The sequence below is a fragment of the Hydractinia symbiolongicarpus genome, chromosome 6 (genome assembly GCF_029227915.1).
Source record: "Hydractinia symbiolongicarpus strain clone_291-10 chromosome 6, HSymV2.1, whole genome shotgun sequence".
In the NCBI taxonomy this organism is placed as follows: domain Eukaryota; kingdom Metazoa; phylum Cnidaria; class Hydrozoa; order Anthoathecata; family Hydractiniidae; genus Hydractinia; species Hydractinia symbiolongicarpus.
This window is the reverse complement of record NC_079880.1, coordinates 11262681-11521773: the sequence shown is the minus strand read 5'-3', so window position 1 is coordinate 11521773 and position 259093 is coordinate 11262681. Positions and strand designations below refer to the sequence as shown.

Sequence of the window (259093 nt, the reverse complement as noted above, 5' to 3'; positions counted from 1 at the left end):
GAATTGGAAGCCCTTGTTTGCTTGAATTTTCCGGAAATGGTGAAAGCATTCAACTTTTAAAACAAAATTATATAGTTGTACATAGTTTTAGTTTTAGGAATAAAGACTATTTTTCTTTTATAAAAAGTGTTTGAAGTTGAAAATTCTCACTTTTATTCCAGCTATTGTCAAGAATTTTGAATAACTGAGAGAATATTGAGCCAGGGGGGGGTTAGAAAACCACTTCAAATACACGAATTTTCGACTAACTGAAGTTTGAATAACTGACAGAGATTTACTCTAAAACGAGTTAATAACCGAGAATTTCGAATAAATGCAGTTTGAATAACCGGGAGTCTACTGTATTTATCTTCTCTTGGTCAGTTTCATTATCCCGGGCACGGTTTTGTTGTTTTCTTTTCACCGCAGGTTCTTTATTAACTGCATGTAGCTCTCTTTCTCTCTTTCTTCTTGCATAGAGCAACCGTCTTCTTTTGTTTATTTTATCTTTCTTTTCGCTGTATTCTTTGCAACGTTTCTCATTTAATTAAATTCTCCGAGTGACTCTAGAGATGCGTCTAAGTTCGTTCTTTTTTTTGCCATCAAGGCTTAAATTGAATGACATCCATTTTGTCTTTTGTTTTCTTTCTATTTAACAACAGACTAATTTGTGACCTGGAAAGGTCTGTTGCAGAAGTGTCAACGTACTGTATTTGAAAGTACTCGAATCTGCAGCGTACCGTTGCCTTAGCATGTACTTTCCGAATGTAAACTTCAACATCGGATAAATTACCAAAATGCAGCAAAACTGAGGCACCCGAGGGTGATGGTAGAGCATTTTCATCTCTACTGTGTGAATCAAAAAGGAAGAATTGATTGTTGCCCCATACTATTGAGAAATCATAACCACCAACTACAAAGACGAGTCCCTAAATTATGTTGGTTCAAATGATATAAATAAAAAACGATTCCTGGTTGTCGGTGCTTATAATACCACTGTGAAGTCTACTTATTTCAACGCGTTCACCTTGAAGCCTAATATTTGTTGAAAGTTCATCCACATCAAGGAAATCAGACCCGTGATTCAGATTTACATATAAAGGTGGTTTCCATCTTAAAATATAATCAAGATCCTAATGAGTCCAGTACCCTGCATTTTTTAATGTAGAATAGCATAGACAATAATGCATTGTACATGCACTGCATGCCGGCAGTATCGGAGAATTTCGCATCGCCTTGGTGAAATGAGCCACGCACAAGTCTCCTAAATGAATGCGCAGTCACAAAGTCACAACAAGGTTATTGTAAATAATATTTATTTAAAAATCGCAGGGTTATATTACAGCCCTTTTAAGAAAATAAAAATTCGGGTGTATACTTCCTTCTCCTTTGACCTTCCTTCTCCTTTGACCTGGTATTAAATTTGATTTCAACCTGCAACACCCAACAAAGTATGAATATTGAGAAAATGAGTGTTTGAGAGTCTGAGAATCTGAGAGCTTTACGAATAACTCCGTGTAACACCAACCTAAAAAGGAAACAGATTAAATATATCCCAGAACAACATTAATGTTCTTCCGAATTCAAAATAGCAATATCAGTCATGATATTTAAATACCTCAAATACCGTAATGATCTGCGCAAGGGTTATAAGAAATTTTTTGACAGGAGCGCTGACAAAAGCATTGTAGAAATTAAACAATATAGTTTTCATTTTTATTGTTCCTTGAACAATATAAACAAAAATATGAAGAAAATTTCCTATTTATGCTCTGTAGAGATGTTCACATGTGAAGCAAAATTTTCAGAAAAAATTCCCCTCAGTATTCTTGGGAAGCAAAACAAATATACAAAGTATTAGAAAAGTTTGTTTTGACATGGGAACAGAGTCAACACAACTATATTTGTTAAAAAGTGTTATTAGCTTTGAGAAGGTAAACCTCTAAAGCTTTTAAAGTCATTATTGGGGCTTCCATTGGCTTTACGTGCAATGAAGTTGTAAATTGTTATGCAAGAGTTTAAAGCAAATGAATCCCTAGCTAGCTCAAAAAGTATGAAGTTTGTTTTCCTAGAAAACATGACTTAAAAGCAGGGTAGGTAGATATCGAATAAATTATGGATATCCAGATACATAGGAAGAAAACATTTCTTTTTTTTTCAGTTATATTTGGATACATAATAATATATTTTTAGATGTTTATGCCCTCAGTGATCATAATTTTTTTACCACCATTAGCTTGACTTTCATGTGGTTCACAAGTTTAAAATTAACAGCCATTCTTTTGCCCGTTTACAAACGAGGGTGCTGACTCGTCCGAAACGCCTAAAACACCAAGGGGGCTGTCAGATGAGTTCCGGCTTTTAACATAAACTTAAAATTTAGTCCGGAGACAACCCGAAATCAAAACAACATTTTTTAAACATTTATAACCATATATAATTTATTCTTTTAATGTCAAGGAATGATTGCGGAAGACTGTTTTTTATATCATTTGCTCCATAAGTAAATCCCACAAAGAATAAACTGTAAGTACGACAACAAAATAGCACCTCCTTGCTTCTTGTAAAAATTTAAATGAAAACAAAAAGCTTTCCCACGTTGCATTTCGGGCGCTTTTGGAAGGGCCCAGGCCTTTTCGGGTGGTTAACGGTTAACGATGGCGTTTCCGGCAAGTCGGCACCCTCGTGTTTACATAAGTGCTTATTGGGGGAGGCTTAAAAAAATACTTAATGCTTAATTGAATCGTTACGGCAGATTCTTGATAATTGTCGTATCTACCTTACTGGAAGATTTTTTTATTATTATCTTATTTTCGATTTTTTGTGAGGATTAATTCTTGCAGTTCAACCTAATTTGGCATAATTATAAAGAATTTCCTTAATTATATAGATGCTGAAACCAGTACCTTATCTCACAATGGATAAAGTTGCAAATTGAGCTACTTCGTTTTACAGAAGAGTTTAATTTAAAGTTTTTCCTAACTGTGTAAACAACATAACAGCTAGCTAAAGAGTTAGTGCTTGTTATAATAAAACCTTAAAACAACGTTGGCAAAAAATATTATATGAATACTTACTGTAAAAGGGTGTATAGCTGTATATGGGAGCAGACCAGAGCAAAGATATCCACCACTTGTTAAGGTTTTGTTGAAGGAGCAAATCAATGTTTTAGCTTATAGCTATAGTTAGTATATATATATTACTATCAAATAAAAGTTAAGTTGTGATTTCTAGCTCGCTGTTTACCGCAAGCTTGCGCAAGGCGAATGGTAGATACGTATGGGATGACAAAATAGACATTTCGTTTGTTCAAAAGAGATAAAAATTGAAAATATATCATTATACCCCACAAATCAAGAACATATATAAAAATACAAAACATAAAACTCTTTAAATGAATGAATATATAAAAATTAAAATGATTGCACAGCCAGCTTTTAAAGTCCTTGTATCTCATTTTTTTCGAACAACAACAGGTTAATTTATAGCTATACCCTTAAACATCGGTACACCACGACGAATAAACGCAAAGGTGAAACCAAAGGTCAGGCTCTCTTCGGGCGCTGATCAAAACTTAACAAAATAAATTTCACATTCATGTTTAGAACAAACAAAAAATCACTTACAAAATCTTTCTAAAATTTATTGTTCTCTTTCTATTATTAACTAGAAGTTAAAAAAAAAGTTGCGAAGCATTACGCGAGTTGCAAGCAAATTTGAAATTAGTCAATGTTTCTCTTTGATACAATACGGCAAGGTGCTAACATCTTTTACTGCAGCTGATATCTGGGAATACACCAAAACTGAATATTATAGAGGTAGAAAACCCTGGAGACGTGCGAAAATGTCACGAATTAAGGGGATACGCGTCGTAAGGTACACTCTTTCAACCGGAAAATAATACTCGGAACGCAGGTAATAATAGAGACTTTCGCGTTAACGATTTTGGAGATGAGAAGGCTAACGAAGCAGCTTGTGGGTTTTTTCAAGTAAAAATAACGGCACTAGTTGTAAAAACCGATTTCTTGAAGCCACGGAATCTGCTGTGTCTTCAAAATAATGGCCACGTTTTATATTTCTAATATGATTTTGGTTTGATTCGGTTTTTCCTGTTTTTATCATATCCCATGTCACCTCATATTTTGAACTCCCGTATAGTCCTAAAAGAGCTGGCAGACGGCTTCCAGGAACTTTGTATTTTCGCAGTTCTAACCAATCGTTTGTGTTTTGGGTCACATGTTGGTAATTATCACCATGTGGTTTGGTTGCTCTCAAAAAGCACAAATCTACTTCGATTACTGATGCTTTTCTTTCTATTTGAGTATTGATTTTATTATGAAGAGGAATATTTAAGAGGTCCTTGTATGTCATGATTGGATTTACTATTTCTAATTCCAGTCCGTTCTGTTCAAGTATTTTATATGTAGTTATTTTATTTCTTTCACTGTCTGTGTTTTTTTCTAGCAAGAAATCACTGATATATTGTTTATGTATTTCTTTTTGGATTCCTTTTGATTGCTGTGGCTCGATGTCAATAACTTTTGAATCAAATAAAGGTGTTATACAATAAACATGATCCGCTCATGAATTTGCCAATGCCCAATGCTATTTATAGTTTAGCATGATTCCAACTGAGAAAGCTCTCCCTACTTTCGAGTTATTTAGAACGTTTTGAATATGATCCTCAACTGATTTTTCATTTTTTAGTTTATTTTGTCAATCTGTAATCATTTTAGGTACATTTCTTTTAAAATATGAACTACCAAGGCCAGCAGCATTGATGTTTATGTTTCATACATACTTAGATTTAATTTCAGCTAAGGGAACCATAGGTTCTGACCCTTTTTGTGATTTCCTGTGCCATTTCTGAATTTGTTGAGTACATGTCAGCTCTAAAAGTTTTTCTTTGGTATCATAATAGTGTTTTAGCAACAGCAATAGGGCAATTACATGACAACATAGACCACTTTAACCAACTGGACAAGAACAATGTGCTTTCTGGGGAACTGAATTTTTTCAAATAAAATGACTGCTGGTCTAATTTAAGTAACATAGGATTTTTTAATCATTTCTTTAACCTAAATTTTATCGTTATCTTTTTATTGTTTTAACAGAAGCTATTTTTCTGCTTTTCAACATCCGCACTGTTTTTTCTTGCTGGCCTTTACTTCCCTGAAATTTATTTAAACACTACGTTTTGAACACTTCTTCATTTATCGTTGGATAATTATGCTCATTGCTGTTCCATTTGGCAGTGACAGGGGGTATATATAGTGGGTCTAAGCTACAGTTAAATTTGTATTGTCTTTTGCACTTCGCTTTGAGTCTTTCATGAAGTTTTGGATATAGCCAATGTCATCTGTAGTACCAGAGCAATGTTGGCCTATTTCTTTTAATTATTCCATGCATTCCTCATGAGTCAACGAAGAAACGGTTTCTTGGTTCAATTTTGTAACAAAATTTCCAATTTTGAAGCATAAATACTTGCATTTTAATTCACAAGTAAGCCAGGTAGTCAACTAGTTACAGTTGTTTATAGTTAAGGCTACCATTTTGATTATTTTTTTCCCGACAACGCCGGAAATCACTGCCTGACCGCGTTACATTAATAATGTAGCTAATGCATACCCTTCAGTTCCGCGCAAACTTATCTTCTTTGCTTTAGAACGTTATGGTGTATCACCTTCCTGGATAGAACTTATTAAGATTTATTATGGTGGTTTATGGAGTAAATCCTTTTCACTCTCTTCTCCATCAGGGTGGCACTTGCATGAAAAAGGTTGGCTGCACCCTCTCGATTATTTCTTGGCAGCCATCAATATTATCATCGAATTTGTTTGTGTAGCGGTAAATGATTCCGCCCAACCACCAATGAAAGCGTGTATGGACGACATATTTCTAATGTCTCCCTCAGCACATGATTGTCAGACGTTGCTTGACCCCTGTGTTACTGGTCTTAACTGGGCAGGCATGTCGTTTCGCGCAACAAAGTCCCGCAGTATTGTCATTGATAATGGAGTGTGTAAGAATATATCGCCCTTTACAGCTCACGGCGAATCCATTCCATCGATTCACGAAAACCCTGTTAGGTTTCTTGGTCGCACCATTACTCACCAACTTTCGGATCATGCTGCTGTTGACAAATTTATCCTCGTCATTTAAAGGCACTCATAAACTTTGGTTAAAGTTTCTTTGTCAACTGTCATCAAACTGGAACGAAAGATTTCCGTCCTGATTAGGAAATGGTTACGGCTCCATCATTCAATCAAGGTAGCTGAGTATCATCAAACAGGGTAAGCTGGTTTTGATTTGATTACACAGAAGGGTATGCCTACTAAAGGATGCCAAAAATACCGCAAAACCATCTCTGACATTTTCCAAGCCCGGGCAGTGCAACTCCATATTCAAGGCAACTGAATGAAATGGTGCAGTTATGTGAAAAACGATCTTTCGTGGAGCACCCTTTTGGCTCTGCCACAATGTCTAATTTCATTTTGGATTGGCTCCACATATGACACACTGCCTTCACCAAGTAATCTAGTTCGCTGGGGATTACAAAAAGACGTAAGCTGTAATTTGTGTAAAAAACATCTGTACAGTTCCACATATCTTAGGAGCTTGTAAAGTTGCCTTAACTCAGGGTAGGTTTACATAACGTCATGACACTTCATTCAAAACCTTGGGAAACGCTTACTACAACAACAGACAGTTTCCCTGAAAGCAAGTCACCTTTCAAATGTGCCAAAAGCAAATCACCTGTCCACATAACTGACAGGATAATAAAATCCCCAGGGTCAACAAAGGACTCGCTTTTTACTACCACCATGTTCCAAAACTACAATCACATGTGACACATGTTTCCAATCGCACTCTACTGATGAAATGTCTCTATTTCTTGAATTGCAACCAAGACCCACAATTCAAAAGTCATTGAGCCTCTTCTTACAACCCGAGGTTTTGGCAGGGAATGATAAGTGGTTTTGCCCTCTGTGTAATTCCCATCAAACAGCAAGACGGAAATTGTAAACAGTGATTCACACTTTTAGTGCAGTTAAAACGTTTTATTATGTCAAATGGTCATATCTCAAAACAAGTGTCAAGTCCTGCGAAAAAGAAGTTTAACTGTCTTTTTAGCAGTAACTTTGGAGGAACAAAACCTCTATGACTTAACCCCAAAACGTAATAGGTTGAGTATTCATTGTGTCTTGCTGCAATATTGAAAATTTTCCTCAGATGACGAAGAAAAGAACCAATTTTTTGCAAGCCTATTTCAGCGAGAGAACGTCTTTCTGTTACACTGCGTTTTCTAGCGACTGGAGAGAGTCAACAATCATTGTCTTTTTCTTACCGTATTGGGCGTAATAATGTATCAACTATTGTCACTAAAACATGCGAGGCCTATTCACATGTCTGCAGGTAGAATATTTTTGAAGACATTGGCATATCCCCCACGTTATTGGCGCTATAGATGCCAGCATATCTGTATCGAATGCCCAAGAATTCTGGTACTTTATACTATAAATACAAAGGATTTTATAGCATTGTTTTGTTGGCGGTGTGCGATGCAAATTACTGCTTTACTTTATTTGATGTCGGAGAGTATGGTAGCAATAACGATAGCGGCGTATTAACTAAGTCAGAAATGGGGAATAAATTCTCTGATAAAGATTTTCACCTCCCTGAAGATGAAGATCTATGTGGGTTCCCATACAAACCATTACCGTACTTTCTGATCGGAGATGAAATTTCTTTGAAGTCCTTGTTGATGCGACCATATCCTAGAAATAACCTTACAGAACCACTGCACATATATATAACTACTGTAATCCAACAGCTCGCAGAACAATTGAAAATGCATTTGCCATTTTGGCTGCTCGCTGGAGAATTCTTTTAATACCTATCAGAGCCTCCGTGGAGAATGTAAAAAAAGTATACCTGCGCCAAGCATTGCATAATTATCAAAACAATTATTAAGAAGAGCAATATATATTCTATCAGTCTAAGTCAAGTTAAAAGACAAAAAATTCCCTGACTTTTTCCCAAAATGGGTCTTTTTCCTGACTTTCCCTGATTTCCCCTGACTCGGTGGAAGACCTGATAAAACAACATATAAAAACACCACCAACACTTTCTGTATTGAGAAAAAATAGAAAGGTCTGGGTAGAATTCCAGGAGTTTTGACAAATATTTTTTTGGAATTCCACGATTTCCAGGATTGTGGCATACCTGGCATTCATGCTTAAATTAACTCGACTCACCGATAAAAAGGTAGTAAAATAGCCGGCGTAATTAACAATTAGGGGTGATTAGAGGCTTTCTGTAACACTACTTAACTAGTAAAAGAATTATAAATTTCCATTACTGTATTACTTATATTTTATTTGCAACTTCTTTTTACTATATTTTGTCAGTAGATTACTACATCTTAAACTGAATCTGTAACTACCGTATTGGAACGAAAATCTAGTTCTAAAAAAAATAACCGCAAAACTAGGAATATTTAATAAAAAAAAGTTTGTACTACATAACTACAGCTTTAAAAAGTTGTACAATTAGGGCTAATTTGTAATAGTTTTTACTAACTTTTGAAGAACTTCTTAAAACTCACAGTTAATCAACTTGGTAACAAAAATAACTATGTAACCTGTTTATAAAACTATTAAATAAACAAAAGAAAAAACGGAACTATGGAACTTCTATCTACAAAACCTAAAAATGAAAATTGTTGCCACCACGCCCCCGCCTCAGCCCCCAAACCCAACCCCTTCTAACGGCATACGGCCCACGTCTTCTTCCTAAAAATTACATAAAAAAAGTTGCAAAAGGCAGTACAAGACAATGCTTACATTAAAGATTTTACTTCGATCTGTATGCGTGACTTTTGATAAACACAGCTAAATAAAGAAAACAGGTTCGGGTTTTACAAAATAATGAAACTTTTGCGTCAGCAAAACAAAGGAATGAAAACCATTCAAAACTAAATCACTAAAAGTAAAAAAACAAAAACTATTTAGTAACTTTAAAGAGGAAACTTTTAGCAGAAAGAGAATTTGGCAGATTTGTGACATTAAATTCCACCCCATATTTTTTGCTTTGCATAGAGATCTTTAGAGGGTTTAACCTCTACCAATTAAAATAGGAGTCATTAGACTAGTTGAATCACTACAGCTTGCTGTTTTGTTATGTCATAATCATTCTTTTCTATTAAGCTGATTGGTAGAATAAAAAGTTTTTTGATTTTAATATTTGATGACGAGTGACTTTACTTGATCTAATTTTATAGTTGTATGGTATTTTAAAATGTATTTAAGAATTATTTCTTTTATATCCATGAAACTAAATTCTGCTAATTTCAATATGTTTTCCTCCATAAAATCTGTATTTAATTTTGCGAGAACTGCAACCTCATCTTTCTGAAACAGCAACAACTGTTTATGCACATTTTGAAAATAACATACCCTGCCGTCTTTCACGGCGCTCTCGCTGCTCCACTACAAAATATATACAGAATGGTGATAAATTTAATACAACAGCTAAAACGCTGTAATGAAACTTGGTATATACGCTATCAAAACTGAACAAAACTCGGTAGGATATAGACCGGAAAAAGATATTTATTTTCTCATTACACAAATGAAAATACCTTCTTTAGCACCGAGCCGACGCCCCTCCTCCTCTACACCATCCTGCTCTGGTGCTAGTGCTGGTACTGCTGGTGGTGCAGCTGTTGCAATTGCTGCTCATGCAGCTGCTGTTGTTGTTGCAGCTGCATGAGCTGATTTGACATATTTTGTTGTTGCAGCTTCAAACGCTGCAACAAATCAATTTGGTTGCGCTGGAGTTGCAACTGGTGAGAACTTTCACTATTACCCATCCAATAACACAGAAAGAATATTAGCAATGCGCATTTCAGGGTGGGGACATAGACCTACAAATTACTCCACTTATTACCCCAGTTAAATAATAAAAAAAACACAAAAAAAATATTAGCAGGGGGGTTTGATCACACATGATCTTGTCTTTGGAGAGTAACGACTCCACTTATTACCTGAGTTAAAAAAAAAAAGAATAGCATAGTTGAACAGAAAGTGGTCAAAGTTTACTTTAGGAAGATAGGGATGTCTAGTTTCTGCTGATGACCGTCTGCGGACCTCTTCGAGGTGACCCAGCTAGACATCCAGGCTACCTAGGTTCAGAAATATGGGTGGAAACCTACCTGCCCTTGGTTAAAGTTCTGTTCATCTTTTCAAATGTGTTGTGTCCTTTTTATTTTTTTATATTTATTAATTAAATCCTTGTAAAAGGGAGAATTGTGCTTTTAGAGGCATTTTCTCTAGAGGAGTACAACCTCTAGCTTTATTTCCAAAGACCTAACAGGTTGAGTTCATCATTGTGGTGGCTTGCCACCTCTTCGTAAATTATTTTCTCCCCTCCTAAATTGATGATTTAAATTACTTTTTTAAAAATTAAAAAGAAAGACACATGCACACACACACACTACAAAACAACTACTTTAACACAATAAAACAAAAGTTTCTTTGCATAACAGTAGTAGCAGTATTAGTAGTAGAAATATTAGTAGCAGTACATTATTTTGATCAGCGTTTCAACCTCTACACATTACAGACAACAAATGACTAAAATTCTCCAATTTTCTTTTTGTATATGCACTGCTGACGTCAGCAAAAACTCTAAAGCAACCTATATTTCCATTGTTCTTCTGCGCCTTAGTGTATTTTTCCACGGGCTTTATCGAGTAGTAGCACAATATTACAGCAATATGACAACATAGGAGATAAATTTCTATCCAAAACTTTTTGAAGAGTATGCAAGTAGGACAATAGCACAAAAATTTTAATTTGTGGTAGACTAGCACACGAAAAAAGAAGCAAATATTTTATTCGTTTATCTTCTTTAGTGGACGGACTGTAGGTGCGTACGTTTCCGGGAATTTGCGGCATCTTCCCGGGTAAAAAATCCTTTACCCCCAGCTGCACGCCACAATTGAAAGTTTTCTTCGCAGGCGTAGCCACCATCTCTTTGTTTTCCTCCACGCTTATGTTGAAGAAATCCCACGTTAATTGTGGCTCATTCTTCTTCTAAATAAAAAACAATTATTGATGTAAGTGAAGTTTACAACGAAAACACGATACAAGCAGAGAGGCTAGCTATGTCTGCATTGCGATGTAGTTACTCCTATTCTCACAACGCAAGGCACACATATTTTTTACACAACAGAAAATACAATATAGTATTCAGTGTTTGTCACAGTTATGGTAAATTCCACAGGACATTTAATCATTTTTTCCATGATTTATAGACACTAATTTTCAGGATAATTACACATTAAGAAATTCCAAGACTTTTTCGGTCGGTTGAACATTTTGAGCACATGTTAAGGATGCTTTGAATTTCTGGTTGAATTGTCAAGGAACTGGTTAAATCCGTGTCTAACGCAGCTGGACTTTTCGTTTGTGGTTATTTTTCTTAACTTTCGCCTCTCATTAGAGTTAGTTATACTCTGCCCAATGTGCTTCTTCTTTTTAATAAAATGCGATCACCCATATTTGAAATGTTTTTGACAATATCGACATTTAGCAGTTTTCTTATTTTCTTTTTAATCGACTTGGAAAACCTCTCATCACCTAACCACTTATCCTGAAAGGTACACTTGTTCTTTGTCATCTCTATATTTAAAACTATTTTACTAAAAATAAAGCAAAACGTAATATTGTGGTTATTGCTTCCGACGTGTCTTATAGAACAGTAAAACAAGCATGCACTTCAAAACTAAAATATGACACAAATATACAGTTAAAAGCGAGACAAAACAAGAATAATTTACAACATTCATATCATTCATACTACTGTTGCATGGTTTTGTACACAGGTTATATATATATAAACAGAAAAACAAATTTAAAAAACCGTATTTGTGGCAAAGGAGCTTTTATCCATATACTACATAAAATGGTCAAGAGTATGTTAGTTCCACTGAATGACTAACATAGCCTGTCAGTAATTATCAAAACAATTATTAAGAAGAGCTATGTATATTCTATCAGTCTAAGTCAAGTTAAAAGACAAAAAATTCCCTGACTTTCTCCCAAAATGGGTCTTTTTCCTGACTTTCCCTGATTTCCCCTGACTCGGTGGAAGCCCTGATAAAACAACATGTAAAAGCACCACCAACACTTTCTGTACTGGAAAAATAGAAAGGTCTGGGTAGAATTCCAGGAGTTTTGACACATATTTTTTTGAAATTCTACGATTTCCAGGATTGTGGCATACCTGGCATTCATGCTTAAATTAACTCGACTCACCGATAAAAAGGTAGTAAAATAGCCGGCGTAATTAACAATTAGGGGTATTAGAGGTTTTCTGTAACACTACTTAACTAGTATAAGAATTATAAATTTCCATTACTGTATTACTTATATTTTATTTGCAACTTCTTTTTACTATCTTTTGTCAGTAGATTACTACATCTTAAACTGAATCTCTAACTACCGTATCGGAACGAAAATCTAGTTCTAAAAAAATAACCGCAAAACTAGAAATATTTAATAAAAAAAGTTTGTACTACATAACTACAGCTTTAAAAAGTTGTAATAGTTTTTACTAACTTTTGAAGAACTTCTTAAAACTCAAAGTTAATCAAGTTGGTAGCAAAAATAACTATGTAACTTGTTTATAAAACTATTAAATAAACAAAAGAAAAAACGGAACTATGGAACTTCTATCTACAAAAACTAAAAATGAAATTGTTGCCACCACGCCCTCGCCTCAGCCCCCAACCCAACCCCTTCTAACGGCATACGGCCCACGTCTTTTTCCTAAAAAATACATAAAAAAGTTGCAAAAAGCAGTACAAGACAATGCATACATTGAAGATTTTACTTCGATCTGTATGCGTGACTTTTGATAAACAAAGCTAAATATATAAAACAGGTTCGGGTTTTACAGAATTAACGAAACTTTTGCGTCAGCAAAGCACAGGAATGAAAACCATTCAAAACTCAATCACTAAAAGTAAAAAACAAAAACTATTTAGTAACTTTAAGGAGGAAACTTTTAGCAGAAAGAAAATTTGGCAGATTTGTAACATTACCCATATTTTTTGCTTTGCTTAGAGATCTTTAGAGGGTTTAACTTCTACCAATTAAAATAAGACTAGTCGAATCACTACAGCTTGCTTTTTTGTTACCTCATAATCATTCTTTTCTTTTAAGCTGATTGGTAGAATAAAAAGTTTTTTGATTTTAATATTTGACGACGAGTGAATTTACTTGATCTAATTTTATAGTTGTATGGTATTTTAAAATGTATTTAAGAATTATTTCTTTTATATCCATGAAACTAAATTCTGCTAATTTCAATATGTTTTTTTCCATAAAGTCTGTATGTAATTTTGCGAGAACTGCAACCTCAACTTCCTGAAACCGCAACAACTGTTTATGCACATTTTGAAAATAACATACCCTGCCGCCTTTCACGGCGCTCTCGCTGCTGCTCCTCCAGCACACGTGCTACAATTTCTCCACTACAAAATATATATAGAATGGTGATAAATTTAATGCGACAGCTAAGAGGCTGTAATGAAACTTGGTATATACGCTATCAAAACTGAACAAAAATCGGTAGAATATAGACCGGAAAAAGATATTTATTTTCTCATTACACAAATTAAAATACCTTCTTCAGCACCTAGCCGACCCCCCTCCTCTTCTACACCATCCTGCTCTGGTGCTAGTGCTGGTACTGCTGATGGTGCTGGTACTGCTGGTGGTGCAGCTGCTGCAATTGCTGCTCATGCAGCTGCTGTTGTTGTTGCAGCTGCATGAGCTGATTTGACATATTTTGTTGTTGCAGCTCCAAACGCTGCAACAAATCAATTTGGTTGCACTGGAGTTGCAACTGGTCAGAACTTTCACTATTACCCATCTAATAACACAGAAAGAATATTAGCAATGTGCATTTCAGGGTGGGGACATACCCCTACAAATTAAATAACTAAATTGATGATTAAAATTACTTTTTTAAAAATTAAAAAGAAAGACACATACACACACACATACACACACACACACTAAAAACAACTACTTTAACACAATAAAACAAAAGTTTCTTTGCATAACAGTTAGTAGCAGTACATTATTTTGATCAGCGTTTCAACCTCTACACCTTACAGACAACAAATGACTAAAATTCTCCAATTTTCTTTTTGTATATGCACTGCTGACGTCAGCAAAAACTCTAAAGCAACCTATATTTCCATTGTTCTTCTGCGCCTTAGTGTATTTTTCCACGGGCTTTATCGAGTAGTAGCACAATATTACAGCAATATGACAACATAGGAGATAAATTTCTATCCAAAACTTTTTGAAGAGTATACAAGTAGGACAATAGCACAAAAATTTTAATTTGTGGTAGACTAGCACACGAAAAAAGAAGCAAATCTTTTATTCGTTTATCTTCTTTAGTGGACGGACTGTGTGCCTACGCTTCCGGGAATTTGCGGCATCTTCCCGGGTAAAAAATCCTTTACCCCCAGCTGCACGCCACAATTGAAAGTTTTCTCCTCAGGCGTACCCATTTCTTTTTTTTTCCTCCACGCTTCTGTTGAATAAATCCAACGTTAATTGTGGCTCATTCTCCTTCTAAATAATAAACAATTATTGATGTAAGTGAATTTTACAACGAAAACACGATACAAGCAGAGAGGCTAGCTATGTCTGCATTGCGATGTAGTTACTCCTATTTTCACTGGCTGGACTTTTCGTTTGTGGTTATTTTTCTTAACTTTCGCCTCTCATTAGAGTTAGTTATACTCTGCCCAATGTGCTTCTTCTTTTTAATAAAATGCGATATCACCCATATTTGAAATGTTTTTGACAATATCGACATTTAGCAGTTTTCTTATTTTCTTTTTAATCGACTTGGAAAACCTCTCATCACCTAACCACTTATCCTGAAAGGTACACTTGTTCTTTGTCATCTCTATATTTAAAACTATTTTACTAAAAATAAAGCAAAACGTAATATTGTGGTTATTGCTTCCGACGTGTCTTAGAGAACAGTAAAACAAGCATGCACTTCAAAACTAAAATATGACACAAATATACAGTTAAAAGCGAGACAAAACAAGAATAATTTACAACATTCATATCATTCATACTACTGTTGCATGGTTTTGTACACAGGTTATATATATATAAACAGAAAAACAAATTTAAAAAACCGTATTTGTGGCAAAGGAGCTTTTATCCACATACTACATAAAATGGTCAAGAGTATGTTAGTTCCACTGAATAACTAACATAGCCTGTCAGTAATTATCAAAACAATTATTAAGAAGAGCTATATATATTCTATCAGTCTAAGTCAAGTTAAATGTTCATTTGTGCAATAGCTGAATTTTGGGAACATTGGAACTTGCATCTGTATATTGTGATGATTGATCCGAAGACTGAGTATTGGTTTCAATATTGATTGCACGGGTGTGACTGTGTGTTCTCTCGCTCTTTTTATCAAATGATTGTTTAGCCTCTTTCAATGAATCAATTAATATTGATGGACATTCTTCGGCTTGAACAAGGGAAGCCAAAGCAGCAGCAAATAACTCATCTTGTCCCTTCAATTCTTGGGTATTCTGCCATGTTCCAACAGAAAATGTAATGAGCATAGCTTTTGCATAGTCCTCAGTAACAGGCCAGACAGGTTTTGTAGATATGCCGGTACAAACTGGGACGTGATCTACTTTACAGGTACAATTACATTTCTTGCTCCAGTTTCTCTACGCTTATCACTTAATTATTTGTCTAATGTGCTACTTTTTGTAACAGTTCTATCTTCCTCAGACGTATCCAAGGCTCGGACAGCACTGATACCAATGTATCGGAAATTTCTGGTACATCTAGTCAGACGACCACCACTATTAATGAAATCCGCCGCAGCACCCGGAACATCTACTAGACCAGCAATTTTTTGAAGTAGTCGTTGAGCTAAATTTTCAACAGTGCTTCCATCATCAGTGTTTTCAATGAGATGGCGATAAACATGTACTAAATCTTCCGTTGAAGCAGCACCTTTGCGAGCATAACTAGCAATGTATTTTTGTAGAGCGAGAAGGTCCTGATTGATAATGGGTTGACTATCGCAATTTGCTAGCCAACTAAGTAGTCGTGTTTTTACATGCATCATCAAACGAGGATGATCGCGTTGTCCCTCATATCTGGGATGTTCCCCTTCTGTTATGACAGCATTTAAAGGATGAATCTCTGTACCACTTGTTTTTTTGGTTTGTGGATCAAGATCGCCAAAATGAAAGCGACAATACTTTTCTGGAGCAGTATCTTTTTTATTCTTACGACGATAACGTAAACAATTGAAATTACAATTATGGAGGCCAATTCTGTTCACAAGATGGGTATGTTGCTCTTTTATACCACCTTTATGTCTAGCAACATCCATCTTGCAGGTTTTAATGCTTGTGAGTCTACAATATTATCAGACAAGCTATCCATAATAGTTTTGACTTTTCGGGCATGTTTAAATGACGATATTATTGCGTGTCCCATGTATCTCACCTCGACTTTTAGCAAATTCATATTGCAACCAATAGTCATCATGTTGAAATACTTCCTTACTAACTGTGGCAAAGTAATTTATAGTCCTTGCATCAAAATACTGCGTGACAACATAAAGATTTTGTATAATCATTTCCCGCTTGAATTTATTGTCGCTCTCCTTTTGCTGATGTACACCAACTTTGTTTAAATTGTTTATTAACGCATGATACTTAATAAGTAGTTCATGCAATGGTTTCCAATGAAATTCTGCGCAACTGTTGGTATCAAAATATGCTGGTAAATCGCCAATTTCATTTCGTCTAAAAAACAACATGGCATCCAATTTTTTTTGGTCTCTCCAGTATGGATCAGCATTCACCAGGTTTTTTCCAATACTAATAATTTTTCGTGGAACTGAATCATCATCATTTTCTAAATTATCTCTCAGTTCAGCGATTGTAAGATGAGCATCATTTAACTGTTGGAAAACAAGAAAGCTACCCTCCTGCAATGCTTGCATTTCCAAACGCATACTTAATAAAATAATTTCAAGTACGGATGACGTGCTACACGATTATCAGAACAATAATATATGTGCTCGATGTATTCTTCAAAGTTAATTTTGTTCCATCTTGGAACAGTTAAGTCACAATTTCCCTTAATAAAAAAAGTCGGGTATGCCATAGTAAAAACACCAGAAGTTTTTAATTCCCGAATAGGACGTTCTCGTGTATATTCTAAATTTGCATTCGCTACTGTGCCATGTTGAAGAGCTTGAATAACTGCATCTTCAGAGCATAAGAGCTTCTCCAGTATTGTTCGTAACTCTTTGTCAGCATCTTTAGGTTCAACCGGGCAAACTAAACCAGAACGGGTTATACTTTCATCATCTTCAGGTAAGTTTTGTTGAAATTGATTTTGGACCCTTGTCTCCTTCTGATATGATATTTGGCAATTCCATAACTGGCAAATCAGGTAATTTAGAACGCATCTCTGGTAAATCTTGAATTTGGTCGGTAGTATTCATTTGATATGAACTGAAAGTAGCGTCCTGTTAAAGGTTTGTCAATGTGATCAGAGCCATTGTATTGGTGTTTATTATTAGTATATGGATAGTCAACACTATATTCTGGGTATCCAAAACACAGTCTTCGTAATGCGCTTTCAACTGTAACCCTTTGTACAGTATACTGTTGGATTGAATTTTTACTTCCTTTTTTTTTAAAACTTCTATTCCAACCTCTGACAGTAATGATGGCAGTTCGGTAGCAATTTGCATTCTTTGAGGAAAACTGATGCAATGACCTTTTGATGCAAGCATGCCATACCATAGGAGGTGTATATTTATAATGACAGTGATTTCAAGTATCGTTAAATTTTGGAAATATGGTGGTGCTGGTAAAATATGCATATCATTATGACGGATATTATCTTACAGTGGGCCCAAATCGTCATCATCTGCTGAGAGTATACCTGAAAATCTAGCAGGTGTCTTCACATTCTTTTTGAAACGACTAAGACTTTCTCTATGACATCTGTCACACCTTCCAACACTGAAAATTTTTCAAGGCTTAATGGTAATTGGTTTTGCTTCACTTTTTGCGGTAGGACTAATTGGAGGTATGGCATGAAATACTGGCCGGGTTCATCCTTCTCAAACTGCACTACAGCAGCCACAACATTAGGGTTTTGATGAATGGTGGAGATTTCATTTACATAAATATCATCATTGTTACCGAATTGGTTATCCGTTACAATTGATGGTTCTGAATGTGTGGCTGGTAAATTTGTTGTTATTGATTGTTGTGCTGCTGGTACATTTTTTGGCACTGACTGTTGTGTTGCTGGTACATTTTTTAGCACTGACTGTTGTGTTCTTGGTACATTTTTTAGCACTGACTGTTGTGTGGTTGGTACATTCTTTCGCATTGACTGCTGTGTAACTGTTAATTCTTTTGCATGGACTGTTGTGTGGTTGTTAAATTTGATGATATTGACTGATGTTTGGTTATTAAATTTGTAGGAACTGACTGTTGTGTAGTTAAAAAAATTGTTAGTACTGACTGTTTAGTTGATGAATTTGTTGGTATTGACTGTGTTGTTGCTAAGGAGCATTTAGTTGGTACATTAGTTGACAAAATATTTTCATGATAATGTGGAGTAATTGGCATTGTAACAGGTGGTTTTTTATCTACAGATGTTTTGGAAAGTTTCTTTTTGCACCTATGATTTACTCGCTGGTGTCTTCTATTTTTTCGATACTTTTTTCATTGATTTTGTGCTCTTCATAATAAATATTCAACTGATTACACTTTTCCTTCAAAGCATTTTCCTTTAGAGCAGGACCTTGTTTGTGTTGCTGTTTTTTTACTGCAGCAGACATGTAAGATTTCATTATTTTTTCTACTAGAATATTTTGTTTTTCTTTCAAAGCAATCCCTTTCTTCTCATGATGCTGTTGCTGAATTAAATTATTTGATGACAAACAGAGAATTTTTTAGGTGGACTAAGTGATGTGGATGTTGTAGCAAAACGAATGCTCACATTGTCATCAAAGATCAATGATTGGTAGTGATTGTCATTAACCCTACCAAGCAAAATAAAAGCACCCGCAGTGGTAACATCAGTCAACAGATGTGCCACTTGTTGTTCCCCAGCAATATCATGTGTTTCATGAGTGGGACTAATAAGGGTATATGTGTGTATTACAGTACTGGTATCAGATGTTATCAAAAAAGTCACACCCAACATTATTGCAGCAGCTCGTATAAAAATCTCTTCAACATACATAGTAGGTCTTGATTGAGTTTGTAATTCACGTTCCCACTCTCCAGGGCTTGTATATAAAAGGTCTCTGCTATTTTGAAAAATCCCCACATCACTGTTTTCATAAGCAAATTTGACCACAGGTGCTCGTAGTTGGAGGTGATTCTGAAAATGTAGTTCTGGGTAGTAATTTAACTGATTCAAGATTGACATTAAAGTTCAGACAACACATCAAAATTATTGAAATAAAAAGTTTCAAAAAAGGAATGAAGTCGTTATTATTATCCAGTTTTTCAAAAGTTTTTCCTGACTGTCTGAAAATTTATGATTTCATTCTTAATGTTATTAGAGCGACTAGCAGCTATATTATAGCACGAGCCGATGGTGACACGATATGCTTGGCCAGGTATCATGATGAATTTGTCTCTACGGTTGTGGTTTGGTAAATTGGTGGTACCTATAGACGCCAAATACAGGACAAAAAGCAGGCACAAACAATATGATGTAAACAATAATCAAATATATAATTCCGTTATTTATATGCAAACAGTGAACCTAATGATAAATTCAACAATGAAAAGGCATGAAATTTTTAAATAATACTTATCCAATATTCCAGGGAAATCAATTCATTCAATGCAATATCAGTAAAGTTCTCGCAAACAAACACGCTCCAGTAAATTTCCAGAGGGTTTGAAAAAACGTATTTCGACCGCGAAACGATGGTTTACTTTCTGCCTTCATGTACCAGGCACTTGATGCCACTTTTGATTGAAGGTGACTGAAAAACCGAGTTCTCACGTGTTATTCTTTGTCCAATCAAAGCAAAGTAATGATTTCGGGGCACATAAGCCGGTCTGTCCCGATTATGTATTTTCTGCCCTGTTTATAAACAAGACAAGCTGCCGTACAATCCGGGCAGCCTTCATAATCCGGGCAGAACAGTGCTTCATGGGCCAATCCGACGAATCATGAATTGGGAAAATGTAAACAATCATGGCATCCGGCGTCAATATGCCTACCCGTATGGTTAAAAAATCGATTTTTTGACCAACGAAAGCAGATGCTCTCAGATAACTGAATACTGTAATGTCAACTTTTAAAAGTTTAATTTTATCTGTCCACGCTTAAACATTTTGTACTATCCAGTGTAAGTACTATCCAGTGTAAGCACCCAGTGTAAGTACTATCCAGTGTAGGTGATGTGCCTTAATTGGCAGTCATGATCAAAACAAAATTTTCTTTAGTAAGTGTGCAGTTTGTATGGCTAGCTACCTAAAAATAGGTGTCTATTACGAACAATTTTTTATTAGCTAGATCAGAGATGCGTGTGGTTTTTTGGAAGGCTCTTAGCATTGGCTAGGTAGAGGACAATACAGTGCTATCTTAATAAGATGATCAATACAAAAGCACTTTTTTGATGGAATAATGTAGAATATATTAGCTACACTTTCTGTTTGATTTGGTGTTTTTATTTTCTGTGAATGATATTGGGATAGAGAGCTGTATGCAACTCTCAATTTCCGTACGATATAGCTAGCGTTGTAGGTAGGAGATAATAATGTTTTTCCTAACCCTGTCCAGGACTTGAACATGGATCACTCATTTAAAAATGAGTGTCATAACCGTTAGACCAACAGGGCATGAATGCATACACAATTTCCCAGACTATTTTGCAGTAGTGTGTAGTTATAACCAAGCTTTTTAGGGATATCATAATTAGTTTTGTTATACAAATATCTCAGGGTAAATCAAGCCTATCGATAAGAAAATAGCACCCGAGAAATAAATCGCTCCCCCAAGAGTATAATAATTTAAACTGGGTGAGCAATCTGAATAAATAGAAATATACCTTTAAGTGGATAAATTTTGGTGAGTATTTAATTTGCCAAATGATAAATTTTATAAAATTTGGCGAATACAAAAAAATGTTTATTTTGGCAGGAATTTATTTGGCGAATTACACAAAGAAATGGATTTTTATATCTTAAAATATTTTATCGGTCTTTTTTCTCTATTTTATTTCACCTCTTTGTATATATTTTGGTTCCTTTATACTGTAAATAATAAGAAGGAGAACATTAATTTCCATGCGACATAAATTGATATTGCCCAGCCAGAAAAACATTTTTTGGAATTGGGGGAGCAATTAATGACTCAGCTAGTTTTTTATTTCTCAGAACTGGCTTGATCTCTTATAGGCCTTGTAAACCCCAGATTCAAACAAAAACCAATGTGGTCATCTTACCCTCAACACAGCCCTATACCTTATTGGTACAAATTTTGCAAACGATTTTTGTATAAAATCGCCATATAAGTGTTCGTCAAATTCAATTATTTTCATCCATTGCTAAATTTTTTATCTTTGCCAAATTCAATGCATTTCAACTCTTTTACATACAAAAAATGTGACAAAAAAAATTAGGCTAAATTTTACATATTCTTTTTGTTTCAATATAAAGCATTTTCTTGTTTAAAAAATCGTTTTTTTTATATCTTTTTAGTCAAATCTTTTAGGATAAAATTTTAAGCTATATACATAAAAAAAGAAAATCAGTCCATCCATTTAAATCAAAATAGCTATCACCCAATTAAATGCTCGCAAAAACAATCAATTTGGTCCATCGCCAAAAAATACAGCTTACATGTTGTGAAAAACTTAAAAAGTGAATTTAAATCCAGTGTGAGTGAAAAAAACGATTTTTTAAACAAAAAAATGCTATATATTAAAACAAAAAGAATATGTAAAATTTAGTCTAAAATTTTTTGCTTAGTACAGGTAAACAATGTCGCACATCCATATAGGTTTAACCATTTCAAAAAAAAAATAACACAACTTCTGGTAATTAGAAACACGGGTAACAGCTTGTTGTTAACACTGGGCTGAGAGATTTGTACAGGTATATTGTGTTCCACATACATTTCGGCATAATACCCACCTGTTGTTATCCTATGCACCTAAACCAATCTATCTGTAGAATATATAGGTATGTACTTTCGCTGATTTCACTAAACATTTTGGTCCTTGATTTTTGGTCTAGAATTGTCCCATTACATATCTTATTACTGTGGCTAGAACAAGCTATGTAATGGACATTGCTAATCAGAGTAGAATTATCTCACTTACTGTGTCATTTGTATGTAGCTACCTAATGCCTAACAGAAATCTGTGAAAAAAATTTATATGCTAGCTAAAGGAGCTAATTTTATGCTAGCTGAATTGGTAGTTTTATCCCAGCAAATTAGTTAATTTTATGCCAACTTTATAGCTAGTTTTTAATGCTATAGCTAGCTATATGTTTATATATATTTGCTCTATTTTATGCCAGCTAAAAGTCTATTTAAGTTCTATTATAATCCCAGCTCAGTCAATAGATTTATGTCAGATAGTCTTAGGTGTGAGTTACAATAAGAAAGGGTTCCTTACATGTGAAAAATAGTGATAAAACATACCCTTTCTTCGTTTTCTTGAACAAGCGCTTCCGTCAGTTTTGATATAGCTTAGGTTAACGAAAGTTTGAGTTTGAGGCGCTATATGTCCGAGAAATGGTGATGTGATGTATCGCGTGGCTAAAAAGTGTGGGCTGATTTGGTCTCATCATTCGATTTCCCGCTTAGCCATCTTTTAAAAACATCTAAAGCACTCCATCGTAGTTTATATAAGAAAATATAACCAGACAATAATACTGGGAAATCGAGTTCTCCACGAATAAAATGCTAGCCGTTTTTGATTTATAGGGATGAAATTGATAGAAATGCGAAATACTCTCCACCGTAGTAACTTTTTTATAATATTTGACTATAATTAGGAGGAAATAGGCTCCGCTACGCTCCGCAATGAGTCTAATTTGGAACTCCATATTAAAACAGTCTAAGTCGTAAAACAGTATTCATGAAAGCATTGCTCGGAAATTCTGTATTGGAGGCAACCTTTCTTCCCAAAATAGCTGTCTTGGCAGGTGGCACAATTGTTGTCAGGGTTAAATGAAAGGAGCAAAATCGGATGGTAACACACTTCTGGGTGTGAAACGGCAAACTGTCGGAGGCTATTTTAAAGAATTGCACGCCCCATTGACATTAAATGCTCTTTTTACTCGATGGGCTTCTAGGGTCGCTTGCCCCTGTTGCCATGGTGATTTTTTTTCTTTTTACAAAAAAGCTCTCCGTTAGCAGCGGATGTAACAAGCTGTGAATATAGAAAGGGATTTGTGACCAACATAAGTGCTTGGAATCTCTTGCTGCTCTTTGTTGACACATTTTCACTGTAATCAACATTAACAAAAGGTTTTCCACTCTTTAAGTCTCGTTTTAATGAATCCTAATACTCATTTTGACACCTTTTGACGTAGATATGTTTTCAGCTTTGTAACCTGCATGTTGAATTCAGTGATTAACTCGATAAAATTTGGAATAATTGTTATTTTTCTTGACTTTTCTCTACCTTTGCGCATTGAGACATCAAAAATACAGGCCTGGTTTCTTCATTTGTGGTACCGAATTGAGTCGGCGACGAGCTAACTTTGCAACCGCCTTCCATATAACTACAGTTAGATAAATCGCAGGAGTAAATTTTCACAAGAAAATGCGGACTTGTTGGTACATTATCTCTTACGTTAGACATGGTTTTTGTAATGTAAACCGCATTTTAACCTATTTCGCACAAACATCTAGATTGCGGTGTATCCTTTGTTGTATATAAACTCAAGGTGCCAAACAAACAAATCCATTGTTGCTAATCACTGTGTTGGCCTTAGGAATTTGTTACAGGTCGTTAGGGTTCCACAATACGTAACGGATCTGCGCGAATTGGCTTTCTCCTTTTACCTTTCCAAGGTATTTTTGTTGGTTTTTCCCATGTGTTATATAAGTAATATCTGGTCTGTTAAGAAAATGTTCTACCCATATGTGTTGTCATCACAGAGCTCGTTTGTTAGTTGTCCTGTTTTTTTTTTTCAGCACTGTCCTCAATTTAAATGTGCCTGCCAAGAACTTGGCAATCTCAACTTCGGTGATTTAGAAAGAGCTGTAATAGCTGTTCTAAGGCTCCTCGATTAAGCACTTTTTTGCCAATTGCTGCACAACGGTTGCGGAGTGGGTAACTAAAATGACTCCGTTGTAGACAATTGTAAAGATCCTGTGGTTTAAGATTGCGAAGAAGGTGTTGATGATAATGATTGTTACAAAGATGTTTCCATTTGTTTTCTTTTCTTTTTTCCGGTATAATACCTCGGTCTCTAATCGAATCGTTTACTTTCTTCCCAAGGTGTCGTATTTTTCAGTAAAGATTCCCCCTTTTTTTACACTAATGTTTCGCTCTTTCCGCTGCAGTTAACTGCATTTTCTAAAATATTAGAAAAGAGATGCTCGTGTACATATTTCTCCTTATAAAAGGGGACGATTTTTTTATTTCTTTTTGTCGACCGCCTGAATGCGGTCACTCCCGGAGGCCCTGGGTGCGTAGTCTTTCTTGCAAAAAAATTCTGCGTTCGTAGCTGTGGTCCCATGTTGAATGTAAAGGTCGCGGAATAATGGAGATACAGCTGAAAACAGTTGAAGATTTGCTGGCTTCGCCATCATATGATGAGCAGCAGACTGCCCTTGAAAGAACAAGTGTGCACGCTGCTGTTCAATTCTCTCTCTTTCGAAACGAACTTTATTATAAGCACGTGTTTGTGGTGGCGGTATTTTCACATCTCTCTCTTTCGAAACGAACTTTACTATAAGCACGTGTTTGTGGTGGCGGTATTTTCACAAGTAAGTAGAATTATTATAGAATTTTTATTTCAACGGATGAGCGTGAAGGCTCGAACGAGCATGAAAGCTTCACTCATATTTGATTGTTCAGTAAAGTGAAACTCGTCTAAAAAATGTTCATTTCTCAGCGCTACCATCTCTTGAATGCGGTCCTTAAAAGTCCAGGTATATACAGCTGTGCAATAGACACATTTTTAGAGTTGTGTTACTATGTTTTTTATCCATATCTGAAAAATATTCATCCAGATATGACACATTTCTGTCACAAAATATATGACGCATGTGTCAAATATGACCAACATCTATCTTCTAATGTCACTGATCTTTCACTAATTTACGACTTGATCGCCTATAATGTTAGGGATCCCTCATTTCGTAGGAGGGACTGCAATGCTTCAGAAATTTTTCAGAAATCAGTGTTTGGATCTTTGAATGATTCTGAAAAAGTATTATTTATCACATCTTTTTAATATAATGATTGTTGCGAGTGTTGTGGGAGGATTATATGCGGTTCGATGTGCAGTTTCGTACAATACGTGTCCAATTATAGATCTCTTCCACTTGCTCATTTCAATGACAATTGGCATATGTATTTATTTGCACATAATTTTTTTGTCACTAAGATTGTTTGTCCTCTGTGTGGAGAACGTACTACTGTGCCAAATGCTTTGACCACCCCAGCAACAGTTTTGTTCATTGAGTTTTCCAATGAAATGCAGAGTCAGTTGAAAATACAGACCATCATTGAAGTGGGTGGTTTGCGTTATAAACTTTCAGGTGCAGTGAAAAATAAAAATATGCATTTTACGACATGTGTTACTTTTCAGAATTCATGGATGTATATAGATGATTTGAGTAGGCAAACAGAAATCTTCACAACTTTTTCGGAATTGTTACTGAAATATCCGGATGGCTGGTTCTTTTTTTGTTACTGTCTCGTTGATTATGCAACGTGTGACACCAACAGTTTGGATTCTGTAACAAATTTTGGTGGTGTAGTTTGCAATGATCATAATTACTGTAAAGCTGCACTAGTTGATAATTCTACACCTGATGAGAATTCATTTGAAAGGCATGATATGAATCATAGTGAAAGTGTTGTGACTTATTCTGCAGAACATATTATAACAGGTCATCAAAATTCAAATGCTGAAAATTCTTCTCCCACCAGTATGGCTTCTGAATTTACTGATAATGCCTTTAACCTGATATTTAAATTTCACAAAAAAATGAATAACCTTCAATTGAATCAGTGTAAAATTTGTTATGAGGTTTGGTGCGGAATTACAGGAAATATTTGTGGCCGTTGCAAAAGAGATAAAATAGAACCCCGGAAATTCAGCAGTGAAAATAACATGGTGCCTTCGTGCTTACCACAAGAATTGTATGGTTTAACACAAATTGAGGAAATGTTGATTGCGCGGGCCTTTCCAGTGATGAATGTGTACTGTAAACCTAGAGGTGGACAGCGAGCATACAAAAAACATGTTATTACTTTTCCTTCAAATGTTCAGACAGTTGCAACTAGGCTTCCCAACTGTCCTGAAGATCTTCCTGTCATCAGACTTGTTTCGAAAAAAATAGATTTTCAGTCTAGAGATTTTCGTGTCCGTCGCCTAAAAGTTCTTCATGCATTGCATTGGTTAGTTGAAAACAATCCTCTTTATCATGATGTAATAATAGATAATTCTAGAATAATTGAATTGCCAGAAGATGGTGATATATCAAACTTTAATGATATGGTTATACATGATTATTATTTATTATTTAACGAATGTTTATACAGGATTTGCATGTCAGTATATAAAACACTGTTATAAATATGCGTCCTGAAAATAAAATGTTAAAAATATTAGTATTCATTTAAAATGGTTATATACAATAGATAAAAAGTAAATATGTAATGTGAAGATTATGTATATTTGTACGGAATAAAATGAGAGACAAAAAGAGAGAAAGACTATATCGAGAAAAACAGGGAAACAAACTAAGAAACTGTCACAAAACGGTGCACTATATAGAGTCCTCAGTTGAAAAAGAATGTTAACACAAAACTCAAAAAGATTGTGTCAAAAGCTAAACCAGGCTGTATGGAAAACACACTCACAAATACACTTATCAAACAAAATGTGCTTGACACAAAGCTTTAAATTCCTCAAAAATTTCACATTGCCTAATTCCAATGGGTAAAGAGTTGAATAAACTCACACCCATTGAAAAGAAGCTTCCCTTTGCAAATTCTAATTTCACTTTAGGTATAAATAAAAGAAAACCGTTGTTTCTTGTTGTTCTTTGATGACGCTTCACAGTGAAGTAGTCTTGAAAGTTATCACAGACATTACCATCCAAACATTTTTTAACAAACAGCACAGCTCGTTTTTCAATTTCTTTTCTGATCTCAGGAACATTTTGTTGAGTCAGAATTCTAGCACGATTGTCAATGGATTCGAGTCTCTTTATTTGAGTATCACTGAATTTGAGCTGAACGTTACTGCAATAGGATAATCCTGGTAAAATAATAGCTGTGTAGATCTTTCTAACAGCATCCGCAGTAAGACCCATTTTGAGTGAACTTAACAAACGTAGCTTGTTCGAAGCTCTTTTGTAAATCGTGTTGAAGTTTTCGTTCATGTTCAAAGATGGATCCAAAACAGTACCAAGATACTTATAATGTGTAGTTGAAGATATTGGAACGTCATTGTAATATAAATTCATTTGTCGTGAATACATCGAGAGTCGTTTTTGAGTTCCAAATACCATTGACTCGGTCTTTCCTTTTCTGAGATTTATTACTAATTCGTTATCTTTGAGATATTCGGCTATCTTCTCAAGATCGTAATTGCACTTGTCTTCGATGTCTTGTAACCGTTTGCTCGCAAAATATAACACCGTGTCATCTGCAAACTCTATGACTTCAGAATATTTAACGCACTCTTCAAAGTCATTGAAATAAAGTAAAAACAAGATAGGTCCTAAGATGGATCCTTGTGGTACACCACAGACAATACTTTTCTCTTCGGATGCTTTGTTTACTACGCAATACTGCTTTCTATTGAAGAGGTAGTCTGAGAACCAATTCAAAGCAATTCCTTTAATACCATAAGAACATAATTTTGACAGTAATAATCCATGACTAAGAGTGTCAAATGCTTTTGACAAGTCAACAAAAATTGCACCAACTAGATTGCCACTGTCTACTTCTTTCCTGATGTTGTCCGTTAATAACGTAGTCGCCATCTCCGTTGATCGTTTTCGACGGTACCCAAATTGATTTCGAGAAAGTAAGTTATTTGATTCTAGATAATCAATTAATTGGTGATGAACAGCACGTTCTAGAATCTTGGAAACTATAGGAAGAACTGAGATAGGTCGATAGTTTGTTTCTTCAGATGAATTTCCTCCCTTAAAAAGTGGCGTAACTTTTGCGATTTTCCAGTCCGACGGTATTGTACTGGTACGCAGCGACAGGTTTATAATGAATGCTAATGGTTGAGAAAGGAGTGTAGCAGCATCTTTCAAAACACCCGGTGGTATGTCATCTGCACCGGTGGCTTTCTTTCTCTTCAAAGATTTTAATTCTTTTTCGACAAACACTTTCGTGACGTAATGAAAATGAAAGAGTTTATCAGTCCTGGTCGAAATTATTGGAGTATATCTCCATATAAGGTTTCGTAATGGAAAAGCGACGTCCTTCAATTTTCTAGCGCAATCTGAAAAGTATCGACAAAATTTGTTAGCGTAAAGAAGTTTCTCAGCTGCATCCGGCTGATCACTATTTGTTGGAGATGATGACTTTCCTGCAGGAAATATGCTTTTGATTGTTTTCCAAAACTTACGAGGATTATGCCGGTTTTCCACTAACAAGTTTTTCTGATAACCATTTCTTGCAACTCGAATTTTGTTGTTACAAAGATTTTTTAATTGTCTGTACAAACACCAATCTGACGCTTTCTTCGTTTTTCGTGCCTTTCTCAAGAGTTTATCTCGATTGTTCATATGTTTCTTAATTTCAGCACTCAACCACGGACAGGAACGTCCTTTTACCATTTTGGTTATAACGGGAGCGTGCTTGTCGATTATAGCATGTACTGTTGTTTTAAAATATTCCCAGGAACTTTCCACGGAACTCATTTCATACATAGGTTGCCAATCATGATTATTTATGTCTGTGTTCAATTTTTCAGGGTCATATTTGTTGTAATTTCGACATCGTGTGGTGCGCGATTTAAACTTTTGATGGTTAACTTTTCTTACGCAACCAATACAATCGTGATCACTCAGACTCAGAGGTAGAACGTCCGTGTGGGAGATCGTCGAACTTTTGTTAGTAAATATCACATCAATTAATGTTTCAGTGTCTTGCGTTAAGCTAAGGCGCCACGAGGAACATTTTCATGCGCGTGCTATGCAACATGTCCCATAGCATGCGCATGAAAATGTTTCTCGTGGCGCCACATCTTATTTGCTGCAAGATTATTTCGAAAATCGAAGTTAAAAAATCATGCTCAAAGGGTATACCGTATCCTTAAGTTTTTTATTGAGTTCATGTGTGATTAAAATATGGCAGGAATAAACAGAGAAGTTATTTTAGCTTTACTTTTGTTGGACGAAGAAGAAGAGGAAGATCGTGAAGAACCACCAAGAAATTGCTGGGTGCAACCGTGGCTTGGGAATAGAGAGTGTCTTGGCGCTTTTCATACAATCTTCAACGAAATAAAAAACGATGAGAAGAAATGTAGAGGGTATATACGTATGAATAACGCTCAATTCGAATACCTAGTCGGTCTTCTTTCTGAGGATTTGCAGAAACAAGATACAAATATGAGGAATTCTATCACACCAGCTGAGCTCGTTTGCGTGGCCCTACGTTACTTAGCGACTGGTGAGACTTTCAGGTCTTTAGAATTTCAATTCAGAGTGTCAAGAAAAAGAATTTCAGCAGCTGTTATGGAGGTATCTGAAGCTATCATAAAGAGGTTGGGTCCAACCTTCCTTTCAACTCCGAAAACACAGGGGGAATGGCTAGATATCTCCAGAAAGTTCAATGAGCGTTGGAACTTCCCAAATGGATTAGGTGCTCTCGATGGGAAGCATATCGTCATTCAGCAGCCCCCAAATTCAGGGTCTCATTACCGAAACTATAAAGGGACAGACAGTGTAGTGCTCATGGCTCTTGTCGGGCCAGAATATGAGTTTCTTTATGTGGAAGTTGGAGCGAACGGTAGAAATTCTGATGGAGGTATATGGGACCAATGTAATTTAAAGAAGGCGCTAGACAGTGGATCGCTAAATTTACCAGAGGTTTGCAATTTACCAGGTCGAAACAACAAAGTGCCGTATGTGATAACAGGAGATGATGCGTTTCCTCTTAAGAATTACCTGATGAAGCCTTATCCACAAAAAAATCTGACAGTAAACAAACGCATCTTCAATTATCGACTGTTACGAAAGTAATCTTAACGAAATCCATTTGATTATAATGGTGCCAGGTAGAAAAATATGCTTCGTTTACACCTGCACCAGAGGATCTTGATCCAATCTCCCTATTGCGCTCACTTCTATACTTTGTCAATGCGTTATGCCATGACGTTTTGAGCTCGTTTACGGTATACTTCCCATCAAAACGCTCACTCAGTTTGACCATCAGAGCTTCGCGCAACACTCTGTCTCTATAATCTTGTAGAGTGTGGTTCCAAAGCGCGGGATTTTCACGATAAAAATCAATCAATTCTTCCAACTCGTCGGACGAAAGTTGCGCTTTTTTCTTTTCTTTTGAAAGATCAGTTACGATAAACTCCATTTGTTCATAAAACTTCCACTTTTTCGATGGAACTTCGCTTCCAGCATTACGTTTAACTTCACGGAGCATCGATGAACGAAGAGAATGGAATGCTTTTTCTAGAAAATCACAACTATACGCCCCCTCAAATTCAGTGACAAGGTCTATTTTCGCAGCTTCTTTTTTGTCTTTATTTTTGTAATATATATTCCCACTGTCCCATAACGTTGGGTTCGCTTTATAAAAGTTTATTAAAGTAACTTTCTCCTCGTCTGATAGTTTTTTCTTTTCATCCGCCATTTTCGCTATTTTCTCACTAGCTACTCTTCACTTGCAGTTCAACTTCTCAAGAAAAAAACTTGTTTATATCTTTCTGTGATTTGATTGGTCAATAAAATAATGCCTCAAATAATTTTGTAAAATATTTGTTGCAGAAGGTGGGGACACGTGCAACATTTGCTCCACAACAAATTTTTCAGCACATTTTGTCCCCGGAGCACGGGAGCAAAATAGATTCAGATCTATTTTGTCCCCGAAGTTGTGGAGCAAAATGTTTGCTCCATGCAACATTTTTTTGCTGCATTGCAGTGAAAAATAGGCATGGGACACGAGTAATTTTTTTTATGCGCGTGCTATGCAGCAATGTTGCATAGCACGCGCATGAAAATGTTCCTCGTGGCGCCTTAGCTTTATTCTCGTGGGCTTTTTTACGAGCTGTACAAATGATTGCAATTTGAATATATCTTTGATTTCACGATGATCACCTTGTTTCAAATAATTTACATTAACATCGCCCATAATGATTGTTTCTAGTGTTAATTTATTAACAGCTATTAACATTTCTCTTAAAATTTCGTTAAAACGAGAATTCAGATATAGAGATGAGTCAGGGGGTCTATACATACAGCATATAAGAAAACTTTTTGCGTTTTTCGGAAAAATTTCGAGCCAGATACATTCAATGTCATTCACCTCTAGATCTTCCCTCCTTTTCCATGTCAATTGTTCCGATATATAAGTGGCCACACCTCCACCTTTCCCAATTTCTCTACAACGTGAAATGAAGTTGTACCCCGGTATTGTGTATAAATCGTTGTTATCAAACCCACTCTGTGCTTCGATGTGAGTTTCAGATAATGTCAAAATGTCTATACGATTTTCATAAGATAATAATGCAGTAAGATTTGCCATGTTATGAAAAATTCCTCTGATATTTTGGTGTAAGAACTTTATACCTTTCATGTTTGTAAACGATTTTATCTGTTCATATTGCGGTCCTGGACAACTTTCGACATCTCCGCAAGCCAGTAATAACAAACAAATCAAACTTCTTTTTCTGTATCGAGCTATGGACTTCGATCTAACTGCAAACAGTGACGAATAAACGAATGTTTCTTCTTGTTCTTTACACAAACCAGTAATAGTGATACTGATCCCATCTGGTTGACAAAAGCAACTTTTTCTGATGCAAAAACATGTATAAATAAAAATGAACAACAGGAGCAAGCAAAACACGTCCGCACGCCTTGCCGCCATTATGATTGATGATGATGAAATGCAATATCCTGTCGACAGAGGTCCTGTTGTAGAAAATGAAAGCATTGCAGAAAATGAAAGCATTGCAGAAATGAGATCGTTTGCATTGTACAAATATTTTGATGAGTTGTGAATTTTTTCATTCTAACACAACCAAAACAAGTAGACAAAACTTTCAATGATTTATCTATTCAACAGCTAGCATAAAAATACTACCTTTCCCTCTTCATGAAATTTGTTACTTGCCTTTAGAACAAAGTACACCCAAGAAACGAGCATCGACATCTTCAATTTCAGATAGTCCATTAACTCCAAGCAAAAGACTTTTCACCAATGTATCTTCCCCTTATTCACCCTCAGCACCATCAACTGCTATTGGTAAGTGAATAAGTCTGATACATATTTCGCTTAGCATAATGATTTACTTTATTGTAGAGAAATTTTAGCGGATATGTTTCCAACTGCTAAAAATTGATTCTATGATGCGTGATTTTTTTATAAGCAACTTAGGATTTTGATAAGAACTCAAGTTGCTTACTTTTTGACCAATTTTTGTATCTCAAGTTGCTTAATGGTTGCTTATTTTTCTTGATAAACTTTTCGGTGTTATAATAAAGAAAAGAAAAATTGCAATCAGGCTTAATTTACTGGTAGTTTTTTAAAGGGAAATACAAGGAAAAGGCACAATTTCGGCCCACGAAGACAAAAATAGTGCGTTTTTCTTGGGCTTTGAATTATTCATGTGCAATACTAATTTAGACAGGTGCTTATGTTTGGAATTGTCAAGACTGAAGTTGCTTAATACTTTTTGAAATCAAGTTCAATTGCCCATAAACGAGTTGCTTATAAAAAACAAAATTGTATCTGAAAAAATCTTGATAAAAATACTGCAATAATCTCAAGGTACATATTGAAAAAAATTTTACACACAGATGAAGTTGACGATTCTCTGTATTCTGTGAATAAAAAATCCCTGATTCTGTACAAGCAAACTAATCCTGTATAATGCTCCTCTTTTTTAGACATAACTGGCTTTGTCGCATCGTCTTCACCCATAACAAAACCAACAGAAAACCCGTGATTACTTTTTCATTTTCATCAAAAGTGGTCCTACGGACTTCAAGAAAATTTTGGTTAGCAACCACAAAAATATCAAAATCATTAGACAGAAAATATTGGATGCTTTTCATGACAAAACTCCAATATTACTTGCGAAACTTGTACCTAGCAAAGATCTTTTCTTCTTCAATGCATACTCGGTCATCTCACCAGCATCAGATGCCATTGGCTTTGATATGAACGATGCTGATGCAGTGCGTTTAGCTGATATAGATGATGATGGTTTAGTGACATCAGTGGTTGGTCAAATAAAATTCACTTCAGAAGAAACATGTCAAGTGTACACGAAGCAGGGTAAAAATCGCCAGGATAGAATGAGAGAGGGCATCTTTAGTGATGGTACGAGAACATTGAAGATCACTATTTGGGCTGATTTATTGGAAATTGTTAAGGAATTCCAATTGATTCAAATAGCAAATGCGTCAACCAAGACCTTCAATGAAGAGCTGGTTCTTACAACCAATTATTCGACAATCATTTGCTTTTTAACAGAAGCGTTGGATGTACAATTTGATGAGTCTGTAGCGCAAAAAGATTCTACAGCAACACCGCGTAAGGAAATGATCGTATGTTGTCCCGTTATTGAGAGTATTGTCGTGAAAACCTTCTTACAATGCAAAATATGTAAGGGAAAAGTAGATATTCGTCCAGGAACTGGTTTGGCAACCTGCACCAATGTTCACTGTGGTCGAGATTTCTCAGTCACTCATTTGAAGCAGCAACCGAACTGCTGCCAAATATGTGTTGTTTTGGATATGCGTAACGAATATGTTGCTTTAACCGTAACTGCTTACAGAGAAGTCCTTGAAGAATATTTCGGCGAAGAAATTGCGGATGAGGTGAAACTGCGATCCGATTTGTTGAATCTCACAGATGTTGATTTTGTTATCACCAAAGGTCAAAAAGTTAGCAAAATGACCATGCATAAAAAATGAACTATTCGAAGATGATTCCACTATGGCTTTTTTTTTGTGCTACTTGTGTTATTATTACCGTAGGACTGTGAAAACTGCTTATTTCATGCTATATATGTACCAATTTGTCAGTTGTAGAAATTGAGCTGATTTGAGAGATCATGATCCAACACTTCGTTTCTCGTTAATTTTCTATTACAGCTTTTATATGAAAACTCTTTTTATATCATGTTGATAGCTGGTCTAACACATAAAGATCAAACACTTTTTTGCTCTCTATTTTTTGTTATTATTTTGATAGGTATGTGACTTTTCTTTATTTTCACATTGTAAATATTTACTTTAAAAACAAAAAGTACGTTTGGTTTTGTTATACCATGCTTCGTCAATTTCCAATGCTGAAAAGTAACTACGCAATGTGGCCTCTTCCCGCGCATTATATTCTGTTTTTCATGGCCAAAAATTTTCCAATGAAAAGTTAACCTGCCCTAGCCGTACTGAACGATGGAAAAATAAATTTCGCGGTATTGCAAATTGGTCACCTATCGTAGCGTACCACTTTTCCAACTGCTGCGCATATGCAAGCTTTGCAGAAAATAGGATAAGTTCTTGCATAGAAAGTATGGAACCAGCAGCATATTCAACTGATTCAGGTATACAAATAGGTTGAAAGGCAGTCAATAATAAATATCTGTAATATATATACATATAAATTGGCCTTAAACAAAAGTGATGATATATATGACCATTCGCAAGAAAACTTATTTATTTGAACTGAAAAATTGATGCACGCAGCGGTCGCACCAGTGTGGACACTGCCCTAGTTTAAATAAATATTTACACTAGATAAAAACACTTCAACTAATAACAGCTGTTATCAATGTGTGTCCAGCTTATATGCGGCTGTGACAATCTGGAATATCCCTTTAAATCTTGTTTAGTTTTTGTAATATTTAGTTAGAAAAAAATGGTTTTGCTGAAGGTTTGCTGTTTTAATATTAAGGGATGATAATTTAAAGCTGCTTGCTTAAAAAAGGTGAATTTGTGCCTTAAAACATTGCAGCACAACACGTTATTATACTCACATTATACCCAGAAAATCTCCTCATTAGAAGTTTATTGGAAAATACCAGTTTTTATTTTTATCTTTGAATACTGAGTCATTAATTTTATGGTTTAGAATTTTTACACATTGGCCAAACTGGTGGTTATTCAGAAACAATATTAGATACATTTGTGATGGCCACGATGATCACACTGTTTTTTTTAAAAATAATACACTGGTTAAATTAAAATAGCAAATATGCTATTAGTTGAATAACACGACAGAATATTTTTATTTTTATTACTGAACTTAGTAAACTAATTCATGAGTAAAGATAAAAAAAAAGATTTGTATACAAAGCTGAAACCGCCATATTGCACGTTCGATTTGTTGTTTTCCGTCTGTGTATTTATCAAATTTGGCGCCATCTCATAACAACAAACTTAATCGTTCGAAATTGGATGTATGTTGTGAAAAAGCGAACCAAACTACGAAAAGAATATTATTATGGCTGTGAAAGATGTTTATAAAGTTCCAAGAAGTATTAACGAAGGTTATAAAATACTGGCACTACGATTGTATGTAAAATATTATTAATTATCTTGAGTTAAAGGTCTTATTTTTAATGTTTATTGGTAAGTAGATCTTAAACTTGCTTCTTTTTTACCTACACAGCCATAAAAACTTTGTAAAAATGTTGCTAAGAAGGAATATGGATATTTATTTATAAAACATAATTATTTGTGTGTCGTTATAGTAATTATTTTATTAGATTTTGGGATTTAGACGTTCCTTAATTTTGCTACCTCGTCTAAAATTTATTTTGTGGCTGCCACAAAAAAGTTTTAAAGTACGTTTTTCTCGTGGACGGACACGAGCGCTTTCAAATTAGCACTGGGTGCATAGTTAGGGAGGGCAGCAGAATCCTACATCGTCGGAAATTCTCCTGGAGTCTTGAACCACTTTAAAGGATGTATCCTATTTGTGGGGGATTCCGTATCGTATCTCTTTCCATGTAGAAATCAACTAAGAGTTGAAAGCTGGTCAGTGAAATGAAATAACTCAGTTCCACGAAAATCCACCAAAAGGCATTAAAAAAAAAACAATTTTAACAATACTCGTGGTCTTGATGAATACTATCATAAAATTCTACAGAGTCCCCCGACCTAACGGGAAGGTCGTAATGTTTCAGAGATACAGATTCGGATTCTTAGCCGCCTTTTGAGAAGTCAACTTGGACGTCTTCATTTCGGTTTGAGGATGTTACATGCCTAGTGCTGTGAGATGTATAGATGGAGGTGTCAATTCCAGCACTTTTTAATGTTTCCACAATCTCTTTCAGAATTGCATCCTTCGATGGATTTCCACATGTTACAAACAAATAGCCTGTGGCTATGGTTTTTGTTTCTTTTATGCAGGACAACACTGTGCTTAGAACACATAAATTTTCATCAGCAAGGTAGGAAGAAATTATAATTGACCTAATAATGCGACCAGGACGTAACTGCTTCAGGTCTGAGTCAGTAGCGAATAGCACCATTTTTAATCTGTGATCATTTTAGTTTTTTTCAATAAGGATAGGGTTCAAATCCGTTGAATCGTCGCTACCGTGTGGGTGTGCTCCTTCAAGAAAAGCTGCTTGTTTAGTCCCAATCCTTTTATAAAATTCAACACTTTGTCTGGATTCAAGGTAACGTCGTACCTTGGGGTAATAATTCTTGATAATAATCAAAATAATTCTCTTTATTAGGGAAAAAATTAGATTTGGAGAAATTTAATAATGTTTCTGCATTTATTTTTTTGTTTTTACCTCCGTTTATGTCTCAGCGTCACAAAATTTCTTTTTTGTCAGGTTTTATTGTTTCCATCTAAAGATTATGGATTTTTAGGCGCGTAGTATCTTTTTCTCTACCAGATAATTTAAGGCAAGTGTTCATCTCTAAGGTCGAAAAGCTTTTTCTGTTTACTAGGTTTGCTGCTTTTCTTTTCTTGTCACAAACTCTCAAGGGGTAGGTTCCAAGTCTATCTCTTCTAGCCCTGGGGTCTGTGCCGGTAGGTAAAAGCAACAACTATACGATTTGTAACATGAGTGAATCTCACCAATTCTCGTGTGTTCAAATCCATACGTTTATGTTTTGGAGCTACTTAATTCCATTAGCTCTCTGATCATCTCTGTAAACGAGAGAATCCAGAAGTTTTCTAGTGGCGTTTTATTCTCTTGGTAGAAACCTCAATTTCCTTTAAAACCATCCGTCTTTAATAACTAATGCTATCTGAATTTCGATATAGTTACTCCTATTCTCCTTTTATTCTGACTTTTATTACTGTTTTAATTATAGCTAGAGAAGAGGCAATTTTCAATTGAAACTCTGCAGACCATTTTTTGACGAATCAACATCTTATTCAAGTCTATTTTTTTGTCTAAGCAATGAATTTTGAATCATCAACAGCATTCTATATACACCTTAAAGGATTTTTAACTGATTTTATACATGTTATGTTTGCTAGCCATACAAATCATTTTTACTTCCACACTAAAATTGAATATCTGTTATAAACAGATAGAACATGCCAATTGAACTGATTTTTGTTCATATTTTGATTTGCTCCTCATAAACCTTTGTATTCTACATTTATTGTAAACTTTTGTGAGGAAGGACCATATATATATACAATGTTTTCAAAATAATGATTTTTGTTGATTTGAAATTTACTCCTTGCTCATTGCTTTTTCGACATTTCAGGTTAAAATGTTTGGTAAAGTCAGTACGGATCATTAGACAAAAAATTGTTTTGTTAACCGGTTAATTTTTACATTTTGTGCATATTTTTGCGGGAGAGGATGGTATGCAACCGAATAAATGATTTTTCAAAGTTTAACTTTTTGTTTTTAGGTGTTTTGTGTTTGTTTAAGTTTGGCTTTTTGATATTGTTCAGGTTGTATTGTTGTATAAGCATTTAGGGAAAAGACAATGTTTAAAATGCGTAAAGAACTTATTTCATAGATCTGTGCTTACTGTTGCAAGCCTTTCTTTTCGACACTTCAGATTAAAATATTGAAGGTTTTCAACATAATCACATAATAAGATGTATACATATTTGAGATATGTGTTATTTCTGACATTATTATTATTGTTGTCGTAACTGTCTGGGTTGTGACTGTCAATGTTGTAACTTTCTACTAACTAGATTTTACACATTGCACGCCGTTGTTTTTCATATTTTGTCTGAAGTTTTGGTGGGAGGATTTCATGCGATTTGACATTTGATATTTTGTGTTAGATTTTTTGTTAAATTATGACTTATATACTTTCTTTTTATGCATTTTCAGATTATTTTTTTTAGTAAAAGGCATATTCAATATACTGAAATATATGCTGATGTCATCAAAATTCAAATGACAGAACTTTTCAATTGTTTTTCTGCCTAAGTGGATTTTTCCACGGGCCTAATCGACTAGTAATAATAATAATAATAATAATAATAATGATTTATTTGCCTCTTCCATTATTTACAATGGCTATTCGTGTTTCATAATAATACAAGGTTAAAAACATATACAATTATTTATAACTAATAAATATCAGAGTAAAGAGAAAAATAAAAATAATATAAATATAAATAAAGGAATAATAAAAAAATATATATTTGTTAAAGAAAACGTCCCGCTAGACACAACGTTAAAAAAGAGAGAGAGATTAATAAGCATTTAAGCAAAATTCTATTTGTTGCACAGTCGGAAAAATGTTGCTTGATTTTTCACATTTCGCGAAACTCTCTTGGGAGATTGTTAAAGACACTCGAACTACATTAAGGTAAAAAAATAAACATAAAGAGAAACCATAAAAATTTCCATGCGAAATAGTAAATGAATCATTAACTTAGAATAAACATACACAAACCCTGAAAATATAATCTCTATATACTTATAATATATTAAGTCAAACGTTACTCAAAAAAATATGCGATGATATATAACGATAAGGTCTCAGTATGCAGATTTCAGCAGCGAGCATTAGAAACTTAAATATGGCAGCATATTGGAAATAAACACAAGACAGAACAATGAGAAACATCAATTACAGAACTTTAATTAGCAATAACACACAAAAATTACAAGCTTCGCATTATTAACGTTATATTCATTTACATACGGAATGATTTACGTTAAATGAAGTTTAATTGCTAAACTCATACCTTCAAAGTTTAAAAACATTTTGGTAGCTAGCTAAACCAGCTAGCCTTCCTCGTGTTTTGCTCGTCTGTCTTTGCCATTTTCTTGATTTTATTGAAAGAGATTGTTGTTGTAAGTAACTTTCTTTGTTCAAAAAAGAAAGTTATTTCCTAGAAAAAACAGCGGAGTCATTTTCTGCCTTGTCCTTATTTAATCGCTTATTATCTTTAAACTTCCAATGCGTAAAAAACCCACAATTACCCAACATATTGTAACATATCTTGGGCAAGAAATAAATTTAAAAAATGTCAAGAACGTGACTGTCGCCTGGTTTGTGGTTTGATAGATACGCTAATCGGAGCTACGAACAATATCGATTAAAATACATTAGTTTTACTTTTTGTGTATAGATGAAGCAAAGAAAAGCATCAATGTTATTTACAAACCAAATTAGTGCTATACAACATAACTATAATACTAAGCTTTTAATAAATCTATATTATAATACCCGTATACGTCTGTCTGTCTGTCACGCATAATGGTAACCACAGTAGTGAGAAACAAAATGCGGTAAATAAACAACGGCGAATCCGTGAAAGTATCCACGGGCTATCGACTAGTAATTATCAAATACCAAACATATTTTTTTAAATCTAGCACGTTTTAAATGAAATAAACTCAACTGTAAATAAAATAAAATTTAACAACTGAACTGATAGATTTTGAATATTTTTATATGCACACAATAATAGTTCTTTATATTTTTCATAATGGCTGTATTTCGTTTAAAATGGTTGCGTGCAGCTTTATTTCGAAAATCTCGGAACCACGGCAGAAACCGAAAGTCGCTTTAGCTAGCTCTTTAAATACCTTCGGTTAAAAGTGAAAGTAGCCAGAGATTCTTAATAATTTTTATGCTAAATGCAAATGGATACCTACGGCTTATATTACTGTCATGAAAACTTATTCCGCAAACTAAAATTACTGAGTGATTTTTGTAGCTGGACTAGGACAATGACGGGTTTGTTTTCTGTGTTTTTATTTAAACCGAAGTTGTGATGAAGCAAAAAGTTTCTGTGAAAAAGAGTATTAAGTCTATACAGATGTGCGTCACAGTTTACTTGTACTAAGCACTCAGCCTGGTGTTACAATTCCGTTTTGAACTTGTAAACTTATTTCGCAAAATAAAATGATGTTGGCTGACTCTTTTTTTACATGACGGGGTAACAACAGGTTGTAAACGATATTTTTGTTGCAGCAAAAAGTTGGAGGAAACGCATTTTTTGAAAGATATATTGCACCCGAAACACGATAGTGTTCAATGCGCTTCATTCTATTTACGACATAATGCATACCTGTACTAAAGCGTTCCACCTGGATGTGTGGCACAGTTTACGGCTTTCACACAGTTACTTGTAGCTTTTTTTCCACGACTAATTTATATTTTAAGCCTTTCTTTCTTAAAAAATTGTGTAACATTTATATGACAGGGAAATTTATCTACTTAATCTAATTCACCTAACTCAGATTCAAATCCCGCCAAAATTATTCTAAGGTTCTTGCCTACTTGGTAATGTGAATTCTGATATTTGGACGGCGATGCGAACATCGTACGAGGTCAGTAGGTATATATTTGTAGACGAGATTTTTTATAGATGTTTTCCCTAAAAACAAAAGCACTTGTACTAATATGTCAAGTCTACGTGTTTGACAAGAGCTACGTGGATGAACACTTTTTTCCTTGAAAAGCAGCAAAACATATTGCTAATATGCCAAACTATATTTTAGTTCGTTTTATGTTACATTAGACGAAGGTGAAGGTTTTTTAATGTATTTGGAAAGTCATTAAACAACCTAAATTACTTGGTTCCATCTTTACGTAAAAAAAGACGGAACCAAGTAAACCAAGCCCGGTCATGGCCATTACTCAAACAATTTTTTTGCATTTTACGGCTAAGGCTGGAAATTAAGTTCAATTAAAGTGATTGTATAATTTGTATTTTAATTTTGTGACAGCCCTCAATAGTTAATTTTGAATTTTAAAGGCTTTTTTTAAATTGAATTTGAAATATCTTTCCTAATTTTAGATGGAAGCTTTCTGACACCATAAGGCTTGTCTATTCCTTTGACCAATTATTTTCACAGTATTTTTCTGCAAAAAAGCAATCGCAAATATTGTATAGTCAATTATTAAATTAACCCACGCTACGCCCTAAACATAATTATTAATTAAATGATTTTGTAATATTAGTTAATTACTAGAATATAAATAGTAGTACCGCCCCTGGGCGTGTACAGTAAATTTTACAAGGCGGTTGTCCTAATTCCGCACCTATTTATCAAAAACAATGTTTTTTTAACGTTCCAAAGAAATAACTGCTCATATTTCTACAATTTATAAATGTGCCAATATTGCATTTGAAATAAAGCTCCTCTTAGTTTAAAAGTTAAAATTTTCTCGCTACATGCTCAGGGATAATATCTACGAGATATAAATTTTTAATACACTTTAACACCACAATAAAATATTCTCATTGTATGTGTAGTTACCTGCATTATTTCATGGTGTTAAACTACTTTATTGGGCTAGTTAAATTATCTATAAAAGACGCTCAAGGTGATATTCTTGTTTCAATTTTGCGGTTGCCTCATTGCTGTTTTGTTTATTGAAATAACAAGAATCTTTTGTTTATGTAAGCAAAGAAATATGGCAAGATTATTTTGGTGAGTGATTTTATTGAATTATGTTTGACGTGTTTTTGTAATAATTTAAGTTTTTGCTTGCTTTTATGCAGCTTAGCATATTTTAATTGCACGACATTTCTTTAACGCTCACTGTGTCTGCAACAGGCAAAGTCGATTCTATATTTAGCACCTATAAGGAGTCTATAAAATGTCTTATGTAACTTAAAACAAGTCATTTGATAAGGCTTCCAGGAAAGGACACTTGTTTATGATTCCCTTCATTATCCCATTACACTGAGCGCTGATTATCATATCCCCGTATATTTTATACTAGTAAACTCCACCAAACTGCAAACTCAAATTTCATGAGAATTGGCATTTAAAGTCCATTTACTTTTTTGAATGAAACAACAAAAGAAAAATAGGACATTTCTCTGGCGTAGTTTTGCACAAAGTATTTTAATGCACACAATGATCGCCAATCATTTGCCATTAACTTGTGAAGGCGTGGTTAGCTACAAACGATGAAGTCGATTTATTTTCTTTGTCTTGTCCTTTTTTTTGCAGTTGATTTTTAATTCATATAATTATTGTAGAAAAACTTTTGTACGGGCACAGGCTACCGAGAAGCGAGTTGTTCTTTTTCAGTCGCTTTTATTATTTTTGCAGTTAGCATACGAAATTTCAGTGGTTTCCGGTCAAATATTCGATGAATGTGACTTGAAGTTGTACTCAGTATAAATAACGCTTTTTTCTTCCCATCAAAAATATATTGCTCTAAAGGGAATTTTTTAGGTTTTCAAAGTTTTTATTGCACTTGATCTGCAAATATTAGTTTCGTGTTTGTTAAACGTTTCATATATAAATATTTACGATGGTCATTGATTAAAATCTTTGTTATAATATAAATATTATCTACATATATAGGTGAAAAAACAAATCTTAGCACCGCCTTTTTTGCGCTATATCTGCACCTTTGTAAAAACGTGATAATTAAAGCTGATGGTAGAGAGATTAATGCAATTCTGCAATTATTCGTTCGTTTGTTCGTTCGTTCAATCGTTCGTTTGTTTATTCGTACGTTCGTTAGATTGTTCGCTTTTCCGTTCGTTCAATCGTTTATTCGTTTGCTTGTTTGTTCGATAGTTCGTTTATTTTCCAATAATTTTGCAAGGTAACCATAAATAGTATGGACAGAAATAATTATATCAAGAGTAACGAGAGTTGAAATATTTCTTCTCACTCTCGAACAGACCAAGCGTTAATAGTGCCTTTTGTAACAAAATGTGTAAAACAGCTTTAAATATATATATATATATATTGTTGTATGTATTTTATTTATAATATATATATAATAATTTATATATACTAGTCGTTACCCTGTGGAAAATCCACGGGTTCACCCGTCCTTTTTATACCACATTGCGTGCTTCTTGCTATTGCGCAGCTAAGCTACCATTTTGCGTGACAGACAGACAGACAGACGTATACGGGCATTATAATATAGATAGTCGTTACCCGTGGAAAAATCCACGGGTTCGCCCGTCCTTTATATTTACCCGTCGCAGCAAAGTGGATAAAAATATATCGCATTTGATATTCGTGTTTACGTAACATCATTTTCTAACTCAGCGGGGGGTCCGCGCAGAGACAGACAGACGGAATACGGCTATTATTATAGAGATAAAAATTTATAATATGTACTTTAGCTTTAAATAAGTTTTGTGTTGTCGTTAAACAACCATATTGAGAAAAAGAATCGAAATAACCATGCATGCTCAGAACGTTCTTATCGTGACACACAGTCCCATTCCGTTTCAGTTTCGCAGCAATCTTGGGCGCTATTGCATTCTTTTCCGTGCAAGGAAGGTCAATGGATCAGCAAGATTGGAAAACAGAAAAAAATGGAAACCTTCTTCGATCTTTGGATGAAACAAAAATAATGCCAGTCGTGGAACGTAAGTTTCCTCTTTTTGTGTTTGTTGGGTCAAAACCAAATGCTTAAGCAAAGAAAGTAAAGACGTTCTTGCGTTGTTGAATTTTTAGATAACACTTAAATTACGTACTAAAGGTAAAGTAGAAGTTAGAAACAATTCAAAAGTGATTTTAAGCAATAAGTCTATTTGAAATAACTTGGACGGCAATCATTACTTGCAAATACTTTGTCAAACAAACATAACGGGGTAACAGAAATTATAAATCATTAGCTCTTGTGTTAGACTTTCAATACGTTCCAATCCACAAAAGCAAGGCAAACCAAAAGGATCCAATTTTTTGGCAGTTTTAGTCCTTTTAGTCTGATTTCTTGTGCTATCAGTATTTAGAAGAAAAAATTAAAGTTTTGCCTCATTTGTTGTTATTTATAGGATTTTCTTCCTAAAGTTTTTCGCAGCTCTAAACAATGGCAACATATCCGTTAAAGTTTGGTTTTCGTGCCATACGCTAGCCATGGTGATAATGACTACAAAATTAAGTTTTATTTATATAAAAAGAGTTTAAAAAATTCCCATTAAAAAAATACTGCAAAATATACAAGGAGCTGATGTCACAGCCCTATTAATTAAGATTTCGGAAACATTTGTTTTTTTATTTTGTTTTAAATATGACTTGACGGTCACAAGCAAAATCAGAACATGTTCAAGCTTCCAATAAAAGATCTGTAAAAAACTTCGATTAAATGTAAACTCTCCTTTGTAATAACAAAATCTGCTTTGCTTTGCCTTGGAGGTTTCAGATCCTTGAATAGCAAATTGCACAATGTCTTTTTTTTATTTAGTCACAAATGTTCACTTCTCTTCTATGCAATCAAACACTGAGTCTCGCGTGGAACTTTTTGACAATATAGTTTTACTTTGTATTGTTTTTTCTTTATCATTTTTCTTATTTTTTAATTAAATTGTAATTATTTTTAATTAAAAAATATTGTATACTAAAAAAAATTTAAAACATGTGTAAAAGCTGTGTTCTAAGTCTAATTGTTCTTTGCATTACTTTGTAGAGGATATTGCACACGTGCATCACGAAAAAACTGACAAGAAGGAAGCAAAGCGTCCCTTAAACGCAGGTATATACATTATATGGTTACTTTTCAAGTACTCTTTTGTTCTTGGAGAAAGACACCCTCTTTAACGAAACTTAGATTTTTATTCACCAAGTAATAACTGGATGATCGTAATATAGTTGCTCAGTGGTGACCGTTGAATTTCCCCTATACTATTGTTCAATTCTATACTCAATTTAGATTGTATTATAGCCTTCTCAAAATAGTACAAAACCGATGCAACTTGATATCGAAAATGCCTTAAACCTATTTTTTTTTACATTTTTTTCTGAAACATTAAAGATCTCGAGTAAAATACTCTGCACAATTAAAAAGTTTTAATTGATAAAAGATTCTGAAGGTGGTTTGTAGGATACAGGAGCGTCGAATATTTTAATATTTGTTTTCTAAAACTGAAAGAATAAATTAATTGGAAAACACAAAAATTCTAGATCAAAAAATCAGTTTACAGTACTAAGAAGTGCTGTATTATTTAGTTGCATTTCTATAAAAAAAAATTCTGACAGTGCGAATAATAAAACGTATGGTTACTTGCGATTAATTTGTAGAAGAATATACGTTCGAGCATCAAGATCCAGTGACAAAAAAGGAAGCAAAGAGAACTATATATCCAGGTAACTAATTCGCGTCTTTGTTCACCTTTTATTTATATACTTTCAGATGTTTGACGTTTTCTTTGCCAATAACTTTTATTTAAATGAGACATTGTTGTTTTCACAATTATTTAATTAAATATTTAAAGGATGGAATTCAGTTCGATTTAGCTAATACCTAACTATTACCTACCCTTGGTATAAACAACTGTACCGAAATTTACAAAATTCCTAGGCAACTTTATTATAAGTGCAAGCACAAAATTATACCAAGTTAATAACAACATGTGCTCTAAGGTTCTTTTTTTTTCTTAGAAAATATTCTACCCTTATTTATGGAGCTCTTTTTTTCCTTTTTCTGCTTTTAACAAATATTTAGGGTATTATGCAAGAATTTAACAAGGGATAAAACAATTAAAAATAGTTCTTAGCAGGATTTTAAGATTGTTTGATGTTCTTCTAAGCAACAGTTAAGAAACTTTTCCATCAATTTAAAGACATTTTTCAACAACTCGAGTACCAAGTCAAAACTCTAGCTGCTTATAGAAAAAGTGAGTGTAAGTTTAAATGCTATACTGAACCCAATGTGGAATGAGAGATAGTACAATCTAGCAGACATAAAATCTTAAAAAAGCCAGAGCAAGAGACGGAAGCGGTTAGCTCCAACAACATAAAAACGTAGTGACAAGTCTGGGATTAAAAATACACATGGACATCATGCAAGTTTTTGCTTTTAAAAAGCATAAAATATCAGTATTTAAATCATCTCAGTATAGTTACATATCTGCAAACAAGCCATAAATTTAGACTTTCAGGACGCTTAAGAAAGAGTGTGTTAAAATACTTTTGCATAATATCTGACAAACATATCAGTTAAAGTATTGCATTGCTTTTGTAGGTACCAAATGGTGTGGGGAAGGTAACAATGCTCAAGATTATAATGACTTAGGACTTCTTCGGGTTGTTGACAAATGTTGTCGAGCACATGATCATTGTCCGAGGTAAGTAAATTTTAATTGTTCGGCCGCTCATTACTCATGGCTCAAGTGATTTTTTTTATATAATAATTATAATTTGTAAATATACTAGTAACATAAAAAAGGAAAAAGAAAAAAGGGCTTATTAAAGAGGTACACACTTTTAAAGCAACGACCAGGCAAAATATTCTTAAAAAGATATCACTTAGTATATCCCGGTATTTAGTATTTCTTTCCATTATGGATTTCCTGACTGAAGTTTTAAACGATCAGTATCTGGGAATGTGCATTAGAATTTTTTTCTGGCCGTGACGCCTGTATTTTAGCTTTGAAAGTTAAGACTAGTCAACTTCGAAGCGTTTAAAAGCGTAAATATTTCTTAACAACTGAAATAGCACACAGAATTCTGCCATCTTTAATGTAATGAAAATTGATTAATTACGCGCCGAAGTTCAAACTCTGAAACTTGCAGCCACAAACGCCTGAATTGAAAGTATTCCTCAGCAATGAAAAGTAAGAGGTGATGGTGTCAGGGATAAATATTCTAGTAAATTCAAAGAACAAAGTAGTAAGTTATATAATGAAATTAAAAAGTGCTGCTTACAGCAGTTAACTACAGGATACAGGATTTCAATACTGGTTATTAGAATTGCATGCAGCAAGCGAACATGTTACACCTAACGTCCGGATGAACATTCTCAGTAGGAAATAAGCTATAATATTTGTTCCACCTGTGTAGTAAATCACCAAGTTGTATTATATTTTATTTCGTATTGGGCCTTAGCTGCAATAGATTTACTTTTTAACAAGTCACATTAAATTGGTCCTTTTAAATTATGAGTTAGCTTATTCTTTAATTTATAAAAAGCAAACTACTTATTTTGTAATATTCTAAGAAGAATCTTTTGTAAGTGATACTTTATAATTGTCAAAGGCCTTCGAATTTCAATGAAATAACTTCCCGCGACATTAAATCCCTTGGTATTTAGTAAGGTGAAATTATGGCTTAGCAACTTTTCGGTAAAACAGCAGTAATGCAACTCTTTTCTTTAACTCTCTAGCTACATAAAAAAACTGTAGAAATCATCAAAAAAAGATCTTGCTACAAGTAAAATTCTTAAATGGAGTTAACCCTATTCGGTCCGGGGTTTTTTGAACATACTATGACCGGGGGGGGGCGGATTCCGCCCCCCCTCAATAACTTTTCATAGGATTGTTCAAATTGAATCAAACTTGGCACACTTATAGTACGTCATAAAAGGAACAAAATGGCGGCAATAAATTTTTGCTTGCGTCAGCACATTTTCTGTGACGTCATCAGAAGCTTGAAAATTGTTAAAAATGCCACTATCTGCTTAAAATATAATTACTTTTGTTCTAGATCGAATTTTTACATTCTGTTTAAAGTTTCTGAAAGCTAAATAAAAATTTTTTAACATATCTTCCGGTTTTTACATGGATCGGATAAAAAATTGCCAAAAATTGCCCGAAAATCCGTTTTTCTCCGATTTTCGGGTAAAATCCGACAAAATCGGAAAATCGGATTAGTCACGTGTCAAAATTATTCAAAATGATTCTTCTTCATAAAACAAAGTCGTGTTGTAAGTTTCAAGTTCTAAGGATAATCCTAACAGGAGTTATTATATTTTCCCCATTATAAGGATTTCATAGAGATTTTAGGGGTAGTTTCGAGTAATGGCCAATATCGAAGCCTCTGAAAGGTATGGGACCTAAACATTTAGCATGCAGGTGTCTTATAGATAAATGTTGAAACTCAGTAAGTATCATAGCCATATAAGAAAGCCATCGGGAGTTATTAAAAAAAAACCGTCAGGGGGGGCGGAATCCGCCCCCCCCCCCCGGACCGAATAGGGTTAATCGTTTTGAACTTGTGTGTGAGTAGCTACATACAACTAGTTGTATGTACTAATAAATTAGCTGGTTGTAAAGTAAAGTGTGTAACTAAATTATAGAAAGAACGGAAGAATCTAATGATATTAGTATTAGGGTGAAAAAACATAGTGCAGTGCATAACAAATAGAAATAATTTGTACAGCTGCAACATCAAGGATAGAATGCGCAAGCAGGTGCAAACCTTCGTAAGACCTGAAATTTATGGGTCTAACCTACCCTTGATGTGGCTTACTCTATCAACGCTTCTATCAATCTTCAGAAATAGCCAAAACATTACCACGATGTTTCTAGGATTTATGATACCTGTATACATGAAATTTAAAATAATTTACGATTTGCAGCAAATAAACGAGATTATGTCTAGAAACTACAAAAATGCTGTAAAAAGATACAGAAAGGAGCAAAGGAATAACAAAATCGAAAAACCTCTTCACCACAAAACTTCATATATCAATTTGTTCTTTAGGTCTCTTTTGTCCGGAGCCGCCAGGTATGGTGTAGTCAACAATGGGATGTATACTGTTAGCGACTGCCAGTGTGACTTTGCATTTAAAAAGTGTCTACGTGAGGTAAGAATTATCTGGGTTTTGTTTTCGCTAATAAGGTTATTGACGTTAGAAGTAGACGTGTACTGTCGTTAAGGTTTCGGTGTTAAGTATCAAAATGGTTTGATATTTTACTCACATTGTTGTAACGGAAGTAAGTTATAGGCTTTATTAAGGACTAGTATATCTATATGTTAGCCCTTTTCTAGCGCCGTCAAGCCATTATTGTAAGCAAGGGTTTACGGTGCATTTAATAGTAAAAAAGCAATGATATTGACGTAAAAAGGAGGGTTAACGCGTGGCTTCCTTGCTCCGTTTTTTAGGTATCTTTCTTTAATGGAGGAACATCTGCTGCTGCCATCAGCCACACGTACTTCAATATCTTGAATATGAAATGTCTTAAGTTTGATCAAAACAACCAGGCTGATATTGTATCACAAGCGTAAGCTAAGTGTTTGCACTATATATTATACTTCTAGGTAAATTATTGGTAAATAATCTATATAAAAATATGTATGTGTACGTGCTTTGATTATGAAAGAAAGCCAGTCAGCCTTTATTTTCTTCCTAATGTCTGTTTGTTTTTCCCTCATTCAGACCGTGGGCATGGTTTTTTAATCTACTAGTCCCTTAGTGCTAAATAATATAAACCAATCACGGTACACTAAATTATAATTTTATATCCAGTCAATATCAGAATTATATTAAAAATGAGTTCGCCCTACTTTAGAGTGTCAAATATTGTAAACCAATCCCAGCATACTAAATTATAATTTTATAAACACTTAATAATAAGAATTACATTAAAAATGAGTTCGCCCTACTTTAGAATGCCACATAATATAAACTATAGACTAGTTAAACAACCAACCGGCTTTTTAGGACGATTTCTTCAAATCTATGTTCAAAATTAAAAACCTAAAATTTGTTTGTTGAAGATTTATACATGGTTAAAATTCGTGAAGAAGTATTCATCTTAACATGTAAAACACACAGAAAATAAACAATGCTATAGATACAAAGTACTTAGAAGTAGACCTACAAACCTCACGTCATTAATTCCAATCCAAAATGGCTTCCGTAAGCTTAGCCCAATCGTAGCGTGTTTCCTCTTTCGCCAGGTTGAGGCCGCGATGAACTTGTATTGGTTATTAGTGAATTATCGAGCCTCATGATTGATCTACTACGCCTGAACGGTCAAAACAAAGCTGATAAAAAACAGGGGTACTTCGAAAGAAAGCCGTGGGGCCGTGGGGATTTTTTGCGTGTCTCGGTACTTGCGGTGTCATGTTGCACAGAGACAGATAAAATACGCCTATTATTATAGAGACCAGTCGTTAACCCGTGAAAAAACCACGGGGTCATTAGTCTTTAAAATAGCTGCCATTTCGTGTGCCCGTTGCACGACACTTTTCTTGCGGACAGACAGACACAATACGGCTATTACTAAAAAGATTAATAAGTTGCAGTTCCTACCTCGATTAACAGTAATTTAATTTTATTATTTTGTGTTAGAAGTCTTTTGGTTATGTTTTATTATTTTCATAACAAATGGTTAGCGAGTTTAAAAAACTCAGCCAGCACAGGAGTAGTTAACTAGAGGAATTAATCAAACTCACATTATGCAACTAAAAAAAGTAGTCCAAATAGAAACCACTCTTCACCAACAATTAATCAGTAATCAAGGATCGTACGATATTTGTGTCCCTTTAATGTCTTTTTAATTACATTAGACATATTGCTCTCCTTCTTTGCAGTTCAAACGTAACAACTAACTTTAACTAAGTCATTTAGAAATACCGTCTGACCTATTTGTTGTCAAGCAAACGCGAGGTTTGCAAGAAAATGGAGTCAGTCCTAAGTGAAATTGAAAATGTCTTATTAAATCCGAAAATTGGGATGCAAGAAATACGAGAATTATATTTCATCGAGAGGGTGAACAAATTACGACCGCGAGTGACACCAGTGAACACTAACGAGGAGAAAAGTGTGCAAAATTTGGTGAGAGAATGTTATAATTACTGGAGAAGGAAGGTATGCAACAAAACGCAAAATCGAAACGAGAAACTAGAAGGTAGCGACATTTGTCGAACGGAGAAATGCGGTGTTTATTGCGAAAACAAATATATTGATGAAAATCAGAATCTTAAGCAAGAAGCTGCAAATGATGAGCTTAAAGAAGCCAACATTAACGGAGATGAAGGAAGCAGTAAAAAGTCCTTCATGGAATTCTTGAAAAAAAAAGTAGACTTTTATATTGATTTCCTTTCAGACTTGCCGCAGGTAAAGCAAAGAATTGTGGCATTAATGCGATATAGGTGCGAATGCTGGAGGTGACTGTCATCAATAGTGATTTGACATGTAAATTTTTCACGCGTGCTAAATCTGCGGTGAATGAAATTATGGCAAATTCTGTTCAAAGAAGGAAAATTATAAATTCATACCAAGAATAGTAAAAGATAATTTCCCGAAGTTTAGAGAAAACATCGCTTTCGTGGGTTATTATTATTTTTAAATGCACGGATCGTATTTTTTCTTTCTTTTTTTTCTTTTTTTTGCTAAATGTTTATGAACAAATAAATTCTGTTTTAAATAGTAACATTTAATTCGATTTACTACAATGTGTTTTTTGTTTAGATTTGACAGTATATAAAAAAACTAAAATGAAGTTCTTTCCTTTTAAGAAAAAACAACAAAACATTAACAAAAAAGGTGTGAGAAGCGCACTTTAGAAACAGTATATTAGTGAGTAAAAAAGCGATGTTGTAAAATGCATATATTTTAATATAATAAATAATAGAAATTTCGCGGATTTTGCGGTATAAAGATTCTTTCGTGAATTTTAATTTTCGCAAAATTTCTTATTTTTATCTGACTGCGAATTTTTATTTTCGTGTATGATATTATTTCATAGTAATGACTTATTAAATTTTTGTTTGTCTTCAAATAAATACTTGCAATAATTAACAATTAAATCCGTTTAATCCTGTCTATTTACTATATTTCTACATAATAATAGCCTTATGGTATCTCTTTCTCGCTCAAGTGGTACACTAGTGGCCTTAGCATACGAAATACGACATATAAAAAACAGGTGAACTCGTTGATTTATCCATCGCACTGCGGCTATTCTTTTTAATAATGGCCGTATTTTATGTGTTTGAAAGGGTTGCAAAGTAAACCAATCGTGAACCCCGATTTTTGAAAATAAACAATCCAAATTTTACGCGTCCTCGACATGCCAACGTGGGAAACATGCTACGATCGGGCTACTCTCACTTAATACTTTATTTTGACAGAAATTTATTCCGCAACTTATTTTTTCGACGATGGGGTAAAAACTGGCACAACCATTTGTGTTTCTACTTCAGCTAATGCCGCGGAAAAGTTACTGCTGGAACCTGAAACACTACCTGAATGTGTGGTACACCTTACGGTTCTTACTAGGCATTGCACCAGCTATAAGGCCAAGTCACAGAGGTACTTGTGGCTTAACCTGGCGTTTCGACGTGGGTCTCTCAACTATTTTCTCCCCTAATAGCCGTAATCTTTCTGTTTGCAGACCAGAAAAAATGTGGTACTACGGAAACAACACAATAAGGACCCTTTTATATCATACGAATTAGATTTCGTTTTATTTTCCAGCTTTTTGTATATTTGGTGAGCTGCGATTTTATCAATAAGTTAACCAATCTTAAAATACTGCCCGAGTGTTTGTTCTGTTAAATTATTTTTGCCCGCGTTTTTTATCACATTGGCACAATAACTTTTTATCTATCGGCAAATGAATTGAAAAGCAGTCTGAAATTTAACAAAAAATCAAAACAATAAAATCGTTTAGAAAGAAGTGTTCTGTACTTTTTGCTTTATATTTGGAAGTAATTGTGGTCAGTGTTAGGCTTGTAGGGGTCTGTTTAACCTTTTTTCTTCTGAGAGCTTTTTATTTATGTAATATATGTTTTCTGTATGGTTTTCCTTGTTAAGACAAATATATTGTCACGACACACCAATTTTAAGATTTTAGCTACGGACGAAGTTTTTGAGGGAGCATCTTGAATAAAGATAACTAGCCAACATTATTTATCTTCTCCAATTCATTATTTACTCAGGTTGTGGCTGCTGTTGGCTAACTTTGGCTTAAAAAATGAAAGTAGCCACATAGAGTTGGTTGCAAAAAATATTCAAATAATCATTTTATCCTAAATGTTAAACACAGTTAGCTAGCTACACCTTTTGCTTTATTTTAAACTTTGCCAAAATTTAATGATGAGAACGGTTTAATTAACCTTTGATACTTGGAGTTTGTTTTTTAGCCATAATTAATTTTGTGTCGGTGCGTTCTTATTTAAACTGACAATGAATTTTTGCAAATTTATTCTGCAAAATAAAATTGCTGAGGGGATGTTTAAGCTCTGCGAAGAGGCCATAAACTTTTTTTGAAAGGGTATTACGCCTATTATGTGCACTGAAGTAAGCTTATTCCACAAAAGAAAAAAAATGTCGGCCTGTCATGACTACCTGTGTTTTTACATTAGTTACATTTGCAGGGAAGTTCTTTACTCTAAAATACATTACAACTGAAAGACTATAACAATATATGCGCTACTTTAGATTTGCGAAATACTATATACCTTTACTACAGCGCTACACATGAAAATGCTTCACGGTTTACTTGCACTTAAGCGCTCAACCTGTCGTTCCATGCTGGATAACTTGTGGCGTAACCCGTCGCGCCGTCGCTAAGTCTCCCGGCTAGTTTTTTATAATGATAGCCGTATTCTGACTATGCGCGAGAAAAATATTTTGACGAAATGTTTGTTGACTATTTATTCCCGCTTTTTAATAGAAATTAATAAATCGAATTATAATAATAAAAAAAGACAGCTTTATGTTCACTAAAAGTGTGAATTCAGGGTGTTTTTTTGTGTGAATTTTATTCCTTCCTTAAACATTTACATTTTTTTAAGAACGTCTAAATCTTGGGTGCTGTCCTTAATTTTTTAAAAAATTATTTTCATTATGCTCTAGACTAAAGAATCTTTAAAAGGGTAAGAAAATGTCAAATTTAGCTTTTCAAACGCTGTTTACAACATGACCCGCTTTCTTAACCCCATTGGGAGGTAAAAATGCGCTAATTATTGTTATATATGTAAAGCGAACATGGATCAAGTTAAGAAAAGGTTTTCTTTTTAATTCATCCAAAACTTGTTACAAAAACTATTTCTTTGACAAAAAAAAATCGTTTTCTTGTTTGTTTACAGGGTCTTCCTTGTCATGGTCGAAATCATGACTTGACTGTCATTGTCGATGAGGGCTCATCTTTGCATCTTATGAAACATTGCGATCAATTCGGAGCAAGTGATATTTTCCTATTCTTTGTTTTCTTCATCAATGTTGCCTGTGAAGGCCTTTGTTTCGTCTCCACCCTTAGAAATTCCCATGCGTGGATGTGTTGCATTCTGTTTTTTACTTAATTTCAAGAACTAGTTGCTTCACCGTAAGGTATTATAACAATTGAAATTATTATATTAGGACAGGGAATATTTTTACCTATTATTTCATTATATATTTATTTAGTTATTATGATCATACAGCCAGGATAGCTTCTTCAGTTTCCTATTGCTAGGCAAGCACTGCAATCGCATAACTGCCTAGGATATCAATGTTTTTATTATACTGAACACCAAGCAGGAATAATCGATTTACACTCTGCCCACGACTTTTCGCACTTTAGCGAATGCTCTGACATAAGGCCACTAGCCGGTTAACCCCACCCTGCAACATTATCGAGATAAATCACGCAAAACAAGACAATCTAATGTTTGTTTACTAATTCTTACATTGTACAAAAATGTAAACAAAACATCAAAAGATAGATGCAACAAAGTAGCCACCAAATTCTAAAAAATACTTGCAAACTTTACTTATATACACACCGGCTACTATGTTTGATCAGGTGCAGTTTTTTTTTAATTTTAGCTGAAAAAATTGCTTATTGACCTTAATTATAACTGTAGAACACACGGTTTCTCTAATGAACAGCGATACCCTGCCTAGAATAGTTTTAGTAATCGTTTTAGATCTTCTTTTGTTGTTGCATGCGCAGCTGGTTAGGTTTAAATTTTAGGCGTCATGCGTTCAGAAGACAAAGTGGTTTAGCTTCTAGGTTAACCACATACCTTTTCTCGCCCTTTTTTTTACCTTTGCGTATTAAAAAATATAAAATGGTTTTCTATCAAAGTGAAAATAATAAAAAAACAAGACGTATGATATACGTAAACAAACTCGCGAATAAAGTTTACAAAAAGCTGTCTATCAAATTGTGATTTCTGTTACGCAGTTAGACACGACATATTTTGCTATTCGAATAGGCAATAATATTTGTTACGCACTATGCAGTTAATCTTCAAAATTGATTTGTGAGATCTTCTTGATCGGAAAATTCCTCGAACGTGAAGCCCAGAAGAGGAATGCAGAAAGTTGATGGTCGATAAGTCTTCGTTTCTTTCTTGCAGACTACTTTCCAGGCATTTGGGAGACCTTAATTCTGCCTACATTCACTTTTGTAAACTTTGGTGGAGACACTTTTACTTTACCGGTTAGTTAAAAAATGATTTTGAACACTTATCTTATATAACAGCAAAAAAAAAAAGTAAAAATAACTACCAAGATGAGATTCGAACACACGACTACTCCCGTTTCGGTGCTCAGAAAGGCAAAAATTTCCATTCTTGTGGGACACATTTGCGTTTTAATACAAGCTCACGTGGTTGTAATTAAAAAGTTTGTTTACATTTTTTCAATTTTTTTTTTTTTTTTTTTTTTTTTTTTGACATTTATTCGGGTTCCATTATTATACAATGGTTCTTATCCCTATAATAACATAATAATAACAACAATAAGAATAAAAAGTTTAGAACAAAAATGATACAAGAAGCATGGAGATCTAGGTTTCAATAAGAGTTGTAGATATAGGTTTTGTTGAATGGTTGTTGATAGATTAAATAGAGGAAAGGCATAGGCTATAGTTGTATATCGGCGGAAGGTCTCCTTCGACTCTGAAAGACTTCGTTAGAGATAAAAACGTTGGCTGTGTTGAAATAAACAGCTCATTGAAACCGTAGCAGCAAATGTGATAACTATATATATATATATAAAAAAAAAAAAAACAAGCATAGGAAGGCTCACTGTGGAGGCTCAGAGATTATCATATGGTTCGATATGTCTAAACTTGGTGGAGGTTGAAAAATATGGAAACTCGGACCCGCGCTTGATAGAGTTGGTTTAGCAGAAATTGATAAGGAAATGCTTATACAATCGGAGAACCTAGCCTTCCCTTGCTAAGGCAATGGCGATTGATTTATCTAAAAAATATTTTTTCGTTTGACTGTAAAATGTTGAAATTGAATCTAGGTTACGTATATTTTTTGGCAAATCATTAAAAACTTTAGACACTTGGTTGTTGAAAGTGCCATTTTCACCAGGTTCAATCATTATTCCATTATCAATAGATCGGAGAGTCCTTTTGAACTTGAGCTTTTTCATAGACAAGTAGTCCGGCCACTTTTCATCGTTTAAAGCTTTGAAACCTGCGATCGAGAGGTCCAATTCACAACGTTGCTCAACAAGAAGCCAACCCAAACTTGTCACATCTTTCAGGGTGCAGTAGCGACGGAGAACGTACCCGGCTGCACACAACTGTACACGTTGGATGCGCTTTTTCAAGTATTGCGGAATTTGAGCGTACACGGTATTGCAATAACTCAGTTTGGAGAGGACAAGAGATTCCGCGAGTGTTTTCCGAACTCTATACGGGGTGAATCTCTTGAACCTTTTTATCGTTTGTAAATTTGCGTAAGCTGACTTTGTTGCATAATTCACTTGAGGTAACCAGGAGAGGTTTTCGTCCATTTGGATACCGAGTATCTTGACATACAGTTCTTGTCTTACTGATCGGCCTTCTGAACGTAGGAGGTAGGATCGATCTGATGGCAGTGATCTGGGTTTTCGAATAACCATCATTTGTAATTTGTCGCTGTTGAAAATCAGACCATTATCTCTCGACCAGTTGCATAGTGATGTTAGGTCTAGTTCAATTGCCTTGATGGATTCGAAAAGGTTTTGTTTGGGACATGATTTGCAGAGGGTCGTATCATCGGCATATTGGATGGAGGTTGTTTGGATTTCATTTGGTAGGTCGGCAACGTATATGTTGAATAAAATCGGGCCAAGGATACTTCCTTGCGGCACTCCGAAGAAAATATTTTTGGTTTGGGATTTTCGGTCGTCGACCTGTACATATTGTTTTCTGTTCGACAGATAACTGACGATAAGTGAAATAATTGATTGTCCAAATCCTAATCGGCTCAGTTTGCGTACCAATATTAAATGGTCGATGGTATCGAACGCTTTGGAATAATCGATCATTACTGCGATGGTTATGTCATTTTTGTTCATTGCTTTTACAATATCGTCACGCAGTTTCAAGAGAAGAGTGGTGGTGGAATGTCCCTTTCGGAATCCTGATTGTGTCGTGTTGTATACTTTGGATTCGACGAAGGTTAGTATTTGGTTCAAGATTACTCTCTCGAAGATTTTTGATAGGATTGGTAAGATGGAGACTGGACGGAAGTCTTTTGCCACTGTTGGATTCGCAACTTTTGGAATTGGACAGACGCGTGCCAGTTTCCATAGATCAGGGAATGATCTTGTGGTGATGCAACTGTTTATAATGTGAACAAGTGGGGACGCGATGTAGTCATGGACTGGCTTCAGGAATTTGACAGGGATGTTATCATGGCCGCTCGAGCAGTCACTCCGAAGATTTCGAATGATCTTGTTTACCTCTTCATAGGTTGTTTCGTGCATTTGTAGTAACTGTTCGGTATCAAGTGGTGGTGCAGATATGAGCTGTTTGGGATTCAAGGGAACGTTTTCTTTCTCGCAAAGACGAGATGCGAGTGTGGTATAGTGATCATTCAGTTTATCAGGATCAAACTTTATTCTAGCGGTTGGTGGTTTGAGAATCCTGTGGATAGTTTTCCATACTTCCTTAGGATTACTCGATGATAACGATTTTAGAATGAATTTTGACTTGGCTTTTCTGATAAGTTTTTTGTGGCTGTTTCGGAGCTTAACGTATTCACTGTTGTCTCTAGATTTGGTTTCTAGTTTCAATGTTTTAATGTTTTGTGTACATTTCTCAAATAGGTTTGCAAGTGATTTCATGTTCCACACCACTGCGTACGACCAGTCAAGTTTGACCCCTCACCTCAAGACTTTTTACAGTTGTTTCTCAGTTATGTAGTCGCCCGGCTTTTTTGTTTTGCGTTGGGCAAAAACGTGTGACAAAAGTTTAAGTGTGTTTTTAAATTAATAAGGATTTATGACTGTTTTAAAAAATCTCAACTTTTTAATAAACTTTGTACTAACTTTTAAATTGTGGCTTCACTAAGATTTTGTTTAGCCAATAATGAAAGTTTGAAAATGAGAACATTTACTGATTGTGACAAAATTTTGTGGGCCTTGGCATTAAATAACAAAACATTAAGGCCAACAATCATTATAGAATTCGATTTACTTATCGAATGATCTTGTTTACCTCTTCATAGGTTGTTTCGTGCATTTGTAGTAACTGTTCGGTATCAAGTGGTAGTGCAGATATGAGCTGTTTGGGATTCAAGGGAACGTTTTCTTTCTCGCAAAGACGAGATGCGAGTGTGGTATAGTGATCATTCAGTTTATCAGGATCAAACTTTATTCTAGCGGTTGGTGGTTTGAGAATCCTGTGGATAGTTTTCCATACTTCCTTAGGATTACTCGATGATAACGATTTTAGAATGAATTTTGACTTGGCTTTTCTGATAAGTTTTTTGTGGTTGTTTCGGAGCTTAACGTATTCACTGTTGTCTCTAGATTTGGTTTCTAGTTTCAATGTTTTAATGTTTTGTGTACATTTCTCAAATAGGTTTGCAAGTGATTTCATGTTCCACACCACTGCGTACGACCAGTCAAGTTTGACCCCTCACCTCAAGACTTTTTACAGTTGTTTCTCAGTTATGTAGTCGATCGGCTTTTTTGTTTCGCGTTGGGCAAAAACGTGTGACAAAAGTTTAAGTGTGTTTTTAAATTAATAAGGATTTATGACTGTTTTAAAAAATCTCAACTTTTTAATAAACTTTGTACTAACTTTTAAATTGTGGCTTCACTAAGATTTTGTTTAGCCAATAATGAAAGTTTGAAAATGAGAACATTTACTGATTGTGACAAAATTTTGTGGGCCTTGGCATTAAATAACAAAACATTAAGGCCAACAATCATTATAGAATTCGATTTACTTATCGAATGATCTTGTTTACCTCTTCATAGGTTGTTTCGTGCATTTGTAGTAACTGTTCGGTATCAAGTGGTAGTGCAGATATGAGCTGTTTGGGATTCAAGGGAACGTTTTCTTTCTCGCAAAGACGAGATGCGAGTGTGGTATAGTGATCATTCAGTTTATCAGGATCAAACTTTATTCTAGCGGTTGGTGGTTTGAGAATCCTGTGGATAGTTTTCCATACTTCCTTAGGATTACTCGATGATAACGATTTTAGAATGAATTTTGACTTGGCTTTTCTGATAAGTTTTTTGTGGTTGTTTCGGAGCTTAACGTATTCACTGTTGTCTCTAGATTTGGTTTCTAGTTTCAATGTTTTAATGTTTTGTGTACATTTCTCAAATAGGTTTGCAAGTGATTTCATGTTCCACACCACTGCGTACGACCAGTCAAGTTTGACCCCTCACCTCAAGACTTTTTACAGTTGTTTCTCAGTTATGTAGTCGATCGGCTTTTTTGTTTCGCGTTGGGCAAAAACGTGTGACAAAAGTTTAAGTGTGTTTTTAAATTAATAAGGATTTATGACTGTTTTAAAAAATCTCAACTTTTTAATAAACTTTGTACTAACTTTTAAATTGTGGCTTCACTAAGATTTTGTTTAGCCAATAATGAAAGTTTGAAAATGAGAACATTTACTGATTGTGACAAAATTTTGTGGGCCTTGGCATTAAATAACAAAACATTAAGGCCAACAATCATTATAGAATTCGATTTACTTAATGCAAAAATGAAAGAATTATCTTTAAAGGGTGTATTTATACGTTCTTGAATAAATGTTTTAGTGCGCCCTAAATATTCAGATCAAGTATTTTTAGAAAGAAATGAACCTTTCAGAAATTTGGTAAAATTCAATCAAACATTGGGAATTATCTGGAAAAATGTGTGATTTCCAAGCAAAGCTACGTGTGTTTTATTTTGTTTAGTTTAAAAAATGCAAAGTTTCTAGAAACTAGAAGAGAAGCGGAATCTCCAACAAATATTAACTTAAGAAACATTTCATTGTGTATATTTTGTGCTTTGTGAGTACCAGGAAAGTAAGTAAGTACATCAAGAAAGGGCACATATTTTACAAAATCGCATTTTATAAAGCATTTTGTGACACTCTTTTTGTATACGCGTTATCGGCCTGAAAAAAATATATAATTTTAAGGAGCATATATATATCAGACGATTTGTCAATATAGAAATTCTCTAGGCAAAAAATGACATTCATTGCTGTCCTTAACGTATTTTGTGTAATATCCATCGACTTCCTATGAATCAATAATGAAGTGGTTTAAGGTAGGCATTTTTATATTTAAACCAATTTGAAGCTTCGCTCAGTTATTATAGCAACAACACGGGAAGTTTTTTATCAAAAAATCCACAAGTCGGATAAGTGACGCTGCAATAAGAAAATTTGATGCTAATGCGAGTTTAAATATTTCTATGTGATATTGCGCTCTAGGTTTCTAGAAATCAAGTATTGGGTACGAAAAAGTTATGCAATTCCGCTTGATACTCTGAAAAGAGGCAATTGCATAATTATCCTTTACCCCGACATGAAAATAAGTTTTGTTAATGCTTTCTGAATAATATAGCACTAAGCTGTGTAAGTAGTGTTTGTAACTAGGATTTTGATCGACACAAATGTGAAAATTTAACGTTAATGAGACTCTAAATGTTTTGTGTCACATTGCGTCCTAAATTTGTAAAAAAAGTAATTTTTAGCATACTGGGCAATAACACCAGGTAAGACAACATAAACATAACAAGAACCCTCTTGGGACTTCCTTGTTTTTTTACTGAAGAAAACATTAAACTATTTTGTGACATTTGCAAGATAAATTATAGCATTACTAGGAAGACCTGGTGTTCATACCACGACATTTAAGACGCATACCATTAGGTCTGCCTCTCCATCCAAAGCAAAACAAACAGTTTATCTGCAGAGAATATACCTTCCATGGGTAATTGGAGCAGACTTCAGCCTTAAATCTTCAATCTTTAAATGTGTGCGTTGAGAAAGAGAACTGTCTCAAAATTGAGTTTTGTGATGTAAGGTGAACAGAATATTACATCTACAGAGATTTTAGGGCCTAATTCAAGTTTTGCTTAGAGATCTACAGAGATTTTAGGGCCCAATTCAAGTTTTACTTAGAGATCTACAGAGATTTAGGGGCCCAATTCAAGTTTTGCTTAGTACGATACCTCTCTTCTTGCGTTATATACTTTATAGTGTAAAATCATTAATATTTTTTGCAACTTCTAAAATTATACATTTCTTCTTGTTTAAAAGTTTGAGTTGTTTAGTCATCCAAGCGGATTGTGGGAAAATTTGTACTCTGGTTGTTGTGTACCGATATATTGCATGTTCTTGTTGGTGGCCCAAAAGACAAGTAATTCCACAGCAACAGAAATTCAGTAGTTGGTTTATTGTCATGGCTAGCAATTCAAGTTGTGAGTCGATTTTGCTTGGGAAGCTCACGATAAAGTTATTAAGTCATCTGGCACTTCCAAAATCTTTTCCTACCTGAAAAAAAAGAAACGAAGAAACATATTGTTTGGATTGATGAAGAACCAAATGCCAATTATGAAGACAAAACTGAAAACAAATTAATTGCGTTAAATTTATGGAAAACAATATCCTGATACAGGTTAAATAATATATAGAGGACAGAAAATGAACCTCTGTCTTCATATTTTTTTTTCACTGTAGTAAATTTTAGCGCAACGTCACATTTTGTGGAGATAATGCACGAGTCGTAAGGAAGAAATCGAAGTAGCGCAAATTTTGTAGCCGGTTAATTTTTGCCTCAGTTTTTTTTTTATAAATGTCAAGACGCGCGAAAAAAGGCGCCGTAGGAAATCCAGAGCCTAAGCAACGCTTTTGTAAGTATGGGGTCCACATTTAAATGTCGCTGCAAAGTATAAGCCAACTAGAAACTCATCGTTGGCTCAGAGGGACGAAAAACATTTAGCGAATTTTAAGTCTCTGGATTGCTTTAAGACGATCTTAATTAAAATTAAGTATAATTATATTAAGTATAAGTAAATTTACCAAAAACGTTTTTCTAATTGCTTTTGAGGCTCTTTCTTCACCAATATGTACCAAGGAAGTTTTGTCAATCAGTTCCCTACAATACGCTAGTACAGCCAATGAATTGAAGCGATTTTTAACATGGTAGATCAAAGCTAAGTTTTTTGTCTATGTGCTAATGAAAACAATTGTTAGGGGGTAGTTGTTGTAGCTGCACCAACAAGGACTCGATTTATTACTTTATTAACGTTTTGCATCAGTTTTCGCTCTGCTTTGTTCAACCTGGTTATCTTTTTCTATGCTTCTTCAAAATAAGAAAACATTTTATTAGCAAAAAATTTCTGAAGAATTAAGAATTTCTGCTGGCAAGCCTGATATATCGATGTCACTACTGTATTTATCGTTTATGTCCATTTCAGAGTATCGTAAGGGTCAAAGTTGACAGGTTTTATAAAGTAGCTGCTTTGTTGTGGAGAAAAATTGGCACGTTGGTTTCTCGAAACGATTTTTAATTGTCATGACAAAAGTGTCGATAGAACATAATGTTATAATGGCCAGCTACCGTTTCAAGAGGACTGCTTCTGTGTGTTTTCAAGGTTACATTTTAGCTTAGCTGTTCTCTTTTTAATTGATTTAAAAAAAAAAGATGGAAATTTTGACTTGTTTTTATTCCCTGCGGCGTTTGAACAGCCCTCACCCCTATTCTCATCACCTGCAACGTTTGAACAATTCTTATCCCCTGTAACGTTTGAACAATTCTCATCGCCTGCAACGTTTGAACAATTCTCATCCCCTGTTCTCATCCCAAATTCTCATCCCTTGTTCTGATCCCCTGTTCTGATCCCCTGTTCTTATCCTCTGTTCTGATCCCCTGTTCTTATCCTCTGTTCTGATCCCCTGTTCTTATCCTCTGTTATCATTCCCTGTTCTTATCCTCTGTTATCATCCCCTGTTCTTATCCTCTGTTATCATCCCCTGTTCTTATCCTCTGTTATCATCCCCTGTTCTTATCCTCTGTTATCATCCCCTGTTCTTATCCTCTGTTATCATCCCCTGTTCTTATCCTCTGTTATCATTCCCTGTTCTTATCCTCTGTTATCATCCCCTGTTCTTATCCTCTGTTATCATTCCCTGTTCTTATCCTCTGTTATCATCCCCTGTTCTTATCCTCTGTTATCATCCCCTGTTCTTATCCTCTGTTATCATCCCCTGTTCTTATCCTCTGTTATCATCCCCTGTTCTTATCCTCTGTTCTGATCCCCTGTTCTTATCCTCTGTTCTGATCCCCTGTTCTTATCCTCTGTTATCATCCCCTGTTCTTATCCTCTGTTATCATCCCCTGTTCTTATCCTCTGTTATCATCCCCTGTTCTTATCCTCTGTTCTGATCCCCTGTTCTTATCCTCTGTTATCATCCCCTGTTCTTATCCTCTGTTATCATCCCCTGTTCTTATCCTCTGTTATCATCCCCTGTTCTTATCCTCTGTTATCATCCCCTGTTCTTATCCTCTGTTCTGATCCCCTGTTCTTATCCTCTGTTATCATCCCCTGTTCTTATCCTCTGTTATCATCCCCTGTTCTTATTCTCTGTTATCATCCCCTGTTCTTATCCTCTGTTATCATCCCCTGTTCTTATCCTCTGTTATCATCCCCTGTTCTTATCCTCTGTTCTGATCCCCTGTTCTTATCCTCTGTTATCATCCCCTGTTCTTATCCTCTGTTATCATCCCCTGTTCTTATTCTCTGTTATCATCCCCTGTTCTTATCCTCTGTTATCATCCCCTGTTCTTATCCTCTGTTATCATCCCCTGTTCTTATCCTCTGTTCTGATCCCCTGTTCTTATCCTCTGTTATCATCCCCTGTTCTTATCCTCTGTTATCATCCCCTGTTCTTATCCTCTGTTATCATCCCCTGTTCTTATCCTCTGTTATCATCCCCTGTTCTTATCCTCTGTTCTGATCCCCTGTTCTTATCCTCTGTTCTGATCCCCTGTTCTTATCCTCTGTTATCATCCCCTGTTCTTATCCTCTGTTATCATCCCCTGTTCTTATCCTCTGTTATCATCCCCTGTTCTTATCCTCTGTTATCATCCCCTGTTCTTATCCTCTGTTATCATCCCCTGTTCTTATTCTCTGTTATCATCCCCTGTTCTTATCCTCTGTTATCATCCCCTGTTCTTATCCTCTGTTATCATCCCCTGTTCTTATCCTCTGTTATCATCCCCTGTTCTTATCCTCTGTTATCATTCCCTGTTCTTATCCTCTGTTATCATCCCCTGTTCTTATTCTCTGTTATCATCCCCTGTTCTTATCCTCTGTTCTGATCCCCTGTTCTTATCCTCTGTTATCATCCCCTGTTCTTATCCTCTGTTATCATTCCCTGTTCTTATTCTCTGTTATCATCCCCTGTTCTTATCCTCTGTTATCATCCCCTGTTCTTATCCTCTGTTATCATTCCCTGTTCTTATTCTCTGTTATCATCCCCTGTTCTTATCCTCTGTTATCATCCCCTGTTCTTATCCTCTGTTATCATCCCCTGTTCTTATCCTCTGTTATCATCCCCTGTTCTTATCCTCTGTTATCATCCCCTGTTCTTATTCTCTGTTATCATCCCCTGTTCTTATCCTCTGTTATCATCCCCTGTTCTTATCCTCTGTTATCATCCCCTGTTCTTATCCTCTGTTCTGATCCCCTGTTCTTATCCTCTGTTATCATCCCCTGTTCTTATCCTCTGTTATCATCCCCTGTTCTTATCCTCTGTTATCATCCCCTGTTCTTATCCTCTGTTATCATCCCCTGTTCTTATCCTCTGTTCTGATCCCCTGTTCTTATCCTCTGTTCTGATCCCCTGTTCTTATCCTCTGTTATCATCCCCTGTTCTTATCCTCTGTTATCATCCCCTGTTCTTATCCTCTGTTATCATTCCCTGTTCTTATCATCTGTTCTGATCCCCTGTTCTTATCCTCTGTTATCATCCCCTGTTCTTATTCCCTGCAACATGTTGACAATTAACAGCACTCGTCTTTTCCTTTTGCAATGTTTTTGATAAGCTATTATTTAGACTATACAAGCTATGGCTTAATGACAGGTTACAAAAAATAATAAAATGGGACTAGAACTGCAATTATTAGGTCTTTGATGAAAGGAAAGTGGGAACCTAAAGATTTGCAATCTGCACAGATATGTAAGTATTGCTACTGCCTTATTTAGGTCAAAAAATAGATTGTAGAGATTTTATGATTTGGTATAGCTTAGCTCTATATGTAGAAATAAGTCTGTGAGAAAAGACGTTTGCTATGTTTTGCATGCGAAGTGTGACAAAAGCTAAGACGAATCTATTCTTCTCACTTTTAATATATTCACTGCTTGAATATGTAAAGACATACAGGTGACTGGCGAAGGTTTTCATGCACAATATTCGCAAAGTATAAGTCAAATAATGTATTTGCAAGAATATTTTAAACACTTCTTATTTCTTCAGAGAAGTTCTATTAGTTTCACTTAAATGCTATCTACAGGAGTTACGCGAAAAGATCCATTCAGGACAGCAAACAATGACCTCTCAGTGGCACGTAATTTGGTCTTTCCAAGTCAGAAATGAGCAAACAGCAAGCCAGCAACAATCGAGCCTGTAAATGTAGAAACCTAAGCAACATATTTACAAATATTTTGTAATAGTTACCAAAAAAAGCGCAAAACAACAGTCATACAAAACTTATTCAAATATAAATTTTTGTATAAGTTTTACTACAATCCATATTGAATTTATCTCAGATATAAAACAAAAACAAATTAATATGTAGACTAGCTGTATGCCCGTGGAAGAATTCGCTGATTTTTTCGTTTAGGAGATGTAATGGTACCAAGATTTGGAGAAGCAAAAACAAAGAGATTTAAATTTTAGTCAGTCCAAACGATCTGTAATATTCAAAAACAAAATAACAGCTAAATAAAATTTTGAAAGATTTCAGTTTCGACAAAAACACCTTTAATTAATCGATCAAAATCGTCTTAACCCCTAAGGCCGCGACAAACATATATAGAAATCGGATTTATTAAATGTATGTGTATTCATTTTAGATTGGTCCTCACCTTCTTAACACTTTTAAGGTCGAATTTATCATAGTAAACACCCTAGAAAGGATATTATAGCTTCAACAAGTCAACCAAATTCCTAATAAGCAGACACCTTTCTATAGCGGACACCATTTTGAGGTCCCGATGGTGTCCGCCGTTTTGCAAATGCACTGGACTTTTAATCTCAATGTTCACTTAAAGTTAAAGTGTAAACGTTCAAAGAAGAACTTATTTTCTAATTCACTGAGTTCAGACGAGAATAACTTTATTTATTTATTTTTATTTATTTATTGATTTACTTCGTAGGTAGGTCAATGTAGCAATGAGAGACTTTTAAAACATTATTAGCCTGTTAAGAAAATAACTTTATATGAATACTATCGCCGTTTACAAACGTTGGCGGGTGGTCGATAAAACCACTGCGAAGGAGTGTTATGCGTAGTTACAAATGAATTTTTTTTACAGCTACTTGGCGCATCGAGAGTATTATTCTGAAACAATATTCACGGGTAGAATGCGGCAGCGTCACCATAACACCACTATGAGTTGGACAGCATATTGTGCGTCATCTGTTGCAAAACATTCCTCCACTATAAAGTGACGGAAATTCTGTTAAAGAAATACACTTCATTTATGTCGTTGTAAGAATGTTATCATTGATAACTAACATTTGTTTTATCCAGGGAGGAGGGACTTTTCTTATGTAGAAATTATTCGCGGGACATTTGTCAATGAGCAGAGAACGCAGCGAGACAATATATTTCATCCTATTATCCTGTGTTTTTTTGCTGTTGTTGTTTTGTTTGTTATCATGGATTGTTCTCATTAGTTTTCTAATAACTTTGTTAGCAACAAACAAAACATATTTTTTACACGTTGTTCTCGATTTTTCCCAAAATAATTTTATTTGATACTTTAATAAGGTATCAAAAAAATTTAATCAAATTCAATATACATTCTATATACATTCATACGCCAACCCTGAATCCTTTGATGCCCCGAATTTCTTACAGCTCCCACGAACTATAATACCTGAACCTGCGTAGCATTGTTTTGAACAATGTGTTATACAATAATTGTGTCTGCGCAGGGCAGAGTTACCTGCGCATGTACTTATTTCGTCATAGAGATTTGTCAGCGCGCCGATTATTAAAATCAAATTACCTGATTCGTCTATTCATTTTATTTTTGTTTTAACATGTCAAATCTCAGCCTCCTGCATGATTGTAACAAGTGTTGACTAATTTTAATTGCACTTAAATGATAACTACAAAATAACTTCAATTTATAATAGGGTTCCGTTCCGTAAAATTATTCTGAGACATGGTCATTTGCTCAACTTTTTACAGGCAAGACGGTTACATCAAAGCTTTCCCAGAAGCTCATGACAAGGTTATAGCTCTATTAGTACTTCTTACAATTGGAGAATATAAAATACTTTTGTGATTTTTAGTGTCTGCACAGGTGTTAAAAAAATCTTAGCTCAAGCCATAAAGGTCTCATTTAATCAATGTTAAGAGCTTAGCTGGCTTTTATTATTATTATAAGTTTTCCACACGAATATATTTCCTTGTAATGAGAAAATAAATTTTCCTTGTTTATTAATATAAAAAAAAATACTTTACGAGTCCCTTTAGAAAACTATATATGACATTTAAAAATGTCTTCGGAGACAATAAATCACTTAAATATACATCATTTTTCTTATCAAAACTTAGCAATCTAAATATCCACAAATGAGATTAACCATCTCGATGTGAAAACAAACTTAAAGTTCAATTAACTCAACCAGAGATGAGGTAAACATTGGCAATCACTTCTTAGCAAAGAAATAACTTAATATGTTACCTGTTTTTGGAGTAGCGCAAACACTTCCACCATTGACAAAGTCCAAAAAGAAGTCAAATATCCCGCTGCACGTGTTTCGTTTTTTGGAGCATAGATTGTCAAGAGCCAGCAAATGTTATCATATGTTGATGTAAGTAGAGGCAAATTACTTCTCTTTACTGTCTGTGCAATTACAATGTTTCAAACCACCTTTTCCGAGACTTATTCTTTTAATGTGCCGCAACTTTTTTCTGTTGAGTTTTATAAAAAACGGACAACAGATTTGAATTCCTTATCAAAAATGTCATAAACAAAGAAAATTTCAAAACAATGCAGCAAGTAAACAACCTGCTATTTTAATTTAAAGATTTGTGGCATGTCCAACATCTTTTTGAAAACGAGGCTGGACATGGTAATTTGAGCATTAAGAAGACTTTAACTGTGATATATATATCTCCTCAAAATAGCACTTTCTGTTGGCGTATCAAGTTAAACTTTTACACATAAATTAAACAAACTATGCTGAATTCAAATATGGTATTCATATTTTACGAGTTTAAAAAAAGTATGACAAAAGTATGATTCATTTTTTGTTGTATATTCAAAAAACACTAATATTGGTCACTTTGAGTTTACTCTTTTCCTCTGTTTGATGTGCTGCAACGTTGTTAAAGCAACGGCATGCCAGTAAACAACGCATTTTTGAAGTATCCTACTTGCTTATATTTGGCGGCAAAACAACTGCAAAAGTAAAAAAGGAAACACGATCATCAATAAAGTTGTTTTGCCGATGCGTTTTAATTTTTTATTTAACATTTTGTCTTAACATTTGTTTCTTTTCCTTAACAATGTATTTTAAATTATCTTCGAGTTTTAGTCGCCTCTGTTATTATTTACTTTACTAAATTTTTGTGCATGATTATTCAATTTTGTCTGCAATTGCACCAATGCGTTTTTTAAGCTGATAATTGGACTTATTTTATACAAACAGTTATTCGAATGCGGAATCATTCTTTTGTTGTTGTTGTTGTTTTTTGCGGCTTCCAAGAAAAAATTACTGCTACAAAATCATAAACATTTTATAGACATAATTCGACTGAAATAACTTCGCGTTTCGTTACATAAAAAACATAGGGTTTGAAGTCAAACTGATAAACTTGTGTTACCGGAACGTTACTTCCACAGGACTCACATCTACACAAATAAACTGCGTGTACTCTTTTATAAAATCTTCTGGGATGATAAAGGGAATGTACAGATTAGTACCATAGATGGAATCAGGAACAAACTTCCTTGTATTATTGGATCTAGCGTCATTAAATGAATTTCATTTCACACGGCGCCATTTTGCATAACAAATTCTCTAAGCGTGGCACGCTTTACGTAATCTGATTGTAAACTTTTAGAAGCTACGACATTGCTCGTTCATAAACAAGCGTTTCTTAATTTTCTTTTAAAAGGACGTGTAAAGAGAACAAGACTAGTCCCCTTATTTCGAACTGATAAAAGTGCGAGGGTTACTTAGGCGAGTTGGATTGTTATATTGCCCGACTCTTCCTTCTCGCGCAATATAGGGAATTTATAACCCTGCGTTGGTTGTTTATAATTTAAATGCAAGAAAAAGGGGAAAAAGCTTACCTCACCTTACTGATTTGTTCTAATTTACACCATATAAAACTCGTTGTTGTTGTTGTTGTTGGTTTGCTGTGTGGTAGGCTGTTGTTACGTTACTATGACAGAGGCAAGCAAGCTGTTAAACATGAACAAGCAAGCTGTTAAACATGAACAAATAAGCATTTACGTCTGTCTTATCTCGCTTTTTGACTCAACGTAATGAGATTACAATACTACAGAGAAAGTCAACTTTATGTGAAGATAGCGATGTACTGGTTATAATGCGTAGATAACGGAGCACAAACGAATAACATAACTGGATTAGTTAAAACGGATTAAGGATAATAATAAAGATTTATGAAAACAAAAGCATATGTAATGCAACTTCCGCTAAATGGAGACTGTGGAACAAAATGTTTGTCCGCTTCAAAGCTGTATCCTCTTTGGAAAAATTTAATTCATTGTTTTCCCAGGGTTTATATTTGAATACAAAAGTAAATGTTGGAAGATGATGCGGATTTAAAATCCACTGATTCATTTCTTTACCAGGATTTATACTGAAAAAAGTAATTCTTGAAAGATAAAGGGAATATGGATTTGAAATGCTTTGATTCATTGTTTTTCCATGAAGGGGAAATTGTTTTAAAATTCTTTGATTCATTGTTTTCTCAAGAAGGGGATATGGATTGGTAATTGGGAGAGAGAAGCTGTTGATTGGGTGAGCATGAAAAATAGAGCTTTTGTTACAAATAATTAAGGACAGAACATATTTTTTTTTCAAAATGTCCATGCATGTCAAGAAACCTGGCCACTTCATGGAGCGTGCGCTTTTAAGAGTTTCTTAATAATCCATGCGACACAAATCAAACTGACCGGTTTACAGAAGTATCCGCTTTAATTTTACACGCTATTTTTATAAACAACATTTTATAAGCAACATAAATTCAGAATTTTTAAAAGATTATATTAAAATAATAACAACACAGGAAATTAAACAACGTTGAGACAAAATTTGCGTAGTTGTGTTGCATTTTCAAAATATTCTGCAAAAAGTGATCTGGGCTACTTCTTGCAATGGAAAAACGGCATCACTTGGCCTGTAGGTGGATGGCTGCAACAGTTTCAGTTTGGCAGGGGTGTGCGTAGAAAGGTCGAAAATACCCCAGCTGCACCTACTGCAATGTCCTCAATATGAAAGAATCCGTGGACAGGTGCAAAAAATTCGAAAAATACGGGCGTGCTGACGTCAAATGAAATTAGTTCTCTTTTTTATTACCCCACTGTTGAGTATTTTCGAATGTTTACGTTTATTCGAACGTTCTCGGAAAATTTGATTGGTTTTTTTTTTCACGTGACCAGTCTATATGACGCCGTATTAACCGACATCAAAACAAAAACAAAACAAGAAAGTTAATGTAGCCCAACACAGTGGTCACAAAAATATTGATTCGTTAAGAAATTACAAATCAGCTAGTACCACTCACCGTTACAAAATGTCAAACATCTTGAGCTCAAATAATAACCAACTTGACGTACATAACCAATCGACAGCTCTTAATACTTCCAGTTCCACGCAGTCTTCAACCCTATCTTCATTTTTTTCCGGAGGAAATTTTAACAATTGTACATTTAATTTTAATACGAACACTCCACCAGCGAAACGACCAAGAATTGAATTTTAAAACTGTTTTGAAAATATTCTATTTTTAAAAGTTGTATTGTATTGTTTATTTTTGAACGAGTTGTGGATCGAATGTCTGTGTACGTTCGAAATATAAAGAAAGTTACATGGTTTCCACCTAAGCCCTGTTTTTGTTAAAGACCCCTGGACTCTAAAACCTTTTTTTCATTAATGGTTATGAAATAATCAGTGGGGTAATAAATGACTTATTAACCTTATTAGCCTGTCTATACGGGAAAATATAGACCTCTGTCACTCGCATGGACCTCACTGCGTTCGGTCCATGACGTCATGACCTCGGTCTATATTTTCCCGTATAGACCGGCTAAACGGTTAATAAGCCATTAGGATTTTAGATCTAACCATATACCCCGAGTTTCAAAGTCATAAGTTCGTTGTGAAAAAGCAAACTACGACTAGTTTGAAGTGCGTGTTACATACAGACGGGTTTTGCAATTGCTTGCGGTTGCAAGCTTCGAAGTTCCGCCATACTTTGCAATAAATTATTTCCGGAATTGTAGTAATTGGGTTATAAGCAGGTAGTATTTTGTACAATTTTCAAGCTTCTCATGACGTAACAGAAAGTGCGCACTTTTAAGGTATACTCTAACTGTGCGAGGTTTGGTTCCAATTGGAGAAGCCTATCAAAAGGTACGAAGGGGCGAGAGGGTTCCTTCACCCGGCCATATGTTTAAAAACTCCCAAAAGGGTTATGTGTTTTGACAGTCTAGATAGAAAAGTGACAGAAAACATAAACAAAAATTTTTTAAAATAGACAAAAGTGACGAATTTTTCTCTAGGTGACAGATATTTTACTTTTGACGAATAATTTTCTTCAGCATTTTATTTTTTCGATAATTCACCTGCATTCGATGTACGACCTTCTTCTATATTATGGTCTAACAATTTACAGCGATAAAGAAGTTACGCATGAGAGAGAAAGCTAAACTCATTTTAAGGCCGTTTTGCTTTCCTGCTATCCAATGACGGTCAAGAGACCCTGGGGATGAGGATGTGAGAAAGTATGGAAGGATTACATAACGTAATCTTAGTTTAAAATGACGTTTTTATTGTACAAAATTTATAATATGAATTAAATATAAAAAATTATATCTTCTAATTAAAGTCTTCTCTGGGAATTGAATGTTATGCGGTATATAATTATATGATTACCGATAAGCAAATGAGTGCCGATTTCAATTGTGACGGAACATATTAAAAATATTGGCGTTTGTCATTTGTAATTGTGTCATTACTTCACCCGTGTTGAACATTTCTGTCAACTTTGAAAGAATTATCAAAATAGATCGTGTCACACGGTGTTTCTTTCTTTACTTCTTTTGACAACATATTGTCAATAAAAGGCGCGAAAAAATATCACAAGACAGTAAGTTAGCCGTTATGAAAGTTAGAAATGGCAGTTATGAGGTTGAAATGAACACACGAAAGATGTTCCAGCAAAAAGTCAGAGCACGGGAGAACAGAACATGCAAAACACAGGTTTATCAATTCTTGAATGTTAGCCTTGGTCGGACCAGTGTCTTATACCAACTGATTATGTAAGTTTTATTCAAATTTTACTTTCTTTGGAGGAATATAATGCTAACTACGAACGGTTTAAAGTTTGTTTTAACCCTCGAGGTTTAGTCATGTTTCCTTTGTTCATTTATTTACTTGCATGCTCTTTCATTCGTTCTTTCATTCATTCGTTGGTACCTTAGATAGATATCTTAGGGTCTGGAAGGGGCCTTAACACGACAAATGAATTTCTGTATTTTACAGAGGAAAAAAGATGTTTAACAAGGCTTTTTGAATTGTTTTAAAATCTTTCTTGGTTCTTGATATTTTTAAAATTTAAATATTTGAAATACAGGAACTTGTGATGTCATATTAATGGTCTTGAAAAAATGTGACATTGTATTTGACGTCAAAATATCATCAGTAGTTTTAATCTTGTGTTTCCTTTGCAAAATATTTAAAAAAAGAATTTTTGCTGACCAACTTATTGTATTATCAATGATGAGGTCAGATGGAAATCTTAGAATCTAAATATACGAAAGAATGTTTTCTAAAAAATGTTTTCTAAATATACGAAAAAAAATACAACATATTTTGATCAATAACTTTTAATCCCCTATAAGATATATATATAGATTCCACTTTAAACTATATTCAAAATAATTTCTTTCTTCTACCATCCTGAGTTATTTAAATGTTTTAATTATTGTGAGAGAATTATAAATTATGTCTCTAGCCTAAAAATTTTGCAGTTTAAGTGAAAAACTTGACTTGAAGCTTACCGCCCATGAAAAAACAAGTTTGCGAAGAGTTGTCTATAAATCTTTTCATTTTTTTTTGAAAGTCTAGATCGATTCTTAAGATATTTAACTTTTGGTAATTATGCTAATTAATGCATGACATCATGTATTAGAAAAATTGAGGTGCTGTTTTAAGAGTTTATCAACATAAGCAGTGATATAAATATGTTTTCACCTATCCAGTTTAATATCTTGAACATATTTACATAAACATTTATACTTGTCACCTTGATTATCATTCATAATTTTTCAGTAATTTTTCTCAGCATCTAATCGATGATGTTACTATTTCGCGTAATTAGCTAAACTATAAATATCTCAGGAATTGCTAAAAAAATTATCAAAAAATAAAAAGACTTATCGACAAATGATCTTTATTCATTGTTGCAATGATGGCAAAGAATTCCTGCTTGTTTTTATCTTATCTTAGATCAAATCATTTAAGAACATTAGCTTGCATTGGTTAAAAAATTGGAAGAGTTAAAAACATATACTGTCAGAATATCTTTAGATTTTATAAAGTTGAAAATTAAGAACACCCTAAAATTTTTCTCGACTTCGAGAGCACTTATAAATACAAGATATCAACATTACATACTTTTTCGTCTTGTTTCATAACATACAAGCAAAGTAGATATTTTAGTTTCATGAGGGTACTTTTAACATTTTGAAAGTTTTAGAATTAATTAAAGTTCTAAATTAATTAATATTTTTATCGTGTCATCTAGTCCTTCTGTAAAAGTTTTATTGTTTACAAGTTTTTTAAAAGAACATCTTGAATGTGTTTTTTAATGGATATGAGCTTTAAAACATTTTAAGGATAAAACGGGACTCTCTGTCTGTGAGCCAAAGATCGCAACTTCGAGAAGCAATTTCCGTGGATTATTGGACGATTAAAATTCCTTTTTCCTTCGCCTAGAGTGTTTCGACTAATGCACTGTATTGCGCGCGAGAAATGTCAGGTGTTTTATTAATTTTGCTCTCGATTTAAATTAATCTATATTAAAATACCCGTATACGTCTGTCCGTCACGCAAAATGGTAGCTTAGCTGCGCAAGTAGCGAGACGCACGCAATGCGGTATAAAAAGGACGGGCGAACCCATTTGGTTAGGAGCTTAGAGTTAAATTTAAAAGGGTATATATAGAAGATTTTAGTCTCAACGTCAAGGAAATTATAAGCGCTTTTTTGTATTGACCGTTGCATAGCTAGCTACTTTTTACCTAACCATAAATATTTTAAGACGTTTTTTATAAACCACACAAAATTATGTTTCTGTGTAGGTTCAACTGCTGTTAAGTTGTTGACTATCTAAGAGCGAGTTCACCTACTTGATCAGTTAAGCTTCTGTTTGCTGCTAACGTGACTTTTACCAAAGGAAAGCACCGGGAAGCTAATGTTTTTTAGTCATGTTGTGTGGCCTTTTTTTACCTACTTACTTCCTTCTGTATGCTTGTTGCTTCGCCTTATGAAAATAATTTTACCTCATGTAACTTATAAAGATGTGTATTTTAATGCAACTAAATCGCTGATTTTTGCTTTTCCGCGGGAAACTAAAATCTTTTACTACAATTGGTACACCGAATGTCTTCTTAATAATTAAAAGAACATATCTAGACGAAAAAGAAAACGAACATATCTCAACTACAATCTAATCACCGAATGTCCTGCAAAGCAAGTGTAGTGCAATGATACTGACAGAGTAGTCAATGTAGTCAGTGGGGAAAATGACCGAATAAGACAATTCTATTACTTATATTTATACTTGCCCCTTGGTTAATTACCCTCAAACAATTGTCCCTACTTTTCCGCTGCTAATTTCGACTCAATAATTGTCCTGTTCATCGTTTTATGTCTACATAGGATAACTGTCCTTGGATAACTACCATTTCGGACATTTCGTCTTCAATAATTACCCCGCCTGACTCACACAACTTCTGTTTGATCACTTTGCTCTGTATAATTCCGGGGCGGCAATTCTTTTAACTAACTGACACCAGATTATCTAATGTGTCCATCTTTCCCAGAAGTAACACTTAGAGAAATATAAAAGAAAAATTAAAACTTAAGACCTTTTCTTCCATTATGTTAAAAAACGTAAATACGAAGTTTGCCTATAAAATGAACAGTAAAGACTATAAATTTCCTTTTATAAAACATCTACATGATTATAGGTATAATAACACAATGCTATGATTAAATAATAAGACATCAGGTAAAAATACATTCTTATACAACTATGAAGCAAGTATTCAGCGCTTAATAGCGGAGTGGGGGCAACTAGTCAATGGCTAATTATTCCGGGGGAAAATTATTTTAAAACGCATCCGGGAGGCAATTAATTAGGAGGAGGGGTTAACAGAGAGGGGAATTATCTGAGAGGGGGGGCATTAATCAAGGGGGAATTGCTATTAAATCTATTTTTAAGCCTTGCTGTGTTTATAGCTAGCCTTTTTACTAAAAGAATGTATACATTTTAACCAAAGTTTGCCTAATGATAGTATGTTGTTAGTGCCGTGGGGTGTAAGGTTTGGGGATGTTAGTGTGTGTTTTTCTAGTGTATGGAGTTCCATGGCGCCCTCCCACACCCTCTTTTCTTTGTGTAGACTGATGTGTGTAATTGCTGCATTGGCTCTCTTCCTCCATCCTCTAAATGATTTTTACAATTAATGGTGAATAGCAAATAAAAAATGTAATAATTTTATAACTTCACGTTTTGTTTACAGACAATAAATTACTGAAGAATTACAAAAGAATTTCTTTTTATTAGTGTAAATTTTGTCGCTCCTAAAATATTTTGGCTTTTAAGTGTTGCAACGTTAAGTTTTTGTGTCGTGTGAGAAATAAACGTGCGAAATAAAACTTGAAGTCTCAAAAGAGGAGGAGGCTTAGTGGCAAGATGATAAAATAAAAATCGAAATCTTACCAGGCAGGTTTAGTAGATAAAACATAAAATAATCCATATTTGCGTCAAGAAATTCTGTTATGCATGTTATTTTTTTTAAAATTTGATATGGCATATGTTATTTCGTATTTTTAGTACGTTTAAGTGGCAAAGATTTCGCGCCAAATTAAACAGTTTGGAATGCTTGAAATTTGATATTAATACTTGACACTAGTCGACAAAAGCGAGAGCGGGAGGTGTAGAGGCTAAAAACTTTGGCTACTCCGTAATAAAAACTGAAAGCCTAAAAAGACTCGAGAGAAGGGGATGGATTGACCCTCTTAACAACTAGCCTGGTTGAATAAGCTTTCTTTGATGTTTAAAAAAATGCGTTTCTCTCATACGAAAACTTAAACGTAAACGAATGTGTTAGAACAAACCTATAATTTGAGTCCACCAATAGACACAAAATAATTTTCCAAGGCAAATCCTCAAATACAATCACCTAATGAGCATAAAGCCAGAGTGGCCACATCTTTCTTTTTTGATGATACGGGGGAGTGGGGCTATTTTCCTTTCTAATGATGATCAAGTGAGCAACAAACAATAGAAGTATCCAAGCAAAAAGCAGAGTCAATATCTAACGGCAGAAAATTCGTTTGCAACCCAGCGCAATTTTTCCACCTCCACCATTCCGATTTCACGGTGGTGAAAAAAATGATGATGGGTCTCCTGGCTACTCAAAAACAGGTTCACCATGATACTCTCCTAAAAACCCGTTTACATTGGATAAAGGATAATTTATCAAAACTAACTGTTAACAGGCAGTTTGCACAAATCATTTTTCATGTTTTAGATACATGTCTATGCAACACTAATAATTAAAACTTGCAAGAAAAAAACCCGAAAGTTTAATTTATAAATATTTTAAAAGTTATTCGTTAACGAAAACGATTTTATAGATAACTTTCTTTTCTTGTGATATATAATCTTTGATCTTGAATGGTTTATAGATTATATGATCTAAATAAAAAATCTTTAATAGCTTGGAAGAACGCTGATAGCGCCGGCCTTACGTTGGATGAAAACAGTAGGAGGACATAGTGTGGAGTTTGCTAGACCAGAACAGTTAAAAAGGAAAAAATAATTTTTTTAAAATTTCTTTTGTAAATAAAGTAGCTAACGCTGAGGGGTTTTATTTTTAAAAAATCGCTGTCTTGTATTGCAAGAAATTCAAAGCGAATCTTATGTTTTGCTTTGTGAAAGAGAAATTCTTGAAGTTTTTTAGCACGCCCCTCAATCCGCATAGTATTACATTGTGCTGACAGGCAAACCAATGAAGAGTAACGACCCTGCATTAAATTGTTTCACCTGCTTTTTTACAACTTTCAAGGTTCTTCAAATGTTATTTTTTTGTCATAGTTTGAATGAACTTTATTTATTTTTATGTGTAATTTCTCATTTCTTAGCTTTTAGACAGTCAAGAGTTCTTTCCTTGTGTAGATCAAAATATAAATAAACCTTTACGTTGTTTAGTTATACTTTAAAAACACAGCTTAGACTTAAAAATGATATGTTTTGAAAATATTAAGCGTGAACAAAATGTATAGTACTCTAAAAAAAGTGTGTGCTGGAATTGCAGATTTATACTGGACCTATTTTTAAAACAAAAACAATGGATTAAACTCGCACCAGTTAGAGATGGCCGTCACATTAAACACAAACTTTTCTTTGTTGATATGGTTGTCTTTGTTCTATAAAAGCTATACCAAAGATAACAAATAACACCTGGGATGAAGAACACAGCTGCTAATGAAATATATTCCATATAGAGCTAGCAACATGAAATATATACTACATGAATGTTTTACAACGTTGGCCACAGAAGAAAAAATTTTTTAAAAACATCTAAGTTTATGTTTATTTATGTTTTATTGAGGCTCAAGCAAGTAAAACAAGTGGTTTTATTTGGAAGTTTTATTATTAGAAACAAGTTATATAACCATTGTTTTAATTATAATTTTGGTTGAAAGGATTAGAAAGAGCTAGTTAGCTGTTATTTGTTAAAAGTTTACAGTGTCGCATGTTTATTTATAAGATTGAACTATAACGAAAAGTATTTGGACATTTTTATTTTTACCGTTATTTTTTATAAATACAACAACTCAAATGGTCATGTGATTCATTTGCTTCGTAACTCCCTCGAATGTTTTGTGATTTTAAAATGGTGGGGAGATATTTGGAGTAAGTTGAACCAGACATGTTCTTTGACAGCCCGAAATATTTGTGGAAATCTCCCTTCGTCAGTGCTCGGAAGCCAAAAGGCTGCAGATAAACGAAGGCAAAAAATGAGCTAGCTATATTTCCACAATTTCTGATTTAATGAAAAACCTAATCCTAAGGGTCCTAGCGTTCTGGAAAGTTCGGAAGATCGGGGAACTAGGCCTGCTGAGGTCAGCAAATAATCCCACCCTTCTTTCCTTCAAATTTTATCCGGAGTTGTAAATTCATTAAATGTAAATGCCCAGTTTGAGTTAAGAATGGCTGCGTCGAGTAAAAAAAATTAATAAAATTACTTCTATTTGATATCACAAACAATACTCCATTTTTCTCAACAAGTTAGTGATAATTTCGCCAATCCTGATAAGCTTTAGATGTTAATAAATAAAAACTGGTTTGGAACACTTCGTAACTGACCAAGCCTCACATCACATAATATGGATTTATTGGATATTAATCTTGTTTTATTCTTCGCCTATGTTATTCTGAAATCTTCGCGCTCAGCGTAGATGAATTGAAGATAATGTTGTCAGTATACAGTTTTAATGGCTGTTATAAATAATATTTGTCCGGATTTTGTTTCTGATATGTTTTTTACATCCAAACAAGTCACAATTGTGTCAAATGTCTTATTTCACTTTGGACAACTGCTGTTAACCCCTTATTATGGTAAAGGAAACCGATCATAATGATTCCATTGGTCAATAATTAGAAAACGTTAAGACCATTTTAGGTTTCAATCTAGGAGCAACAAAATCTAAAGAGCATGTTAGGTTTAAAATGTAAGACATCAGGTACATACAAAGTCTTTTAAAGTTCGATTATTCATATAATGAACTTAAATTTTGGAAGAGTAAATGCTCTCTCAATAGTTAAACCTCAGAGAAAATTTCTCTTTGCCTTTACGATTGAACAAAGTCATTGTTTTTAAATATTGGCAAGATACGTAGTGCATGTTTGTGACAGTTAATACGAGTTCTTTTGGGTTTTTTCACAAGGAATTTCTTTCTTCCCTCTTCTTTTTAAGACGTATAAGTACGATAATGTTTGGTTCTATGGAACGACTATTCACTTGGACAACGTATTAGTGTATAAAACTAGCTATAGTGACAAAACGTGATTGTATTTATTGGTGTTTCTCACATTTGTTGATATCAGACTAAAATCGTGAATTAAAATACAATTATTTATAAATTTCCATCTTCGCCAAAACAATTTATTTGTGGAGTTCCCATAGCAAAAATCATTTAAAGAAATACAGTGAACTTGAACAGTTTTCTTTCACCTGAACAGGCTCCATAATAGTAAAATAAAATGGTCTTTAAACAGAATCCATCTGCAGAATAAACACGACATATGTTTGTGTTTGATTTATAATTAGTTTGGAAATGAAATGAAAAAGAGAACGGTGACTAAAAAGCTATTTCATCAATTTTATTCTTTTTATATTTTTTCTGTTAGTATTCCTTGGCTACTATTCATTTTTAATCTTAGTATCAATTCCATTTTGCAAAACGGTTTTGATAACACATGTCAGAGTGGGGTGTTTGTTTTGCTATGGTGGCTGGATAATGTATATCGTTACATATATAAAATGTTGCACGGCTAATATAGCACATGATAAATGTTTGTCAAATTCTGAGTCACTGCTTAAAAAAAAATAAAGGTAGTTACTATGAATATTTCATAAACAGTATTCATAGCAAAAGCATTGATATAAGAATGCCGATACATACTTTTACCTTTTTTCAGAAATAAATGTTTGAGAAATACATATTGTGACGCAAAAGCGAATATAATCTGCATTTTGCAGTGAAAGTTAAAGCTCGGTTTGCACTGCACGATAATTACATGTATAAAAATAATACACACTAGAGCACTCTGTGCGCACTAAAAATTATGATTTTTGTTTACTCTGTTTTGCTTCTTTGTTGTCTCTTTTGTAGATGGTGTCGCTTTTTTATATGATGTTACTTGTGTACTGTCAAACACACACCCAGGAAAACCTTGGGTCGTCAAAAAATCCATTCATCTCTGCTTTCTTGTTTTTCCTTTAAGAGATGTGTTCGCTATGATTTACACTATAAGAGATTTACTTATTTAACAACAATACGTACGCAGGCTATAGAACAATATAACAGTCATTCACTGATTCGCTCGATCAATGATGGTATTTTTGTAGCAAAGTGTAACTAAAGCTTTAATTAAAGAGAAGTAAAAAAATTGTGACCAGTCAATCAATAAATACAGTGACACCAAATGCAGGCGTCGCAGAATTTACTTTACCATCAGCCAATGACGTTGCTCGATGAAGGATATGAGAAAAAGACAATCGAAAAAGAAATGGCAAAGTTTGATTTTGAACAAGTGTTTGCTGGTAATAGAAGTAGAACGTTAAAAGTGAAAATATTTCGATTTCTAGAATCAGGCAAATACCAGTTACAAAATAGCTATTATGAATGGATAATGTAAGTTTCAAAGTAGCTATGAGTTATGGGTAAATCAGGACCATTTATTAGACAAAGGTTACTAATCCGCATAGTTGGATGTTAGATCCTGTAGTTTTTAAGACAACTTTGACCATATGACGTCACTGTTGTTGTCTTTGTGAAAATGAAATCCTCTTTTTGGTTCGTTTCTCGATAAAATAATTAGATACATTCTTTTGATGACAAGTTAAATTAATTAGTCTCTGCCTGCCTGTCAAATTCACAATATTTGATACGTTGGGGACAACATTGAGTCCGTCAAGTCCAGTTTTTTTAAATGGGTAGCGGATTTTTATCTGTGCTTTTTTAAAATGGACAGATTATTAAAACTTGCAAGTTTCCAGAAGATTTTAACATCGGAAGAACAAAGGAAGACCTATTCCTCATAGTTTTTCCCATTATAATAATCTTACAGCTTTTCATTACATTTGCCATAACGAGAAAGAGATCCACCTAAAGTACATCAACAGTAGCTTTAGTGGACATTGTGGCTGTAATGACTTATTTGTTTATTTCAGAGTCGTGCTAATCGTGGCGAGTTTGGCACTGGGTATTGCTGACTCAGTTAAAGAATTTCAAAATGGTTGGATTCAATCTGCTCGAATTACATTGGTAAGAATTAGTTTCATCCTTTTCCATGAGCCTTTTTTTCTAGCCAATTAAATCTATGTCGTGATAACAACTTTAGCAGTTACTGATCATCTGCTAAGGCGGTTTTTTTTGCTTAATGTTACTTTTATTCAAATTATTTGTTTTTCAAGTGGAAAGTGTTAAGAGATTAACGACATTGCTTATGGCGTTGACATAACAAAGCATTGTTCTTATCAGACTGCTTATTACTTTTGCGTCTTACTAAACAATGCTGACCTAAGGAGATTATCCTTGTCTGTTTTAGATGACTTTAATTTATATTCTATCGAACTTATTTAACTAGATTTGATTTATCAAATGTCATTACATACTATTTACCATGCGACACTTAATTGACCAAGAGAATAAGGACAGTATTGTTTACTGTCCTATTTACGTTTCTTTTTTTAACAGGAAATTCTCCTCCTTGTTGTCTTTTTTACTGAATACTTACTACGTGTATGGTCATCTGGTGCCCATGGAACTTACGGAGCTGCAGGAGGGTTGAAGAAATATCTTTTGACACCACATATGGTTATTGGTAGGAGTATTTTCACGTTTTTGTATGTTGTTTGTGCTTATACTCTTATGTGGGTCTTTATGAAGTTCTTGTTTACCAAATATATGTTCATATTTTCTTCAAGCTTTATCGTTGTACTATATTTGGAAAACAAAATTAGCGTAAAATTACAATAAAACTGACTAAATATTGACATTTATTGTCTTTCTAATGTCATAGTGTAGGGTGCATGCGTAATCTCGTTTTCAGAGTTTTTCTTTGTTTACGTCGCTAAGGCGAACAACGAAGCCCTAAAATCGAGATGTACTTGAACTTTTTGTTATATTTGTTTCTTTGCAGACGCTCTTGTCATAACATCTTCTCTTGGTTTGGTTATCTCATCCAAATTACCTCTCAGACCTGAACACGAAAGGTAGCAACTTCTCCACGTTTTTTAAGACATATATCTTCTTTTATTTTACTTTGACAAGATTAAGTAAGGAGATAATTACAAATGGTCACTGTAATGATTAAAATTGCCAATTAATATATAATAAAAGATTATTTGAAGTATATATGTAATTATTTATCATGGCGCATGAGTGTGTCCATTTTCAACAGATAATGTTTTACCGCAATCGGACTCCGATCATGACAGGTGGAAAACTGACAGTGAGCGTGATTCGATATGATCTACACCGATTGTATTCGTTTGTCATGATCTAAGGTCCGATCAGAGTTAAACATTCTCTGTTAATAATAAACAAGCGAAGTGCCATGTTAAATAATCACCTATATATACACACCATTCATGTAAACTATCTGCGTGCACAACTAACATATTGCTGCAAGTAGTGAAGGGGTTTCGTCTACTGCTCCCAGTTCTGTGGACCGCGTATCAAATCCCGCTCACTGCCACGCAGTATGCTAGTGATGCGTAAGGTAGTTCTTCAATATGAGAATTTGACGTTTTGGTTGCATTAAATTTGAGGAGACTTTCTGGAAACAATTCTTATTGGATATCGTATAGTTCTGCAAATTTTAGTATTCTTGTCACACTAGGTTGCTTTACCTACTGCAGTTGTTACGCATTTTACGTATAGACCGCCAGCGTGGTGCATTCCGCGCATTTTGGAAGGTTTTCAAAAGACATCGAAAGGTTATCTAGTTTAGTTTAATTTTTTACTTACTTCTTGTTTACTTTATATATATATTTTTTTTTATTTTTTTTCTGTGTCACCTAAGTAAAGATGTAAATAGAATACTTCATGATAACTAATTTTAAATGACCAATGTGACAATAAAATAATTCCCATTAGCAGTAAGCGTAACAAAGAAACGCAGCAACACATGAAATAACTATATTATTCTCTATTTAAATCTTTCAAAATGAAATGATCTTCAGCAGTTGTGAAACATATCTACCACCTCTAATCATAACCTGACCACAGCAGCTAAATTCATTTTTAAATTTTGAATGGTCAGCAGAATAACAAATCAAAATTAATTATTCTTTTTTCCTGCTTCTTTTAGTCCTACTTTCGGTAATGTAAGCAACCATACAGCTACCATGTAATACCAAAAGACTGCCATAAGTTTATGAGTTAAGTTAGTGCAAGAATCAGGCAATTTGTGAGTCAAAAATTTTCAAGCTCATATCAATTTATATAATAGCTAAGTTTGGTAATTATTTTCACTTCGAAAACAAAGAAAGCTAAAGTAATCCAAAAAGAGGGATTCTACGCAGCGTGCTAAAAATTTCTCTCTGTACTCTTTCAGGAGTTATTGACATGTTGGTACATGGGTTTCCTCATGGTTACCTTCGTCAGTTTCTTTGTGTACGCCTTAGAAGGACAAAATTCAAAAAACGAATACACGATCGATAATCTTTTTAATGGCGTATACTGGGGCGTGGTAAGTTTATTCATTCATTCATTCCTTGATTTACCATTCATCATTAATCAATTGCATTGTTTTTTTTGCTAAATTACATAATTTGTACAGAATTTCGCGCATTCTCGCAAAAAACCACTAACGCACGAATTTTGCTAGCGAAATTATGTGAAAAGTTTTGAATGAGAATTACTGTACCGTAAAAATATATATTTTTAAGGTCTAAAATTGCGCAAAGTTGTTATTTAACACATCTATGTTTTGCCTATAACCTGAAATTCACTTGATATATTTAGTGGGATCTTAAATTGCGCGGAAATAATTACACCGAAAATACTCACTCTGCTATTGTATAAAAATTTATACGCGCTAAATAGACTCTTTCCGTTGCACGAAAATTGATACGCTTAAAATTTCGTACGTATAAGAAGCAGTTAAGAGTGATGTGTCTTGCAAAAAATTAGGAAACTTGAATGCTAGGTCTTTGTGGACCTGTGCAAAAGTATGCTCTTTTCTGTTTGTGTGATTTTGTAAAATAAAGGTTTTTGAAGACATACTTTGCAAACATTCATTCATAATAAAATATCTCACCATCACAATCAACATAGCAAAGTACCATGAAATACATATTTTCGATTCTGAAATTGTAAAATTGCAAAAAAGTACTTGGGTCATTTTAAACCTTTTTACAAAATGCGCAGTTGACATTTAACGATTTTAGTGAAGTCACAAACTTTTCTCTCAAGCTGATATTGTTATAAACCATCTAAGTTTATCACTAACATATTGTAGTGTAGTGTGTTTATCTGCGGCTCCCAGTTCTGGGTACCGCCGATCGAATCCTGCTCACTGCCAGGTAGTATGTTAGTGATGAGCAAAGTAGTCCTTCTTCAATATGATATTGTTAGTTGATGTTTTTGATCTTAGATCTCTTTGACAACAATTGGCTATGGTGATATAAATCCTGATACAACTTCAGCCAAGATTTTAATTTGTTGTTTTGCGATATTTGGTACATGTTTTCTTGCTATGCCAGCTGTAAGTAGTTTTTTAATGTGTGGTGTTGTCGAAAAAGCTGTGAATAAACAGAAAGCCTCTAACCCGAGCGAAAGATTAGTTTTTAATGAGGATGGCTGGGTAGGACCACCGGTTGCAGATGCCTTTGAAAAATTTTTAATAGCTTTAGAATTAAATTTCGCGAGTAATTTTTTAAAAATGCTCGAAGACTGATTTTCGCGAGGTTGGGAAGTCTAATATTGTGCGAATTTTGCAAAAAAGAATTTGATGACATTTTGTTTCTCAATTTGTATCGTTTTTTCAAGGGCTGTGTGTTACAGATTATATATTATGTATAGTTCAAGGTAAATCAGAAGAAAAAAACAGTGTATATGGTTTTTTAAAAAAGAAGAAAAATTTCAATAGCTTTAGAATTAGTTTTCGCGAGGACTAATTTTCACGAGTAATTTCTTGAAAATGATATTTAATTTTTTGAAAGACTGATTTACGCGAAGTTCCAATATTTTGCAAATTTTGCAAAAAAGAATTTGATGACATTTTGTTTCTCAATTTGTACAGGTTTTTTAAGGGCTGTGTGTTAAAGACATAAATGAAGATTGTCGAGGTTGAACTTTACATGTATTATATATAGTTTTGGGTAAATCAGAAGAAAAACATTGGTGTAAATAGTTTTTAAAAAAGGGAAAAAAAATTCAAATTTTGCGAATAGTGAGTTTCCAAATTATTTTCGCGGAAAGTCTATGAGACTAATGTTGTGAAGTTCACAGCATTCCGTTATTGGTTAACAGTAATAATAATGATGTTGTAACATAGGGAATCATTGGTTCGGGTTTCGCACTGCAAGTGGCTGAACAACAAAAAGAAAAACATGTCAACAGAAGAAGACGCCCAGCAGCCGTCCTCATACAGGTGCGTTGAATAATACCTCTATACCTCACACCTTTTCTTCGTATCCAATTTTAATGTTAAAATGTAAATAGAAACAAAATCTTACAGCAACTACTTCTGTAACTTTGTTTCACCTCTGTTTTAGAGTAGAGTTTAATAGGGTTATTGCGTTTTTGTGACAACAAAACAGTTCTTTCTTTTTGGACTTGCATGCCTTTTCCAGGTAACTGTTGCCCAACCTTTTAAAGAATCGCTATAAATGGAACTATAATCTTATTTTAGACTAAATTCAACTTACGGCAGCTTACTTTAACTTGAACATTCCTTAAATCGAACTATTTTTCTTGGTCCTTTCTTTTGGAGGTTCGAGTTACCGGGAGTTGAAATTGGCGATTTCTTTATCAATTTTCTTTAAAATCGAAAACAACTTTTACCCCAATGCTTTCCAAAAAATTATGAACGTGATGACAACAGCGGCGATGCATTTTGTTGATTTCTTTTTTACCAAACTTCACAGGCCAAATTAAATCCATGATAAATTTAGTAAAAACGTGTGATTAACCAAATACAACATCCTGCAAATTTTCTCCGCCTGGCATGTGATAGCGATTCTAGCAGATGAGTTGAGAAAGTTCTTTTTTTTTTTAGTCTTTCTGGAGAAAGTATGCAGCTGATAATAATTTCAAAGCAACGTGGTTACCTCATATTAAAGGAAGAGAAGAAAAGTTCCAAAGAAGACAAACCACGAAAGCTCCAAAAGCAGATATGTTTGGGATGCCATTCACACCGATATTTCCAAGCATGGCGCGATATGGAAGTGTTATACAAGACAGAAAAGGTTTGTAATAAAAAAACTTTATATAGTACATAAGTTGCTGTTTACATTTTTTTGTTTCTGTGTATTTAAGTTATGTGATAGATAAGAAAATATATAGGCGTGAATAACGAAAAAAAAAGTATCTGAAAGTGTCACAAAACTTAATAATGACTTCTTGTATGTACACAATGTAAATGTACGCATTTGTCATTTCCATCCATAGCGTATTGACCTCCTTGCGTTTAATCAATACGCTATGACCTTGGTTTACATCTGGTTTGGCTTAAAAATTAATGAGTCATCAGTAAAATATAAAAAAGTTAAACATTTAGCAGTCCAATATTATCCAACTCTTTGTAAAATTTTTAACTTAACTCTTCAATCTATTCTGTAACCTCTTTTCAGTATTTTCTGGTATAGTTTTGCTCTGACAAAAAAGGTATCGAAAACAAGTTTGCTAAAGAGTAATTTTCCACATGAAATCCTTTTGGTGTTTTTGTTTCATTTTATCTCTGCTAGCATCTAACTAGTTCTTTGGAATTTAATTTGAATATCTCCATTAGCACCTGACTAGCTTTTTTAAATTTAATTCAGGCATCTGACTAGCTCTTTGGAATTTAATTTGAATATCTCCACAGCACCTGAATAGCTCTTTGGAATTTAATTTGAATATCTCCACAGCACCTGAATAGCTCTTTGAAATTTAATTTGGATATCTCTATCAGCATCTGAAAAGTTCTTTGGAATTCAATGCAGATATCTCTGCCAGCATCTGACTAGTTCTTTGGAATTCAATTCAAATATCTCCATTGGCATCTAACTAGCTTTTTGGAATTCAATTCAAATATCTTCATTAGCATCTGACTAGCTCTTTGGAATTTAATTTGAATATCTCTATCAGCATCTGAATAGCTTTTTTACTTTCTTTATTACTATCTGATCAGCTTGACCAAATTACATACGTTTCACTAAATCAAGGATAGCATGTCTTCTGAAAATAATGTGTTAATCTTTCCACAGCAACGTTTGTGTCTGTCTACGTTTAGAAGTCGATGTAAGTGAAGAGGGCACCCCAACAACGAATGGTAAAAACGCGCTTTGGTTTCCAAGAAAAGCGTAAGTCAACTAAAAGCTTTGTTTACGTAGAGTCTTTAAACTTTCCTTCCAGCTATTTTGTAAACACAAAGTTCATAATAATATGTAGGTTACTTTAAGGTTATATTAATAATATCATAAATGCAAAGTGAGGCTCAAATGGTATAAGCAAGCACATTGAGGCTTGACGTAACATACACTATGGCATATGGTTATATATAAATAAAAAATGTATAAGATATAAATTTTCATAGTTAAAATGCCATATATATAACAAAACGAAAAAGCATGTTTTTTTGAAGAGTATAATCCATGAGAATAATCAAAGATGAAATTAGACAAAAAATTAAGAATATTCTAACAATATGGTCATCATGAGTTTCGCTTGAATAGTTATAAGGATTTTAGGGTATGCTTAATTCATATAAACTTCTATCCTATTTATTGATGTAAAAATGCCTTTCCTCAAGTTTTATTGAAGCATTCTCCCAACAAAAAAATTGTCTGTCTGTAAGTTGTCCACACAAAATATAGTTGAAGTTGACTGCTTAAACAACAGCAGGCGTGATTTTTACACCAGACACCATTCTTAGATTTCTTTATCTTAACTGTTCTTAGAATGTATCAGGATGATTTTTGCTGAAAACTAAACTATATTTATGTTGAAACGAAAAAACACAAACAAAAGATTTTTCGTAAAATTTGAATGAAAATTTTTCGTGATGTATAAGTCTGACCTCTTCAGAGAAATGCATAAACTGCAAGCATAGTCATGTCGATATATATAGTAATGTGTAGTGAAAGATAAGTTGTAAAAATTACGCAAGAGAGAAGAAAAATTACAAATTTTATTAAAAAACACATCCCTCCCTTTTAAACACTCTTTTCCCTCCCCTCCCTCTCCTAATGACCAGGGAGTTCATTCAAGGCATAATAGTAACACCAGAGTAGGTCTGGGGATTTTGAATAGGTTTGCCGGGGTGAATATCCAATTTGTTTTCGTTCGACGAATATTATTGTTAATTTCCTTTTTTTTGAGAAATCTAACCTCCACAATTTAATACAATATCTTACCGAAAAAAAAATACAGACTTTTACTTTATAAACTTTCTTTTAGGTTAACGAACGCTGAGAAAAAAGCCTTGAGGTTTATTCGTCTGTTAAAGTGTATTTCATCAGCCAAAAAATTTCGTGTAAGTAAATTATTGGCTTTGTGTAGCTTTGTCACACCTACAGACCACTTCCCGCGTGACATAGTTGTTTTGATTTCAAAAAAAGGGCATGCGCGCACTTTTGTGTAGGTAAAAAAAGCAGAACTTATACAGAGTAAAAGGGCTATTAATGAAGATTAAAGATTCATTGTGAAGAACTGAAATTAAATTTTAATATATTCTTCTAATTCTTCCTAAAAATTTCACTAACTCTAACCGAGTTTTTCTTTTTGGATAGATTTCTTTGATTACTGTGTCCTGCTGTTTATATTTTTTACCTATAGAAATGCTTGCGCATGTGCAAAAAAGCCGCAAACTTTTTAACATTTGTAAACATTGGCAAGTCTGGAGACAAAATTGCTTTATCATGTTTACGATGGTAAACATGTTCAAGATCTGCAATGTCGTCCCCACTGCCTTTTAACCTTTTTTGATAGCTTGATGTCAATATCTTAGGTCAAAACTAATTTTTATTGTAGCAAGCTCGCCGACCGTACGATGAGCGTGATGTGCTAGATCAGTTTGCTTCGTCGCAGATTGAAATGTTCGCCAAACTTCGTGATGTAAAAGACAAGTGAGTTAACTACTGCTAAATTGAAAAGACAACCTCGCTTCTAAGACTTTAAGATTGTGAATAAAAAATGAAAGAAACGTTGTGTGGGCAAACTTTTATGAAATATTAAAAATACCTTTGTATGTCAAAGTCAATCAAAAGTTAAAACATACACTATTAGAAAGATTGGACGCTTTCTAAAGAAAAATCTTTACTCTTTATTACCCTTTTTAATTCCACATGGAGCCCTGGAAACGAGTGTTACAGTTTCACATTAACGTTTTTTAGTACACTTTTTCTTTGTTACTTTTCAGTTAGTTTTTACAAAAGTCTGTTGTTACAACACAACCTCATCCCCAGAGATTTTTAGGTTTTTTACAATTGGGACCTAAAAAGCCCTGGCGACGAGATTAGTCACAACAGTTAATTTTAAAGATCTGGATTTTTTATGCCTCACTTTCCCGAATTATTACATTAATTATTTCTTTTACTTTTTAGGTTTGAAGCTTGCACCGAGCAAACAGGTACATTGTGATTAAACGAGTCAATTTTATTCGCTTTCAAAATTTGTTTTTGTGCAAATGGTTTCTTTTTGTGTGAGATAGAACATGTGTCGGCAAACGGCAAAACTGTCGTTAAGAGTGGAAAGGCCGTGTCATATAACAGGCTCGTGCAAATTTTTTTTTTTACTTTTTTGTTTATAGAGCACGCTGCAAGCCATCGTTATACATTTTATTTTTGATTTTGTTTTTAGCTATGCAAACTGCAGAAAACGGAAAGAAAGTAAAGCATCTTGAGAAAGAGGTAATACAACACTTTTCTTGTTTTGTTCCCAAGATTGTTTTTTGCAGACTAACCATATATGGACGAGGTTGAGTATCTCTTTACCAAACAGACGATCTCCTTCATAGATCTCGTCCGCGCCTGTAATGCTGACGGTTGGCGGCTACAGGCTTGTAAGCATATTATACGCGGAGAAAAGCCAAACTTATCTTTGGTGCCGCTGGAATTTTATTGTTGTGTAAAGATAAGTTTATAGCTATAAGGTTAGACAAGGTTGGACATGTTTAGTCAAGGTTAGGCAAAATGACATTCATGACCGTTCTATCATTTATAAACGACATTTCTTACTTGTCATTTTTAGCCATTGAAGTTAACCCAACTTATGTATTTTTAGATCAACACTTTAAACAGTAAAGTTGCCGAAACGAACGACTTGCTGCGGCTTTTACTTCGCCAGCACGGAGTAAATTTAACAAAAGACGAAACTTTAGAAGAACCTAACAACGATGGTACTCATTGAACATATAACATGAAGTTATGCGTATGTGAAGTTGGCATTTGCAGTGCCATGTTATGTTGAAGTTAAAACTCAATCCAAGTAGCACAACTTTTACTAAACTTCATACCCAGTTCTCTTTAACTGAAGATGTTTTCAAGAAAAAGTTCCCGCGATCTTAAACGCGAAAAGTTGATTAAACATAAATGATAGACAGCGTTGAAACAATGGGAAGAAGAAAAATAGGAGAGGATGCTTCGTTCAATTAAATGAGAAAAAAGACTAAGCACGAAGTTGTGATTGTAAAGCTCAGTTTATAATCCTGGATAACTAAGGCTACTTTTGCTCGATATGTATCCAATCTCCGCTAAGTGGACCATAGCTTGTGGAGATGTAATGTTTTACTAGTGTTTAGAAAATATTGTAAAAAATGGCAGCCTCGCTCCAGGCTGTTCGACAGCTCGTCACTACTATGGGTAGAGCTTAAGTTACAGAGGAAAAAGTATAAGAAAACGCGATTGGCTAAGTTCACATGGACACGTAAATGGTAACACTGATGAAAATGAAGTTTCGAATGCACTTCGTGTAGATAAGTTCCGAAAATTGTATATTTACATGCGCTACTTTAAACGCACTCTATCAACTATGTCCTGTTGCGGTTCTAAACAGAAAAGAATGATTCACAAAAAAGTATTTTTTTGATCGAGGTTATGCGTATTTCAGGGTGAGAGTCCAAAGGAACAAGATTGCCAGGATATATTTCATAAGCCCACTTTATACGCCGTGCGGAGATGAACTCGTGACATATTTAGCACGTCTCGGTTCGGCACACGTTTTTCTAAAGAAGTAGCGCATGCTCCATCCCGGCTCAACCTGACATTCAGTGTAATAATGTGGAGCCAGGCGTTGCCAGAACAAACGTCAAATTCTGGGGATTTGTGCGATGCGTCCCGGTTCGGCACAACTCGATATTGGTTTTAATGTTGTGTCTTCTGAACACGGTGGAACTTACTTAAAAGGAGTCTTCTCGCTCTTGATACGTTTCTTTGAAAACTTAAAACCATAGACTTGTGCAGGAAGTTTGAGCAATAGTGTTTTTCTTTGGTGAGTTGTTATTGTGTCATTTGTTATTCAAATAAAAGTGAGAAAAATAAACAAAAATACAATTAAAATTAACTTTAGTTGAATGTAATAGATCTAAATTTAAACTTTCTCGAATTCAATTAGATTCATTTTTGCGCGAAAGGCTAAAACCTACAATTAAAATTAACTTTAGTTGAATGTAATAGATCTAAATTTAAACTTTCTCGAATTCAATTAGATTCATTTTTGCGCGAAAGGCTAAAACCTAAGATAATAAATTATTCGGTAATTCGCATATGAAGTATTAATTTACCTAAAGTTAAGGGATGAGCTTTTCAATTTCAATACCACTCTTGGTATTAAAACCAATGCGCTTTGTTACTGAACCAGATTGACCGTACTCATTTCTACAAATTTGTCTCTTTTCTTACAGAAGCCTTATTCGAGAAAAGGAGCACTTTTTAAATCGTAGACACGCGAAATTTATAGGTAAACATGTTATGGAGTCTCTCTAAAGCGGACACCCTTGGTGCAAAAAAGTGTCCGTCTTATAGAGGTGTCCGCTCTATGGAGATTGTATCCAAAAATCACTTTTATATACGTTTTGTCTTTGTTCTATCCCCTTCAAATCAAGGAAATAAGGCATATTATTATATAGAGGTATCCGCTTGGACCATGTCCGCTAAGAGAGATTCCACAGTATTCAGGAAACAACTTTAAAGAGGGAAAAAATGGCTTAACAATTTTGAATTGCATCAACAAAAGCACCCAATTCTCTCATATCCAAAAATAGAAAAAAGAATGCTCAGGCACGAAGCGGGCTAAAAACGACTCTAAAATAAGAACTGGCTGTTATTCTTGGTCAACACACGACACCGACTGCGTTTTATTTTCTAGTGTAAATTTAAATTTATTAATTACTGATGCCCAAATTTTGCGAATTGTATATCGCATCGCGAAACATACTTTTGCGAACTCAGCTAAAATCCGCGAAAATACACATTTACAGAATTTCACAAATTATGATAATTATGACGCCTTCCAAAATTTTATGATTCTGTGCTCTTCAAATAAGGATATTCAGATAGAATGTTAAATTATCTTGACAAAAATGAAGTTTTTAGAGCAATAATATTGAATTTTATTTAGATTTAAAGAAAATAATTATTTTTAAAAACGAGGCCATTCTCGGCTATACAAAGGGTTTGACCGTATTACTTTTAGCTCGGAATTGAGGCACTTAACGAGCAGGTAATTTTTTCTACCTTTTGTTAAGGAATTTGGGATAAGAATCATTTTTAGTATCGACCATTTTTAATTGAGTTTGGCGTAATTAGGAAATTCGGAATATCATCAATATACTTAAAGCCTACATGGTAGGAAGTCCACAGAAACTTTTGACATCATGTTTATTGCATATTTTTTTGAAGGATGAAAAATACATTGACCGGAGCTGCAGGGGGAAGAAACAAAAATTGAAATATCTCTTTTAATCTTGACACACGAAGCAATTTCATCGGAACATTTTCTCCAAGAAATACGACGCACTCGTTAAGACTGCAAAAAAAAAGAAAAAAAAAACTGAACAAAACTTATGAGAGAATAAACAGAAACAGGGGACATAAATTCTGATTATAATTTTATAAAGTGATATAAAGAAATACCCAAATAAATCAATTCAAAATATTAACTTTCCACGAAGAAGAATTGCAACAATAAATTTTACAAATTCGGCTCCGGCATTTTCTTGCTCTAAAAAGAAAAAGGAACGTGATTACTTTCAGGGAAATAACACATCAACAACCACTGTTTGGCTTTTGAGAAAATGTGTTACCGCATGTATGGGAACACAAACAGGATAATTTAGGTGCATCTATTCAAGTCTTATTTAATTTTTTACGTAGGGAAAAACTACCAAAAAATTGGTCATCAGACGTTTTTTTTGACTTTACCTGTTTTACCAAGGTTTTTGTTATAATTTTCTGTAATAGTATTTCATGGTTCTTTTGCACATAGCCTCAAGCAAATAATAAAAAAAAAGAAATAAAAACATCGAATTCAGTATGGTTTCTCGTGTTTGATATTATCCGAAAATTTCTAAAAGCCGCTATTTTGTACTAAGTTCGCGCAAATATTATTTTTGGCAAAATTACGTTGCTCTGCCGTCGCGAAATTAAATAGAAGTTTCTTACAGCTTTTCCCATTACATTTTTGTTGAAAATTTTATTACACTAGCTCGCAGATGCTAGGGCATTCAAATACAGGTGTCCGTCCCAAAATGGAAATTTTTGCCCCTCTGAGCACCGACACGGGAGTAGTCGTGTGTTCGAATCTCATCTTGGTAACTAATTTTACTTTTTCTTTCTTTTTACTATTTTGCCTGCGAAGATGTGTTTCCAACTCGTAACTAACTAACCAAATGGTCAATTGCAACGTCACAAATTTAAACTTCATACCTAAACTCTCTAAGTACTTAGAAGTCATCGGCCAAAATTGTTATTTGTTTTCGACAAAATTTGACAAAGTTAACAAAAAAATTATGCCGAACAAATTAGTGACATCATAATTTTTGTCACCTAAATGTCATTTTAGGACAAAATTGATCCGAAAATAAAAACTACTTTATTTTCGACAGAATTTGGCAAAGTTAACAAAAAAAGTATGCTGAACATAATAGTGACATTGAAATGTTAACTTTAAACAATGAATGAAAGGCTGCATTTTTTCTTTTTTCTAGTAATATGGTTTTTTTAATTAAAGCTATTTCCTTTTTCGAACAATTAAGATCGTATATTATTTTTCTTTATTTTGCTTTTTCTCACTGAGTGACTTTCTTATACCCCGTTTTTTGTTGTTGTTTGTTTTTTTGTGGGGGGGGGGAGGGTTCCTGTCAGTCAGTTTACTCCAGACTGACCTAACAAAAATTGAAATTTCGGGGCATTTTCTATCAATATTATTGCCTATCCGAATAGCAAAATATGTCGTTTTCTAAACTTTGTTGGCGAGCTAGTTTACGTATATTATACGTCTTGTTTATGTTGGCAAACACATACTTTGCACACACAAAAAATATTTTGCATAACCATAAATTAAAACGTCTCCTTTATATAAAGAAAACGAGCTTGGTTAGGTGTTTTGCACATTTTTTAAACAACATGGCTGCTTTTATCAACCTTCACCTCAGTTGCAAAGGGTAACAATTTTTTTTAACATGAGTACAATGCTGTTTTATGTTTTTATCTTTTGTCTAGGTGGTGTTTTTTAGATGATACTGATTTTTTAAGTCGCTACATTAAATAAATTAATAACAGTACTTGATCACACTGGTTTTTTCTTATAAATTATCCATGAGAATGTCATTAAATATTTAAATTTGTTGAGTCGTTATTGATTCGTTGATTTTTTACACTATATTTGGAGTAACAAAAAGAAAATAAAGCAAAAACAGGGTTCCCACTCATTTTGCAAGTAACTTTTTTAGGATATTTAGGAGTAAGTCCCAGGAAACAGAATTTCAGACAGAAGATTTAGTTAGATTAATAAGTTATAAATGTAGGAGATTTTTAGAAGTATTTGCAAAAAATCAGGAAGTTTTTTTAGGATTTTTTAGGATATTTAGGAGGCATAGGAACCCTGAATAATAAAAAATATTAAAACTTCAGCCTTAGTGTATTTATTTATGGAAACAAAAGGGTTGCGAATCAAACTAATACTAATAAAATAAAAATGAATTATTTTGTAAAAAGGTATGATTACAGACTGAAAATGAATATATTACTATGATTTAGGCCTCAACAATCTTCAGGGTCCTCACATGGAAAAATAAGAAAACTCTGGGTATCTTTTTATATCAGGAAATAATTTTTCACCTGGAATATACATTCAAATTTTCTTCACCAAATTTAATTATTTAATTGTTTAATTATATAAAATTTTATGCAACAACAATATTTGCTTGCTTCTACAAACTTTTTACATTTGTGGTGACAACCCTCTTGGTTTTGCTAATAATATTTTTTTAGGAAAATATTTGGTCAAGAAAAAAAGAAAGAAATGAATTTGGTGGTTAACAAAAATATTTAGCCATGTTGTTTAAAAATTAATGCAATGTTAAAAAAAAACTTGTAGAAATGCAAAAGAAATTTGCACAAATTAGTTCAGTCGCATTGCAAAATTTGGTCTGGTTTTAAAAAAATGTCATTAAATTACAAAAATAAATACTTGAAATTTGTGAAGACAAAAAGCAAAACAATGTTAAAGGTTACCTCCCGTGAAAAATCAAGTTGAGCTCATATGAAAGAGCTTGAAATGTTGTCTTTGAATTTGAATATTTTTTTTTAAATTCTTGATTGGTTCTTTAGAATTTGGCATAAGAAGATTAACTAATTATGCATGATGTCATGAGTATGCTCTGCAAGGGAGTTAATTTAACATTTTTGAAAAGCCATATAGAGTTAAAAATGTTTCCTGGCTGTTCCCTTTCACGGGTTTTGAACATTTTACATAATTTTTTTTATTTTGTTACCATAATTATGCTCAATGCATACTCATGACGTCACAATTTTTTAAGACAAATATCTCAAAAATGGATACAGATTTTTAAAATAAATAAAAAGATTTCTAGGCAACTTTCAAAGATGCTTCATATGAGCTCAACTTGATTTTTAGCGGGAGGCAACCTTTAAAACACGTATAAATAACTTGTTGATATATATTTTACAACATTAACTTTTTTATGCCATCATTATTTTTTGCAGAACTTATTTTTGTGTGCACGAAAAACATTCTATTCACAAATATATATTTTCCTCTAAATGGCAAAAATAAGCTTAAACACTTTACCTCATAAAGTGGCCCTAGCATCCACATAGGTACAACGAGAACAGTCAAGGATGACACAAATTTTTAGCTATCACTATTACCAAAAGCGCAACAATTTGAAAGTGCATTTAGTTTATTCAGTTTTAAGTTTTAAAATTTAAAGTCACAGGGGTACAACGATGCTGTGTAATTGTACAAAGATCAAAAATACATCTCAAATAATTTGTGAAATTAGTTTGTGATTTAATTTAGAAAAGTTTTTCAAGCATATAATTTTACAACCGAAAAAAAGAAACACTGTTGTGATTGAAAGCTCTCGTAAAGAAACATTTGTTAAGCATGTTTCCGAAGAAAAAATGTATTGCAACAAAAACCGGAAGTCAAAACCTTTTATTTTAAATATTTTGAAAAAATATTTTAGAACTAATTGTTCCATGTTTGTTTACAGAAGTTGCATACAAAGAAATTAATAATGCAGTACATGAAAAGAATTACTTACCCTCATCCTTGCATCTTCTTCTTGTCTTTTCTCATAGTGAGAAAAATCATCAAATATGGAAGTTTGTGCCTTGTAATTGTGCATAATTTTCAACACTTGCTTGCCCTTGTCCGGGTGCACTTCCTGGGTGTCACGTGAATTCGTAACAGGCTTGTTTTCATTGTTCTCTAGCCGAATATGACGTAGAGTGTTATTGGGCACGTCCTTTACATAAATCCATCTGACGTCAAATCGTCCCTTCCATTTGTCTTGCACCCAAATACCTGTTTCAACATTTAAGTCCACTTCAGACTTCATTTCTGCAACACCACAAAAATGTCCACTACTATTGACACTGAACAACAAATACATTGGTGTTTTAACTCCAGTTTTTTGCTGTTCTTTAAAAGCTTCATTCAGTCTCCGATTACCATGTTCAGTGGATGTCCAACTTGAGTATTTGATTGAGCGAAAAATATCATCTTCACTATAACTCTTAATAATAAAGAAACGGGCATTCTTAAAATCCATAGCAAAATCTCTTGGATTGAAATTATACTTTTGCATGAGTTTCTTCAACAAAGGAGAACTATCTTTCAATCTATTAATATCCAGATGGCTGTCGTTAGGAACAGCAGTAACGTCACTTCCAGTATTATTACTATTATTCCCACCCTGATATTGCTGTCGATTGTTCCAACGACCCCCAGATTGGTTTTGTTGCTTACCCTTATTGCCAGTTGCAGTTCCATTTTGGGAAGAATAATTTGTCTTGTTACTTGTCACTGAAGGTGCAGTAGTTTTTGGAGGTTTTTTGGTAGGGGGTTTACTTTTCGCAGGTTGACTAGCTACGGCAGCCCATGATACAGGCTTTGCAGGGGCATTAGATTGTCCAGGAGTAGTAGCTGGAGCCACAGCTTTGGATGGAGCTGCCACAGAGCTACTTGGTGCAGTTGAAGTAATAGAATTATCAATACTTTTATCAATATCCTCATTTGCACTAACACTCATACTATTAAATGATTGCTCTACAGATTCTACCGTTTTGACTTCACCATTCTCAAATCCAGTGGAAAGTTCATTAATTGACTCAACTTTTCCTTTGTCTTGCTCAGTTGGAGGTGGGGGAGGTTTATACAAGTCTTGAAACAATGCATTGTTTGGGTTATCAGCTGCAGCTGTACCCCAAGTTAAATTCAAGTCTCCAGTACCAGTTGGAAAAAAGAAAGAGCTTGGGTTATTAAAATAAGACCAATTACCATTCATATAAGGTCCGGCAGAGAATGCATTCTGGTAAGCAGAATTGTTTTGATTAAACAAATGATCAGCAGCTACATACTGATGGGCCTGACTACCATCTGCATTTGGTTGAGCAGTTGGAGCTGCTCCTAACGTACTATATTGCATTGCAGTATGGTCAAAGTTCTGGGGAGCAGCCTGAGGATTGTTAGTGCCTGTAGACCACTGAGGCTGAGTAAAGTTCGGAAACGACATCGGGAATCCAGTATTATTAGCATAATAGCCAGGTGACATGTAAGGCTCCGGCATTCCGTTGCCAATGTGTGCTGCCACTGGTTGTGCCGTTGTTAATCCTTGTTTATTCAAGTCAATTGGGTCAGAAGTGAGCTAAAAATATAAAGTAAAGGCTTATTTCCTAACAAGCAATTGTATTGTGATATTTTTATAGCTAAACTTATTTAATTATTGTCATTCTTTTTTACAGAAGTTATTATTTTGTTAAGTAAACAAAAACATGTATACAATAATTATTACTGAATATGATTGTTTCAAACAGTAGTAGTAATTATGTATTTAAGGATTTGTATTCTGTTTCCAGGAGGGACCACCAAGGCAGTTCTAGAGTGTTTAAAAGCTCTAATTTGCGCTGTACAAATGTATAGCTAGCTTATACTTACGTTTTTAGTATTATGGAAAGATTTTGGGATTCTGTCAGTAACAAAAACTAAGGAATAAAAAGAAAGTAATAGTGAAAAACACAAGTGAAAGTTTAGTGCAAAATTTTCAGACTATACACAGAAATCTGTGTTTACACAAATAACTAGCTAGAACAACACAAGTTAGAAATATATTAGCTAGATATAAGTGCCTTACATGTGCCTGTCTAGCTAATAATTAGGGAATTGCTAAAATACATAAATATATAAAGCTAGCTAGCTAAAATTGTTGGACCACAGCAAACTTTCAAGAGCATTTTTTTATGAAACAGCTGGTTAGCTATTCACAAAGTAACAAAACCGTTACCTGGATTATTCAAGTTTTCCTTACCACTCTAAAAACAAAAATAGGAAGTGTTAGCTAATTTAGCGGATATATTTGGTTAGCCAGCATCTGCCCGGCAACTAATAGCTATTATTTGCCTGAAATAAAACCAAATCTGATCAACCATTTTTAACAAATACGTCTACATATACTCCGATAAATACCGATTTTACCTGGTTTAAATAATTCGACATTACAGTCATAAACCAACAATATAATACACAACAATAAAAAAACGCAGCAAACAGTTCGCACCGGTCGAACGAATTAGTTTTCTCCTTCAGCGTGGAATGTAAAGCACAAAGAAAGAAATAAAAAATACGAGTCATCAAGCAAAAAACTGCGGCAATCAGGGGGTTAAACATTGCGAAAAATACGTAAATGTTTTGTGGTAAAACGCTTAACTTTTAACACACAAACTCAACGCTTTAAATTATATTCTAAATACGGATTTTCAAAAGAAAAGATTTTTTTTTTCTTTTTAATACTAAGAAGTTTGACAGAATATTCAGTATTACCCCCAAACACATTTTAGCATTTGCATTTGGGCACCTACAATAAGTCACGCCTTACGTCACGAATAATAACCCAAACACAATAAAAAAATGGTAGCCGTTCGCGGGAAACAACAGTTCATGGACCACCGCCGCATTTTCTCTAAAGCGTTATCTGATTATGTTAAAAAAATTATGTGTTAGGAGAACACAACATCATTCCTTAGGACTGGATCGTCTCTTACGCCAGCAGAGCAACATTTTTTAGTTTGTATCATGTCGTTTAAAAAATTGTTGATTAGCTATTGTAAACTTGCACAAAAACGTAATAGTGTCCACATATGTATAAACAACAACACTGAAGTAATCTTTTCTTTATTGATTCAACTTTATTCTCAAACCTTTTCCCTCTCTCATCGGGACGACTGACACTTTGTATTGATAAAATTAAGCCGTGAGAGAAGATATCCTTTATTTATTGTTTATTTAGTTTCTCTTGTCAGATAGAAAAGAGTATTTGTGCACGGTAAGAGTTTTGAATACAATAGAGCAGTTTAAATAGAGTGATACATATTTTACTTGTTAATAGTAAATTATCGCAATTTGTGTCGCACAAACATGGTGATGAGAGGAGTTGTAAAAAAGCGGACAGAAATGAACAAGAAGGAAGGAGAGAGTAAAAAACAACCTCGTTTCCAGGGCATTTCGCCTTGTCGGCAAACCCGTAATAACGGCTCAGGGGACACAAAGAAGACCCTGGGACGAGGTTGTTTTAGACAGTTCGTTTCAAGCTTTATTCTGTATTAGAAAAAAAAGGCTGATTAAAATACACACACAGAATTATTCACTAAGGCTGGGCAATATGCTTGGCGCGTAGATAGTAAATTCTTTGATCTGAGTCTGAATATGCAAGCTTCATGCTTTTATGAATAAAACCGAAAAACAGATGTATTGGTATTCCGCAAACATAAGAAATGCTGGGGTAGTTAAGCTACTTTTTCGTGTAAATTTGAGCTTTTAAAACATATATAGTAGTAGAGGGTAACAATAGAACAGGTATTTTATTTCTTTGTAAGAATCTAAAAAGGGGTTACCGTAAATGATCGATTAAGACCCCGGGTGCTTATTTGTCAAAATGGGTTTTAGGGGAGGGGACTTATTCGGGAGGGGGGTTATTCGGGAGTGGGGGCTTAATCGATCATTTACGATGAATACACTCCTTTTTCGCAGGGATTTCTCGTTTTTTTAATATGAGAGAAGAGAACAGGGCGAAAAATCTTATCCTCGCAAAAATCCCTGAGAACGAGGGTAGGGATAAAAGGGGTATGTAGCGTTAAATATAAAATTAATTTCTGTTTTGTCTTGGAAGGAAATGAAAAATCGAATTTCAGCGAAACTGATTGGTTATCTATTTTCCGATTCTATTCCCTCGGAAAGTATTGGAGAACGAAACGAATTTATCAGAAAATTTCCGAGTTCCGAGTCTTCTCGGATGCACTTAAAAGTAGCGTTATTATTTGATCCGTTGGAAATATACAAAGTGGAAATTTGCCTTAGCAAATGCAGAGTAAATTATTTTGATACAAGAGGAAAGGATTCCCGAAGAAATGAACAAAATTCTACCCAAAGTAGAACGCAATCGCTGCAAAGCACAACCTATTCCGCTGATTTTATCCTCATTGGTTCATTTAAAAATCATGGCTTGCTCTAAATTTCGTGTTTGATGGTCGATTTGAGAAGAAGGAGTTTGCGTCTAAGCTTTTGTAGGGAGAAATTGAATTTTGATATCGTCAAAAAAATAGATCACTTGGCTATGCCGCATACAATACCAGATTTTTATTTTATTTTGTAAGCAACCTTGTCTCCGAAGCATCTTCTATCTGTTCTTGACTTGAAACTCACCTTTAGGTAAAAGGTGTACGTAAGAGGTCTGGGAACAGAGTTGATTTCTCTGCACTTTTTGTTATGTACGGAGCTCTGTAAAATTCTTTATTCTTCAAAGATACCATTGTTCGTAAAATATATTATTAGTATATTGGAATTTAATGACAAGAACATCAAAATCAACAAATTTCTGTTGAAAAATAAGAAACTAACACATGTATCATGGCTTTTAAAAACGCCACTGGAGCAAAATAGGTGAACATCATTGGAATGAAATCTTCATATGGCATTAAATACACATGACCAAACACCCCTTAAATAATTCAAATTGACAAGGCTGTTAATTCTAACAAGGGATAAATAATTGTTTTGGCTACAAATAAGAATGATATCATTAGTAACTATGAAAGAATGTCAAAAAATACTACAGAAATGTTCCAAGAATTTAAAATTTCGTAATTGTATCTAATAAATACATCCACGATTTTTTATTCTTTGGACATAAACCAAATAGCCCGCCCAATAAAAGCTAACGTCCCGGAGAATGCCTTTTCTATGTAGCGTCAAGGATATTATTTGTTCACTCATGGAATTCACAAAAAACCATTCGTAACATTCCGAAATAAACAAAGCATTTTTTTTGGATGAAATATCCATTGATGATTTTGATGAGATTCATACAAGAAATAAAATTAGAATCTCTTTTCTGTTTGTGTCATAAAAACATTTGCACCAGAAATAAATCTTGCTGCGTCGCATTTAAATTTAAACCATTCACAGCAGCTGTTCAAGATTTTGTCATATGTGAACACCGTACTTCTTAGCTAAGCCACGAGTTTCTTCCTTGTCTTTCGACAAATGTTGCAGCAGGTTCGTTAGAACTATAACGAAAAATTATTCATCTTCAAATATTCGTACCTTTACACACAAATCAAGTGACAATGGAGTCTCTTTTGCTTGGCATATCCAGGCAACACTAATCTCGCTTTAGCTAACTGATTTTAAAAATTCCGATCACAAGTCTCTGCTTTAAGACTTCGTGATAATCAGGAGTAGGCAAGGCAAATGGACACTTGCCTTGCCTACGTTCTTATTCCTGCTTCATACTAGCATACATCTCTTGCCATTTTAAGTATATGACAGAATAAAGAAGATTTTGCGTACTTTGTTTGTCCTCCCTCGCTAAGAACATGATGGCCATATCGAATCGTTTCACTGTCGCCATGGCTTTCAATTCCTCCTCATAAGGTAACTTGTCTCTAATGGTGAAATACAATGGTGAGGTAGGTATTCCGTACATTGTGCTGACACATATTCAAACATGAACATAGCAACCATCGAAAGTAAACGTTTTTTTATTAGAAACAAGTATATAAAAACATATGGCTTCTAAGGTTAAAAATGTTAGAACATGTGAAGAAAATACAACGCTTTATCAATACCGATCTCTTTTAAACTTTAAAAATGACAAAAGAAAAGTAAATTTGAAGAATTTAAGAACATGTTAAGGCTTCAAATAGAAAAAAGTTAAGAACATTTGAATGCTTATGTTGAGTGTTGTTATAAAAGAAAAAACATGTATACAAAGAAGTGTATCAAGGTTTGTTTGGGGACACCCGACACCACAAAACCCGAACATATTACGTCAATGACATCACAGCAGCAAAATAAAACAAAACAACGACCAGGAAAAACAATTACGTTTTACCTGATGTAACATTGAGATAAAACCTTCAGAAATGACGGCATCAAAATGTCAATGCATTGATGGAATAAACTTTGATAACTCGATACTGGAATCTTTCGCAGATATTGGTATAAACTCTCGCAGTCATTCTTTAGTCTTTTAAATTCGGTTTCAAACATGAAAGAAGAAGTCGGGATGGGCGTATCTTTATTCTCTACTGACACGTGGTTAATACGGGGCACCCTGAGAAGCAATAAGAGAGAAAGGAGAAATTATCACTCCACCGTGGCTTTAAAAAACAACAGAATATAACCCGCTTGACAATAGAAAAAACAACTCAAGAGAGTTAATTTTCGCGAGAACAAATTTTCGCTAAGTAAGCAAATCTTATTATCATAAAAACTTATTTTCGCGCAATTTCGTAAATAGCAAATTTCTTAATATTTTTCGCTGGAAATAATGACAAAAACCCGCGAAGAAATTTGCGAACAATAAAAATTCGCTGTGAAAAATCTTTACCTGTCATTTACTGGTATATCCTCGACTTTCTTATCTCTTGGTTCATTCGATGTTTCCTCTTCCTCCTCTATCCCAACCTCCTGAATATGTATTCGCTTTAACGGTTTCTAAAAGATTACGAAAAGAAAAGTAGGAGGGGGTAGAAGGGAAACTATAGCAAGTAAACCGAAACACATTAACAAAACGTTTAGCGAAAGTATATTTCTGCATCATGCAAAGTAAAAAAGGCGAGGTCAACATCGGCTCACGTACGTTTGACCGTCGAATTTTATTAACTACTTTTGTCGCTGGATCAGATTTTCCATCTTGAGGTTGTTTGGGCGTGTTCTTGGTTTTCACAAGCAACTAAAGAAAAAAAAAGGACAATATATTTTGAATAATTGTCGTGTCTTATTTATTTAACCTGCTTCTTGTATGGACTATCCTACAAGTCTGGCTAAACTACTCCGCAAGTCTGACTAAACTACCCTGAAAATCTGGCTGAACTACCCGCAGATCTGTATAAGATATCCCGAAGCATTTATCGTAATGCAAAAGAAGTATTTAACGTAATACTCAAAGTAGTAGGCAATTAACACACGAAATTGTTTTGTGTCTTCTTCCACCATCTGAAGCCAGAATGCATGCTAAGAATGTTAGGTTGTTATTATTTAACATGTGCATCATTCCTGCTATGAAGAACAAATAAATTTTTTGAGCCATTCTGCGGTCAAAACAAAAAGTTTTTAATTTTAGTTACATTTTGGGCTAAAATAAAGTCGCTCAATATACCAATTTTTTCGTAAGCAAATTTTGGGCAAAGGCTAGACGACATAAAATAGAAACCCTTCTCGATTGGTTTATTTGGAGGGTTCATTGTCAAATTTCGGCTAATTGTGGTGTCTTTTAATTTTATCCTGTCATCACTACGTTTAGCATGACTTTTTCGCTTAGTGCGTCAGTTTCTGTCCAAAAAAATCAATTTATTACGAGGTTACTTTTTTCTATCCTTTTTACTGAACGAGAAAAAAGCTACAACTTTTATCCCAACAAATTACCATTTGTGATATTTTTTTTATTTTAATATTCCTTAGCCGACAATCCAGGGACAGTCATTTTCAGCCGATCATGTGCGCAAAATTTATCCTAGCACCGAGCATGTCCCGAGGTCCCCTATGACGTAAGTCCTGTGGTAAGTTTACAGCGGATTCTGAATTAGATAGTTAAGCACGTTTAAATATAAGCTTTCAAATAATGTTTTAAAGTGTATTTGATACACCAAATGTAGAATTACGTACTCTTCTTAAATCTTCCAAGTGTTAGTTTTACTAAATTTCTATAAACTTTTGGCGTTAATTTTCTAAACGTTTCTTTTCTCAGATCTCTGGTCGCCTGATTAATGATTTTCGACGTGTAAGTGTTTAACACTAAACCCTAACCTCACCTTTTTAAAGAGCGCTAATACTACCTAAACTTTATTACGACGCGCTATTACTTCGTTAAGTCTAATTATGTCAAGTTAATGTCACTTTTATAACGATTAATCACAAAAGCATCTATTAATATCTCTGTTGAAAACTAGCACGTGGCGTGTATCCTGCGCAAATATTAACGCGCTATTTAATCGTGTGCAAACATTAACTTTCTATTTTATCGTGCGCAAATATCAACACGCTATTCATTTGCGCGCCAATATTAACGCGCCATTTATTTGTGCGCAAACATTACCTGGCTATTTTACCGTGCGCAAATATCCTCCACCGCGCAAAACATTAAAGGTCTCCGTCATCGTGCGAAACATGAAAGTGCTTTTCCACCGTGAGCAAACAATAAAGCGCTCCATAACTGTTCCTTACTTTGTTGATCTTTTGAACCTCCGTGATTGCTTGCTTGTTTTTAGGTTCCAATGAAAGCAACTGCTGATAATCTTCTAAAGCATCGAGATATTTTTTCAATTTTTCCCTCGCCGTAGCTCTTCTTGCCAGGGCCTTCGTGTAAGACGGATCGTACGTAAGAGCTGTACTGCAATCTTGCTCGGCAGCTGCGTACCTATACATTTAAAAAATAAGATTAACCGCAACCACTTAACCTTAAACCTCCCGAGTTAAACTGTGTTCGAGTTAAGGGGTTTGGCTAAGCAAAACCGATGAGGAATTAAAAATAGTTATCCCGCATTCGTTTGCATAATCTGTAAATTTATTTCCAACAAGATGAACTTCGAAAATATAAATTTCGCAAGATCCTTTGCCACAACACAATTTAATCTGCGTTACTAGCTTGTAACGCAGATGAAATTCAACCAACCACTTACTTTTCAGTTTTCAGTAGTGCCATTCCTCTGTTTGCATATAATATGGGATTGTTCGGATGAAGAGCGATAGCGTCCGTGTATCGATTAATTGCGGCGTCATATTTGCCCTCCTTGAATAACTGATTACCCTGAAAAGTAAATTTGCAAAATAGTGATGGGTTCGCAATGTCAACTAAAATAGCAACAACGACGACGGTGGCAACAACAACAACAACAAACGATTCAACTGCAATAATAGCAAAACAACAATTACGACGACAACAACGACGACGACGACTACAACGACGACGACGACGACGACGACTGCAATAACGCCCAATTCTAAGAAACGAGAAACTAGCTGAGCCATAAATTGCTCCTCCAATTTCACAAAAAGATTGTCTGGCGGAGCAATATCAATTCATCTCACATAAAAATCGATGTTTTCTTTTTGATTATTTGCAGTTAAAAATAACCAAAATACATGGAAAGATATAAGATAAAATAGATAAAAAAGATTTTGTAATAAAATATGCGATTATAAACTTATTCTATTAAATTCAGGTTGCTAGCCCTAGTTAAAATTATTGTAACCTTGGGCGAGTGATTTATTGGTCGGGTGTTAATTTCTTATTAGTAGGCTTGAATAATGACGACACCGACGTCATGAACGAAACTTTCTTTTTCTGTTGTAACAACAACAGTAAAAGTTATACTCATACATTCGGAAAATACTTCAGAGAAAAATTATTTTTTGCAATGGATAAAGGGGTACTTTCCAAAACTTTGTTTTTAGTTAATTTATTGCAGAAGTATTTTGTTACAGCATCAGAACAACGTGACAAGTTGAAATGACATTGTTATATAATGATTCTAAAAGAAGCTTTTGATTTGTGAAAAAAAAATGTTTATATTCGTGAATTGCGTAAAATTCTACTTTAGCTAGTCAACCCTAATTTCTTTCCTAAAACTGCAGCCGTTTTTTTCATGCTATTTAACTTGTAACTCTGTAGGCTGTTTTTTTTTACATATGGCATCTATATTATAATACCCGTATACGTCTGTCTGTCTGTCTGTCTGTCATGCAAAATGGTAGCTTAGCTGCGCAAGTAGCGAGACGCACGTGATGCGGTACAAAAAGGACGGGAGAACCCGTGGATTTTCCACGGGCTAACGACTAGTATTGAAAAGTAACCCTGCCATATTATTCGCTGATTAAGTTCTTGAGTACAACATACAGTTTTAGCCGATGTTCGGCGGTGTTCGAAAGATTTGTGCAGCGGCAACCATGCTGAAGGTCCTTTTCGACTTTGATTTCATCAGTGAAAAGGTTCGTTGCTACCGAAAAGACCTCATAAATTATATATTGTAATTTTAGAATCTCAATATTTTAAAAAGCAACATCTTAAAAACAAACAGCTTTCAAACAAAACAAAAAGAAAGATAACTTGTGAAACAAAGTTTGTAACACAAGTTTATTATTTATTTACTAGTCGTTAGCCCGTGAAAAAATCCACGGGTTCGCCCGTCCTATTTATAGCGCATTGCGTGCGTCTCGCTACTTGCGCAGCTAAGCTAATATTTTGCGTCACAGACAGACAGACAGACAGACGTATACGGGCATTATAATATAGACTTTTTAAAAACTGTATAAAGTTTTTCTGACCAGCAACATAACAACGGTAATAAAAAAAACCCACATAGAGCAAGAAATGATAAAACCAGTTGATTGATAATTTAAGCAGGACACCCAGTTTTAAATGCTTTGAAAAACAAAAGATTATCAACCAATATAAAATTTAGGAAAATTTTCGAAGAAGTTTTTCCAGCTCAATGTTCTTCCATACGTTTTTGTTATTTTTATCACCTTTTATTTTACTTTCCACTTAGGCCCAACATTTAAAAAAAGACAAAACACACAAAAATATAAACACAACTCCACAAAAGAAAAAGAAAAAGAGACATTGACTCGATATCTCAGTGAAACAAAATTAATAATTTAAAAAAAAGAAAAAATCAAATACGTATTTCATTTTATACTCCACCTGCTGGAAATCGACCACCTGCTTATCAAAAGTCCTTTTCTCAAACCCTATTCCATAAATCTTATTAAAACCATCACATTCTCTAGCCAATACGAAAACACATATATATAGCTTTCTCTTTTCAAACAAATAGCGAATCTCCAGCTATTAACGCGATACAAAAGACTTGAAAAATAAAGAATACAGCAAAACCGTTTTACAGCAGATCTGTATTTCACAACGGTTCAAAAAAAGACATGGCAGAAACGGAACATGGAAAATCTAACAATAACTCACGATAAGTCGACGATAGTCTCACCAATTTCAGATGAGCTGCACAAAGTTTTGGTTGTATCTGATACTATCCTAATTATTCTGTTGTGTTTTGGCATTCTACTTCATATGTATGGCATCTACATCCTTAATTCAGAAAGAAGTCATATCACTAAGAAAATTAGCAACCATAACATCGTACTCATCAACTTAAGCCTTGTGGAGATCACCTTAAACATATGTTACTTGACACAGCTGATTATCATCAAATGGAATAGTCATAAACTGAAACTACTTCCAGTTGTTGAAGCTTTCGGCGATGCTCTGTTCGTTACTCACGGATGTAACACTATATTCATCGCGATCAATCGCTGGCTTGTGTTGAAGATAGGCGTGCGATATCAAAAAACAATCACAAAGATCTCTCTCATTAAAATTTTGTTCGCGATCTGGTGCGTAGGGTTATGTTTCATGTTTCCCTGCCTACTGCTGTCGGATGCAAGCAACTTCTCACACAGTAAACTCTTTCGTGTTTTGTTTCATCTCTGTTTCATCACAACAACAGGTGCTATTTACTTTAAAATTTACCAGCGCATCAAGACGAACAAGAGAGTGTCGAAGACGCTCTACAAACAAAAGCAGTTTCTCGTAATCAGCATGATTATCGTCACTTTCATCGTCTTCTTTTCCTTCGCTGACATCGCCATGCTCATACTACGAATCCATGGAGTTATAACTCGAGCTAACAGGCACTACATCGAACACTTATTCCTAATTGGGACAGCATTTGGAGTCTTATCCGATGCTGTTATCTACATCTTCTTTAAACCGAACGTTCAGCTAGCACCTTGGAAAAAGCTGCTGCACAGTTCGGACAGGAACAACAACAACAACACATCAAACTATGGTGGCTCAGCGTACTACACGTCTCGTCAACTGGGACTGTATCAACCACAAACTAGCTTCACAACTGAAAATAGACTCTCTCCTAAGAGAAGCATTAGAGGAAGACCTGGATGTACATTAGGTTTCACAACCAACTTAAATGAAACACAAACAACGGCAATGTTTGAATCAAAACATTGACCATTAGTTTAGGAATAAATTTGTAAATTTTATTCACCAACATCCAGCGAGCTTTAGTATTTTCTTATTACGATTTTATACCCTCAGTGAGTCACTTATTTCCTATTTGTACTTTTATGAACAAGGGTCCTGTGATAGCGGTCCTAGTGCATTTACGGTACCCATTTTAAATCGAGAAACAGGTTAGAACTAAAAAGTGACAATCTTCACAGGGGGAAATGATGTGAAAATTTAAAGGTCTTAAAAGAGAAAATATGTGGGCTGTCTGCAAAAAAAGTGTATACAAAACAAAACAAAATGAAATGAAATAAAAAATAAAAAACGAGAACAAATTTTGAAATAAAATAATAAATAATTTATTTATTTCAATAAAAATCCTAATTTTATTTCCTTCTTCGATACAGTTAAAAAAAGCCTATCCCCAAATAACAGAACATTATTTTCACACCCCTCCTCTTTTGGACTTCACAGAGTCACAAATTAAATGTTGTGAAATTTAAAAACACACACAAAGAACATATATGCTAATCAAATCCTAGGAGAAATTTTTGAGTGTTTTTCTCACAACAACATCAACAATAACAAAAACAACAAAAACAACAACCAACAGCAAATAATTATCACATTAAAAAAAATATGTACGAACCAAGTTGTTGACTGGTAATGTAATTATGGCTTGATGGGGGACGAAATTTGGACATAATAAAATGCGAAATTTCCATGTTGTTTTTGTGATATAAGAATGTTTTTATTGCATAAAAACATTTATGTAGCTTTGTTTAATAGAATTTTTATGTCACTTTTGGATTCCTCACACCCAAACAAAGTACTAAATCTTATTCAGTTTGGATAAATATTTCTAACTGTTTAAAGAAAATAAGTGTCTTCAACTTATTAAAAATGCCACGTCACTGAAAAATTAATTTGGAGCCTAGTGTTAACATTTCTGTAACCATAGGGAGTTAGCGGCTAAAAACTGGTACCAATGATCGTACCGAAAAATGTGTGAGACCCCACGTGTCAGACGAATTAGATATGATAGTATTATTGCGCCTTTTGAAATTCCCAACATTTTACACGAAATCAAAACATTACTGCAATATAATATTTAATTTTACCTTTTCCTTCTCCATCACCGCTTGTTGCAGTTTCTTCTGTTCTCTGATTTTTTCCATTTCTTCTTCTTCATCATCATCTTCATCATCTTCTTTTTCCACAGTTTCGTCTTCACTTACATCTTTACATGCAGCTTCCTGGTAACATAAACAAACACTAACATACAGACGTGTTATCACAAATCTACTTTTCGCAGAAACACATAATAACTTGACACATTGCCTTTTGTTATACTTGCAAAAAACAAAATAAAAAGATGAAATTTTTCATTCTACTTTACGTATGTCTATGCCTTTTGTTCAAAATGATGCTATTTGTGCATATATTTCCTGTACTTGTTTTTCTTTTCTAACCTTCACTTATCACAAAACGTACAGAAAGCATAAAACACTTGGGCGTTAATGGTTTAGGCAGTCATCAAACATACTATGTGCATGATTAGTTCCTTACTTCACCAAAAATGATTTTAGCAAATGAGTACTACAGGAGTGTTTTATGAATGTTCATACATCATAGGCAATAACAACAATGTTAACAAGAACTACATGAAAAAAAAAAAAGATAAAGTCGTATTAGTAGTGCGATCTGGTGAAAATTAACATGTGATCAGAAATAATACATGGTTCGTTAATTCTTGTATTGTCACAATATTCTAAACTTTTATAAATAATGAAAATTTTCTTAAAGTGGAATTTTATTTCTACAAACACAAACACATTTTTTTGTAAAACCTATTTTACGAATACACAGAAATTTATCTCATTAATGTGCTATACATGACATAAAGGATTAATTTTTTCTGACACATTAAGTAACAATCTTCATGATCAGCAAATAGTAAAAACAAAAATGATTAAGAGTGAGGTATAAAATGGGATGACAGTATAATCACCAAGTGAATTCCTGCTATCTGTTGGGTAAGTTTCAGTCTACGGAATGGTAAGATTTCGGTTGCAGCATTTTTGACTAATTTTAAATAACTCTTTAAAGAAACATATACATGGTCGTTCAGCATATATATTTTTTTATAGTACCTTCTTCGCGTACCTTAAACGGAAGTCATTACAGTGACGTCAATTTGATGTCAATGTTCACATGAACATGTCATTTAAAGAGTTAATTTTAAATAAGTAGTCTAAATTCTATTGTCATTAACAGAGGTGGCAAAATTGTCACAAATCATGATGTTGTTTTTTTAAACATTTTCTTTATTACTAGCCCGTATCAACAGGGACATTGAAGTATTGTTAATAAACCTTGCTCTCACTTAAACAAATGCATAAACAGTTTGCACTGACTTTTTTTAAATCAAACTTAGTCTTGTCTCCTTAGTGTGTGTGACAGAATTGGGTGTACTGCTTTGGGCCTTAATTGCACGCATAAACCAATATCAGGGGGGAAAGGTTCATTTCTTTGTAATCAGAATATCTAGAGAATTAAAAATCACACAATAATCATTTTTTGTGTACAATTTACTGTACACATAGCCCCTTCTTCAGTGACAAAGTTAGTAACTGTACGCAGGGGTTATAATAGCTTCCATTTTACAAGAAACCTTATGCTTTGACACACAATTTAAACTGATATAATTTGCAGCAAAATCAGCCAATTTTGTTAATTCAAGAAACTGCTCATTTATCATACAAACTTACCACATCAAATTTGGACCACGCATCGTAATCGTAGGATTTTATCCTTGTTTTCTTTTCTTTATTATTATTTATATCCTCTTGCATATCAACCTTCTTCTTCTTTAACTTTGTTCGTATTGGAGGTAGCTATAAATATAAAAATCTTAATTCCTAAATGACACCAAATACACAATGTAAAAAATAACTAAATAAAAACTAAAAAGGATAATTTTACTTTTTTACCGCAATCCCTTTTTAATAAAATATTGGCTTGTCATGTAAGAGCATCTAAAATTGATTTTGTGAATTATTTATATCTAAAATCAAGAACTTTTCGTAATGTTCTTGTGAGGATGCACTGGTCATTTATCTGTAACTGTCAAACAATGGTACATTGGTGGGTATTTGTTGATGTCAGCAAAAGTGTTAGCACTGATGATGGGTTTTATCTGGAAAACTACTTCTTCTTTTAATAAATAAGGTATTATTTCAAACAAGTCAATCATGAAAGAGTTAAGTTTTTAATTATCAATTTTTTTTAAATTTTCCCTTTGATCTTTTTAATTGAATACATACTAAGAAATAAAAATAACAACATTAACAAGTGATATATATACAGACATTAGGGGTCGTCTACAAATTTCGTATGATATTTTATACGAATATATACGAATTTAATTGCTTTTAATTCGTATAAAAATCTTATACAATTCGTATAGTGTTAAATAGTTATACAGTTCTTAAAAAATCTAATACAAATTTTATACGATTTTCATACGAATTGTCATACGAATTATATTCTCTTTCATACGAATTGTCATTCGAATTATATTCTCTTTTATACGAATTTTCATACCAATTATATTTCGTTTTTAAACTTTTAAAATGCGATCTACAAAAACATTTCTATCACCGTTTTTCGTTTTTCAACTTTTAACATGCGATCTAAAAAACATTTCTATCGCCGTTTTTCGTTTTAAAACTTTTAAAATGCGATCTAAAAAAACATTTCTATCGCCGTTTTTCATTTTTAAACTTTTACAATGCGATCTAAAAAAATATTTTATTTTGAAACTCATATATGAATTTAATACAATGTCAAACGATTTTTTTTTTTTTAAAACCATATACGCATCTAATTAAAATCTCATATGAATTTTTTGTTAAACTCGTACGAATTTAACTTATACGAATTTAATTTAAAACTTATACGAATTTAATTTAAAACTAATACGAATTTTTTTAAACTCATACGAATTTAATTTAAAACTCGAATTTAATTACTGTATGGCAAAAGAAAATTCGTATAGCATATACGAATTTTTTTGATACGAATTGCTACGAATTTTGTAGATGACCCCTAAGGCCCTGTTGAATTAAATGAAAACTGTGAAGGTTTAAGAAGTCATAAAAAGCAGAAACTTACTTTCAGATCAACAACAACAGAAATATAATTAAAATAAAAATTGGTCAAAAAGATTATGTTGTAGAACTTTTTAATTATTTCTGTTGTCCTGCAAACAAGATTTAACTGAACTTTTTTAGAGTTTATTTTGTGTTGCTTGAAATTGCATCATGGTTTGTTTTGTTATGTTATAGTAATTAATCAATATATAAACACATATAGTGCATTATTGACACCAACATACCAAACAATTTTCATTTTTTGAATTATTGAATTGCAAAATAGTCGTGTACTTGCCAGTACCTAATGCAAAATTTTTGTACAAAATTGAATACTGCCAGTTGCAAACATTGATGAATATGTTACTTTGTTTTAAAACTAGGTTACTCGTAATGGAGACATGAAAATAACGGAGAAAAAATAAGCTATATAATGGATATAAGTTTTATCTCCTAAAAATTATACTTATCTTTTAATGAATACTTATCTTAATCAGGAGGTATATATGCGACGAAAATAAAACAAGGCAAGAACATTATTCCAAAGTAGAGCTTCATGGTAGAACGATTTGTTCGTATTAAAAGTAAATTTTCTTTTGTATTAAGATCCTTAAATCGTTAGCATATAGTTCAGAATTAATGAAATAATTTTTTTTTCTAACTGAAACCCACCATGAAAAACATTAACACAATCGGCGTTTTCAGTCAGTTTTTTTAGGTCTGGTGGTGAAAAGGGTATTAATTTGGTGTGTTCAGATTTCCAGTGAAATTATCTGATGTCTCTTCTAAAGTCACAGAGAAAAGTAAAAAGTTTCAAGGCTTTCGACAAGCATGCTAAAGTGACTAAGTGATACAAATAAAAATATTAACAAAACTGACAGCACTTATTATCACGCTTTGTACATTTATGAGTATACAAGTACCAACTTAAACCAAGCTGGCAAGGTTAACTTGTTCCAAATTTATCATTGTGACATATTCTTGTATTTTAAGGCAACAATTATCAAATTTTCTGTCTTTTTTTAGGCTGAACAAAACACCATAGCATTCTTCCATTATACAAATGAAGAAGGTGCTAATGGCATTCAAAAATCTGGTTACATAAAAAAATCTAGGGGAGCAGTACAAGATGCCGCTTTTAGTGATGGAGTTTATTTTACAGTTCGATCTCTGATAGATTCAAAGCAGGAGATTGCTGAAAATAACTGGGAAGGGCATAAAGAATGTTATGCTACACAGCAAGTCCAGCAGGAGAAAATGAAATACTACATAGCAATTCATTTTTGCATAGATGATCCAAATTTACTTGATGCTTCAAGCACTACTAGAAGCATATGGGTGTACTCAGATGATATTGTTCTTTCCGAATTTGAACATTCAATTAAAAAGTTTGAGGGCTACTTCTACACAAAAGAATTTGTAGAAGCATTTGGTTTCCTAGCATCGAACGTACTGACAATTCAGTAAATATTGAAAAGAATTTGTAAACAAAAATATGTCGTTTCTTTGTGTAATTTTTACATGTGCTTTAAAAATATTCTAAAGAAAAGTTATCTTTTTATCTATGAAAAACATACACACCAGTTGTAAGGTCTAAGGGAAAATTACCTCTGGCACACTGACAATGTGTGCGGTGTTCTAGAACTCTAACTAGGAGTTAATCAGTGAACCAACTTCAGGTTTTCACACCTCTGAAGGTGTTTCGGAGCTCTTCTACAAACATTACACTCAAGGATGTTTTAGAGCACCTCTTGTTTTTAAACGCCTTTATGAAAGATTAAAGTTTTTTTTTGAAGACCCTGGTTTAGGTGCTATACCATTGGGGAAGTTCTATTACTCTTTCAAGAATGTACTATACTTCCATTAAAACTATTATACTAAAGGGTGTTTTTGAACACCTTATTAAAGAGTTTTTTTAACCCCAATATGTCAACACATTAACTTATTACGAAATCTTATTACATAAATGAAACCATTGTATTGCAGTTATTACATAAAGGCTAAATATCTTGTGGACATGGGTATTCATCTCAAATGCAGTCATTTAAAAAATGAAAAGCCTAGTTTTGACATTAAGGCTTACCTCCAGCGAAAAAAACAAGTAAAACTCATGTGAAAGACTTTCAAAAGTTGTCTAGGATTCTTTCTTTTTTAACAAATCTTTATTGATTCTCAAGATAAGTCTTTAAAATTTTGCTAATTGAGTGAAATTATGACATCATTAACACATGTAATTGGTGTTATTGGGTATAATTTTAGAAACTAAATTTTAAAATTTCAAAACAACAAAACAGAATAGCTAATCAACATTTTTAAAAACATAAAATAAGTAAAACATCCCTTATAAGACATTGTCAACAAATATGTATGTGGGTCACGGCTTATCTTTTCTTGACACCGGTCAGCGATAAAATGATACAAATTATATATATTTAATGTTTATAATAAATAAACTATTTATGCACAACTTGATAAATTTTCTACTAGCATGATAAACTAGAATGCTAAAACTGTCGACTCTGAATTACGTTTTATTTAATGTATAGATGTCACATATTTGGCCCGCAAACCCTTAGGACCAAAAGTGACCCTTTGGACAATTTCGGACAGTTTAAAATTTCATCTAAATTATCTGTAATGGCCTCAGAATTCAAAGTAATGTATTTTATTTAATAAACAAATGTTAAGCATACATGCAGGCTCTAAAGGCTGTTTTTTACATATTTCTCTCATTTAACCCTTTGGACAATTTCGAACAGAATAATATTTCATCCACATCATTTTTAATGGCCTTAGAATCCAAAGTAATGTTTTTTATTCAGTTAATAAACAAACTTTAAGCATACGTTGAGGCTCTAAAGACCGTTTTTCACATGGTCTCACATTTGGCCTAAAAATAACCCGCTGGACAATTTGGGACAGTAATAAAATTACGTAATTTTTATTTCACATATTTAACCTAACCTGTGGACCATAAAACATGTTTCTTTAACTTTATTCCACATATATTGTGGAGGACATTCATCTAAATGATAATTTTTAAGTCATTTTAGAAATTTTGACCTAAATTTACCAATTTCGGACAGGTGTCCAAAATATTTTTTCTTTTAATAATATGGACAATATATCGGAGATTATTATTCTTTTTACAGAATATAAATATATTAATTCGTTCATGAGATATCCCGTATTAACTGCGAGGGTAATTCAAATTATTTTTTCGTAACATTTTTGTCCGCTTTGAAACAGCTGTGTCTATGTTGTAGAAGAAGAACTCTTATATTTCTGTATATCATGTTAAATAAATATGTGCAATGTTGCTGCAGAATTTGTGTTCAATTTTTTAAAACTTCCTTCCAAATGGAGTAATTTTATTTGCCTTAAAGATTTTATACAGCTAATAAATGAACTAAATTTTATAACCAATTCTTATTGAGAAAAAAACATTCAATCCTTACCTTCTCTTCCAATCTCCGGGATGTTTTAAGATTTCTGTCCTCGTTCCTAATATCTTCTTCCCATCGATTGAGATCTTTGAGGAAGTCATTTAACTCATCACTATTTTCTCTGATTTGCATTTGGATTGCTGCAGCTTTGGACGCCATGTTTATTGAGTACTTACGTCAAGTCCTTGTGACGGTTTCGTTTTCGTTTTTAAATGACCGCCCACACCTCCCCGCGCCTTGTGCAACCTGGTTTCTAGGGATTGGATAGTGTCGGAAGGGCTATGTGTGATATCATGACCAGACCAGATTACGGAGCCGTTTTTTCAGAATATCACTTGCAAAGAAGAGCCCTAAGGACGAGGTTCTTTCTCTTACTTAAGGTAAATAAGTACCTGAACTTTCTGCCTAATGTGAATGTGGTGAGGATAAGAATCGGATGAAGGGCCCAACCCAACCTTGTCCCCATGACCCCTGATCCAGGTTATTATTCCAATCGAGTGCTATTGTGTCGACCACAGTGTTGTACCAATACGATGTCTCTATTGTCAATTTAAAACGGGGGTGAGGGGGCTTTTTTAGCTTGTTATTATCGACTTATTATTTTTATAATGCGTATTTAAACTATTAACATCAAACGTGTCGCATTTATCATTTACTGTGTCACTGTCTGTGGTACACATTTTTCATATGGTTAGAGTTTTTCTCGCACTGTGATTGACTAATCTACACAAAATATATATATACTTTTATTTTCTACCGAATAACGTGTGCATTTTTAACTTATCTTTGAATTCGACAGTTCAAAAAGCTGATATTTTTCTCTGATTGGCTGAAATAGCGTGCAAAAAGCTGATATTTTTTCCTGATTGGTTAATAACTCGCTCTGTAAAGTTATTGTTTCCTTGAAAATCAAGAATTGTCGGTAAATTTGTTTCATAAGTTTTTCCTCATAAAAAAGATTAATTTTTGTTACGAAACAAAAAAAATATTCACAGTTCAATTTTTCTTAAAGTTTTGAACATTATTAAGAGACTAGTCGTTGCCCGTGGAAAAATCCACGGGTTCGCCCGTCCATTATATTTACCCGTCGCAACAAAGTGGATAAAAATATATCGCATTTGATATTCGTGTTTCCGTAACATCATTTTCTAACTCAGCGGGGGGTCCGCGCAGAGACAGACAGACGACGGCTATTATTATAGAGATATACACAATATAGGACGAATTTATTACTACGAGCGAAGAAGAAATTAAGAATTTCAAAATATAGAACTGCTTGTACTTTAACTCATTTGTATTGAATTAACATGAATATATTACTCTAAAATTTATTTTCATTTTATTTCATTGAGGCGTGACATAAACAAGCTTTGTTTTGTTTTGAAAATGATTACCATTTCGCGCATAAATTATCATGAATTCAAAAAAATTTTATAAATTAAAAGACAAGATCACATATGCAAAAAATTTTTCGCTGTTGAACAATCATCTGGCGAGTATATCGAATTACAATGATTTATGCTCAATTTATATGACAAACAAGTTAGGGCACTTGTTCTCGAAAAATATCGTCATATCTTTTTTAGTTCTCGTATATTTCAGTTGCTTATAGTTTTGTTAAATACATAAACGAGAACACAAAAATCTCAAAATATATTTCCGATTTTTTTTCTCGGCACTGTGCGATAGCTACTACATGCAATAAACGAAGTATAAGAATGATCTAAGAATAATTTCAGCCTAAATATTAAAAAAAATGTGCGATAAATGCGATAGAATGTTTAAATTTTAAATCCGTACCCGTTCTTTCGATTTTTTTAGCAACGAAAACGTCCACCTTCTGCCTAGCAAAGAGTAACCCTAGCAACAAAGAGTAACCCTAGCAACAAAGAGTAACCCTAGCAACAAAGAGTAATCCTAGCAACAAATTTCTTTTTTCAAGTGTTTTTGAGTTATGTATTACAGCAAAATATCAGTAAAAATATATATAACTAACACTACAGCTCTTTAAGATCGTAACTTGTATGTCTAATACTACATATCTACAAAAAATCTAATAAAAAAAACTGTTTGAAATTCACACAAAACCTGTTTATAAGGTACACAAAACCTGCTTATATCATCACAATTTATATGTGATAAGATAGGTAGGGTACGAATGGTCCACCTGATACAACACATACACTTTGTAACCACTTTTAAAACCAGACACTGAATCATACCGAACTGATACACCATTTGAGTCGGTTTGACTCACAGGCGGGAGTTGTAACGTGTTGTCAGCCGTTATTTTAATGGTAAATCCTAAAATAGTAATAGTAAAAACAAACAATAAACAAACAACAACAAACAACAACATTCGCATTTGACTATAAACACAATATTGTCTGTAGCAAAGGAAAAACGGTAGTCAAACCTGTCAATACATTTGCCATAAAATTTTTTACTTCACCACGACTAGTCAGACGAGCATAAGACATCGCTAATGCAGCTTTCTCCGCAAAATACGTTCCTCTTCCACCAAAGACCATGCTTACAAAGTCGCATATCAAAGCTGTTCTCGCCTTTTCATATCAATGCAGGACTAATTGCTCTGGTGCCGTGAAAAAGTCGTTTCTCGTTCCCGTTGTCCTGGCCTAAGAGATGATTACATACGTTATTCCTATTCCTCTGAAAATAAACACGGTAGTAGAATGCTATGGTTGAGTTGTGCAGATGTTAAAAATCTTTGTGTTGTACCTATCCGTCTCTAAATAAATTTTACAATATCCAAAAAGTGTATCCAAAACAATTACTTTTTTTGGATACATGCAGGGAAGGTGATGTTAGTAAGATATCAAGATCATTGATTCTACTGGTTCAATTATTTCATTTGTAAATATACTACTTATCAAATGTAAAAAATAGTATTCGCTAAAACAACACTACCTTAGAGTGCGAAGATAAACAGTTTTAAAAGGCATGGAAATACTATCGACAAATCAGCTATAAACTGACGAACAGAAAGATGCTTGAAAAACAAATACAAAACGCGGATTAAGCATAGACAACATAAAGCGAGCAACACACTAAAAGTTCTACTAAAGCAATTTTATCATTTTTCTCAATCATCGACTCCTTCTGCAAACAATATTTTTTCTAAAGCCATTTGTTTTGAACTTGTTCTATTTTGTTCACAGTGATGGCGCTACTGTTTTCATGTAACGTCTTATTGGACAGTTGATACACGTCAAGCCACTCTTGGCCACCTGCAGGAACGACGAACAGCTCCGTGTTCTCGTGCTGTTTTACCCACGTCGTAAAAAAAGGAACGTCAAATTTCAATTTCTGAAAATAAAGAATGATTGCGTGTGTCACTACATTTTATCACCGATGCGATGATGATGACAAAGATTGCAAGGAAACCACACCTTTTATAAACTTGACACAACTGCTTTCATTTCTATATTGCACAAGGACTTTGTGCTCTTGAGAATGAAAGTACTAGAAAATTATGAAGCTTCGTATGAAAAGGTTGATTTTCATAAAAACACTGTTGGTGTTTTAGGCTTTCTAATACATACTGTTGTTTTTTATTAGCAATCCAAAATCAGGCTGGGATATGCTTACTTCGAGTATCTTAATAAGGCTCAATTAATGCTTCAAGATGCTTGTCAAAAAAAAAAAATTAATAGGGTGTGCTTATAAAAAAACAATTTGCTACAATATTTTAACGAATGAACAAGATCAAGTGAATACGATAAGGTAAAATTAAGTTAAAACAGATATGAACACACATTTCGAAATTTATTTTTGCTTTATATGCATGCTTTTATCAATAATATTTCCATATGAGACTTTTATTTCGTTAAAATATTGGACGTTCTACCGCACAATCTCAAAATGGTGTAATTCGAGTCGAAAGAAAAACGGCAACTTTGTTTTTGGGGTTTACCCTCATCGCACCTGCGCATTGAAAAGATAATAAAATACTTATCATACATATAGCATTGTTTCTGTTTCGTAAGCTCTCTACTCTTTTATAATTCATGGTTTTTGCGCAAAACCTTAAATGTTAAAACTGAAATGATATCTATTTACCTTTTTCTTGTCTAACTTCGCTTTTACTGAATTTACAGTCTCATAGTGGACTCAGTGACATTTCGTACATTCTTTTTTGTGCCATTTCTTTACAAGGGACACTTTGTTGTCAATGGCACTTTTCACCTTCCAGGAATGGCAATAATCACCATTTTTATTTTCCAAAATATTACTTGATCTGTTTGACGAGCACTGCAGGTTATCTGTTATTTGAAGACTGGGCAAAGCTCCTTTCTGATTTCTGCATGTGCTTGTGTTCCCTTGATGACCCGATGAAGAAGACTGGGAGGACAGAGGTATCCGAGTATCAAAAAAGTTTAAAGAGGTTGAGGATTTAAAATTTCTTGAAGCAGGAGATTTTTTGCAAGTAGAAGCACGAGATTGTTGTGGTGGAGAGAAGGCAGATTGTAGTGAAGAAGAAACCGGACCTTGTTTGCAAGAAGTCAGAAGAGAATTACTCGAAACCTTAACAATAGAAGAAGAAGAAGATGATGAACTTTCTTTATAATCCGTTTTTTTCCATTTTAGCATCCTTATTACGCCCGCTATTAACATCTCCTGTGTTTGACGATAAGTAGGATCAGCTTGGCTTAGAAATATTTGTTTGATAATCACTAAGGAATGTTTCTTCTTGTAAACCTTTTACTATCAGATCCTGGATTGGTGTAATCTCTTTGTGTAAAAGCATTGCTGACAATATTACCCTATTATTGGTTCTGTTGCTTTCACTTGCAGCATATTTGTCACCCTTACTTTGCCTATCGAGATAACGGTTGGCAATCAACAATACCCTATTGTGGCATCTTGGATATGATGACAGAAGTTCCAATATAGATGTGCTAGGCAAATTTGGAAATAAATTTTTTATATTTTCACTCATTCTTCGTTCTCGGGTTTTTTTTCTTTCTAGGATAAAAAGAAATTATTTACTACTGGTCAATAAGGCCAGTGGAGAAATCCACTTATGCAGAAAGACAATAAAAAATAGGTTGTTTTGCTGACGTCAGCAGATCAGTGCAGATAAAAAAAGTTGGGGATTTGGCGACCCGGTATGGAAAACTAACTCAAATTGGTCCAAGGTGGTCCCTAGTTACCCATGCTGGGAATAATGACTTACCCCAAGTGGATAAATCTTGACATTCAAAGTAAATGGATAAACTTCGAAGAAGGTGACCATAACTGCGAGCAATATTCTAGATGGGGTTAGTGATCTCCATAGTGTAAGTATTACAACTGGTTCTCTTGATTGAAACACTTGAAGGATCCAGCTTGACAATCATTTTCCTCTTTCACACTGTTGGTATGAATCACGAAGGTACAGTCAGTGCTCAGGATTACTCCTAACTCATTAACATAATTCTTGGTTGTTATGGTTTCTCTGGATTTACCGTATTGTAATAATTCAAATTTTGTTTCGCTAAAAAACATATTATTGTGATTTACCCAGGCATAAACGTGGTTCAGTGACATTCAAAACTTCTCCGAGCGTCAAGGGTAAGTATTTGTTAAAGCTAGCGTGTGTCATCCGCAAAACTTGAGAGGAGTGTGCTTTGATAAATGCTTATATCGATATCATACATAAGAATGATGAAGAGAGGAAGACCTACTAAGACACTTCCCTGTGGAATACCAGATAGAACATGCACTGCTGAAGAGATGCTGCCATTTACACAGACTATTTAGGTCAATTTTAACATGAATGTCGGACGTTAGTGCTATTAGACGGTAGTTAACAGCAGAAGCTTGGATTCGATTTTTGCTTCGATTGGTGTAATTAATATGTTGTTAGTAATAGATGTCTTTTGCGAATAGTTCTACTCGCAAAAAAGTGTAGCATTAACCAAAGATATTTTAAACGACCACGAACAACAGCAAGCCATGTCAAACAACATAATGGTGTCCCGACTGTTTTACTAGTGTCACAGGTTTTTTATGGAGCGAGCACAAAACTAACAAATCACATATATAAAGACACAACTATGAAGGAGAAATGAAGACATAAATTTGAAATTCCAAGATAGGTAGAGATTTCAGCAACAGGAAAAGAACACTACAAAATCTTGGTTAACTTCAAAGCATTACCTGGCAAATCATTTTGAATAAAACATTGTTAATTTCAAGTATCGCACTCTTGGTTTTATTGTGTTACCTTCCAAAATATTTATATAAAGACCACACTGCAGCCAGGGCCAAATTTCGGAAAGGCTGATGTTAAAATAAACGAGTAAAACTTTACAATGACTGTATTAATAAATTCAACAGCAAGAAAATGTAAAAATTATATAACAATGTTCATATATATATGACGTTAAAAACAGGGGAAGGTGGGTTAAATTTTTGCTAACAACAGTTTCTTCTTTCACAATAAAATAGTACATACTTTATCATCAAATGCCAGCCCATTATATTCATGTCATGACTCCAACCTAACAGAATACTCCCTGTGCTATTCTTATTTATAGTATTCTTGATAGAAATTGCTAACCAATAAAGCTCATATCATAATTATGTCTCTATTCACCATACAATATACTTAGCTACAAGATCGTTGAAATCTACAATCACTATGTTTTATTTTTAACTCAAGAATTGGAAAGGAGGGGTTGTTGACTGGTTTAACGTTATTTTTAAATAACAAGAAAGTTTCAGCTCGATTTTAAACTATAAAGCAAAATATAGACAATAGAGTAATGAAAAGTAGAACCTTGAGCATTTCCCTACTAACCAATAAGATCCTATCACCCTTTTGATATTATTAAGAAACATATTCCTACAACGAAACTTTTACAAAGCTTCTAGAAAGAAATACATTCATTTTGGGACAATGAGTTTCTACCACCTTAACTACTCCGACTTCCGGGTGGTAGGAAAATTATGCTGGGACTCCAGGCTACTGTCATTACAGCTTTTTTTTTTTTGAATTTGCGAGCAAATGCGATATATGTCTGTGACGTTCGAACAGAAATCAAGACCAGACATACTGACAAAAATGGGTCAACCTCACTTGTTCCCAGCACTTGTTCTCTCGCCTTCCGCTGTTTAAAAAGATGCCAAGATGCCTTGGGGATGGGGTTGTGAAATGGTGGGTTACAGTTTTGTATCTCAGGATTCCAGCTTTTTCATACCGTACGCGTTGTTGCGTGCGTAACGTCCGTGAATATAAAAAGGTAAACAAAGATGGTAAAAAAGGTGTAATGCAGCTGCACAATTACACTGGCATTAGGCACAAAATAAACGCAAGTGTTGTCTTAATGTGCTTATCTGTCGTTGTTAAAAAATAATTACAATCTAATGTATACTAGCCTTGTTTTTACCTACTGACACCGACCGTGACATATTGCAACGTACAATTTTAATGCTCATGTTAAGATACACAGACACATTTAGTATTCCACCGGACAACGCAGTGTGCCATGTCATCTCCCCCATTTCCCTCATATCGTTTGGGTTAACCCATGACTATGATGGCGCCTTAGATTAGTGGTTTAAGCTCTCGTACTCTTTGTGGGAGACGGGGTTCGATTCCTACGGCGATTCAACATGGGCGAGTGAATGTTACTATAACCACGGGTTAACCGGGGCTATGGTATCATGAACACTTATCTTATAAAATAAGTGTTCAAAATCATTCTTTAAAAAACTGGTAAAGTAAAGGTGCTTCCACCAAAGTTTACAGAAGTGAATGTAGGCAGAATTAAGGTCTCTCTAAATGCCTCTTTAAATTTCCACAACATTACGTAAGAAAGAAGCGAAGGCGCTCCACCATATCAATTTATTAAATACATCGATTTTACAAAATTTGGTTAAAATGAAAGCAAAAGGCAAAATAATGACGAGATAACCTACAGCAGCGTCTGGACCATTAATTATTTCTTTTATTCTTTCTTGCACTTAATGAAGGTTCACATTTTTTGTCTTCCGTGTAATTTATAACACCTTAAACGTAAAAAAAAAAAGAAAACATGAATATTAATGTTTTACCCTGGCTTTTTCTATTTGCCGTGTTATTTATCGTGGCTTTTTCTTTCGGCCGTGACTTTTTCTTCTACCGTTTCATTTATCGTGACTTTTTCTTCTACCGTGTCATTTATCGTGGCTTTTTCTTCTGCCGTGACTTTTCTTCTACCGTGTCATTTATCGTGGCTTTTTCTTTCGGTTGTGACTTTTTCTTCTACCGTGTCATTTATCGTGACTTTTTCTTCTACCGTGTCATTTATCGTGGCTTTTTCTTCTACCGTGTAATTTATCGTGGCTTTTTCTTTCGGCCGTGACTTTTTCATCTACCGTGTCATTTATCGTGACTTTTTCTTTTAACCGTGACTTTTTCTTCTACCGTGTCATTTATCGTGACTTTTTCTTCTACCGTGTCATTTATCGTGGCTTTTTCTTTTGGCCGTGACTTTTTCTTCTACTGTGTCATTTATCGTGACTTTTTCTTCTACCGTGTCATTTATCGTGGCTTTTTCTTTTGGCCGTGACTTTTTCTTCTACCGTGGCAGTTGTGGGCCACCGTAGGCTTGTGGTCTCTCTTCTTCCTGTCAGTCAGTTTACCCTCAGACTGACCCATGGAAAATTGAGATTTCGAGGAATTTTCCGTTAAAGAAGATCTCACAAATCAATTATGAAAAATAACTGCATAGTGTGTAACAAATATTATTGCCTATCTGAATAGCAAAATATGTCGTGTCCAACTTCGTAACAAAAATCACAATCTATTATACAGCTTTTTGTAAACTTTATTCGCGAGGTTGTTTACGTATATCATACGTCTTGTTTTACTCTAATTTAAATTTGTCACAAGTTTTTTAAAATTGATTCTTTGAATATCTAGTATCTATATTGTAATGCACGTATACGTCTGTCCGTCCGTCCGTCTGTCTGTCACGCAAAATGGTAGCTTAGCTGCGCAATAGCGAGAAGCACGCAATGCGATATAAAAAGGAAGGGCGAACCCGTGGATTTTCCACGAGCTAACGATACATTTATAATTATCTAAAATATAGAAAGCAATGAGCTGTAGCTATTTACTCTTGTTCTCCCCTATCCAGTAATTTGGGTTATTGTCGTGGCTTTCATGAAAAATTATATCTTATAAAATTCTGAAAATGAGTTTTGGGAAATTATGGCAACACTGACATTATAGTATATATCTTAACAAATTCAACACTTTATTATTGTGCAAAATATGAGAAAATTTGTACGCAAATCTGTTTTTATTCTTAACATCAGCAGGTTTAATGTAATGTTTAATGTTTATCAATTCGTCCTGTTATCCCTGTTTTACAGAGATAGTTATTAGTTTCATAGTTAATAAGTTAAAGTCGATTTTTTTATTTGTTCTTTGGATTCTCCGCTATTCAATTAGTACAAAGTTTTTTTTCTTTTTACGAAATATTGTTTATTGATGTTTTATTCAATGCGCAAAGATTGTCGTTTTATTAAGAACCTTTTGCTGTGACGTCATAATTGGCGATGTTAGCTTCGAGACAGAGAGAGAGATAGAGAGAGAGAGAAAGAAAAGCTTGATACTCAGATCACATATATGAACACAGACACAGTGAAGAAGAATTAGAGTATGATATTATTGAAGAAGAAAACAATTTTGGAGAAGATGAGGACGGTAATTGAGATGGAAACCTTTGATGAGCTTTTTACAGGCACAGGGCTTCAACTTTTTTTAATTCGAGACCACTAAATAAGATGATAATAAAAACATTGTAACTGAGAGAGAAACGATATTTCTAGTAAAACATTAACAAAGTTTTCGTGTTGGGAGAACGAATGGTGCAAGTGCGATAACTGCAAGACTGAAACTAGGGAGATTGATTGTCTTTGTTGCACGGAAGTGGATGCATTAACAGACAAAAATTCCAAGGTATATGTGCTTAAAGATATTTTTTTAAATATGATTAAGCTACATAAAAAGTATTGTTAAAATACGAAATAATAATGATATGTATCATACAAATATCCGTTGTTTTTTTAGGAATAAAATGTATAACTGAGAATGAGGATTTCAAGCAACTTTGTCTCGTTTTAATATGCTTACACGAGACAAGAGGGAAAATTTTCTGCAAGACACGCCTACAAACAAATCTTTTCGGTTTGCTGCTTACAAGCAATTCATTTGGTTCGTTTTCTAACGACTTGGAAAAGGCAATCGCCGAGTTATACCGTCGCGTGTTTTGTGGAAAATAAGACAAGTTTTCCCTGAAGAGGGTGGTGTCTATGTCCCTTACTCGGAAGAATAAACACAAAAATATAAAATATATAATATATGTGATTATAATTAAAGAAAATAAAATAAAATAAATATTTCTAATTATGAAATTACGATCTTGGATTCTCTAGAATATCATTCTATTTGCTGAATTGTCTATCATTCGCCAACTATGACGTCACGGCTATTTAAACAGGATTGTAAAAAAGGGCCGACTAAGAAAAAAAAAAACTTTTTTTTAAAAAAAGTTTTTTATAATAATAAATAAAACATTTCCGATAAAATACAATGAAATTATTTTTTTTGATTTTTCGTGGGACCACTCCTTTAAGTATGGACGGATGAAGTAGAATATGATGCAATACTGACATCATTAAAAGAAGTTCCGATAGTGTTAGTTTAAGACACGGAGACTGTTTCCAATGTTATTATGACAGTGGGTTAGAAGATTTTCGTATCACGTCACTAGATTTAGCCATCTAGCGTAGGTGATTAATATACTGTCAACTCCTGAAAGCCTAGATGTGCACGATAATTCATATGAAATTGGTTAGATGGTTGTTGATGCTGTAAACAGTGCAAAACAAACATTTTCTGGATTTACTATGCATGAACAAAACATACAGGGGCCTATTTCTGACAGGCAGGTTTTTGATGTCAAGTTTAACTTTTATTGTGTGGTGGTTTGCATGGGCATCCCATATGAAAATTGACTTTTGTATGTCCTGTGCTTGGTGCGAGGAAGCGAAAATTAGACTAAATTTTAAACAAGCTATTGTTCTAATGAACATAACACTGCATCATTTTACAAATTGGCGGGAGACACTTTTCAACAAATGTGTCGATTTACAATCGCTGGGAAGTATAACCAGATTTCGTCTTTTATGTTCGAGGAATATGTGCAGTTACATGATGATCGAGTTGTATCTTTTTTTTTTCGCGCTTTAACATACAACAACAAGGTAGAGATCGAAACGAACAACTGTTGATGCAAAGTTGTCATCAATGCTGTTTAGTTATTCATTTAATATCATATGTCCTGTCGCTTTAACAGAAAAGCTGAACAGCTTTTGTGGCAATAGCAGTATGGACATTTTAGCGTTAGTGGAAGATGTCCAAGTTATATTGTTCGGAGATTGCATGCTTAATGATGCAATCATTTATCGTTCATAATGGCTAGGTTCTCGAGGACACGTTTAACTTTTTCGTGCACATATGCGAGCGCGTAAAATCTGCGCCAACTAAGAAATTAGAAGCTACTTATAACCCGGCTCAGTACGGTCGAGCGTAATACTTCACTGAGCATGGAGACCAACTGAGAGAAATTTGGATAAAAGGGAAATAAATGACACCGCAAATGACGACACCCCAGATGCTAGATGTCGGAAGGTGTACCCGGGCGTGTTCAAAAAAGGACAACCTATCCTGTTTTGTGGTTTTGGCCTTGTCATGGTTACTGTGTTGGGTTTACATTATAACAGGTAGTAAAGAAAGAAAAGACGCACTGACATCATTGTATACCCATTTGGAAAAAGCGCCCAAAACCATTTTTTATGATTTCACTTCTAGCGTAACCGAGTAAGCCAAAAAAATCTGAGTATTTTCAAGACACGCGTTTTTTCATGACGTGTTCCACGGATTAAGCCATAAATGCTCCCAAGCTTACAATAGTAGCAGGATAAGTGGAATGAATTCACCGAACTTGCGTATCTGCGAACAATTTAACAGTTTTCTGCAAAGAATTACAGCCTCAGTCAAATTAACACTAGTGGAATATAAAAGTTTTGATTACTAGCCAGTCCAGAATGAAGATTGGTTACTTGCATTGCGTTCGAGTAGACACTCACTAAGAAGATTGCAAAATGACATAAGTAAAATTATCAGGTTGCAAAATTGCTAAGCCTAAAATCAATTAATATGTTACTAATTTTATACAGAAGCCTGAATATTTACAAAAATGAAAAACTATCCACATCTAGTATAATACAATAGCTATAGTGAAGCTTTTTTAATTTGTTTTTTGTTTGTTCCAGCATCAGGTAGTCCGATATTTGGATCGATATTATTAACATAATAACTAACTGTCATGGAATTGTCATCGTCACTGCGTCTTAACGCCTTGTTTACACTAAAGGCCTTACAGCGTTACGAAGTCAACAAAATATGTAGTATCTGCAGGTGTAAAAACAGTTTTAATCCCTCAAAATGTCAATCACTATTTTTTCAATGCCAAAGTTAAGGTAACAAGGCTCTAAATATTCAACATAGATTTCTTATGAACAAGACTTTTAATCTCAAAGCTGTTAACCCCACTGTTAACCCCACTGTGTTTAAATAATTATTAAATTCTATTTATCAATCTGTTTTAAGGATAGAAAAGTAAAGAAAGGAAAGAAGTGGTTCCAATAAAATTATTTTACATTAAATAAATCAAATATGTTTTGGTTCGCATAGATACATGCTTGACTGCAAATGCAACAAACATTGATTTAGGTTTTTATAAGTTTCTTGTGTATCTTTTTCTCATGCAGTATTCATGCTGCTACTGAGTAAAAAATGCATAACAAATAAAAATATATATATATATATAATCAAGGAAACATGTTGCCTTGTTTTATGACTATAGAATGTGCTGCTAAATTTGTATACCAATCTTTGTGGAGACCGATGCCATATCGCATTCTTCTTCTTACGCTATATAAAGAAAATATATTATTTAATAATATTAATACACAGTTTCACAATGTCAACAACCAGTTATGCAAATAGCACGCAATTAATAAGAAATGGTTCTACTTGTGTAATTATTACGTTTATGTAAACAACCACAATGTCCTTTACCTTATCATTTACCAGCACAGAAGCCCTTCCCGAAAAATTAGTATTTTGTGGGATAAAACGGTTATAGAACTTCTTTGCCACTCACTTAGTGAAGACATTGAAAAGCAATAATAAAAACTGCGGACAGGAATGTTTAAAATTACAGGATAAACAAGAAAAGGGTTACAGCCTTTCTAACTTAACGCTGGCAAAAAATTGTCAGTCATCAAATGCTGCACGGTATTACATCAATATTTTACTTATTTTGTAATGTCTCATACACAAAACAATTAAGTATACATAGCAAAACAAAAAATAAGTATGGTTTAGTTGCAATATGGATTCCATGCAGACCACCTAGTTAGTCCTAAAAACACGAAAGCGTTCAGAGCTTTTTAAGGTGAACACCTCAAAGGGCTCTGGGGAGGAGAATGTTTTCAGTTCACATCAATCCAGGTAAAGCGGGCAGTAAAAGTCTAGTTCAATTCGAAAAGGATCAAAGACAAAATATTGGCGCCGATCTTTTAACTTTTTATAGAGTGATTTCGGATTTCGGATTTCGATTCACCTTGGCGGCGAGTCAATATAGGCGAGTAAATGATACCATAGACCTGGGTTAACCAAAGCCTAGGGTATCACTGTTTAGGTCGTTGAATGTGTTGCAGGGAGTTGTCTAATAGAACGTTGACCCTGATTGGGTATGCATAGCCAAAAATTAGCAATAAATTCTCTAGAACTCCCCATAAGCCATGGCCCCTCCTGGATATAACAGACAGGGTAAATCTCTCGATATTTGTGAGGCTAGCTATGTAAAATATGCACATCTATAAATTCATTCGCGGTTCGAATTGAGAATCTAGTAGTAAGTTTTGGAATAATTTTGGACAAATCTTTCTTTCAAATTCTTCTCCTGAGAATTATTTCTGCGTTCGTATTACATTTTAACAAAAAAATAACGCAGGCTCGTATAATACTCAAATCTGGTCTGTAAAGATTTTGATCGTGACGTATACAGCAAGCGCCAATATAATGGAAAGGCTGTAAGTTGAAAAGCATAGTTCGAAATACCGTTGCTCAATCGGGAAAACCGTTCTTATTTTGTTGTATAGAAAGGTAATATTGTTTGACACAATGGAATATCCCTTCATGTTTACACATTATTAGTTTTAAATAAAAAAGGATCAGGGTTAACATGGTTAAAATTTTCTGATCATTTTCACCAAAAATGACAAACATATTCAAATTCAGCATCAAAATTTATGGCAACATGCAAATTCTTAAGTATATACACAAGTACGACTACCTCTATTAGCAGCCAAACGTTTGATGCTTTATGAAGAAGTGACCACAAGCTTATCAACTGCGTTGAAAATATTACGGTCAAAATAAATTATATTCTAATAATCGTATGGTCCTCCAAATTGCCCATCTTATAAAATATTTGCTGATGATCTAATTTTTCACGCATTTCCCCCGAAGATGTTGTTAACCCGGATCCTAGAATAAACAACCTGCTGTTGGAATATTCAAAATTATCGTAGAAGCGAACAATTCCACCCAACACCTCTCCACATAACAATAGTTCGTCTTTGCCCAAGGAAAAAATATCACATCAAAAATATCTTATTGTTGTTTACCCAGAATAGCCGATTCAATTCCCAATGGTATTGTCATTTATGGTGATCGTGCAAAGAGGCTCTAGTGCATTTAAAACTTCTCTTTGTGCTACAAAAGGCGTGCAAGCTCAACAGCTGTTCAACTAGATAAACTGCCTGATATTTTAATCTTATTCTCATACTACACGTTAAGCAGAAAGGAGCGATTCACGCTTTACAGCTTCTGGCCCTGGGTTTGAACGCAAGACCTTTCGCACTGAAGGCAATCACTCCATTATGAAACTGTTAGTCTGTATGTTTCAGTCTATGATCCTTGGCCTCAGTTTCCTGTGCAACAGTAATTCAATGATTCAAACAAACAAAACAAAAACAAATAAAACACACAGATACGCCATTATACGAAAATCACATGAAAAAATGTCCCAAGCTCAAAGTTCATCCTTTACTTTACGTAACGTAAAAATCGTTGCTAAGAAACATAAAGCGCTTTAGCTTCTGATTGGTCATTTATATAAAATCCCTGCTCCTGATTGGGTCAGCGGGAACCCGCCCCTTTGCAAGCGGAGGCCCGACGGGTTTTCGTCCCTGAGATAGCGGGCGCGGTTAACACAAGTCGCTTTTGACGCACGAACAGACAGACGGAATGCGGCTATCCGTCAACCCGTGGAAAATTCCACAGGGTCGCCCATTCTTTATATATCACATTTCGTCTTTCCGTAACAAAAAGACAAATAGACGCACGGACAGACAGACAGACGACAGATATTATTAAAGAGACTAGTCGTTAGCCCGTGGAAAAATCCACGGGTTCACCCGTCCTTTAAATTAACCTATTGCAACAAAGTGGACAAAAATATTTCGCTACTTGCGTAGCTAAGCTACCATTTTGCGTGACGGACAGACGTATAAGGGAATTATTATATAGATACTAATCGTTAGCCCGTGGAAAAATCCACGCAGTCGCCCGTCCTTTAATTTAACCCGTTGCAACAAAGTGGACAGGAATATATCGCATTTGGTATTGATGCGCATTTTCGTGTTTCCGTTACGGGACACGGCTTTCGCGGACACACAGACAGACAGACGACGGCTATTATCTAAGAGATAATAAAACCCGTATTCTCTCTTTTCAAAGTGATTGCGCACAGCTGCATTCCCAAATATCCGCAGGTTGAAAAAGTAACTCATAAATTGTAACAATTGAATCCTGCGAGAGTGAAAAAAATGAAAGTGGATATAATATTTGTAGTAAAATGTAAATAAATGTACAATGAAATAAAAACTAAACTCTCGTAAAATCAATGTTATTATACAATAAAAAACATCACGGCATATAGTGTTAGATATTACCTGTGTGCATCAATGTCCTTGATAAGTGATGAGATAAGATGGATACGCTACGTCCAGTTGATACAATACATAGATTTTATAACCCCAACTCAAACCAGACACTGAATCAAATCGCGTTACAACACCATTCGAATCGGTTCGTCTGACAGGGGGAAGTTGCAAGGAGCAATCTCCTTCCATCATAATGTTAAATCCTGTAAAAAGACATATTTGGCAACTGACTAAATGTTGAATCCTGGAAAAAGACATTTAGCCAATTGACAGGGGTCAAAATACTTGTTCATATTTTTTCAAAGAAATTGAAGAAAACATTTCTGTACCCATGTGGCATTTTTTGAATTTCAAAAATTAAAAACATGCGATAAATCATATAGTTTTGTGAAGGGAAATATGAATAAATCCGGAAAAAGTTTTTTTTTGGAGAGGTGAAAAAAGTGGGGGGGGGCGGGAGGGAATTTGAAATTTAAGGAGTTTTGAGGAGGCGCGACAACGCTGTATTAACGGTCGGTGACGTTTATTTGACATTCGACAGTTAAACAAAAACACTGTTAAAGGGGCTACGGAACGGCTGTTGGTTTTCGACTTTAGTGACTTACACGAAAGTCGAGCTGGAGGCGGCAAAAACAAAAATGGCTTTTTTTCCGGCATGTATGTAATTTACAGACTCGAACTTATAGATATATCTAGAATTTTTATCTTCTCCAGCCTTAGTCATATTTTCATCCAAAATGAGTCTTGCTGAAATATTTCTTTGTAATATACTTTTCGGAAAAAAATATTGAACTAGCGAGCAAAGTGCGCCGGTCTGTTCATTGCGCAAAACGCGTTTACCGGACTTTTAATATGTGCGCAGGATATACGGAATGTGAGCATTTTAACCGGTTGGTAGCCCCTTTAACATCTTTCTGGACAGATTCGAGAAGCCTTTTGTCGCATACAAAAAGTGAAGTGAGTAAAATAAAAACATTGTTCAGAAAGTAATAGCAAAGAGTTGCTAAATTTGCGAAAAATTAAACTGTTAAATTCACAGACCACGCACCTGTCAACACGTTTGCCATAAAGATTTGCTTTTCACCATTACCACTCTTATAAGCGTAATTGATCGAATATGCAGCTTTCTCTGCAAAATATGCCCCTTTGCCCCAATTACCTGAATGACAATGCCGCAAATCGAAACTGTTCTCGCCCTTCCATATCAACACGGGATGGTTTGATCTAGTGCCATGGAACAGTAGTTTCTCGTTTACATTATTCTCGCCTAAAACATAGCATTGTTTGTAAAACTTGGCAAAAATTAAGTTCCAGCTTGTAATAATACAAACGCACCATTTTTCTCAATCATGAGTTTCTTCTGCAGACAATACTTTCTCCACAGCCATCTGTTTTGCACACGTTCGACTTTCGTCACTGTGATGGCGTTTTTCATGTTGTCTAATGTTCCATTAAACAACTGACAAACATCAAGCCATTCTGAACCACCAACAGGAACGGTGAACAGTTCTCTGTCGTCGCGTTGTTCCTCCCACGTCGATGGATAGGGAGTTTCGACTTTTTCTTTCTAGCAAATATAACAACAAGGTCTAGTTGTTATGCTGTGGGAAAATGCACTTTAGTAGAGATGAGAAACAGTTCCGTCCTTAAAATAAATGGAATAGCAATTAAATGTTTTTGTACATAGTTTAGCTATTTCTTTCTTTATTTCTTTCTTTATTATTTATTTATTTTATTCCGAAGTCTGCCCTATAGTAAAGAAAAAAAACAGTTTCTGTTCTAGTTTAGAGGTAGACATTGTATGTATGAAAAAGAGGAATTCACCTCTGCCAAATTAATATTTTTTTTTTTTTGCGGAACTTATTTTTAATATATTCCTTTAATAGAATCGTCTTTGACAATTAGAGTCTCTGATAGGACAAGAATTTTAAATAATTCCACGCTATATTTATTTTTTTATCCATCGACAAATTTTGTAAGTAATAGCAAAGCAAAACTTTATTTTAAACAATTCTATGACGTCAATTTATTGCGTTGACGTCAAAATAGTAAAGTCAAATCGATTGGAAATATGTACTGTAAAAATCTTGAAGAAAATGAATGAAATAAAGGCTTTTTCACCATTTCCCAAACACGGACAAAAGGGTGAAGTGGTTGCTACTCTGCAGCTGGCAGACGACAAAGTCGCTACTTTAGCGCACACGCCAGGTTGAGATAGCGTAAAATTCGCTTCTGGCATCATTTAGCACCCGCACAACGAAATAAATTAAGTTCGCGAAAAGCGGCAAAAGTAATCGTGCTGACGTCAACAACCCCATGCGATCACGTTTCGCCGTTCTGTTTAATTATATTTTTGTCTATGACATACAGTTGACTCCCTCCAATTAGAATCTCTATAATTCGAACGAGTATTTAATTGAATTGTTTTCACCAGTTTTCCTCCAATTTTTATCACTATTTTCGACTATCTAATGCATTTTTATTCTAGGCAAATAAAATGAAAACAACACTTTGTTGACAATTTGATAAAATTTTTTACTTCAATGGTTCCCGCCATTGTTAAAAGCTTTTAATATTTTGGACTTGAATATTGAGAATTGCGCTCCGAATATTAAGTTATTGTACTCGGAGAAAAATCGTAGATACCGTAATGCTTCGAAGAAACGCCCCCTTCTATTTAACGCCCCCTCGAATAGACGCCCCTCCCCCATAAGGGGCGTTTATTTGAGCCGATAGTAAAAGTATACTGACTTACTTACTTTTTTCCCAAATCTTAGGTTTAAGGTTGGAAATTTAGCTTCTCGCTTTTGAAGTCCATTCTCTAAAACATGTGAATATCTTTTATTTTCTGTTGTGAATATATATATTATAGGTATCCTTAAAAACTGCAAAATAGACAAAGTGTAAAAAATTAAAAAAACGCCCCGAGCGTTTATTCGAAGCATTACGGTATGTAAATCTCAGTCTTAGTTCGGGATAGTTTTCGTGCCAATGATAAAATACCTGTTGATTAATTTTTGCGAGGTTTAGAAAAAAAAAGCGAAAAAGTTATGTCTAGTAATTTCGAAAACATATATTTTTGTGAATTCACTTTTCCAGGAATTTTCTTCAGATGAATTCTCGCAAATTTGAAAAAAATTCGCTAAATTTGCGAAAATTAATCAAATTAAGGTGTGTTAACACCCATTTTGCTTCAGAGCGCATTAGTATCTTAAAAGAACGTGAAAAATTAACTCTTTTGATGATTTCACCGTCGATATTAAAATTTTCGTAAGCGTTGAGTGAAAAATAAATTTAATACCGTCTCAACAAATAGTTGTGGACTCATTTGAATTCAAATGTTTTTTGATAATGTCCAATTAATTCCTATGGGAGACAAAGCTTTTTCGATGGATGATAAAGTGCTGGAATAACGAATATAAAATCAACTGCTTTTTCTTTAATAAGAATACTTCTGTTGCTTAGAACAATATATAAATAAGAAAAATGACCAGCCTGGTTAGGATTTTGGTATTCTTGCAGAAAAGAAATCGCGTATAATTAGAACGAACAATAAAACATACCTCTTCTGTTGGGTTCTTTTTTTGTTTACTCACTTTTACTCGTTTTAAATGCCATTGCACTTTCTTACACAAAAGTCTCATCGTTGAAAAGTTGACTTGAAACCTTTCGATCCTTCTGTCTCTACGTAACATCACTTTTAATAACTTAAAATTACCATTATGAATTCGATAAATTTGTTCTAGCTTTTCTTCCGACCATTTTTCAAAACGCGTCGCTTTGTCGTCAGAGGCACTCGCCTCTTTCCAGTACCACTTAAAATCATAATCATCGAAATTTTCATCTGGTAAATTAACGTTTGAGCTGTTCGAAGGGCACTGCTCATTAGTTGCTAAACCTCTTTGCTGATCCGTGATGATGCATGAATCATCTTGCGGTTGAGGAGGACGCTTCGAAGGAGAAGTAATAGTAGTAGTAGAAGAATCGGAAATAGTCGGACTTGAACAAAAGTTTGTATTCTTGGAAAGAGCAGTAGAGGATGATCTCTGCTTGGAATTCGTTGTCTTTTTCTTTCCGTAATCGAAACCATGGCCTGATATTCTTATACCAGACTCACAGCGGTCGAGCTCTCCAGAATGTGTTGATGACCAGCGACTTTGTTTATTTCTATAATCAAGAATTTGTTTATCCACGTTTGAATTATTAACACAAATATACTCCCGCTTTCTGTCCGTTGCGATGCTCTTGTTCGAAGAATCACAAGATGTCGTAGCTCCATCTGCAATAGAGTTGGTTCCTAAATTAGCAGTATTGTTATGTAACCTCTCTGTTGTGTTGGATGCACAGGCCGACGTCTGGTAAACAGCATTTGCATCTAAACTAGTCGTATATAAAGTTGAAGCTGTTGTTGCGCTACTTACAGGAAGTGAATTGGTACCATCGACTCGATTAGTTGCGTTATTGCCAGTGTTACCTTGACAATCAAGTAGATAGTTTGTTACTTTCAATACTCTTTCATTGTTGTTCGTGAACGACGAGAAAAGTTCTTCTATTTCTCCGTTAGACAAACGTGGAAATAAAGTTTTAATTGTTGCTACGTCTGCCTGATCCTGTAGAATTGACATTGCTTCCGCAATCTCTTGTTTTGTTTTATCATTCTAATAAATTAGTGTATATGTGAAAATCAAACAAACAAATAAAAACAAACAAACAAACAAACGAAAACAAATAAAACAGCGAATCAATAAGTCAGTTTAGATCTACAGAAAATTTAGTTGGACACAAACAAGGACAAAAACAAAACAATTACTTATAAACTGTAATCTATACAGACGTTACTACAACAACCATTTCGACAGTGTGCAGTGTGAGCACAAGATGAATTCTTGCAAATGAGAAGTAAGTAAAATTTTATAATCTCAGGAAGTCAAAAACAATAGCATCGTGGAATTTTCAGAATAATCACCTCCATATGAATCAGTGTATTTTTTTGTGTAATACAAGAAAAACAAGATGGAAAAGAAAGGTCTACCATCTAGATAAAAAAAAGGACAAAAATATCTATCCTCATGGAAGACAAGAATTCGCTAGTTAATACATTGAGACCTGAACGCAAATCTCGTACATCCGTTGGTTTTATTAAGATCAAATATACAGCGTAGATTTACTGCATAAACACTATCAAGGCCGTGTTTACATGCCCCTAAATAAAAACAACTTAGTCTCCAACAGAAGACTTAAACTATATTGAGTAACACTACTTTGTTTATCGCAAACATAGTGCCTAGCAGCGAGCGGGATTCGATCCGCGGGTCGGAGAACTGGTAGCCGCAGACGAACCCACTACACTACGACGATATGTTAGTGATGAACTCAGGTAGTTTATCCGGATGGTGTGCATACATAGGTATACACACCATCCGTTGTTTACATACCCTGAGTGTAAAACTGGGTTCGTGAAGAAATTTACTTTGGTCTGAAAGGCATTAAACCTTAGTGTATTATAAAGTTTCATTCTACTTTAAGTGCAGTAAAACATTGTGTGAAGAAAAAGGCTATTCACGATTTCAGATTATACTTCATCTGCAGTAACGTGAAAATTTTATGTAAACGGCATCTTAACCGTAGCATTGTTGCAGTAAAATAAAACAAACATATTACATCCAGTTTTCGGAATCGGAATCAGAGTCTTAATAAACAACCCAGCACAGGTGAATCCGTTTCTGAAGTTTTTAAAATACTTAGCTCAGATAAAATGAGAATGTTAGCTCAATTTATTTATCTTAGACCGTAAATATTTAAAACATGAAGGTAAAAAAATTACAGATAAAAGCTTTGGAGGTATTTCTTGAAATATGTTTAAATCTGATTCTGGTTTCTTATAAAGGGATATAACTTAGGATCTGCATGTTGGTTTGCAATCAAATTTTGTGAGTAAACATATAGGGCCTATACAAGCTTACCCAGGAAATTTTATTGCAAACCAAGCTACAGATCTCGAGTTATTGGGTCGCCAGCAAAAAAAATTGAGGCCTGGGACAAGCAAATGAGTATCATTTTTGTCAAAAAAATTATGGTAATCAATTAACCTTTATAATATCATGCATTGATAAACTTTGAATGCGTATCCCTTACCAGGTCTAAAATTACTGATGGCAAAAAAATGTCAAAATTTGCTATAACTTAAATATGACATCATAATTTATGCAGCATAATTAAATCAGTAATTCTTAAAATGCAAATATCTTGAGAACGAGAAGAGTATTTTAAAAAGTTAAAAAAGACTTGTTAATCAACCTTTTACGCTCTATATTATAAGCCCAACATTATTTTATACTTCGGTTTGCCTTTGATAACGTTTTTTTCTCTTAGTCTTTGACTGTTCTCACCCTGATCAATCTAATTATGCATATGAGATAGATTTTACCTCCAAGATACAAAATAGTCAATTTTGCTAAAATTTTTATCAGGAGAGATAGCAGCTATAGTTGATCTCAATTCATGAGTGTTCGAAGACAAAGTGCTCTGCAACTTAATAATGTCTAAAAAGAAACAGCAAAAAATATTTAATGTTGGCATTGCTCTTTTTAGCTAGGTATTTTCATAAATTAAAAAGAACGCAAATTTTATAAAAAACGTCGCCTAAAACATTTTTTTACGATTCCAACGAATAGGGTATATGTATAAAACATTAATATTAGGACGTATTAATTTCGCTATAACAGATCTCCACTGGTATGGGAAGGGAAAGATCAAAGCTATTGTCCGCAACGAAAAAGTGGCATTCTGATGTTTTTCAGAACAATGGTTATGTTAGAAGCAACTATTTATAAACAACAAAATTTGAAAGCAGCTGCACATGTCCAACCGCCATAAACAGAAATTTAACAATATATTTATTTTCGGAAAACAACACGACACTCTCTGTGTTGGAAAGCAGCAGCTAATGAAATTCTTAAACACGATAAACCTTACAAACAAGCGGCTTTGAGCACTGCAGCCTGCCTTTAGTTTTGTATAAAATAATGTATATGCAACTTGGCTTGATATACCTTTATAGTATTTTCTCATAAAAATATGGGTATTCATTTCTGTGAGCAACATGACACAAAATCGCACCAAAAGTGAGTTTACTCGCAGCATACATTATAAACTTTTGTGTACAAACAAATACCAACATAAGTGATTTTAAATTTCAAAAATTCTGAAAGTAGTAGAAATTAGTAATCCCAAACATCAGTATCATTAAGATAGAAGAATCTGTAACGGGCATGCTACAGAACAAACAGAAAAAGGATTGCAAAAAATATATTGTCACCTTTTCAGTACATGTCTAAAATAATAAAACGATCTTGCCACATTGTCCCTCAAAATCAAGTACCATAACATGGTTTTTAAATCCTAACATTCAAACAAAAAGAAACCTAAATAAAAAAAGGTTATCTATTGTGGAAGTGAACGCATAAGATTATGGACAACATTCAAGTTCTTATTAAACCGGTTGTGTTTTTTCTCTTTTTTACCTTCTTTGACTGATTTTTTAGGAGATTGCTGTAATGCAGAAATTAATCATTCGGATCTAGCCCTGTGATTCGTCAGCTTATTTCCCCTGTGGAAGAGTGCCAGTGATCCTTGAAATGTGAACAGATGTTGCAGAAATGTCATGAACCATAATATGGTTTTAATACTTCATCAATTTAATACTTCATGAAATATTTTATTTTAAGCCATTTTTAGTTAAGACAGGATAATTCCAGTTAATTGAACCAAGGGGTCTGATCCAATTGAAATTAACTTGTGCAAGTTGTAGCAAACTCAACCCATATGCAGCCTTTATGTCACTTTTAATATAGCCAGAATTAATGCTCTCATTTTCTTATATGTAACCTGAAGTTTTCTTCTTATTTTCTCACTATAAACGAGAGTTGTTATGAAAGATGTGATAGAAAAACAAAATATGAATTGCCAGTATGCAAGAAGGCAAGCAACTGGTATTTCATATCAGCAATTTTTCCGATGTTAAATGTCTTAAGTTAGATGGGATGATATACAGATCTTGACTGTCAAGACCTTCATATCGTCTTACATGCAAAGTTTTCAGTAATACGAAAATTCAGTAAATCTTGTCAATTTTATTGGAAAGGGTTAAAAATATGGTTTTCTGAAACCATATTTTTAACCCCTAACATCCTCTTTAACTTTTAGTTTACATAGAGTTTACCTTGTAATTATATTATATTGCCTGATTATCAGTTAATTACAGGTTTTCTAAGAATGTCAGTGAATCAGTAATTAGCTTGTATTTGGCACATTTACTTTTTATGATTCAATAACAATATATTTTATGTTTTACTGGATACTGTCATCAAAGAGTGACTTTCTTCTTATATTTCGATGATTTATTTTTGTAAATTGGGTCTAAAAAAGTTCTTTTGTGCGACTTATTCTTGTAAATAAAAATGCAGGAAAATTGGGCATGTTAATTAATCATCTTATAGGTCAAGTATTTCAAAAGTGTTCCGTCAGATGTCCTGCATTCGTCACCAGCATTTGTGCACACACCTTGACACTCCCTATAATTCTATATTTATATTGTTGCTAATTTATGATTCTATAATGTCTTATGTTTTCAACCATATATAAAAAGCTTCAAAAGTGGTTTTTAGTTTACTGGAAATTGGAGCAAATCACAAATACCAAATACTATTGGAGTTTTGCAACAATTTAAAACACAGTTAAATCAAATTCAAAACTTAACCATCAACATGCCTTCTTGAATTCCTTACTGAATAATTATATCATGAATATATTTCTACTTACTATAGGACACGTGATTAAAATATTATAAAAACAAGTTTATAAAATAGCATAAGCCTTTCGGTGAAAACCATCCTACACATACAAAGATGTAATAACTTTTAATGTAAACATATTTTTACATTGGTATGAGTTTTTCAAAAAGTAATTTACATATATACAATAAAATATAACTACCCTCAAGAAGGCAATCATCATTTACTACATACATAGAAATCACATTTGCTATCACACGTTTATCAGCTGGTAAACATTTTGTGATAACATAGACGGATGCATGGTATCCATCTCTTGGCTGGCACTACGAAATTTCTGCAGTTAGTTGTCACTAAGAACTCCTCAGAAAGTCTTTAAATAAAATAAATAGAATTGGAAAATATGTATTTTATAGCAAACACCTAACACCAATTTTTTTAAGGTTTGAAGCAGACATCTTTTATGTAACTACGCTGTTGCTATCTGTTTACATTGGTTGGTTATTAAAACACTAAATATATTAATATTTAGTGTTTTATTATACTAATTATTTTTAATTTTTCCACTCAGGAAAACTGACTAAATAAAACCTCTAACGTGTATCAGGGATTAGAAAAAGTTCCAATGATATTCCGGTTGTTTATCAGGTTTGAAAAGAAGTGGCCAAAGCTATTTGACGAGAGAGAAAATTAGTAATGATCATGCTATGAATAAATGAAGGAAGAACATCTAATGTTATAAAATTGCTGATAGCATTTCAACAAAATAATAAGCTTAAAGCAATTCAACTATTCAGGCGGACATTATTATTTTCTATTCCAGATTTAATCCTAAAAATCGAGTTGTTTCAATGTATTCACAACAATTTAGCATGATCTTTGAAAAGAGAGGATTTCTGACAGGGTATAAACGTCTGAGAACTGAAAGGTGTAAAACATAATGGAACACAATATTATTTATGAAATGTGTATTGTAAGGACCAGAACAACAAATTCTTTTATATCCTTTACCTGTACAAGTAAAATTTTGAAAATCATCCAATAATACAAGTACTTTTTGAAAGTTTGACATTCAAAATTTTGTTATTCAGGTCTTTAAAATAATGCATAGATATAATTTCAGATTAAAAACATCAATTTTTTTAACCATAGCTGACCTGGAACATAATAGACCAGAAGTTATTCCTAGTACCAGGTTAAACATCACAAATAGAATAAAATTGATGCTCATGTATATAGCTATCAGTTTCCAGATTATAAACACAATAATGGCTGGCCAGGCAGGTTGTGATTGGCATTTTCTTTAAACGTTTTTGAATGAAACATTGACGAATGATGGATTTTTCTACAAGATAAAACTAACACCACTGAAAACTCAGGGTGGCCACTCAAAATTAAAAAAAAATCCAAGAACTAATCAAGAACAATTCAAGAACAAAATATTGGTTTTCAAGGACAAAAATAATTTTTAACAACTTCAACAAAAGCTAATATCTTGATCAATTCACTGACTTTATACATCAATATAGCATAATCTGTGATAATTTGAACAAAATAAAAGAGTGTAGACATGTAGAAACCTTGATAATAAAGTTGATATCGTTCCAGAAATCATTCTTTTAGGAGTACATAGCTACTTTGTGTACAAGTTTATAAATACTTATCAGAAAGCTAGAATTATATAGTAACAAAAGTGTAAAACTAAAAATAACAGAATATAAAAGTCACAAAAATAACAAAGTTCAATAAATAGTGTTCTTCTCTTCTTGTTTCTAAAATCTATTTATCCAGTATTATGGAAACGGTCCAAAGGATTCTATTTCTTGTGTTTTATAAAACTTTAATTCTCAATTAAAAATAGAACATATATTGTATTGTATAAGAAGATCTTCAAATTAGAAAATGAACCAGACAAAATGACGCTAATATGAAGCTAATAAATAATCCATATATCTTGAAATAAACTAATGTCAACAAACTACGAGTATTATAGAGGTTATTAGTTTTTGAGATCTTCCTCCAGTTTTTTAATAGCCTCATCTAAATCCACCATTGTCACTTTTTTCTCTGTAATGGCTTTTCTGAATGCATTTGCTTTCAGAAACATAGCAATGTCATGGCTAACCTCGCCCTCATCAAGACAGTTGTTCATATCTTTGTTCAATGATCGAATACATGTATCTACCTCCATTCGTTTGCGTTTCACACTATCAATCTCATATGCTATTATCTTTCTCTTGTTATTCGCTGCTTCATTTTCTTTTGATTTTTTTACTTCTTCAAGGGCAAATACATACCTAGAACGGGCTGTTTTACATGATGTAACCATTTTGGCAGTGATTTCAATATCATGCACATCTTTCTTGCAACACTTTAAGGCATCATATACCAACCGCTGAGCACATAGTGACTTGTTTTTAAGATTTTCGATAGTGACTTCTTTGTTGATGCTGAATCCTCTCTCGATCTGGCTTTGTCCATGTGAAATAGTGAAGACCATCACCATGACTTTCCATAAATCTTTGTATTTATCAGAACCGTTTAAATACTCGCGGTAAAAATGATCCAAACGATTATCAGAAAGGCTAAAGCCAAGAAACTTATCTTTATGAGTCTTAGCTGTGCGTGAGATGAACTCCTCCAACTGCAACTTGGCATTATCTGCTTCTTTTGAATTGATGTGATTTGTTGTGTAAAACTTGTCCAAGACCTTTTCAAACTTAAGTAGACAGTTTTTACTTTCAATCATATTCTTTGGAACAAGACTAGACAAAGATCGAACAAAAAGGTGTTTCAATGGCGATCGTTCTTGTAGCTTTTCAATAATACCTTTAATAAGTGCAGCACATTCTCCTTTAAACTTCAACTTCTTTGTCAAACTGGCTTGAAGGGACGAAAGCAAGGTTTTGGTGGCAGTTGGTAACTTGACTAATTCCGGTGGTAAATGATTCTCTCGTTTCTGCAAATCAATTTTAATTAAAGAATAAGCTGAATCAGCTTCATCAATAACGGTTTTCCGAATGAAAATCTTCATTAACCGACGGATAATATTTTCTAATATTTCCGAAACAAATGGCATCATTGGATTATCCGTCTGGAATAGCTTCAGATACGAAGACATCATGCTGGCTACATCAACAAAGAATTGTAACTTTACTTGCATAAACATGTCAGTGTGGTGGGTGACCAAGGTGTCATACGAACTGTTTTTGCTTGGTTGTTTTGATTTGCATAAGGTTTGATAATGCTTTATGACATTCACAACATTTTCCCAAACTTCCTTTGCTCGGATGGCAACAGGTTCATCCTCAACCCAGCGTGTCTGGCAAAACATTATTGGAAAAACATCTGATTTGCTTAACTGAATATATAGATCTCTTCGAGCTGGGGAATCATTGAACAGCTTCCACATGGCCTTTAAAACCTTTTCCAATTTCCAGCCAGTTGCTTTTACGCCAGTCTGAAAGGCTCCGTGCACCACGTGTAATCCACACGAACCAACATCAATAATTTGGGGATATTCTTTCTCAGTACGATGCGATTTTAAATTTTCATAAACTTTCCAATTAGTGTTTGGTCCGTCCATGGAAAGCATGACCATTGATTTCTGGGGTAACGCATCAGTTGCTTGAAGAATCTCGTGCAAGATGTTATCTGCATTTGGGCGCCTGAAAAACCTTGAGGTTAGGTAACGTGTCTGGACTTCATAGAGATTTTCATTCCAGAAACGAATCTGAACGTCCATTTGTTCTTCCTGTTTATAATGATTCAAACTTTCGTCAAAAAGTGTGGAATAGGTTGGCGAATTTTTAATTTCTTGGAGCAAGATTTCCATGAAATATGGGGCTAATCCATGTACGATGTAGTACGCACATTTCGTTTTTGATAACTGGAATGACTTTGCTATGTCACTGTCAGGGAACATCACACAAAATAGCTGGTTCAAATTCAAGCAAGAACGAAATGAATGATGTGATGTTAGTACTTTCAGAGCCCAACGAATTTCAGCATGGGAAACTGCTAATGTACTCATCATTAAATCAATCTTGTTAGTGGCGGGGGAGGCGTCTTTGCTTGATGATGGCTTTGGAGGGTTACTTTTGAAGAACAGACCAGAAACTGGACTATAGTTTTTCACATTCACTTGATGCTTGTTGCCCTTAGAATGCGATGCTAAAGCACTTTTTCCCATTATAGTTATGTCTATCACTGTGTTACAAAGTCTACACAATGCTTTGTGTTTATCTGGTCCCCTTTTCAACCATATTTTAAACTGTTCATCGCTCAACCAACTTTCATTAAAAATACTTTTTCCATGCATTCTGGTACTTTTTTTACTAGACATTTTTTTACTATTCTAAAAAGATTTTTCATAGAATTGTAAAAACTCAAGAACATTCAAGAACCAAGGGTAGAAAACATACTATTTCAAGAACAATTCAAGACCAAATAAAATTCAAGAACATTCAAGAACATTCAAGGTTTTCAAGGACGAGTGGCCACCCTGAAACTAAGCATGGTGAAAGAAAAGTCTTGACGTAGTTTTTTTCTGCAAGATAAAACATCTTTGAAAACTAGGCATAGCGAAAAAAAAACTTGACATAAATATTGAATCCCAAAATTTAGTCTCCACGAAATTTCGTTTCAACAACAACTTTGCAACCAGGCCTGTTTGTAAATATAAAAGCCGGCCTGCCCTGATTATGTTCGCTTTTTAAGTAACAAATGATATCAGACTGCCTTACATAAAAACCTGTCTGCCCTGATTATGTTAATAATAACTGCTAGTTCTCTTGTGATCAATTAAAAAAACAGCTGGTTCTCTTGTGGTTACTTCATAATACTGGTGGTTCTGTGGTGGTTATTTCGATCGAAATACTGCTGGTTACTGTTGGTTCCTACTTTTAGTAGCTATGGTTTAAAGGAGAATTTTTAATCAAAATAAGATTATTTAAGATATTTTCCTTACTCAGCTGAAAAAAATAGGAAATTTTTTTGACCTAAAAAAGGTCTTATCAGTTGTTTTACTCAGTTCCTTATTCACTAGTAAATTCAAGTATCAGAAATAAAAACCCCTTAAAGGAAGAAAAACTGCTAGAACTGAAAAGGAAAACCATGAGGCAACTGCAGCTTAAATACTAGCAAGACTGCTGACCAAAATATATGCTGCTGACCAGAAAAGGCACATAGGTAAATGGTGAACTAACTATGGGCAATACAAACCAGAGTACTGTAGGAAGAAGATCTATATATGTGTGCATTTAAACACTCATAAATATATATTTATGAGTCACAAAAAAACAAAAAACAAATACAAATACGCCTTCATGCGAATAAAAAAAATGTTCCAAGTCACGAGTTAATTGTAAAACTTGAACTGAAAATAGCCGTTGATGAATGCACTGTATTTTTCATTCAAACCACATAGCTAAATAATACAAAAAAAAGTATAAAGGAAACAAAAGTTTGAATTTTGCACTGTTTACATTCCTATTATTCAATTTTTTATAACCACTGACATGAAAACTTGAAGTTTAAAAAACAAAAAGTGCTCAACAACCGTAGTTGCTTTGAAAATACCAAAGTAAATCAGAAAAAATAATTTCAAGTAACATATATAGCTAACTTCATTCAGGCTTGGACAGGAATGGCGTGCGATGTTCACGCCTCCGCACACGCCATTATTGTTTTTGGCGTGCGTAAGATCGCACGCCTAGAAAGTATTTTGGCGTTCTTAAAAGGTGGGGACGATTTAACCAATGAGAACCCCAAGACTGCAAAAGCCTTTAAACATATAAAACAAAATAAGCATGTTTCTGTAGCTACATCTCCCTTATTATAACTTCAAAAATTGAAATCCAAACATGCAAAATAACGAGATAATTCAAATATAATCTGTCTCTTTTAATCAACCTTCGTTCGGCATCTATTTTGTTTTGTTTTTATTTGCCATGTGCCATCATGGTAGTTTCGTAACCTGATCACACTCACCACAAGTAAAGAAATGTGTCAGGCGGCGTTGTCAAAAAACAAAGTAAGGCTGCGTATTTTAATTAGCCAATTAAATCGCAAAAATACCATCGCTAAAGCAAACTTAAAACATAAAACACAAAATAAGTTTTAAGTTTGTATTATTATTTATTATTTGTAAAGTCATCACAAGCGAATAGGAAAAAATATGCTTCTTTTTCAAATTAAAAAAATATCTTTTAAGTTTATCCAAGTGGCTCAAAAAAAACTTTAAAATTCACTCTGAAAATTTAGCTACATTTTATCAAAATTTATACAGAAAAAAATACAACGCATGTTTTTTTTTTTTAAAAAAAATTGTTTAAATAAAAATAACACTTGTAGCATAAAGACCTGCTATGCTTTCGAATTGTTTTGTCAAATGAAAGAAAGTTTTTTTTTTATTTACAACACTCCATGGTCTCAAAAAAATATTTAATTCATTTTATTATGAAATATCTCTGAGTGAGAGCATTCGCACTGGTAATGGAACGTCGGTCGCTTGTGCTTGGAAATAATTGTGTGTCTCTTCCGCCTGTAATAATTATTTTAAGCGTTGCAAACTTTAATTGATTTTAATAGATATCAAAGCAAAATGCAACTACGCGCGTTTTTTCTTTTTCTTTGTCTTTTTTTTTTCGTAAGTTACGTCAAAATTTTCAAGCGGGTGGAGATAAAAAAATATTACACAATCGAATCGCGAAGGTACCTTGCGAATTCGTTTAACAAAAGATGTATGAAATATATTCGAAAAAACAAAATGGCGTAATAGCTATCGCTTCTTTATTATCAGCTGTTTGAGAAGTTGAATGATCAAGCAGTCATTTGAATTCGCCACGCGGTAAGGAGAGCTGCATCGTTGAACATGACAGAAAAAAAGGGAAAAGAATTAAGCACTTTCCTTTCGTGGGAAAAAGAAGCGGTTATCAGACACAAGACGATAAGTGAAAACGGAAAGACGTACGTGAATTTTATCTGGTGTAAAATGTGTGCAAAACACAAAAACAAAATATCTGTGAAAGGAGCAGTATTCAATTCATTAAAAGCATTCATAGATAGATCTGTTGTCACAAAGCACCAGGCATTACTTAGTTTGATATTGTACTACCATCATTTTTCCATTATTATTTAACTAGTCGATAAGGCCCGTGGAAAAATCCACTTAGGCAGGATAACAGAGAAAAACAACTTTAAATTCAACTTTAAATTTTGCAGACATCAGCAGAGACCTGTGAAAACCAAAAAAAAAATTTTCAGAAATATGTATACCTGTTGCCTTCATCGTATAGATCTTGAAATGCTGATCAAGAAAATGCATATGATCATGTATCTTTGACAAACGGTTGCAGAGATATCAAGGTTTAAAGGTTTTTTGATGACGTCATCAAACCGTCCATTCCGAAACGGATTCGGGGACCCAGGTTTGAAAAACTTACCCAAATTGGTCCCAGGTTGTCCCTAGTTACCCCCGCGGTAAAAAAACATTGACGTCACCACCTCGTTTCCAAGTTATTTGGCCTCAAAGTTTTAAGTGCATTGTAATGGCTTCACTAATCTTAATTAACTTTCCTTTGACGTCAATACTATTTTATCGGTAAAGTTTGGTAAATTACAGAACAATTTTATAGGCGATGTTTTATAGAATTTGTTAAAGAAAATTTTGAAGAATGTAATCCACTTTGCAAAAGTGACAGACAGACACACGGAATTAGCGTATTATTATATAGACTAGTCGATAAGGCCCGTGGAGAAATCCACTTAGGCAGATGGGCAATAGAAAAATAGGTTGTTTTAGATGTTTTGCTGACGTCAGCAGTGAAGATCCCAAAAAAGTTAGAGAAATTTATTTTATTATTTTATTGTAATATGTAGAGGTTGAATCACGCTGATCAAAATAATGTGTAGGATAATATGTTTTCGAGGAACGCAAAAAGAGATATAAGTGTTTAAAAATTGTGCTGACGTCAGCAAAGGCCCGTAAAAACACAAAAAATTTTTTTTTTAGAAATTCATGTACCTGTTGCCTCCCTCGTATAGATCTTGAAACGCTGATCAAGAAAATGTATAGGATCATTTACTTTTGACCAACGGTTACGGAAATATTGAGATTTAAAGGTTTTTTGATGACGTCATAAACCCGTACATTCCGAAACGGATTTGGGGACCCAGGTTTGGAAAATTACCCAAATTGGTCCCAGGTGGTCCCTAGTTACTGACGCGGTTAAAAAACATTGACGTCACCAACTCGTTTCCAAGTTATTTGGCCTCAAAATTTTTAAATGCACTGGAATGGCTTCATCAATTTAATATAGGATATTGACGTTAAGGTAGTGTTATTGACGTCGCGCAGTAACGTCAGAAAATTCAACATATTAGACATGCATTTTTCGGTAAGATCAAAGGAAAATGAACATATCTACTTTGCCTGTTACAGACACACGGAACTGGCGTATTATTATATAGACTAGTCGATAAGGCCCGTGGAAAAATCCACTTAGGCAGGATAACAGAGAAAAACAACCATCATTTAAATTTTGCAGACATCAGCAGAGACCTGTGAAAACCCAAAAAAAAATTTTCAGAAATATGTATACCTGTTGCCTTCATCGTATAGATCTTGAAATGCTGATCAAGAAAATGTATATGATCATGTATCTTTGACAAACGGTTGCAGAGATATCAAGGTTTAAAGGTTTTTTGATGACGTCATCAAACCGTCCATTCCGAAACGGATTCGGGAACCCAGGTTTAAAAAACTTACCCAAATTGGTCCCAGGTTGTCCCTAGTTACCCACGCGGTGAAAAAACATTGACGTCACCACCTCGTTTCCAAGTTATTTGGCCTCAAAGTTTTAAGTGCATTGTAATGGCTTCACTAATCTTAATTAACTTTCCTTTGACGTCAATACTATTTTATCGGTAAAGTTTGGTAAATTACAGAACAATTTTATAGGCGATGTTTTATAGAATTTGTTAAAGAAAATTTTGAAGAATGTAATCCACTTTGCAAAAGTGACAGACAGACACACTTAGCGTATTATTATAAGAGATTTATATCTCCTCAAAACACGTGTTCGTGATTTATAATTAACAAATGTTTAGCGATTTCTTTTCAAGGTGGATCGCCATCTTCTTGGTGAAACGCACATAATTGCCCTTTCATATGAAAACATGGCAACAAATATGTAAGTAGCAGGTGGGAAGAATGTTGGCCCTAGTGGTGCAAAAAAGAGAAGGGGACAGATCAATATACAGCAGAGTTTAAAGGATTCAGCAGAAGACGCATGCATGAAGTTGATGAGAACGGCATATGAGATGGAACTGCATTCTGCCAAGGCACATTAACCTTTTGGAGCGCTAGTGAAATGCCAGAGGATCAATGATGTGAAACTTGTAAATAGGAAAAGATAACCATAAAGCAGGTTTGCCTTTATTTTCTTGTAGCTAGCCAGGTTTTGTATTTTAGTAGAGACCTCAAGATATATTTAAATCATTTTTTAGCTCTCAGTATTGTAGTAGAGACCTCAAGATATATTTAAATCTTTTTTTGAGGAAACTAGTATTTTAGCTCTCAGTATTGTAGTATAGAGAACTCTCCAGATAATTAAATAGGGTGAGTTTATCACTAAATTCCAAAAGGTTACAGCAACATATTAAATAAAAATCTATACAAAATACATAGCAATATATACAAATATGTCAAGATAACACAAAATACAAACAATTTCAAATAAAAATAATTGCAATGTATTGGGCGTCTGCTTACATTGGAAAAGTTTTTAATTTCAGCAGAAACCCCTTAGTTCTGATTACCATCCTTCACTCACAACAGTTTACACAAGATGTAAAAATAAAGGACACTTAACTATCTATATAATAATACGCCAGTTCCGTGTGTCTGTCTGTCACTTTTGCAAAGTGGATTACATTCTTCAAAATTTTCTTTAACAAATTCTATAAAACATCGCCTATAAAATTGTTTTGTAATTTACCAAACTTTACCGATAAAATGGTATTGACGTCAAAGGAAAGTTAATTAAGATTAGTGAAGCCATTACATTGCACTTAAAATTTTGAGGCCAAATAACTTGGAAACGAAGTGGTGACGTCAATGTTTTTTCACCGCGTGGGTAACTAGGGACAACCTGGGACCAATTTGGGTAAGTTTTTCAAACCTGGGTCCCCGAATCCGTTTCGGAATGGACGGTTTGATGACGTCATCAAAAACCTTTAAACCTTGATATCTCTGCAACCGTTTGTCAAAGATACATGATCATATACATTTTCTTGATCAGCATTTCAAGATCTATACGATGAAGGCAACAGGTATACAAATTTCTAAAAAATTATATTTATTTTGTATTTGCACTGCTGACGTCAGCAAAAAAACTAAAACAACCTGTTTTTCCATTGTCCTTCTGCCTAAGTGGATTTTTCCACGGGCCTTATCGACTAGTCCATCATAAAAAATTACAATATTCAATTATTTCGGTAAAATGCACACTGCCCTATTCCGAAAAGTTTTAACCCAAAAAGTCAAGCGGGGTGGTTTGTGAAGAGTAAATTCTAAAAACTAAAGGAAAATTTATAAATCCAAATTAAAAATCAGTTCCTTTAAATTAACCTATAAATTAGTTGATTTTTTTTAATTGCACTTGCTACTAGCCGTACCCTTTTGCGTGACATACTGACATTTATTGGTATTAAAATATAGATAGATTACAACCTGAAATTAAAATTCATTTATTTGGGCCTACTGTGTACTGTTCTCTCTCACAAGAAGTTACACAAATAGCAAAAAAAATATGTTTATTAAAACAAAATAAATATTTGCTAAACTTATTTTAATTTAAATCGGAAAAGGTTAAAAATAGCAGTTTGCAAGAGGTACTTTTAAATTAATGCATTTGGTGGTCATTTTCACAAACTTGACACAAATTGTAAGAAAACCACGTTTCTGGGGAGTACACTAAAATAATAAAAAATAAAAAAATGAGAGAAAAAATTGAAAGTGGTGAAATGTAAAAAAAAAAAAAATTTCTCTTATTTTACCACTGGTTTCTTCTATTCTCTGTTTGTCACCTGAACATATTATAAATAACTTCTAATTTTAACACGCAGTTAATCTTTTAATAATTATATTGCTTGTAATTTTTTTAAATTTAGATTTTGTACATGTCAATTGAAAAAATGCGTAGTTTTTGTTAAAATACTTTGTTACTTTACAGATTTAACTAGTACAATGGAATGATTACAGTGACATCCTATATGCAAATATTTAAGGTACTGCTTTGAGTTTTACATATAGAAAATAACATCGCTCAGTAAAAGGCTACTATTTTAAACATAACAAACTCCATACATCTTTAAAATAATTAATGAAAGGAACTTCCGCTTTGTGATTATTCATTATAAAGCAAATCTTAGCATCGCACCATGATTTGGGATACAATGCACGAGGCATAAGTTACCAGTGATTTTTTGCCATAGACAGCCATAGTCACTCAGCCAAGTGTATTAGTATACTTGTATTCTCTCTGTTTAGCAGTACACAGCTTTATTCCGAGTTCACTGCAGGTTAAAAAAGCAGTGACTCATAAATTATAACAAGTAAATCCTGTGTGTTACATAGGGCAAATGTAAAAAAAAAACTTGAAAATAAATGTGATGTTTGTAGTAGAAAGTAAAATAATGTACTAGCTATAGAAAAAAAATAAACTCTAGAGTTTTAAAAAAACAAAAAATCAATGTTATTATAAAATAATAAAAAAAATTGAAATACATAGATTCCAAGGGTGAGCGTATGAATTGTGAACTGTGTGCATCAATTTTTTTTATAAGTGATTAGATAAGATGGATACGCTACGTCCAGTTGATACAATACATAGATTTTATAACCCCAACTCAAACCAGACACTGAATCATATCTCACTATAATACCATTTGAATCGGTTTCTTTGACAGGCGGGAGTTGCAAAGACTTATCTCCTTTCATCTGAATGTTGAATCCTGTAAAAAGACATATTAGGCATTTATTGGAGTCAAAAAATCATAAAATTTGGAAAATTTTTGAAACTCTAATTCCTTTTTCTCGACAAATGCGAGGAGCATGTCTTTTTTAAAGAAAGATTTGCTTTTTGAAAATTGCAGTGACGGAAATAAAAATACTGAGTTATACCAAGTTATTTGGCCTCAAAGTTTTAAGTGCATTGTAATGGCTTCACTAATCTTAATTAACTTTCCTTTGACGTCAATACTATTTTATCGGTAAAGTTTGGTAAATTACAGAACAATTTTATAGGCGATGTTTTATAGAATTTGTTAAAGAAAATTTTGAAGAATGTAATCCACTTTGCAAAAGTGACAGACAGACACACTTAGCGTATTATTATAAGAGATTTATATCTCCTCAAAACACGTGTTCGTGATTTATAATTAACAAATGTTTAGCGATTTCTTTTCAAGGTGGATCGCCATCTTCTTGGTGAAACGCACATAATTGCCCTTTCATATGAAAACATGGCAACAAATATGTAAGTAGCAGGTGGGAAGAATGTTGGCCCTAGTGGTGCAAAAAAGAGAAGGGGACAGATCAATATACAGCAGAGTTTAAAGGATTCAGCAGAAGACGCATGCATGAAGTTGATGAGAACGGCATATGAGATGGAACTGCATTCTGCCAAGGCACATTAACCTTTTGGAGCGCTAGTGAAATGCCAGAGGATCAATGATGTGAAACTTGTAAATAGGAAAAGATAACCATAAAGCAGGTTTGCCTTTATTTTCTTGTAGCTAGCCAGGTTTTGTATTTTAGTAGAGACCTCAAGATATATTTAAATCATTTTTTAGCTCTCAGTATTGTAGTAGAGACCTCAAGATATATTTAAATCTTTTTTTGAGGAAACTAGTATTTTAGCTCTCAGTATTGTAGTATAGAGAACTCTCCAGATAATTAAATAGGGTGAGTTTATCACTAAATTCCAAAAGGTTACAGCAACATATTAAATAAAAATCTATACAAAATACATAGCAATATATACAAATATGTCAAGATAACACAAAATACAAACAATTTCAAATAAAAATAATTGCAATGTATTGGGCGTCTGCTTACATTGGAAAAGTTTTTAATTTCAGCAGAAACCCCTTAGTTCTGATTACCATCCTTCACTCACAACAGTTTACACAAGATGTAAAAATAAAGGACACTTAACTATCTATATAATAATACGCCAGTTCCGTGTGTCTGTCTGTCACTTTTGCAAAGTGGATTACATTCTTCAAAATTTTCTTTAACAAATTCTATAAAACATCGCCTATAAAATTGTTTTGTAATTTACCAAACTTTACCGATAAAATGGTATTGACGTCAAAGGAAAGTTAATTAAGATTAGTGAAGCCATTACATTGCACTTAAAATTTTGAGGCCAAATAACTTGGAAACGAAGTGGTGACGTCAATGTTTTTTCACCGCGTGGGTAACTAGGGACAACCTGGGACCAATTTGGGTAAGTTTTTCAAACCTGGGTCCCCGAATCCGTTTCGGAATGGACGGTTTGATGACGTCATCAAAAACCTTTAAACCTTGATATCTCTGCAACCGTTTGTCAAAGATACATGATCATATACATTTTCTTGATCAGCATTTCAAGATCTATACGATGAAGGCAACAGGTATACAAATTTCTAAAAAATTATATTTATTTTGTATTTGCACTGCTGACGTCAGCAAAAAAACTAAAACAACCTGTTTTTCCATTGTCCTTCTGCCTAAGTGGATTTTTCCACGGGCCTTATCGACTAGTCCATCATAAAAAATTACAATATTCAATTATTTCGGTAAAATGCACACTGCCCTATTCCGAAAAGTTTTAACCCAAAAAGTCAAGCGGGGTGGTTTGTGAAGAGTAAATTCTAAAAACTAAAGGAAAATTTATAAATCCAAATTAAAAATCAGTTCCTTTAAATTAACCTATAAATTAGTTGATTTTTTTTAATTGCACTTGCTACTAGCCGTACCCTTTTGCGTGACATACTGACATTTATTGGTATTAAAATATAGATAGATTACAACCTGAAATTAAAATTCATTTATTTGGGCCTACTGTGTACTGTTCTCTCTCACAAGAAGTTACACAAATAGCAAAAAAAATATGTTTATTAAAACAAAATAAATATTTGCTAAACTTATTTTAATTTAAATCGGAAAAGGTTAAAAATAGCAGTTTGCAAGAGGTACTTTTAAATTAATGCATTTGGTGGTCATTTTCACAAACTTGACACAAATTGTAAGAAAACCACGTTTCTGGGGAGTACACTAAAATAATAAAAAATAAAAAAATGAGAGAAAAAATTGAAAGTGGTGAAATGTAAAAAAAAAAAAAAATTCTCTTATTTTACCACTGGTTTCTTCTATTCTCTGTTTGTCACCTGAACATATTATAAATAACTTCTAATTTTAACACGCAGTTAATCTTTTAATAATTATATTGCTTGTAATTTTTTTAAATTTAGATTTTGTACATGTCAATTGAAAAAATGCGTAGTTTTTGTTAAAATACTTTGTTACTTTACAGATTTAACTAGTACAATGGAATGATTACAGTGACATCCTATATGCAAATATTTAAGGTACTGCTTTGAGTTTTACATATAGAAAATAACATCGCTCAGTAAAAGGCTACTATTTTAAACATAACAAACTCCATACATCTTTAAAATAATTAATGAAAGGAACTTCCGCTTTGTGATTATTCATTATAAAGCAAATCTTAGCATCGCACCATGATTTGGGATACAATGCACGAGGCATAAGTTACCAGTGATTTTTTGCCATAGACAGCCATAGTCACTCAGCCAAGTGTATTAGTATACTTGTATTCTCTCTGTTTAGCAGTACACAGCTTTATTCCGAGTTCACTGCAGGTTAAAAAAGCAGTGACTCATAAATTATAACAAGTAAATCCTGTGTGTTACATAGGGCAAATGTAAAAAAAAAACTTGAAAATAAATGTGATGTTTGTAGTAGAAAGTAAAATAATGTACTAGCTATAGAAAAAAAATAAACTCTAGAGTTTTAAAAAAACAAAAAATCAATGTTATTATAAAATAATAAAAAAAATTGAAATACATAGATTCCAAGGGTGAGCGTATGAATTGTGAACTGTGTGCATCAATTTTTTTTATAAGTGATTAGATAAGATGGATACGCTACGTCCAGTTGATACAATACATAGATTTTATAACCCCAACTCAAACCAGACACTGAATCATATCTCACTATAATACCATTTGAATCGGTTTCTTTGACAGGCGGGAGTTGCAAAGACTTATCTCCTTTCATCTGAATGTTGAATCCTGTAAAAAGACATATTAGGCATTTATTGGAGTCAAAAAATCATAAAATTTGGAAAATTTTTGAAACTCTAATTCCTTTTTCTCGACAAATGCGAGGAGCATGTCTTTTTTAAAGAAAGATTTGCTTTTTGAAAATTGCAGTGACGGAAATAAAAATACTGTGCAGAAACGTAAACGTGCCTGCCATAAAACGTGCCTGCCATAAAACGGTCCTTTTTACAGAAAATGGCACAGATCAATTTCGTTAAGCTAAGAACATCAATAGGGACACACAAATCACGCACCCGTCAACACGTTTGCCATAAATATTTGATCTTCACCACTGCCACTCTCATAAGCGTAATTGATCGAATACGCAGCTTTCTCTGCAAAATATGCCCCTTTACCCCAATTCCCAACATGACAATGTCGCAGATCAAAACTGTTTTCGCCTTTCCATATTAATACAGGTTTGTTTTTTCTGGTGCCATGGAACAGTAGTTTCTCATTTACATTATTCTTGCCTAAAACATAGCATTGTTTGTAAAACCTGACAAAAATTAAGTTCTAGCTTGTGATAGTACAAACGTACCATTTTTCTCAATCATGAGTTTCTTCTGCAAACAATACTTTCTCCACAGCCATTTGTTTTGCACACGTTCTATTTTCGTCACTGTGATGGCGTTTTTCATGTTGTCTAATGTTCCATTAAACAGCAGACACACTTCAAGCCATTCTTGACCGCCAAAAGGAACGGTGAGCAGTTCTCTGTCTTCACATTGTTCTACCCACGTCGATGCATAGGGAGTATCGAAATTTTCTTTCTGGAAAAATGAAAGTATAGAACTAATTTGGAAAAAAACCCTGAATGCCCCGAGAAGTTTTCATACACCGTTAAGGATTTGGCTATTAACTGTGTCATATAGTTTTCATATTTTTTAAGTTATGCCTCGTGTGCAGTGAATCGAAAAATAGTTATATTATTATAAATTTTACAAAGTTTGTCCTAAAATGGTCTTACAAAATTCTACCCTAAAATAATTTTTTTTTGATGACCTTTTCTGACGATTGAAAAGCCCAAATAGAAAATTAATGTAAAAAAAAATTTTTGGAAACAGAATTTTTGATGCAAAATGCATAACTTATTTCGGCAGTTGAAAGCCCTGCTGCAGGAAACATGGAACTAAATTTTGCGACCGGAAGTTTCCTATAAAAAATTTTCTCTCTTGTATTCTATCTGTCTTAAAGTTGTGTTACAGAAACGTGAAATTTCTACTTTGTATTTCGTATGATTTAGCAAAGTTATATTTAAATTTTTTCTTCAAAAGTCATGGGTAATTATTTTTATTGTTCCCTCAATGAAATTTCTTCGTTAAAAATATGTGCACCATATGAGCACAAAGTAACAGAAATTAGCATTTTTTTCAATTATTCGCGTCCTTTCAAAGAAATTAACAAATTTTACCATAACAAGAACAATAAATCCTCCATTGGCAGGACAACAAAATATAACATCACCCACTGGAGGCCCTTTTGGTGGAGCACCTGTTGGAGAACTTGTAAATTATTTGGTTATGATTCAACTTGCACGCGCGAATAAGGCCTGTTTACCTAAAAAAAATAATTCAATTTGTGCTAAAATCAGATTTTTGTTTTCTCATTTTCTACTATATACTTCAATGGGATAAATTTTCCCGGTGATTAAATTTCGCGAAAATATATCCCCGCGAAAATTTGAAAAAAAATCGATCAGTGAAATTTTAAATTTTTGTTTTTCTTTGTTTTCAAAGTCCGAGGCTTTCTTTTTGTAGGCCTGATTTTTCAACCAAGTACTGAAGATGAAGACAAAAATGACAAGAAAGTTGTTTTAAGTTGCTAGTTTTAGCAGGTGTTATATTTTCTAATGATTCTAGAAATAAAGCGAGTTTAAAAACTACTTAATGAAGTACAATAGATATAATTTCAGCTGGTTTCACTTTTTTTTTTCGACTGTCTTCACGCGTAGGTCCGGTTCTGGCAGCACCGTTTAAAAACATCGCTTTGATGTTACCATCTCGTCGCGGTTTCTTGGATGGAACAGCAGACGAATCTTTACTCTTTTTCTTTTTTGTTGCATTTGGCAGGGAACCTGCATTGCAAGATTTAATCAAAAATGACCCAAGAACCTTTAAGTTTCAACAAAACTCACTACAGTAACGGAGAAAAAGCTTGCAAAATGTCCTCAAAAGAAGTTCTCAAACCGTACATAAAAAAAAGTTATTAAAGAGCAAGAAAAATAATTAAATTTACCACTTGATCAAAAAGCCTTAGTCAATTTGGATAGCTTTGCTGGACAAATGACAAAAGAAGTCTTGGATCTGTATAAGAAAGAAAATATCGAAATCTTCTGCGTTCCTGCTAACATGACGCACTTACTCCAACTTCTTGATTTGACCGTAAACGGTTACGCAAAGAACACACACGTAAAAAGTTTAATGATTGGTATACCGCTCAGATTGGTCTGCAACCAGATGAAGGTAAATCGCTGCATGACACCGTCACCGTCCCATTGCAACTTACCCGCTTGAAGCTCAATGGATGTTGGATTTATACAATGATATGACGCAAGAAGGTGGCAAGAATGTTTTAAAAACGCTTGGAGAGCAGCAGGTATCACTGAAACGTTTGAAGCTGGTGTAAAAGGTCTCGAATCACTTGACCCTCTCCAAGATATCGATCCTTTGCTCCCAGCTTCTAATGCAGATGATCAACCGAATTTGAGTTCCCTTCCCAGCCTTACGGATGAACTATTGAAAGCAAGTTGCTTACACCCCACGAAAAATTCTACTTTTGATGATTCCACCACCCTTTCAACGAATAGTCGCAAAAACGTTTGAGTTTACACGTTCTGAACTCGGTGTGCAAATTTAATAACAAAACAAAATATTGATATTTCCATGATAAGATCATACGCTGAATTATATCAGGAAGTTTAATTTAAATCAAACTAAATGTTTCTTACATTAACTGTGTTAAAAAAATGAGTGACATCACCACACGGCTGTTTATTATTGCACGGTTTTCAAGCACTCCATAAACGTAGGCGTGACAAGAACGAACTTTTACAGAAAAAGTCAATAATAAAGAGAATTAAGAACAAAAAATACCTCTTCTGTTGGGTTCTTTTTTTGTTTATTCACTTTCACTCGTTTTAAATGCCATTGTGTTTTCTTACCCAACAGCCTCATCGTTGAAAAGTTGACTTGAAAGCTATCAATCCTGTCTCCACGTAACATCATTTTTACCGGCTTTAAATTGTCATTATGAAGTCGATATATCTGCTCCAACTCTTCTTCCAACCATTTCTCAAAACGTGTCACGGTGTCATCACTTAACTCTTTCCAGTACCATTTGAAATCATAATCATCAACACACATATCTGTTAAAGTTATGTTTGAGCTGTATAAAGGGTACTGCTTGTTAGCAGACCTTTGTGGACTTGCAAAAGCTCTTTCCTGACCTGTGATGACACACAAATCATCTTGCAGTACAGCAGAACACTCCAAGCCATAACGAGACCTTCCTTCACCAGACTCAGAACATTCCAAGCCATAATAAGACCTTCCTTTACCAGAATCAGGGCAATGTGTTAATGGTGATTGACGTTGGCTATTCTGACCATTGAGAATTTGTGTAGCAAAGTTTGAATTGTCAACACAAACATCATCTCCTTTGCTGTTCGTTGCGATGTTTTTGCCCAAAGAAACACATGGTACTGTCGCTCTATCAGTAGTAACGTTGGTTTTAAAATTGGTAGTATTGTCATGAAGTCTTTCTATGGTGTTAGGTGCACAAGCAGCATTTCCACCAAAACCGGTGTTGTGTACACTTGAACCTGCTGTTGCTGTGCTTGATGTAGTTAAGGTGTTAAAAATTGCAGACAGTGAATTAATCTCATCGCCTTGAGTAGTTGCATTAGTGCCAGTGTTACCTTGGCAATCGAGTAAATAGTTTGTTATTAACGATAATCTTTCTTGGTTGTTCGGGAATGACGAGAAAAGTTTTACTATTTCTCCGATAGACAAATGCGGGAATAAAGTTTTGATCGTTGCTATTTCTACTTCATCCTGTATCCATGACATTGCTTACACGTTGTCTTCTTTTGTTGTATCATTCTAATAAAAGTAGTGAATATGTGAAAAACAAACAAACAAACTAATTAACAAATAAACAAAACAAATTAACAAATCAGTTTAGTAAAAGCAGAAAATATGGAATAAATACAAAAAACAAAACAAAGCAGTTGGTCATGGCTGACTTATGTTAGAAGAGTGCAGTCCAAGCAGATTAACTACAATCCTGGCCAAAATTGGTTGTGAAAAGGCCCAACACATGTGGATTTATTATCTTTATTATCATTATTTTTGTTTCTGTGGTCCCATGTGTAGGGATTCTCTGTTTTGTTGACATAAACTAGCCAGAAAAATTATGGTATGTGTATACTAAAACAGTGCAGGTTTTCACTTATAGAATAGTAGCTAGTTTCCAGTCCCCCTCTCCCCCAATTTCAATGTTGAAGTCATTGTCACAGTTTGAAAAATGCAGTTGGTCACTCAACCCACAGCCAACCATTGGCTTCAACATTGAAATGGGGGGAGAGGGGGGCTTGCATCTTTGCTTATCTTACGAGTTTATGTTGCATTGAAAATTTTATAAACAATTTTGGCCAGGATTGTAGATTCATTTTCAAAGACATGTTTTTGCAAAAAAAAAATTATGCTTTTGCAACGCAAATTTTTGCGAATCAAAGGCAATAAGAAGAATGAAGAAAATCATTTTCACAATATCACAATATAGTATTTTAAACTTGTTAAGGTTAACACTAGTAGCATCTTTTCAACCAAAATTAGTATCTTGTCACATTGGTTGGTTTTCGTTGATGCAAGAAAGGCAAGATCAAAGGTAAAGATGGTAGTCATCTTGGCAACTGCTATATCCTTGTAAAAGAGAAGAATTTGTCTCTTAATACATTAAATGGTACCTGATTTCTTATATCTCTCTTTCTATATTAGGATCGAATTTACAGTGTAGCCCAACTGTACAAAACACAGTTCTGGCAGTGTTTACATGCGCACAAAGTAAAATCTGCGTTATTAGCTGTTAACACATTGTATTCAGTTTTTCAAACTTAGGTCAGAATCGAAGAGATTGAATAAACAAACAAGCATAGGTGCATATGTTTCTAACCGTTATTTTTATTTCCTTCAACTATTCAAATTTTGGATAACATTGCGAAGAGGTGATTCTTGGATAACACAATATTTTAACTAATTCTCAAAAAAGATATAAATACAATGACACCTAAGTACAAAAAAAAAGAGATAAAAATTCAAATATTTTTGCTTGGATAAAATAAGAATGCTGGTAATGCTGTTAGAAAATGGTCTTTTTGTAAAGGTAAATGAAAAATGCAAATAGAGGCATCAAAACTTTGAGAGTTCTTTCTTGAGTAATGCCTAAACCTTAAAAAATGACGGCGACATTACGACAGCAAACACTGGTTATTTCCAAAAAAATTAACCTATCTAAAAATAACAGCCATGTTTATTAACGACGTTTCTTTCTAGAAATCTTTGATGTCTCCTCGTCTTGATCACTCTCGGCATCTGAGCTTTCAGTTTTATTAAAATTTTGAATAAACGAGTTCAACTTCAACAGGATCACTAATACCTGAGAAAAATGAAAAAAAAAATGATTAAAAAAAAAAAAAAAAAAATTAAAATCAATAAAATGACGCATGAGTAAAAAAATGTTATAAATATTCGTACATCTGATAACATTTGAAACAATCTTATGTTTAAAATATCATAATTCACATGGTTCAAAAAAAAACATTCACGTAAATTCCGCTATTAAATATGTACAAGACAAAAATTAAGGCATAAGGCAGGAAGGAAAAATTAAGGCATTAAGGCATACCGTATCGTAATTATAAGCCAAAAACACAAAAGCTACAGCTAACGGGAGTGCTATGACAGATTGTGTGGGTTCCATGTCTATACTTCGTTCCTAGAAGATATAAGATTTCACTTTCATTTGTGACCAACAAAACACACAACAGACAGGTTGGTTAATAAGCGTCGACAATGCTGCATTTGGGTGAAAAGGTTATCACGCCGCATTTCTTAGTTTTTTCAATTTTTTTGTTATCCAAACAAGCGAAGACTGCTAAAAAGGGTAAGATGAGTTTGTGCTCATAGGTTCATTTGAAACCAAGGCTTACTCTAAGAAATTAATTTGCTTTCAATAGGGTTACTTTTAATTTCAGATTTTTCTGACATTCCCATGTGTCTATTCTTTTATATTAAAAAAAACATATTAATTTTCATATCCTTAGAAAAATTTAAGTCAAATGGGCTAGAAATGGGATAAATTTATCCACTACCATTCCCTTAATTTACTACCAAGGAAAAAGATAGTCACCTTTGCTTCAAACTTTAATTTGACATGACGTTTGCTAAGATGTTCATCAGGAGAGATAGTAGCTGAAGTTGATCTCAATTCATGAGTGTTTGACGATAAAGTGCTTTGCAACTTAATAACGTATGTCTAAAAAGACAGAAAGCTGTTATAATATAATAAAACAAATTTTCTATGGCAGCATTCCTCTTTTGATAAAAATATACCACTAACAATAACAAACCTTTCCAAAAAAAAACAGATAGATTTATTCTTATGATTCTAATGGATAGATTACATTCTGATACATTTATTTAGTTAAGAGCAGGATAATAGCCATCGTCCACAACGGCAAAACAGCACTCTGAGGTTTTTTAGAAAAGTGGTTAAATTTCTCCTGATCTATAACAATACATAAAACATACCTTAGGTTTTAAAGGAGGGAAATGAATAAACGTCACAGCACCAGGATTAATGGTATGCAACGGAGATTCCATATTCTCTTCGTCGTACAGCAACACCTAGAGAGCACAAAATCATATAAAAAAATGTAATGAGAATCCACGATCGTTCTTTAGTGTCCACAAAAATGCTAAAACGTCTTAATTTAAAACCACTTAAGATGCTAAAATAAGCAACTCTCTCAAAAAAGCGACCTCTGGACACTCAGAACAGGTTTTAAAAGGGGTGATTAAGTAAATTTAAAGGTATGCTTGCTTGCGGTTTTTGATATGACATAAAAAAAAGTAGTTTCATAAAAAAAAATTGCTGCAAAGACAGTCTTTTGGGCATTTTTGAAAGTTGGCAGAAGAGAGGCTTCAAAAATGCAACATCTATATACACGTAGGTATGCTAAGGAGTGTTTAGTATAAACTAGTCACACTTTTAACATGTCAGAATTACAGAATAGTTTGGATCATGCGTAAGTGTCGAAAAATCAGGAAAAATCCGGAAAAATCGCACTCGTAATTGTTTGGATTTAACCAATCAAACAAAATCCCACTGTTAACATAGACAAGTTCGAATTGTGCAAATGTAATATAGAAATAGTTCAAATTACTATTGGTTGGAACTGACTCAAATGTCCCAACATATTTAGTACCCATTTGGAAACGAGTAGGTGAACAGAAAGTAACATATGGTAACAAACAAAAAAAAAAGAAGAAAATTCTTGTTCACTGTATTAGCTCTTAACATAGTTTTTTAACTTCTCAATATGACTGTTTCCGATTTGAAAAAATCTCAGTATAGTATGTACTATTTTCAGAATTGTTTCTTAAGAGTGGTTTTTCCTTATATAAAAAAACATACCCTTATTGTCGGTAGTAAATCGAGCTCTGTGTCAATTTGTGCAGTGACATGAAACTTTGTTGGTTTCGTAAACACGATGAAGTCGACATTTGTAACGTCATTTTTTGGAACCTAAAATAAGTTTAAGCCGAATGCATCATTACACGTTTTTTTCATATACCAACATAAAAAAATTTAAACACGTCTGTCATTATTCCTTTGTCCCCATGTTCTAAAAAATAGACCTATTTTTTACCTGAGCACTCAACCTGATATTCCTATAAAACAAAGTCTGATAAAAGGAGTGTTTATAATAGAGAAACAGAAAAGAACGGTGGTCATTTGCACATGGCGTTGTCAATTACTCTTCATGAGATCCCATTATATAAAACACGCACCAAAAATTGATTCAAAAATGCAAAACTGACAAAGGAACAAACAACAAATTGTGTTTCCTTTTTATACATGTTTTTATCAGTAACTGGACATTTTTAATACATCAAAAGATTTAACGTTCTATCCAGAACCACACATCAGTTTTCTTCAAGTAGAAGGGCGAGCGTCAACTATGTGTTTTGAAGTTTACCCTGATCTGCACATAAGCATTAAAATAACAATATATTCTTCATTGTATGTTGCATATCCTGACTTCGTATAGTTGGACAACTTAGCACTATTTAAAGTTATTTGATGGAAATGTGTAGGAAATATTCAAAGCATAAAGTGATGCAGAAGATAATTAATAATTCATGATGACGACATATGTGATGAAAACAACAACGACAACATGATACATACCTGTACTACTTGGTTAGTTGGTGCGAATCTCTCAATGTGCATATTCTCAGCAGATTTTATAAGTCTGACGTTGTACGAACAACCAGGCTAAAAAAAATCATAATATTTTTGACCTAAAAACATTAACTTTTTGGTAAGACTGGGAATAAATTCTTAAAAATTTCCAGTGAAGTTAACTAAGTGGCTATTTATGTTTACTGACGAATCTCCAAATCTTTATAAGCAACATCCTTATAATCAAAAAATATCAACACAGCCTCTTCAGTAACATGTCCACATTGAATAAATTGCTGAAAAAACTGACTTAGCCTTATAAAAATCAAATTTACAGAGGAACATTTCCAACATTACACAGTAAATTTCCCAACAAACAGAGGTTTCAAGGATAAATATGTATTAAAAATATGTCATTTTGAAGCACCTTGGTTGGTAAGTTATATCATTCTTACTTGTAGACCTCGCAATCTGTAGTGTCCATGATGATCAGAAATTGCCGACTCGTGATACTCAGAACACTTGTGCAAACCAACCGCCTGTCAAAATGAAATTGTACTTTATAAGAAACACCAATAAATGTTATAAAACCAAGTTTAAGTCTCAAAACCAATTAAAATCTATCCATATCCCAAAATAAGTTTAACCTTAGTTATTCAGCAAATTTATGAGGAAATTGACTTGGTAAAGGACAAGACGTCTGTTTGCTATCTTAGTTGTGTTTTTATCAGAACGTCTACATTTTACCTGAAACTAGGTATGGTTATTTTTAGCCTTATGTTATTCTTTCGTTCATCTAAATACACAAAAAAGTACTGTCCGACCTACGGATGGTGTTGGAAATTTTTAGGACAGTGGTAAAGTTGCCAAAACATGCATTTATCAATAAAAACAGGGAAAAACTGTTTAAAGATTAACTCTTCAAATGACATGTTCATGTGAACGTATGTTAATACTTTAAAGAAACATATACATGGTCGTTCAGCATATGTATGCTGAACGACCATGTATATGTTTCTTTAAAGTGTTCAAAGATTAATTTTCTGTTAGCAATTGCAGATACACATTAGTTTTTTTGACCTAAAAAAAATTTTAGGCTGAGTAAGTTCTTAGTATAGTCTCAGCCTAAAACTACATTATATTATGAACAGGTTTCGATTTTCTACTTACTTCCACACCAATTCTTTCTTCAGGACTTCCCGACAACGTAGTTAAACTTCCACTGCAACTGCGAAAATAAAATAAAATCATGTTTAAAAAAATTGAGCAGTGGTGCAACCAGCGCCATCAAAATTGTTAATGCAATCATGAAAAAAAAAAGAAAACAATTTGCAACACATGTACACAGTCAAGACATCTTTCAAATTTTAATTATGCATACAATCTTATTGTGAAAACATTTAAAAAAAATTTTTTAGGTAGTTTCTAAAAAAACTTTTAGAAAATTAATCTTGTGTATAAAAAAGGCAACTAAAAGTTAATTATATCGTTTTTCTTATAGTCAATGCTCTTTAAAATAATAAATAAACAATATTTTGAACACTAAGAAACAAATAGTTTGCAAATTTAATTTAGTTATAATTCTAAAAAAAACGTGCAAAACCTAGAAATTTTCTTTACAAAGCATACCATAGAGATAACTAAACTTGTTTAATATCTGCCAGTTTTAAATTTCCAAACCATGAAGAGCGAGCTTATTTGTGGACGGGTACGTTCTTAAAATGAAGCCTATTTGTGGACGGGTACGTTCTTAAAATGAAGCTTATTTGTGGACGGGTACTTTCTTGAAATGACGTTTGTTTGAATCCAATTTTCTCTTCATTAATCAACAACTTGAAGACAGAAACTACTTGAGGGTGAACAAAAGTTTGGAAGGGGAGGCTTTTGTAACTAATTTCATACCTATATGCAACACGTCTTCCTTCAATTTGTTCCACTAAATCTTCTCCCTCCAACAACTCTATCATCTAAAATAATAACACTGGTACCTTGCAAAGAAATATTTAAAGTTATCCCAGGTAACAAAGTCAAACTTAATGCAGAGGAATTTCAGTTAAACACACAGGCTAAGCAGGTGGAAAAAGGTCATTAATACACCCTGTTCAAACGTTAAACCAAGAATGATGATGGTGATGATTAGGTTTGATTTAGCCACAGAAATTTTGAAAAAAAATCTCAGATATATATAATTCTAATAAGAATTTCATGACAATTAAACCCAGAAATATTTTTCCTCTTAATGGTACGAAAGCCAAGAAGATAAAACATGCTTAAATAGCTGACTGTTAATTTTATCAACATAAGTGCAATCACTAAAACACAGACCACGAGTTAACAATGTGAATATTAAGAAAACAAAGCAGTCAACAAAATAAAGACTGACGAAACAAAAGTGAATTTTAGGTAACAGTTTTTTAGAATGTGTTTTTTCAGGAATTTTTTTTAGACCAAACCAAGTTCCATGACTTCTTTTTCCATCACTTTTAGAATTTCCAAAATTTTGGGTATAATGAACGACTTTTAGATTAAGAAATCATTGGTTTTCTCATGTATTAAATGAATGGAAAGGAATTTTCTCAAGTATGCAAGAACATAATGCAGTTTATAGAAACATAATCATAGACAATTTTATAATTGTTGTCATAAGAGCCACATCACAAGCACTTACTTTACTGTTAGGCGTAAAACTGTATTCCTTCTGCATTGGACGTAAAAAATATTGTCCTGGACCCTATAAAGAATAATTTTTAGACATCAGCAATGACGAGATGGTTTGTTGAGTTTTTAAGTTAATAAAAACTTGAAATATAGTTACAGCTTAAACATTTTGGTAAGAGCACACAAATTTAGTACAACAAAAACCGTAGCATCTGCCAATTATTTTTAGCAATTCTAAGGTTTTCTTGGTTGCTTTTAAAGCTTTTCTCCTATATTTTAACCATATTTCAATGTTCTTAAGCACACACACATACACATGGTAAGTTCCTGGAGAAACGAAGTCAAACACGACAAAGACCCAAATATTTCATTCCCAAAAAAAGTAATATAACTATACGCATTTTTGGTGGAAATATTTGTACGTCAACGTTGGATTTTAAGTTCACATGGTTGGATTTAGGCTTTTTAGGGTTTCCAAGGTGTTGCAAAGGTCCTGAAAACGTTTGTATTGTATGCCTTGGCAGAGAGGTGAGCCACAACAGAACAAAAGTACTTACTAGATTGGAGAATGTGAATGTGCCGTCAGCTTGCGTCAAGTTATTGTTTCGAAACTGTCCACCACTTAATGAAAGCAACACAGAGCCCATTCCGTTTAAAGTTTCATCAACAACCTGAGAAAAATACAGAAGAATCATGGAAAAAATTTTTAAGCAAGTGAAGTAGATTAAGTTCTTAATTTTAGGAATTTAATATTATTTATAAATTTGGAGAAACACAAGAATCAAAATACTTAATTCTCGCCAGTTTGAATCAGAAAACAGTAAAATAATGTTACAACTGCTGACCCCTAAGAATATGCGCATTGGTCTATATTTTTTGCTACATTTTTCATAGGCTTGAATTTGTAGATAAGATTATTTCAGATGTCTAAAGCTCAATTTTCATGAAGGCGTTCACAGCTGCAGCTCCCAACATTTTTCTGTTCGCAACACTTGTTTTGCAGTCTTGGAATTTGATAAAACATCCAAGATTTTGCAGATTAGCATCATTATCAACAACCAATTATAATCACAAAAGCGCAGCCATATTTGTCTAGTGGAGATGGAGCATATTGAGCGCCGTTGCCTAATTACTGGAAGCTGCAGTCATTAATATTTTGAAGGTGGCTTTACAGTAACTTTTCAAAAAAGAGTAAGGAGTATGGTTTCCCACAAATCATGTGTAACTTCTACACCTAATAAATTCTGAGATGATATAACGCTGAGTGGCCTTTAAACACATTTTCGGGAAAATATTATATGGGTTTATGGCAGATTGCAGAAATCAATCTCCAATAGTCTCCTTCACAAACAATCTTTACACAACAGTAAATCAAAATGAAACAGTCTAACTGCGTAGACAAAATATAAAGTGTTTATGCAGCTAAGATACTCACCTTAACCGTGATATGGGCCAACTTCTGTGCAATGAAACTCCCTTTACGATCTGGCTGAGGTGTGATATGATAACCTTCTTTAGAAGCAGCCTGTAATAAAAAAAACGCAAAACACTCAATCTTAGAAGCAGACAAACATGTTGCTGTTGAGCTTCACTTACCACATCATACTGAATATCACTGTGCACTGGACCGACTCTAAAAGGTAACAAAAAACTGATGAAAACTCAAACAAAATTGCCATTCAAATTGCCATGAACAAAACATGTTTATAATTAAAAAACGCCATGACGTCATTAAAATTAACGGTAACAGTTAGAGGCAAGTTTTGACTCACATCAAATTGAAAATGTTACTAGTATAACCAGCTATGAGCACTGGAGCCTGACTAGTTGCTTTTGAAGTAAAGTAATGCTATGTTGCTTATGAAGTAATGTAATGCAGCTTGAGCTTAATATGCCTTTATGGTATTTTAGCAAATAATTTTTTTTTGCAGGTACAGGAAATACTCTAATAAGTGCCTGGGGACCTTATAAAACCTAATAGGTGTAGGGAGCTTAGTGAAGGGGAACACTTAAAAGCAGGAGGTGCTATTACATTTCAAAAAGATTCTCCTCAAAGAGAGATGAATTTGAATGACAAACAAATAAAAGTTATTTTAATTGGTTAAATAACAGACACAACATGTTTAAGACGTTAAAACTGGAAAAATAAAAAAAATGTAATTTTGTATAATTGTAATTTTGTTATAAAAAAGATTATTTTAAGGATCGTTCGCAAGGTTTATTTTGATTGTTTTAATTCCTAAAAATTACATGAAAACATGAAAAATAATGTATATGTAAATATTAAAAATATTGTTGCATTTATTTGGAAGTAAGTGCATTAGAAATTTTAACAGAAAAAATTGTATTTTTCCACAGTAATGTAAAAGTATGAAAAATAAAACGTTAAGGAATTTTTAACGAAATTTATGACCACATAACTCATTTAATTTGGTCACTTTAAGGTCATTCGGAAAAAAGTCACTGAATAAATATTTTTAGCAAGAGATAGACGCTCCATTACACAGACACATTCATTCGATTTAATATCGTAAACTTGAATATACCCTTTATATGTAATAGCGAATGACCTCACATTGTTAATCATGTGGAAGGAAATGCAGTTCGAAGAAGCTGTGTATTTTAACATTACCACACGCAAAAGATTACCTATAATATCCAGCCATATCTGTCAACACATCAATGGTCTTCTCTGCATGTTTTTCATTTCTCTTTAGAGTTATGGTAATTGAAACAGCAGGAAATGGTGGAGAGATTTGTCCCTCAATAAATATCCCTTCATGACCTTTAAATTCAGCTGTTGCACCTGGACAGTTTTCTGTAATTGAACACAAAAACAACATTTTACTACAAAAACTTTTTTCATCCAGTTTATCTTAAATAACTAAATAGATAAATAACTAAAATCTCATAAAAAACACCCAGATTGTGTGTTAAAAAGTTGGCAAGACAGACGGAAAAAAATGTCAAAGTAATAAATCAGGTAATAACAACAATTTGCTTCCTGTTTCCTAAAACGAAATATGTTTAAATGATTTCATACAAAAAGAATCGTTCCTAAACAAAAATGATAAACACCAACCTAACACGTATTTCAAAATCTCCAACACACAAGGATATTAAAAAAAACAAAGAAAAAACTTTTAAGTTCGTATTATATTACTATTTTCTATTATAATACACTTCCAAACTTGTTTACATGGAAACAAAAAAAGCTATTAAAAAGGTTTCAAATTAAAACAAAATACAAATCAATTATTTATATTATATTTTTTCTAATTATTTTTATTTGTTTTGTTTAATGTAAATCTATGCACTATAGACTGCATTAATTTTATGAAATGTGCCGGGAGAGAGTATCATAGCAAAAGAAGATCTAAACATGGCATCAGCAATGAAATGAAAAAACGTTATAAAAAAGGTCATTTAAGAAAAAGTTATACCTTTAACAAGCACAGTATCCGTCTCTGGGTAGAACAATATTTCTTTGGAGATTGGCGTCATTGTAAACTCTTCAGACAGTCTAATAAATACAAGTGGAAAATGATATAACAACTATATAGCAAAAGTGCAATAACACTTATCTCATATTTTCTTTATTTAAAGGATTGTACACCTCTGCTAACACTTCCGAAGGTTTGCTGGCCAACTTTGAATAACACTCCTAGTTTTATTATAGGTTGAGGAGAAGTTTACAAACTATTTTTAAAGTGAGCTAAAATGTTTGGTGTAAAGAAAAATTAGAAATGGCCACACTATGCTCGTCTATGATGTAAAAGCAAGGCAGAACACCAAAATCATACAACTGCTGATAAAGTTAATAAAAACGAGTTGTTTAGAGCGAAAACAATTTACATTTCAAACATCATTACTAATACTCCAGACCTAATTAATTTTCTCAATTTAATTTACAGTTAGCACATCTCATTCAGGGTGTAAAAGTTAGGAGACTCGTACAGGTATGTCATACTGATCTTAAAAACAAATTCTGAACTATACTAAATGTTCTAGGCTATAATATCACAAATTTACTGGTCCTCAAAATGCGAACCTACAAATAATTTCGAGTTGGAAACTCCATTTTTTTAAAAATAAGAGCCCTAGTACATAGTAGACCAGAAGTTATTGCTAGAACCAGCTTGATTTACCTCGAGATGTCCCAGGCTAAAACAGGTTGAACATTAGAAATCAAGTAAAATACTCTTGCAGCCATCATTTCAATCCTTGCTGATCAAACTCACAGCTACAATAAAAGTTATTTATTCAACTTACCCTCCCCAATGTAATGCTTCATAAACGAAACCAGATTGTGATTCTTCATTTGTCAGTGTTGGTGTTATAGTTTCTATATGATTACTTGATAACGACCTACGTAAAAAAGTATGTAGAATTTGTTTTGTAACAAATTATTGTTGGTGTAAATTCCCATAAACACGACTGGAATAAACAAGGCAATCACCGTGATGTACCTTGCTAAACCCAGGTTCTTTTTATAAGTGTTAACCTCAGAGGTTTTAATTACACGTTCTTAGAGGACGTGCATGTTACTTTCACAGCAAGAAATGTAAATATTTTACTCACATTGTATTAACGAAATCTTGCTTAAAATGAAGGTTATGACACTAATGATTTTTCTGCTATCACGTGTTTCTCCACATTGATCTTCACTTTATGCACATAACCTTAACTTTTGTTAGACTCAGAATTGCAGAGAATCAAGGAGCTTTTTTATTAAAATCAAGACTTAAATTTAAATTGAACTTCCTTAAACTCCTCTTGAACTCTTCTGACATATATGGTGCTAAAAAATGACAACCTTAAAACACGAAGGCTCAAAATCTAAATACATTTGCCTACCTGATAGTAAGCTGCAAATCCGTCACTTTCTTTGTGGTCGTTATTTTCGCCACTATTTTATACGATTCCACCGTTAAAGTGAGAGTACTAGGTTCATTTCTATAAACAGAGATTGAGATTTTTTCCCTATATTTTTTATTTAAGAAACTCGCAGATGTTCTCTAGTGTTTAAAGCTTTTTTCTAAGACTTACATATACCTACCCCTCTTTTTTAAAACTAAATATGTTTTTAAGCATATTGTTACTTAGTTACTTTGTTTCCTACTTCCAATATTTCTATAACTCAGTTTTCCAACCTGCCTCTAGTATTGTCTGTCTCACCTTTTATATAAACAGTCACCAAGACATAATACTTTGGGTAGGCTTAACACCTTGACATTTATTAACTAAACATCATTTAGCATGATTTGGTCCAATATTTTTAATACTTAGCCTTACGTGTTGTAAAAATATGTTTCTTTCTCAAACCGATAACAAGATTTTGGCATCAGCGAATACCGGCCTATAAAACAAAAACACTAGATACATAATCACTACGTTTATATCCCATTCACAGCATGTTAGCCAACACAAATAAAGATTACTAAATGGTCTTTCTCTGTTCAAATAGTGGTGATGTTGTGGTACATTGCAGTGCTTCGAATAAATGATCAGGGTGTTTACTAAATATTTATTCTTAGGACAAACACACATAGAAAGGGGTGTTTTTAATAAACTAGTTTATTTATTTATTTTCTCTTGCTAATAGAATACACATTTGTCACTTTCAAACAATCTTGAAAATTAGTACAGCTGAATTTCGTCATTTGTCTTGTGTTACAAATAAACACCTCTCTAAAGGGGGTTATTGGAGAGGGTGTCTATTAGCGCTGGTCGATTTTTTAAAAAGGAATGGGCTTTAATCGAGGGGCATCAAATAGAAGCGGTGTTTATTTTTTGTAGCTCAAGATCTAACAATAAGGACAAGAAATAATGCAGAAGATAACAGTGAGAATCATAAATCATGTTAAATATACAAGTAAATCTTATTGGCTTTTTCTACAAGTAAAAGTGACAGCAGATAAAAAGGAGTTTACAAAAAAAGATATAACAAGTCGGCTGAGCATTACAATGCTTTCTTACCAGCTGTTTTCAAACAGAATTGATTAGAACCTTTCTTCAGTTCAAAAGACCCAACAGTTTCCTCCTTGTCGTCCAATTTAAAATTCTAGAAATATACGTATTACTTTTAAATAAAAAACAACAACTGTCAAAAACTGATTAAAATTACTTTGACAATCTTTATCACTTTTAATGTTTTTTCCTAATTTTTGACTATTTTTTAAAGCTAGCTATAATTTCTGCTATATTCAAGGTTTTAAAGCACAAAAACAAGACAAATTATTAAGGCAAAACAAAGGCGGATGAATAAAAACTATAAATTATCAATTCCAAATAAAATTTTCACCAACATTATAATGGATTACAATAAAAAGACTCACCAACGTAATATTGTGTGATATAACACATTTTAAGTAGTAACCAGAATGTTGCAGCTTAACATTGCTGACGTCAAGATCTTTTACTTCCACTTCAACATTGGACGGATTCCAGCACCATTTTTTTCGTTGTGGAGTAACTGAAAATGAACGTCAGTAAAAGTCAGTACGATTTAAGATTTAATTTTAACTAGGCCTAAATGCGGCAGAGATTGCAGGTTAAACTGTTGGGGATCTTAAATTCTCTCAGTTCAAAGACAACTGGAATAACAAATACCCAAATTACATCCTATGTCCAGTGATGGAACTTGTGTCCCTCAAAATACAAGGCTAAACATATCATAACACTCCACAAAATATGTTAGAATCAAACTCACTTTTGTATTTTCCTGGTAGAATATTGACAAATGTGAAATGTATTTCAGCACCAATGTTTTCAATCTAAACAGATAAAACATACAGTACAGTACAAAATGCTGATGTTAATACTGCTGTTAAATTTGATAAATTTTTTTACACTACATCTCTATAATAATAGCCGTTGTCTGTCTGTCTCTGCGCGGACCCCACTTGAATATCAAATGCGATATATTTTTATCCACTGTTGCGACGGGTAAATATAAAGGACGAGCGACTCCGTGGATTTTTCCACAGGCAACGACTAGTCTATATTATAATACCTGTATACGTCTGTCTGTCTGTCACGCAACATGGTAGCTTAGCTGCGAAAGTAGCGAGACGCACGCAATGCGGTGTAAAAAGGACGGGACGAACCTGTGGATTTTAATTCTCATTGATACAAATATTACTGTAACCAATATTAATTTTTAAATTTAAAGATTAGCAAAGCATGAAAAGACAATCTCTCACTTCAAATTATTTGAAAAACATACAAACCTGTGCATAATTTTTTTCACTTGGTTGAGTAATGTGTGTCAAATGAACAGCAACATCAGTGCACGGTTCTATGTGAAACAATAAAAATATGGAAAATATGCTAAAAAAGTTTATATTAAAGAAAAAAGGCCATTATAAAGCATGTTAAGGCTAACTGGACAAACACAAATTGAAATAAAAATTAGTATCTATCAACTATACCAGATAGCTAATTGGTACTAATTTTTGTGCATAATAAATTCTTCAGTTTTCATAAATACGTTTAATGAGAATTCTACATAAAAAACTATTATACACAAACATTAATTCCTACGAAATGTAACTTTTGTAAGGTTCATTAACTTTAATACCTGCTGAAATTAGTAGCATCAAGTATGTACTAAAGGTGTTTCTCTTATATGAAAAAACTCATTTCCTGGATTTCATTTGGTGGAAAATAACAGTTTTATCCTTTTTATACGTACCAATACAACGCAAGCTACCCTTAACCACTGCCAGAAACTGTGTAAACTTCAAATCAAGCAAAGGTGAAGACTTCACATTAATAACATGATGAGATGGCTTTAGGAGGAACCCAAGTTTCTTCTCATCTTCTGTTAACGGAACCTGAAGAAAAAAAAAGTTGTCATAATATAATTAAAACAATAGCCCAACAAGAATCTACCAAAGGGATAATAACTGAACATCGATTTTTGTTCATTTAATTGGTGTAAATTCCTATTTAAACAACTGGAATGAGGAATGAGGTACTAAATCTTCTGCCTTGTTTAACCCTGCCCAGGGGTTTACATCAGAGGTTTTAATGATTATGAGTTGTAGCATAGTGGTAGAGTGTTCCTGACTGAGAAACTATAAAAGTGTAAATGTATCCTTTCTGTTCCTATCCGATCAGCGTTTTAAGTTGTACATCAATGGTCATTGCTGACGTAATCAAAATTCAAATAACAGATCTTTTTTATTTCCTTTTGCCTAGTGGATTATTCCACAGGCCCTATCGACTAGTAATTTCAATAGCCAGAGCTTCTGATAATTTTAATTGTTAAATGAACTGTATGATCAGGTGAAATAACTTAGCAATCTTATAAAACTGTCCTATCTACAACAAAAGATAGGTTGACTCAGGCTTTTTAAGGAAAGTGGTGTGATAGCATGCTCACATCTCCACACACAGCAAAAAGAATAGGTGTGCTAATACTACCACATGTAAAATTCCAAATTTTGTAAAACCTTTACCATTGTAGCACACCTAAAAGCACATGATGCATTTTTTGCTGCATAAACAGGTATGACCAAACTTCAATTTTACCAAATGAGTATAATAAGCATGCCTTACCTCCAATTTGTAAGTTCCTGGTTCCACCTTAAAACAAAAACGACCGTTTTGATCTGGAGACGTTGTTTTAATTGCAGTGTTCTGTCCTCCTTCTGGTTGCAACAACACTCTATGCTGACCGACCTACATTTAGACATGATGTACAGACACTTGACATAGACATAACTTAGGAAACAAAATGCCAACAAAAACATTTAATTCTAACAGTTCTCAAAGATATAATCCACTTATATATATAGTTGTCTATAATACTTAAATGGATGTACAATAAGCATTAAAGACAAAATACTACAGCAAAAAATACGAAAACTTAAAGAAAAGCCAGAAAATCAACACAAAAGATAAAAACGTCAACAAGATGTAAAAATGTTACATGTTACCCTTCTTTTATCATTTTCTGCACTTAAGGGTTTTATCATCAAACAATAAAAGTTGAAACGCATAACTTTTAAAAACATTTTATCCCATTCAATTCACTACAAAAAAAAATATAACTCACTGGTAAGACACCTGGTGGAATATTAACAACGTCTACTGACCCACACAAGTGATATCTAATAACAAAAATTAAACAATAACAAGGGTTTGATATGTAACTGCACAGAGCGTTTTTCTTTAAATTATGAACATTACATTTCAATAATATAGTAACTGAGGTAAAAAGGTAACAAGAAAATTAAATTCCATAAAACTCTAAACATGAAAGAATACGATTTTAGTATATGTATATATCTTTGTTTTTGCCTTAATAATTACTTAATATCTGTGGATGGGTGAGATAGTTCTTTTGTATGATAAATCATCCTTAGACAATATAGGTTTGTTTATATTCATGGCTTATATTGAAAATGAACAGATCAGAAATAATAGAAAATCTATTTTAGAGGTGTTTAATGAAGAAAGGTAATATTAAACTATTTTATAATCAGAAAGGACACTTTTTTAAAGAGAGGATTGCTTAAAAGTAGTATACTCTTAAGGATAAACACAGCATACAGTTGTGTGTACATTAAAGAGAATGGAACTGAAGGTTAACAAAGTCAGGAAAAAACTTTCTGCTAAACATACTCCTTCACTAGAATATCTTTTAGCTTTGGTGTGTTAGGAGTAATGTGAACCTTCTCATCAGTGAAAAAATAATGGTCTTTTTCCATCTAATAAAAAAAAATATTACAATATGAAATAACAGAATTTCAGTTGTTGTCTTGACACACAGAAACCATAACACAGTATAAAAATCAACTACTAACACTAACGATTGTTACAACAAACACTGCATAGAACAGAACTTATTTGAAATAAATCATAGCGCAAACCAAAACAAATTTTTACATTACCTTAAAAACATAATGTCCTGTGGTCACATTTTCTAGCAAATACTTTCCATCAATGCCAGATATTGCTTTCCTTTCCTCTCCACCTGTTCCAACTGCCCTGATAACAGTACCTTGTATTCCCTGGCTCTACAAAAGAAATTTAAAAACCTGTTACGGCAAAATCATGGCAACAGTAAACAGATATTAGACAAAGTTTAATGAGACATCTGGAATTATTCAGTTGAATTGGGATGCATTAAAGGAGGAAATTTTTATGAGTCAAAATACTTACAAATAAAGAGAAATTTGCAAATGGCCTCTTATAAAACACTTTTTGTAGCAAATAAATTTTGTGAATAATCGTTTTAATGATAATTATTTAAATTTCACGATAGGCATAGGTGTTGATTATTATTCGTTAGTTCCTAAAATAGCATGTGAAGTTACCTTAAAATGCCGACAACAATAAAAACAACGTTTTTAAAACAATTTAAAGAGCTGGTTAACAAATATTACATAAAACCTTAAATAATAAGGATTAAGGTAGTACACAAATGAAAATTTGCAAGAAAACTCTAAAACACCCTACCCCTCCTTTAGAGTATTCAAATTTTTATATTATATACAAAAATGAAGAAGAACATTCGTATATTAAAAATAATATAAAACAATAATTAAAAAACAACAAATGATTCTAATACCTCTTTGTCCACTACTTTGCCTTGAACAGAAAAACCATAAACCTGGAATGGTGTCTATAAGAAAAAAAGAAAACAAATAAGTAGAAAAATAGGAGGTAAAAACAATGGCAAATTCAATAATAAGAACATTGAAGAGAGTCACCTTAAATTCCACACTTTTATAATTGACTGAAAACGACAGCTTTTGTGGTAGGATGTCAAAAACAATATTCTGAGATGTGTAAAACGGAATCTAAAATAGAAGAATATTTAGGAATAGATTTAGCAAGAATATAATATTCAGAAATAAAATTTAACACAAATTTAACTTAGACATGTTATCATAAGGGCTTTCGGGCAAAAAAAACCTCAATTAACACAAAAAATATACTGTCCGATGATATCATTACAGCTTTCATCATTGATTAAAATCATAGACATTAAGGTCAGTTCTTGTCCGAAATAAAATAAAATCTCACTAAAACGCAATAAAAATAAAATTTGAAAGATAAAAAATAAGTTTTCATTTCTAGAACTTTCATATAAAATATTTAATTTATGCGCAAGACATATTTAACCACAGTGCAATGTTATTATAATGAAATACTTTATAGAAAGATTTAGTCTCTTTTCCACTTAGTGCACAGAGATCTGCAGAGGAAATTTCACTGAATCTAATAACAAAATAGCTAATACATTCTTAGGTCTATCTTATAGGACTGTTTTTTTTCACATATTTGATCAGTGGAAACACCTTATAATTTATAACATATTTGTTTTATAAAAATAATAAAATTTTGACAAAAAAAGATAAAAAAAGGAAAAATATAAAACAAAATTTTCTTAAAGCCATTTTCTTATTAGATTTATTTGTTTACAAAGTTTAAATCTCAAACTTTGTAATTTGTAACGGCATTCTACATTATAACATGTTTTTCATCGTAAAATTGCACATAAGAAGTCTGCATTACTTGTGCGATCACACTCCCGAAAAAGGAAGCTGAAGATATAACAACAGAAAACAGAAAAAGTAATTGTTTTTTCTAGCAGATAATTCAGTTGCCTCATATGGCGATGTACAAAGTAAAATTTAAAATTAAAACTAAAAAAGTTAAAATTAAAAGTTCTTATTCTTAGCAAAAAATCAATTATTATATTTTTTGCGCTTTGACTACATCATTAAAAATACTTTGTCACCACTTGTGGTTCAATTAAATCATTGCAGAAAATGCTAAAAAATTTTAAATTAAATGCCGTTTTTTCTGCATTGAACTTTTATATGTATCCATGCATTTAACTATGTTTTTTGATTTTCTCTTTTTTATAGTTTTCATTTATTATAAATATACTACTTTTTTGAAGTAAAAATTTACGGGTAGTTAAAACATAAGAACTTGCATTTTAAGCACAAAAGGAAATACTACGCTAACTTAAAAGACTACATTGAGAACAAGACCCTATAAATGTGCAAACATAAAATGCTGACAAAAGTATTTAGTTTGTTGAAGTATTTTGTGAAGTAAGCAAACTAAATCAACAGAACTTTGTTGATGTGAGTTACAAAACTGTTGTAGTGTTAATAATAAGATCAGAAATTGTGACAACAATTATTTGCCAACGGCTAAATCTCGATATTACGAAAACAAGTTATGTCAATATACCTAAATTTTTGGGCTGAAAAGCACAAAGATTTATAAATATAGAGACAAAACTATTATATCCTTAATAATTACAGCAAAGAGATGTGTACCATGTTGCAATTGACCAGATAGGATTTGTGATTTATCACCACATGACAAAGCTGTTTTTCAAAGGGCTTGGCAAAAGTTTTTCTCGTGAATTTTAGATTATATGGAGAGGCACATTGATCAAGTTTTATATTACAGAGTAACCCTTTAAACGAATAAGTTCATTTCAAATACATGTTTAGTTGCATTTTTAATAATGGTAGCAAAAAGCATGAAAGATATGTATACTCACCAGCATGTACGTACCACTTGGTATTGTCGGAAAGACAAATGCACCATTTTTTTGTGACACGACCGTACAAAGTACTTTCTCATTGTCTTCAATTTTAATGCTATTCAAAATATCCTCTGAAACTTTCTCACAGTTTGTGATGTCCTAGTGAGTAAAAACTAGTTTTACTGCCAATGGAAAACACTTGTGGTAAGTTCACAGGGACTAACACTTTAAAGAGCTGTCTCAGCTTTGCGAAGTGGGCAGACTCATAGCAACAATAATTCATTGTTCCAATTTCAAAGCCTGTTCTGTACACAATCAAGGTTGCACCCTAATGTTTATCAAAAAAAATTGAGAGAGCAGAATTTTTCGCAAATTTAAACTTTCGTGAATATTTTAAACTAGCTTCAAAGTTTCAATTTAAAAAAAATCAGAGATTAAAAACAAGACTTGATAAATTTTATTGACATAATTGTGGCTTGTTTATTCATTGAGCACATCAACCTTTACATAGTAAATATGTTTTTCTGTTTAAAAGGAACAATAATGGAGAATGTCCCCTTAAACTTGCTATCATATAAAGGTTTCTATAGAAATATGCTTTCAACCTTTCATAGCTGTCTTTTAAAAACTGTGATAGACAATCAGACAAAAGACCCTTTTTTTTTAACAAAACACAAATGTGCAAATCATACCTTTTTATCCACATCTTTTGACAAAAGAACAAAAGAGACACCTTGTATTGGCTCACCACCACTCAGCACATGACCCTGTAATTCAACACAAAAGATACAGTCATTACACATACAATTTGTGATTGCATGAATGCCTAATTCACACCAGTGGTCTAAGCCTTAATGCAGCTAACTTTTAAATCACTCGATTTATACAGTGTCTGTATATGTGACATGTTTTGTGATTTAGGATACACGTTAAAATTTAAAGTTTGAAGCAGTAGTTTTACACTATACATTCCTCAACACACTACAGAAAAATTTTAAGGCATATATAAAAATTTCTACGATGTAGTTTAATTTTTGCCTATTAATTATGGAAGAATTAAAAAGCTTTCTTATAAAGTTCTTGCACTACCATATTTCCTTATAAAGCTTTTTACTAAGCATTGACTTTTATAATTCCTAAACTTTTTTATATTTTAACAAACTAACAAGCAATCCAAGCCTAAACATCGCCATATTTCGTTATATAAAATCGCCAATAATAACCTGTCAAAGATAAAAATTAAGTTTAAAAAAGTAAAGTGTTCTATCACGGCATAATAAATATCTTATAAATTTAAAAAATAAATATCTATGGCATATAGCAATTATATACTGCATCATAGCAGTTAAACATTACGGTGTTGCAAAGAACACTATTTTGGTGTAACATCAGAGGCCTAATCAAAAAATTCTATCAGTGTAAGATTACGGCGTATTTACCGAAAACAGGATTACTTCAAATTGCAAAACATATCACACCATATTAAGCTGGTCTGTTAATACAAAAATGGTTAATAAACTCTACTAGTGCAGTCACTTATCCAAAGTCAACATAAATACATGAAACATCAACTGCAACTACAACTGTGTATGTTTAACAATAACAAAAAGCAGGTGTTTACCTTAACATCAAAACCAGCTATAACAATTTTGTTATCGACAATTGAATTGTCATTTAAAACCTTTACGCTAGCCTCATCCTAGAAATAAAGTGTCTACAATGACTAAATAGCAGCATCTGTACACGATTTAATAAAGGAGATACATCAAAAATTTTACACATTAAAAACAAGAGTTCCTCAACCCGCCTATTAGAAAACGATAACAAAATATAGTATTTTAAAGGACATTTTAAAGTTAATTTTTTTTTGATTTTTGAGAACATGTAAAGTTTTCTTTAAAATTAGCAAAACCATTGAACTTAATTAAAATCATTGAGATATTTTCATGGAATGTTGAGACTTAAAAATGGGTAAGAATAGCTTATAATTGTCAGACACAAACTTAGACTAAAGACTTTTAAAGAACTGAGGTTTAACAAAAAAATATTATTAAATAGTATTCCTCTAAAAAATAGTGTATACTCAAAACAATTTTTTTAGTGTATTTTAGTGTAAAAGTGTATTTAAGCAATTTTTGGGCGTATCTTAACTATTTGTCTGGTATAGTAAGTGTTGATGTTCTGTGCAAAAAATCAAAAGTATGTATATGCAAACAAAACATCAATAAACTTACATTCTTGAATTTCCATGTAGGATGAGCAGCCTTGACTATGTAATCATTTGGCTTAATATTACTAAATTTAAACCTAAAAAAAATTAAGGTTTGAACTTTATTTACAGCTCCATAAACTACTACTAGCACCACCATGCACCTACGTTTTTTTAATTTGCACAATAAAAAGAATGCCTTGATCACCATATACTTTATGATGTGAACGTTCTAAGTATCTGTAATATACTTTGTTGTTTTTTATTTTTATTACAGAGCATTCAAAAGTTCAAGAGTTTTTACTCACTTGATTTCATTATACATAGATAACAAGAACATTTAATCTAATATCAATTTATACCCTAGGTGTTAGCCTGTGTAAAAATCCACTGGAATATTTACCAGTCACTACTTGCATCTACCATGTTTGGCTCACGGAAAATGGAAAGTTGGGTATTATAATATAGATTTAATAGGTTTTGATAAAGCAATTTAAAGCATAGTTTTGACGCAAGACAAAGTGGATAAAAAGCTGAAAGTTGAAGTTTATTTAGCTTGCACGCTTGACAAAAAGGTAACAATGAAAAATAAAAACTGTTCTCTAAATTGTAAAACAGGATTTTAGTCTGTTTTGACTGTGACACAAGAATGAGAAAAAAAAAAGGCAAAAAGTTACACACTTTCCAACATCATCTGTGTTATCTGTTGCCACAACACTGCCATCTAGAGAAGCACAAGGTTTTTATACACAGGTTGTCACAGAAAAAAATAGTTGTCACATCTTATGCCATCTTTAAAAAAAAATTGTTTATTACAACCCATTCGACTCTTTTTAGCGAGAAATGCGAAATGTTTTTTTTATATATATCATTGGACATTATGTCTGACCCTTTAAAATATGGCCTTTTGATTCTTTCAAGACTATAATTTTCCAGTCAAAATTATTTGAAGACAGCATTATGAAATCAGACTTATTAATTAATACTATGATAAATGATTTAGTTTCTTCGGCACAAACTTTATGAATGAAAGTTATTATTACATTTATTTTTCCAGCTAAAATACCTGCAATTGTGTACATTCTTACCTTTGCTGTGAAGATTGACAATGACTGTTGATGGGCCTTGATCTTTATTAAGACTAATAACCTAAAAAAAATATCAGATGCCCCTACAATTTTACACCAAACAAATTAGAATTTTGCCACTGTAACCATAACAAATTCTCCCTATTTTACAAAAATATACTTTTTGCAATCCAACATAATAAATTGCATTGCAAAAACATAAGCAGAGCAAAAATGACATTCAAAACAAAAGAAAAAATATCTCACGGGATCGACTATAGAGTGTGGTTGCAATCACATTTGAAATTCTATTTGAGGAAAACTATCAAAATGGACTCATGTTGCAACGGTTTGCTTGAAAAATATTTGTATGTTTTTTTCAAATGATATCAGTCGTGGTCATGAATGGCGTGCGATCGCACGCGCACGCCTCCGCACACGCCATGTGAAATTCGGGTGTGCTCTTTATCACACGCCTTGTTCTACTTCGTACACACGCCAAGCAGAACTGAGCTATTTTAGAGTAATCCCTTACCCAGACTTTACCCAATACATAATTGTTCTTCCGTGTTAAAATGTATCTCTAAAATGTATTTCTATTAAATACCCACCTTCATTAAAATTGCTGACGTGAGATACATTTCAAATGTATTGCGTCTGTATTGCGTCGACAATATTTTTTTTGTTTTTCAGCTAGCAAAAAATTTCGTCATTAACCTTGTATTGCTCTCCTTAAGACGATGACAAATGGAAATGAAGTACAAGTCCTATTGACCTACCTTCCCGATGGTGTATTTCTTAAGTTAATAGTTCTGTCCCAACTAGCTCTCTATGTTTTAAGATAAACTGATTAGGAAGTAATTTGTACACATGTTATTAATGAACTGAAGGTCAGGGCATCATTAAGTTGAATATCGCAGAAGTAGCCGGTGACATGCTTCGAAAATGCTTGTCACAGGCACAGTTCAATGAAAAGCAAAACTGTACAGGAGACTCAATTGTTAGAGTCTTCGCAGAACATCTCTTCTCACAAAACCGAGGGCAGGGCTGACTTATTGCCTGCTGTGTCGTGTGGGAGACAGAACTTCTAGACTTCTTTCTAATATGATATACATTTTTTTCGATTATTATTACTAAACATATTTGATTTCTCTTTCCCTTTTTAAAAAGATTTATTAAACTTTATTGAATATGTTTTTTCTTTGGTATTATTACATTACGAGAACATTCGTCCGAAAGCTGTATGAAGGTACAGGACACCTAACCTCTCCCATGTTCTGGTTATATTTAACTTGCATGGGTGCGCACTCTTCTCGCAGTATTCTCTGTGACGATGAAGGTCGGACTGACTTGTGGCATGGTTCCAAATGGTCCTCCGTCTTTCGTTCGAGTCTCAGTGTAATGCACCAGCCGAGCATAAAAGTGTCAGCATGAAGGAGAGGGGCCGACTTTATTGTTCTCTATACCTTACGTTCTTCATAATAACACCATTCATTTAAATTTCACAACAAAATTACGTCGGCAATTTTTTTGCCAACTACTATGCTTCAAAAAACCCGCGTACCGCTCTCCTGAATGTAATAATTGCATGCCAAAATCATAAGCTAGGCGTGCGATACTAATCGCACGCCTGTATTAGTGTAGGCATACGTACCACCGCACGCGGGTGCAAATATTCATGACCAAGACTGTGATATTGAAAAATTTTCCACAAAAATTTTATTATCTAAATAATTTAAGTTTTAAATCATCATTTGTTTATCATTGATAATAGACACATCCTACACTTGGGTTAAAAAGAGTCTCAGTTAAGTGCATTGCGTCTTACCTGTCCAACAACTGTAAATCCAGTGAACATAAAATTCAGATCTTTTCCTTGAGAACATGGATCATTTACTCCATCGATTGCCAATTTAATCTCTTGAGGATCTAACAAGGAATCAAATCAAGTACATTAGTTACTTTCTAAGGTCAGATCGTGTATTGATAGCTTCCTTTGAGTTGGCTTGAGGTTCTTATTAAAAAGATGGGAATTTATAGCCACACTCTATTGGAACTAAATTGGTGTGTATGTGATGGTATAATGATACATATACAAGAGGGACACTTACCAAAACTCCAGCCTTCTGGTGGATCAATACGGAGAATATAATCACCCTAAAATTTAATTACTGAATTAAATACGAGTGCTTATGAGATCTTAAAAGTCTATGCAAAACCGTTACTTGTTTGACATCTAATGGGACATCTAATAGGTAAAAAAATACACAATCAAACATATTAATAACATGACTGAATCACAACATGGTTCTTGCAGCCTACCCAAGCTGTGCGAACAAGAACAAAGTGAGGCTTTACTCAACACTTACATTATCGTAAATAGCCACCAAAAAATAGCCATTATTTGGTGCACATTCTGTGGTCGATTTTAGTGCACCTTGACTTGTATACAATTTGACCTGTTGAAATATACAACACAAAACATTAGTAATTTGAAATTTAAACATTCTATTACCTCAAAATTTGATTGGATTTAACAAAATATGAGTTTTAGTACAATTCATATGTACACACAAGTTAAAGACAAAGTTTATTTTCTTTCAATTCTGCCTTTTTTACCTCGTTTGGCATATTTAACTGAGTTGACTTTTGAGAATATTTCTCATAATACAGAGTAAATATGTAGTGAAATAATCAACCCTCCTCCCTTTTGGAAATATTGGTAATGCAAATGCTCTTCTGCAAATTTTTGTTTATAAAAAGATTGACAGAAGAGATAAAATCTCTAATTGTTTGTCCAAAGAACGATCCTTTACAAATTTCTTAATTAGCTATTACGGCCTACACAATAGACACAACAGGTAAACAAATATCTGATTTTTTTGTGTATGAACAGTTCATTGCTGATGTCAGCAAAATTTAAATAACAGATCTTTTCGTTTTTCTCCCTAAGTGGGTGCCTTCCATGAGTGTTATTGTGCATCAGTATATGTTTTGTTCTAAGATGTCACAATTCCTGGATTATCAAGTTCAACATAACAGGGTGTCCACACAATATTAACTCTTTATTTTTCTAACATTTCTGACATTTTTTTGACTGCAAACTCCAGACATTTTCTTAACGTTTTAGGCAATTTTAGATTGAAACCTTGGATTACCTTAAAACTGGAAATTTTAATAACAACCATATTGATAAAACAGATTGGTAAAAAATTAATGCTTATTCTTTTGGAAAATTCTGAAATTCAATCCTTGTCAATATTTTGACATTTTGACCCCACATAAAATATTCACCTTGACTCTTTCAAAGTTAATGTGAACATCAGATTTCACAAATCCACCACAACCAACAATATTCTGTGCATAGACATTACCAAAAAAAATTTGTAAAATAAAGGTTTGAAATAGTGTTGCATACATGATTTCTATAATAACAAAAATTAAATAAACAAAGCATAAACAAAAATATCACCAAAGATCGGTTAAAAACCATCAAAACAGGATCATAGAAGCATGAAAAGCACTGAATAATGTGTGAAAATTAGCAAAACAGAAAACAAACAGGATCGTGGATTGTTTCAAAACTATCAAAACAGGCTCCTAACCTCTTAATTAAAACTTATATCTCGAAACTCGTATAAGTCACCTTATCCTAAAAGCCTTATTTTTAGGTAGATGCATTATCAGCAATTGAGCCTAAATAAGTACATTCACACTGAAAAATCAGTATTTTGCAACATGGCACCTCATCAATGGTCCAGGGCATTTTTTCTCACATCAAATTTTAAAATATTTCATTTTATACAATAGGAAAGATTCCAAGATATCAATGCAAAATATGCTTGTTTCAGCACCACAAAATGATGTTCAGTTTAAATCTGTACACAGGGGTACATCATTTCGCTGCTGCCAATGATAGCCTAACTAAAAAACTCCTCAACCTGCCACTATTTTGAAAACCATGCTGCCACTTTGATTAGAGTAATTCATTAGGTTCTATCATATAAATGAATATCTCAGAGAGCTGTTGTCAGTCATTATCAAAAGCTTTTTGTGCGAAAGTTAGTTTATATCCTAATTAGGCTATGAACAGGTTTGTGCAGCCACTGAAAATTAATTCACAAACATAAAACAAAAAAGGAACAATCTGATGGCTGTGACCTTACTACTCAGCCGACGTCTCTAAGACGTTTATGGATGTCTGTGTTAAATCGTCTGTTCGAAGATGCTCTGAAGATGCATCTTCTAAAAAATGTCTTTTAAAAGACATCTTTTATACGTCTTTTTGAAAGTTAATTTATTTGAATCTTGTGGTATATGCATTATAGATGTCTTTTAGAAAATCTTTAAAAGACGTTTTTTAAAAGATATTTAAAAGTTATCTAAAATATATCTTTTAAAAGACTTCTTCCTATAATGCATCTAAAACGCTTCTTTAAAAAAAACAGAGGGTATTTAGCAAGTTTATTTTCTTGGAAATCAATTTTTCACGAAATTGAAAGTGCTAATCATTACTTTTTAAGTATTTTTAAATATCATTTAAATTAAACCATGTTATCAAAAAAGGAAACAGCCAGGGGTCAATGTAACATTCATCATTGATTCATTCTCGGCTTAGCGTCCGTTTTCCATGCTAGCATGGGTAACGACAATGGCAATCTTATGCCTGGGACGAGCAAAAAGTGTCACTGTGGTAAAAAAATAATGCCAATCAATTCACCTTTATAAATATCACTGATGATAGAAAATGTCAGAATTTGCTTTAACTTAAATCAGTCTTTTTCAGGAATATTTGAGTAGGTGTGTGATGATTCGCACGTGTAAATCAAGCAACGTGTGCGATGTAAAACGCATTTGCAAAGAATGTTACGCTTGTGATACAGGCTCCGAGGTTATTTTTGTTGTGCATTCATTTTGCGGTAGAAAAGTGGGGGACGTTTTTAATCGTGAACCCCAAACACGATGAACGAGCGTCTACTGGTATAGTGACTCTCTAAATCTTAATTTCCTTTTCTACATGTCCGAAATAGTATGCATGACTATACTGTCATTTTTATATTTCTTGTTCATTTTTCAGGTCACAAGCAAATAGGCAAAAATATGCTTTGTTTTCAAATTTAAAAAAATCTTCATCCACGTGGCTTAAATAAAACTTCAAAATTCATTCAGAAAGTTCAGCTACACTTTAACAGAATTTTTACAGAAAAAATTTATACCGACCGTGGGTTTCGTTTTTACAGTCATAAAGAAAAAATCCATTAAATTCGGACCTGCTATGGTCTCCAATTATTTTGTCAAATGAAAAAATTATCTACAATTAAATCCATGATAAAATGCCGTGCGCCGTTGGCGTTCACCTCCACATTAGTTAAGAACCGCATGGCTGGATTTCTTGTGTAAGACCTGGTTACCAACAACGAAGGGGTCAGGCAAAAGAGATTTATGTCTACGTAGTTCTTTTAACTAAGTCAGGAGTCGGTGAATTAGCTAGGATGGTCAGGTTGGCTATGAATAGGCTTGCTTGTGGATTAAAAGGACCAGGACTATTCAATAATTTGTGAGATCAAAAAGTGTCCAACCAAGACGGAAATCTATTGGACGTTTTGTCTGACGAGTCTCCAAAAATTATTTCAAGGGCTACCATTAAAGTATTTAGGAAAGAAAAAGAATCTCTATTTTGCCTTTGTAGATTTAGAGAAAGCTTTTGATAGAGTGCCACGTAAAGTTATTTGGTGGGCTATGAGAAAATTAGGTGTGGATGAGTGGCTAGTTACGATGGTTCAGTCTATGTACAGCAATGCTAGAAGTCGTGTCAGGATTAACGATTCACTTAGTGATGAATTTAGTGTAAATGTTGGTGTACATCAGGGTTCTGTACTTAGTTCTTTGTTGTTTATTCTAGTCTTAGAAGCGCTGTCGATGGAGTTCAGAACAGGTTGCCCATGGGAGTTATTGTATGCAGATGATTTGGTTCTCATAGCAGAGTCGATGGAAGAATTAGTTGAAAAGTTTGAGAAGTGGAAGAAAGGACTAGAAGAAAAAGGGCTGAAGGTAAACACAGCAAAGTCTAAAGTCATGATAAGTAGCATTGCAGCCAAGTGTGACCTTGTAGTTGGAAAGTGGCCTTGTGGAGTTTGCAGGAAAGGGGTTGGTAGTAACTCAATTTTTTGTCAGACTTGCAAGCATTGGGTACATAAGAAGTGCAGTAGTATTAGTGGAAGGTTAAGAGCTGGCATACAGTTTGTATGCAAGCGTTGCAAAGGTGAGATTATAGAGAATGAAGTATTTCCAGCTTTAATGATGTACAACAGTGGCTCGTTGGAGATAGTTAAGAACTTCTGTTACTTAGGTGATATGTTGGGCAGTGAAGGGGGTGTTGGAAGAAGTGTTACTTGCAGGATAGGTTCTGCTTGGAAAAAGTTTAGAGAGTTACTTCCTTTATTGACTAGCAGAGTCCTGTCAATTGAGGTAAAAGGTAGGTTGTATGAGGCCTGTGTAAGAAGTGTTATGTTGTACGGTAGTGAGACATGGGCAGTGAAGCAGGAAGATCTTGACCGTTTAGAAAGGAATGATATGAGAATGGTTAGGTGGATGTGTAATGCCAGTCTGAGAGACAGAAAGAGTTCAGATGAGCTAAGAAGCAGGCTAAGTCTCTGTAGAATTAAAGATGTTATCCAGATAAGAAGATTGAATTGGCTGGGGCACTTGGAAAGAATGGAGGAGGATAATTGGGTAAGAAAGTGTAGAGACTTGATAGTTCCTGGGGCAAAGCCCAGAGGTAGACCGAGAAAGACTTGGCAGGAGGTTATAAGGACAGACTTGATAGAGAGGAAGTTGAGTTTAGATCTAACACAGTCTAGATCAGATTGGAAGAGGGTCATTAATATACCCCGTCCAACCCATGCTAGCATGGAAAACGGACGTTAAGCCGAGAATGATGATGATGATGATGACCATCGCACGCTACAAAATGGATTTTATAGGTTGATTTTGAAAACTCAATATTTATTTTTCAGGCGTGCGATTAATCACACGCCTGAAACGGTTTAGGTGTGTGCCAAGGCGTGCGCGTGCGATCGCATGCCTCTCCTGAAAAAGACTGTTAAATGTGATATCATAATTTATGTAGCATTAATAAATCTGAAATTTTTTACATTTAAATTGAGAACAAAAAGAGCTTTTATTTTATCCAGTATGTACTATATCAATAAAGAAATCCTGTCATATTGTGTAATTTTAGGACAGTTTTTGCTAGTTTAGCTTTAGTCTAATTTAGATACTTGTAGTTCTTGTTTAATGAAAGCCTCTTCTGTGAGAGTTTGACCATAAAACTTCACGTTCTTCTGCAACCATAAGTTGTGCTATGTGACATTCCAACTGCACAAATTTATCCCGCATTAATACACATAGCGTACTTTGCGTTGGGCCGCCCTGTTGTGGCTTATTTTGGATATTAAACATAGCCAGACAACAACAATTAAAAATAAAGTTAAAACGTAACCGGCCGTGTATCACAAATGGCCTGGAAAAATGGAACCCAGAGTGGTACAATTTCGCCAGCTAGGTTTTCTGTGAAAAAGAAACAAGATATTCTGGGTAATCTATGTAACTCAGCTTAATACTATTCTCAAGTCCCTTGTGACGTGCCTAGGTAAAAAATTGGGTTTACAAAGTAAATCTCCTTAGATCTATCAAAATGAAGTCTGGCGACTTTGTACCGCAGTCGCGAGGAAAAAAGGGATCAGCGAATCACGAGTCTAGAGAAGATACAGTTTAGTCGTCCATGGGAAGTTTGCTTCGCTTATCCAAACCTTGGATTTTATTAAAGATGAATCCATAGAAGAGCCGTAAATCAATAAAAGTGAGTGTAAACACCTAACTGTGGAATGAACAGGATTTATATCTTCCTGGCGAAATTGTACCTAGCTAGCTCTATATAACATGGTGAAATAGTACCTCTGTGTACTACGCTAAGGTATTTACCTGGTAGCACAAGCATATAGCTGTAAATACTCTTTCAAGAATTCTACTTTACTATACTACTATACTAGCTAGCTATAGTCTTTAGACCTAGCTAGTTAGCTAGCTGACCACCTGACTATACTATAGCTAGCAGCTAGATGGTCCTTATAGCTAGCTAAAATAGGTTTTCCCGGACCGCTGAGTAAAATACGAGGAGTCGCTAACTTCATGAAAACTTACATTATAATAACCAGAAACAAAGAGAACAGTAAAACAGCAAGTCTGTTTAACTTGATAGAAACTTGAAAGCATGAAAGCTCCATACAAAATAAAGCGAAAGGAGAAGCCGCCATGTTTAATTCACACAATGTGCATGAATGTACATTTTCGTGTTCGCTTTGCACCAAAACAAAATAAATAAATAAAAATCAGGTCCCTCCGTTCGATCGAGTCTACTTTTTGCACGACCCCTTCACCCCCACCATCAAACTTATCACCTCAGCACAACCTTGTACCCAGGGTCTTCATCAACAAGGTTGCTTCCACCAGTCAACTATCGCAATAAAACCCCGGGGTCAAGTTTACAGTTGAACCACTGCCTACCTGTGCATGCGGGTTGCGCGGCAAAATATTTGTGCGCTTTACAGACAGAATGCTTTTTGTTAGTTTATGTTAGTTGTAAAAAAATTTCCCAAAGTATTTATGTATGGAATACATATATCATGTAAAATTAATTCCTTAACTCAACAGCGAAATAAAAAAGCCGAGAAAAAGAAAGTTTGTGACATTCCCCAAAAACGAAATAGAAGACGAAGATGACGACATTCGCGAGTCCAGACAATAGTCACTTATCACACGAATAATTCTATTTTTCCATGAGAAGCAAAGGATTGTTTTTTATAAACAAAACAAAAAACTTCAAATACTTCTTCTTAATCATATCCACAAGAAGCACATTCTGAAACCTGGAGTTAAGCAAGCGAAAAAAATATCATGTGTTAAAGTACAGAGAAGATGATGAGCAGTATACGGATACTTTGTATAGGTTGGGTCGGAAGAGCTTCTTAAGGAATCAAACTATGTGGTTTATTTATTTTATACTGCAGTAGACGTCCGTTAATTCGAACACGCAAGGGACTAAATTAGTTATTCGAATTAACGAATGTTCGGACCATCGGAAGTTCAGAAAAAACAAGAATTTTAATAAACGTTTAAAGGTATTATGCCAATATAACTTTATTATAACTATACTACAACTTTTTATAAAAATCTTTTAACGTTGTTTGGGCAAGGCCTCCAAATTCCTTGTAAACTTCATTTAATTGATAAATTAAAAGAACTTTTGCCGCCATTGATGCAATAAAAATGAATAAAAATGAAAACGTTTTTTATTTTCCCTTAAGATTTTATTTATCAATACACAAAATTTCGAATTAACGAGCATAATGCATCTTTGGGACTAAAAAATTGTTCGAATTAGCGAAATGTTCGAATTAGCGGAGTTCGAATTAAGCAGCTCAAAATATAAGACTTTATTAAACCAAACTCAAGGGACTTGGTAATTTGTTCGAAATAACGGAAAGTTCGAATTAAGCGGCATTCGAATTAACGGACGTCTACTGTATTTGTATCCGCTTAAGAGGTCCACTTTGGGGATTCACTCTAACATTGTGCATGAATCTACCGATATATAACAGTAGTAATAGACTCAGAGACTCTGAAATGTCTTGAATAATATCAATCCTATCCTGAAATTGATTCAACAACAAAGAAATTCAAGTTAACCATAAAATAGTTCTGACCGTCTTTTGAAGAGTAAATTCAGATAAGAACGTTAGGTCCGAGGATCACGAAACATAATGATGGTCGGGTTATGTCGGACATCAAACATATCTAAATTAACATGGTCAGACCAGACGCAAATGTAATAGAACAAAATATTTTTGATACGTTTGAAGATGAGGTTCCAGATTTTTTTGGATAAACAGATTGCACCAAAAAGTCTTATTATATTTCGAAAAGATACGAACACAGGACAATATAGAAAGTTGTAGTTGTTGTGTTTGAGGTTATCGAGACGTTAAGTTCAGTTGAAAATATATAGAGTAGCATTCGCACGTGTTTTTACTGCTTCTAAATACAACAATGGCGACGAGTACCTTTTTATCAGATTTTCCTAAATTTTCTCTCGACGAAAGTGAAATGCACAGTGTGTTGGAAGAAATATATTAGTAGATTTAATTACTTTATAACGGCAATGAACATCGAAGACCAAACAAGAAAGAGAGCTTTGTTATTACATTACGGAGGATTTGAATTACAAGATATTTTTGAAGTACTTGACAATACTGGAGCTACGATCGAAGATTTAACTAAAATATTTAGTCGATATTTTGAACCAAAAACGAACGAATGTTTTGAAGTTTGGAATTTTCAAAAAACAATACAGAATGATGGCGAAACTTCACAATCTTATTATGTACGACTTAAAACTATTGCTTCACGTTGTAATTTCGACAGTATCAACCAACAGATCAAAACACAGCTAATTTTAGGAACAAAGTCAAACAAGCTTAGAAAATACTGTTTCAGTAACAAAGAAGCATCTCTACAGGACATTCTCACACGAGGTAAATTATACGAAGACGTGGAGCATCAATCTCAAGAAATTGAAGCTGGAGCAACAAACCATATAGGTGACACTTCACAAGCAGAGAAAGTTCAAGTTTTACGTAAACAAATTGCTGATCTACAAATGCAAGTCCACAAAAAAGAAACACCAAGTAAGTCATGTTTTAACAGCGGAAATGCTTGGCCCATGCAAAACAGTGCCCTGCTAAAAAATAAAGTATGTCGATCGTGTGGAAAATTGAATCACTTGGCACGTGTATGTCGCTCATCTCGTAAACATAATATGAACCCACCACCTTCTCGTTACCCCGTTCGTTTCGTTCAACCAGGCACCGAACAGTCAGTCGACCATTCGGCAGAAAATTCTTCTCCATTAATCGTGTCAACTCGCTTCATCCTAAGGACAAACTCAAGACATTCAAAACCAGCATTAAAGTATCTGGACATTTTATTCCAGTTCTAATAGACACAGGTTGTAGTACAAACATATTGAATATAGAAACGTTTCAACGTTTACAAAGAACGAAACAACATAAGCTAAGAAAATCGCAAGTGTGTTTAGTACCTTACGGATCATCAACAGAAACTTCGCAGCTGAAAGTAGTGGGCGTGGTTCAGTGTCTCGCTGAGTCAAAACGGAAACTCATTCTTGATGAGTTTTTTGTTCTTAACACAAAAGCACCGAATCTGATTGGCGGAAATCTCGCAATTGAATTAGGACTATTGAGCACAACGTTTCAAGAAATAAACAACATAATCCCTACACCCATGCTGCATAGTGACGTCAAAAGTAACTCTTCTGATCGTGCAACTCACATTCCGGATCGTCTCCATTCTCTTCTCACAGAATATAAAGCAGTTTTTAACGGGACAGGAAAGCTCAAAGATCAGCCAGTAAAATTACACATCGATGAAAGCGTTAAACCTGTCGCTCAAAAACCACGACGTATCCCTTTTCACCAAGAATAGACAAACTCAAAAAAGCCGATAAAATCGAGGACGTCACTGACCAGCCGACACCCTGGGTTTCACCGATCGTTGTTGTACCAAAAAAAAAATAATCCAGTTAGCACAATCGACCAATCCAACCTAAATGCGATCTTTCCTAGGAATGACGAATTTCTTAGGTCGATTTATACCCCATTACGCTGACATAGCTACACCGCTGCGAAATCTCACCAAACAAGATACAACATGGTCCTGGGGACTAGTCGAGAACTCTGCGTTCAATCAACTGAAACAATCGCTGTCATCAAATACTGTTATGAGCTATTTCTCACCACAGAAGTCCACCACGATTGTAACTGATGCTGGTCCACATGGCATCAGTGCTATTCTACTGCAACACACACCACAAACGGAGGCCTATCGCGTTATAGCATACTCGAGCCGAGCAATATCAGATACAGAATCTCGTTATAGCCAATTAGAAAAGGAATGTTTAGCAATTGTCCACGGATGTGAAAAATTCTCCTTATATATACTTGGCTCAGACTTTGAAGTTCTTAAAGACCACAAACCATTGGTATCATTACTCAGTAACCTGAATTCAGCTTTACCTTTACGTATAGAGCGATGGTGTTTACGCCTACAAGGGTTTAGCTTCAATATTCGTCACATCAATGGTTCTTTCAACCCGGCAGACTATTGTTCCCGACACACCGTTCCCGACAGTAATACAAACTCTACCAGAATCATCGAAGAATACGTAAATTTTACAACAAAGCATGCAGAACCGATAGCCATTACCCTAGACGAGATAAAAGTGCACACGAAAAATAACCCGGCCCTGCAATGTCTGAAAGAACTTATTCGCTATACTAAATGGTATTCAATAGACACAATATCCACAAAATATTCCGACTGTAACGTTAAAGAGCTTCACCTTTATAACAAAATACGCAACGAGTTCACTTGCAGCAACGACGAATCATTGAAACTTAGAGGAAATCGAATTGTAGCACCGACCAGTTTACGTCACAGAATGCTTAAACTAGCTCATGAAACACATCTTGGAATGACAAAAACGAAATCCATATTGCGTGACAAAATTTATTTTCCGGATATTAACCAACAAGTCGAAACACTTTGCAAGAACTGTTCACTGTGTATCGCAAATTTAAGAATGAACCCACCGCCACCACTGAAACCATATCCCCTACCACCATCGCCGTGGCACACATTGAACATAGACTTTCTAGGACCGTTACCAAATCGCTCGCACTTACTGGTAGTAATAGACCAACGTACACGCTTTCCCGAAGTAGAAATCGGGGGCTCAACAGCTGCTTTACCGACTTTGGGAGCTCTCAGTAAAATTTTTGCAACGCATGGACTCCCTCATAAAATCATTTCTGATAACGGAAGTCCATTTAACAGCGAAGAATTTAAACGCTACATGCATGCTAAAGGAATAGATCATCACAGAATCACACCGTAACATCCGAAAGCAAATTCAACTGCCGAAAATTTTATGCGCAACCTTAACAAAACCTTACGGATCGCTACAATAGAAGGGAAGTCTTGGAAAATCGCACTGTATAATTTCCTGTTAAATTATCGCATATCGACGCATTCAACAAGTCAGTCCAGCTGAAGCGCTATTTCAACGACAAGTTAGAGGAAAATTGCCCAGTCTTAACAACCAACCGAACAGGAATGCCATCAAGGAGGCACCACACCGAGATGCACAACAAAAACTTAAAATGACATAGTATGTCGACGCCCGATTTCATGCTCGCCAGCCAGCTATAGACAAAGGTGACTACATGCTGGTAAAACAACCGAAACGCAACAAGCTTTCAAGCCCTTTTGATCCAAAACCATACTGTGTCACACGAGTTCAAGGTACAAAATTGACGGCAAGCCGACCGGGACACACTATCACACGCAACGTTCAACACTTTAAGTTCTTATCCAAGCTTAATCCAACCAACTTTGATCAAGAGGGGGAGGAAGAGGACGATATTGATACTCCAGGAAAATACGAAACTACCACCAGACGAAAATATCCACAAAGAATTAGAAGAAGACCAGACTATTTTCATGAAAATGTACCTACCTGAACAACAGTAACGGATTTATTGTAAATCTATTAAAAAAAGACAATCGGGAAAGTTGTTATGTTTAGTAAAGTGACAATGGACACATTGAACTAAAGAGGGGGGTGTTGTGTTTGAGATTATCGAGACGTTAAGTTCAGTTGGAAATATATAGAGTAGCATTCGTACGTGTTTTTACTGCTTCTAAATAAAACACTTGTAACTAATTGGCACTGATTGAATTAGTAAAGTCATTTTATGACTTGCAATCACCTTCATTCCCAGGGTGTTTTGTCTTTTTGATATGAGAAAAGACGACAAAAAATACCCTGGTATCGTTGAGTGATTATGATTATGCGAACGCGTTAATTTATGCGACTAACAATGGCGGAATTTTAGCGGGCACAATTTTATGTCCCAGCAACAGAAAATTATTCTCTCGCGACTAAAATATACAAAAAAAATATCTTGGTAACTGCAATAAGTACTTTTAAGTTAAAAAAAGATGTGCTGTTTTCATGGTATATAACTAGCTATTTCCATGGATCTTCCTTCGTGAATCGTTTACTAAAAATATACATGTAAAGTATGAAGTAGAAACAGATGATAAATAAAAAAGAAAATATAAAAAATTTTTTAAGAACATATACAAAAGTATTATAATTTAAAAAACGAAAAAAGTATATTATATATAGCATACTTTATTTAATATCTAATATAAAATATATATCTACAAAAAAACTTATGTACATCTTTGAGTATTATGAAAACATCTACGTAAAAACTATTCCCTTTGTTTCTTTAGATATTGCAGTCACATTGAGACTGATAAACAATGCAAAAGGTATAAAAGTAAATATCATAGAATCATGACTAGTATGAACAAACCAAAAAGCTTGCGATAAAAATGCGCATATCACAACATAAAAAACTTATATGAGCAATATGAAAAGTAACCAAGATAATATGAAAAATATGACTAATATAATGCGAACAATATAAAAATAAAATAAAAAAAAGAATGTGTTACAAAAATTAACTCCAAGTGCCAATGAACTTTTTCTCTGGCCCTAATGTTAAATGAACCAAGTTCAATGTCAATTCTTGGCTTATTCCAGCTGATGTTGGGTTGTTCTGGTTTGTTCCAGCTTGTTACGGGGTTGTTCGGCTTGTTCTTAGGTTGTTCCGCTTGTTGTGGGGTTGTTCCGCTTAATCTTCGGTTGTTTCGCTTGTTGCGGGGTTGTTCCGCTTAATCTTGGGTTGTTCCGCTTGTTACGGGGTTGTTCCGCGTGTTCCTTGTTTTAGTAACGACGTAGTTTCCAGGGGCACCGATAAAAGATTCTTGATAGTACATCAATTTTGACAAAGATACATGTGCAAAAAACATTATGAGCAATTCTCATAATTGAAATTATCAGATAGGGTGTAAATAAAAATAGGTGCCATGTTTAATTGGTCAGGGTTCCCACTCTTTTTTTTCAAAACAAGCAAAAAAATTGCACTTGTAAAAATGAAGGAACACACAGACTGGCATCTCAGTATTTTCTTACAAAAGATAAGTTTTTGCAGGCCACAACAACAACCAGTTGCGTTGATTCAAAATAAACAATATTAAAACTAGAATATGGAAAAAAATAACCAAATGTCAAACTTCTTTGGAGAATATTTGAAAGAAAACCTTTTTTTAAAAAAATGACAATTGAGGAGAATTTAGGAAACCTTTTGAAATCAGTGTCTTTTTAAGCTGCATGTAGGTTGAAAAAGTACGACATTTAAATAGGTGTTAGACAAACCTAACTACCAAAATAAACACAAAATAAAATATAAGTGATATACAATATATTTTAACGCTTTAAGAAATGGGCAAGAAAAAAGTTTAAGAGAAGGGTTCGAAAAGGACTGTTAACTCAAAAAAGAGGTCCCTCAAATCTTCCTGACGATTTAAGAAACACATTTGTGTTATTCAGTATAGATACGTTTTCGACCATATTAGTGTTTTCTTGGCCATAAAGAAGTACTCGCACTAGGTTTTCATCAGAAAAATTCGAAATATCACCAATTATTTCTATAATATTATCAAAAAGGAGTGTTCTTTGGTTACCATAAAAACTACAGCGCAAGAGGAAGTGAGACGTGGTTTCTGATTCTAAAAGTCCACAATTACATAAAGGTACAAGCGTATCAGCGAAGTTATACCGTTGCTTATGGTCCTTTAGGTGACTCATACTAACTCTTAAACGTGTTAACAATTTCAAACCAAGAGAGTCCTTTATATTATAAATAAGAGAAGGTTTAGGGCGAATAAACTTGAGAATGGATTTTTTAAACAAGGGCAAAAATCTAATTCCCTGATTGCTACATCGAGTTTGTTCCATTCATTTATCGAGTATGGGAAAAAAGAATTTGCAAAGTAGTTACTCCGTGATGGTATGCGATTAAATAACTTCTACATAACACATAACCAGGCAAAATATCAATGAGATACTGAGGAGCATCTCCACTTGCAATTTTATAAAATAAGCATAACCTACGATACCATCGCCTATCACGGAGACTTTCTAGACCTAGTTCTTGGTAAATTTTCTCTCTTGATGTCCCCCTTATAGCACCTGTTATTGGTAGAGCAGCATTATATTGAACAGATTCGATCCTACTACAGAAGGTATCATTATGCAGCTGGTCATAAATTACATCCGCATAATCGAGATGAGGGCGCACAAATGACCTGTACATGGTAACAAGAGCGTTTCTGGGTAGGCTGCCTAAAAGTTGTTTGATAAGACCAATACCTCTATTAGCTTTGGCAGTCTTTTCATTTAAATGATGATCAAAGGCTAATTTCCCATCAGACCAGATTAAAGTGTTAGACCAAGGTGCTTTTGATAAGGTACAACTAAAACAGGGGCATTGTTGAAAAGAAGTGGGGGTTGGATTTTGAGAGTTCACTTCTGAAGTCTGTTTTTTGAGGTCTGGGTTAAATGACATTTTCCACTGATGAGCCCACATATTAATGGCATCGAGGTCCCCGTTTAAATCATTACAAGACTTTTCAGTAAAAGTTACAATAGAAATCGTCAGCAAATAACTTGGTTGAAGAGACTAAGTTATTAGGTAGATCATTAATATAAATAAGAAATAACAATGGACCCAAAACGGACCCCTGAGGAAAGCCGGCAAGTACATCCTTCGACGTCGAATGTCGCCCATTGAGAACAACCCGTTGTTGACGATTTTTTAGATAGTTTTCAAGAACACTAAAAAGTTCTCCCTGAACACCATAACTTTTTAGCTTGAAAAGAAGGCCATCACGCCAAACTTTGTCAAACGCTTTAGACATATCAAGAAATACGCCTCTAGTTTCAAGAGAGGTCTTTCCATCAAAAGCTTTATAAATTTCATGAGTAATTGCCACAAGTTGATTGACACAGGAATCTCCAGGTCTGAATCCGGATTGCTTATCTGTAAAGATATTATTACTCTGAAAGTAATTGAAAAGGTTATTGAAAATAACTTTTTCAAAAACTTTCCCAAAGATTGGCAGCAGTAATATAAGTCTATAGTTATGAACTTGCTGCTTGCTTGACTTTTTGTGAAGAGGAACAATATTTCCTGACTTGAGGGCGTTTTTAAAGATGGCTGACAAAGGTCGAATAATAGAATCCCCACATATCTGAATCATTATTATAGAGATAGAGTCAAAACCATGCGCCTTGTTGGGATTGAGATCTTTTAAAATCTTCGATATATCATCATCGTTAAAAACAACTTTAGATATGCTATGATTAGTAAAGAGAGAAAATGGAGGCAAAGTACTGCTGTTCGTTAAAGTACAGCACTGACTAGAAAAATATTCATTAAAAAAATTAGCTTTTTTTTGAAAGTCAGTTTCAAGTTTATCTTTAACAAGTAATGGGGGAATTACAGGTGTTTTTGACCTTCCCATAAACCGATTTAAAATTGACCAATACGCTTTGGAAGATGTTATGAAGATGTTCAGTTTGTGGCCAAGAATTAAGTAATAAGATTCCTTACGAGAAGCGATCAGGTTATAACAGCGACTACTGTGCTCATCGAGAACATTTTTGTCTTCCCGTTTCATACCCCTAGAGATGTATTTCTTGTATAACCGATTTTTACGACGTAAAGCTATTTTTATATCATTTGTCATCAAGGGAGAGTCTTTAGCTTTACAAGTTTTTAATTCGTGAGGTATAAAATTCCGAAAAATATTTAAGAGAGTTTCAGTAAAAAGCTCCACTTGTTATTATTTCTTAATGTACAACGCAGTATCAGGACTGAGTCAGTTATATTTTATAAATCTCACAAAGTAACACCAAAACGTTTTTTGTAAATTTTGCTGGCTTTAAAAGTTTTGTTTACAAATCTGATTAATCACGGCTTCATGCACCATTATTATTAACCTAAGAAAGTGCTGACTAGGAAAAAAAAGTCATCATAATTATGCGAAAATGTGAAAGCCAATCATATTTTAAAATCCGTTCAACGATACCAGGGTATTTTTCGACGTTATCTTTCATATCAAAAAGTCAAAAAACCCGGGGGACGAGGGTGGACTTTCACTATCTTTTTATGAAATTCTTGTAAATAGAATTTTAGTTGTCTGAAATATGTCGATGTACAAAATATATCTTTTAAAAATGTTTCTTTATTCTGTTGAAAGGGAAAGTGCAAAGCGATGTTTCCCGATTTTAAAGGCGTTTTGGTAAAAAGGTTTCTTTTTGGATTCTCCGCAAATTAGGCGCATGCGGGGTTAATAGCGCGTCAAATATAAATTCAACAGTCCAATACTATTTTTTTCTTTCGTAAAAAGCTGCCATCCTTAACATAATAAATAAGGTGTAATTAACATTTGTTTTCTTTAATTTATATATTATGTCCACCTCGACGCAATCAAGAAGCAATCTAATAATCACTTCAATAACGAAACATTTTGCAAAGAAGCCTTGAAGTTAACAGAAGATGCAACGATCAACGATGCAAGATGAAATATTCTGCCTAAACATTGTTAAATAGGGGTTTGTGTTTTGCTTGTGTCATCATTGAGAACCGTCATTTCTCTAATTTAACTTGTGCTCTAATTTTGTTTTTCTCGGTGCCACGAAAGTCGAATTTTTTTCTAAGTATAACTCCATGTGAAGCAGGGAGGCTTGACGAATATTGTTACAAAAAGGATGACAAGTGGTAGAGCAAAAAAACAAACACTAATGAATAAGAGAGGATAAGAGAAAAAAAATTATTCTGTTTTCCCTAATTTAGTTTTCCTTTAATTTTTAGCGCGAAACAAAATAAGGGAATAATTTATTTCCTCTAATTATTAGCGCGACACTTTAAAAAATAATTATATTTTAGGTTGCGCTTTATATTAAAAGGCTGAAATCTCAAATGCTTTTCCAACCGAAATATAGCACGAGAACCTCTAATATGGCAATTACAAAGTGCGGTGGTTTTATCCTGGATTAGGAGGCGATTACAATAAATTATCCTCCTTCCCAGCGCCTGTTGACTCTTTTTTGTTGTATCGCAGACTCGCTATAAAAGAGGACAACAGGCGCTGTAAACAAGGTTGACAATAAATGTAATCCTTCTTCGTGCAATGATCTCTCACTGACGTTCTTGTTGTGAACTTTGATTCTATTATTATTATTATTCGAATATTTACACAGGATATAGCCACTTCAGGGTTGGAAACATTGTTGTTAATGTGGGTCCTGGATTCTGAATGCATGCATTAGGTATACACCAACTAGCCTACTCAAATTTTCTCACATATGACATAGGTTGATCTGTAGCTGTGGTAAAGACACTTGCTAAACATGCCAGCGCTGTGGACCGAACCACGGACTTTGTGATTACGAAGCGAACGCCATGACCACAAGACCACGCGCCACTATTACTTGTACATGTTGTTCATGACGATTTAAATCAGCGCAAAATATCAAGGTTCATCAAAATGTTGTTGTTTTTTGTATTTGTCAAAAAGAGATGAAAGTATTTTCTAATATTACCTGAGTGATAAAGACATGGTTTAAAGGCGGGGTAATCTCGTTAAAATAAGAAATAAAACATGAAAAAATCTATCAAATAATCGTTGGCCCCGGCTTCCATTTTGCTAATTCTTGAATCTCTCCCTCGTTTGCGTTTATTCCAGCTATTATTATTATTATTATTATTATTATTATTATTATTATTATTATTATTATTATTATTATTATTATTATTATTATTATTATTATTATTATTATTATTATTATTATTATTATTATTATTATTATTATTATTATTATTATTATTATTATTATTATTATTATTATTATTATTATTATTATTATTATTATTATTATTATTATTATTATTATTATTATTATTGATTTCCGCCGGCGAAGGCGGAATCTTTATATCGCCTGGGAAGATAGAGAGAGAGATAGAAAGATAGAGACAGCCCAGAGCCTGGATGCCTAAACTTATCCAGGCTAAAGCTTAAATCCTCGTTTTGACAGATTTTTTTCTGAGAACGAGGCTAAATTGAGTTTTAAGCCAATAAGAATCCTAACGGTGCAACAAATTGTTTTATTATCCAATGAACATTATTTTATTTTAAAGTTTATAATCGAAAGTTAAAGTTCGTGCAGTGTAGCATAATGAAGATCGCCTTACAATGCGCCATCTTTGATGTTATTAACGTCATTTCCCTCTGTACAATTTTGCAAGCACGTAGACTAAAGCTAATTATTCATGAATTTTAATTTAGAGGAATTGTTGAGGCTGAATATTTTTGGTGAAAGATTTATAGCTATAAAATTGTGACAATGTGTCATAAAAGAAAAAAATAAGAATATGTAGTCTGAAAATAAACTTTCCTAACTGATTATGTAAAAAAAAAAATGTTATCACCTTTAAAGATATTTTCCTAGCTGTTTTTCAGAGAAAAAGAAAATAGATAAATTTTTAGCCTTGTCGTTGTTCTTATTTTGTTTTTATTGTTCATCAATTTTCAGGTTTATTATTTTTCTTTTAAAATTGTTCCTATAGTTTATGTAAGTTAAGTTAACTATGATTTACAGTTACAATAATAATCAAAAATTGAATTTTAAAATTTTAGAATATACAATGATTTTGTTCCCCCAGTACTTTTTCAGATTATTGCTAATGGCGGAAATCTTTAAGCCGCAGGGCTTCTTGTTATTATTCACGGCGTTTGTTCGTCTATTCACATGACTATATCTGGGTGGTGATAAGTAACAATATTTTACCTAATAATCCGGTTTTCATAGGATTAAATAAGTAAAACCATGCAACACGTAACGTATCTCCACCCAGATGTAAGAATCCGATCTTATTTCCTTTTATGTTGAGAATACAATTTTTTTTTAGTTTTTGCAGGAAAAATTATAATAGTTAAGGCTAATTGGGCTGTTTCTGTTGCAAGACAAAAAGTCAAGAGCTTCTTCTTTTAGCGCATGCGCAATTTAACAACGGGACTATTGGTTGAAAAAATTTTACTGCTAGAGAGCACCGAAAAAAAAATGAATTCATTCTGTTTTTGACGAGTTTGTTTTTTCTTCTAGCAACATATCGCCAATGATATTTAGTATTATGACTTTGCCTTACGTGCGTACTTTTTCGATAAACAAGAATTTAAAAAAACGTAGTTTAAGTACAAAATATGGCGAACACTGACTAATAAAATTCAAGATGTTTTCACAGAAGTTACCAGCACTTCAAACCATGTCTCTTGAAAGTACTTTCAAATTATGCGAATACAGTTTTTTCTTATGGATACAATCTCCCTGCAGTTTAGGATTTAGTATTTCAAATAATTCTTTTGTTTACAGCGTTTCGCGCGTTGGAAAATTGAAACGCAATGAGAATGGTGGCACTATTCGTGAATTAGGTACACGCGAGGCCGTCTTATTTCTTATCTCAGTTTTGATGTTTGCAATACTCAAACATTCCTCCTTGGTTTTCTTTACCACCTAAACTTATTCTCAGGACTTATGCTGACTCAGTTAACTACAAGATTGTACATCAATTTCCTTCTTTTCCCTAAAAAAGCGGAAACACCAATCTCGTTCCCAGGGGGATCTCTCCCCGGGGAACGAGATTGGTGCTGCGTACATAATAATTGCGGACGTGATTGGAAACATTTTTTTTTTAAGCTCTGAAACAGAGTATGCATCGTTCTCTCCAATTGAGAGGTTTTTATGCCCAAACAAAAATAAGTAGTTAATCCGAGTTTTTTTCTTTATTTTATATTTTTTTTGTTTCCACTACAAGTGTGGCAAGCTTTATGCTAAATAGACTGATGAATCAGTAACTTTGTAAATCTCATGTGTTTGTGTTTTACCTAACTAACTAGCTAGCCAGCTATTATGATTTCAAGAATTTTTTTCTTTAATATTTTTTCTTTACCAGTCAGGGAAATCCTCTTAATTAAGCTGTACAGCTTAATTTAGATGTCAGCTTAATTAGGATGTATGATACAGTCTAATTAGGCATTTTACAGCTTAGTTAAGATGTACAAAACTTTGATCGTCTAAAACACACATTTAACTGAATTTTTTTCGTAGCACCCCAGAGATCCGCTAAATTTGAAGTTTTAAAAATATCTGCTTAAATAGTATGTATCACGTGACGTGACATCCCAACTAGGATGCAGTACAGCTTAAATGGACTATCGCTAACAATGAACCATTGTTTATAGTCCATATCTTTTGAACCTGGGGTGCTGGAAATACTGTTCTTCTTTTATAATACAGTGGTCAAACTAACGATGAAAAAGCTGCAGCGGTGATTCTGCTAAAATTTACCTTTTTTGAGAAATCAGGGAAAAACATTTTTTTACCTCCTAATTTAGATGTATGTCACCTAATTAAGCTGTATAATACAGCTTATTTAGGAGATCTCCAAACTAAGCTATACAGCTTAATTAAGAGGATTTCCCTGGCTGTTTACTTTTAACAAGTGCACATATTTTTGACTCGCCAAACTATAAAAAAGTGTTTATACACATTTTAGTTTCTCCCGCCAGCTATAAACTGACTGGAAACTATAATAAACATCAGGTAAACTATATGTTTAGCTAGCTACCATCATAACTTTTTGTGATCTTCCAGGATCTTTTTGCTGACATCAGCTATCAGTTATCAGCAAAATTTAAGAAATCTTAGCTAGCTATTTCTTGTTAACCATTTGCCTAACCAACATGATCCCCTCTATATATACAGGCGCTTGCTAACTACCCTAAGTTGTTTTTGCAAGGTTTAAAAATACTTTTCACGAATTTACTTTCTCCAAATTTTAAGCCTTTATTTGAACTTGCTCATATCACGCAGGGCTGACCATTATTATTATAACTACAAAGACGAATGAATTAAATTAGGATAGTAATAAAGTAGCCACTATAGAAAAAAATGACTTCGAAAGGCTTGTGAGTGGGAGCCAGCAGTAACCAACAGTATTTTGAAGTAACCACCAGAGAACTTTTTTTAAATAATCATTAAAGAAGCAGCAGTAAAAAATTGATTTTACTCTAGATAAGGCAGCAATGCTGTTTCCAAGCTGTGATTTTTATGCACAACAATTTATGACTTTAAACTAACAAACATGCTTAAAAAAGGGCACCAATGTTTAAAAAATTATTGACAATTCATGAATTGTGTATGATTATGGGTCAAGACAATATGAATCAACTGAACCGATTTTTGTTGACTTTGCGTTTACTCTTCGCTTTTTGCTATAGGCACAATGCCATGTAATAGAATAATTGAATTTTGTAAACTTTTATGTGATGTGTTGTCAACTGTTGATTTTTAACATTTAATGTCAATTTTTGGCAGGATGACTGAATGCAATAGACTAAAAAGCCAATGATAACCAACTTTACTATATATTTGACTTTATTATATTATACTTCATATATATACGATATAATTACACTTTGAGTTTTTATTCTTACGATTAAACATTTTTCTTGTTAAAGAAATTATGTGTTTTTTCTTATAATATATTTTTTGCTATATCCTATGTGAAAAATAAGAGTAAGTTACACGGGAAGGAAAATCTGTGAAAAATAATTCCCCATTCTTTTTTTCTGCAATTAATTAAAAGCTCTGCAATACTTTTAAAGATTTTATTTTGAATTAGGAAAGAAAAGTTAAAAGATTTTTGACAATATATTTAAAGTCATGGCAACTTCAGGATTGGATCGATTTTTTAACTTTTTTAAAAAAATTAATAAATATATTTATTCATTAAAAATAATTACAATGTAATTAAAATATAAATAGACGAAGGTTAAATAAAATGAAAATTGATAAAGATAGAACAGTATAGAGTAAAACTTCATTTTAATGATTCTTTTACTGACTATGTATATTTAGAATTCTTTTTGAAAAAATTGACTTATATGGTCATTACTCCACCATCTCAATTCTTTTTATCAGTCTAAGCACAGTGTTCCCTTTAAGTAAAGTTTTTTATATTTGATGTCTGGTATAACTTTAACAGTAACAAGTTCTGACTGAAAAAATCGATTTATACAGTCAGCAGTTTGTGGCGCCGTAGATTTTTATAGCTCTCGCACTCTGTGTGTGAGACCAGGGTTCGATTTCTTTTAACGGTGATTCAACATGGGTAAGGGGATGTTACCATAGCCCCGGGTTAAGCCAAGCCATGTGAGGGAAATTGGGGAGATGGCACAGGCATGATAGACAGGGTATATCCCTCGATATTTGTGAGGCTAGTCATGTAAAATATGCACATCTATCTATCATCTAGTACTGTACCAACCGTCTTTTAATTAATCCAGTTATAACTTCATGTTTGTTTACTGTCATCTAACACTGAACAAATTTGTTACCTTTCCTATTCAATCCCGTTTACGTGATGATGGCACGTCTGTGATGTAGTATGTGAAGATTCTACAAGGACAAAAGTAGATAAAAAATTAGGATTGACAACAATAACGAGGGTTACACATTAGAAACATCTGCTGATTTTGCTATTTTTCTTCTGTCACTTATTTAATATAAAATACAATTATTGTGGGAAATTTTACCTTACTCATTATATGCTACATTCTTACCAAATTATTATTTAACTAGTCGATAAAGCCCATAGAGAAATCCACTTAGGCAGAAAGACAATATAAAAATAGGTTGTTTTATAATCTTGGCTATATATTTGTTGCCTGTAATGTGTAAAGGTTAAAACGCTGATTAAAAATGAACGCCTAAAGTGATAAAGGTTTTAAAAATATTATTGACCTCAGCAATGGCTCGTCAAAAACGAAATTTTTTTTTAAAAATTGGTATACCTATTGCCTTCATCGTATAGATCTTGAAACGCTAATCAAGAAAATGTATAGGATCATGTAATTTTGACAAACGGTTGCAGAGATATTGGGGTTTGAAGGTTTTTTGATGACGTCATTAACCCATCACTTCCGAAATGGATATGGGGACCAGGTTTGGGAAAATTACTAAATTGGTCCTAGGTGGTCCCTAGTTACCTACGCTGTGAAAAATCATTGATGTCACCACCTCGTTTCCAAGTTATTTGGCTTCATAGTTTTAGGTGCACTGTAATGGCTTTATTAATTTAATATAGGATATTGATGTTAAAGTGGTGTTATTGTCATTGCGCAATAATGTCAGAAAATTTTACATATTAGACATGCATTTTTCAACCACATTAAAAAAAATGAACACATTCACCTTGTCTGTTACAGACACACAGATACACTCTCTTATTATTATAGAAGATTTAATTTTGTATTAAGTAACATAATAAATCACATTTTTGCGGAGTATGGAATAATACAATACTTTATACATTTGTGATTGAGAATATCCTCTTTTTTTCACACTTCAGAACTAAAATTTGTACTTACTGAAAGTTTGACTTCCTATACTAGTCACTAATGGACACTTATTTGAGGTGTATGTTTATTTGATGCTCCATTGCCAGGTTCAGGGAAAAATTATTTGCAGTACTGTTAGCATAGAAAAAATCAGAATTTTGCACAATGCTTTTTTTCTTAGTCAAAAAACTCGGGAAATCTAAGAAGAAATGAAAAAGTTTTAAAAGGACTTTACAATGATGGCTATTTATTAATATTTTTGCAGAAGTTAGTTTTCCAATTTTCCTAAGTATGTAAAAATAAGTTACACAAACAATCATTTTGCAAAAGTTTCTTTCACAAATAATTTAGTCCCTAACGTAGCTAGTTTACCCCCAATTTTAATGCAGTAAATAATTTTTGTGCAACATTAAATTCTTTATAATTTTGCTTTGTTATCCATTTTTATTGATAAACTGGTTGAAGAGCTGAAAGTGAAAGCAACTTTGGGGAAAACCTAAATTCTTTTTAATACAGGGTACTAAGTAATATGAATGAAGCTTTTTCATGGACCAACAACTATTCTACATTATAATGTGCAACTTTTTACCGTTGAACCTAAGAAGGTAGCCAGGGGGGACTAGACATACAAACACAGTACATAGCACTTTTTCTTTAAATAGGGAAATAACTTTGTATCTAAAACACTAAAAAACAATGATTCTGTTGTTTGGCTTGTATTTTAAAAGTCTTTTATCACTGTCCTGTTTAAATTCTTCCAATGAAACAAAATGATATATACAGGTAAGGTTCTTGCAAAAGATGTAGTCCTTAGTGGGCAAATTGTTTACACCTGATGGCTTCAATAATAAAATAGTAATCACAAGGCATTTATATGGACTTTACTTGTCAATGTAGACAAGTTATTATGTGATTTTAATTTGAAGACATAAAAAATTTTAAAAATTAATGCAAGGCCATAATGGCCATTCTTTTAACAGCCACGATTTTGTTGTACTTGAAATTTCTCAATTTTAAGGTTGTATTGATTTTCTTAAAAGTACTTGTTTTATTTTCAAAGAAACATTGGTTGGTACAGCAGCGCCTGTGAAATAGATACTGTTGGAGGTTATTATATCAGATAGCAAAGCGTGTTCACATACTGAAATAACTTGATGAATTATTTAGACCAAGGGGATTTTTTTATATAATTTTTTTATTAATATTAATGAAATGATTGAAACGCTATGTATGTGTGTATTCTTTTTTATAGCAAAAATTTTTTTCTTAAAGCTAGCTTTTTGTTTGGTTTCTTTCAAAATAAAGCAGGTGTTTTGTTTTTGCTTTATGAATCGAAACTGTATTTTTCATTTTGGCTTTTTTTTATCAGATTGTTCACATATTTGTTTTCTTATATCAAGTTTACCGATGCTAATAAGTTATGATGTTATATTAAAAACATAACATGAAGCATGAAGAGCATTACAGGTGGAGAGTGTGCAGTTAAAATTATCAAAATGTACTTTGGTGTATTGAATAAATGGATGGGGAAGATGATGCTGTTTTAAAATTGATTACAAGCAAAGTGAATTGGTTGCTGTCTTTAGGTAGAGAAAAAAGCAAAAATCAACAATCAGGTCAGAAAAGATTACTCAGTTCTCAGCTCTGACGTATATAATTACATTTGTGATGGATGACTGTCGAATTTTTTTTCGTTGCAGGATTTGTTTTGCAGGGTTCTGTTCAAATCTGTGCTTAGTAATCAATAGAAAATATTTATTTCTGCCAGGTTAGAAAATGAATTTTTGGTTATCTCTTTAAATTTATATATTTCTGGGTTTTACAAAATGTGCAGAATCTTTCATGACGTTTCTCCTTACTTTAAAATGTTTTTTTTAAATTAAATAATAATATATGATAACATTTCAAGGCATCTCAAGGAAAGGAAAAAATATGAAAACTCTTTCACTTGCTAACAACCCTTTCTTTCAATTGATGTTGTGTTTTGCATTTACAATGACTTCTACCATGGAACATAATTTTTAATCCTTTTAGTGACATATTTGCTGAGTATTACAAGATTTTATAAAAACGTTAAAAAGTGGAGGTTACCTAAAGAATATGAAAAAAAATATTTTATTTTTTTGTGCAGTAACAAATGACAAGGCTACCTTTTTAAAACTGTCTTCTATGATTTCTTTTGAGCATATCAATTTTATACTTATTTTTATACAGATACTGGCAACATTTTTATGTTACTTAATACTATGGATACATTTGTGATTTTCTTATAAGAGAATTTAACTTATAAGTGTTAATTAGTGTTAAGTTTGAAGAAATCAAACGTAGATAAAGTGTCTATTTTTCCTGAAGTGATAGGGTGGTTGACAGTAAAACCATATTTTTTAAAGAATTACTATGGTAAAAAAATAATGCTTGGCCAAACGATGGGTAACAAATATGCGATACATTTAATACAGAATCACTACAGAAAATAACACCTTTGATGATCCTGCTTGCACCTTTCTTTCTAAACTGTGAACATATTTTCAATTCATACTGATAATTAGGAACCTTTTTTTATAAACATTGTTTGACATTAAAGAGAAAATAGCCGCAATTTTTTTACATGTATAACATGAAGTGAGATTTTAAGAATCTATCCATGTATTTACATCTAATTATATTATACTAGCCGGTAGTCCCGTGGAGAAAATCCACGGGGTCGCCCGTCCTTTAGATGTCGCTTATTTTGTGTTCCCGTAGCACAATGTTTTTTTCGCGCACAGACAAACAGGCGGAATACGGCTGTTATTAAAGAGATACATTTAATTATACTATTTACATTTATCTATATACTATATACGTTTAACTAATACTATATACTTTCAACTATACTATATGCTCATTAAACTATAACTATACTGTATACGTTTATCTATACTATACGTTTAACTGCACTATACTACACACATTTAACTATATATCCGTTTAACTATATTGTATACGTTTATCTATACTATACGTTTAACTCTACTATACTATACACATTTAACTATATATCCGTTTCACTATATTGTATACGTTTAACTGTACTATATACATTTAACTATATTGTATACGTTTAACTATACTATATACATTTAACTATACGATATCCGTTTAATTATACCATATTAAATTTACTATGAACGTTAAGTTTCCCCATATACAGTCAAGTATACTATCTCCGTTTAACTATATTATATACGTTTTAATATGTGATGTATATTTATTATATACGTTTACGTTGCACTGAGCTATTTAAAATTTCAATAGAGTACTAGTGAGGTGAATTAGTCAGTATTGTGAATTAGTCAGTATTTATATCTATATACTATTCTAGAAAAGTTAATTCGTAGGTGTTGATTTATGAGGTCAATGACGTCTCTTATTTTTTATAGTAGGTGTGGAAGAAGCACTTCAACGATTTTAACGAATTTAATCTTCTAAATTATTTTTTTGTGCTGCTCTTAAAAATATCTTGGTTAAACTGCTTTCTAAATGGTGCCGATTATATGTACCACCCGCTGTCAAATTATGTGCCACCCACCGTCAAATTATGTGCAACCCGCTGTAAAATCACGCTCATATTGTAATTAAAATTAATTTTCCTGCTTTTGACATTTGACTTATTTATCAAACGTAATGATTCGTAGTTACGTGATATTAAAACAGTTTTGTTAGTGATGCTGTGAGAATTGAAATTTGTGGTGGTTATAAAATATTATTCTGCTGCATCTTATATTTATTCAAGTTGTTTTATACACGCGTCCTGTGTTTGGTAAAGACATAGGTATTTGAGTTTCATGGTGGCTGACTTTTTTGTTTGTTTTATAATGTTATGATTGTTTATATTAGTTTAGTCGGGAAGTTTTGAGATCCTCTATTCTGAAATTGCATGTTCTTGATAACATAATTTTCACTTCTTTTTTTTTTCTGTTTTTAACACTATTTTCTTTTCTAATTAATTTAGACCTATATATAATAGATTATGTGAATTTCAACTTAATCTTTTTTGTCTTTAAACGGTATAAATTAAGAGAAAGTCATCAAATTCCTTCTTTTTTTCGCGAAATTTAATTCTTGCGAAATAAAGTTCTCTAACTTGGTCAAAATTAATTTTCGCGAAAATTAGTGCCTGCTAAAATTATTCCATTCAAGTATGTTCGTTTGACGGTACGTCAAACTCCTTTGCAGGCCTCCCACATCTATATATCAAATCAAGTACATATATAATTGACGAAATTAGGGAGGAAATACATAATTCACAATTCACATAATACATCTCTAGGTTTCTTATAATTCAAACATTTTGTCTTGAATGTTACCATATCAAATATTTCTTTTGATCACTCTTTCAGATTAAAGTTTTGGTTTGTTGAACTCGCTGCAATTGTTATTATTTTTACATTACTATTGTTTCTCTTTATATGTGTGTTTACTAAGCATAAATAACTAGTTAGCTGTATGCCTGGCTAAGTTTCCTCCAGTTTAACTATACTTAACTGGGTGTCTTAGCTACTGTAGCTAATGTTGGCCTTCGCTCCATCAAGCTCCACAGCTAACCTATGAGTTAAATTATTATTTCTCGTCTATTTTGATAGCTACCTTAGTAGTCAAACACGTCGGATTATGATGTAACAAGCTACAAAATATTTCGAAGACATTGAACTTTTAGGATAGTGTTTTTCACATTTCCATTGAACCTTTTTAACCATATTATTTTCTTTCCATGAAAATTTATGTCAATAATACATTTAGATTTCTTTTGAATTTTAAGTTTCTGTTGCATTTTTATTATTTATTAGAATTTTTATTGTCGACTATAGCGTTTCGTTCTTTGTTGTGTTATTGTTGGTATAACATCATATATTTATAAAGTTGCCATATAATTTAGAATAATTGGCGTGGGAGACCTACTGGCGTTAAATGTGTTACTTTCATTATATTTGCATATTATGTGTTTTTTTTTATATTTTTTATTTTATCGTTTATTTTATATGTTCATCTATTCATTCATTCATTTTCTTGTTTATTTGTTTCGTTTAGATGAAGTAAAACCAACTGAAAACTGAAATATTATTCATTATGTGTTCCCTTCAAACATTCATTCTTATGCTTACCAGTGTTGGTATTACTGCTCTAAATTGTCCAGATGTTAGAGTATCTGAACATAGCAAGAAAAGTGGTACAAAATGGCGTTTAACAAGCATTCTTAGTGGTAATTACACTATACAGGGTTTGATAACGCTAACTACACCCGAATCTGATTGTTCCTTTGTGTCGCGCGATGGTCTCGTACGTTCGTATGCAGTCAAATATGCAATTGACAAAGCCAATAAGGACAAGAATATGACACGTTGGGCAACGCTAGGCTTGCAATTGGACGATGTCTGCAGGAGTCTACCAGTGACGATGGCAAGAGGCATTGAGGTTGTGTCCTTACATCGTAAGAATTCTGTTTGTCGGGCAGATTTCTTGAAATGTGATGGGGATGTCAAGAAAGAGGACGTGAAAAAAGCAACAGCAGTAATTGGTACTCAGATGAGTTTTACCACCATCCCTCTTGCAAGCTTGATGTCTTTGTATTATATCCCTCAAGTAAGTTATGCTGCTTCCAGTCGATTGTTAAGCAAAAAAGAGCTCTATAAGTCATTCTTTAGAACAATCCCATCAGATACGAATCAGATATCCGTTATGTTGGATATTTTTGCCAGATTTAATTGGAACTATGTGTTTGCCATTGGCTCAGACGATGATTATGGAAAACTTGGAGTTTCTGATCTAAAGCGTGAGGCCTTAAATAGAAATGTATGTATATCACATGACGAATACATACCATACCAGTCTCAGAAAACAAAACAAAGTGTGGTGGATGTTGTAAAGAAAATCAAGGCAGCTTCAAAGGCAAAGGTTGTTGTTTTGTTTTGTTACGTGGATGGTTTGGGTGACTACATACTAGAAGAGGCAGCTAAGCAAGGAGTTGACCGGGTATGGCTTTCCAGCGAAGCATGGAACCCTGGTGCTACTAATTTAAACATCACTTTGCAAAATCAGACCAGGGGTCTCTTATCAGTATCGTTAAAAACATATAAATTAAAACATTTAGTTGAATACATGGAAGAGCAGATAAAGAATGATTGGACCTGCAACATGTGGTTAAAGAATTATTTGAAAAACAGCGAGTTTAGATGTGAACCCACTGGAATATCAGCGGATAAAACCATGTTGACAGGAAATAATTGCAATGTGAGCATAAGCCACGTTGTTGATACATTAAGTGTGATGCCAGGGAAGATGAACAATCTAATCGACTCAGTGACTGCAGTGACTGTTGCTGTCAAAAGACTCTTACAAAAACTCTGCAGTGACAATAACACAACGTGCAACAATCTTGAGTTTGCAGAAAAAGAAATGCGGCAACTTACCGCTGAGATGTTCAATGTTTCTTTTGTGAACGACCAAAACTTGACAGTTTCTTTCAACGACGCCGGGGATCCAAAATTTTCCTTCTATACTATTGAGAATTTACAAGTAGTTAACGGTTCCTACATGTTTGTTCCTGTTGGTAACTGGAGTGAGCAGGAAGAATCAGGTAGTCGTTTGAAACTTGACCTGGCTAAAATTAAATGGCCTTACTGGTTTGAAAACAAACCTGTAAAGGAGAAACCATATCCGCTTTCGCGTTGTAGTAGAAACTGTGTACCAGGAGAAGCTGTCGTTGGTCGCACTGGCTGTTGCTGGGCGTGCCGGAAATGCATGGAAAACAATCACAGTTCTACGCCTATGGCAGTAGCCTGCGTATCATGTGGTAAGTATCACCACACTGATCCCAAAAACACGAGATGTATTCTGACACCGATCTTATGGTTGGAGATATCTGACCCTGCTGGGATGTCCATCACTATTATCAGTTCCATTGGAATGATCGTTATGATCTCGGCCTGTATAATTTTGCTCAAGTTTCGAAATCTCGTCACCCCTAACGATCCGGCGCCGCATTTGATCACGATGTCATGCGTATTGCTGATCCTTACATTTGTGTACGGTCCATTGCACATAACTGAACCAACGCATGAACTTTGCCAAACTCGAAATTCCATATTCTTCTTGTTACTGATGATGTATTCTGCAATTTTGCTGATTAAATCTAAATTCATGACTAAATATTTGCAAAAACATGCTGAAAAGTCGTTTAAAGGTAACCTTCTGTCAGCGCAATTGATGTTCCTGGCCATATTGTTCCTTCTTGAGTTAGTGTCTGTTATTGCTTGGTTGTATATTGATAAAGTGCAAGTGCAAGAGTTTCGCCAAGCAGGTGTTCATGAAATTTGGAAACAATGTGAAGTATCATTCACGGCTGCCAGGTTGGTTTCCACCTTCATACCGTGCATCGTGTTGATCATAGCTACCTTCTGCGCCTTCCGTGAAAGAAACCTGGAGCATTCGTTTTACGAGCCCAAATTCCTGAGTTTCACTTGCATTGCTTTGTGTATTATCATTGTCGCTTTTTTGCCAACTTTTAAATACGTTGTTGGCATCTACAAAGCTATTGTGATGGCATTCACCATGGATGTATTCGGTTATACTTTTATGGCGTGTTTGGTTTTACCAAAGGTTTATGTTGCGGTGATGCGCCACAGGCGTGGAATCAGCGAATATCCGATGAAACCAGGCACAGCCAGCAAAAAGAAAGAAGAGGAAGATGTCGTACGAACGAAGAGCATGCCAACATCAACGAATGAGAGAACGGAATCTAGTATGATGGACGCGTCAACCGTGACTAAACAACACTCTAATTCTACCGTGTCCATAGAACCGACTAAAAGAGAGCGACCAGACGACATCGTAGAGGACGAGACAGACCACCCGAAAATCAATGGATACAACAATGCAACATACGAACCTGCGAATGAAGCTGAGTTGGAAGACGGTGACGTCATAATACGAGAGGAAAAGCCTCCCCCGTATGACAGCTTACGATATGAGAACACAAAGATGTAAGCACGAAAAAGCTAGTTATAAGGAGGGCGATATTAAAAGTTTACGCTATAAAACTTGTACTGCGAGTATTTGTTTTGTCAATAGAGAAAATTAAAAGCAATTTCTGCACCTATAAGAGAGAGAGAGAATGCGACTGATATATTTATACATAATTATACGCTTTTTTATAAGCAACGCTAAGGTGAAGTTTTAGTAGCTGCCAGGCAACACCCTTAGTTTTTTACATTAAAAGCATTTAATTCTATGTATTCTTCATACAGTAAACTATCGATATAACAAAACCCCGTTAGAGTGAACTCTTGATTTAACGAACCAAATTTCTTATCCCCGAACTCATAACACCTTGATTCGGCAATGTTTTCAAAGTTTTGGGCATCACCGGTATCAATATAATGTTTCACAAACAAAACAGTGCAATGTTATCCAAATCGAACAGTAGGACATGCAGTAGAATAAAAACAAATTTTGAATTTCAGACATAGTCCTGTCAATAACATTCTCATCAGCCATATTTTCTTATGGGAAATGCTTACGCAATGAAACAAGTGTTAAAACCACTCTCTCATAGATGATTTGCTATGTTTATGAAGACGTTGCGTTGTGTATTGTAAAAAAAAATATTTAAAAATGCTGCTTTGATTCGAATTTGTTTTGATTTTGAATTTTTTATATTTCCGTATAACGAACTCTCGACATAAAGAACTTTTCTTCAATTTCCTTTGCTATTCGCAAGACCGAGAGTTTACTGTATTCTATATCCATATAAGCGTCTTTTACACTGTGAATGTAAGCAAAGCCTTGTCCTGTAGTCACCTACAAGACGCTGACCTAAATAAAGCGTTGCCTATAGAAATAGTGTTTAATTAATACACACCAAAGACTCTTGTATATGCACATGCAAAACATAATGTGTACAATTTTTTATTCAGTTATATTATATACTTTTATCTAGCTATATTATATAGTGTAAGGGAAGAAAGTGTTTACAGAAGAAACCTTTGTGGTTTTTGAGGTTTTAAAAGTTTTACTCGCAAAATTTTAAATTAGAAATTGTCGCTGAAATTCATGAAAGTTAATCGGAATGTAATGAATAAAATTTTGTAGCACCGCAAAAGTTTTTTTTCGCGAAAATAGTCAAAATTTTGCGCTAAACTGAAGGGCTTAAGTTTAAAATATAGCAAAGGTCATTTCAAGGGAAAGTGTTTAACTGCACCAGATAATTACATTTAATAAAAGATTGTCGTCTTCAATAAGTATAATAATTTTGCGATTCAATAATTTTTGTTTCCACTTGTTCCAAAAAGTGCAGTTTTACGAGCAGGCATTAAACAAACGCCCGCGTTAAAAACATATCTCTCAAGTATTTATTAGTTTTATGTGATATGTTTTTAGCCTTTCAGTTTAGTGTTTTAACATTTTAATTACATGTTTTAGGAGCTAGTTGTCGATGTCATAATTTTGCAGTAAAACTTGAGATTTTTTAACAAAAACGTTAAAAAAATTGGAATAACTTTCCAACCTCTTTTCACATGAAGTCAACTTTTTGACATGAGGTAAGCTCTTAGAAGGTTAGTGTTTGTGTTATTGGCAACGTTAGCAAACAATCATTCTACAATGCTGTAATATAATTTTGGAGGGGAACTGCAGGTTATAATTTCAACGCTAAGTTTTCTTTTGGGTTTTTAACCTCCACAAGAAAAAAATAAAGTTAAAGACAGAATATTTTTTATCAACTTTGACAAGTGCTATTTTTGTAAATAAAAAAAAAATCATCAGACAGAAAATAAATAAAAATTCCGAAAATGTATAAAAAAAGGATTCGTAGTGCTTATCAACTAAAATAATTTCAATATTAATACTAATTTATGCTTATTATATGCAAATTTAACTAATTATTAGTGAATTATGCAAATTATTTGCCGGGTAATTACAAATATTGGTTTTTTGAAACGTGTGTGCTTATTTTTATTAGTCATCTGTTATTTTTATTTTTTAACTTGTATCTATATATTTACTCTAAGCTAATAGTTACTTAATATTTCTTTTATTAATTTATATTTCTAGGTTGTACATATTTGAAATATGTTGTAAGTAAACGGGGTGAAAAAATTCGTTATTATTCCATGTGCTTTCGTTGTTTAACTATTAAAACGACCTATACTAATGAAGAATTGACCCCTTTCTTGCCCCACTTTATATTCAGGTAAACCATGTAGGGGATACCTTTGTGCGAAAGCTTCTGCTCAAAAACAAAGAGTTTTGGCATTGATATAAAAAATAGAAACCCTACCAAACAAAAACGCGCCTGTTTTTAAAGGCATTCTCCATATTTCTTTATGAAAGTCTGTTAAAAATAGCCTTAATGATTACGAGAAATTAAACGAAATCTGTTTCAGTCATTTCTATCTCTATAATAACAGCCGTCGAAATACGATATATTAAGGACGGGCGACCCGTGGAGTATCTCTGTAATAATACCCCTGTTTTGTCTGTGGACAAAATAGTATCACAGTATAATAGACGCGATCTTATAGTGGTGCTACAGACTTACGAAGTGCGATAAGAATTTACCATGGGCTGCCAACTAGTCTTATACAGTATTGCCACTCCTCCTCAAGTCTTCTCAAAACTTCTCAAATTCTCCTCCAAAAGTACTTTTGGTAAAAATCTCCTTAAATTCTCGTTTTGCAAATTTGAAATGCCAGGTTAAGCAACAAGCAATGTGTGACCCATAATTGAACGCTTGGCGGAGCTTTTAATAAAAACCGCAAACTGTGCGACACATCCAGGTGGAGAGCGCTTTGTACAGATATGCAGTACGTCGTAAACCGATCGCAATCGTCAATGATAAAAGGATACGTAAAGTTGATTAAGTGTTTCAGCGTAATTTATTCAATTGTTACACATCAAGTATAGTTTTATAACGAGCAATTTTTTAATGGGAATTTTTATTTTACACAGAAACATACCATATTATTGCTTATCAAGCCAGTTGAGTCAACAAAGATGACTTTAAAATGCTTTTTGGAGGTATTAATTACTTTCTTCGCAAGACTATTTATTATAGCATTTTTAACAAATACAGTCCATCGTGTTGTTTTGTTTCCTCATCAAATCAAACTTTCCATTATACTGTATGTCATGTATTATATTTCGCAAACCGTAGCTTAAACATATCATAAAGTAGAAAATCAAAAAAAATTTATTCATTAACAGGTTGTCTATATAAGTACCTTAACCTTCAGGGTGGTCTAGTTATCACACGATGTTATTTAGAATGCGCGATGATAGGGAAACACATCAATGACGGAGATCTTTCTTGAGCCGTTTCGTAGCCCCTTTAAACACCAGTTACACAAAACTTACGGAATGAAAACCAAGCTTAAGTACAGATAAGGCCCACCACATATTTCTGCATTTCCTAGACGAAGACAAAAAAGTACTTTTATAAAAAAGTGGGGAAAAAATGACATCCATCCTCAGTCAAAATTTAGACATTCTTGCTAAAAAACGGTATATTATTTAAAAACAGGTAAAAAAGAGTTTTTCAGATTTGTTTATTCTAAATTCTTTATGCATACCTGCTCGTTGCAAACTTAACAACTTTCTTCCAACATCCAACAACATTCTTTCGAATTTTAATCACTTTTAATTGGTCATTTGTTGTCTGTTTGTTTATTTCCCGCCTTTTTTTAGCTTTTAGATGAAATCGACATAATCTAGAAAGGAAATTGACATACTTTTCAAAAAAACTGTAGCAACATAGATACACGACTAGAAAACAGATCGCATACTTGTTAGACGTGGAATAAGAAAAAGTATTTATTATTGCTGAAAAAAATTATATCTTGTATTGAATCTTCATTATCTTGAACGGCCAATGTCCGCTTTATAGAGACGAACAGAGTTTCAGGCAAAATTTTGATCGTAAGCTTCACTTTGCGAGGATTTTAATCAAGAGAATGTTACTTGGACATAAAGCATTATTTTAATGAATTGGCAGAAAAACAAAATAAATGGTAATATGAATAAAAAAGTTATAAAAAGTTTAAAAATTTATAACAAAAAAAATCTTCATACCATTCTATTTTTATCATGTCCGCCTTATAGAGCGTTTATAGCGAGAAATTTTATTTAGTGCAAAACAATTGAGAATTTTTTATTAGAGTTAAGCCTAAGATCAATACATACCAAGTACAGCTGTCCGTCTTATAAAGCAGTCAACTTCAGGCGGTGTCCGCTTCAGAGGAATTCGTACAGAACCAGAAATTATTGTACAGGGACTTATTACCTTTTTAACTATATATATAATAGTTTGATTCTAGCCTGCAGTCAATACAAATTCATATTATAACTGGAATAATAACACGATATTGTAAGATTTATTACTTGGCTATTTACTACTATTTTACTTTATCAGGGACTAAAAAGTCCCCTGGAAAAAGTAAAGTTAAGTTATGTGGTAGCTTGTCAAAACTAGTCGTGTGACTCGTTGAAAAATCTTTGATCACTAAAATATCAAAAACGTTTAATCATAAGTCGATTTGTTACTTTCAATCGAAAAGCAGAAATAGACAACAAGAACAAAAACACAGAGACTTTCTAAAGCTCATCGATTTATCTTTACAAAGTCCGTGTTAATTTCTTTAAATAAGCGCAAATGAATAAAACGCTCTTAACGAAATTGAAATTGAGATTGTAATAACCATTTTAACTGCTCGTAACTTTGTCTGCGAACGTATTTATAACAAAAAAGGGAAAACATATCTGTTCCAGATGTATCGTAATGTAAAAAAATATTTGCATGATAGGTCATTCCCCAAAGGTCACAATAACAATTTATGAACGCATCTTAAACATTTATGAACAAACAAATGTAAATTAGTTCAAGAAAATTTCCCTTCATTTGTTAATAGTGGTACCTCAAAAAGCAAGAATTTTAAAAAAATTTGAACCCGTAAAATTTGTTCTCTTAACACTTTTTTGTTATCAAATAATTTAAATGCAAAGTAGCTTCGTAACCATTTTGTTTTAAACATTCCAGTTAGGACAGAACAACAGTCTATTTCATCATGTAAATCTCATTATAGGATCACACTAAAAATTCAATATGCAATTTATAACGTTAGATTAAGATTCTATTTACAATGCACTTACGGTCAACTTTGAATTTTAATTCCAATTCTCACTATTTTCAACAAAAATCTATACATCAACAGCTTTGCTACCATCTTCTATTTTCATTGTAATAAACTGGACCGCTTCTTATTTCTATCATTGTTTCTTTTTTAAATTTGACTAGTTCTTTTATGGCGTTTTTATAATCTACAAAAAATCTCTGTCAATGTTTCCCAAACAAAATATTCAACTTCAATTATGCAAACGTTTGAAAAGCGTAATGGAAATCGAACAGCAGGTAAACGTAATAATGTTTTCATTTTTTGGTGAAAAATAGGATGTTATTCAATGTTTACCATTTATCGGTTCATAGACAAAGTTTTCAAACAAGAAAAAAGAAGTTTTTATTTATTAATTTATTTATTTCACGCATCCAGCTTGTCACAAAGGTTAGAAAAGCAGATTTCCCCATATTTTTACGCTTAATAAAAGTTGAAATGTAAGATAAAATCAATTTTTTAATTTTTTATATTTAAATGAAAATACTATTATAATGAAAGGCACATATGTTTTCTTAAAGTTTGGGTAAAAATTAGAAATGCAAATTTAAATAGCATCTAATGAATGGATCAAGCGGAATTTGGAAGTTCCTTGCAGCTAAAGACAACGTTCGGAAGGATATCAAACATTCTGTAAATACGTTAAGACTTGAATTTGGTCTATGAGAAATTTAAAACTGGTGTTTGTTTTTCATACTTGCGTAATCTAGCTCTTGGCAGTTTATACAACTTTGATCAATTTTCTTTACAGGTCTAAAGGTTAGTACTTTCAATATCTTTAAAAATCATTGCTTGGAATTTTTCGGTTAAAAATGCGTGTACGCAAAGGGCCATTCAATTTCTCGTTGATAAAACTTGGTTTTTGACACAGAAAATGTCAATATCCTTATCTATTTAACATTAGCTCACCTTAGTGTTTCCAATTTTGAATTTCAATTCGGGTGAAATCAAATTTGAATTTTGGATTTCTTCGATTTAAAGTTTCGATTCCTCTTTACTATGTTTTTCAATTTTGGGAGTTTGATTATTTTTTTAATTTCACACGTTACGCAGGTCACCTGTTTAGATTTCCGACATTGTTTTTTCTAGTCACCACTAAGGAGGGTTGTCGCGTATGTTAGTTCATTCACTTATTTTTACTCTGTCAGACAATAGCCTAGAGAAAAGTTCAGACTAACAAATTTTTCTTGTCTACCAACCACAAAGGAGGGTGTTGCGCATGTAAATCTGTAACCTTATTCGCGAATGTGTCTTTCTTCACTCGTCCCTCTACTCTTTGATACACAATGGAAAATGTATCGATGGAACATTTATCGCAACTTTTGAATGATAAAAAACCACACAAAGAGATCAGCGATATTTTTAAATCCATGTACGCTGGAGAAGGAGGCTTAAGCGAAAGATCAGTGAAGTGATTTTGCAGTAAGTATAACATGACTTCGCGGAAGTCACAAGAAGAAATAAACAGATTGATAGCATCAGCATTAAGAGAGGTATATATTCAAATGTTCTCATCTTATTTTATTTAAATTTCATAAACACATAAGAGATGAATATACTTTTCAACGTTTTAGGGTTGGACCCACGTACAGACGAAAAATGATGACAGGCTACATAAGACAAAAACACAATTTGAATGTTAGTCAAAAACGTGTTGCCAAAGCATTGACAATTGTCTCACCAGCAAATCAAGAAAGGAGGAGGACGGAAACCGAGCGGTTGCTGAATCCAGTGCCATATCAGGCGGATTACTTTGGTCATAAGCTACATATTAACCAGAACGAAAAGGTGGAAATGTATAGAGTAACTCTTGTTGTAGCTATAGATGGACATACCCGGTATGTTACGGCAGGAACAACAATGGCAATTAAAAACAACGTTAAAATACATGAAAAATATATACAGGTGAGAATTTCTTATCTTTAATCACATTAAAATGTTTCGTGAATATATTTAAATGTAGTTTTTTAAGCATATATTCCAACAATACGTTATTTCTTTTCCTCAGAAAAACCTGGGTAACATACAGAATACCTGATTAACTGCGAGTTGATTGCGGTAGAGAATTTTATTTAATCCTTGGAATGCAAGAGCATTTAGCAACACTTCGTGGAAATCAAGCAATAGAATGTTATCGAGAAACAGAATTAAAGCAGGTTAGCAAGAAAAAAAATAATCATGGCATTATAATACGCGGGATATTTGTTTCTTAATTATATCCTTTTAGACCCTTCTATTGAATGGTTTTGGGTGAAGGTAAACTGTCTTGTAAGATATCCTTTAAATACAGTTCTTGTATTGATGGAAAATGAAGAGATCATTGATATTTCAAACGACTGCGTAAAATTTTGTGTATCATTTGTTGCTTGCTTGGTAGCGTGTTATGGTCTTCAGATTGTTATTTCTTCGTGGAATAGTCACTCTATTCCAGGTATATATCTTTATAAACAATTTAATAATTATTGTTGTATCTCTTTATACCAAATCCATTTATTTAGCAGAACATTATGGTTCCAAATGACCCCTTAGTGTTTTACAGCGAAATTGTTGTAAAAAAATGCAATAAGCAATGCAAACAAGGTTGTCCGTATGGTTTGTATTGCTTGATTCCCAAATTTATTTTGTTAGGCAGAGGCGTGCCGTCAGTAATTAAAACCAGAAGTAATGGGATCGTGCCGTTGATGGCAGAAATTGTACCAAATGGAGAAGGAGCTAAATTACTTTACATGCAGTGGTACCCTGAATTAACGATTTCCAGTGATAATGTGTTTGGAGTCGATCCACTTTTCAATTCGCCAAGCCTTTTATCAGAAAGAATGCGGGAGTTTGAAAGCTGTTGCGGTATTTCTGACCTTTTTGGATCTCTAGCGAATGAAACAATTGACAATTTCCGAGAAGCTCTTCTAATATTTTTGTCGACTTTCTATTTTGGGCGAATAATAATAATGTTTGTTAGGGTAAGTGAAAGCACTCGTTGGAATATTCGGATGAAAAGAGCTTTCCCAGACATGGACCACGTGAGCAAAGAACAATAGAATTAGCCAATCAAAAACCTTAATTACTCCGATTTCCCGGTGGTAAGAAAAATTACGCTGCGTCTCCTGGCTAAATATTTCTAAAGACTTCTAAAATACTATTTAAACTTTCTACAGTATAAGCGTTCATATCACTCGAACGACAGTGTTGGCACCGCTCCTCGTTTACTGCCCATTGTAAAATGCAGTTCGCACAACCGAGAATTTGTTTGCAGCAGGACGATAAATTGATTGGTGGTGCAGCTAAATCGTTGCAAACGAGACATTGAAACGCGTCAACCAAAGGGGCTTTTATTCTGTGCATTTGTAACGATCTCTTCAACGCTTCTGCATCTTCACTGCGACATTCTACAGCCACCTTAGACTTCATAGACGCCTTTATTTCTTCCAGTTTGATGTCATCTAAAAGTTAAAGTTAAAACATTTTAAATCCAATACGTCGCAGTATAAGAAAGCCCTAGGAGTTTTAGTCACAATATGTCACCTGACTGTGGCGTTACAGTTGTCTAATTAGTGTTGGAGGTACTGTGTGAGCGTACAAAGATTGTTGACACACAGAATACTTTCCGTGAATTGCATTTCCAAAACGACACGCCTGTTGAAAGAAGGCTTTTCTTTAGTAGAAACAATACAATAGTTCAGAAAAATTATCAAAGAAAATTGAGAAAGTAAGACTATACCTCTTGTTGTTGGTGAATCTTCATACATTTGAAGATATAATTGTACTACAATCGTGGACAAAAATATTGAGACTAAGGCAGTTTTTTACTCGTTATCCAAATATGGACAAAGCAGTCAAATAGTCAATACTCTGCAGCCGGCAGGCTGCAAAGTCGCTACTTTTGCACACAAGTAGGCCAGGCAGAGAGGGTTGAAAAGTTGCTAGTCACATTCTTTAGCACGCCCGCATACCGAAATAATTCACGTCGGGGACCACGAAGGCCCCGAAATTCGTGATTAATAGCCTTGCTGACGTCAGCAATAATTAGCACATTTTAAGAATTTTGTATTTCCCAAATAACCTAAGATCCGAAGTCCTAATTCCACTCTGAACATTCACAAGTGAACTTTGACAAGTTCAAGATGTGTGAATCTAATATAGAATGAGCCTACGCAATTACTTGTGGTGGCGAACTTCGAAATTCGTTGTCTTATGCCAACATATTGTGACCATGATTGTAGTACTATATTTGTATGGTTGAGCATGTTAATGGCGGCACTAGTTATGCTTCTAACTTTTGCGTTCTCTTTGTTGATTTACGCATACACCATTCTCACATGATCACTTTCAGCTTAAGACAATATAATTTGCTTTACAACTGTTAGTGTTAACAATCTCACAAATAATTAGCCATAAGTAATTACTTATTTTTTTCCCTTGGGTTCCGCCAATATAAACTTCAACGAAAACGTCTCCGGTAAAGCGTTACTTCGTTTTCTCGCTGCCGAAGTTGTCCTAGTGGAAGAAGCGTAGCTATATGTAAAAATAGACAGCTATAAAGGCAAAGATTAATCACCATACGAAAAAATAATCTTTTAAAAAGAGAATTACTTATCGCTTGACAAAAATATGTTCAGAATTATATGCAGATAACTCACAATTAAAGGGTTCTTTAAAAAAAAACGCTGAACTGTTTTAGACGTTCGCCTTTTAACAAAGTGAACAATTATTTAAAGAGCTCAACAATATTTTTAAGAATTAGAAACCCATTTAAAACCCAAAATGTTCTTAACTTGCTTTAAATTGTTCTTCAATGCCTTATGTTTTTATATGGTTTGTTCTTATGTAAAAAAAATGGGTACTATGTAAAACGATGTTTATCCTGGTCTGCTTCTTCTCTCTTGAGTTCGAAAAATCCCAAACTGTGGGTATGGAGCATCTATATGCTACGTATTTACAGCACTTTCTCCTTCTACTGCGTAACGTATTCCTTCGACAGCCTGTGACAAACATTGGAAGGTACCGTCCTCGTACGGAAACTCAGAGCTACCGAAATCTTCAGTAAGGTATACTGTATCCGCCTGAAGCTATAACATAATTTGAGTATGTCAGAGGAAAGTCAATTTCAGCTAGTTGGTGTAAGCAGCATTAGATGACAGATTATTTTACCTTAAATATCGTTGCGAGTCGTTCTACTGTTACTTGCGATCTTCTTAAAGTCCTATCCATGCCTCTTTCACCATCAATACGAAAGGTGAACGTTGGATCCATGGCTTCATCAGACAGTGTTGTGTTGGAACAATGTCCCCTGATGCGCCTTTTATTAGCAGAATTCGCGTGGATTCCCGACAACAATTAAGACAAAGAACAATAATGCCTTATATGGTGTGCCATGGGGTGGAGTATTGTTTGTTGTGTTAGGCCCAGTGTTTATCTAGAATAGGTTCAGACGGTGTTTGGTGAAAAAATGAGACACAGGAAGAGGAAAAAAGGACGGTACGGAAATACCCATCAAGATAAAAATATAACAAAATGAAAATAAAAAAAAAAAAAAATGTCGAATTAAAGAATACAGAAAGTTGAAAAAATATATTAAACATTGAAAATAGTCAGAAATCCAAAATTGAAAAAATCCAAAATTCGAAATTGAAAAATTGAAAATCCAAAATTGAAAAAATTCAAAATTCGATTTCAAACGATTGGAAATCCAAAATTGGAAACCCTAAATTGAGTTAAGTGTTGAATAGATGAAAATATTGAGATTTTCTGGGCCAAAAACCAAGTTTTAACAACGAAAAATTGAATAGCCCTTTGGGTGCACGCCTTGTTAAACCTTCTGTGTTAGTTTAATTGTCAAAACTTTTGCAGGTTGAAACGAAATTTTCCAAAAAACGGCGGTTCGCAAAAATAAACGGGAAAAATTTCGGTTAAAAATTGTCTATATCAGTTTTAAATTTAGGTTCAATTTCTGAAATTTTTATACTGTAGAATCTCTTTAAAGCGGACATCATTGGTGCAAAAAAAAAGTGTCCGTCTCATAGAGGTGTCCGCTTTATGGAGATTGTATCCAAATATCACTTTTAGATACGTTTTGTCTTTGTTCTATTCCCTTCAAATTAAGAAAATGAGACATATAATTTGATAAATGCAAACTTGTAATATTCATACACTCTACTGTTATACAAACAAAAATAAATACCAACTAAAAAATACATTGTTTTTTATAATCTACTCAAAGAAATCTCGGATTAAAGTTTGCTTTCCTTTTTATATTTGGATTTTCTCCATATTTTCGTAACTGATGACAGCATTCTTGACTTTCTTGGGCAATAATAGGTTGCTTTTTTCATGTGTCTATTTTGCATATGCTTTTTCAAGGGAAAATGTCATTTGGTGCGAAAGAAAGTGTCCGCCTTTATCTGTCCGTCTTATAAAGGTTTTTTTTGTAAGAGTTTGAACTGAAATCAGTCCGTTCCAAGGAAGGTGTCCAGGTGTCCGCTTTAGACCATGTCCGCTTTAGAGAGATTCCACTTTAGTTAACTTTTGGGTAGTTCGCAAAACTTTCTAAAACAATAGATTTGCGGCAGTTTATGTTCGCTAAATCCAATTTTTTTTCCTTTTGCCGAAAGCTTCCGCGAAACTTTCCGCACTTAATTAATTCTCCGACATTTTTTTTTGTCATAAATTAAAAGTTGGTTGAAAGTTCGTGCTCTAGAAGCTCTTTATCCTTAAAGCACAACGCCATATTCGCACTCCCTAGCTTCTACACTCTTTCACAGCAGATTAAGGACTTGACATCTTAGTTAATTAAACCTGAATGCTTGGACAGCGCAAATTGTTAACGACGGTAGCATTCTCTTCATTTTTTAATGTTAACGCCAAGAGCAAATATGTTATTGTTGCCTTTACGGAGAAAGCGAAATGTATTTAGTAATTTTGATCCTATTTTAAGTGAACATTTTAATATACGTTAATTGAGGAATCATGTGATTATTTAACAAAGCCATTAACACCTGTTTTTAGTAAAAATATACGTTGCAAATTGCTCTGAATATAATCGCGAATTATTATTTATTAGTACTTAGTGTTTCTTTATAATGCATCCCTCGTTGCGGAAACATACCGTCCTTTATGTGTCAACAAATAAGACATATTACCATTAACATGAAAATTATTTCGAATTTAATTGGTTAAGAGGAGATAGATATATGATATATTCGGAGTACATTTTCTCATATTTAAAGTGCAAAATATTGAAAAAAATATTGAAAAAAAATTCATAATGGCAGAACTTGGCGGGATATTTTTGTAAACATATCTAGTTTACGAATGTTAGCTTAGAATTGTGTTTTAAGATGAAAAAAAACAATTCATATTAACATCTTCTTTAGCTTATTTGGATCAATTTTGCCCTGAAATGTTATCTGTGTGAATAAGTTTAAATTTAGTTCATCTTCACTGTGCCAAATTTTATGAAAAAGATCAAACAGTCTTAATTATTGGACCAATTTTTGCCTAAAACGACGTTTAGGTGACAAAAGAGACATTGATTTCACCAGGAAGTTATGAAGCAAAAATTAACGTCGTACTTCGGCTACTCTGTACTTCTACATAATTATAAGTATGCTGGCCTAAATAAATCATTTATATTGTAATTAAAATGTAAATAAACAAACAAACAAATAAAATATATTATTATATTTCATAAAAATTAGGCACAAAACTGCAGAAGAAAGTCCGCGATTCACGGAAAGTATTATCGTGAAATTTTTCGGGTAGCGAATTGTCGTTTACCGATGTATTCACACATTGAAAATGGGGATTTTAAGCGGCAGTATCACTATCGTTCGGCTGGCACCACAGTGTAGCTGCTAAGCTAAGTATCTACTCTTTTATGTTAATTCTATAATAAAATGAAGAAAAAAAGATTATTAAATGCAAGGAAATAGCCAGGATCCACAGGGTTTGAATCAGGACATCTCTACTTACTGAGCAAGAAAATAAACCACTCGAACACCAACCACTTGTATGCTTTAGACATTTTGGAGGACGTTCTCCAGCAAAAATCTCAGCAAGTATTCAAAAAAATTAATTCGTTTTCACTTTTACAGGTTTTTTTCTGATGATAAACTATCATCAAAATTACAGCTGACACCTGAATCATTCAAATGTGCTATAAATCAGTTCCGTCTGTTCGTGTTATCTTCACCAGAGAAACCAGAAAAAGTCGTTTACCTAGCGCCTAAATCTCGTCCTCATTTTTTGTGGTTTGTGTGCCCCAATCCGCGATCCGCGAGACTATGTTTGAAGTCAAAGAAACAACAACATCTACATTTCCCAACTCCGGACTTTTCAAAATATTTTAAGTTATCGTACTGGTAACTACTTCTCGCTATCTTGTATTGGTCTGAATTTTTGATCAAAGCAGATGTTTTTTTCTTGTTTTACATTAAAATGTCATACAATAATGTTAAAATGTTTACTTTGTTATTGTTTCATGAGTCTATCTACACACTCCTCTATCTTTCTTTGTTTTATTTAGACCAACAAAGAGACACTTTCACATACCGATCATTATGTATGGGCGTCACATTTTTATTCTTATACTTGCCAGTATTGGTGTGACAATTGCTCTAAATTGTCCAGATGTTAGAGTATCTGAATATAGTAAGAAAAGTGGTACAAAATGGCGTTTAACAAGCATTCGTAGTGGTAATTACACTATACAGGGTTTACTAACGCTAGCTACTTCCGAATCTGATTGTTCCGTTGTGTCACGCGATGGTCTCGTACGTTCGTATGCAGTCAAATATGCAATTGACAAAGCCAATAAGGACGAAAGCATGACCCGTTGGGCAACATTAGGCCTGCAATTGGACGATATCTGCAGGAGTCTACCAATGACGATGGCAAGAGCCATTGAGATCATTTCCTTTCATCGTCCAAATTCTGTTTGTCGAATGAATTTCTTGAAATGTGATGGTGATGTCAAACGCGCAGATGTAAAGAAAGCAATAGCAGTAATTGGTACTCAGACAAGTTTTACCACCATCCCTCTTGCAAGCTTGATGTCTATGTATTATATCCCTCAAGTGAGTTATGCTGCTTCCAGCAAGAAGAAACTATTCAAGTCATTCTTCAGAACAATCCCATCAGTTAAGAGTCAAATACTGGCTATGTTGGATATTTTTGCCAGATTTAATTGGACCTATGTGTTTGCCATTGGCTCAGACGATGATTATGGAAAACCTGCAGTTTCTGATTTAAAGAGGGAGGCCTCAAATAGAAATGTATGTATATCACATGACGAATACATACTATACCAGTCTCAGAAAACAAAACAAAGTGTGGTGGATGTTGTAAAGAAAATCAAAGCAACTCCAAAGGCGAAGGTTGTTGTATTGTTTTGTTACGTGAATGGTTTGGGTAACTACATCTTAGAAGAGGCAGCTAAGCAAGGAGTTGACCGGGTATGGCTTACTAGCGAAGCGTGGAACCCTGATGCTGCTAGGTTAAGCATGAATTTACAAAATCAAGTCAAAGGAATCTTAACAGTATCGTTAAAAACATATAAATTAAAACATTTAGTTGAATACATGGAAGAGCAGATAAAGAATGATTGGGCCTGCAACATGTGGTTAAAGAATTATTTGAAAAACAGCGAGTTTAGATGTGAACCCATTGGAATATCAGCGGATAAAACCATGTTGACGGGAAATAATTGCAATGTGAGCATAAGCCACGTTGTTGATACATTAAGTGTGATGCCAGGGAAGATAGACAGTCTTATTGATTCAGTGACTGCGGTGACTGTTGCTGTTAAAAGACTCTTACAAAAACTCTGCAGTGACAATAACACAACGTGCAACAATCTTGAGTTTACAGACAAAGAAATGCGGCAACTTACCGCTGAGATGTTCAATGTTTCTTTTGTGAACGACCAAAACTTGACAGTTTCTTTCAACGACGCCGGGGATCCAAAATTTTCCTTCTATACTATTGAAAACTTACAAGTAGTTAACGGTTCCTACGTGTTTGTTCCTGTTGGTAATTGGAGTGAGCTGGAAGAATTAGGTAGTCGTTTAAAACTTGACCTGGCTAAAATTAAATGGCCTCACTGGTTTGAAAATAATTTGGACAAGAAACATCCGATTTCGCGTTGTAGTGAGAAATGCGTACCAGGCGAAGCTGTTTTTGGCCGAGTTGATTGTTGTTGGGGATGTATTAAATGCCAAAAGAACAATTACACTTCCACGTATATGGAAACAGCTTGTAGATCATGTGGTAAGTATCACTACACTGATCCCAAAAACACGAGATGTATTCTGAAACCGATCTTGTGGTTAGAGATGTCTAAACCTGCTGGGATGTCCATTATTATAATCAGTTTGCTTGGAATGATCGTTATGATTATGGCCTGTATCATCCTGTTCAAATATCGACATCTCCTCACTCCTAACGATCCGGCGCCGCATTTGATCAACTTTGCATGTGTTTTGCTGATTCTTACATTTGTTTACGGTCCATTGCACATCACAGAGCCTACGAACGAGCTTTGTCAAACTCAAGAATCTATATTCTTTTTGTTACTGATGATGTATTCCGCCATCTCGTTGATCAAATCCAAATACATGATTAGTTATCTGCAAAAACATGCCGAAAGATCGTTCAATGGCAACCTGTTGTTGGCACAGTTAACGTTCCTCGCCATATTGTTTCTCATCGAGCTACTGTCTGTTATTGTGTGGTTGTATATTGATAATGTCCAAGTTGAAGAGGTTCAACATGTAGATGTCCATGAAATTTGGAAAAAGTGTGAAGTTTCCTTTACCGTTGCTCGACTTCTTTCTACTTTGATTCCGTGCATTGTGTTGATCATAGCCACCTTTGGCGCCTTCCGTGAAAGAAACCAGGAGCATTCCTTTTACGAGCCCAAATTCCTGATTTTCTGTTGCATTGCTTCGTGCATTACCATGGTAGCGCATTTACCAACGTTCATATTTGTTGTTGGAATCTACAAAACGCTTGTGATGCCATTCACGCTAGATGTGCTTTCTTTTAATTTCATGGTGTGTTTAGTTTATCCAAAGATTTACGTTGCGGTGATGCGTCACAGACGTGAAATCTGCGAATATCCAATGAAACCAGGCACGGCCAGAAGAAAGAAAGAAGAGAAAAAAGTCGTACGAACGAAGAGCACGCCGACATCAAGTAATCAGAGAACGGAATCTAGTATAATAGACGAGTCAACTGTGACTAAAGATCAATCCATGTACGAACCAAACGATGACCTGATAAGAACAGATCAGCCTGATTACATGGCGATGGATTGCGCAAAGGTTAAGGAGAACGCTGATGATACAATCAAGTCAGCAGAAGAGATTGGATTGGAGGACGTCGACTACATATTACAAGGAGAAAAGCCTCCTCCGTACGACGACTTGCGTTACAAGGGCATAAAAATGTAAGCGCGAGGACAGATTGCTGACAGTTCCACTCAATAAGAAATCCATCAGAATCTCTCAGGATTCGTTTTACGTCAGTACATGCAAACAAAATTGAAGAAACTAGATTTCCTTAAACGTAATAAAAATACGACATAACTAATTATTATAAATAACTATTACCTTATTTAAGTGTTACAGTACAAGCGCCCAGAAAACTACAGAAAAATTACCTGACAATATGAACTTTTTTTTTGTCTAGAACCAATTTTTCCGGAAATTTAAGAGATCTCTATAGAAGATGAGCATCATGAACATCTTCCAGCTATCTGGAAGATAATTTCCTCTGTCAGAAACTTAATTTGACTGAATATAAAAGCGTTTGACGAAATTAGCGATGTTCTTATCAGCAAATAAAATTGGAAATAAAATTATAAAAATTATTAAATATATTATACTTTAGACCAATCTAGATAGTTAGGAAAATACTCACGGAGGAATCACCATAAACTTGAAGAAATTCATTTGTAATTTTAGGTCCCAACGTATCAATTTATGCAGCTTTTAGGCTAACTTGGTTGCCTGTACTCCTTTGTAAGAACTTAAGAGAGGGTGCAAAGAATAGCATTACATGTCAATGCTGAACAAGAATGATAGTCCGTTAAATGCCTAAAAATGGCCTAAATTAAAAACTTTTATGCTGATGGTTGCATTTCTATTTTTTATAAATAAATGCAATCAGTGGATAGACGTTGATAAAAAAAGTTGTTTCGAATAATGGTTTGTTTTCATTAAACGTCTTGCCGTTGTGTAACGAATATAAAATTTAATTAGTATAGACCTTGGCGATAATTTGCCGCTCCTATTTAAGGCTAGCTACTTTCATTTAACTGCATCTCCCGCTATAGTGCTGTGCGGAATTGAACAAAATCTCTAATTTTGTGTAAGTAGGTATAAATAAATGTAAAGGTGATGTAAAAATAATAAGCATGGTAAAGAGCATGAGACAAATTGGTATTTCGATAACGTACGATATAACAGTTTCGAAAGCAAGGCACTTGGTAGAGGCACACGATGTAACGCGGTTGAATGGAATGGAGGGTCCGTTGACATGTACGAGACTTTGGAGCAATTCATCTATTGAAGTTTAGAAATTACAATGTAGAACGACCTTAAAACAACCAGTTTCACTTCGTTTTATTTCATGCAGTTGGTTTTACCTTCTCCTTAGCTCTATATAAAATGTAGACGAAGATTTATCATCACACATTCGTGCTTACTCCAATCGCACCTCTGATTATGACGGACGAGCATGTAAGTAAAATAAATTAGAGCAACTTTGTACATCGCAAGCATACTACCTGGCAGCAAGCGGGATGTAATGGGTGGCCCCCAAAACTAATAGCTGCAGAGTAGCCCACTACACAACGTACGGTAGCAACGCAAGCAGGCAGCTTGTACATTTGTTTAAGAGAAGTTCACTCTTGGGTTACCTGCTATTTTATTCTCGTTTTCAAAAGTGTTAGTGATCAAACCAAATTTTTTTATTGTTAATTTCGGCCGAAGTAAGTTCAACACTGTTTCCTTATCGTGTAAGCAAACGTCTTTAAATATTAATCAGACTTTTTTTTAAACACGAGGCGAAAGAGAATGGGTGCTAATCTGATTCGATCATAGTTGGAGGTTGTGAGAAATATCTTTTGCGTTAAATTAGTATGAAACTGTTGCGATAATGAGGTGAAATAAACGACGTTATTACAATTCGTTGTCTTAGGAATGTCTAATAACAATGCACGATTATTTAAAGGACATTCAAACTTAAGGCTGTTTTCACGGACAAGAACAGAACAGAACAAAAAATTTATGCTAGTAATTTCGTTTACGTACAAAACGCAAAAAAAAGGTTTCAGTCGATTCTCTGGCACGGAACGGAAATTTTCAAATCGCGTGATGTAAACGTTTGAAGCGCGCATGCTCAAAAGCATTTCTGTTCTTGTCTGTTCTGTTCCGCAGAACATTTTCTTAAAGAGGAGAAAACAGCCTTAAAAATTAGTTACTAAAAAACCGCCACCTGATAATTATACCTATTTTCTAATTCGTACGTCAAACGAAAATAACTTTATTTTTTATTATCTTTACTTCTTTATCACTTCTAGTAGAGTTAGTCTAGAAAGAACTAGTAGAGTCAGTCTAGAAAGGTATAGCAAGTGTCATGCAATATTTAACACAAAATATACCGTATATATATTCCTCAATATATGTCATACAAATATCATTCTAATCTAAGGAGGGGGGAGGGGGGTCAATTCTATCGACTTGTAATGAGTCGTAAGACGATACATTCGTAGACTAGGACACGTGACAAGGGCGCGCAAAAGGAACAATTAAATTCATAAATACTAGTCAGTGGTCCGTGTAAAAACCCACGGCTTCGCCCGTTTTTCTTATACCGCTATGCATGCGACTCGATTTTGGGTGACAGACAAACAGAGCATACTGGTATTTAAATATAGATGCGTATTTGTTTTGCGGCAGTTACTTATACCAAAATTGGTTTGAGGTGATCACTGCAAGTAAAAAGAAGACGCGTGGCGTGAAAAACATTGGCATCGTACGTTTGTTTTCTTGTCGCCGTTTAAATTGGAATTTACACTCATTTTTCTTATTGACAAAACAACTTTCTGAAGGCTAGACAACAGTGTTTCTTGTCGTCTTGTTTTGTGTTTTTGATAATAAAGAGAGTACTAATTGAATTCCGAATGTCCATAACGACCATTTAAAAAGCGTGCGGTTGAAATTTGCTGTAATGCGAGTGTAATTTGTAGTAGATGACGTCTTTATGCTACAACAATGTAGAATTACAGCCAATATTTTATCTAACGACATTAAACAAAAAATCAAAAGTATACTAGACTAGAATGGTTACTTTTTGTGTTACTCCTAAAAATACGTCATTCGTACCATTGGCTTCTATTATCATTCTTCGTTTATTTTTTCTTGCAACGAATTTGAAAGAAATGGATGAATATTGATGGTTTAATTGGGTTTTAGCGGTGACAAATAAATTCGTTTCATTCCGTAAGATATTCTCAATTTGATTTTCTGTGGGACGGACGAGAGTCAATTTCGGTGTATCATATAAAAACGCCAAACTGAAATGTCAAAATCAATTTCAAAACAACACATTTAATTCTAGTTATCATTAACGTACCACTTTAAGACCTAAGAAGAACTCATAACACCGAATGACAATTTTTATAAACGTCTGTCCGACAAATGAAATCGATCACCACACGCTAAGAACGTTCCTGTGTAAAGTTGCCAAAACAATAAACAGATAATTAAATTTTTGATTCCGATTCGTCAAAGTTCATATTTTGGAGAAAAAGATTTAGAATTTCGCAATTTAAAAAAAGTGACAACGCTAATGTTACAAATTAGAAGACAGACCCAGCAGCATCTATTTTGCGCGTATTAACTTCTCTCCAACAGCAATAGAAAACGCATTTCGCGCGTGTAAAATTTTTATACAAGTTTAAATTCCCGCATGATTACCAAAAAAACAACAAAAAAAAAAAAAAAAAATAGAAATATTCGAGGATTTTTGCAAAATATAAATACATATTTTATGTAAACTGTGGAATTATTCGCCGTATTAATTTTCACGCAAATTGTTTTGCGCGTCATTTCTCCACAAGGTCCACACATAATAACAGAAAATATCGCTGTGAGAATTTTTTTGTACTGAAGTAACATAGGTATCACTAAATTTGCTCATTAACGTGGAATGCTAGGAAACAACTGAAAACTCACCATAATTTGGCTCGTGAGTAGGAAATATGAGAGTAGAAAATCAATTGATCTTTGACTGATTTTTTAATCCAAGTGATCGACTCATAATATGTAATAATAAATAATATGTTTTATGGTAATACATTCTTGTGTCTTTCAAGCTGTATGTCCAATTATTCGTTTCTTTTCCTTTCAACGCTGATTGATTTACCGTAATGCTTCATTAAACGCCTCGTGCTATTAAATGCTTTCAAATTTAATGCCCCCCTTTAAAATGACTATTTCCATAAAGCAGATGCCATGTTTGAAGAAAACATAATACAAATAAATGTCATTGATCACGATTTTTATAAAACTTAGCCAAAACTGTGATCAATCATGCGCAAACTTTTATCATGATTGGCAATGACGATATTGATAATAACATAGATGTTATGTGAAAGAATGTGAACTCTATTTGCAAGAAGATAGAAGGATATAGTAAAATATATATTATAATACCCGTAAACGTCTGTCTGCATGTCTAGCGCGCCAAATAATACCGCAAATAGCGAGACGCACGCAATGAGGTATTAAAAGAAGAATTTTTCCACGGGCCAACGACTAGTATATTATATTCCTCCACTTTCTATTAAAAACCACGAAAGTCGCTCCCAGACGTTTTTTCGAAGTATCACGTCAAAAAAAGTGACGAACCAAAGCTTCACTGCTTGTTCTGGCAGAAATTTTGATAGGTAAGGTGATGTATAAAAGACCAAATAAAAATCGCATATTATATATTTATTTATAACTTAAATTATACTTCCAAATAATTTACTACAATTTATAAATCCGTCATAAAAAGCAACTTGTTCGAAAAATATCTATACAAGAGTGCATAACTTATTCATACGGAACATGGGAACTAAATACTTTCGCAGATGAATTTATGTCTTGTCGAGGGTTAGTTTAAGTGTGAGATTTAGTCCCCTGTGTCAAGCATAAAAATGGAATTAATGAAAGCACTACTTTAGCATTTAAATATGACTCTGGCAAAAGTCGTCAAAGTAATACAACTATAATAATTTAGTTTTAAAAAAACATTTGTAGAATTTGTCGTGTCATGTTTGAAGCGCGCATTTCGCATATATTTTTCGTTGTGTACAAGTCTCACACGTGACTTTACAGCACCAATGAAATTTGCAGTTGCATTTTCCATTTTTAATTTCTCTCACATAAGAATGTTTCCTGTACCCACAACTTGCGCAGAGTTTATCACAAGTTGCTACATTCTCGTGGACACATTCTCGGTTAAGAGTCCCTGCAATACCCAACAGCTTGTTCGGCTTACAGTAGTCGGGTGACTCGTCTATGTATACCAAATTTGTCCTATTTTTCGACGTTTTAACGACCGATCTCGTCACCGGGTCTGCGCTCGGATTTGTCGACGATGTTGCGTTGTTTCTTTCTGGTTTTAATTTTTCTGCTGAGTCGTACAGTTTTTTTAGTTTTAAAGAAATCTCTTTTAGTGAAACCGGAGTTGTTTTGAAACATCTTTTTGTGGAGCAATCGCCAGATAAGCCGTAGCATCGACAGACTCTTGGTAAACCATCTTTCAAAACCTGAAATTAAATGAAGATATTAGAGTCTATATTATAATACCCGTATATGTCTGTCTGCCACGCAAAGTGGTAACCGCAGTAGCAAAGCGCAGAAAATGCGGTAAATAAAGGACGGGCGAACCTGTGAATTTATCTACGGGCCACCTACTAGTTCTAGAAAATTTTAATATTTTTTATATATTTTTTAAAATATATAAAATATTTTTTAATATATAATGTAGAAAAGAAGAAAACATAAAACAGAGAGGTAAAATTAGCTGTTAAAACTTTTCTTTGGATAGTTGAATTAATTATTCTAAAGTAAATACACATGGCCAAAGTATTAGATGACAGGACCGCTCAAAGTTCTACTGACAGACATTTATTATGGAATTTGACGGGGGTTTTTTTTCTAACTTCAAAAGTCAAAAATATTTTTAAATAATATAGGTGTTGCACCAAAATCCAGGTGATTAATCTTTATATTACTGGTTAAATTGACCAAGAGGTTGTTATAGCTAGATTTATAGATTTTAAAGTTAACCAAATTCTGTTCTTGCTATTAAAAATCTCGTCGACTTTTAACGAAACATTTACCACAGTAAGGGAGGGCTTTGTTATTGATTATGAAACTTTCCAATAAAAACTCAAATTGCAATTCCACGCAAATAAAATAATTACCTTAAAACCAGTCATTACATTTTTCCAGTTAAACTCCCTTCTGCTTTTATCGTTTATATATTTGTAATCTAACTGTCTCATAACGTTCTTTGCTTGTTTGAAGCCATACTTTAAATCCTTACACGAAGAGGCTTTCTTCCCATTGTTTACAGAACAAGGACAGTCTTTACCACGTCCCATTTGACACGACCTCATAACGTGATGAGCTAAGCTAGCTGCAATCATCGCATACACAAAAGATGTTTCTTTACTTGCTAAATAAAGACAAAAAAAAGATTAATGTCTGTCCCAGATATATAATTTTTTTTTAAATTCGTAAATTTAAAAGTGATTGTACCTGTTGGATATAGCGGCGTCAGAGATATTGGAGATTCTGTATCTTTCATTCGTGCAGGTATCGGACAATTCCATCTGTCCATTAAAAAACGATCTTGACATAGTTCATAAGCCACTGAGTATCCAGTCAGTATAGTTTTCGTGTTTACCCGTATCCTGGGATTCTAGGAATAAAGAAAATACGTCATTTAATTGCTTCAGATTTAAGTCAGACAAACTAATTTTTAATGTTTTGTGACGCACCTGTTGCATCATCTGCTTTCTCTTTTTAACTTTTCTTTGTGAACGTTTTCCATTTCTAAAAGGGAAAAGTACTTAATTTAAAGTTGGTTTAGTATAGGTACACACCTGAACTGTATTCTTGACGAGCTATTTGGGGACTCGTCAATGTTGGGGTGAGACAGATGGGACGGGGAAGGGGGTAAACTTAGATCGTGTAATTTCGAAAGTCAGAATTTCGTGTGCAATATGCAGAATATTGTGTGCATTATTTTGGGCATTCTAATTGGATCACAACCTTTTCCGCTGTTAAGAAGAAAAAAATATTTTTTGTTTTGGTGACGCAGTAACTAACCATATAAAATTTGCCTCTTTAATGCACGTGATAACTGATATAATGTATCTTCAAATCCAATTTATGCAATTTTTACACTTGTGAGTCGGAAACAGTATTTCATGCTTCATGTTACCTTCAATGATGCAGTTACATAAACGACTTAAAACGCTTGGCAATGATATTAGCGCCAAATGAGAATATGGTGAATACAATATTTTAAAGAAAGCTTTTTTGATTTGTCTTAAGCATTTTTTAGACAAAATTGTGTTTGGTATGCTTGAGAAAGACAATGCAGATGCAACCTAAGCTACCACAGTATTAGGAGGAATAACATTATTGTGCTAAGCCAAATAACAGCGACTAGAAGAAGGTAACCCTGTAACAAAACAGTATCCTATAGTGGGAACGCCCAGCAATTGGTCATCAAATTTGTTTTATTTTGACACAACATACCAGGTTTTTAAAGTCCAAAAACACCTCTATGTATCGGTGAATTCTCTATGGCGGACACTTTTTTAAGGTCCTCATGATGTCCGCTAGAAAAAGGTATGACTTTATGTTATTGTGTTATTAACCTATCGGAAGTTATACCAATGGCTAGTGTGCCACGTGCCGTAGAATGATTGACAGGTTGGTGTTGTCGTTTACATCGGCACGTCTTTTATGTGGTGTTTTTTTGTATTCGTGTTACATGGTGTTTGATGATGACCTCGAGTGTTATTTGGTTACAACTTGAGAGATTGTCATTTTTTATTGAACGTCCTGAATTTAATCAGCCGCAAAATTGCACAGTTGGAACAACAATACGAACCACAAGCAAATCTAGAGATCTTGTTGACATTAGTCAAGCCGCAATTATGACACATTCGAAGCCAACGTTCTTACTTGTATTTTTTGTCATGTCCTCTGGTTGTCATTACAATTTGAAGAATTCTTAAAGAAAATGCGCGAAAAGTACGACCCTTTACAATGTCGTAAACAACATTAATAAGCTATCCTAAATCTGACAACAGGACATTTTTAAATCTATTTTTCTTATTCTGCTTTAATAAACAGAATCCTAACGAACGAAAAGTATTACAAATCTAAAACTTTCATTCAACGATAAATCAGAACATATAGCCAACTCTTTTTGTCGTAAGTTTGTTTCCTTAAAAAAAAGTCAGATTTTTATAATTCTAGTGTCGTAGAAATAAGTGTTTCTGTTTTTATTGTTGAGTGTTTCATCTCGTAGCCTTAGTGCTAAAATAACTGTACTAGTAAAAAATGATCATAAAAACGAAATAAGGAGTATTTGAAAATTATGAAATAGTGTAAATATTTCAGAAAATAGTTACTTAAAGAAAAAAATGCTTGTGCAAGAACGTCGCGTTTAATGTTCTAAGGCAACCAGGAAAAAACACATCAATGGAACGAAATGGTGCCACACGTTCATCATAATTCTGCATCAACATTCTCAGCAAGATTGTACAGTATCTCATCTTGCGGTGTTATGTGAAGTTTCAATGTTAAGAAGATTCTATTAAAGTCGGTTTATACTTAATACGGTTTATACCCCAGGGAAGAAAAAAAAGAAAACAATTGACTGAATGAGCGAGCAAAAGAATACTGGAAGCTTTATTATGCAATTTTAAATCCGCTTCAGCATGTTTACATAAAGAGATAATAAGGCGTTATGAATGATAATGACAAATTTTATTTTCACTATTGTTCATCTTATTAAAAAAGGAATATTTCCGATTATCCGTTACAACTGTATTTTGAGTGTAATTCATTAAATAATACTAGACTTCAATGAGAACAGCATGTTGCTGAAATTGATCCGTATTGATACTTCTACTGACAATGATAAATGGTATTCTCGTCATTGCACTCAGTGATTGATTTCTTTTTTACTCGAAGGATTGAAAGCAGCTAGCCATTGAATGACGACAACGTTCATTCATTCAATTTTATTAGCTGGAAATGCAAAATATATTTCCTGATTATAAAGTGCCGATTCTTGCATTAAAAGTGCACCCTATGAAGAATTTATATTTTATTGGGATAGTTCGAGCGATAACAGAAAATGAAAGTGACAGGAATTTTCTCTTGATTAAAAATTGCATTGGAAAACTTATATCAAAATTTCTAAAAAAGTCTTCCCCTCCTTTAATGATTTGTACAAGTCGCAAAATCTGTGTTCACGAAAAAAAGGTATCTACGTAGGAGAGTTATTCTAATTGGTTTTAATCTCTGTGCTAATTTGAAATTGATCTTAATTGGTCTTCTCTCCCCTGTCCTTCCGTTAGAGGAAAGAGTAAGTCATTGCTAGCAATAGTGTTGTTTTGTTGTTGTAGGTTCCGCTTCTAAATCTGATATTAATTATAGCCTGTCGATATAAACAAGCAATTTAAAAATAGTTAAATATAAACATGTGATTTGTAAAGCGAGATCAGACCACATCTACTCCCCTAAACGACTTTAAAACACTATGAAGTAATCGCTATTAGAAATTTTATTTGTATGATACGCTGTTTTGCAATTTTAAGTTTGTTTCGTAAGAAAAATTCCTTGAAACCACAATTTCGCTCTCATAAAGATACAAGTGAATATACACGTAATGCGAATGCTTAAAAAGAATGTGAGCGTAAGGCTCGATACAAATATACATAGATAAGTAGCCAGTCCTACAAATTTACATAAAGGGATAGAAAGCTAGTGTACATCCAAATTTTTACCCATGGTTGGCGCAAACAATTTTAGACAAAAACTCTGTTTAGTTTTCTTAAAGCATTGCGAAGTTTGATCCAATGTAGTATATAAGAACTTTCCTCCAAGATAAGAATCAGCAAATGCAAAGCTAGAAGCTAAAAAGAAACATTTGTATTACGTTTTGGTATCAACACATGTTCTCTTTGTGTGTCCTCGCTGTGAGTTAAAAAATTATGTAATGATTCCAAATTTAGCTATGATGGTGTTGAGCGTGAGAATGTTTTAAGATTTAAAACTGTTTAAATAAGGGAAGATGGATATATGGACCAGAGTACCTACTTAAGCTGGACATATATTATGTAAATAAACAAACCCACCACAAGGATGTAATGAATGAACGAAGCAAGAAGAGGATTCTAAGAGAGGTCCAAGAAATGATGTGGAAAAGAAAACAAGATTGAAGAAAGCAACAATTGGTGAAAAAGAGAAAAGGATTAGCGAAGTAATCGACAAAAAAAACAAAAAAAACTCAAAGCAAATCAGTAAAAATCCTTCCTACTCTGTTCAAGCAAGCGACACGGAAAAAAATCATCAAATAATATAAACAATAAAGATCGTCAAGCTATCAACGGATATCCTGAGTACATCTACAGGATAAAACCTGATTGATAGATGATTATTGATCTAATCAAAATCTGTTGACATTAAAACATAAAAACACAAACAATCGAACGATAATTTGTTACCTATGGCAAGCAAGTACTAAACGGTTGTGCTAAATTAAGCGCAATTAGAAGCATCACCTGATCTGGTACTACGGTAGCGATCATCAAATATTTAGTCCTCACCGCATTCAAACGTGTAATTATTAAGGCGTTATTATGGCTTGCTTGAGGTGTAATGAGATAGTAACAAGTATACGTTGTTTCATTGTTGAGGTTATTTTAGATGCAGTTATTTTTATTGCCAATTTAAGAATGCCATTAAGCATTATCATAAAAAAATTTCGTTCTTAACCTTTCAACTTTAACATTTTTAGCCGTTAACTTTGTTAGACGTTCCTCTAAAGGATTTCGGCCGTGAACAGTAATACCAAGAAATACGTCATTCTGGAGTTAAGCGTATATTAACTTTGGTGTCTAATGATCTGGTCAGGCACGTCGTCGGATATGTCATATCCTTCGTATTTTGATACCTCGCCCCATAACTAAACTTATCTTTTTCACTCTCCTACAATTTTAATTTCTAACTCCAACACAAAAAATCGCAAAACCTTCAAGCTTATTAATATTTTATACCAAACCAGATTTTTATTTAAACTTTATGATAATAGCTTTGATCATTGAAAACATTCCTAAAGAAATAACCAGGCAGAGATATTAACCTTAAATTTTCTTAAGAACAAATACTGAGTCCAATTGTTTTTTTCTGCTTTTTCTGTTTGCATTGCGCTCAATAAGAATCTTTTAATGTATAAATTCCTAAATACACAAAAAGAAAATTTTTTACAAGAATACGTGAGTTAAATGTACCTACGAAATTTGACAAATTTGATTTCTTATAAAAAATCGAATCCAATGTTACTGGGTGTATCAAAAATAAATTCTTTTACGATAACCGACTTGTTTTCCCCGATTATAGAAAGTAAAAAACTTATTTTCAGAAGACTGTATCAAAAATACAGTAAAGTTGAGTGCTTGAATGCCTTATCACGATTTATAGGTCCAGCGTTTGTAGAAATTAAATTTCGTCATCACGATTAGGGATCTACAAAAGATACAATTTTTGCAAGAGAGGGCGTACATTCGACTTATCCGTCATAAAGAAGTGACAGGAATAATTAAGATTATGCGGCAAACAGGAAAAATGCTTGGCGCGGTGGTTAGCACGTAGAATGTAAAAATACGAAAAGAAATACGAAAAGAAAAAAACAAGTTTTTGTTTCGACCATCCTAGAATCCCAAAATATTTCACTTGACCATAAATAGGCAGTTACTTAGAAAGAACAAGGATATAAATGTTATCTGCGTTGTGGTGTAACCATTTTTTGTTTGTGAAAGTTAAAAGGGTGGGAAAGAAAGATTTTTCTCAAAATAGATTCCATTTTTTCTTTAGACGAATCAAGGTGCACCATTTAATTTTGATCCAATTAACGTAGCTAATTGACTCAACCACGTGGGCAGCGATAAATTTTTGTTCACCATGATCATCTTTTATCTTCATACCTGAATTGATCGATTCATGGACCATGCGTATATGATACCACATACCTTAATGACATTCTGAATTAGATTTTAAATATTTGATCATTTGAAAAAAAATGTGTTTATGGTAGATATCTTTAACTGTTTTTGCAACGTTTTTAAGTAGTTAAAATTTTTAAAATGTTTCTTTCTTGTGAGAGATTAATGAGCCTTGGGATCCAGATAGAAATAGAAGCATTTTTGAGTACATGAGATGCACATGCATTCTAAAGATTCGGGTGGATTTTTGTTGTGTGAGAAGTCTTTTCCATTAAAAATACCTCCGTTTTAATGCTTAAAATTTGTTTAAACTATCATACAGAGACGCTAATAAACAAAAACAAGAATAACAAATAAAAGGGGGTTACAAATAACAAAAATTAAATAAAGTTGTAACGTTGTTTTTTTCACGTTATTTTACCTTTCTTTCTAAATACACTGCCTGCTAATGCGTGATTTAGAGACTCATTTCCTTATATAATTCCACTCAACAACGGCACACCTTAGAAGTAACAAAATGCAATTTTCGATTGCCTTCACGAGCCAAGTACTGCTTCCTTTTAAGCTGCTTTTGGACATTAATGAAACGAATGATGAAACAAAAATTTGCACGCAACATAGGCCACCAAAAAAACAAAACAATATCTAGAAGATAACAGACATCAAAACACACAAATTTAAAGCCTTAAAGCAAATATTAAACACTGCAGAGATCAAATTTTCATTTGTTCAATGTAGTCAGGTATCAGGTCTCTTTTTTGTCTACATATAGCCTGCGTTTTACAGCATTTAAGTGTTGACTGAGAAAAAACACATAGAAACGTAAAAAAAGTCTTTTCTGTCGTTCGTATATAATGTTTGTTTGTATATCTGCTTGTTACAAATTCCTGCAGTGAGCAAAATGTGTTGTTTTTCTGTGACCTAACACAGACTGTCACATATATAGATGACAACAGGATTAACACAACGAAAACAATATGAAAAGCACAAAATAAGCAAACAAACAAACAAAAACAAATATAAATAAATATATATGTATAAACAAGTAAAAAATAAATAGGCAAATACACTAATAAAAAGAAAATAACACAGAAAAATGCAGGTAAATTTTAATAGTAAAAAAATAGATAAAGAACTCAATTCTTACCCTGATATTAACAGGACTGTCAACGATAAAAGTGCAATCGCCTTCCCTTGCATCTTGTTGTTTCTTTCCACGCTCTTTATATATGTCTTCTCTACAAAAAAGATTCCAAGGTATCAACAACGTGAATGATTTGTATAAATAGTTTCATGAAGGGATTGCTTAGTACACAGACATAAATTAACTGACGTTTGTCCAGTGTCGCTTTATTTATATAGCCATAGACTCGATTAGTCAAACATGTTTAGTTTTCTCACGTAATAACCGCTATAATATATGTCACTCATAATTAAATCGATGGCATTGTTTATGAAAGTACTTTGTATATATAACATCTAAAAATGTGGTTATATTAAAAAAAGAAGCATTGCGGAGGAGTGCTTTATCTATGTGTAATGTTGAAAAATGTAGGCGACGGGTGAAGATGTTTTCGAGATAACGTATCGTTTAGTATAGAAAAAGCTGCTTTTCTATTGCATTCATTTTTTTCTTATAAAAATATGATATAAACATCAAGATATTTCATCTGGCGAAATTTGTAATAAGCTTCTAATGACGAAATCGACAATCATGTATTGTTTTAAACCAATCAAATGCTATTACTGTCACTTCTTGATGAAACGCTTGCGAAATATGCCATCAATGCAAAATAACTGTTTCATTTTCAAAACGGTATGAGAAGAACTCTAAACATGTCATCACAAATCGTTACTTCTCACGAACTTCGCAGCTATTTAAACACAAAGCAATCCTGAGAAACTAAATTCTAGAACGCACGGAATAATTGCTTTGTCTACAAACATTCTCATTCGTGATATTTTTAGCCTTGCTCGTAAGCTTTTTAGAAGCTGTCAATGATTTTGTCAAGGACTCTTTATGTTATACAAGGTGGTATTATTAAACGAAATCGATATTTCATATTCACGCTTTTATGTGAGACACGTATGTGGTCGAGCATTTGTTATTTTCATTAAAAAATGATAAATTTTATCCACCTTTGCAGACCTTTGCGAATAAGCTGCCACCAGGCAATTTTTTTTGTAAAAAACAACAACAAAGGGATTTATAACACAAAACACAAAGCACAATCTGGCGTTCATAAACTTAATTCTATGTACTGACATGTGAAAATTGGTGTCACTTCCTTTCAGTTAGTATTTCTGCCTTTTTTGAACAAAAGTAGTCTATTTTAACTGGATACAGTGAAATGAATTAAAGCAAATGAGATTTTCGTCTCACTTAAGTCATAAAAAGTTTATTGTAAAATAAAAGTTCCATTACGCAAATATATTTTCTAAACTTTAAAATTATTAATATTTAATATTAAAACTTAGGCGCTATTCTAGAAAACTCATTTCTTGCCTACACCTAACCATAGTGGGTACAATCGTTACCCTCCGCCCTCTTATTTTGGAACCGGATCATCGACCTTTCATTGTGGTATTGTCAAGCAACAATGCACAAAACGGATCAAGAAGAGCATATGACCTGGCATGAAAAATTGTAATAGAGTTTTTAATTTTTAAACCAATGTCAAGACTCTAAGTTATGCATAGATAAGCGGGATACATCAGGGTAAAGATATTGACCGTAACAATTAGCCTTTGCCATGGCAATACGTCAACGATGTCAAATGTTGCCCTATTGGCAAATAATGGGAGGGATAAATGCGTAGAAAGTGAAGGAACAAAGACATTTGTGATTGGTATGAATAAACGGTGACGATGCAAATAAGTAGATTTTTCTGAGCAATATTTAGTTACATTACAGGACACCATCACCAAATCCTCTTCGGCAATGAAAGACATAAAATTACTCTTTGAGTAGGACAAAAAAACTGTTGTTTTAGTCAATACCACGCTAGTTGCCCACTTTCCAATGAAATATTAAAACAGCATGTTGTAACCTAGCAAATAAAGCGTTTGTATTGGTTCCGACACACGCAGGCGTAAACAAAGCAGTAAGGTGATGAAATGGATGAGACATCCCGTTAAAACCAGAAGGCGTTGATTTGAAAGTGACGTGCGACAGGTTAACCTGTGGTAATTGTAACCGTCGCAGGAAGTACAATCATCTGCGGTTGCTGCACGGAAACCATTAGCTAGATCTGGAAACAACAAATACATAAATAAAGCAATTCAACGAATCATTTTACGTTTTTGTTTATAACGGTTTGGAAACAGAAAAACCTGATTGCCAGCATACAGTTGACCTTTGGATGAACTAACTGTGAATCAAATATATCACCCACTTTTTTTAAGAATAGTTTATACAAATTCACGAGACTAAATTTTGATTTACACTGGACGCACTCTCAGCAAAAAAAATTCATCTTTTCTTAAATCGATTGTAAAGAAATGCAGTCACTAAATTACGGCCCTAGATGACCTCCACACCTTTTAGTCTCCTGTTATTTAGCTGTATATAGAATCTTTACTATTACTTTATATTATATACTTATTTCGGTCAAAAATTATTTTTTAATAAAAAATAGAATCCAATAACTTTTATAATTCAAAGAATTGAATAAATTTACATTTTCTGGTATTAATTTACGACGCTGAAATTGTCCTTAAATGCATTTTTATTTCTTATCCTTGCGGTCGATCAGAACGTAGATTAAAGATGTTACGTAGAAGTCATGAAAAGTTTGACATTTTTAACCTTCTAATTTGCAGTTTAGAACCAATTTAAGACTTCTAAATGTTTTATTTTATATACATTACTGTTTTTGTTATTATTCGTGTCCTTGTTCATTTATTGGTAGTTGTGTTTGTGAGCTTCAGCAATGTTTCCTTCTTGGACACATGGAACAGTTGCTTATTTTAGGATTCATCTGGAAACATTCTCATTCGTGATATTTTTAGCCTTGCTTGTAAGCTTTTTAGAAATTGTCAATGATTTTGTCAAGGACTCTTCATGTTATACAAGGTGGTACTTTTAATAAATTCGATATTTTTTATTTCTGCTATCATGGGAGACGCGTAACCTAACATTTGTTATTGAGGAATCATGTTCTTTTTTTCTTTTTTTGTCATTAAATTGGATTTATTTACTCAATAAGTACCACTTAAATGTTTGAGTGACAAGACCGTTATAGTTGTCATGGCTACTGCGCTAACGGTTTATAAAGAAATCATGACGTCATAAGTACAAAACCAAACGGCCTACATCAGAGGAGAGATCTTGCGATACAGCCTCGTTAGGTGTAAATGTATGTTTAATAATTAGTATTATAAACGAAGTCAAATAAGGTCAAAAATTTTAATCGATAGTTCGCAATTATTTGATAAATGATAATAAATTTTTTTCTGAAGTCTTCTAAGAAGCCTTTATGAGTATTCTATATATCGGAAGAGCTATTCTATCTTTACAAGTTTTAAAGAAGGGGGGGGGTTGTAATCGAAAACACCGTTATAATCGCAATTATAATCATATTAACGACCCCCGTCCAAGTAAAGGATACACGAAATAGCGATGTCGGAAATCAAATGTAGCTACGACAAGCAATCCACTGTAAAATTTTCAACGGGCTAAAAACGAGTCTATTTTATCCTTCGAATTAAAACCTTAAAAATTGATATTACTATTCAAAAAAAATGGCTGCCATGATCGTCAAAGGAGACCAAGGACCCATTTCTTCTAAAAACGGAAAAAAAGAAAAAAGAAAAAGAGTAGCTAATATATGACTAAGCAATCATCTCAATATCTTCTTAGTAAACTTACCTAAGAAACAAGAAACAGAGTTGGATCTTTTTAAATTCCCTTCCCGTCCTCTCGAATATGTCTGTGTTATTAACAGCATGATGGATTCTAACCAACTAGTCAAAATATGTTAAATAAAGAAAAAAAATTAGCAGGAATTTTAACGGAAGGAATTGTTTGTAAAGACTTCCAATTCTTAACTTATTGTTCTCGGTAATGTCTTAGAAATTATGGAGCTCGCAGTTTAAAACAACGGAACTGATAAGCTGGCAATGACGGTGTTAAAATTCGGCATTTTTCAAAGGACTGTTTTTTAAACATTTTTAAAAGGCTTAGAGAATAGTTCCACGCAGAAATATTTAATCTCTTAAAGAACATTTCCTCGCGTAGCTATGTCCATTATGGCAATCGTTGTCTATCTTTTATTCTATCACAGATCAATATAAACTAAAATATAATCCTAAGCCATTTAAGGCCTTTGTTGAATATAAAAAGGTCCATTCAAAGAACAAAAAAGGGCATGAATGGTCTCATTCGTATACAATAAAACCAATGCTTTTTTTCCGGTTTTTTCTGTTTGTACAAAGTTTATTTAAAATACGAAGCAAGCTACATACTTTGTAAGCAATTAGTAGTTTTAATAAAGCATTCAAATGACTCAATATAAAATTGTAGCTATGTCAAATTGTAGCGGTTAATAACGTGTGCTAAGTCATAAATATTTTGACCTTTTGGACGTTTTGGGTATTGACTCACAATCTGACAAGGTCGGTAGATATCGTGAGTTTCACAACTTTAACGTTGACTACGCTCATTTCATGCGATTTAGTAATTAATTTATATTCGATGACTTACAAAAGACGCTGCTCATCATTCTGTTTTTATATCTGCCCACCTCTTTCTAGTAAAGATAGTACTTTTCCCATTAAAGTTTAGTGGACGACAGAGATGATTTTACCTCTAAAGTTAGACTTTACAAATGCTAAATCTTTTTTTTTTCGTGATAACACCTTAATTAACGCGCTTGTTCACTATGCAGTACCATTTTGCGTGACAGACAGACAGACTGACAGACAGACAGACGTAGCTATACGAGTATTATAATATAGATTATTATTAATACTCGACGTCTTTGGTTTATTCGATAGCTATTACCATATGTGTATGACAACACTTACAATACGACAGAGATGGCTAAACTAGATAGCAAAACCTATTATGGTAATATTTCAGGCATGTAGAAAAAAAAAGTGTTGCAATTTCGTCCAGATAAGACAAATGTTTCCGGTTTTAAATGGTCTGATGCTTCGCGAGATAACATTTTATAGATTTTTCGGCACTGTCTGATAAAACCAAGGTTAAACTTTCGAAGAATTGAAATTGTCATTTATCGTCTGATCTTTATCGGTTCTTGTTAAAGACCCTTCGGGAATTGTGAAACGCTAACCATATAATTATATAAATGTTATTTTTAAGAAGAAAAGGTCATGCGTCTAAAATAACCACATGCTTTGATATTTGAAATTTTATTGAATTTGAGTTCTTGAATGTCTGCAGATGAATCAGTCACGAAAAATATGACTGTCGTAGATGACTGGTGACTCACACAGTGCGCGTGTACCCACAATCACAATTTAAAACCACATTTAGCCCTTATTCAGAAAGTCACGTGAATTCTTTCAAATAAAAATAATATTTAAAACTCAATCATTGATACAAATATTTTACGTTATATGCTTGGCCAAAAACAGGTATGATCAAAATAAACAACTCGTGTTATAAGTTGTCACTGTTGGGTAAGTCTAAGCTTCGAGGTGGGACTGAGTAAATGTGTACATTTCTCTCAAGAAAAGAGAAGTAATGTGATGAAAAATATATACAAAAAAGTTTTTTTATCATCTTTAATGCATAGAAATCAAAAAGAATCTTCTAGCCATTCAGCCTGCTCGTGAAACTTTAAATTTGCTTACGCTGTTCTCATCCTCGTCAATGGACACTCCCACCCTTTTTGATTTCGTTGCTCTTATCTTCTTATCAATCAACATTAAGACTTTTAAAAAAATTTAAACGGAGTAATATTAAATGGCATTTTATACGTCGTATGACATGAATGTATAAATTACAAATTTTGACTGAGAATGAGAGTAGCTACTTTCTATTAAAACCTTAGTTGAAATATGTCTTAAACTGAACGCTATTCTCAGCTTAACTTAAAAAAATAACTTAAGGCGTTAGCATAAATGTGTATTCAAAAAAGGCAATTATAATTTTTAAATTAATTTTTCGTATGCACTTTTGTTTGTGTGTTAGCACGGCCAGCTTGACTTTTTTCACTTCTACTTCTTTTACTGATAAACTACTTACCCCGTAGAAGTTTTGTTCTCGTTTTTTTTCTGAGAGGTCCTGGACGTCAGGCTGGGCGGACTATTTGTGTGTGTGAATGTGTCCTTTGTTTTGTTGTGAAGGTTTTTTTTTGTAAAGTGAAAAGCTTAATCCGGACCGGAATTATTTGTAGAAATTTCTTCAGCTACATGAAAATTTAGTCGATGTATAAATTTTCAACAAAATCTCAACTTTAATGTTCCGGTGAACTAGGTTCCAAAAAACAGTGAAAATATTAAAATATGAAATTCAAGATTTTAACTTTTTCCGTCTATCTTCGCAATCCATGTGTCGATATTTCTCACGTTCATTTATGAGTGGCACCTTTAAGTGAACTTTACTCAGTAAAATATTACAAAGGCAGCCGATGACTAGATTCAATTTGAAATGCCATTCAAGCAAATTAAAGGTTTGAGTGGCACATTAAACTGGAATTTGACAAATAATATTCAAATACTTGCTGGATACGCACACACTTTACTTACAACGTATTGTACAAGTTGATGATAGTAACAGGAAATAGATGACAAGTGATAATCAGACGTGCAGATGATCCTCTCACGCTTGATGTTCGTGAGAATTACGTCGGCAAGGTGTGTTTTCTTTGCAACTGCAAGCCAAATATTTAATAGATTTGCCACTCGAAATTATACAACAAGAAAATTAGAAACTTCAGTGGGAGACACTGTTCTGTCTATAATAAGACCATGCTATCTTGTTAGGTCGTCTGTTTACGTAAAATACAGATAATTTTTGTTGATATAAACACTAACTGATAATTTTGTGTAGCGAACGTTTTCAAAACTGCATAAATGGCTATAGAATAATGTGCTTCAGAAAATCGCAACACTTGACTTAAAAGACTGGATATTTGGTACGCAAAATTATAGCTGTCCTGCCGAAAATCTTCAGACATGATCTAAAGCGCAAACCTCAAAATGGCGGAAACTAGCACTTAAAACATTGATTTTAGGCCAAAAATAAAAAAATTCTCACCAATGCGGATACAGCAGAAAGCTAGGTTAGGGATGGACAACTTTTTTCAGTGCTAAATGAACTCTTCTCGCAAAAACACTAAATTTATATCTCAATCATATCTCTACAAAGCGAATATTCATTAACACTTTTGGAATTAAAATAATTGCACAAACGTGCATATCACTGGGCCTGCATATAACAAAAATGCGTTTTTCATCATGACACACGCGGAATGGCAAACGCTTCAAGTGTCTCATGAGTTCTTTTGTTTTGCAAACAACTTGTACAAATTATGCGAACGATGTGTGCTCCTCGCGAAATACTTGGTATTGAAGTTTTTTTTATAGCAAGTGAGAGAGTTATTTAGAAAAAAATTTATTCCTGACGAGTTTTAATCTTCATCGAACGTTAACTGACCTTGATCCAGGTATTCGTCTTATAAAAGTAACTTGAAGATTATTCTTTAAGTGCCCAACACTGCCATGAAATTCTTAGAAAACTAGCTGTATGAAAATTTTTGTATTAACTAACTCATCCCCCGTTGTGTTTATATTTTTTTACCCAAAATTCAATGTTTTAAAAACTATGCATTCTGAAGAACGTTCAGAACAAATATCCAAGAAAATTTAAGATGAAATTAGACAAAAAGTTAAGAGCATCCTTAGAATATACTCATCTGGAAATTTTGCTAACATCCTAAATGAAATATAAGCAAAAAACAGACCACCTTAGGGGTGATTTCTACACTAGTTTGAATTCTTAAATCTTTCAACTTGAACTGTGCTAAAAATATAAATCAGAACAATTATTTGCCTAGAAGGGTTCACCCATCTTTTTTTGTAGCATTTTGTGTTTCTCTAACGCGACTTTTCTCTCGCGTGCGAACAGACAGAAAGAATACGGCTATTATTAAGGAGATTCATGTTGATATGAAAAAACACTGTTCTTACAAACAAAGCGTATAAATCGATTTCTGGATTTCTAATCCCGCACACAAACGCTGAAAACGCAGGAAATCAAAAAACATGTGCATATAAAACGATTGTACGATGAATTAGGCGGGGATCAAGAAATTTGTTCAATGTAGAATTTTCCAGAAATCCAAAGAAAAGTCAAAAAATATTTCATAAAAAGAAGAAACTTTGGGAACTATAACTAGCTAGTCTATCTAGCTAGCTACTTCAGAAGTTAGTAAACACGACGTGTTTACTAACTTCTGAAGTTTTAATATATGCTTATTAAACTCCTTAAATCTGGCGTTATATTTGCTTACCATAAAGCATCAATATTTTTCTTAACGATGCTACTGAGCATCATGTAACAGCTTTTTTTTGGTCGTTGTCTTTTTCAAGGATATCACTTATGCTTAGTATGAGCTTTTTGTTAGAAGGACACAAGCTTTAACATGACTTTAAAATTTCTCTTAAAAGTTATGTGCATTTTTGTTATTCAATTGGTACACATTAACTTGATCATTTTAAATGCATGACTGTCAAAAAAGTAAAAGCAAGATCGAGCAAACAAAACAAACAAACAAATCTATATAATAATATACTTAAATAAACAAAAGAATAATGTGGAAATAAACGAACAAACATAAAAACATACCTTTTGGCTTCTTCCCGTTTCAGAAACTTTTTACACTTTCTTTTCTTCTCGGTGTTCGTCTTTTTTAAATAGCATAAGAAATCGAGCAGTTTTTTGAAAACTTTCGAATTCAATATTTATTTGTTATTCTTTTTACATTCATCCTTGTTATTTTAAATGTTTTTCAACACTTTCGCGAATAATCCAACAGCTTATAAAGGTTTCACATAAAAGGACACAAAGATTTGACGACTTTACATCGGTTGCCTATTAACACTGTTCGAAGTTATTTTTTTCCCTATCGCTACTTTCTGTTTTTTCTCTTTTCCACCGCCAGATGTAAAACCCATTGTGAGATTAATTCCGAATGGAAAAACAAAAATTTAAATATAATTATACAAGATCTAAATATATTATTTTTTGATTCGGTTTTTTGACTCAAGAGATTTGCAATTAGCAGCAATAGAAATACACACCATAATTATTACTTTTCTATTCTAAGGTGTCATGTTGTGAATTACGTTTTAAAAGAGTAACGGAAAAAGGTGTAATTCTCTATGGTTTACGTCATATCATGGAATTGCAAAGAAAAGCTGTAGATTTTCACACCATGGCGGCAATCTTTTGAACTTTACCCTAATCTATCGATAATCAGAAAGAAGAGTAACCAAAGAGGGTAATTTAAATGATGCCTATTGACCTTTTGAAATTTAAAGGGTTAATTGCTTAACCAAGCATAACCTTTTGGTCACTTAATTTTTCCTAAGAAAAACTTTTAACCCCGGAGAAAAGGGGAATGAGCTGTAGGTACTGCTAATGATTTAATTAAAAACGCATTAAAATGGTCCATTTTGGACCAAAAGTAGTTGTTTCATACGGAATTTGTTACTATATCTCGTCTTTTCTATTGATGCATTCTCATACTGATACTGTAGTTTCAAAATGAGCGAATTTTAGCCAATCTATAGCGTATAAGGCACTTAGCCCTTTTCGGTCCAGGGCGCAGGCGAATTTCATGCCCTCGCCGCTTTTAAATAACTCTTTCTTGATATGTTGTGTGGTAATGTTACTTACTGACTTTTCCTATTTATCTATTAGGCACCATCATGTCATATAATTATAGATAGGCCTTGGAAATTATATTTGAAACTACCCCTAAAGATTTCTATGAAATCCTTATAATTGAGAAATTATAATAACTTTCGTTAGGATTAGCCTGAGAACTTTAAACTGGCAGTACAATTCTATCTCATTAAGGGAAATCATTCTGTAAATTTTGCACACGTGCTTAAAACCGAAAAATATGTTAAATAACTTTTATTTGACTGTCTGAAACTTTAAACTACCATTCGGCCTAAAACTGAAGTAAATAAATTTTAGGCAGACAGTGTTATCTTGACCATTCTTCGAGCTTCCAATGACGTCACAGAAAAGGTGCTGACTATAGCACAAATTAATTTCTGCCATTTTGGTTCCGTACTTAAGACAAAGAAATTTCTGTTTATCAATTCACAAACTTGCTATTCCAACTGAGAACTTGTGAACACGCCTCTACTAGCCACATGATGTTATCCAACTATACCGTTGACTTAAGCAACCAGATGATACAAATAGCATCTGGCAGTTTCCCACAATATAAATATAAATGGACCAGCTGAAATTTCTTTTATGTTTTAAAAGGACAGTGCTATAACTTTGCATAGTGTTTTCAAACCCCTCAAACATGGCTT

The 259093-nt window shown here is 33.7% G+C and overlaps 10 protein-coding genes across 13 annotated transcripts; 4 read left to right on the top strand and 6 right to left on the bottom strand.

The window, feature by feature from the left end:
• Positions 1-44072: 44072 nt before the first annotated feature.
• On the top strand, positions 44073-50539 carry LOC130647268 (phospholipase A2 large subunit-like). The gene is made up of 6 exons (XM_057453058.1): positions 44073-44280; positions 45321-45386; positions 45932-45997; positions 46875-46977; positions 49334-49436; positions 49736-50539. Exons 1-6 carry the CDS (start codon positions 44196-44198, stop codon positions 49856-49858), a joined length of 546 nt encoding a protein of 181 aa, XP_057309041.1. The 5' UTR covers positions 44073-44195; the 3' UTR covers positions 49859-50539.
• An 18083-nt stretch (positions 50540-68622) lies between these two features.
• Positions 68623-93099, top strand: LOC130647002 (potassium voltage-gated channel subfamily KQT member 1-like). Of its 3 annotated transcripts, none has more exons than XM_057452704.1 (15): positions 68623-68863; positions 82496-82589; positions 83022-83148; positions 83467-83539; positions 84169-84265; positions 84886-85020; positions 85927-86037; positions 86830-86925; positions 87553-87742; positions 88768-88837; positions 89934-90009; positions 90507-90601; positions 91079-91104; positions 91335-91384; positions 91758-93099. In XM_057452704.1, exons 1-15 carry the CDS (start codon positions 68727-68729, stop codon positions 91881-91883), a joined length of 1503 nt encoding a protein of 500 aa, XP_057308687.1. In that variant the 5' UTR covers positions 68623-68726; the 3' UTR covers positions 91884-93099. The 3 variants fall into 3 exon arrangements, with proteins under 3 accessions (XP_057308687.1, XP_057308686.1, XP_057308685.1); XM_057452703.1 differs by lacking the exon at positions 68623-68863 and adding an exon at positions 73229-73566; XM_057452702.1 differs by lacking the exon at positions 68623-68863 and adding an exon at positions 80728-81956 and having other exon boundaries at positions 91758-93098.
• Positions 93100-94615: 1516 nt separating this feature from the next.
• On the bottom strand, positions 94616-100850 carry LOC130647001 (YTH domain-containing family protein 3-like). Its single transcript, XM_057452701.1, has 5 exons — positions 100695-100850; positions 100504-100531; positions 100158-100204; positions 98263-99867; positions 94616-94694 (listed from the first exon to the last, which is right to left on the bottom strand). Exons 1-5 carry the CDS (start codon positions 100848-100850, stop codon positions 94665-94667), a joined length of 1866 nt encoding a protein of 621 aa, XP_057308684.1. The 3' UTR covers positions 94616-94664.
• A 2429-nt stretch (positions 100851-103279) lies between these two features.
• LOC130647193 (RNA polymerase II-associated protein 3-like) lies at positions 103280-118560 on the bottom strand. The gene is made up of 10 exons (XM_057452963.1): positions 118367-118560; positions 113526-113651; positions 111876-112010; positions 107396-107523; positions 106941-107133; positions 105358-105450; positions 105106-105212; positions 104608-104829; positions 104064-104158; positions 103280-103780 (listed from the first exon to the last, which is right to left on the bottom strand). Exons 1-10 carry the CDS (start codon positions 118511-118513, stop codon positions 103698-103700), a joined length of 1329 nt encoding a protein of 442 aa, XP_057308946.1. The 5' UTR covers positions 118514-118560; the 3' UTR covers positions 103280-103697.
• An 11979-nt stretch (positions 118561-130539) lies between these two features.
• Positions 130540-139386, bottom strand: LOC130646998 (uncharacterized). Its single transcript, XM_057452697.1, has 5 exons — positions 137995-139386; positions 135767-135998; positions 135480-135698; positions 134441-134634; positions 130540-131348 (listed from the first exon to the last, which is right to left on the bottom strand). Exons 1-4 carry the CDS (start codon positions 139054-139056, stop codon positions 134450-134452), a joined length of 1698 nt encoding a protein of 565 aa, XP_057308680.1. The 5' UTR covers positions 139057-139386; the 3' UTR covers positions 130540-131348; positions 134441-134449.
• An 11165-nt stretch (positions 139387-150551) lies between these two features.
• Positions 150552-162947, bottom strand: LOC130646999 (protein mono-ADP-ribosyltransferase PARP11-like). 2 transcript variants are annotated; one of them, XR_008982797.1, is made up of 5 exons: positions 161715-162947; positions 159161-159392; positions 158874-159092; positions 156756-158589; positions 150552-155241 (listed from the first exon to the last, which is right to left on the bottom strand). XR_008982797.1 is itself a non-coding variant. In XM_057452699.1 (4 exons), exons 1-4 carry the CDS (start codon positions 162687-162689, stop codon positions 158405-158407), a joined length of 1611 nt encoding a protein of 536 aa, XP_057308682.1. In that variant the 5' UTR covers positions 162690-162947; the 3' UTR covers positions 150552-158404. The 2 variants fall into 2 exon arrangements, 1 of the variants encoding a protein (XP_057308682.1); XM_057452699.1 differs by having other exon boundaries at positions 150552-158589.
• An 827-nt stretch (positions 162948-163774) lies between these two features.
• LOC130646994 (BOS complex subunit NOMO1-like) lies at positions 163775-188973 on the bottom strand. The gene is made up of 39 exons (XM_057452694.1): positions 188843-188973; positions 187918-188007; positions 187660-187705; positions 187377-187477; positions 185570-185630; positions 185163-185205; positions 184507-184579; positions 183894-183971; positions 182965-183039; positions 182288-182431; positions 180471-180560; positions 180329-180382; positions 179649-179774; positions 179380-179465; positions 178811-178865; positions 178312-178434; positions 177443-177584; positions 176979-177046; positions 176459-176522; positions 176085-176221; positions 175726-175810; positions 175042-175105; positions 174604-174702; positions 174019-174114; positions 173190-173269; positions 172396-172564; positions 171343-171379; positions 171182-171271; positions 170304-170417; positions 169757-169819; positions 168991-169055; positions 168259-168316; positions 167544-167627; positions 167095-167181; positions 166318-166428; positions 165432-165527; positions 165031-165156; positions 164527-164616; positions 163775-164277 (listed from the first exon to the last, which is right to left on the bottom strand). Exons 1-39 carry the CDS (start codon positions 188966-188968, stop codon positions 164155-164157), a joined length of 3519 nt encoding a protein of 1172 aa, XP_057308677.1. The 5' UTR covers positions 188969-188973; the 3' UTR covers positions 163775-164154.
• A 23501-nt stretch (positions 188974-212474) lies between these two features.
• On the top strand, positions 212475-221212 carry LOC130646996 (extracellular calcium-sensing receptor-like). The gene is made up of 2 exons (XM_057452695.1): positions 212475-212679; positions 216134-221212. Exon 2 carries the CDS (start codon positions 216173-216175, stop codon positions 219086-219088), a length of 2916 nt encoding a protein of 971 aa, XP_057308678.1. The 5' UTR covers positions 212475-212679; positions 216134-216172; the 3' UTR covers positions 219089-221212.
• Positions 221213-224833: 3621 nt separating this feature from the next.
• LOC130646997 (extracellular calcium-sensing receptor-like) lies at positions 224834-235943 on the top strand. The gene is made up of 2 exons (XM_057452696.1): positions 224834-225024; positions 232784-235943. Exon 2 carries the CDS (start codon positions 232818-232820, stop codon positions 235707-235709), a length of 2892 nt encoding a protein of 963 aa, XP_057308679.1. The 5' UTR covers positions 224834-225024; positions 232784-232817; the 3' UTR covers positions 235710-235943.
• A 4305-nt stretch (positions 235944-240248) lies between these two features.
• LOC130647000 (protein Wnt-7a-like) lies at positions 240249-257720 on the bottom strand. The gene is made up of 6 exons (XM_057452700.1): positions 257667-257720; positions 248715-248806; positions 242318-242372; positions 242076-242238; positions 241739-241992; positions 240249-241078 (listed from the first exon to the last, which is right to left on the bottom strand). Exons 2-6 carry the CDS (start codon positions 248765-248767, stop codon positions 240578-240580), a joined length of 1026 nt encoding a protein of 341 aa, XP_057308683.1. The 5' UTR covers positions 248768-248806; positions 257667-257720; the 3' UTR covers positions 240249-240577.
• Between the last annotated feature and the right edge of the window lie 1373 nt (positions 257721-259093).

Coding starts and splice junctions, on each gene's coding strand:
- LOC130646996 (XM_057452695.1), top strand. CDS start 216,173: ATGTGTTCCCTTCAAACATTCATTCTTATGCTTACCAGTGTTGGTATT.
- LOC130647002 (XM_057452702.1), top strand. CDS start 81,748: ATGCAGGCGTCGCAGAATTTACTTTACCATCAGCCAATGACGTTGCTC. Junction 82,590..83,021: donor AATCTGCTCGAATTACATTG/GTAAGAATTAGT, acceptor TTTTTTTAACAG/GAAATTCTCCTCCTTGTTGT. Junction 83,149..83,466: donor GACACCACATATGGTTATTG/GTAGGAGTATTT, acceptor GTTTCTTTGCAG/ACGCTCTTGTCATAACATCT.
- LOC130647001 (XM_057452701.1), bottom strand. CDS start 100,850: ATGACTCGTATTTTTTATTTCTTTCTTTGTGCTTTACATTCCACGCTG. Junction 100,205..100,503: donor GGAAAACTTGAATAATCCAG/GTAACGGTTTTG, acceptor TTTATTCCTTAG/TTTTTGTTACTGACAGAATC. Junction 99,868..100,157: donor CTTTCCATAATACTAAAAAC/GTAAGTATAAGC, acceptor TTATATTTTTAG/CTCACTTCTGACCCAATTGA.
- LOC130646997 (XM_057452696.1), top strand. CDS start 232,818: ATGTATGGGCGTCACATTTTTATTCTTATACTTGCCAGTATTGGTGTG.
- LOC130647193 (XM_057452963.1), bottom strand. CDS start 118,513: ATGGCGTCCAAAGCTGCAGCAATCCAAATGCAAATCAGAGAAAATAGT. Junction 107,134..107,395: donor GCACTACTGAAAACTGAAAA/GTAAGTGGTTGG, acceptor TTAAATGTATAG/GTACGCAGCTGCCGAGCAAG. Junction 105,213..105,357: donor ATAAAATTCGACGGTCAAAC/GTACGTGAGCCG, acceptor GTAATCTTTTAG/AAACCGTTAAAGCGAATACA.
- LOC130646998 (XM_057452697.1), bottom strand. CDS start 139,056: ATGTCAATTCTACAGGATCAGGCAGACGTAGCAACAATTAAAACTTTA. Junction 135,999..137,994: donor AAAAGAACCCAACAGAAGAG/GTATGTTTTATT, acceptor TATATTTGCTAG/AAAGAAAAAGTCGAAACTCC. Junction 134,635..135,479: donor TATGGCAAACGTGTTGACAG/GTGCGTGGTCTG, acceptor GTCTTTTTACAG/GATTTAACATTATGATGGAA.
- LOC130647268 (XM_057453058.1), top strand. CDS start 44,196: ATGGATCAGCAAGATTGGAAAACAGAAAAAAATGGAAACCTTCTTCGA. Junction 44,281..45,320: donor AATAATGCCAGTCGTGGAAC/GTAAGTTTCCTC, acceptor ATTACTTTGTAG/AGGATATTGCACACGTGCAT. Junction 49,437..49,735: donor TTAAAAAGTGTCTACGTGAG/GTAAGAATTATC, acceptor TCCGTTTTTTAG/GTATCTTTCTTTAATGGAGG.
- LOC130646994 (XM_057452694.1), bottom strand. CDS start 188,968: ATGTATGCAACACTATTTCAAACCTTTATTTTACAAATTTTTTTTGGT. Junction 178,866..179,379: donor AAAGATATTCTAGTGAAGGA/GTATGTTTAGCA, acceptor TTTTGTTATTAG/ATATCACTTGTGTGGGTCAG. Junction 175,811..176,084: donor TATCACACAATATTACGTTG/GTGAGTCTTTTT, acceptor GTATATTTCTAG/AATTTTAAATTGGACGACAA.
- LOC130646999 (XM_057452699.1), bottom strand. CDS start 162,689: ATGTCATGGATACAGGATGAAGTAGAAATAGCAACGATCAAAACTTTA. Junction 159,093..159,160: donor ACTCATGATTGAGAAAAATG/GTACGTTTGTAC, acceptor GCTATGTTTTAG/GCAAGAATAATGTAAATGAG. Junction 158,590..158,873: donor TATGGCAAACGTGTTGACGG/GTGCGTGATTTG, acceptor GTCTTTTTACAG/GATTCAACATTCAGATGAAA.
- LOC130647000 (XM_057452700.1), bottom strand. CDS start 248,767: ATGCAAGGGAAGGCGATTGCACTTTTATCGTTGACAGTCCTGTTAATA. Junction 241,993..242,075: donor GACGCCGCTATATCCAACAG/GTACAATCACTT, acceptor GTCTTTATTTAG/CAAGTAAAGAAACATCTTTT. Junction 241,079..241,738: donor ATGTAATGACTGGTTTTAAG/GTAATTATTTTA, acceptor ATTTAATTTCAG/GTTTTGAAAGATGGTTTACC.